The sequence below is a fragment of the Lepisma saccharinum genome, unplaced genomic scaffold (genome assembly GCF_977018435.1).
Source record: "Lepisma saccharinum unplaced genomic scaffold, izLepSacc3.1 HAP1_SCAFFOLD_228, whole genome shotgun sequence".
Taxonomy (NCBI): domain Eukaryota; kingdom Metazoa; phylum Arthropoda; class Insecta; order Zygentoma; family Lepismatidae; genus Lepisma; species Lepisma saccharinum.
Genome location: NW_028143007.1, coordinates 57,902 through 346,259, shown reverse-complemented (window position 1 = coordinate 346,259; position 288,358 = coordinate 57,902).

Genomic DNA, 288,358 nt, shown 5'->3' with positions numbered 1-288,358 from the left:
ATAGGACGAAAACTGGGTTTTTCGAAAAATTCGCGTTCAATGCTAATACTCATTTGAAACTTTTTCTCGCTAAAGCAAACCAGAGTTGATCTTCAGGAAAATTATTAATTATTTTGCTTTTCAGAGATTGAAAAGCGATTTAATACTTACATTTTACTTATAGCACGAAAACTGGGTTTTTTGAAAAATCGCGTTAAATGCTAATACTCTTTTGAAACTCATCTTCTCCCCAAAGCAAACCAGAGATGATCTTCACAAAAATGTTTAATTATTATGCTTTTCAGAGCCTGAAAAGCGTTTTAATTCTTACATTTTGATTATTGTACGAAAACTGGGTTTTTCGAAAAATTCGCGTTAAATGCTAATACTCATTTGAAACTCATATCTCCCTAAAGCAAACCAGAGATGATCTTGAGGAAAATGTTGAATTATTATGCTTTTTGGAGCCTCAAAAGATTTTTAATTCTTACATTTTGAGTTTAGGACGAAAACTGGGTTTTTCGAAAAATTCGCGTTCAATGCTGATACTCATTTGAAACTCAGTATCTCCCCAAAGCAAACCAGAGATGTTCTTCAGGAAAATGTTGATTTTTAATGCTTTTCAGAGCCTGAAAATCGTTTTAATTCTTGCATTTCGACCATAGGACGAAAACTGGGTTTTTCGAAAAATTCGCTTTCAATGCTATTACTCTTTTGAAACTCTTTTTCTCCCCAAAGTAAACCAGAGTTGATCTTCAGGAAAATGTTGAATTGTTATGCTTTTCAGAGCCTGAAAAGCGTTTTAATTCTTACATTTTGACTATAGGACGAAAACTGGGTTTTTCGAAAAATTCACGTTCAATAATAATACTCTTTTGAAACTCAACTTCTCCCCAAAGCAAACCAGAGATGATCTTCACAAAAATGTTTAATTATTATGCTTTTCAGAGCCTGAAAAGCGTTTTAATTCTTACATTTTGATTATTGGACGAAAACTGGGCTTTACGAAAAATTCGCGTTAGATGCTAATACTCTTTTGTAACTCTTTTTCTCACTAAAGCAAACCAGAGATGATATTCAGGAAAATGTTGAATTATTATTCTTTTCAGAGCATGAAAAGCTTTTTAATTCTTTCATTTTGACTATAGGACGAAAACAGGGTTTTTCGAAAAATTCGCGTTCAATGCTAATACTCATTTGAAACTTTTTTCTCTCTAAAGCAAACCAGAGTTGATCTTCAGGAAAATTATTAATTGTTTTGCTTTTCAGAGCTTGAAAAGCGATTTAATACTTACATTTTGACTATAGCACGAAAACTGGGTTTTTTGAAAAATCGCGTTAAATGCTAATACTCTTTTGAAACTCATCTTCTCCCCAAAGCAAACCAGAGATGATCTTCACAAAAATGTTTAATTATTATGCTTTTCAGAGCCTGAAAAGCGTTTTAATTCTTACATTTTGATTATTGTACGAAAACTGGGCTTTTCGAAAAATTCGCGTTAGATGCTAATACTCTTTTGTAACTCTTTTTCTCCCAAAAGCAAACCAGAGATGATATTCAGGAAAATGTTGAATTATTATTCTTTTGAGAGCATGAAAAGATATTTAATTCTTACATTTTGAATATAGGACGAAAACTGGGTTTTTCGAAAAATTCGCGTTTAATGCTAATACTCTTTTGATACTCGGTCTCTCCCCAAAGCAAACCATAGATGATCTTCATTAAAATGTTGAATTATTATGCTTTTTGGAGCCTCAAAAAATTTTTAAATTCTTACATTTTGACTATTGGACGAAAACTGGGTTTTTCGAAAAATTCGCATTCAATGCTAATACTCTTTTGATACTCGGTCTCTCCCCAAAGCAGACCATAGATGATCTTCTGGAAAATGTTTAATTATTATGCTTTTAGAGCCTGAAAAGCGTTTTAATTCTTAGATTTTGACTATAGGACGAAAACTGGGTTTTTCGGAAAATTGGCGTTCAATACTAATACTCTTTTGAAACTCTTTTTCTCCCCAAAGTAAACCAGAGTTGATCTTCAAGAAAATGTTGAATTGTTATGCTTTTCAGAGCCTGAAAAGCGTTTTAATCTTACATTTTGACCATAGGACGAAAACTGGGTTATTCGTAAAATTCGCTTTCAATGCAAATACTCTTTTGAAACTCTTTTTCTCCCCAAAGTAAACCAGAGTTGATCTTCAGGAAAATGTTGAATTGTTATGCTTCTCAGAGCCTGAAAAGCGTTTTAATCTTACATTTTGACTATAGGACGAAAACTGGGTTTTTCGAAAAATTCGCGTTCAATGCTTATACTCTTTTGAAACTCGGTCTCTCCCCAAAGCAAACCAGAGATGATCTTCAGGAAAATGTTGAATTATTATGCTTTTCAGAGCCTAAAAAGAGTTTTAATTCTTACATTTTGATTATAAGACGAAAACTGGGTTTTTCGAAAAATTCGCGTTAAATGCTAATACTCATTTGAAACTCATTTCCCCCTAAAGCAAACCAGAGATGATCTTCAGGAAAATGTTGAATTTTTAAGCGTTTCAGAGCCTGAAAAGCGTTTTAATTCTTACATTTTGATTATAGGACGAAAACTGGGTTTTTCGAAAAATTCGCGTTCAATGCTAATACTCTTTTGAAACTCGGTCTCTCCCCAAAGCAAACCAGAGATGATCTTCAGGAAAATGTTGAATTATTATGCTTTTCAGAGCCTAAAAAGAGTTTTAATTCTTACATTTTGATTATAAGACGAAAACTGGGTGTTTCGAAAAATTCGCGTTAAATGCTAATACTCATTTGAAACTCATTTCTACCTAAAGCAAACCAGAGATGATCTTGAGGAAAATGTTGAATTATTATGCTTTTTGGAGCCTCAAAAGATTTTTAATTCTTACATTTTGAGTATAGGACGAAAACTGGGTTTTTCGAAAAATTCGCGCTCAATGCTGATACTCATTTGAAACTCAGTATCTCCCCAAAGCGAACGAGAGATGATCTTCAGGAAAATGTTGATTTTTTAAGCGTTTCAGAGCCTGAAAAGCGTTTTAATTCTTACATTTTGATTATAGGACGAAAACTGGGTTTTTCGAAAAATTCGCGTTCAATGCTAATACTCTTTTGAAACTCAGTTTCTCCCCAAAGCACACCAAAGATGATCTTCAGGAAAATGTTCATTTATTATGCTTTTCACAGTCTGAAAAACGTTTCAATTCTTACATTTTGATTATAGGACGAAAACCGGGATTTTCGAAAAATTCCCCTTCAATGCTAATACTCATTTGAAACTCTATTTCTCCCTAAAGCAAACCAGAGATGATATTCAGGTAATTGTTGAATTATTATGCTTTTTGGAGCCACAAAAGATTTCTAATTCTTACATTTTGACTATAGGACGAAAACTGGGTTTTTCGAAAAATTAGCGTTCAATGCTAATACTCTTTTGATACTCGGTCTCTCCCCAAAGCAAACCATAGATGATCTTCATTAAAATGTTGAATTATTATGCTTTTTGGAGCCTCAAAAAATTTTTAAATTCTTACATTTTGACTATAGGACGAAAACTGGGTTTTTCGAAAAATTTGATTCAATGCTAATACTCTTTTGATACTCGGTCTCTCCCCAAAGCAGACCATAGATGATCTTCTGGAAAATGTTTAATTATTATGCTTTTTAGAGCCGAAAAGCGTTTTAATTCTTAGATTTTGACTATAGGACGAAAACTGGGTTTTTCGAAAAATTGGCGTTCAATACTAATACTCTTTTGAAACTCTTTTTCTCCCCAAAGTAAACCAGAGTTGATCTTCAGGAAAATGTTGAATTGTTATGCTTTTCAGAGCTTGAAAAGCGTTTTAATCTTACATTTTGACCATAGGACGAAAACTGGGTTTTTCGAAAAATTCGCTTTCAATGCAAATACTCTTTTGAAACTCTTTTTCTCCCCAAAGTAAACCAGAGTTGATCTTCAGGAAAATGTTGAATTGTAATGCTTCTCAGAGCCTGAAAAGCGTTTTAATCTTACATTTTGACTATAGGACGAAAACTGGGTTTTTCGAAAAATTCGCGTTCAATACTAATACTCTTTTGAAACTCAACTTCTCCCCAAAGCAAACCAGAGATGATCTTCACAAAAATGTTTAATTATTATGCTTTTCAGAGCCTGAAAAGCGTTTTAATTCTTACATTTTGATTATTGGACGAAAACTGGACTTTACGAAAAATTCGCGTTAGATGCTAATACTCTTATGTAAATCTTTTTCTCCCTAAAGCAAACCAGAGATGATATTCAGGAAAATGTTGAATTATTATTCTTTCCAGAGCATGAAAAGCTTCTTAATTCTTTCATTTTGACTATAGGACGAAAACTGGGTTTTTCGAAAAATTCGCGTTCAATGCTAATACTCTTTTGAAACTCAGTTTCTCCCCAAACCAAAGATGATCTTCCGCAAAATGTTGATTTATTATGCTTTTCAGAGCCTGAAAAACGTTTCAATTCTTACATTTTGATTATAGGACGAAAACCGGGTTTTTCGAAAAATTCCCCTTCAATGCTAATACTCATTTGAAACTCTATTTCTCCCTAAAGCAAACCAGAGATGATATTCAGGAAATTGTTGAATTATTATGCTTTTTGGAGCCACAAAAGATTTCTAATTCCTACATTTTGACTATAGGACGAAAACTGGGTTTTTCGAAAAATTCGCGTTCAATGCTAATACTCTTTTGATACTCGGTCTCTCCCCAAAGCAAACCAGAGATGATATTCAAGAAAATGTTGAATTAATAAGCTTTTCGAGCCTGAAAAGCTTGTCAATTCCTACATTTTGATTATAGGACGAAAACTAGGTTTTTCGAAAAATTCGCGTTAAATGCTATTACACCTTTGAAACTCTTTCTCTCCCTAAAACAAACCAGAGATGATCTTTAGGAAAATGTTAAATTATTATGCTTTTCAAAGCAGGATAAGCTTTTTAATTCTTACATTTTGACTATAGGACGAAAACTGGGTTTTTCAAGAAATTTGCGTTAAATGCTATTACTCTTTTGAAACTCATTTTCTCCCCAATACAAACCAGAGATGATCTTCAGGAAAATTTTGAATTGTTATGCTTTTCAGAGCCTGAAAAGTGTTTCAATTCTTACATTTTGAATAGAGGACGAAAATTGGATTTTTCGAAAAATTCACGTTCAATGTTAATAATCATATGAAACCCAGTTTGTCCTCAAAGGAAGCCAGAGTTGATCTTCTGGAAAATGTTTAATTATTATGCTTTTTAGAGCCTGAAAAACGTTTTAATTCTTACATTTTGATTATTGGACGAAAACTGGGCTTTACGAAAAATTTGCGTTAGATGCTAATACTCTTTTGTAACTCTTTTTCTCCCTAAAGCAAACCAGAGATGATATTCAGGAAAATGTTGAATTATTATTCTTTTCAGAGCATGAAAAGCTTTTTAATTCTTTCATTTTGACTATAGGACGAAAACTGGTTTTTTTTTTTTTAAATATTCGCGTTCAGTGCTAATACTAATTTGAAAATCTTTTTCCCCTAACGCAAACCACAGTAGATCTTCAGGAAAATGTTGATTTTTAATGCTTTTCAGAGCCTGAAAATCGTTTTAATTCTTGCATTTCGACCATAGGACGAAAACTGGGTTTTTCGAAAAATTGGCGTACAATACTAATACTCTTTTGAAACTCTTTTTCTCCCCAAAGTAAACCAGAGTTGATCTTCAGGAAAATGTTGAATTGTTATGCTTTTCAGAGCCTGAAAAGCGTTTTAATCTTACATTTTGACCATAGGACGAAAACTGGGTTTTTCGAAAAATTCGCTTTCAATGCAAATACTCTTTTGAAACTCTTTTTCTCCCCAAAGTGAACCAGAGTTGATCTTCAGGAAAATGTTGAATTGTTATGCTTCTCAGAGCCTGAAAAGCGTTTTAATCTTACATTTTGACTATAGGACGAAAACTGGGTTTTTCGAAAAATTCGCGTTCAATACTAATATTCTTTTGAAACTCAACTTCTCCCCAAAGCAAACCAGAGATGATCTTCACAAAAATGTTTAATTATTATGCTTTTCAGAGCCTGAAAAGCGTTTTAATTCTTACATTTTGATTATTGGACGAAAACTGGACTTTACGAAAAATTCGCGTTAGATGCTAATACTCTTTTGTAAATCTTTTTCTCCCTAAAGCAAACCAGAGATGATATTCAGGAAAATGTTGAATTATTATTCTTTCCAGAGCATGAAAAGCTTCTTAATTCTTTCATTTTGACTATAGGACGAAAACTGGGTTTTTCGAAAAATTCGCGTTCAATGCTAATACTCATTTGAAACTTTTTCTCTCTAAAGCAAACCAGAGTTGATCTTCAGGAAAATTATTAATTATTTTGCTTTTCAGAGATTGAAAAGCGATTTAATACTTACATTTTACTTATAGCACGAAAACTTGGTTTTTTGAAAAATCGCGTTAAATGCTAATACTCTTTTGAAACTCATCTTCTCCCCAAAGCAAACCAGAGATGATCTTCACAAAACAGTTTATTTATTATGCTTTTCAGAGCCTGAAAAGCGTTTTAATTCTTACATTTTGATTATTGTACGAAAACTGGGTTTTTCGAAAAATTCGCGTTAAATGCTAATACTCATTTGAAACTCATTTCTCCCTAAAGCAAACCAGAGATGATCTTGAGGAAAATGTTGAATTATTATGCTTTTTGGAGCCTCAAAAGATTTTTAGTTCTTACATTTTGAGTATAGGACGAAAACTGGGTTTTTCGAAAAATTCGCGTTCAATGCTGATACTCATTTGAAACTCAGTATCTCCCCAAAGCAAACCAGAGATGTTCTTCAGGAAAATGTTGATTTTTAATGCTTTTCAGAGCCTGAAAATCGTTTTAATTCTTGCATTTCGACCATAGGACGAAAACTGGGTTTTTCGAAAAATTCGCTTTCAATGCTATTACTCTTTTGAAACTCTTTTTCTCCCCAAAGTAAACCAGAGTTGATCTTCAGGAAAATGTTGAATTGTTATGCTTTTCAGAGCCTGAAAAGCGTTTTAATTCTTACATTTTGACTATAGGACGAAAACTGGGTTTTTCGAAAAATTCGCGTTCAATAATAATACTCTTTTGAAACTCAACTTCTCCCCAAAGCAAACCAGAGATGATCTTCACAAAAATGTTTAATTATTATGCTTTTCAGAGCCTGAAAAGCGTTTTAATTCTTACATTTTGATTATTGGACGAAAACTGGGCTTTACGAAAAATTCGCGTTAGATGCTAATACTCTTTTGTAACTCTTTTTCTCACTAAAGCAAACCAGAGATGATATTCAGGAAAATGTTGAATTATTATTCTTTTCAGAGCATGAAAAGCTTTTTAATTCTTTCATTTTGACTATAGGACGAAAACAGGGTTTTTCGAAAAATTCGCGTTCAATGCTAATACTCATTTGAAACTTTTTTCTCTCTAAAGCAAACCAGAGTTGATCTTCAGGAAAATTATTAATTGTTTTGCTTTTCAGAGCTTGAAAAGCGATTTAATACTTACATTTTGACTATAGCACGAAAACTGGGTTTTTTGAAAAATCGCGTTAAATGCTAATACTCTTTTGAAACTCATCTTCTCCCCAAAGCAAACCAGAGATGATCTTCACAAAAATGTTTAATTATTATGCTTTTCAGAGCCTGAAAAGCGTTTTAATTCTTACATTTTGATTATTGTACGAAAACTGGGCTTTTCGAAAAATTCGCGTTAGATGCTAATACTCTTTTGTAACTCTTTTTCTCCCAAAAGCAAACCAGAGATGATATTCAGGAAAATGTTGAATTATTATTCTTTTGAGAGCATGAAAAGATATTTAATTCTTACATTTTGAATATAGGACGAAAACTGGGTTTTTCGAAAAATTCGCGTTCAATGCTAATACTCTTTTGATACTCGGTCTCTCCCCAAAGCAAACCAGAGATGATCTTCAGGAAAATGTTGAATTATTATGCTTCTTGGACCCTAAAAAGATTTTTAATTCTTACGTTTTGACTATAAGACGAAAACTGGGTTTTTCAAAAAATTCGCGTTCAATGCTTATACTCTTTTGAAACTCGGTCTCTCCCCAAAGCAAACCAGAGATGATCTTCAGGAAAATGTTGAATTATTATGCTTTTCAGAGCCTAAAAAGAGTTTTAATTCTTACATTTTGATTATATACGAAAACTGGGTTTTTCGAAAAATTCGCGTTAAATGCTAATACTTATTTGAAACTCATTTCCCCCTAAAGCAAACCAGAGATGATCTTCAGGAAAATGTTGAATTTTTAAGCGTTTCAGAGCCTGAAAAGCGTTTTAATTCTTACATTTTGATTATAGGACGAAAACTGGGTTTTTCGAAAAATTCGCGTTCAATGCTAATACTCTTTTGATACTCGGTCTCTCCCCAAAGCAAACCAGAGATGATCTTCAGGAAAATGTTGAATTATTATTCTTCTTGGACCCTCAAAAGATTTTTAATTCTTACGTTTTGACTATAGGACGAAAACTGGGGTTTTCAAGAAATTAGCGTTCAATGCTAATACTCTTTTGAAACTCGGTCTCTCCCCAAAGCAAACCAGAGATGATCTTCAGGAAAATGTTGAATTATTATGCTTTTCAGAACCTAAAAAGAGTTTTAATTCTTACATTTTGATTATAAGACGAAAACTGGGTTTTTCGAAAAATTCGCGTTAAATGCTAATACTCATTTGAAACTCATTTCTCCCTAAAGCAAACCAGAGATGATCTTGAGGAAAAAGTTGAATTATTATGCTTTTTGGAGCCTCAAAAGATTTTTAAATCTTACATTTTGAGTATAGGACGAAAACTGGGTTTTTCGAAAAATTCGCGCTCAATGCTGATACTCATTTGAAACTCAGTATCTCCCCAAAGCGAACGAGAGATGATCTTCAGGAAAATGTTGATTTTTTAAGCGTTTCAGAGCCTGAAAAGCGTTTTAATTCTTACATTTTGATTATAAGACGAAAACTGGGTTTTTCGAAAAATTCGCGTTAAATGCTAATACTCATTTGAAACTCATTTCTCCCTAAAGCAAACCAGAGATGATCTTGAGAAAAATGTTGAATTATTATGCTTTTTGGAGCCTCAAAAAATTTTTAATTCTTACATTTAGTGTACAGGACGAAAACTGGGTTTTTCGAAAAATTCGCGTTCAATGCAAATACTCATTTGAAACTCAGTATCTCCCAAAAGCGAACCAGATATGATCTTCAGGAAAATGTTGAATTTTTAAGCGTTTCAGAGCCTGAAAAGCGTTTTAATTCTTACATTTTGATTATAGGACGAAAACTGGGTTTTTCGAAAAATTCGCGTTCAATGCTAATACTCATTTGAAACTCATTTCTCCCTAAAGCAAACCAGAGATGATCTTGAGGAAAATGTTGAATTATTATGCTTTTCAGAGCCTCAAAAGATTTTTAATTTTTACATTTTGAGTATAGGACGAAAACTGGGTTTTTCGAAAAATTCGCGTTCAATGCTGATACTCATTTGAAACTCAGTATCTCCCCAAAGCGAACCAGAGATGATCATCAGAAAAATGTTGATTTTTTAAGCGTTTCAGAGCCTGAAAAGGGTTTTAATTCTTACATTTTCATTATAGGACAAAAACTGGGTTTTTCGAAAAATTCGCGTTCAATGCTAATACTCTTTTGAAACTCAGTTTCTCCCCAAAGCAAACCAAAGATGATCTTCAGGAAAATGTTGATTTATTATGCTTTTCACAGCCTGGAAAACGTTTCAATTCTTACATTTTGATTATAGGACGAAAACCGCGTTTTTCGAAAAATTCCCCTTCAATGCTAATACTCATTTGAAACTCTATTTCTCCCTAAAGCAAACCAGAGATGATATTCAGGTAATTGTTGAATTATTATGCTTTTTGGAGCCACAAAAGATTTCTAATTCCTACATTTTGACTATAGGACGAAAACTGGGTCTTTCGAAAAATTCGCGTTCAATGCTAATACTCTTTTGATACTCGATCTCTCCCCAAAGCAAACCAGAGATGATCTTCAGGAAAATGTTGAATTATTATACTTTTTGGAGCCTCAAAAATTTTTAATTCTTACATTTTGACTATAGGACGAAAACTGGGTTTTTCGAAAAATTCGCGTTCAATGCTAATACTCTTTTGATACTCGGTCTCTCCCCAAAGCAAACCATAGATGATCTTCATTAAAATGTTGAATTATTATGCTTTTTGGAGCCTCAAAAAATTTTTAAATTCTTACATTTTGACTATAGGACGAAAACTGGGTTTTTCGAAAAATTCGCATTCAATGCTAATACTCTTTTGATACTCGGTCTCTCCCCAAAGCAGACCAGAGATGATATTCAGGAAAATGTTGAATTAATAAGCTTTTCAGAGCCTGAAAAGCTTTTTAATTCCTACATTTTGACTATAGGACGAAAACTGGGTTTTTCAAAAAATTTGCGTTAAATGCTATTACTCTTTTGAAACTCATTTTCTCCCCAATACAAACCAGAGATGATCTTCAGGAAAATGTTGAATTGTTATGCTTTTCAGAGCCTGAAAAGTGTTTCAATTCTTACATTTTGACTAGAGGACGAAAATTGGATTTTACGAAAAATTCACGTTCAATGTTAATAATCATATGAAACCCAGTTTGTCCTCAAAGGAAGCCAGAGTTGATCTTCTGGAAAATGTTTAATTATTATGCTTTTTAGAGCCTGAAAAACGTTTTAATTCTTACATTTTGATTATTGGACGAAAAATGGACTTTATGAAAAATATTAAATGCTAATACTCTTTTGAAACTCTTTTTCTTCCTAAAGCAAACCAGAGTTGATCTTCAGGAAAATGTTGAATTATTATGCTTTTCAGAGCCTGAAAAGCGTTTTAATTCTTAGATTTTGACTATAGGACGAAAACTGTTTTTTTTTTTTTTTTTTTTAATATTCGCGTTCAGTGCTAATACTAATTTGAAAATCTTTTTCCCCTAACGCAAACCACAGTACATCTTCAGGAAAATGATGATTTTTAATGCTTTTCAGAGCCTGAAAATCGTTTTAATTCTTGCATTTCGACCATAGGACGAAAACTGGGTTTTTCGAAAAATTCGCTTTCAATGCTAATACTCTTTTGAAACTCTTTTTCTCCCCAAAGTAAACCAGAGTTGATCTTCAGAAAAATGTTGAATTGTTATGCTTTTCAGAGCCTGAAAACCGTTTTAATTCTTACATTTTGACTATAGGACGAAAACTGGGTTTTTCGAAAAATTCGCGTTCAATACTAATACTCTTTTGAAACTCAACTTCTCCCCAAAGCAAACCAGAGATGATCTTCACAAAAATGTTTTATTATTATGCTTTTCAGAGCCTGAAAAGCGTTTTAATTCTTACATTTTGATTATTGGACGAAAACTGGGCTTTACGAAAAATTCGCGTAAGATGCTAATACTCTTTTGTAACTCTTTTTCTCCCTAAAGCAAACCAGAGATGATATTCAGGAAAATGTTGAATTATTATTCTTTTCAGAGCATGAAAAGCTTTTTAATTCTTTCATTTTGACTATAGGACGAAAACTGGGTTTTTCGAAAAATTCGCGTTCAATTCTAATACACATTTGAAACTTTTTTCTCTCTAAAGCAAACCAGAGTTGATCTTCAGGAAAATTATTAATTATTTTGCTTTTCAGAGCTCGAAAAGCGATTTAATACTTACATTTTGAATATAGGACGAAAACTGGGTTTTTCGAAAAATTCGCGTTCAATGCTAATACTCTTTTGATACTCGGTCTCTCCCCAAAGCAAACCAGAGATGATCTTCAGGAAAATGTTGAATTATTATGCTTCTTGGACCCTCAAAAGATTTTTAATTCTTACGTTTTGACTATAGGACGAAAACTGGGTTTTTCAAAAAATTCGCGTTCAATGCTAATACTTTTTTGAAACTCGGTGTCTCCCCAAAGCAAACGAGAGATGATCTTCAGGAAAATGTTGAATTATTATGCATTTCAGAGCCTAAAAAGAGTTTTAATTCTTACATTTTGATTATAAGACGAAAACTGGGTTTTTCGAAAAATTCGCGTTCAATGCTAATACTCATTTGAAACTTTTTTCTCTCTAAAGCAAACCAGAGTTGATCTTCAGGAAAATTATTAATTATTTTGCTTTTTAGAGCTTGAAAAGCGATTTAATACTTACATTTTGACTATAGCACGAACACTGGGTTTTTTGAAAAATCGCGTTAAATGCTAATACTCTTTTGAAACTCATCTTCTCCCCAAAGCAAACCAGAGATGATCTTCAGGAAAATGTTGAATTATTATTCTTTTGACAGCATGAAAAGATTTTTAATTCTTACATTTTGAATATAGGACGAAAACTTGGTTTTTCGAAAAATTCGCGTTCAATGCTAATACTCTTTTGATACTCGGTCTCTCCCCAAAGCAAACCAGAGATGTTCTTTAGGAAAATGTTGAATTATTATGCTTCTTGGACCCTCAAAAAATTTTTAATTCTTACATTTAGTGTACAGGACGAAAACTGGGTTTTTCGAAAAATTCGCGTTCAATGCTGATACTCATTTGAAACTCAGTATCTCCCCAAAGCGAACCAGAAATGATCTTCAGGAAAATGTTGAATTGTTAAGCGTTTCAGAGCCTGAAAAGCGTTTTAATTCTTACATTTTGATTATAGGACGAAAACTGGGTTTTTCGAAAAATTCGCGTTCAATGCTAATACTCATTTGAAACTCATTTCTCCCTAAAGCAAACCAGAGATGATCTTGAGGAAAATGTTGAATTATTATGCTTTTCGGAGCCTCAAAAGATTTTTAATTCTTACATTTTGAGTATAGGACGAAAACAGGGTTTTTCGAAAAATTCGCGTTCAATGCTGTTACTCATTTGAAACTCAGTATCTCCCCAAAGCGAACCAGAGATGATCTTCAGGAAAATGTTGATTTTTTAAGTGTTTCAGAGCCTGAAAAGCGTTTTAATTCTTACATTTTCATTATAGGACAAAAACTGGGTTTTTCGAAAAATTCGCGTTCAATGCTAATACTCTTTTGAAACTCAGTTTCTCCCCAAAGCAAACCAAAGATGATCTTTAGGAAAATGTTGATTTATTATGCTTTTCACACCCTGAAAAACGTTTCAATTCTTACATTTTGATTATAGGACGAAAAGCGGGTTTTTCGAAAAATTCCCCTTCATTGCTAATACTCTTTTGATACTCGGTCTCTCCCCAAAGCAAACCAGAGATGATCTTCAGGAAAATGTTGAATTATTATGCTTCTTGGACCCTCAAAAGATTTTTAATTCTTACGTTTTGACTATAGGACTAAAACTGGGTTTTTCAAAAAATTCGCGTTCAATGCTAATACTCTTTTGTAACTCTTTTTCTCCCTAAAGCAAACCAGAGATGATATTCAGGAAAATGTTGAATTATTATTCTTTTCAGAGCATGAAAAGCTTTTTAATTCTTTCATTTTGACTATAGGACGAAAACTGGGTTTTTCGAAAAATTCGCGTTCAATTCTAATACTCATTTGAAACTTTTTTCTCTCTAAAGCAAACCAGAGTTGATCTTCAGGAAAATTATTAATTATTTTGCTTTTCAGAGCTCGAAAAGCGATTTAATACTTACATTTTGAATATAGGACGAAAACTGGGTTTTTCGAAAAATTCGCGTTCAATGCTAATACTCTTTTGATACTCGGTCTCTCCCCAAAGCAAACCAGAGATGATCTTCAGGAAAATGTTGAATTATTATGCTTCTTGGACCCTCAAAAGATTTTTAATTCTTACGTTTTGACTATAGGACGAAAACTGGGTTTTTCAAAAAATTCGCGTTCAATGCTAATACTTTTTTGAAACTCGGTGTCTCCCCAAAGCAAACGAGAGATGATCTTCAGGAAAATGTTGAATTATTATGCATTTCCGAGCCTAAAAAGAGTTTTAATTCTTACATTTTGATTATAAGACGAAAACTGGGTTTTTCGAAAAATTCTCGTTCAATGCTAATACTCTTTTGATACTCGGTCTCTCCCCAAAGCAAACCAGAGATGATATTCAAGAAAATGTTGAATTAAAAAGCTTTTCGAGCCTGAAAAGCTTGTCAATTCCTACATTTTGATTATAGGACGAAAACTAGGTTTTTCGAAAAATTCGCGTTAAATGCTATTACACCTTTGAAACTCTTTCTCTCCCTAAAACAAACCAGAGATGATCTTTAGGAAAATGTTAAATTATTATGCTTTTCAAAGCAGGATAAGCTTTTTAATTCTTACATTTTGACTATAGGACGAAAACTGGGTTTTTCAAGATATTTGCGTTAAATGCTATTACTCTTTTGAAACTCATTTTCTCCCCAATACAAACCAGAGATGATCTTCAGGAAAATTTTGAATTGTTATGCTTTTCAGAGCCTGAAAAGTGTTTCAATTCTTACATTTTGAATAGAGGACGAAAATTGGATTTTTCGAAAAATTCACGTTCAATGTTAATAATCATATGAAACCCAGTTTGTCCTCAAAGGAAGCCAGAGTTGATCTTCTGGAAAATGTTTAATTATTATGCTTTTTAGAGCCTGAAAAACGTTTTAATTCTTACATTTTGATTATTGGACGAAAACTGGGCTTTACGAAAAATTTGCGTTAGATGCTAATACTCTTTTGTAACTCTTTTTCTCCCTAAAGCAAACCAGAGATGATATTCAGGAAAATGTTAAATTATTATTCTTTTCAGAGCATGAAAAGCTTTTTAATTCTTTCATTTTGACTATAGGACGAAAACTGGTTTTTTTTTTTTTTAAACATTCGCGTTCAGTGCTAATACTAATTTGAAAATCTTTTTCCCCTAACGCAAACCACAGTAGATCTTCAGGAAAATGTTGATTTTTAATGCTTTTCAGAGCCTGAAAATCGTTTTAATTCTTGCATTTCGACCATAGGACGAAAACTGGGTTTTTCGAAAAATTCGCGTTCAATACCAATACTCTTTTGAAACTCAACTTCTCCCCAAAGCAAACCAGAGATGATCTTCACAAAAATGTTTAATTATTATGCTTTTCAGAGCCTGAAAAGCGTTTTAATTCTTACATTTTGATTATTGGACGAAAACTGGGCTTTACGAAATATTCGCGTTAGATGCTAATACTCTTTTGTAACTCTTTTTCTCCCTAAAGCAAACCAGAGATGATATTCAGGAAAATGTTTAATTATTATTATTTTCAGAGCATGAAAAGCTTTTTAATTCTTTCATTTTGACTATAGGACGAAAACTGGGTTTTTCGAAAAATTCGCGTTCAATGCTAATACTCATTTGAAACTTTTTTCTCTCTAAAGCAAACCAGAGTTGATCTTCAGGAAAATTATTCATTATTTTGCGTTTCAGATCTTGAAAAGCCATTTAATACTTACATTTTGACTATAGTACGAACACTGGGTTTTTTGAAAAATCGCGTTAAATGCTAATACTCTTTTGAAACTCATCTTCTCCCCAAAGCAAACCAGAGATGATCTTCACAAAAATGTTTAATTATTATGCTTTTCAGAGCCTGAAAAGCGTTTTAATTCTTACATTTTGATTATTGTACGAAAACTGGGCTTTTCGAAAAATTCGCGTTAGATGCTAATAATCTTTTTTAACTCTTTTTCTCCCAAAAGCAAACCAGAGATGATCTTCAGGAAAATGTTGAATTATTATTCTTTTGACAGCATGAAAAGATTTTTTATTCTTACATTTTGAATATAGGACGAAAACCGCGTTTTTCGAAAAATTCCCCTTCAATGCTAATACTCATTTGAAACTCTATTTCTCCCTAAAGCAAACCAGAGATGATATTCAGGTAATTGTTGAATTATTATGCTTTTTGGAGCCACAAAAGATTTCTAATTCCTACATTTTGACTATAGGACGAAAACTGGGTCTTTCGAAAAATTCGCGTTCAATGCTAATACTCTTTTGATACTCGATCTCTCCCCAAAGCAAACCAGAGATGATCTTCAGGAAAATGTTGAATTATTATGCTTTTTGGAGCCTCAAAAGTTTTTAATTCTTACATTTTGACTATAGGACGAAAACTGGGTTTTTCGAAAAATTCGCGTTCAATGCTAATACTCTTTTGATACTCGGTCTCTCCCCAAAGCAAACCATAGATGATCTTCATTAAAATGTTGAATTATTATGCTTTTTGGAGCCTCAAAAAATTTTTAAATTCTTACATTTTGACTATAGGACGAAAACTGGGTTTTTCGAAAAACTCGCATCCAATGCTAATACTCTTTTGATACTCGGTCTCTCCCCAAAGCAGACCATAGATGATCTTCTGGAAAATGTTTAATTATTATGCTTTTTAGAGCCTGAAAAGCGTTTTAATTCTTAGATTTTGACTATAGGACGAAAACTGGGTTTTTCGAAAAATTGGCGTTCAATACTAATACTCTTTTGAAACTCTTTTTCTCCCCAAAGTAAACCAGAGTTGATCTTCAGGAAAATGTTGAATTGTTATGCTTTTCAGAGCCTGAAAAGCGTTTTAATCTTACATTTTGACCATAGGACGAAAACTGGGTTTTTCGAAAAATTCGCTTTCAATGCAAATACTCTTTTGAAACTCTTTTTCTCCCCAAAGTAAACCAGAGTTGATCTTCAGGAAAATGTTGAATTGTTATGCTTCTCAGAGCCTGAAAAGCGTTTTAATCTTACATTTTGACTATAGGACGAAAACTGGGTTTTTCGAAAAATTCGCGTTCAATACTAATACTCTTTCGAAACTCAACTTCTCCCCAAAGCAAACCAGAGATGATCTTCACAAAAATGTTTAATTATTATGCTTTTCAGAGCCTGAAAAGCGTTTTAATTCTTACATTTTGATTATTGGACGAAAACTGGACTTTACGAAAAATTCGCGTTAGATGCAAATACTCTTATGTAAATCTTTTTCTCCCTAAAGCAAACCAGAGATGATATTCAGGAAAATGTTGAATTATTATTCTTTCCAGAGCATGAAAAGCTTCTTAATTCTTTCATTTTGACTATAGGACGAAAACTGGGTTTTTCGAAAAATTCGCGTTCAATGCTAATACTCATTTGAAACTTTTTCTCTCTAAAGCAAACCAGAGTTGATCTTCAGGAAAATTATTAATTATTTTGCTTTTCAGAGATTGAAAAGCGATTTAATACTTACATTTTACTTATAGCACGAAAACTGGGTTTTTTGAAAAATCGCGTTAAATGCTAATACTCTTTTGAAACTCATCTTCTCCCCAAAGCAAACCAGAGATGATGTTCACAAAAATGTTTAATTATTATGCTTTTCAGAGCCTGAAAAGCGTTTTAATTCTTACATTTTGATTATTGTACGAAAACTGGGTTTTTCGAAAAATTCGCGTTAAATGCTAATACTCATTTGAAACTTATTTCTCCCTAAAGCAAACCAGAGATGATCTTGAGGAAAATGTTGGATTATTATGCTTTTCAGAGCCTGAAAATCGTTTTAATTCTTGCATTTCGACCATAGGACGAAAACTGGGTTTTTCGAAAAATTCGCTTTCAATGCTATTACTCTTTTGAAACTCTTTTTCTCCCCAAAGTAAACCAGAGTTGATCTTCAGGAAAATGTTGAATTGTTATGCTTTTCAGAGCCTGAAAAGCGTTTTAATTCTTACATTTTGACTATAGGACGAAAACTGGGTTTTTCGAAAAATTCGCGTTCAATAATAATACTCTTTTGAAACTCAACTTCTCCCCAAAGCAAACCAGAGATGATCTTCACAAAAATGTTTAATTATTATGCTTTTCAGAGCCTGAAAAGCGTTTTCATTCTTACATTTTGATTATAGGACGAAAACCGGGTTTTTCGAAAAATTCCCCTTCAATGCTAATACTCATTTGAAACTCTATTTCTCCCTAAAGCAAACCAGAGATGATATTCAGGAAATTGTTGAATTATTATGCTTTTTGGAGCCACAAAAGATTTCTAATTCCTACATTTTGACTATAGGACGAAAACTGGGTTTTTCGAAAAATTCGCGTTCAATGCTAATACTCTTTTGATACTCGGTCTCTCCCCAAAGCAAACCAGAGATGATATTCAAGAAAATGTTGAATTAATAAGCTTTTCGAGCCTGAAAAGCTTGTCAATTCCTACATTTTGATTATAGGACGAAAACTAGGTTTTTCGAAAAATTCGCGTTAAATGCTATTACACCTTTGAAACTCTTTCTCTCCCTAAAACAAACCAGAGATGATCTTTATAAAAATGTTAAATTATTATGCTTTTCAAAGCAGGATAAGCTTTTTAATTCTTACATTTTGACTATAGGACGAAAACTGGGTTTTTCAAGAAATTTGCGTTAAATGCTATTACTCTTTTGAAACTCATTTTCTCCCCAATACAAACCAGAGATGATCTTCAGGAAAATTTTGAATTGTTATGCTTTTCAGAGCCTGAAAAGTGTTTCAATTCTTACATTTTGATTAGAGGACGAAAATTGGATTTTTCGAAAAATTCACGTTCAATGTTAATAATCATATGAAACCCAGTTTGTCCTCAAAGGAAGCCAGAGTTGATCTTCTGGAAAATGTTTAATTATTATGCTTTTTAGAGCCTGAAAAACGTTTTAATTCTTACATTTTGATTATTGGACGAAAACTGGGCTTTACGAAAAATTTGCGTTAGATGCTAATACTCTTTTGTAACTCTTTTTCTCCCTAAAGCAAACCAGAGATGATATTCAGGAAAATGTTGAATTATTATTCTTTTCAGAGCATGAAAAGCTTTTTAATTCTTTCATTTTGACTATAGGACGAAAACTGGTTTTTTTTTTTTTAAATATTCGCGTTCAGTGCTAATACTAATTTGAAAATCTTTTTCCCCTAACGCAAACCACAGTAGATCTTCAGGAAAATGTTGATTTTTAATGCTTTTCAGAGCCTGAAAATCGTTTTAATTCTTGCATTTCGACCATAGGACGAAAACTGGGTTTTTCGAAAAATTCGCGTTCAATACCAATACTCTTTTGAAACTCAACTTCTCCCCAAAGCAAACCAGAGATGATCTTCACAAAAATGTTTAATTATTATGCTTTTCAGAGCCTGAAAAGCGTTTTAATTCTTACATTTTGATTATTGGACGAAAACTGGGCTTTACGAAATATTCGCGTTAGATGCTAATACTCTTTTGTAACTCTTTTTCTCCCTAAAGCAAACCAGAGATGATATTCAGGAAAATGTTTAATTATTATTATTTTCAGAGCATGAAAAGCTTTTTAATTCTTTCATTTTGACTATAGGACGAAAACTGGGTTTTTCGAAAAATTCGCGTTCAATGCTAATACTCATTTGAAACTTTTTTCTCTCTAAAGCAAACCAGAGTTGATCTTCAGGAAAATTATTCATTATTTTGCGTTTCAGATCTTGAAAAGCCATTTAATACTTACATTTTGACTATAGTACGAACACTGGGTTTTTTGAAAAATCGCGTTAAATGCTAATACTCTTTTGAAACTCATCTTCTCCCCAAAGCAAACCAGAGATGATCTTCACAAAAATGTTTAATTATTATGCTTTTCAGAGCCTGAAAAGCGTTTTAATTCTTACATTTTGATTATTGTACGAAAACTGGGCTTTTCGAAAAATTCGCGTTAGATGCTAATAATCTTTTTTAACTCTTTTTCTCCCAAAAGCAAACCAGAGATGATCTTCAGGAAAATGTTGAATTATTATTCTTTTGACAGCATGAAAAGATTTTTAATTCTTACATTTTGAATATAGGACGAAAACCGCGTTTTTCGAAAAATTCCCCTTCAATGCTAATACTCATTTGAAACTCTATTTCTCCCTAAAGCAAACCAGAGATGATATTCAGGTAATTGTTGAATTATTATGCTTTTTGGAGCCACAAAAGATTTCTAATTCCTACATTTTGACTATAGGACGAAAACTGGGTCTTTCGAAAAATTCGCGTTCAATGCTAATACTCTTTTGATACTCGATCTCTCCCCAAAGCAAACCAGAGATGATCTTCAGGAAAATGTTGAATTATTATGCTTTTTGGAGCCTCAAAAGTTTTTAATTCTTACATTTTGACTATAGGACGAAAACTGGGTTTTTCGAAAAATTCGCGTTCAATGCTAATACTCTTTTGATACTCGGTCTCTCCCCAAAGCAAACCATAGATGATCTTCATTAAAATGTTGAATTATTATGCTTTTTGGAGCCTCAAAAAATTTTTAAATTCTTACATTTTGACTATAGGACGAAAACTGGGTTTTTCGAAAAACTCGCATCCAATGCTAATACTCTTTTGATACTCGGTCTCTCCCCAAAGCAGACCATAGATGATCTTCTGGAAAATGTTTAATTATTATGCTTTTTAGAGCCTGAAAAGCGTTTTAATTCTTAGATTTTGACTATAGGACGAAAACTGGGTTTTTCGAAAAATTGGCGTTCAATACTAATACTCTTTTGAAACTCTTTTTCTCCCCAAAGTAAACCAGAGTTGATCTTCAGGAAAATGTTGAATTGTTATGCTTTTCAGAGCCTGAAAAGCGTTTTAATCTTACATTTTGACCATAGGACGAAAACTGGGTTTTTCGAAAAATTCGCTTTCAATGCAAATACTCTTTTGAAACTCTTTTTCTCCCCAAAGTAAACCAGAGTTGATCTTCAGGAAAATGTTGAATTGTTATGCTTCTCAGAGCCTGAAAAGCGTTTTAATCTTACATTTTGACTATAGGACGAAAACTGGGTTTTTCGAAAAATTCGCGTTCAATACTAATACTCTTTCGAAACTCAACTTCTCCCCAAAGCAAACCAGAGATGATCTTCACAAAAATGTTTAATTATTATGCTTTTCAGAGCCTGAAAAGCGTTTTAATTCTTACATTTTGATTATTGGACGAAAACTGGACTTTACGAAAAATTCGCGTTAGATGCAAATACTCTTATGTAAATCTTTTTCTCCCTAAAGCAAACCAGAGATGATATTCAGGAAAATGTTGAATTATTATTCTTTCCAGAGCATGAAAAGCTTCTTAATTCTTTCATTTTGACTATAGGACGAAAACTGGGTTTTTCGAAAAATTCGCGTTCAATGCTAATACTCATTTGAAACTTTTTCTCTCTAAAGCAAACCAGAGTTGATCTTCAGGAAAATTATTAATTATTTTGCTTTTCAGAGATTGAAAAGCGATTTAATACTTACATTTTACTTATAGCACGAAAACTGGGTTTTTTGAAAAATCGCGTTAAATGCTAATACTCTTTTGAAACTCATCTTCTCCCCAAAGCAAACCAGAGATGATGTTCACAAAAATGTTTAATTATTATGCTTTTCAGAGCCTGAAAAGCGTTTTAATTCTTACATTTTGATTATTGTACGAAAACTGGGTTTTTCGAAAAATTCGCGTTAAATGCTAATACTCATTTGAAACTCATTTCTCCCTAAAGCAAACCAGAGATGATCTTGAGGAAAATGTTGAATTATTATGCTTTTCAGAGCCTGAAAATCGTTTTAATTCTTGCATTTCGACCATAGGACGAAAACTGGGTTTTTCGAAAAATTCGCTTTCAATGCTATTACTCTTTTGAAACTCTTTTTCTCCCCAAAGTAAACCAGAGTTGATCTTCAGGAAAATGTTGAATTGTTATGCTTTTCAGAGCCTGAAAAGCGTTTTAATTCTTACATTTTGACTATAGGACGAAAACTGGGTTTTTCGAAAAATTCGCGTTCAATAATAATACTCTTTTGAAACTCAACTTCTCCCCAAAGCAAACCAGAGATGATCTTCACAAAAATGTTTAATTATTATGCTTTTCAGAGCCTGAAAAGCGTTTTCATTCTTACATTTTGATTATAGGACGAAAACCGGGTTTTTCGAAAAATTCCCCTTCAATGCTAATACTCATTTGAAACTCTATTTCTCCCTAAAGCAAACCAGAGATGATATTCAGGAAATTGTTGAATTATTATGCTTTTTGGAGCCACAAAAGATTTCTAATTCCTACATTTTGACTATAGGACGAAAACTGGGTTTTTCGAAAAATTCGCGTTCAATGCTAATACTCTTTTGATACTCGGTCTCTCCCCAAAGCAAACCAGAGATGATATTCAAGAAAATGTTGAATTAATAAGCTTTTCGAGCCTGAAAAGCTTGTCAATTCCTACATTTTGATTATAGGACGAAAACTAGGTTTTTCGAAAAATTCGCGTTAAATGCTATTACACCTTTGAAACTCTTTCTCTCCCTAAAACAAACCAGAGATGATCTTTATAAAAATGTTAAATTATTATGCTTTTCAAAGCAGGATAAGCTTTTTAATTCTTACATTTTGACTATAGGACGAAAACTGGGTTTTTCAAGAAATTTGCGTTAAATGCTATTACTCTTTTGAAACTCATTTTCTCCCCAATACAAACCAGAGATGATCTTCAGGAAAATTTTGAATTGTTATGCTTTTCAGAGCCTGAAAAGTGTTTCAATTCTTACATTTTGAATAGAGGACGAAAATTGGATTTTTCGAAAAATTCACGTTCAATGTTAATAATCATATGAAACCCAGTTTGTCCTCAAAGGAAGCCAGAGTTGATCTTCTGGAAAATGTTTAATTATTATGCTTTTTAGAGCCTGAAAAACGTTTTAATTCTTACATTTTGATTATTGGACGAAAACTGGGCTTTACGAAAAATAGGCGTTAGATGCTAATACTCTTTTGTAACTCTTTTTCTCCCTAAAGCAAACCAGAGATGATATTCAGGAAAATGTTGAATTATTATTCTTTTCAGAGCATGAAAAGCTTTTTAATTCTTTCATTTTGACTATAGGACGAAAACTGTTTTTTTTTTTTTAAATATTCGCGTTCAGTGCTAATACTAATTTGAAAATCTTTTTCCCCTAACGCAAACCACAGTAGATCTTCAGGAAAATGTTGATTTTTAATGCTTTTCAGAGCCTGAAAATCGTTTTAATTCTTGCATTTCGACCATAGGACGAAAACTGGGTTTTTCGAAAAATTCGCGTTCAATACCAATACTCTTTTGAAACTCAACTTCTCCCCAAAGCAAACCAGAGATGATCTTCAGAAAAATGTTTAATTATTATGCTTTTCAGAGCCTGAAAAGCGTTTTAATTCTTACATTTTGATTATTGGACGAAAACTGGGCTTTACGAAATATTCGCGTTAGATGCTAATACTCTTTTGTAACTCTTTTTCTCCCTAAAGCAAACCAGAGATGATATTCAGGAAAATGTTTAATTATTATTATTTTCAGAGCATGAAGAGCTTTTTAATTCTTTCATTTTGACTATAGGACGAAAACTGGGTTTTTCGAAAAATTCGCGTTCAATGCTAATACTCATTTGAAACTTTTTTCTCTCTAAAGCAAACCAGAGTTGATCTTCAGGAAAATTATTAATTATTTTGCGATTCATATCTTGAAAAGCCATTTAATACTTACATTTTGTCTATAGCACGAACACTGGGTTTTTTGAAAAATCGCGTTAAATGCTAATACTCTTTTGAAACTCATCTTCTCCCCAAAGCAAACCAGAGATGATCTTCACAAAAATGTTTAATTATTATGCTTTTCAGAGCCTGAAAAGCGTTTTAATTCTTACATTTTGATTATTGTACGAAAACTGGGCTTTTCGAAAAATTCGCGTTAGATGCTAATAATCTTTTTTAGCTCTTTTTCTCCCAAAAGCAAACCAGAGATGATCTTCAGGAAAATGTTGAATTATTATTCTTTTGACAGCATGAAAAGATTTTTAATTCTTACATTTTGAATATAGGACGAAAACCGCGTTTTTCGAAAAATTCCCCTTCAATGCTAATACTCATTTGAAACTCTATTTCTCCCTAAACCAAACCAGAGATGATATTCAGGTAATTGTTGAATTATTATGCTTTTTGGAGCCACAAAAGATTTCTAATTCCTACATTTTGACTATAGGACGAAAACTGGGTCTTTCGAAAAATTCGCGTTCAATGCTAATACTCTTTTGATACTCGATCTCTCCCCAAAGCAAACCAGAGATGATCTTCAGGAAAATGTTGAATTATTATGCTTTTTGGAGCCTAAAAAATTTTTAATTCTTACATTTTGACTATAGGACGAAAACTGGGTTTTTCGAAAAATTCGCGTTCAATGCTAATACTCTTTTGATACTCGGTCTCTCCCCAAAGCAAACCATAGATGATCTTCATTAAAATGTTGAATTATTATGCTTTTTGGAGCCTCAAAAAATTTTTAAATTCTTACATTTTGACTATAGGACGAAAACTGGGTTTTTCGAAAAATTCGCATTCAATGCTAATACTCTTTTGATACTCGGTCTCTCCCCAAAGCAGACCATAGATGATCTTCTGGAAAATGTTTAATTATTATGCTTTTTAGAGCCTGAAAAGAGTTTTAATTCTTAGATTTTGACTATAGGACGAAAACTGGGTTTTTCGAAAAATTGGCGTTCAATACTAATACTCTTTTGAAACTCTTTTTCTCCCCAAAGTAAACCAGAGTTGATCTTCAGGAAAATGTTGAATTGTTATGCTTTTCAGAACCTGAAAAGCGTTTTAATCTTACATTTTGACCATAGGACGAAAACTGGGTTTTTCGAAAAATTCGCTTTCAATGCAAATACTCTTTTGAAACTCTTTTTCTCCCCAAAGTAAACCAGAGTTGATCTTCAGGAAAATGTTGAATTGTTATGCTTCTCAGAGCCTGAAAAGCGTTTTAATCTTACATTTTGACTATAGGACGAAAACTGGGTTTTTCGAAAAATTCGCGTTCAATACTAATACTCTTTTGAAACTCAACTTCTCCCCAAAGCAAACCAGAGATGATCTTCACAAAAATGTTTAATTATTATGCTTTTCAGAGCCTGAAAAGCGTTTTAATTCTTACATTTTGATTATTGGACGAAAACTGGACTTTACGAAAAATTCGCGTTAGATGCTAATACTCTTATGTAAATCTTTTTCTCCCTAAAGCAAACCAGAGATGATATTCAGGAAAATGTTGAATTATTATTCTTTCCAGAGCATGAAAAGCTTCTTAATTCTTTCATTTTGACTATAGGACGAAAACTGGGTTTTTCGAAAAATTCGCGTTCAATGCTAATACTCATTTGAAACTTTTTCTCGCTAAAGCAAACCAGAGTTGATCTTCAGGAAAATTATTAATTATTTTGCTTTTCAGAGATTGAAAAGCGATTTAATACTTACATTTTACTTATAGCACGAAAACTGGGTTTTTTGAAAAATCGCGTTAAATGCTAATACTCTTTTGAAACTCATCTTCTCCCCAAAGCAAACCAGAGATGATCTTCACAAAAATGTTTAATTATTATGCTTTTCAGAGCCTGAAAAGCGTTTTAATTCTTACATTTTGATTATTGTACGAAAACTGGGTTTTTCGAAAAATTCGCGTTAAATGCTAATACTCATTTGAAACTCATATCTCCCTAAAGCAAACCAGAGATGATCTTGAGGAAAATGTTGAATTATTATGCTTTTTGGAGCCTCAAAAGATTTTTAATTCTTACATTTTGAGTTTAGGACGAAAACTGGGTTTTTCGAAAAATTCGCGTTCAATGCTGATACTCATTTGAAACTCAGTATCTCCCCAAAGCAAACCAGAGATGTTCTTCAGGAAAATGTTGATTTTTAATGCTTTTCAGAGCCTGAAAATCGTTTTAATTCTTGCATTTCGACCATAGGACGAAAACTGGGTTTTTCGAAAAATTCGCTTTCAATGCTATTACTCTTTTGAAACTCTTTTTCTCCCCAAAGTAAACCAGAGTTGATCTTCAGGAAAATGTTGAATTGTTATGCTTTTCAGAGCCTGAAAAGCGTTTTAATTCTTACATTTTGACTATAGGACGAAAACTGGGTTTTTCGAAAAATTCGCGTTCAATAATAATACTCTTTTGAAACTCAACTTCTCCCCAAAGCAAACCAGAGATGATCTTCACAAAAATGTTTAATTATTATGCTTTTCAGAGCCTGAAAAGCGTTTTAATTCTTACATTTTGATTATTGGAAGAAAACTGGGCTTTACGAAAAATTCGCGTTAGATGCTAATACTCTTTTGTAACTCTTTTTCTCACTAAAGCAAACCAGAGATGATATTCAGGAAAATGTTGAATTATTATTCTTTTCAGAGCATGAAAAGCTTTTTAATTCTTTCATTTTGACTATAGGACGAAAACAGGGTTTTTCGAAAAATTCGCGTTCAATGCTAATACTCATTTGAAACTTTTTTCTCTCTAAAGCAAACCAGAGTTGATCTTCAGGAAAATTATTAATTGTTTTGCTTTTCAGAGCTTGAAAAGCGATTTAATACTTACATTTTGACTATAGCACGAAAACTGGGTTTTTTGAAAAATCGCGTTAAATGCTAATACTCTTTTGAAACTCATCTTCTCCCCAAAGCAAACCAGAGATGATCTTCACAAAAATGTTTAATTATTATGCTTTTCAGAGCCTGAAAAGCGTTTTAATTCTTACATTTTGATTATTGTACGAAAACTGGGCTTTTCGAAAAATTCGCGTTAGATGCTAATACTCTTTTGTAACTCTTTTTCTCCCAAAAGCAAACCAGAGATGATATTCAGGAAAATGTTGAATTATTATTCTTTTGAGAGCATGAAAAGATATTTAATTCTTACATTTTGAATATAGGACGAAAACTGGGTTTTTCGAAAAATTCGCGTTTAATGCTAATACTCTTTTGATACTCGGTCTCTCCCCAAAGCAAACCATAGATGATCTTCATTAAAATGTTGAATTATTATGCTTTTTGGAGCCTCAAAAAATTTTTAAATTCTTACATTTTGACTATTGGACGAAAACTGGGTTTTTCGAAAAATTCGCATTCAATGCTAATACTCTTTTGATACTCGGTCTCTCCCCAAAGCAGACCATAGATGATCTTCTGGAAAATGTTTAATTATTATGCTTTTAGAGCCTGAAAAGCGTTTTAATTCTTAGATTTTGACTATAGGACGAAAACTGGGTTTTTCGGAAAATTGGCGTTCAATACTAATACTCTTTTGAAACTCTTTTTCTCCCCAAAGTAAACCAGAGTTGATCTTCAAGAAAATGTTGAATTGTTATGCTTTTCAGAGCCTGAAAAGCGTTTTAATCTTACATTTTGACCATAGGACGAAAACTGGGTTTTTCGAAAAATTCGCTTTCAATGCAAATACTCTTTTGAAACTCTTTTTCTCCCCAAAGTAAACCAGAGTTGATCTTCAGGAAAATGTTGAATTGTTATGCTTCTCAGAGCCTGAAAAGCGTTTTAATCTTACATTTTGACTATAGGACGAAAACTGGGTTTTTCGAAAAATTCGCGTTCAATGCTTATACTCTTTTGAAACTCGGTCTCTCCCCAAAGCAAACCAGAGATGATCTTCAGGAAAATGTTGAATTATTATGCTTTTCAGAGCCTAAAAAGAGTTTTAATTCTTACATTTTGATTATAAGACGAAAACTGGGTTTTTCGAAAAATTCGCGTTAAATGCTAATACTCATTTGAAACTCATTTCCCCCTAAAGCAAACCAGAGATGATCTTCAGGAAAATGTTGAATTTTTAAGCGTTTCAGAGCCTGAAAAGCGTTTTAATTCTTACATTTTGATTATAGGACGAAAACTGGGTTTTTCGAAAAATTCGCGTTCAATGCTAATACTCTTTTGAAACTCGGTCTCTCCCCAAAGCAAACCAGAGATGATCTTCAGGAAAATGTTGAATTATTATGCTTTTCAGAGCCTAAAAAGAGTTTTAATTCTTACATTTTGATTATAAGACGAAAACTGGGTGTTTCGAAAAATTCGCGTTAAATGCTAATACTCATTTGAAACTCATTTCTACCTAAAGCAAACCAGAGATGATCTTGAGGAAAATGTTGAATTATTATGCTTTTTGGAGCCTCAAAAGATTTTTAATTCTTACATTTTGAGTATAGGACGAAAACTGGGTTTTTCGAAAAATTCGCGCTCAATGCTGATACTCATTTGAAACTCAGTATCTCCCCAAAGCGAACGAGAGATGATCTTCAGGAAAATGTTGATTTTTTAAGCGTTTCAGAGCCTGAAAAGCGTTTTAATTCTTACATTTTGATTATAGGACGAAAACTGGGTTTTTCGAAAAATTCGCGTTCAATGCTAATACTCTTTTGAAACTCAGTTTCTCCCCAAAGCAAACCAAAGATGATCTTCAGGAAAATGTTCATTTATTATGCTTTTCACAGTCTGAAAAACTTTTCAATTCTTACATTTTGATTATAGGACGAAAACCGGGATTTTCGAAAAATTCCCCTTCAATGCTAATACTCATTTGAAACTCTATTTCTCCCTAAAGCAAACCAGAGATGATATTCAGGTAATTGTTGAATTATTATGCTTTTTGGAGCCACAAAAGATTTCTAATTCTTACATTTTGACTATAGGACGAAAACTGGGTTTTTCGAAAAATTAGCGTTCAATGCTAATACTCTTTTGATACTCGGTCTCTCCCCAAAGCAAACCATAGATGATCTTCATTAAAATGTTGAATTATTATGCTTTTTGGAGCCTCAAAAAATTTTTAAATTCTTACATTTTGACTATAGGACGAAAACTGGGTTTTTCGAAAAATTTGATTCAATGCTAATACTCTTTTGATACTCGGTCTCTCCCCAAAGCAGACCATAGATGATCTTCTGGAAAATGTTTAATTATTATGCTTTTTAGAGCCGAAAAGCGTTTTAATTCTTAGATTTTGACTATAGGACGAAAACTGGGTTTTTCGAAAAATTGGCGTTCAATACTAATACTCTTTTGAAACTCTTTTTCTCCCCAAAGTAAACCAGAGTTGATCTTCAGGAAAATGTTGAATTGTTATGCTTTTCAGAGCTTGAAAAGCGTTTTAATCTTACATTTTGACCATAGGACGAAAACTGGGTTTTTCGAAAAATTCGCTTTCAATGCAAATACTCTTTTGAAACTCTTTTTCTCCCCAAAGTAAACCAGAGTTGATCTTCAGGAAAATGTTGAATTGTAATGCTTCTCAGAGCCTGAAAAGCGTTTTAATCTTACATTTTGACTATAGGACGAAAACTGGGTTTTTCGAAAAATTCGCGTTCAATACTAATACTCTTTTGAAACTCAACTTCTCCCCAAAGCAAACCAGAGATGATCTTCACAAAAATGTTTAATTATTATGCTTTTCAGAGCCTGAAAAGCGTTTTAATTCTTACATTTTGATTATTGGACGAAAACTGGACTTTACGAAAAATTCGCGTTAGATGCTAATACTCTTATGTAAATCTTTTTCTCCCTAAAGCAAACCAGAGATGATATTCAGGAAAATGTTGAATTATTATTCTTTCCAGAGCATGAAAAGCTTCTTAATTCTTTCATTTTGACTATAGGACGAAAACTGGGTTTTTCGAAAAATTCGCGTTCAATGCTAATACTCATTTGAAACTTTTTCTCTCTAAAGCAAACCAGAGTTGATCTTCAGGAAAATTATTAATTATTTTGCTTTTCAGAGATTGAAAAGCGATTTAATACTTACATTTTACTTATGGCACGAAAACTGGGTTTTTTGAAAAATCCCGTTAAGTGCTAATACTCTTTTGAAACTCATCTTCTCCCCAAAGCAAACCAGAGATGATCTTCACAAAAATGTTTAATTATTATGCTTTTCAGAGCCTGAAAAGCGTTTTAATTCTTACATTTTGATTATTGTACGAAAACTGGGTTTTTCGAAAAATTCGCGTTAAATGCTAATACTCATTTGAAACTCATTTCTCCCTAAAGCAAACCAGAGATGATCTTGAGGAAAATGTTGAATTATTATGCTTTTTGGAGCCTCAAAAGATTTTTAATTCTTACATTTTGAGTATAGGACGAAAACTGGGTTTTTCGAAAAATTCGCGTTCAATGCTGATACTCATTTGAAACTCAGTATCTCCCCAAAGCAAACCAGAGATGATCTTCACAAAAATGTTTAATTATTATGCTTTTCAGAGCCTGAAAAGCGTTTTAATTCTTACATTTTGATTATTGTACGAAAACTGGGCTTTTCGAAAAATTCGCGTTAGATGCTAATACTCTTTTGTAACTCTTTTTCTCCCAAAAGCAAACCAGAGATGATATTCAGGAAAATGTTGAATTATTATTCTTTTGAGAGCATGAAAAGATATTTAATTCTTACATTTTGAATATAGGACGAAAACTGGGTTTTTCGAAAAATTCGCGTTCAATGCTAATACTCTTTTGATACTCGGTCTCTCCCCAAAGCAAACCAGAGATGATCTTCAGGAAAATGTTGAATTATTATGCTTCTTGGACCCTAAAAAGATTTTTAATTCTTACGTTTTGACTATAAGACGAAAACTGGGTTTTTCAAAAAATTCGCGTTCAATGCTTATACTCTTTTGAAACTCGGTCTCTCCCCAAAGCAAACCAGAGATGATCTTCAGGAAAATGTTGAATTATTATGCTTTTCAGAGCCTAAAAAGAGTTTTAATTCTTACATTTTGATTATAAGACGAAAACTGGGTTTTTCGAAAAATTCGCGTTAAATGCTAATACTCATTTGAAACTCATTTCCCCCTAAAGCAAACCAGAGATGATCTTCAGGAAAATGTTGAATTTTTAAGCGTTTCAGAGCCTGAAAAGCGTTTTAATTCTTACATTTTGATTATAGGACGAAAACTGGGTTTTTCGAAAAATTCGCGTTCAATGCTAATACTCTTTTGATACTCGGTCTCTCCCCAAAGCAAACCAGAGATGATCTTCAGGAAAATGTTGAATTATTATGCTTCTTGGACCCTCAAACGATTTTTAATTCTTACGTTTTGACTATAGGACGAAAACTGGGTTTTTCAAGAAATTAGCGTTCAATGCTAATACTCTTTTGAAACTCGGTCTCTCCCCAAAGCAAACCAGAGATGATCTTCAGGAAAATGTTGAATTATTATGCTTTTCAGAGCCTAAAAAGAGTTTTAATTCTTACATTTTGATTATAAGACGAAAACTGGGTGTTTCGAAAAATTCGCGTTAAATGCTAATACTCATTTGAAACTCATTTCTCCCTAAAGCAAACCAGAGATGATCTTGAGGAAAATGTTGAATTATTATGCTTTTTGGAGCCTCAAAAGATTTTTAATTCTTACATTTTGAGTATAGGACGAAAACTGGGTTTTCCGAAAAAATTCGCGCTCAATGCTGATACTCATTTGAAACTCAGTATCTCCCCAAAGCGAACGAGAGATGATCTTCAGGAAAATGTTGATTTTTTAAGCGTTTCAGAGCCTGAAAAGCGTTTTAATTCTTACATTTTGATTATAGGACGAAAACTGGGTTTTTCGAAAAATTCGCGTTCAATGCTAATACTCTTTTGAAACTCAGTTTCTCCCCAAAGCAAACCAAAGATGATCTTCAGGAAAATCTTCATTTATTATGCTTTTCACAGCCTGAAAAACGTTTCAATTCTTACATTTTGATTATAGGACGAAAACCGGGATTTTCGAAAAATTCCCCTTCAATGCTAATACTCATTTGAAACTCTATTTCTCCCTAAAGCAAACCAGAGATGATATTCAGGAAATTGTTGAATTATTATGCTTTTTGGAGCCACAAGAGATTTCTAATTCCTACATTTTGACTATAAGACGAAAACTGGGTTTTTCGAAAAATTCGCGTTCAATGCTAATACTCTTTTGATACTCGATCTCTCCCCAAAGCAAACCAGAGATGATCTTCAGGAAAATGTTGAATTATTATGCTTTTTGGAGCCACAAAAAATTTTTAATTCTTACATTTTGACTATAGGACGAAAACTGGGTTTTTCGAAAAATTCGCTTTCAATGCTAATACTCTTTTGATACTCGGTCTCTCCCCAAAGCAAACCAGAGATGATATTCAGGAAAATGTTGAATTAATAAGCTTTTCAGAGCCTGAAAAGCTTTTTAATTCCTACATTTTGATTATAGGACGAAAACTGGGTTTTTCAAAAAATTTGCGTTAAATGCTATTACTCTTTTGAAACTCATTTTCTCCCCAATACAAACCAGAGATGATCTTCAGGAAAATGTTGAATTGTTATGCTTTTCAGAGCCTGAAAAGTGTTTCAATTCTTACATTTTGACTAGAGGACGAAAATTGGATTTTACGAAAAATTCACGTTCAATGTTAATAATCATATGAAACCCAGTTTGTCCTCAAAGGAAACCAGAGTTGATCTTAAGGAAAATATTGAATTTTTATGCTTCTCAGAGCCTGAATAGCGTCTTAACTCTTATATTTTGACTATATAACGAAAACTGGGTTTTTCGAAAAATTAGCGTTCAATACTAATACTCTTTTGAAACTCTTTTTCTCCCCAAAGTAAACCAGAGTTGATCTTCAGGAAAATGTTGAATTGTTATGCTTTTCAGAGCCTGAAAAGCGTTTTGATCTTACATTTTGACCATAGGACGAAAACTGGGTTTTTCGAAAAATTCGCTTTCAATGCTAATACTCTTTTGAAACTCTTCTTCTCCCCAAAGTAAACCAGAGTTGATCTTCAGGAAAATGTTGAATTGTTATGCTTTTCAGAGCCTGAAAAGCGTTTTAATCTTACATTTTGACTATAGGACGAAAACTGGGTTTTTCGAAAAATTCGCGTTCAATACTAATACTCTTTTGAAACTCAACTTCTCCCCAAAGCAAACCAGAGATGATCTTCACAAAAATGTTTAATTATTATGCTTTTCAGAGCCTGAAAAGCGTTTTAATTCTTACATTTTGATTATTGGACGAAAACTGGACTTTCCAAAAAATTCGCGTTAGATGCTAATACTCTTTTGTAAATCTTTTTCTCCCTAAAGCAAACCAGAGATGATATTCAGGAAAATGTTGAATTATTATTCTTTCCAGAGCATGAAAAGCTTCTTAATTCTTTCATTTTGACTATAGGACGAAAACTGGGTTTTTCGAAAAATTCGCGTTCAATGCTAATACTCATTTGAAACTTTTTCTCTCTAAAGCAAACCAGAGTTGATCTTCAGGAAAATTATTAATTATTTTGCTTTTCAGAGATTGAAAAGCGATTTAATACTTACATTTTACTTATAGCACGAAAACTGGGTTTTTTGAAAAATCGCGTTAAATGCTAATACTCTTTTGAAACTCATCTTCTCCCCAAAGCAAACCAGAGATGATCTTCACAAAAAAGTTTAATTATTATGCTTTTGAGAGCCTGAAAAGCGTTTTAATTCTTACATTTTGATTATTGTACGAAAACTGGGTTTTTCGAAAAATTCGCGTTAAATGCTAATACTCATTTGAAACTCATTTCTCCCTAAAGCAAACCAGAGATGATCTTGAGGAAAATGTTGAATTATTATGCTTTTTGGAGCCTCAAAAGATTTTTAATTCTTACATTTTGAGTATAGGACGAAAACTGGGTTTTTCGAAAAATTCGCGTTCAATGCTGATACTCATTTGAAACTCAGTATCTCCCCAAAGCAAACCAGAGATGTTCTTCAGGAAAATGTTGATTTTTAATGCTTTTCAGAGCCTGAAAATCGTTTTAATTCTTGCATTTCGACCATAGGACGAAAACTGGGTTTTTCGAAAAATTCGCTTTCAATGCTATTACTCTTTTGAAACTCTTTTTCTCCCCAAAGTAAACCAGAGTTGATCTTCAGGAAAATGTTGAATTGTTATGCTTTTCAGAGCCTGAAAAACGTTTTAATTCTTACATTTTGACTATATTACGAAAACTGGGTTTTTCGAAAAATTCGCGTTCAATAATAATACTCTTTTGAAACTCAACTTCTCCCCAAAGCAAACCAGAGATGATCTTCACAAAAATGTTTAATTATTATGCTTTTCAGAGCCTGAAAAGCGTTTTAATTCTTACATTTTGATTATTGGACGAGAACTGGGCTTTACGAAAAATTCGCGTTAGATGCTAATACTCTTTTGTAACTCTTTTTCTCCCTAAGGCAAACCAGAGATGATATTCAGAAAAATGTTGAATTATTATTCTTTTCAGAGCATGAAAAGCTTTTTAATTCTTTCATTTTGACTATAGGACGAAAACAGGGTTTTTCGAAAAATTCGCGTTCAATGCTAATACTCATTTGAAACTTTTTTCTCTCTAAAGCAAACCAGAGTTGATCTTCAGGAAAATTATTAATTGTTTTGCTTTTCAGAGCTTGAAAAGCGATTTAATACTTACATTTTGACTATAGCACGAAAACTGTTTTTTTTTAAAAATCGCGTTAAATGCTAATACTCTTTTGAAACTCATCTTCTCCCCAAAGCAAACCAGAGATGATCTTCACAAAAATGTTTAATTATTATGCTTTTCAGAGCCTGAAAAGCGTTTTGATTTTTACATTTTGATTATTGTACGAAAACTGGGCTTTTCGAAAAATTCGCGTTAGATGCTAATACTCTTTTGTAACTCTTTTTCTCCCAAAAGCAAACCAGAGATGATCTTCAGGAAAATGTTGAATTATTATTCTTTTGACAGCATGAAAAGATTTTTAATTCTTACATTTTGAATATAGGACGAAAACTGGGTTTTTCGAAAAATTCGCGTTCAATGCTAATACTCTTTTGATACTCGGTCTCTCCCCAAAGCAAACCAGAGATGATCTTCAGGAAAATGTTGAATTATTATGCTTCTTGGACCCTCAAAAGATTTTTAATTCTTACGTTTTGACTATAGGACGAAAACTGGGTTTTTCAAAAAATTCGCGTTCAATGCTAATACTCTTTTGAAACTCGGTCTCTCCCCAAAGCAAACCAGAGATGATCTTCATTAAAATGTTGAATTATTATGCTTTTCAGAGCCTAAAAAGAGTTTTAATTCTTACATTTTGATTATAAGACGAAAACTGGGTTTTTCGAAAAAATCGCGTTAAATGCTAATACTCATTTGAAACTCATTTCTCCCTAAAGCAAACCAGAGATGATCTTGAGGAAATGTTGAATTATTATGCTTTTTGGAGCCTCATGAGATTTTTAATTCTTACATTTAGTGTATAGGACGAAAACTGGGTTTTTCGAAAAATTCGCGTTCAATGCTGATACTCATTTGAAACTCAGTATCTCCCCAAAGCGAACCAGAGATGATCTTCAGGAAAATGTTGAATTTTTAAGCGTTTCAGAGCCTGAAAGGCGTTTTAATTCTTACATTTTCATTATAGGACGAAAACTGGGTTTTTCGAAAAATTCGCGTTCAATGCTAATACTCTTTTGATACTCGGTCTCTCCCCAAAGCAAACCAGAGATGATCTTCAGGAAAATGTTGAATTATTATGCTTCTTGGACCCTCAAAAGATTTTTAATTCTTACGTTTTGACTATAGGACGAAAACTGGGTTTTTCAAAAAATTAGCGTTCAATGCTAATACTCTTTTGAAACTCGGTCTCTCCCCAAAGCAAACCAGAGATGATCTTCAGGAAAATGTTGAATTATTATGCTTTTCAGAGCCTAAAAAGAGTTTTAATTCTTACATTTTGATTATAAGACGAAAACTGGGTTTTTCGAAAAATTCGCGTTAAATGCTAATACTCATTTGAAACTCATTTCTCCCTAAAGCAAACCAGAGATGATCTTGAGAAAAATGTTGAATTATTATGCTTTTTGGAGCCTCAAAAGATTTTTAATTCTTACATTTAGTGTACAGGACGAAAACTGGGTTTTTCGAAAAATTCGCGTTCAATGCAAATACTCATTTGAAACTCAGTATCTCCCCAAAGCGAACGAGAGATGATCTTCAGGAAAATGTTGATTTTTTAAGCGTTTCAGAGCCTGAAAAGCGTTTTAATTCTTACATTTTGATTATAATACGAAAACTGGGTTTTTCGAAAAATTCGCGTTAAATGCTAATACTCATTTGAAACTCATTTCTCCCTAAAGCAAACCAGAGATGATCTTGAGAAAAATGTTGAATTATTATGCTTTTTGGAGCCTCAAAAGATTTTTAATTCTTACATTTAGTGTACAGGACGAAAACTGGGTTTTTCGAAAAATTCGCGTTCAATGCAAATACTCATTTGAAACTCAGTATCTCCCCAAAGCGAACCAGAGATGATCTTCAGGAAAATGTTGAATTTTTAAGCGTTTCAGAGCCTGAAAAGCGTTTTAATTCTTACATTTTGATTATAGGACAAAAACTGGGTTTTTCGAAAAATTCGCGTTCAATGCTAATACTCTTTTGATACTCGGTCTCTCCCCAAAGCAAACCATAGATGATCTTCATTAAAATGTTGAATTATTATGCTTTTTGGAGCCTCAAAAAATTTTTAAATTCTTACATTTTGACTATAGGACGAAAACTGGGTTTTTCGAAAAATTCGCATTCAATGCTAATACTCTTTTGATACTCGATCTCTCTCCAAAGCAGACCAGAGATGATATTCAGGAAAATGTTGAATTAATAAGCTTTTCAGAGCCTGAAAAGCTTTTTAATTCCTACATTTTGACTATAGGACGAAAACTGGGTTTTTCAAAAAATTTGTGTTAAATGCTATTACTCTTTTGAAACTCATTTTCTCCCCAATACAAACCAGAGATGATCTTCAGGAAAATGTTGAATTGTTATGCTTTTCAGAGCCTGAAAAGTGTTTCAATTCTTACATTTTGACTAGAGGACGAAAACTGGGTTTTTCGAAAAATTGGCGTTCAATACTAATACTCTTTTGAAACTCTTTTTCTCCCCAAAGTAAACCAGAGTTGATCTTCAGGAAAATGTTGAATTGTTATGCTTTTCAGAGCCTGAAAAGCGTTTTAATCTTACATTTTGACCATAGGACGAAAACTGGGTTTTTCGAAAAATTCGCTTTCAATGCAAATACTCTTTTGAAACTCATTTTCTCCCCAAACCAAACCATAGATGATCTTCTGGAAAATGTTTAATTATTATGCTTTTTAGAGCCTGAAAAGCGTTTTAATTCTTAGATTTTGACTATAGGACGAAAACTGGGTTTTTCGAAAAATTGGCGTTCAATACTAATACTCTTTTGAAACTCTTTTTCTCCCCAAAGTAAACCAGAGTTGATCTTCAGGAAAATGTTGAATTGTTATGCTTTTCAGAGCCTGAAAAGCGTTTTAATCTTACATTTTGACCATAGGACGAAAACTGGGTTTTTCGAAAAATTCGCTTTCAATGCAAATACTCTTTTGAAACTCTTTTTCTCCCCAAAGTAAACCAGAGTTGATCTTCAGGAAAATGTTGAATTGTTATGCTTCTCAGAGCCTGAAAAGCGTTTTAATCTTACATTTTGACTATAGGACGAAAACTGGGTTTTTCGAAAAATTCGCGTTCAATACTAATATTCTTTTGAAACTCAACTTCTCCCCAAAGCAAACCAGAGATGATCTTCACAAAAATGTTTAATTATTATGCTTTTCAGAGCCTGAAAAGCGTTTTAATTCTTACATTTTGATTATTGGACGAAAACTGGAGTTTACGAAAAATTCGCGTTAGATGCTAATACTCTTTTGTAAATCTTTTTCTCCCTAAAGCAAACCAGAGATGATATTCAGGAAAATGTTGAATTATTATTCTTTCCAGAGCATGAAAAGCTTCTTAATTCTTTCATTTTGACTATAGGACGAAAACTGGGTTTTTCGAAAAATTCGCGTTCAATGCTAATACTCATTTGAAACTTTTTCTCTCTAAAGCAAACCAGAGTTGATCTTCAGGAAAATTATTAATTATTTTGCTTTTCAGAGATTGAAAAGCGATTTAATACTTACATTTTACTTATAGCACGAAAACTGGGTTTTTTGAAAAATCGCGTTAAATGCTAATACTCTTTTGAAACTCATCTTCTCCCCAAAGCAAACCAGAGATGATCTTCACAAAAAAGTTTAATTATTATGCTTTTCAGAGCCTGAAAAGCGTTTTAATTCTTACATTTTGATTATTGTACGAAAACTGGGTTTTTCGAAAAATTCGCGTTAAATGCTAATACTCATTTGAAACTCATTTCTCCCTAAAGCAAACCAGAGATGATCTTGAGGAAAATGTTGAATTATTATGCTTTTTGGAGCCTCAAAAGATTTTTAATTCTTACATTTTGAGTATAGGACGAAAACTGGGTTTTTCGAAAAATTCGCGTTCAATACTGATACTCATTTGAAACTCAGTATCTCCCCAAAGCAAACCAGAGATGTTCTTCAGGAAAATGTTGATTTTTAATGCTTTTCAGAGCCTGAAAATCGTTTTAATTCTTGCATTTCGACCATAGGACGAAAACTGGGTTTTTCGAAAAATTCGCTTTCAATGCTATTACTCTTTTGAAACTCTTTTTCTCCCCAAAGTAAACCAGAGTTGATCTTCAGGAAAATGTTGAATTGTTATGCTTTTCAGAGCCTGAAAAGCGTTTTAATTCTTACATTTTGACTATAGGACGAAAACTGGGTTTTTCGAAAAATTCGCGTTCAATAATAATACTCTTTTGAAACTCAACTTCTCCCCAAAGCAAACCAGAGATGATCTTCACAAAAATGTTTAATTATTATGCTTTTCAGAGCCTGAAAAGCGTTTTAATTCTTACATTTTGATTATTGGACGAAAACTGGGCTTTACGAAAAATTCGCGTTAGATGCTAATACTCTTTTGTAACTCTTTTTCTCACTAAAGCAAACCAGAGATGATATTCAGGAAAATGTTGAATTATTATTCTTTTCAGAGCATGAAAAGCTTTTTAATTCTTTCATTTTGACTATAGGACGAAAACAGGGTTTTTCGAAAAATTCGCGTTCAATGCTAATACTCATTTGAAACTTTTTTCTCTCTAAAGCAAACCAGAGTTGATCTTCAGGAAAATTAATAATTGTTTTGCTTTTCAGAGCTTGAAAAGCGATTTAATACTTACATTTTGACTATAGCACGAAAACTGGGTTTTTTTAAAAATCGCGTTAAATGCTAATACTCTTTTGAAACTCATCTTCTCCCCAAAGCAAACCAGAGATGATCTTCACAAAAATGTTTAATTATTATGCTTTTCAGAGCCTGAAAAGCGTTTTAATTCTTACATTTTGATTATTGTACGAAAACTGGGCTTTTCGAAAAATTCGCGTTAGATGCTAATACTCTTTTGTAACTCTTTTTCTTCCAAAAGCAAACCAGAGATGATATTCAGGAAAATGTTGAATTATTATTCTTTTGAGAGCATGAAAAGATATTTAATTCTTACATTTTGAATATAGGACGAAAACTGGGTTTTTCGAAAAATTCGCGTTCAATGCTAATACTCTTTTGATACTCGGTCTCTCCCCAAAGCAAACCAGAGATGATCTTCAGGAAAACGTTGAATTATTATGCTTCTTGGACCCTAAAAAGATTTTTAATTCTTACGTTTTGACTATAAGACGAAAACTGGGTTTTTCAAAAAATTCGCGTTCAATGCTTATACTCTTTTAAAACTCGGTCTCTCCCCAAAGCAAACCAGAGATGATCTTCAGGAAAATGTTGAATTATTATGCTTTTCAGAGCCTAAAAAGAGTTTTAATTCTTACATTTTGATTATAAGACGAAAACTGGGTTTTTCGAAAAATTCGCGTTAAATGCTAATACTCATTTGAAACTCATTTCTCCCTAAAGCAAACCAGAGATGATCTTGAGAAAAATGTTGAATTATTATGCTTTTTGGAGCCTCAAAAGATTTTTAATTCTTACATTTAGTGTACAGGACGAAAACTGGGTTTTTCGAAAAATTCGCGTTCAATGCAAATACTCATTTGAAACTCAGTATCTCCCCAAAGCGAACGAGAGATGATCTTCAGGAAAATGTTGATTTTTTAAGCGTTTCAGAGCCTGAAAAGCGTTTTAATTCTTACATTTTGATTATAAGACGAAAACTGGGTTTTTCGAAAAATTCGCGTTAAATGCTAATACTCATTTGAAACTCATTTCTCCCTAAAGCAAACCAGAGATGATCTTGAGAAAAATGTTGAATTATTATGCTTTTTGGAGCCTCAAAAGATTTTTAATTCTTACATTTAGTGTACAGGACGAAAACTGGGTATTTCGAAAAATTCGCGTTCAATGCAAATACTCATTTGAAACTCAGTATCTCCCCAAAGCGAACCAGAGATGATCTTCAGGAAAATGTTGAATTTTTAAGCGTTTCAGAGCCTGAAAAGCGTTTTAATTCTTACATTTTGATTATAGGACAAAAACTGGGTTTTTCGAAAAATTCGCGTTCAATGCTAATACTCTTTTGATACTCGGTCTCTCCCCAAAGCAAACCATAGATGATCTTCATTAAAATGTTGAATTATTATGCTTTTTGGAGCCTCAAAAAATTTTTAAATTCTTACATTTTGACTATAGGACGAAAACTGGGTTTTTCGAAAAATTCGCATTCAATGCTAATACTCTTTTGATACTCGGTCTCTCCCCAAAGCAGACCAGAGATGATATTCAGGAAAATGTTGAATTAATAAGCTTTTCAGAGCCTGAAGAGCTTTTTAATTCCTACATTTTGACTATAGGACGAAAACTGGGTTTTTCAAAAAATTTGTGTTAAATGCTATTACTCTTTTGAAACTCATTTTCTCCCCAATACAAACCAGAGATGATCTTCAGGAAAATGTTGAATTGTTATGCTTTTCAGAGCCTGAAAAGTGTTTCAATTCTTACATTTTGACTAGAGGACGAAAATTGGATTTTACGAAAAATTCACGTTTAATGTTAATAATCATATGAAACCCAGTTTGTCCTCAAAGGAAACCAGAGTTGATCTTAAGGAAAATATTGAATTATTATGCTTCTCAGAGCCTGAATAGCGTCTTAATTCTTATATTTTGACTATATAACGAAAACTGGGTTTTTCGAAAAATTAGCGTTCAATTCTATTACTCTTTTGAAACTCATTTTCTCCCCAAACCAAACCATAGATGATCTTCTGGAAAATGTTTAATTATTATGCTTTTTAGAGCCTGAAAAGCGTTTTAATTCTTAGATTTTGACTATAGGACGAAAACTGGGTTTTTCGAAAAATTGGCGTTCAATACTAATACTCTTTTGAAACTCTTTTTCTCCCCAAAGTAAACCAGAGTTGATCTTCAGGAAAATGTTGAATTGTTATGCTTTTCAGAGCCTGAAAAGCGTTTTAATCTTACATTTTGACCATAGGACGAAAACTGGGTTTTTCGAAAAATTCGCTTTCAATGCAAATACTCTTTTGAAACTCTTTTTCTCCCCAAAGTAAACCAGAGTTGATCTTCAGGAAAATGTTGAATTGTTATGCTTCTCAGAGCCTGAAAAGCGTTTTAATCTTACATTTTGACTATAGGACGAAAACTGGGTTTTTCGAAAAATTCGCGTTCAATACTAATATTCTTTTGAAACTCAACTTCTCCCCAAAGCAAACCAGAGATGATCTTCACAAAAATGTTTAATTATTATGCTTTTCAGAGCCTGAAAAGCGTTTTAATTCTTACATTTTGATTATTGGACGAAAACTGGAGTTTACGAAAAATTCGCGTTAGATGCTAATACTCTTTTGTAAATCTTTTTCTCCCTAAAGCAAACCAGAGATGATATTCAGGAAAATGTTGAATTATTATTCTTTCCAGAGCATGAAAAGCTTCTTAATTCTTTCATTTTGACTATAGGACGAAAACTGGGTTTTTCGAAAAATTCGCGTTCAATGCTAATACTCATTTGAAACTTTTTCTCTCTAAAGCAAACCAGAGTTGATCTTCAGGAAAATTATTAATTATTTTGCTTTTCAGAGATTGAAAAGCGATTTAATACTTACATTTTACTTATAGCACGAAAACTGGGTTTTTTGAAAAATCGCGTTAAATGATAATACTCTTTTGAAACTCATCTTCTCCCCAAAGCAAACCAGAGATGATCTTCACAAAAAAGTTTAATTATTATGCTTTTCAGAGCCTGAAAAGCGTTTTAATTCTTACATTTTGATTATTGTACGAAAACTGGGTTTTTCGAAAAATTCGCGTTAAATGCTAATACTCATTTGAAACTCATTTCTCCCTAAAGCAAACCAGAGATGATCTTGAGGAAAATGTTGAATTATTATGCTTTTTGGAGCCTCAAAAGATTTTTAATTCTTACATTTTGAGTATAGGACGAAAACTGGGTTTTTCGAAAAATTCGCGTTCAATGCTGATACTCATTTGAAACTCAGTATCTCCCCAAAGCAAACCAGAGATGTTCTTCAGGAAAATGTTGATTTTTAATGCTTTTCAGAGCCTGAAAATCGTTTTAATTCTTGCATTTCGACCATAGGACGAAAACTGGGTTTTTCGAAAAATTCGCTTTCAATGCTATTACTCTTTTGAAACTCTTTTTCTCCCCAAAGTAAACCAGAGTTGATCTTCAGGAAAATGTTTAATTATTATGCTTTTCAGAGCCTGAAAAGCGTTTTAATTCTTACATTTTGACTATAGGACGAAAACTGGGTTTTTCGAAAAATTCGCGTTCAATAATAATACTCTTTTGAAACTCAACTTCTCCCCAAAGCAAACCAGAGATGATCTTCACAAAAATGTTTAATTATTATGCTTTTCAGAGCCTGAAAAGCGTTTTAATTCTTACATTTTGATTATTGGACGAAAACTGGGCTTTACGAAAAATTCGCGTTAGATGCTAATACTCTTTTGTAACTCTTTTTCTCACTAAAGCAAACCAGAGATGATATTCAGGAAAATGTTGAATTATTATTCTTTTCAGAGCATGAAAAGCTTTTTAATTCTTTCATTTTGACTATAGGACGAAAACAGGGTTTTTCGAAAAATTCGCGTTCAATGCTAATACTCATTTGAAACTTTTTTCTCTCTAAAGCAAACCAGAGTTGATCTTCAGGAAAATTATTAATTGTTTTGCTTTTCAGAGCTTGAAAAGCGATTTAATACTTACATTTTGACTATAGCACGAAAACTGGGTTTTTTTAAAAATCGCGTTAAATGCTAATACTCTTTTGAAACTCATCTTCTCCCCAAAGCAAACCAGAGATGATCTTCACAAAAATGTTTAATTATTATGCTTTTCAGAGCCTGAAAAGCGTTTTAATTCTTACATTTTGATTATTGTACGAAAACTGGGCTTTTCGAAAAATTCGCGTTAGATGCTAATACTCTTTTGTAACTCTTTTTCTTCCAAAAGCAAACCAGAGATGATATTCAGGAAAATGTTGAATTATTATTCTTTTGAGAGCATGAAAAGATATTTAATTCTTACATTTTGAATATAGGACGAAAACTGGGTTTTTCGAAAAATTCGCGTTCAATGCTAATACTCTTTTGATACTCGGTCTCTCCCCAAAGCAAACCAGAGATGATCTTCAGGAAAACGTTGAATTATTATGCTTCTTGGACCCTAAAAAGATTTTTAATTCTTACGTTTTGACTATAAGACGAAAACTGGGTTTTTCAAAAAATTCGCGTTCAATGCTTATACTCTTTTGAAACTCGGTCTCTCCCCAAAGCAAACCAGAGATGATCTTCAGGAAAATGTTGAATTATTATGCTTTTCAGAGCCTAAAAAGAGTTTTAATTCTTACATTTTGATTATAAGACGAAAACTGGGTTTTTCGAAAAATTCGCGTTAAATGCTAATACTTATTTGAAACTCATTTCCCCCTAAAGCAAACCAGAGATGATCTTCAGGAAAATGTTGAATTTTTAAGCGTTTCAGAGCCTGAAAAGCGTTTTAATTCTTACATTTTGATTATAGGACGAAAACTGGGTTTTTCGAAAAATTCGCGTTCAATGCTAATACTCTTTTGATACTCGGTCTCTCCCCAAAGCAAACCAGAGATGATCTTCAGGAAAATGTTGAATTATTATGCTTTTCAGAACCTAAAAAGAGTTTTAATTCTTACATTTTGATTATAAGACGAAAACTGGGTTTTTCGAAAAATTCGCGTTAAATGCTAATACTCATTTGAAACTCATTTCTCCCCAAAGCAAACCAGAGATGATCTTCAGGAAAATGTTGAATTATTATGCTTTTCAGAACCTAAAAAGAGTTTTAATTCTTACATTTTGATTATAAGACGAAAACTGGGTTTTTCGAAAAATTCGCGTTAAATGCTAATACTCATTTGAAACTCATTTCTCCCTAAAGCAAACCAGAGATGATCTTGAGGAAAAAGTTGAATTATTATGCTTTTTGGAGCCTCAAAAGATTTTTAATTCTTACATTTTGAGTATAGGACGAAAACTGGGTTTTTCGAAAAATTCGCGCTCAATGCTGATACTCATTTGAAACTCAGTATCTCCCCAAAGCGAACGAGAGATGATCTTCAGGAAAATGTTGATTTTTTAAGCGTTTCAGAGCCTGAAAAGCGTTTTAATTCTTACATTTTGATTATAAGACGAAAACTGGGTTTTTCGAAAAATTCGCGTTAAATGCTAATACTCATTTGAAACTCATTTCTCCCTAAAGCAAACCAGAGATGATCTTGAGAAAAATGTTGAATTATTATGCTTTTTGGAGCCTCAAAAGATTTTTAATTCTTACATTTAGTGTACAGGACGAAAACTGGGTTTTTCGAAAAATTCGCGTTCAATGCAAATACTCATTTGAAACTCAGTATCTCCCCAAAGCGAACCAGAGATGATCTTCAGGAAAATGTTGAATTTTTAAGCGTTTCAGAGCCTGAAAAGCGTTTTAATTCTTACATTTTGATTGTAGGACGAAAACTGGGTTTTTCGAAAAATTCGCGTTCAATGCTAATACTCATTTGAAACTCATTTCTCCCTAAAGCAAACCAGAGATGATCTTGAGGAAAATGTTGAATTATTATGCTTTTCGGAGCCTCAAAAGATTTTTAATTTTTACATTTTGAGTATAGGACGAAAACTGGGTTTTTCGAAAAATTCGCGTTCAATGCTGATACTCATTTGAAACTCAGTATCTCCCCAAAGCGAACCAGAGATGATCATCAGAAAAATGTTGATTTTTTAAGCGTTTCAGAGCCTGAAAAGGGTTTTAATTCTTACATTTTCATTATAGGACAAAAACTGGGTTTTTCGAAAAATTCGCGTTCAATGCTAATACTCTTTTGAAACTCAGTTTCTCCCCAAAGCAAACCAAAGATGATCTTCAGGAAAATGTTGATTTATTATGCTTTTCACAGCCTGGAAAACGTTTCAATTCTTACATTTTGATTATAGGACGAAAACCGCGTTTTTCGAAAAATTCCCCTTCAATGCTAATACTCATTTGAAACTCTATTTCTCCCTAAAGCAAACCAGAGATGATATTCAGGTAATTGTTGAATTATTATGCTTTTTCGAGCCACAAAAGATTTCTAATTCCTACATTTTGACTATAGGACGAAAACTGGGTCTTTTGAAAAATTCGCGTTCAATGCTAATAATCTTTTGATACTCGATCTCTCCCCAAAGCAAATCAGAGATGATCTTCAGGAAAATGTTGAATTATTATGCTTTTTGGAGCCTCAAAAATTTTTAATTCTTACATTTTGACTATAGGACGAAAACTGGGTTTTTCGAAAAATTCGCATTCAATGCTAATACTCTTTTGATACTCGGTCTCTCCCCAAAGCAGACCAGAGATGATATTCAGGAAAATGTTGAATTAATAAGCTTTTCAGAGCCTGAAAAGCTTTTTAATTCCTACATTTTGACTATAGGACGAAAACTGGGTTTTTCAAAAAATTTGCGTTAAATGCTATTACTCTTTTGAAACTCATTTTCTCCCCAATACAAACCAGAGATGATCTTCAGGAAAATGTTGAATTGTTATGCTTTTCAGAGCCTGAAAAGTGTTTCAATTCTTACATTTTGACTAGAGGACGAAAATTGGATTTTACGAAAAATTCACGTTCAATGTTAATAATCATATGAAACCCAGTTTGTCCTCAAAGGAAACCAGAGTTGATCTTAAAGAAAATATTGAATTATTATGCTTCTCAGAGCCTGAATAGCGTCTTAATTCTTATATTTTGACTATATAACGAGAACTGGGTTTTTCGAAAAATTAGCGTTCAATTCTATTACTCTTTTGAAACTCATTTTCTCCCCAAAGCAAACCATAGATGATCTTCTGGAAAATGTTTAATTATTATGCTTTTTAGAGCCTGAAAAGCGTTTTAATTCTTAGATTTTGACTATAGGACGAAAACTGGGTTTTTCGAAAAATTGGCGTTCAATACTAATACTCTTCTGAAACTCTTTTTCTCCGCAAAGTAAACCAGAGTTGATCTTCAGGAAAATGTTGAATTGTTATGCTTTTCAGAGCCTGAAAAGCGTTTTAATCTTACATTTTGACCATAGGACGAAAACTGGGTTTTTCGAAAAATTCGCTTTCAATGCAAATACTCTTTTGAAACTCTTTTTCTCCCCAAAGTAAACCAGAGTTGATCTTCAGGAAAATGTTGAATTGTTATGCTTCTCAGAGCCTGAAAAGCGTTTTAATCTTACATTTTGACTATAGGACGAAAACTGGGTTTTTCGAAAAATTCGCGTTCAATACTAATATTCTTTTGAAACTCAACTTCTCCCCAAAGCAAACCAGAGATGATCTTCACAAAAATGTTTAATTATTATGCTTTTCAGAGCCTGAAAAGCGTTTTAATTCTTACATTTTGATTATTGGACGAAAACTGGACTTTACGAAAAATTCGCGTTAGATGCTAATACTCTTTTGTAAATCTTTTTCTCCCTAAAGCAAACCAGAGATGATATTCAGGAAAATGTTGAATTATTATTCTTTCCAGAGCATGAAAAGCTTCTTAATTCTTTCATTTTGACTATAGGACGGAAACTGGGTTTTTCGAAAAATTCGCGTTCAATGCTAATACTCATTTGAAACGTTTTCTCTCTAAAGCAAACCAGAGTTGATCTTCAGGAAAATTATTAATTATTTTGCTTTTCAGAGATTGAAAAGCGATTTAATACTTACATTTTACTTATAGCACGAAAACTGGGTTTTTTGAAAAATCGCGTTAAATGCTAATACTCTTTTGAAACTCATCTTCTCCCCAAAGCAAACCAGAGATGATCTTCACAAAAAAGTTTAATTATTATGCTTTTCAGAGCCTGAAAAGCGTTTTAATTCTTACATTTTGATTATTGTACGAAAACTGGGTTTTTCGAAAAATTCGCGTTAAATGCTAATACTCATTTGAAACTCATTTCTCCCTAAAGCAAACCAGAGATGATCTTGAGGAAAATGTTGAATTATTATGCTTTTTGGAGCCTCAAAAGATTTTTAATTCTTACATTTTGAGTATAGGACGAAAACTGGGTTTTTCGAAAAATTCGCGTTCAATACTGATACTCATTTGAAACTCAGTATCTCCCCAAAGCAAACCAGAGATGTTCTTCAGGAAAATGTTGATTTTTAATGCTTTTCAGAGCCTGAAAATCGTTTTAATTCTTGCATTTCGACCATAGGACGAAAACTGGGTTTTTCGAAAAATTCGCTTTCAATGCTATTACTCTTTTGAAACTCTTTTTCTCCCCAAAGTAAACCAGAGTTGATCTTCAGGAAAATGTTGAATTGTTATGCTTTTCAGAGCCTGAAAAGCGTTTTAATTCTTACATTTTGACTATAGGACGAAAACTGGATTTTTCGAAAAATTCGCGTTCAATAATAATACTCTTTTGAAACTCAACTTCTCCCCAAAGCAAACCAGAGATGATCTTCACAAAAATGTTTAATTATTATGCTTTTCAGAGCCTGAAAAGCGTTTTAATTCTTACATTTTGATTATTGGACGAAAACTGGGCTTTACGAAAAATTCGCGTTAGATGCTAATACTCTTTTGTAACTCTTTTTCTCACTAAAGCAAACCAGAGATGATATTCAGGAAAATGTTGAATTATTATTCTTTTCAGAGCATGAAAAGCTTTTTAATTCTTTCATTTTGACTATAGGACGAAAACAGTTTTTTTCGAAAAATTCGCGTTCAATGCTAATACTCATTTGAAACTTTTTTCTCTCTAAAGCAAACCAGAGTTGATCTTCAGGAAAATTAATAATTGTTTTGCTTTTCAGAGCTTGAAAAGCGATTTAATACTTACATTTTGACTATAGCACGAAAACTGGTTTTTTTTAAAAATCGCGTTAAATGCTAATACTCTTTTGAAACTCATCTTCTCCCCAAAGCAAACCAGAGATGATCTTCACAAAAATGTTTAATTATTATGCTTTTCAGAGCCTGAAAAGCGTTTTAATTCTTACATTTTGATTATTGTACGAAAACTGGGCTTTTCGAAAAATTCGCGTTAGATGCTAATACTCTTTTGTAACTCTTTTTCTTCCAAAAGCAAACCAGAGATGATATTCAGGAAAATGTTGAATTATTATTCTTTTGAGAGCATGAAAAGATATTTAATTCTTACATTTTGAATATAGGACGAAAACTGGGTTTTTCGAAAAATTCGCGTTCAATGCTAATACTCTTTTGATACTCGGTCTCTCCCCAAAGCAAACCAGAGATGATCTTCAGGAAAACGTTGAATTATTATGCTTCTTGGACCCTAAAAAGATTTTTAATTCTTACGTTTTGACTATAAGACGAAAACTGGGTTTTTCAAAAAATTCGCGTTCAATGCTTATACTCTTTTGAAACTCGGTCTCTCCCCAAAGCAAACCAGAGATGATCTTCAGGAAAATGTTGAATTATTATGCTTTTCAGAGCCTAAAAAGAGTTTTAATTCTTACATTTTGATTATAAGACGAAAACTGGGTTTTTCGAAAAATTCGCGTTAAATGCTAATACTCATTTGAAACTCATTTCTCCCTAAAGCAAACCAGAGATGATCTTGAGAAAAATGTTGAATTATTATGCTTTTTGGAGCCTCAAAAGATTTTTAATTCTTACATTTAGTGTACAGGACGAAAACTGGGTTTTTCGAAAAATTCGCGTTCAATGCAAATACTCATTTGAAACTCAGTATCTCCCCAAAGCGAACGAGAGATGATCTTCAGGAAAATGTTGATTTTTTAAGCGTTTCAGAGCCTGAAAAGCGTTTTAATTCTTACATTTTGATTATAGGACAAAAACTGGGTTTTTCGAAAAATTCGCGTTCAATGCTAATACTCTTTTGATACTCGGTCTCTCCCCAAAGCAAACCATAGATGATCTTCATTAAAATGTTGAATTATTATGCTTTTTGGAGCCTCAAAAAATTTTTAAATTCTTACATTTTGACTATAGGACGAAAACTGGGTTTTTCGAAAAATTCGCATTCAATGCTAATACTCTTTTGATACTCGGTCTCTCCCCAAAGCAGACCAGAGATGATATTCAGGAAAATGTTGAATTAATAAGCTTTTCAGAGCCTGAAAAGCTTTTTAATTCCTACATTTTGACTATAGGACGAAAACTGGGTTTTTCAAAAAATTTGTGTTAAATGCTATTACTCTTTTGAAACTCATTTTCTCCCCAATACAAACCAGAGATGATCTTCAGGAAAATGTTGAATTGTTATGCTTTTCAGAGCCTGAAAAGTGTTTCAATTCTTACATTTTGACTAGAGGACGAAAATTGGATTTTACGAAAAATTCACGTTCAATGTTAATAATCATATGAAACCCAGTTTGTCCTCAAAGGAAACCAGAGTTGATCTTAAGGAAAATATTGAATTATTATGCTTCTCAGAGCCTGAATAGCGTCTTAATTCTTATATTTTGACTATATAACGAAAACTGGGTTTTTCGAAAAATTAGCGTTCAATTCTATTACTCTTTTGAAACTCATTTTCTCCCCAAACCAAACCATAGATGATCTTCTGGAAAATGTTTAATTATTATGCTTTTTAGAGCCTGAAAAGCGTTTTAATTCTTAGATTTTGACTATAGGACGAAAACTGGGTTTTTCGAAAAATTGGCGTTCAATACTAATACTCTTTTGAAACTCTTTTTCTCCCCAAAGAAAACCAGAGTTGATCTTCAGGAAAATGTTGAATTGTTATGCTTTTCAGAGCCTGAAAAGCGTTTTAATCTTACATTTTGACCATAGGACGAAAACTGGGTTTTTCGAAAAATTCGCTTTCAATGCAAATACTCTTTTGAAACTCTTTTTCTCCCCAAAGTAAACCAGAGTTGATCTTCAGGAAAATGTTGAATTGTTATGCTTCTCAGAGCCTGAAAAGCGTTTTAATCTTACATTTTGACTATAGGACGAAAACTGGGTTTTTCGAAAAATTCGCGTTCAATACTAATATTCTTTTGAAACTCAACTTCTCCCCAAAGCAAACCAGAGATGATCTTCACAAAAATGTTTAATTATTATGCTTTTCAGAGCCTGAAAAGCGTTTTAATTCTTACATTTTGATTATTGGACGAAAACTGGAGTTTACGAAAAATTCGCGTTAGATGCTAATACTCTTTTGTAAATCTTTTTCTCCCTAAAGCAAACCAGAGATGATATTCAGGAAAATGTTGAATTATTATTCTTTCCAGAGCATGAAAAGCTTCTTAATTCTTTCATTTTGACTATAGGACGAAAACTGGGTTTTTCGAAAAATTCGCGTTCAATGCTAATACTCATTTGAAACTTTTTCTCTCTAAAGCAAACCAGAGTTGATCTTCAGGAAAATTATTAATTATTTTGCTTTTCAGAGATTGAAAAGCGATTTAATACTTACATTTTACTTATAGCACGAAAACTGGGTTTTTTGAAAAATCGCGTTAAATGCTAATACTCTTTTGAAACTCATCTTCTCCCCAAAGCAAACCAGAGATGATCTTCACAAAAAAGTTTAATTATTATGCTTTTCAGAGCCTGAAAAGCGTTTTAATTCTTACATTTTGATTATTGTACGAAAACTGGGTTTTTCGAAAAATTCGCGTTAAATGCTAATACTCATTTGAAACTCATTTCTCCCTAAAGCAAACCAGAGATGATCTTGAGGAAAATGTTGAATTATTATGCTTTTTGGAGCCTCAAAAGATTTTTAATTCTTACATTTTGAGTATAGGACGAAAACTGGGTTTTTCGAAAAATTCGCGTTCAATGCTGATACTCATTTGAAACTCAGTATCTCCCCAAAGCAAACCAGAGATGTTCTTCAGGAAAATGTTGATTTTTAATGCTTTTCAGAGCCTGAAAATCGTTTTAATTCTTGCATTTCGACCATAGGACGAAAACTGGGTTTTTCGAAAAATTCGCTTTCAATGCTATTACTCTTTTGAAACTCTTTTTCTCCCCAAAGTAAACCAGAGTTGATCTTCAGGAAAATGTTGAATTGTTATGCTTTTCAGAGCCTGAAAAGCGTTTTAATTCTTACATTTTGACTATAGGACGAAAACTGGGTTTTTCGAAAAATTCGCGTTCAATAATAATACTCTTTTGAAACTCAACTTCTCCCCAAAGCAAACCAGAGATGATCTTCACAAAAATGTTTAATTATTATGCTTTTCAGAGCCTGAAAAGCGTTTTAATTCTTACATTTTGATTATTGGACGAAAACTGGGCTTTACGAAAAATTCGCGTTAGATGCTAATACTCTTTTGTAACTCTTTTTCTCACTAAAGCAAACCAGAGATGATATTCAGGAAAATGTTGAATTATTATTCTTTTCAGAGCATGAAAAGCTTTTTAATTCTTTCATTTTGACTATAGGACGAAAACAGGGTTTTTCGAAAAATTCGCGTTCAATGCTAATACTCATTTGAAACTTTTTTCTCTCTAAAGCAAACCAGAGTTGATCTTCAGGAAAATTATTAATTGTTTTGCTTTTCAGAGCTTGAAAAGCGATTTAATACTTACATTTTGACTATAGCACGAAAACTGGGTTTTTTTAAAAATCGCGTTAAATGCTAATACTCTTTTGAAACTCATCTTCTCCCCAAAGCAAACCAGAGATGATCTTCACAAAAATGTTTAATTATTATGCTTTTCAGAGCCTGAAAAGCGTTTTAATTCTTACATTTTGATTATTGTACGAAAACTGGGCTTTTCGAAAAATTCGCGTTAGATGCTAATACTCTTTTGTAACTCTTTTTCTTCCAAAAGCAAACCAGAGATGATATTCAGGAAAATGTTGAATTATTATTCTTTTGAGAGCATGAAAAGATATTTAATTCTTACATTTTGAATATAGGACGAAAACTGGGTTTTTCGAAAAATTCGCGTTCAATGCTAATACTCTTTTGATACTCGGTCTCTCCCCAAAGCAAACCAGAGATGATCTTCAGGAAAACGTTGAATTATTATGCTTCTTGGACCCTAAAAAGATTTTTAATTCTTACGTTTTGACTATAAGACGAAAACTGGGTTTTTCAAAAAATTCGCGTTCAATGCTTATACTCTTTTGAAACTCGGTCTCTCCCCAAAGCAAACCAGAGATGATCTTCAGGAAAATGTTGAATTATTATGCTTTTCAGAGCCTAAAAATAGTTTTAATTCTTACATTTTGATTATAAGACGAAAACTGGGTTTTTCGAAAAATTCGCGTTAAATGCTAATACTTATTTGAAACTCATTTCCCCCTAAAGCAAACCAGTGATGATCTTCAGGAAAATGTTGAATTTTTAAGCGTTTCAGAGCCTGAAAAGCGTTTTAATTCTTACATTTTGATTATAGGACGAAAACTGGGTTTTTCGAAAAATTCGCGTTCAATGCTAATACTCTTTTGATACTCGGTCTCTCCCCAAAGCAAACCAGAGATGATCTTCAGGAAAATGTTGAATTATTATGCTTTTCAGAACCTAAAAAGAGTTTTAATTCTTACATTTTGATTATAAGACGAAAACTGGGTTTTTCGAAAAATTCGCGTTAAATGCTAATACTCATTTGAAACTCATTTCTCCCCAAAGCAAACCAGAGATGATCTTCAGGAAAATGTTGAATTATTATGCTTTTCAGAACCTAAAAAGAGTTTTAATTCTTACATTTTGATTATAAGACGAAAACTGGGTTTTTCGAAAAATTCGCGTTAAATGCTAATACTCATTTGAAACTCATTTCTCCCTAAAGCAAACCAGAGATGATCTTGAGGAAAAAGTTGAATTATTATGCTTTTTGGAGCCTCAAAAGATTTTTAATTCTTACATTTTGAGTATAGGACGAAAACTGGGTTTTTCGAAAAATTCGCGCTCAATGCTGATACTCATTTGAAACTCAGTATCTCCCCAAAGCGAACGAGAGATGATCTTCAGGAAAATGTTGATTTTTTAAGCGTTTCAGAGCCTGAAAAGCGTTTTAATTCTTACATTTTGATTATAAGACGAAAACTGGGTTTTTCGAAAAATTCGCGTTAAATGCTAATACTCATTTGAAACTCATTTCTCCCTAAAGCAAACCAGAGATGATCTTGAGAAAAATGTTGAATTATTATGCTTTTTGGAGCCTCAAAAGATTTTTAATTCTTACATTTAGTGTACAGGACGAAAACTGGGTTTTTCGAAAAATTCGCGTTCAATGCAAATACTCATTTGAAACTCAGTATCTCCCCAAAGCGAACCAGAGATGATCTTCAGGAAAATGTTGAATTTTTAAGCGTTTCAGAGCCTGAAAAGCGTTTTAATTCTTACATTTTGATTGTAGGACGAAAACTGGGTTTTTCGAAAAATTCGCGTTCAATGCTAATACTCATTTGAAACTCATTTCTCCCTAAAGCAAACCAGAGATGATCTTGAGGAAAATGTTGAATTATTATGCTTTTCGGAGCCTCAAAAGATTTTTAATTTTTACATTTTGAGTATAGGACGAAAACTGGGTTTTTCGAAAAATTCGCGTTCAATGCTGATACTCATTTGAAACTCAGTATCTCCCCAAAGCGAACCAGAGATGATCATCAGAAAAATGTTGATTTTTTAAGCGTTTCAGAGCCTGAAAAGGGTTTTAATTCTTACATTTTCATTATAGGACAAAAACTGGGTTTTTCGAAAAATTCGCGTTCAATGCTAATACTCTTTTGAAACTCAGTTTCTCCCCAAAGCAAACCAAAGATGATCTTCAGGAAAATGTTGATTTATTATGCTTTTCAAAGCCTGGAAAACGTTTCAATTCTTACATTTTGATTATAGGACGAAAACCGCGTTTTTCGAAAAATTCCCCTTCAATGCTAATACTCATTTGAAACTCTATTTCTCCCTAAAGCAAACCAGAGATGATATTCAGGTAATTGTTGAATTATTATGCTTTTTCGAGCCACAAAAGATTTCTAATTCCTACATTTTGACTATAGGACGAAAACTGGGTCTTTTGAAAAATTCGCGTTCAATGCTAATAATCTTTTGATACTCGATCTCTCCCCAAAGCAAATCAGAGATGATCTTCAGGAAAATGTTGAATTATTATGCTTTTTGGAGCCTCAAAAATTTTTAATTCTTACATTTTGACTATAGGACGAAAACTGGGTTTTTCGAAAAATTCGCATTCAATGCTAATACTCTTTTGATACTCGGTCTCTCCCCAAAGCAGACCAGAGATGATATTCAGGAAAATGTTGAATTAATAAGCTTTTCAGAGCCTGAAAAGCTTTTTAATTCCTACATTTTGACTATAGGACGAAAACTGGGTTTTTCAAAAAATTTGCGTTAAATGCTATTACTCTTTTGAAACTCATTTTCTCCCCAATACAAACCAGAGATGATCTTCAGGAAAATGTTGAATTGTTATGCTTTTCAGAGCCTGAAAAGTGTTTCAATTCTTACATTTTGACTAGAGGACGAAAATTGGATTTTACGAAAAATTCACGTTCAATGTTAATAATCATATGAAACCCAGTTTGTCCTCAAAGGAAACCAGAGTTGATCTTAAAGAAAATATTGAATTATTATGCTTCTCAGAGCCTGAATAGCGTCTTAATTCTTATATTTTGACTATATAACGAGAACTGGGTTTTTCGAAAAATTAGCGTTCAATTCTATTACTCTTTTGAAACTCATTTTCTCCCCAAAGCAAACCATAGATGATCTTCTGGAAAATGTTTAATTATTATGCTTTTTAGAGCCTGAAAAGCGTTTTAATTCTTAGATTTTGACTATAGGACGAAAACTGGGTTTTTCGAAAAATTGGCGTTCAATACTAATACTCTTCTGAAACTCTTTTTCTCCGCAAAGTAAACCAGAGTTGATCTTCAGGAAAATGTTGAATTGTTATGCTTTTCAGAGCCTGAAAAGCGTTTTAATCTTACATTTTGACCATAGGACGAAAACTGGGTTTTTCGAAAAATTCGCTTTCAATGCAAATACTCTTTTGAAACTCTTTTTCTCCCCAAAGTAAACCAGAGTTGATCTTCAGGAAAATGTTGAATTGTTATGCTTCTCAGAGCCTGAAAAGCGTTTTAATCTTACATTTTGACTATAGGACGAAAACTGGGTTTTTCGAAAAATTCGCGTTCAATACTAATATTCTTTTGAAACTCAACTTCTCCCCAAAGCAAACCAGAGATGATCTTCACAAAAATGTTTAATTATTATGCTTTTCAGAGCCTGAAAAGCGTTTTAATTCTTACATTTTGATTATTGGACGAAAACTGGACTTTACGAAAAATTCGCGTTAGATGCTAATACTCTTTTGTAAATCTTTTTCTCCCTAAAGCAAACCAGAGATGATATTCAGGAAAATGTTGAATTATTATTCTTTCCAGAGCATGAAAAGCTTCTTAATTCTTTCATTTTGACTATAGGACGAAAACTGGGTTTTTCGAAAAATTCGCGTTCAATGCTAATACTCATTTGAAACGTTTTCTCTCTAAAGCAAACCAGAGTTGATCTTCAGGAAAATTATTAATTATTTTGCTTTTCAGAGATTGAAAAGCGATTTAATACTTACATTTTACTTATAGCACGAAAACTGGGTTTTTTGAAAAATCGCGTTAAATGCTAATACTCTTTTGAAACTCATCTTCTCCCCAAAGCAAACCAGAGATGATCTTCACAAAAATGTTTAATTATTATGCTTTTCAGAGATTGAAAAGCGTTTTAATTCTTACATTTTGATTATTGTACGAAAACTGGGTTTTTCGAAAAATTCGCGTTAAATGCTAATACTCATTTGAAACTCATTTCTCCCTAAAGCAAACCAGAGATGATATTGAGCAAAATGTTGAATTATTATGCTTTTTGGAGCCTCAAAAGATTTTTAATTCTTACATTTAGTGTATAGGACGAAAACTGGGTTTTTCGAAAAATTCGCGTTCAATGCTGATACTCATTAGAAACTCAGTATCTCCCCAAAGCAAACCAGAGATGTTCTTCAGGAAAATGTTGATTTTTAATGCTTTTCAGAGCCTGAAAATCGTTTTAATTCTTGCATTTCGACCATAGGACGAAAACTGGGTTTTTCGAAAAATTCGCTTTCAATGCTATTACTCTTTTGAAACTCTTTTTCTCCCCAAAGTAAACCAGAGTTGATCTTCAGGAAAATGTTGAATTGTTATGCTTTTCAGAGCCTGAAAAGCGTTTTAATTCTTACATTTTGACTATAGGACGAAAACTGGGTTTTTCGAAAAATTCGCGTTCAATAATAATACTCTTTTGAAACTCAACTTCTCCCCAAAGCAAACCAGAGATGATCTTCACAAAAATGTTTAATTATTATGCTTTTCAGAGCCTGAAAAGCGTTTTAATTCTTACATTTTGATTATTGGACGAAAACTGGGCTTTACGAAAAATTCGCGTTAGATGCTAATACTCTTTTGTAACTCTTTTTCTCACTAAAGCAAACCAGAGATGATATTCAGGAAAATGTTGAATTATTATTCTTTTCAGAGCATGAAAAGCTTTTTAATTCTTTCATTTTGACTATAGGACGAAAACAGGGTTTTTCGAAAAATTCGCGTTCAATGCTAATACTCATTTGAAACTTTTTTCTCTCTAAAGCAAACCAGAGTTGATCTTCAGGAAAATTATTAATTGTTTTGCTTTTCAGAGCTTGAAAAGCGATTTAATACTTACATTTTGACTATAGCACGAAAACTGGGTTTTTTTAAAAATCGCGTTAAATGCTAATACTCTTTTGAAACTCATCTTCTCCCCAAAGCAAACCAGAGATGATCTTCACAAAAATGTTTAATTATTATGCTTTTCAGAGCCTGAAAAGCGTTTTAATTCTTACATTTTGATTATTGTACGAAAACTGGGCTTTTCGAAAAATTCGCGTTAGATGCTAATACTCTTTTGTGACTCTTTTTCTTCCAAAAGCAAACCAGAGATGATATTCAGGAAAATGTTGAATTATTATTCTTTTCAGAACCTAAAAAGAGTTTTAATTCTTACATTTTGATTATAAGACGAAAACTGGGTTTTTCGAAAAATTCGCGTTAAATGCTAATACTTATTTGAAACTCATTTCCCCCTAAAGCAAACCAGAGATGATCTTCAGGAAAATGTTGAATTTTTAAGCGTTTCAGAGCCTGAAAAGCGTTTTAATTCTTACATTTTGATTATAGGACGAAAACTGGGTTTTTCGAAAAATTCGCGTTCAATGCTAATACTCTTTTGATACTCGGTCTCTCCCCAAAGCAAACCAGAGATGATCTTCAGGAAAATGTTGAATTATTATGCTTTTCAGAACCTAAAAAGAGTTTTAATTCTTACATTTTGATTATAAGACGAAAACTGGGTTTTTCGAAAAATTCGCGTTAAATGCTAATACTCATTTGAAACTCATTTCTCCCCAAAGCAAACCAGAGATGATCTTCAGGAAAATGTTGAATTATTATGCTTTTCAGAACCTAAAAAGAGTTTTAATTCTTACATTTTGATTATAAGACGAAAACTGGGTTTTTCGAAAAATTCGCGTTAAATGCTAATACTCATTTGAAATTCATTTCTCCCTAAAGCAAACCAGAGATGATCTTGAGGAAAAAGTTGAATTATTATGCTTTTTGGAGCCTCAAAAGATTTTTAATTCTTACATTTTGAGTATAGGACGAAAACTGGGTTTTTCGAAAAATTCGCGTTAAATGCTAATACTTATTTGAAACTCATTTCCCCCTAAAGCAAACCAGAGATGATCTTCAGGAAAATGTTGAATTTTTAAGCGTTTCAGAGCCTGAAAAGCGTTTTAATTCTTACATTTTGATTATAGGACGAAAACTGGGTTTTTCGAAAAATCGCGTTCAATGCTAATACTCTTTTGATACTCGGTCTCTCCCCAAAGCAAACCAGAGATGATCTTCAGGAAAATGTTGAATTATTATGCTTTTCAGAACCTAAAAAGAGTTTTAATTCTTACATTTTGATTATAAGACGAAAACTGGGTTTTTCGAAAAATTCGCGTTAAATGCTAATACTCATTTGAAACTCATTTCTCCCCAAAGCAAACCAGAGATGATCTTCAGGAAAATGTTGAATTATTATGCTTTTCAGAACCTAAAAAGAGTTTTAATTCTTACATTTTGATTATAAGACGAAAACTGGGTTTTTCGAAAAATTCGCGTTAAATGCTAATACTCATTTGAAACTCATTTCTCCCTAAAGCAAACCAGAGATGATCTTGAGGAAAAAGTTGAATTATTATGCTTTTTGGAGCCTCAAAAGATTTTTAATTCTTACATTTTGAGTATAGGACGAAAACTGGGTTTTTCGAAAAATTCGCGCTCAATGCTGATACTCATTTGAAACTCAGTATCTCCCCAAAGCGAACGAGAGATGATCTTCAGGAAAATGTTGATTTTTTAAGCGTTTCAGAGCCTGAAAAGCGTTTTAATTCTTACATTTTGATTATAAGACGAAAACTGGGTTTTTCGAAAAATTCGCGTTAAATGCTAATACTCATTTGAAACTCATTTCTCCCTAAAGCAAACCAGAGATGATCTTGAGAAAAATGTTGAATTATTATGCTTTTTGGAGCCTCAAAAGATTTTTAATTCTTACATTTAGTGTACAGGACGAAAACTGGGTTTTTCGAAAAATTCGCGTTCAATGCAAATACTCATTTGAAACTCAGTATCTCCCCAAAGCGAACCAGAGATGATCTTCAGGAAAATGTTGAATTTTTAAGCGTTTCAGAGCCTGAAAAGCGTTTTAATTCTTACATTTTGATTGTAGGACGAAAACTGGGTTTTTCGAAAAATTCGCGTTCAATGCTAATACTCATTTGAAACTCATTTCTCCCTAAAGCAAACCAGAGATGATCTTGAGGAAAATGTTGAATTATTATGCTTTTCGGAGCCTCAAAAGATTTTTAATTTTTACATTTTGAGTATAGGACGAAAACTGGGTTTTTCGAGAAATTCGCGTTCAATGCTGATACTCATTTGAAACTCAGTATCTCCCCAAAGCGAACCAGAGATGATCATCAGAAAAATGTTGATTTTTTAAGCGTTTCAGAGCCTGAAAAGGGTTTTAATTCTTACATTTTCATTATAGGACAAAAACTGGGTTTTTCGAAAAATTCGCGTTCAATGCTAATACTCTTTTGAAACTCAGTTTCTCCCCAAAGCAAACCAAAGATGATCTTCAGGAAAATGTTGATTTATTATGCTTTTCACAGCCTGGAAAACGTTTCAATTCTTACATTTTGATTATAGGACGAAAACCGCGTTTTTCGAAAAATTCCCCTTCAATGCTAATACTCATTTGAAACTCTATTTCTCCCTAAAGCAAACCAGAGATGATATTCAGGTAATTGTTGAATTATTATGCTTTTTCGAGCCACAAAAGATTTCTAATTCCTACATTTTGACTATAGGACGAAAACTGGGTCTTTTGAAAAATTCGCGTTCAATGCTAATAATCTTTTGATACTCGATCTCTCCCCAAAGCAAATCAGAGATGATCTTCAGGAAAATGTTGAATTATTATGCTTTTTGGAGCCTCAAAAATTTTTAATTCTTACATTTTGACTATAGGACGAAAACTGGGTTTTTCGAAAAATTCGCATTCAATGCTAATACTCTTTTGATACTCGGTCTCTCCCCAAAGCAGACCAGAGATGATCTTCAGGAAAATGTTGAATTGTTATGCTTTTCAGAGCCTGAAAAGTGTTTCAATTCTTACATTTTGACTAGAGGACGAAAATTGGATTTTACGAAAAATTCACGTTCAATGTTAATAATCATATGAAACCCAGTTTGTCCTCAAAGGAAACCAGAGTTGATCTTAAAGAAAATATTGAATTATTATGCTTCTCAGAGCCTGAATAGCGTCTTAATTCTTATATTTTGACTATATAACGAGAACTGGGTTTTTCGAAAAATTAGCGTTCAATTCTATTACTCTTTTGAAACTCATTTTCTCCCCAAAGCAAACCATAGATGATCTTCTGGAAAATGTTTAATTATTATGCTTTTTAGAGCCTGAAAAGCGTTTTAATTCTTAGATTTTGACTATAGGACGAAAACTGGGTTTTTCGAAAAATTGGCGTTCAATACTAATACTCTTCTGAAACTCTTTTTCTCCGCAAAGTAAACCAGAGTTGATCTTCAGGAAAATGTTGAATTGTTATGCTTCTCAGAGCCTGAAAAGCGTTTTAATCTTACATTTTGACTATAGGACGAAAACTGGGTTTTTCGAAAAATTCGCGTTCAATACTAATATTCTTTTGAAACTCAACTTCTCCCCAAAGCAAACCAGAGATGATCTTCACAAAAATGTTTAATTATTATGCTTTTCAGAGCCTGAAAAGCGTTTTAATTCTTACATTTTGATTATTGGACGAAAACTGGACTTTACGAAAAATTCGCGTTAGATGCTAATACTCTTTTGTAAATCTTTTTCTCCCTAAAGCAAACCAGAGATGATATTCAGGAAAATGTTGAATTATTATTCTTTCCAGAGCATGAAAAGCTTCTTAATTCTTTCATTTTGACTATAGGACGAAAACTGGGTTTTTCGAAAAATTCGCGTTCAATGCTAATACTCTCATTTGAAACGTTTTCTCTCTAAAGCAAACCAGAGTTGATCTTCAGGAAAATTATTAATTATTTTGCTTTTCAGAGATTGAAAAGCGATTTAATACTTACATTTTACTTATAGCACGAAAACTGGGTTTTTTGAAAAATCGCGTTAAATGCTAATACTCTTTTGAAACTCATCTTCTCCCCAAAGCAAACCAGAGATGATCTTCACAAAAATGTTTAATTATTATGCTTTTCAGAGCCTGAAAAGCGTTTTAATTCTTACATTTTGATTATTGTACGAAAACTGGGTTTTTCGAAAAATTCGCGTTAAATGCTAATACTCATTTGAAACTCATTTCTCCCTAAAGCAAACCAGAGATGATATTGAGGAAAATGTTGAATTATTATGCTTTTTGGAGCCTCAAAAGATTTTTAATTCTTACATTTTGAGTATAGGACGAAAACTGGGTTTTTCGAAAAATTCGCGTTCAATGCTGATACTCATTAGAAACTCAGTATCTCCCCAAAGCAAACCAGAGATGTTCTTCAGGAAAATGTTGATTTTTAATGCTTTTCAGAGCCTGAAAATCGTTTTAATTCTTGCATTTCGACCATAGGACGAAAACTGGGTTTTTCGAAAAATTCGCTTTCAAAGCTATTACTCTTTTGAAACTCTTTTTCTCCCCAAAGTAAACCAGAGTTGATCTTCAGGAAAATGTTGAATTGTTATGCTTTTCAGAGCCTGAAAAGCGTTTTAATTCTTACATTTTGACTATAGGACGAAAACTGGGTTTTTCGAAAAATTCGCGTTCAATAATAATACTCTTTTGAAACTCAACTTCTCCCCAAAGCAAACCAGAGATGATCTTCACAAAAATGTTTAATTATTATGCTTTTCAGAGCCTGAAAAGCGTTTTAATTCTTACATTTTGATTATTGGACGAAAACTGGGCTTTACGAAAAATTCGCGTTAGATGCTAATACTCTTTTGTAACTCTTTTTCTCACTAAAGCAAACCAGAGATGATATTCAGGAAAATGTTGAATTATTATTCTTTTCAGAGCATGAAAAGCTTTTTAATTCTTTCATTTTGACTATAGGACGAAAACAGGGTTTTTCGAAAAATTCGCGTTCAATGCTAATACTCATTTGAAACTTTTTTCTCTCTAAAGCAAACCAGAGTTGATCTTCAGGAAAATTATTAATTGTTTTGCTTTTCAGAGCTTGAAAAGCGATTTAATACTTACATTTTGACTATAGCACGAAAACTGGGTTTTTTTAAAAATCGCGTTAAATGCTAATACTCTTTTGAAACTCATCTTCTCCCCAAAGCAAACCAGAGATGATCTTCACAAAAATGTTTAATTATTATGCTTTTCAGAGCCTGAAAAGCGTTTTAATTCTTACATTTTGATTATTGTACGAAAACTGGGCTTTTCGAAAAATTCGCGTTAGATGCTAATACTCTTTTGTGACTCTTTTTCTTCCAAAAGCAAACCAGAGATGATATTCAGGAAAATGTTGAATTATTATTCTTTTCAGAACCTAAAAAGAGTTTTAAATTCTTACATTTTGATTATAAGACGAAAACTGGGTTTTTCGAAAAATTCGCGTTAAATGCTAATACTTATTTGAAACTCATTTCCCCCTAAAGCAAACCAGAGATGATCTTCAGGAAAATGTTGAATTTTTAAGCGTTTCAGAGCCTGAAAAGCGTTTTAATTCTTACATTTTGATTATAGGACGAAAACTGGGTTTTTCGAAAAATTCGCGTTCAATGCTAATACTCTTTTGATACTCGGTCTCTCCCCAAAGCAAACCAGAGATGATCTTCAGGAAAATGTTGAATTATTATGCTTTTCAGAACCTAAAAAGAGTTTTAATTCTTACATTTTGATTATAAGACGAAAACTGGGTTTTTCGAAAAATTCGCGTTAAATGCTAATACTCATTTGAAACTCATTTCTCCCCAAAGCAAACCAGAGATGATCTTCAGGAAAATGTTGAATTATTATGCTTTTCAGAACCTAAAAAGAGTTTTAATTCTTACATTTTGATTATAAGACGAAAACTGGGTTTTTCGAAAAATTCGCGTTAAATGCTAATACTCATTTGAAATTCATTTCTCCCTAAAGCAAACCAGAGATGATCTTGAGGAAAAAGTTGAATTATTATGCTTTTTGGAGCCTCAAAAGATTTTTAATTCTTACATTTTGAGTATAGGACGAAAACTGGGTTTTTCGAAAAATTCGCGCTCAATGCTGATACTCATTTGAAACTCAGTATCTCCCCAAAGCGAACGAGAGATGATCTTCAGGAAAATGTTGATTTTTTAAGCGTTTCAGAGCCTGAAAAGCGTTTTAATTCTTACATTTTGATTATAAGACGAAAACTGGGTTTTTCGAAAAATTCGCGTTAAATGCTAATACTCATTTGAAACTCATTTCTCCCTAAAGCAAACCAGAGATGATCTTGAGAAAAATGTTGAATTATTATGCTTTTTGGAGCCTCAAAAGATTTTTAATTCTTACATTTAGTGTACAGGACGAAAACTGGGTTTTTCGAAAAATTCGCGTTCAATGCAAATACTCATTTGAAACTCAGTATCTCCCCAAAGCGAACCAGAGATGATCTTCAGGAAAATGTTGAATTTTTAAGCGTTTCAGAGCCTGAAAAGCGTTTTAATTCTAACATTTTGATTGTAGGACGAAAACTGGGTTTTTCGAAAAATTCGCGTTCAATGCTAATACTCATTTGAAACTCATTTCTCCCTAAAGCAAACCAGAGATGATCTTGAGGAAAATGTTGAATTATTATGCTTTTCGGAGCCTCAAAAGATTTTTAATTTTTACATTTTGAGTATAGGACGAAAACTGGGTTTTTCGAAAAATTCGCGTTCAATGCTGATACTCATTTGAAACTCAGTATCTCCCCAAAGCGAACCAGAGATGATCATCAGAAAAATATTGATTTTTTAAGCGTTTCAGAGCCTGAAAAGGGTTTTAATTCTTACATTTTCATTATAGGACAAAAACTGGGTTTTTCGAAAAATTCGCGTTCAATGCTAATACTCTTTTGAAACTCAGTTTCTCCCCAAAGCAAACCAAAGATGATCTTCAGGAAAATGTTGATTTATTATGCTTTTCACAGCCTGGAAAACGTTTCAATTCTTACATTTTGATTATAGGACGAAAACCGCGTTTTTCGAAAAATTCCCCTTCAATGCTAATACTCATTTGAAACTCTATTTCTCCCTAAAGCAAACCAGAGATGATATTCAGGTAATTGTTGAATTATTATGCTTTTTCGAGCCACAAAAGATTTCTAATTCCTACATTTTGACTATAGGACGAAAACTGGGTCTTTTGAAAAATTCGCGTTCAATGCTAATAATCTTTTGATACTCGATCTCTCCCCAAAGCAAATCAGAGATGATCTTCAGGAAAATGTTGAATTATTATGCTTTTTGGAGCCTCAAAAATTTTTAATTCTTACATTTTGACTATAGGACGAAAACTGGGTTTTTCGAAAAATTCGCATTCAATGCTAATACTCTTTTGATACTCGGTCTCTCCCCAAAGCAGACCAGAGATGATATTCAGGAAAATGTTGAATTAATAAGCTTTTCAGAGCCTGAAAAGCTTTTTAATTCCTACATTTTGACTATAGGACGAAAACTGGGTTTTTCAAAAAATTTGCGTTAAATGCTATTACTCTTTTGAAACTCATTTTCTCCCCAATACAAACCAGAGATGATCTTCAGGAAAATGTTGAATTGTTATGCTTTTCAGAGCCTGAAAAGTGTTTCAATTCTTACATTTTGACTAGAGGACGAAAATTGGATTTTACGAAAAATTCACGTTCAATGTTAATAATCATATGAAACCCAGTTTGTCCTCAAAGGAAACCAGAGTTGATCTTAAAGAAAATATTGAATTATTATGCTTCTCAGAGCCTGAATAGCGTCTTAATTCTTATATTTTGACTATATAACGAGAACTGGGTTTTTCGAAAAATTAGCGTTCAATTCTATTACTCTTTTGAAACTCATTTTCTCCCCAAAGCAAACCATAGATGATCTTCTGGAAAATGTTTAATTATTATGCTTTTTAGAGCCTGAAAAGCGTTTTAATTCTTAGATTTTGACTATAGGACGAAAACTGGGTTTTTCGAAAAATTGGCGTTCAATACTAATACTCTTCTGAAACTCTTTTTCTCCGCAAAGTAAACCAGAGTTGATCTTCAGGAAAATGTTGAATTGTTATGCTTTTCAGAGCCTGAAAAGCGTTTTAATCTTACATTTTGACCATAGGACGAAAACTGGGTTTTTCGAAAAATTCGCTTTCAATGCAAATACTCTTTTGAAACTCTTTTTCTCCCCAAAGTAAACCAGAGTTGATCTTCAGGAAAATGTTGAATTGTTATGCTTCTCAGAGCCTGAAAAGCGTTTTAATCTTACATTTTGACTATAGGACGAAAACTGGGTTTTTCGAAAAATTCGCGTTCAATACTAATATTCTTTTGAAACTCAACTTCTCCCCAAAGCAAACCAGAGATGATCTTCACAAAAATGTTTAATTATTATGCTTTTCAGAGCCTGAAAAGCGTTTTAATTCTTACATTTTGATTATTGGACGAAAACTGGACTTTACGAAAAATTCGCGTTAGATGCTAATACTCTTTTGTAAATCTTTTTCTCCCTAAAGCAAACCAGAGATGATATTCAGGAAAATGTTGAATTATTATTCTTTCCAGAGCATGAAAAGCTTCTTAATTCTTTCATTTTGACTATAGGACGAAAACTGGGTTTTTCGAAAAATTCGCGTTCAATGCTAATACTCATTTGAAACGTTTTCTCTCTAAAGCAAACCAGAGTTGATCTTCAGGAAAATTATTAATTATTTTGCTTTTCAGAGATTGAAAAGCGATTTAATACTTACATTTTACTTATAGCACGAAAACTGGGTTTTTTGAAAAATCGCGTTAAATGCTAATACTCTTTTGAAACTCATCTTCTCCCCAAAGCAAACCAGAGATGATCTTCACAAAAAAGTTTAATTATTATGCTTTTCAGAGCCTGAAAAGCGTTTTAATTCTTACATTTTGATTATTGTACGAAAACTGGGTTTTTCGAAAAATTCGCGTTAAATGCTAATACTCATTTGAAACTCATTTCTCCCTAAAGCAAACCAGAGATGATCTTGAGGAAAATGTTGAATTATTATGCTTTTTGGAGCCTCAAAAGATTTTTAATTCTTACATTTTGAGTATAGGACGAAAACTGGGTTTTTCGAAAAATTCGCGTTCAATACTGATACTCATTTGAAACTCAGTATCTCCCCAAAGCAAACCAGAGATGTTCTTCAGGAAAATGTTGATTTTTAATGCTTTTCAGAGCCTGAAAATCGTTTTAATTCTTGCATTTCGACCATAGGACGAAAACTGGGTTTTTCGAAAAATTCGCTTTCAATGCTATTACTCTTTTGAAACTCTTTTTCTCCCCAAAGTAAACCAGAGTTGATCTTCAGGAAAATGTTGAATTGTTATGCTTTTCAGAGCCTGAAAAGCGTTTTAATTCTTACATTTTGACTATAGGACGAAAACTGGGTTTTTCGAAAAATTCGCGTTCAATAATAATACTCTTTTGAAACTCAACTTCTCCCCAAAGCAAACCAGAGATGATCTTCACAAAAATGTTTAATTATTATGCTTTTCAGAGCCTGAAAAGCGTTTTAATTCTTACATTTTGATTATTGGACGAAAACTGGGCTTTACGAAAAATTCGCGTTAGATGCTAATACTCTTTTGTAACTCTTTTTCTCACTAAAGCAAACCAGAGATGATATTCAGGAAAATGTTGAATTATTATTCTTTTCAGAGCATGAAAAGCTTTTTAATTCTTTCATTTTGACTATAGGACGAAAACAGGGTTTTTCGAAAAATTCGCGTTCAATGCTAATACTCATTTGAAACTTTTTTCTCTCTAAAGCAAACCAGAGTTGATCTTCAGGAAAATTAATAATTGTTTTGCTTTTCAGAGCTTGAAAAGCGATTTAATACTTACATTTTGACTATAGCACGAAAACTGGGTTTTTTTAAAAATCGCGTTAAATGCTAATACTCTTTTGAAACTCATCTTCTCCCCAAAGCAAACCAGAGATGATCTTCACAAAAATGTTTAATTATTATGCTTTTCAGAGCCTGAAAAGCGTTTTAATTCTTACATTTTGATTATTGTACGAAAACTGGGCTTTTCGAAAAATTCGCGTTAGATGCTAATACTCTTTTGTAACTCTTTTTCTTCCAAAAGCAAACCAGAGATGATATTCAGGAAAATGTTGAATTATTATTCTTTTGAGAGCATGAAAAGATATTTAATTCTTACATTTTGAATATAGGACGAAAACTGGGTTTTTCGAAAAATTCGCGTTCAATGCTAATACACTTTTGATACTCGGTCTCTCCCCAAAGCAAACCAGAGATGATCTTCAGGAAAACGTTGAATTATTATGCTTCTTGGACCCTAAAAAGATTTTTAATTCTTACGTTTTGACTATAAGACGAAAACTGGGTTTTTCAAAAAATTCGCGTTCAATGCTTATACTCTTTTGAAACTCGGTCTCTCCCCAAAGCAAACCAGAGATGATCTTCAGGAAAATGTTGAATTATTATGCTTTTCAGAGCCTAAAAAGAGTTTTAATTCTTACATTTTGATTATAAGACGAAAACTGGGTTTTTCGAAAAATTCGCGTTAAATGCTAATACTCATTTGAAACTCATTTCTCCCTAAAGCAAACCAGAGATGATCTTGAGGAAAATGTTGAATTATTATGCTTTTCGGAGCCTCAAAAGATTTTTAATTTTTACATTTTGAGTATAGGACGAAAACTGGGTTTTTCGAAAAATTCGCGTTCAATGCTGATACTCATTTGAAACTCAGTATCTCCCCAAAGCGAACCAGAGATGATCATCAGAAAAATATTGATTTTTTAAGCGTTTCAGAGCCTGAAAAGGGTTTTAATTCTTACATTTTCATTATAGGACAAAAACTGGGTTTTTCGAAAAATTCGCGTTCAATGCTAATACTCTTTTGAAACTCAGTTTCTCCCCAAAGCAAACCAAAGATGATCTTCAGGAAAATGTTGATTTATTATGCTTTTCACAGCCTGGAAAACGTTTCAATTCTTACATTTTGATTATAGGACGAAAACCGCGTTTTTCGAAAAATTCCCCTTCAATGCTAATACTCATTTGAAACTCTATTTCTCCCTAAAGCAAACCAGAGATGATATTCAGGTAATTGTTGAATTATTATGCTTTTTCGAGCCACAAAAGATTTCTAATTCCTACATTTTGACTATAGGACGAAAACTGGGTCTTTTGAAAAATTCGCGTTCAATGCTAATAATCTTTTGATACTCGATCTCTCCCCAAAGCAAATCAGAGATGATCTTCAGGAAAATGTTGAATTATTATGCTTTTTGGAGCCTCAAAAATTTTTAATTCTTACATTTTGACTATAGGACGAAAACTGGGTTTTTCGAAAAATTCGCATTCAATGCTAATACTCTTTTGATACTCGGTCTCTCCCCAAAGCAGACCAGAGATGATATTCAGGAAAATGTTGAATTAATAAGCTTTTCAGAGCCTGAAAAGCTTTTTAATTCCTACATTTTGACTATAGGACGAAAACTGGGTTTTTCAAAAAATTTGCGTTAAATGCTATTACTCTTTTGAAACTCATTTTCTCCCCAATACAAACCAGAGATGATCTTCAGGAAAATGTTGAATTGTTATGCTTTTCAGAGCCTGAAAAGTGTTTCAATTCTTACATTTTGACTAGAGGACGAAAATTGGATTTTACGAAAAATTCACGTTCAATGTTAATAATCATATGAAACCCAGTTTGTCCTCAAAGGAAACCAGAGTTGATCTTAAAGAAAATATTGAATTATTATGCTTCTCAGAGCCTGAATAGCGTCTTAATTCTTATATTTTGACTATATAACGAGAACTGGGTTTTTCGAAAAATTAGCGTTCAATTCTATTACTCTTTTGAAACTCATTTTCTCCCCAAAGCAAACCATAGATGATCTTCTGGAAAATGTTTAATTATTATGCTTTTTAGAGCCTGAAAAGCGTTTTAATTCTTAGATTTTGACTATAGGACGAAAACTGGGTTTTTCGAAAAATTGGCGTTCAATACTAATACTCTTCTGAAACTCTTTTTCTCCGCAAAGTAAACCAGAGTTGATCTTCAGGAAAATGTTGAATTGTTATGCTTTTCAGAGCCTGAAAAGCGTTTTAATCTTACATTTTGACCATAGGACGAAAACTGGGTTTTTCGAAAAATTCGCTTTCAATGCAAATACTCTTTTGAAACTCTTTTTCTCCCCAAAGTAAACCAGAGTTGATCTTCAGGAAAATGTTGAATTGTTATGCTTCTCAGAGCCTGAAAAGCGTTTTAATCTTACATTTTGACTATAGGACGAAAACTGGGTTTTTCGAAAAATTCGCGTTCAATACTAATATTCTTTTGAAACTCAACTTCTCCCCAAAGCAAACCAGAGATGATCTTCACAAAAATGTTTAATTATTATGCTTTTCAGAGCCTGAAAAGCGTTTTAATTCTTACATTTTGATTATTGGACGAAAACTGGACTTTACGAAAAATTCGCGTTAGATGCTAATACTCTTTTGTAAATCTTTTTCTCCCTAAAGCAAACCAGAGATGATATTCAGGAAAATGTTGAATTATTATTCTTTCCAGAGCATGAAAAGCTTCTTAATTCTTTCATTTTGACTATAGGACGAAAACTGGGTTTTTCGAAAAATTCGCGTTCAATGCTAATACTCATTTGAAACGTTTTCTCTCTAAAGCAAACCAGAGTTGATCTTCAGGAAAATTATTAATTATTTTGCTTTTCAGAGATTGAAAAGCGATTTAATACTTACATTTTACTTATAGCACGAAAACTGGGTTTTTTGAAAAATCGCGTTAAATGCTAATACTCTTTTGAAACTCATCTTCTCCCCAAAGCAAACCAGAGATGATCTTCACAAAAAAGTTTAATTATTATGCTTTTCAGAGCCTGAAAAGCGTTTTAATTCTTACATTTTGATTATTGTACGAAAACTGGGTTTTTCGAAAAATTCGCGTTAAATGCTAATACTCATTTGAAACTCATTTCTCCCTAAAGCAAACCAGAGATGATCTTGAGGAAAATGTTGAATTATTATGCTTTTTGGAGCCTCAAAAGATTTTTAATTCTTACATTTTGAGTATAGGACGAAAACTGGGTTTTTCGAAAAATTCGCGTTCAATACTGATACTCATTTGAAACTCAGTATCTCCCCAAAGCAAACCAGAGATGTTCTTCAGGAAAATGTTGATTTTTAATGCTTTTCAGAGCCTGAAAATCGTTTTAATTCTTGCATTTCGACCATAGGACGAAAACTGGGTTTTTCGAAAAATTCGCTTTCAATGCTATTACTCTTTTGAAACTCTTTTTCTCCCCAAAGTAAACCAGAGTTGATCTTCAGGAAAATGTTGAATTGTTATGCTTTTCAGAGCCTGAAAAGCGTTTTAATTCTTACATTTTGACTATAGGACGAAAACTGGGTTTTTCGAAAAATTCGCGTTCAATAATAATACTCTTTTGAAACTCAACTTCTCCCCAAAGCAAACCAGAGATGATCTTCACAAAAATGTTTAATTATTATGCTTTTCAGAGCCTGAAAAGCGTTTTAATTCTTACATTTTGATTATTGGACGAAAACTGGGCTTTACGAAAAATTCGCGTTAGATGCTAATACTCTTTTGTAACTCTTTTTCTCACTAAAGCAAACCAGAGATGATATTCAGGAAAATGTTGAATTATTATTCTTTTCAGAGCATGAAAAGCTTTTTAATTCTTTCATTTTGACTATAGGACGAAAACAGGGTTTTTCGAAAAATTCGCGTTCAATGCTAATACTCATTTGAAACTTTTTTCTCTCTAAAGCAAACCAGAGTTGATCTTCAGGAAAATTAATAATTGTTTTGCTTTTCAGAGCTTGAAAAGCGATTTAATACTTACATTTTGACTATAGCACGAAAACTGGGTTTTTTTAAAAATCGCGTTAAATGCTAATACTCTTTTGAAACTCATCTTCTCCCCAAAGCAAACCAGAGATGATCTTCACAAAAATGTTTAATTATTATGCTTTTCAGAGCCTGAAAAGCGTTTTAATTCTTACATTTTGATTATTGTACGAAAACTGGGCTTTTCGAAAAATTCGCGTTAGATGCTAATACTCTTTTGTAACTCTTTTTCTTCCAAAAGCAAACCAGAGATGATATTCAGGAAAATGTTGAATTATTATTCTTTTGAGAGCATGAAAAGATATTTAATTCTTACATTTTGAATATAGGACGAAAACTGGGTTTTTCGAAAAATTCGCGTTCAATGCTAATACACTTTTGATACTCGGTCTCTCCCCAAAGCAAACCAGAGATGATCTTCAGGAAAACGTTGAATTATTATGCTTCTTGGACCCTAAAAAGATTTTTAATTCTTACGTTTTGACTATAAGACGAAAACTGGGTTTTTCAAAAAATTCGCGTTCAATGCTTATACTCTTTTGAAACTCGGTCTCTCCCCAAAGCAAACCAGAGATGATCTTCAGGAAAATGTTGAATTATTATGCTTTTCAGAGCCTAAAAAGAGTTTTAATTCTTACATTTTGATTATAAGACGAAAACTGGGTTTTTCGAAAAATTCGCGTTAAATGCTAATACTCATTTGAAACTCATTTCTCCCTAAAGCAAACCAGAGATGATCTTGAGAAAAATGTTGAATTATTATGCTTTTTGGAGCCTCAAAAGATTTTTAATTCTTACATTTAGTGTACAGGACGAAAACTGGGTTTTTCGAAAAATTCGCGTTCAATGCAAATACTCATTTGAAACTCAGTATCTCCCCAAAGCGAACGAGAGATGATCTTCAGGAAAATGTTGATTTTTTAAGCGTTTCAGAGCCTGAAAAGCGTTTTAATTCTTACATTTTGATTATAAGACGAAAACTGGGTTTTTCGAAAAATTCGCGTTAAATGCTAATACTCATTTGAAACTCATTTCTCCCTAAAGCAAACCAGAGATGATCTTGAGAAAAATGTTGAATTATTATGCTTTTTGGAGCCTCAAAAGATTTTTAATTCTTACATTTAGTGTACAGGACGAAAACTGGGTTTTTCGAAAAATTCGCGTTCAATGCAAATACTCATTTGAAACTCAGTATCTCCCCAAAGCGAACCAGAGATGATCTTCAGGAAAATGTTGAATTTTTAAGCGTTTCAGAGCCTGAAAAGCGTTTTAATTCTTACATTTTGATTATAGGACAAAAACTGGGTTTTTCGAAAAATTCGCGTTCAATGCTAATACTCTTTTGATACTCGGTCTCTCCCCAAAGCAAACCATAGATGATCTTCATTAAAATGTTGAATTATTATGCTTTTTGGAGCCTCAAAAAATTTTTAAATTCTTACATTTTGACTATAGGACGAAAACTGGGTTTTTCGAAAAATTCGCATTCAATGCTAATACTCTTTTGATACTCGGTCTCTCCCCAAAGCTGACCAGAGATGATATTCAGGAAAATGTTGAATTAATAAGCTTTTCAGAGCCTGAAAAGCTTTTTAATTCCTACATTTTGACTATAGGACGAAAACTGGGTTTTTCAAAAAATTTGTGTTAAATGCTATTACTCTTTTGAAACTCATTTTCTCCCCAATACAAACCAGAGATGATCTTCAGGAAAATGTTGAATTGTTATGCTTTTCAGAGCCTGAAAAGTGTTTCAATTCTTACATTTTGACTAGAGGACGAAAATTGGATTTTACGAAAAATTCACGTTCAATGTTAATAATCATATGAAACCCAGTTTGTCCTCAAAGGAAACCAGAGTTGATCTTAAGGAAAATATTGAATTATTATGCTTCTCAGAGCCTGAATACCGTCTTAATTCTTATATTTTGACTATATAACGAAAACTGGGTTTTTCGAAAAATTAGCGTTCAATTCTATTACTCTTTTGAAACTCATTTTCTCCCCAAACCAAACCATAGATGATCTTCTGGAAAATGTTTAATTATTATGCTTTTTAGAGCCTGAAAAGCGTTTTAATTCTTAGATTTTGACTATAGGACGAAAACTGGGTTTTTCGAAAAATTGGCGTTCAATACTAATACTCTTTTGAAACTCTTTTTCTCCCCAAAGTAAACCAGAGTTGATCTTCAGGAAAATGTTGAATTGTTATGCTTTTCAGAGCCTGAAAAGCGTTTTAATCTTACATTTTGACCATAGGACGAAAACTGGGTTTTTCGAAAAATTCGCTTTCAATGCAAATACTCTTTTGAAACTCTTTTTCTCCCCAAAGTAAACCAGAGTTGATCTTCAGGAAAATGTTGAATTGTTATGCTTCTCAGAGCCTGAAAAGCGTTTTAATCTTACATTTTGACTATAGGACGAAAACTGGGTTTTTCGAAAAATTCGCGTTCAATACTAATATTCTTTTGAAACTCAACTTCTCCCCAAAGCAAACCAGAGATGATCTTCACAAAAATGTTTAATTATTATGCTTTTCAGAGCCTGAAAAGCGTTTTAATTCTTACATTTTGATTATTGGACGAAAACTGGAGTTTACGAAAAATTCGCGTTAGATGCTAATACTCTTTTGTAAATCTTTTTCTCCTTAAAGCAAACCAGAGATGATATTCAGGAAAATGTTGAATTATTATTCTTTCCAGAGCATGAAAAGCTTCTTAATTCTTTCATTTTGACTATAGGACGAAAACTGGGTTTTTCGAAAAATTCGCGTTCAATGCTAATACTCATTTGAATCTTTTTCTCTCTAAAGCAAACCAGAGTTGATCTTCAGGAAAATTATTAATTATTTTGCTTTTCAGAGATTGAAAAGCGATTTAATACTTACATTTTACTTATAGCACGAAAACTGGGTTTTTTGAAAAATCGCGTTAAATGCTAATACTCTTTTGAAACTCATCTTCTCCCCAAAGCAAACCAGAGATGATCTTCACAAAAAAGTTTAATTATTATGCTTTTCAGAGCCTGAAAAGCGTTTTAATTCTTACATTTTGATTATTGTACGAAAACTGGGTTTTTCGAAAAATTCGCGTTAAATGCTAATACTCATTTGAAACTCATTTCTCCCTAAAGCAAACCAGAGATGATCTTGAGGAAAATGTTGAATTATTATGCTTTTTGGAGCCTCAAAAGATTTTTAATTCTTACATTTTGAGTATAGGACGAAAACTGGGTTTTTCGAAAAATTCGCGTTCAATGCTGATACTCATTTGAAACTCAGTATCTCCCCAAAGCAAACCAGAGATGTTCTTCAGGAAAATGTTGATTTTTAATGCTTTTCAGAGCCTGAAAATCGTTTTAATTCTTGCATTTCGACCATAGGACGAAAACTGGGTTTTTCGAAAAATTCGCTTTCAATGCTATTACTCTTTTGAAACTCTTTTTCTCCCCAAAGTAAACCAGAGTTGATCTTCAGGAAAATGTTGAATTGTTATGCTTTTCAGAGCCTGAAAAGCGTTTTAATTCTTACATTTTGACTATAGGACGAAAACTGGGTTTTTCGAAAAATTCGCGTTCAATAATAATACTCTTTTGAAACTCAACTTCTCCCCAAAGCAAACCAGAGATGATCTTCACAAAAATGTTTAATTATTATGCTTTTCAGAGCCTGAAAAGCGTTTTAATTCTTACATTTTGATTATTGGACGAAAACTGGGCTTTACGAAAAATTCGCGTTAGATGCTAATACTCTTTTGTAACTCTTTTTCTCACTAAAGCAAACCAGAGATGATATTCAGGAAAATGTTGAATTATTATTCTTTTCAGAGCATGAAAAGCTTTTTAATTCTTTCATTTTGACTATAGGACGAAAACAGGGTTTTTCGAAAAATTCGCGTTCAATGCTAATACTCATTTGAAACTTTTTTCTCTCTAAAGCAAACCAGAGTTGATCTTCAGGAAAATTATTAATTGTTTTGCTTTTCAGAGCTTGAAAAGCGATTTAATACTTACATTTTGACTATAGCACGAAAACTGGGTTTTTTTAAAAATCGCGTTAAATGCTAATACTCTTTTGAAACTCATCTTCTCCCCAAAGCAAACCAGAGATGATCTTCACAAAAATGTTTAATTATTATGCTTTTCAGAGCCTGAAAAGCGTTTTAATTCTTACATTTTGATTATTGTACGAAAACTGGGCTTTTCGAAAAATTCGCGTTAGATGCTAATACTCTTTTGTAACTCTTTTTCTTCCAAAAGCAAACCAGAGATGATATTCAGGAAAATGTTGAATTATTATTCTTTTGAGAGCATGAAAAGATATTTAATTCTTACATTTTGAATATAGGACGAAAACTGGGTTTTTCGAAAAATTCGCGTTCAATGCTAATACTCTTTTGATACTCGGTCTCTCCCCAAAGCAAACCAGAGATGATCTTCAGGAAAACGTTGAATTATTATGCTTCTTGGACCCTAAAAAGATTTTTAATTCTTACGTTTTGACTATAAGACGAAAACTGGGTTTTTCAAAAAATTCGCGTTCAATGCTTATACTCTTTTGAAACTCGGTCTCTCCCCAAAGCAAACCAGAGATGATCTTCAGGAAAATGTTGAATTATTATGCTTTTCAGAGCCTAAAAAGAGTTTTAATTCTTACATTTTGATTATAAGACGAAAACTGGGTTTTTCGAAAAATTCGCGTTAAATGCTAATACTTATTTGAAACTCATTTCCCCCTAAAGCAAACCAGAGATGATCTTCAGGAAAATGTTGAATTTTTAAGCGTTTCAGAGCCTGAAAAGCGTTTTAATTCTTACATTTTGATTATAGGACGAAAACTGGGTTTTTCGAAAAATTCGCGTTCAATGCTAATACTCTTTTGATACTCGGTCTCTCCCCAAAGCAAACCAGAGATGATCTTCAGGAAAATGTTGAATTATTATGCTTTTCAGAACCTAAAAAGAGTTTTAATTCTTACATTTTGATTATAAGACGAAAACTGGGTTTTTCGAAAAATTCGCGTTAAATGCTAATACTCATTTGTAACTCATTTCTCCCCAAAGCAAACCAGAGATGATCTTCAGGAAAATGTTGAATTATTATGCTTTTCAGAACCTAAAAAGAGTTTTAATTCTTACATTTTGATTATAAGACGAAAACTGGGTTTTTCGAAAAATTCGCGTTAAATGCTAATACTCATTTGAAACTCATTTCTCCCTAAAGCAAACCAGAGATGATCTTGAGGAAAAAGTTGAATTATTATGCTTTTTGGAGCCTCAAAAGATTTTTAATTCTTACATTTTGAGTATACGACGAAAACTGGGTTTTTTCGAAAAATTCGCGCTCAATGCTGATACTCATTTGAAACTCAGTATCTCCCCAAAGCGAACGAGAGATGATCTTCAGGAAAATGTTGATTTTTTAAGCGTTTCAGAGCCTGAAAAGCGTTTTAATTCTTACATTTTGATTATAAGACGAAAACTGGGTTTTTCGAAAAATTCGCGTTAAATGCTAATACTCATTTGAAACTCATTTCTCCCTAAAGCAAACCAGAGATGATCTTGAGAAAAATGTTGAATTATTATGCTTTTTGGAGCCTCAAAAGATTTTTAATTCTTACATTTAGTGTACAGGACGAAAACTGGGTTTTTCGAAAAATTCGCGTTCAATGCAAATACTCATTTGAAACTCAGTATCTCCCCAAAGCGAACCAGAGATGATCTTCAGGAAAATGTTGAATTTTTAAGCGTTTCAGAGCCTGAAAAGCGTTTTAATTCTTACATTTTGATTGTAGGACGAAAACTGGGTTTTTCGAAAAATTCGCGTTCAATGCTAATACTCATTTGAAACTCATTTCTCCCTAAAGCAAACCAGAGATGATCTTGAGGAAAATGTTGAATTATTATGCTTTTCGGAGCCTCAAAAGATTTTTAATTTTTACATTTTGAGTATAGGACGAAAACTGGGTTTTTCGAAAAATTCGCGTTCAATGCTGATACTCATTTGAAACTCAGTATCTCCCCAAAGCGAACCAGAGATGATCATCAGAAAAATGTTGATTTTTTAAGCGTTTCAGAGCCTGAAAAGGGTTTTAATTCTTACATTTTCATTATAGGACAAAAACTGGGTTTTTCGAAAAATTCGCGTTCAATGCTAATACTCTTTTGAAACTCAGTTTCTCCCCAAAGCAAACCAAAGATGATCTTCAGGAAAATGTTGATTTATTATGCTTTTCACAGCCTGGAAAACGTTTCAATTCTTACATTTTGATTATAGGACGAAAACCGCGTTTTTCGAAAAATTCCCCTTCAATGCTAATACTCATTTGAAACTCTATTTCTCCCTAAAGCAAACCAGAGATGATATTCAGGTAATTGTTGAATTATTATGCTTTTTCGAGCCACAAAAGATTTCTAATTCCTACATTTTGACTATAGGACGAAAACTGGGTCTTTTGAAAAATTCGCGTTCAATGCTAATAATCTTTTGATACTCGATCTCTCCCCAAAGCAAATCAGAGATGATCTTCAGGAAAATGTTGAATTATTATGCTTTTTGGAGCCTCAAAAATTTTTAATTCTTACATTTTGACTATAGGACGAAAACTGGGTTTTTCGAAAAATTCGCATTCAATGCTAATACTCTTTTGATACTCGGTCTCTCCCCAAAGCAGACCAGAGATGATATTCAGGAAAATGTTGAATTAATAAGCTTTTCAGAGCCTGAAAAGCTTTTTAATTCCTACATTTTGACTATAGGACGAAAACTGGGTTTTTCAAAAAATTTGCGTTAAATGCTATTACTCTTTTGAAACTCATTTTCTCCCCAATACAAACCAGAGATGATCTTCAGGAAAATGTTGAATTGTTATGCTTTTCAGAGCCTGAAAAGTGTTTCAATTCTTACATTTTGACTAGAGGACGAAAATTGGATTTTACGAAAAATTCACGTTCAATGTTAATAATCATATGAAACCCAGTTTGTCCTCAAAGGAAACCAGAGTTGATCTTAAAGAAAATATTGAATTATTATGCTTCTCAGAGCCTGAATAGCGTCTTAATTCTTATATTTTGACTATATAACGAGAACTGGGTTTTTCGAAAAATTAGCGTTCAATTCTATTACTCTTTTGAAACTCATTTTCTCCCCAAAGCAAACCATAGATGATCTTCTGGAAAATGTTTAATTATTATGCTTTTTAGAGCCTGAAAAGCGTTTTAATTCTTAGATTTTGACTATAGGACGAAAACTGGGTTTTTCGAAAAATTGGCGTTCAATACTAATACTCTTCTGAAACTCTTTTTCTCCGCAAAGTAAACCAGAGTTGATCTTCAGGAAAATGTTGAATTGTTATGCTTTTCAGAGCCTGAAAAGCGTTTTAATCTTACATTTTGACCATAGGACGAAAACTGGGTTTTTCGAAAAATTCGCTTTCAATGCAAATACTCTTTTGAAACTCTTTTTCTCCCCAAAGTAAACCAGAGTTGATCTTCAGGAAAATGTTGAATTGTTATGCTTCTCAGAGCCTGAAAAGCGTTTTAATCTTACATTTTGACTATAGGACGAAAACTGGGTTTTTCGAAAAATTCGCGTTCAATACTAATATTCTTTTGAAACTCAACTTCTCCCCAAAGCAAACCAGAGATGATCTTCACAAAAATGTTTAATTATTATGCTTTTCAGAGCCTGAAAAGCGTTTTAATTCTTACATTTTGATTATTGGACGAAAACTGGACTTTACGAAAAATTCGCGTTAGATGCTAATACTCTTTTGTAAATCTTTTTCTCCCTAAAGCAAACCAGAGATGATATTCAGGAAAATGTTGAATTATTATTCTTTCCAGAGCATGAAAAGCTTCTTAATTCTTTCATTTTGACTATAGGACGAAAACTGGGTTTTTCGAAAAATTCGCCTTCAATGCTAATACTCATTTGAAACGTTTTCTCTCTAAAGCAAACCAGAGTTGATCTTCAGGAAAATTATTAATTATTTTGCTTTTCAGAGATTGAAAAGCGATTTAATACTTACATTTTACTTATAGCACGAAAACTGGGTTTTTTGAAAAATCGCGTTAAATGCTAATACTCTTTTGAAACTCATCTTCTCCCCAAAGCAAACCAGAGATGATCTTCACAAAAATGTTTAATTATTATGCTTTTCAGAGCCTGAAAAGCGTTTTAATTCTTACATTTTGATTATTGTACGAAAACTGGGTTTTTGGAAAAATTCGCGTTAAATGCTAATACTCATTTGAAACTCATTTCTCCCTAAAGCAAACCAGAGATGATATTGAGGAAAATGTTGAATTATTATGCTTTTTGGAGCCTCAAAAGATTTTTAATTCTTACATTTTGAGTATAGGACGAAAACTGGGTTTTTCGAAAAATTCGCGTTCAATGCTGATACTCATTAGAAACTCAGTATCTCCCCAAAGCAAACCAGAGATGTTCTTCAGGAAAATGTTGATTTTTAATGCTTTTCAGAGCCTGAAAATCGTTTTAATTCTTGCATTTCGACCATAGGACGAAAACTGGGTTTTTCGAAAAATTCGCTTTCAATGCTATTACTCTTTTGAAACTCTTTTTCTCCCCAAAGTAAACCAGAGTTGATCTTCAGGAAAATGTTGAATTGTTATGCTTTTCAGAGCCTGAAAAGCGTTTTAATTCTTACATTTTGACTATAGGACGAAAACTGGGTTTTTCGAAAAATTCGCGTTCAATAATAATACTCTTTTGAAACTCAACTTCTCCCCAAAGCAAACCAGAGATGATCTTCACAAAAATGTTTAATTATTATGCTTTTCAGAGCCTGAAAAGCGTTTTAATTCTTACATTTTGATTATTGGACGAAAACTGGGCTTTACGAAAAATTCGCGTTAGATGCTAATACTCTTTTGTAACTCTTTTTCTCACTAAAGCAAACCAGAGATGATATTCAGGAAAATGTTGAATTATTATTCTTTTCAGAGCATGAAAAGCTTTTTAATTCTTTCATTTTGACTATAGGACGAAAACAGGGTTTTTCGAAAAATTCCCGTTCAATGCTAATACTCATTTGAAACTTTTTTCTCTCTAAAGCAAACCAGAGTTGATCTTCAGGAAAATTATTAATTGTTTTGCTTTTCAGAGCTTGAAAAGCGATTTAATACTTACATTTTGACTATAGCACGAAAACTGGGTTTTTTTAAAAATCGCGTTAAATGCTAATACTCTTTTGAAACTCATCTTCTCCCCAAAGCAAACCAGAGATGATCTTCACAAAAATGTTTAATTATTATGCTTTTCAGAGCCTGAAAAGCGTTTTAATTCTTACATTTTGATTATTGTACGAAAACTGGGCTTTTCGAAAAATTCGCGTTAGATGCTAATACTCTTTTGTGACTCTTTTTCTTCCAAAAGCAAACCAGAGATGATATTCAGGAAAATGTTGAATTATTATTCTTTTCAGAACCTAAAAAGAGTTTTAATTCTTACATTTTGATTATAAGACGAAAACTGGGTTTTTCGAAAAATTCGCGTTAAATGCTAATACTTATTTGAAACTCATTTCCCCCTAAAGCAAACCAGAGATGATCTTCAGGAAAATGTTGAATTTTTAAGCGTTTCAGAGCCTGAAAAGCGTTTTAATTCTTACATTTTGATTATAGGACGAAAACTGGGTTTTTCGAAAAATTCGCGTTCAATGCTAATACTCTTTTGATACTCGGTCTCTCCCCAAAGCAAACCAGAGATGATCTTCAGGAAAATGTTGAATTATTATGCTTTTCAGAACCTAAAAAGAGTTTTAATTCTTACATTTTGATTATAAGACGAAAACTGGGTTTTTCGAAAAATTCGCGTTAAATGCTAATACTCATTTGAAACTCATTTCTCCCTAAAGCAAACCAGAGATGATCTTCAGGAAAATGTTGAATTATTATGCTTTTCAGAACCTAAAAAGAGTTTTAATTCTTACATTTTGATTATAAGACGAAAACTGGGTTTTTCGAAAAATTCGCGTTAAATGCTAATACTCATTTGAAACTCATTTCTCCCTAAAGCAAACCAGAGATGATCTTGAGGAAAAAGTTGAATTATTATGCTTTTTGGAGCCTCAAAAGATTTTTAATTCTTACATTTTGAGTATAGGACGAAAACTGGGTTTTTCGAAAAATTCGCGCTCAATGCTGATACTCATTTGAAACTCAGTATCTCCCCAAAGCGAACGAGAGATGATCTTCAGGAAAATGTTGATTTTTTAAGCGTTTCAGAGCCTGAAAAGCGTTTTAATTCTTACATTTTGATTATAAGACGAAAACTGGGTTTTTCGAAAAATTCGCGTTAAATGCTAATACTCATTTGAAACTCATTTCTCCCTAAAGCAAACCAGAGATGATCTTGAGAAAAATGTTGAATTATTATGCTTTTTGGAGCCTCAAAAGATTTTTAATTCTTACATTTAGTGTACAGGACGAAAACTGGGTTTTTCGAAAAATTCGCGTTCAATGCAAATACTCATTTGAAACTCAGTATCTCCCCAAAGCGAACCAGAGATGATCTTCAGGAAAATGTTGAATTTTTAAGCGTTTCAGAGCCTGAAAAGCGTTTTAATTCTTACATTTTGATTGTAGGACGAAAACTGGGTTTTTCGAAAAATTCGCGTTCAATGCTAATACTCATTTGAAACTCATTTCTCCCTAAAGCAAACCAGAGATGATCTTGAGGAAAATGTTGAATTATTATGCTTTTCGGAGCCTCAAAAGATTTTTAATTTTTACATTTTGAGTATAGGACGAAAACTGGGTTTTTCGAAAAATTCGCGTTCAATGCTGATACTCATTTGAAACTCAGTATCTCCCCAAAGCGAACCAGAGATGATCATCAGAAAAATGTTGATTTTTTAAGCGTTTCAGAGCCTGAAAAGGGTTTTAATTCTTACATTTTCATTATAGGACAAAAACTGGGTTTTTCGAAAAATTCGCGTTCAATGCTAATACTCTTTTGAAACTCAGTTTCTCCCCAAAGCAAACCAAAGATGATCTTCAGGAAAATGTTGATTTATTATGCTTTTCACAGCCTGGAAAACGTTTCAATTCTTACATTTTGATTATAGGACGAAAACCGCGTTTTTCGAAAAATTCCCCTTCAATGCTAATACTCATTTGAAACTCTATTTCTCCCTAAAGCAAACCAGAGATGATATTCAGGTAATTGTTGAATTATTATGCTTTTTCGAACCACAAAAGATTTCTAATTCCTACATTTTGACTATAGGACGAAAACTGGGTCTTTTGAAAAATTCGCGTTCAATGCTAATAATCTTTTGATACTCGATCTCTCCCCAAAGCAAATCAGAGATGATCTTCAGGAAAATGTTGAATTATTATGCTTTTTGGAGCCTCAAAAATTTTTAATTCTTACATTTTGACTATAGGACGAAAACTGGGTTTTTCGAAAAATTCGCATTCAATGCTAATACTCTTTTGATACTCGGTCTCTCCCCAAAGCAGACCAGAGATGATATTCAGGAAAATGTTGAATTAATAAGCTTTTCAGAGCCTGAAAAGCTTTTTAATTCCTACATTTTGACTATAGGACGAAAACTGGGTTTTTCAAAAAATTTGCGTTAAATGCTATTACTCTTTTGAAACTCATTTTCTCCCCAATACAAACCAGAGATGATCTTCAGGAAAATGTTGAATTGTTATGCTTTTCAGAGCCTGAAAAGTGTTTCAATTCTTACATTTTGACTAGAGGACGAAAATTGGATTTTACGAAAAATTCACGTTCAATGTTAATAATCATATGAAACCCAGTTTGTCCTCAAAGGAAACCAGAGTTGATCTTAAAGAAAATATTGAATTATTATGCTTCTCAGAGCCTGAATAGCGTCTTAATTCTTATATTTTGACTATATAACGAGAACTGGGTTTTTCGAAAAATTAGCGTTCAATTCTATTACTCTTTTGAAACTCATTTTCTCCCCAAAGCAAACCATAGATGATCTTCTGGAAAATGTTTAATTATTATGCTTTTTAGAGCCTGAAAAGCGTTTTAATTCTTAGATTTTGACTATAGGACGAAAACTGGGTTTTTCGAAAAATTGGCGTTCAATACTAATACTCTTCTGAAACTCTTTTTCTCCGCAAAGTAAACCAGAGTTGATCTTCAGGAAAATGTTGAATTGTTATGCTTTTCAGAGCCTGAAAAGCGTTTTAATCTTACATTTTGACCATAGGACGAAAACTGGGTTTTTCGAAAAATTCGCTTTCAATGCAAATACTCTTTTGAAACTCTTTTTCTCCCCAAAGTAAACCAGAGTTGATCTTCAGGAAAATGTTGAATTGTTATGCTTCTCAGAGCCTGAAAAGCGTTTTAATCTTACTTTTTGACTATAGGACGAAAACTGGGTTTTTCGAAAAATTCGCGTTCAATACTAATATTCTTTTGAAACTCAACTTCTCCCCAAAGCAAACCAGAGATGATCTTCACAAAAATGTTTAATTATTATGCTTTTCAGAGCCTGAAAAGCGTTTTAATTCTTACATTTTGATTATTGGACGAAAACTGGACTTTACGAAAAATTCGCGTTAGATGCTAATACTCTTTTGTAAATCTTTTTCTCCCTAAAGCAAACCAGAGATGATATTCAGGAAAATGTTGAATTATTATTCTTTCCAGAGCATGAAAAGCTTCTTAATTCTTTCATTTTGACTATAGGACGAAAACTGGGTTTTTCGAAAAATTCGCGTTCAATGCTAATACTCATTTGAAACGTTTTCTCTCTAAAGCAAACCAGAGTTGATCTTCAGGAAAATTATTAATTATTTTGCTTTTCAGAGATTGAAAAGCGATTTAATACTTACATTTTACTTATAGCACGAAAACTGGGTTTTTTGAAAAATCGCGTTAAATGCTAATACTCTTTTGAAACTCATCTTCTCCCCAAAGCAAACCAGAGATGATCTTCACAAAAAAGTTTAATTATTATGCTTTTCAGAGCCTGAAAAGCGTTTTAATTCTTACATTTTGATTATTGTACGAAAACTGGGTTTTTCGAAAAATTCGCGTTAAATGCTAATACTCATTTGAAACTCATTTCTCCCTAAAGCAAACCAGAGATGATCTTGAGGAAAATGTTGAATTATTATGCTTTTTGGAGCCTCAAAAGATTTTTAATTCTTACATTTTGAGTATAGGACGAAAACTGGGTTTTTCGAAAAATTCGCGTTCAATACTGATACTCATTTGAAACTCAGTATCTCCCCAAAGCAAACCAGAGATGTTCTTCAGGAAAATGTTGATTTTTAATGCTTTTCAGAGCCTGAAAATCGTTTTAATTCTTGCATTTCGACCATAGGACGAAAACTGGGTTTTTCGAAAAATTCGCTTTCAATGCTATTACTCTTTTGAAACTCTTTTTCTCCCCAAAGTAAACCAGAGTTGATCTTCAGGAAAATGTTGAATTGTTATGCTTTTCAGAGCCTGAAAAGCGTTTTAATTCTTACATTTTGACTATAGGACGAAAACTGGGTTTTTCGAAAAATTCGCGTTCAATAATACTCTTTTGAAACTCAACTTCTCCCCAAAGCAAACCAGAGATGATCTTCACAAAAATGTTTAATTATTATGCTTTTCAGAGCCTGAAAAGCGTTTTAATTCTTACATTTTGATTATTGGACGAAAACTGGGCTTTACGAAAAATTCGCGTTAGATGCTAATACTCTTTTGTAACTCTTTTTCTCACTAAAGCAAACCAGAGATGATATTCAGGAAAAAGGTTGAATTATTATTCTTTTCAGAGCATGAAAAGCTTTTTAATTCTTTCATTTTGACTATAGGACGAAAACAGGGTTTTTCAAAAAATTCGCGTTCAATGCTAATACTCATTTGAAACTTTTTTCTCTCTAAAGCAAACCAGAGTTGATCTTCAGGAAAATTAATAATTGTTTTGCTTTTCAGAGCTTGAAAAGCGATTTAATACTTACATTTTGACTATAGCACGAAAACTGGTTTTTTTTAAAAATCGCGTTAAATGCTAATACTCTTTTGAAACTCATCTTCTCCCCAAAGCAAACCAGAGATGATCTTCACAAAAATGTTTAATTATTATGCTTTTCAGAGCCTGAAAAGCGTTTTAATTCTTACATTTTGATTATTGTACGAAAACTGGGCTTTTCGAAAAATTCGCGTTAGATGCTAATACTCTTTTGTAACTCTTTTTCTTCCAAAAGCAAACCAGAGATGATATTCAGGAAAATGTTGAATTATTATTCTTTTGAGAGCATGAAAAGATATTTAATTCTTACATTTTGAATATAGGACGAAAACTGGGTTTTTCGAAAAATTCGCGTTCAATGCTAATACTCTTTTGATATTCGGTCTCTCCCCAAAGCAAACCAGAGATGATCTTCAGGAAAACGTTGAATTATTATGCTTCTTGGACCCTATAAAGATTTTTAATTCTTACGTTTTGACTATAAGACGAAAACTGGGTTTTTCAAAAAATTCGCGTTCAATGCTTATACTCTTTTGAAACTCGGTCTCTCCCCAAAGCAAACCAGAGATGATCTTCAGGTAAATGTTGAATTATTATGCTTTTCAGAGCCTAAAAAGAGTTTTAATTCTTACATTTTGATTATAAGACGAAAACTGGGTTTTTCGAAAAATTCGCGTTAAATGCTAATACTCATTTGAAACTCATTTCTCCCTAAAGCAAACCAGAGATGATCTTGAGAAAAATGTTGAATTATTATGCTTTTTGGAGCCTCAAAAGATTTTTAATTCTTACATTTAGTGTACAGGACGAAAACTGGGTTTTTCGAAAAATTCGCGTTCAATGCAAATACTCATTTGAAACTCAGTATCTCCCCAAAGCGAACGAGAGATGATCTTCAGGAAAATGTTGATTTTTTAAGCGTTTCAGAGCCTGAAAAGCGTTTTAATTCTTACATTTTGATTATAAGACGAAAACTGGGTTTTTCGAAAAATTCGCGTTAAATGCTAATACTCATTTGAAACTCATTTCTCCCTAAAGCAAACCAGAGATGATCTTGAGAAAAATGTTGAATTATTATGCTTTTTGGAGCCTCAAAAGATTTTTAATTCTTACATTTAGTGTACAGGACGAAAACTGGGTTTTTCGAAAAATTCGCGTTCAATGCAAATACTCATTTGAAACTCAGTATCTCCCCAAAGCGAACCAGAGATGATCTTCAGGAAAATGTTGAATTTTTAAGCGTTTCAGAGCCTGAAAAGCGTTTTAATTCTTACATTTTGATTATAGGACGAAAACTGGGTCTTTTGAAAAATTCGCGTTCAATGCTAATAATCTTTTGATACTCGATCTCTCCCCAAAGCAAATCAGAGATGATCTTCAGGAAAATGTTGAATTATTATGCTTTTTGGAGCCTCAAAAATTTTTAATTCTTACATTTTGACTATAGGACGAAAACTGGGTTTTTCGAAAAATTCGCATTCAATGCTAATACTCTTTTGATACTCGGTCTCTCCCCAAAGCAGACCAGAGATGATATTCAGGAAAATGTTGAATTATTATTCTTTTGAGAGCATGAAAAGATATTTAATTCTTACATTTTGAATATAGGACGAAAACTGGGTTTTTCGAAAAATTCGCGTTCAATGCTAATACTCTTTTGATACTCGGTCTCTCCCCAAAGCAAACCAGAGATGATCTTCAGGAAAACGTTGAATTATTATGCTTCTTGGACCCTAAAAAGATTTTTAATTCTTACGTTTTGACTATAAGACGAAAACTGTGTTTTTCAAAAAATTCGCGTTCAATGCTTATACTCTTTTGAAACTCGGTCTCTCCCCAAAGCAAACCAGAGATGATCTTCAGGAAAATGTTGAATTATTATGCTTTTCAGAGCCTAAAAAGAGTTTTAATTCTTACATTTTGATTATAAGACGAAAACTGGGTTTTTCGAAAAATTCGCGTTAAATGCTAATACTTATTTGAAACTCATTTCCCCCTAAAGCAAACCAGAGATGATCTTCAGGAAAATGTTGAATTTTTAAGCGTTTCAGAGCCTGAAAAGCGTTTTAATTCTTACATTTTGATTATAGGACGAAAACTGGGTTTTTCGAAAAATTCGCGTTCAATGCTAATACTCTTTTGATACTCGGTCTCTCCCCAAAGCAAACCAGAGATGATCTTCAGGAAAATGTTGAATTATTATGCTTTTCAGAACCTAAAAAGAGTTTTAATTCTTACATTTTGATTATAAGACGAAAACTGGGTTTTTCGAAAAATTCGCGTTAAATGCTAATACTCATTTGAAACTCATTTCTCCCCAAAGCAAACCAGAGATGATCTTCAGGAAAATGTTGAATTATTATGCTTTTCAGAACCTAAAAAGAGTTTTAATTCTTACATTTTGATTATAAGACGAAAACTGGGTTTTTCGAAAAATTCGCGTTAAATGCTAATACTCATTTGAAACTCATTTCTCCCTAAAGCAAACCAGAGATGATCTTGAGGAAAAAGTTGAATTATTATGCTTTTTGGAGCCTCAAAAGATTTTTAATTCTTACATTTTGAGTATAGGACGAAAACTGGGTTTTTCGAAAAATTTGCGCTCAATGCTGATACTCATTTGAAACTCAGTATCTCCCCAAAGCGAACGAGAGATGATCTTCAGGAAAATGTTGATTTTTTAAGCGTTTCAGAGCCTGAAAAGCGTTTTAATTCTTACATTTTGATTATAAGACGAAAACTGGGTTTTTCGAAAAATTCGCGTTAAATGCTAATACTCATTTGAAACTCATTTCTCCCTAAAGCAAACCAGAGATGATCTTGAGAAAAATGTTGAATTATTATGCTTTTTGGAGCCTCAAAAGATTTTTAATTCTTACATTTAGTGTACAGGACGAAAACTGGGTTTTTCGAAAAATTCGCGTTCAATGCAAATACTCATTTGAAACTCAGTATCTCCCCAAAGCGAACCAGAGATGATCTTCAGGAAAATGTTGAATTTTTAAGCGTTTCAGAGCCTGAAAAGCGTTTTAATTCTTACATTTTGATTGTAGGACGAAAACTGGGTTTTTCGAAAAATTCGCGTTCAATGCTAATACTCATTTGAAACTCATTTCTCCCTAAAGCAAACCAGAGATGATCTTGAGGAAAATGTTGAATTATTATGCTTTTCGGAGCCTCAAAAGATTTTTAATTTTTACATTTTGAGTATAGGACGAAAACTGGGTTTTTCGAAAAATTCGCGTTCAATGCTGATACTCATTTGAAACTCAGTATCTCCCCAAAGCGAACCAGAGATGATCATCAGAAAAATGTTGATTTTTTAAGCGTTTCAGAGCCTGAAAAGGGTTTTAATTCTTACATTTTCATTATAGGACAAAAACTGGGTTTTTCGAAAAATTCGCGTTCAATGCTAATACTCTTTTGAAACTCAGTTTCTCCCCAAAGCAAACCAAAGATGATCTTCAGGAAAATGTTGATTTATTATGCTTTTCACAGCCTGGAAAACGTTTCAATTCTTACATTTTGATTATAGGACGAAAACCGCGTTTTTCGAAAAATTCCCCTTCAATGCTAATACTCATTTGAAACTCTATTTCTCCCTAAAGCAAACCAGAGATGATATTCAGGTAATTGTTGAATTATTATGCTTTTTCGAGCCACAAAAGATTTCTAATTCCTACATTTTGACTATAGGACGAAAACTGGGTCTTTTGAAAAATTCGCGTTCAATGCTAATAATCTTTTGATACTCGATCTCTCCCCAAAGCAAATCAGAGATGATCTTCAGGAAAATGTTGAATTATTATGCTTTTTGGAGCCTCAAAAATTTTTAATTCTTACATTTTGACTATAGGACGAAAACTGGGTTTTTCGAAAAATTCGCATTCAATGCTAATACTCTTTTGATACTCGGTCTCTCCCCAAAGCAGACCAGAGATGATATTCAGGAAAATGTTGAATTAATAAGCTTTTCAGAGCCTGAAAAGCTTTTTAATTCCTACATTTTGACTATAGGACGAAAACTGGGTTTTTCAAAAAATTTGCGTTAAATGCTATTACTCTTTTGAAACTCATTTTCTCCCCAATACAAACCAGAGATGATCTTCAGGAAAATGTTGAATTGTTATGCTTTTCAGAGCCTGAAAAGTGTTTTAATTCTTACATTTTGACTAGAGGACGAAAATTGGATTTTACGAAAAATTCACGTTCAATGTTAATAATCATATGAAACCCAGTTTGTCCTCAAAGGAAACCAGAGTTGATCTTAAAGAAAATATTGAATTATTATGCTTCTCAGAGCCTGAATAGCGTCTTAATTCTTATATTTTGACTATATAACGAGAACTGGGTTTTTCGAAAAATTAGCGTTCAATTCTATTACTCTTTTGAAACTCATTTTCTCCCCAAAGTAAACCATAGATGATCTTCTGGAAAATGTTTAATTATTATGCTTTTTAGAGCCTGAAAAGCGTTTTAATTCTTAGATTTTGACTATAGGACGAAAACTGGGTTTTTCGAAAAATTGGCGTTCAATACTAATACTCTTCTGAAACTCTTTTTCTCCGCAAAGTAAACCAGAGTTGATCTTCAGGAAAATGTTGAATTGTTATGCTTTTCAGAGCCTGAAAAGCGTTTTAATCTTACATTTTGACCATAGGACGAAAACTGGGTTTTTCGAAAAATTCGCTTTCAATGCAAATACTCTTTTGAAACTCTTTTTCTCCCCAAAGTAAACCAGAGTTGATCTTCAGGAAAATGTTGAATTGTTATGCTTCTCAGAGCCTGAAAAGCGTTTTAATCTTACATTTTGACTATAGGACGAAAACTGGGTTTTTCGAAAAATTCGCGTTCAATACTAATATTCTTTTGAAACTCAACTTCTCCCCAAAGCAAACCAGAGATGATCTTCACAAAAATGTTTAATTATTATGCTTTTCAGAGCCTGAAAAGCGTTTTAATTCTTACATTTTGATTATTGGACGAAAACTGGACTTTACGAAAAATTCGCGTTAGATGCTAATACTCTTTTGTAAATCTTTTTCTCCCTAAAGCAAACCAGAGATGATATTCAGGAAAATGTTGAATTATTATTCTTTCCAGAGCATGAAAAGCTTCTTAATTCTTTCATTTTGACTATAGGACGAAAACTGGGTTTTTCGAAAAATTCGCCTTCAATGCTAATACTCATTTGAAACGTTTTCTCTCTAAAGCAAACCAGAGTTGATCTTCAGGAAAATTATTAATTATTTTGCTTTTCAGAGATTGAAAAGCGATTTAATACTTACATTTTACTTATAGCACGAAAACTGGGTTTTTTGAAAAATCGCGTTAAATGCTAATACTCTTTTGAAACTCATCTTCTCCCCAAAGCAAACCAGAGATGATCTTCACAAAAATGTTTAATTATTATGCTTTTCAGAGCCTGAAAAGAGTTTTAATTCTTACATTTTGATTATTGTACGAAAACTGGGTTTTTCGAAAAATTCGCGTTAAATGCTAATACTCATTTGAAACTCATTTCTCCCTAAAGCAAACCAGAGATGATATTGAGGAAAATGTTGAATTATTATGCTTTTTGGAGCCTCAAAAGATTTTTAATTCTTACATTTTGAGTATAGGACGAAAACTGGGTTTTTCGAAAAATTCGCGTTCAATGCTGATACTCATTAGAAACTCAGTATCTCCCCAAAGCAAACCAGAGATGTTCTTCAGGAAAATGTTGATTTTTAATGCTTTTCAGAGCCTGAAAATCGTTTTAATTCTTGCATTTCGACCATAGGACGAAAACTGGGTTTTTCGAAAAATTCGCTTTCAATGCTATTACTCTTTTGAAACTCTTTTTCTCCCCAAAGTAAACCAGAGTTGATCTTCAGGAAAATGTTGAATTGTTATGCTTTTCAGAGCCTGAAAAGCGTTTTAATTCTTACATTTTGACTATAGGACGAAAACTGGGTTTTTCGAAAAATTCGCGTTCAATAATAATACTCTTTTGAAACTCAACTTCTCCCCAAAGCAAACCAGAGATGATCTTCACAAAAATGTTTAATTATTATGCTTTTCAGAGCCTGAAAAGCGTTTTAATTCTTACATTTTGATTATTGGACGAAAACTGGGCTTTACGAAAAATTCGCGTTAGATGCTAATACTCTTTTGTAACTCTTTTTCTCACTAAAGCAAACCAGAGATGATATTCAGGAAAATGTTGAATTATTATTCTTTTCAGAGCATGAAAAGCTTTTTAATTCTTTCATTTTGACTATAGGACGAAAACAGGGTTTTTCGAAAAATTCGCGTTCAATGCTAATACTCATTTGAAACTTTTTTCTCTCTAAAGCAAACCAGAGTTGATCTTCAGGAAAATTATTAATTGTTTTGCTTTTCAGAGCTTGAAAAGCGATTTAATACTTACATTTTGACTATAGCACGAAAACTGGGTTTTTTTAAAAATCGCGTTAAATGCTAATACTCTTTTGAAACTCATCTTCTCCCCAAAGCAAACCAGAGATGATCTTCACAAAAATGTTTAATTATTATGCTTTTCAGAGCCTGAAAAGCGTTTTAATTCTTACATTTTGATTATTGTACGAAAACTGGGCTTTTCGAAAAATTCGCGTTAGATGCTAATACTCTTTTGTGACTCTTTTTCTTCCAAAAGCAAACCAGAGATGATATTCAGGAAAATGTTGAATTATTATTCTTTTCAGAACCTAAAAAGAGTTTTAATTCTTACATTTTGATTATAAGACGAAAACTGGGTTTTTCGAAAAATTCGCGTTAAATGCTAATACTTATTTGAAACTCATTTCCCCCTAAAGCAAACCAGAGATGATCTTCAGGAAAATGTTGAATTTTTAAGCGTTTCAGAGCCTGAAAAGCGTTTTAATTCTTACATTTTGATTATAGGACGAAAACTGGGTTTTTCGAAAAATTCGCGTTCAATGCTAATACTCTTTTGATACTCGGTCTCTCCCCAAAGCAAACCAGAGATGATCTTCAGGAAAATGTTGAATTATTATGCTTTTCAGAACCTAAAAAGAGTTTTAATTCTTACATTTTGATTATAAGACGAAAACTGGGTTTTTCGAAAAATTCGCGTTAAATGCTAATACTCATTTGAAACTCATTTCTCCCCAAAGCAAACCAGAGATGATCTTCAGGAAAATGTTGAATTATTATGCTTTTCAGAACCTAAAAAGAGTTTTAATTCTTACATTTTGATTATAAGACGAAAACTGGGTTTTTCGAAAAATTCGCGTTAAATGCTAATACTCATTTGAAACTCATTTCTCCCTAAAGCAAACCAGAGATGATCTTGAGGAAAAAGTTGAATTATTATGCTTTTTGCAGCCTCAAAAGATTTTTAATTCTTACATTTTGAGTATAGGACGAAAACTGGGTTTTTCGAAAAATTCGCGCTCAATGCTGATACTCATTTGAAACTCAGTATCTCCCCAAAGCGAACGAGAGATGATCTTCAGGAAAATGTTGATTTTTTAAGCGTTTCAGAGCCTGAAAAGCGTTTTAATTCTTACATTTTGATTATAAGACGAAAACTGGGTTTTTCGAAAAATTCGCGTTAAATGCTAATACTCATTTGAAACTCATTTCTCCCTAAAGCAAACCAGAGATGATCTTGAGAAAAATGTTGAATTATTATGCTTTTTGGAGCCTCAAAAGATTTTTAATTCTTACATTTAGTGTACAGGACGAAAACTGGGTTTTTCGAAAAATTCGCGTTCAATGCAAATACTCATTTGAAACTCAGTATCTCCCCAAAGCGAACCAGAGATGATCTTCAGGAAAATGTTGAATTTTTAAGCGTTTCAGAGCCTGAAAAGCGTTTTAATTCTTACATTTTGATTGTAGGACGAAAACTGGGTTTTTCGAAAAATTCGCGTTCAATGCTAATACTCATTTGAAACTCATTTCTCCCTAAAGCAAACCAGAGATGATCTTGAGGAAAATGTTGAATTATTATGCTTTTCGGAGCCTCAAACGATTTTTAATTTTTACATTTTGAGTATAGGACGAAAACTGGGTTTTTCGAAAAATTCGCGTTCAATGCTGATACTCATTTGAAACTCAGTATCTCCCCAAAGCGAACCAGAGATGATCATCAGAAAAATGTTGATTTTTTAAGCGTTTCAGAGCCTGAAAAGGGTTTTAATTCTTACATTTTCATTATAGGACAAAAACTGGGTTTTTCGAAAAATTCGCGTTCAATGCTAATACTCTTTTGAAACTCAGTTTCTCCCCAAAGCAAACCAAAGATGATCTTCAGGAAAATGTTGATTTATTATGCTTTTCACAGCCTGGAAAACGTTTCAATTCTTACATTTTGATTATAGGACGAAAACCGCGTTTTTCGAAAAATTCCCCTTCAATGCTAATACTCATTTGAAACTCTATTTCTCCCTAAAGCAAACCAGAGATGATATTCAGGTAATTGTTGAATTATTATGCTTTTTCGAGCCACAAAAGATTTCTAATTCCTACATTTTGACTATAGGACGAAAACTGGGTCTTTTGAAAAATTCGCGTTAAATGCTAATAATCTTTTGATACTCGATCTCTCCCCAAAGCAAATCAGAGATGATCTTCAGGAAAATGTTGAATTATTATATGCTTTTTGGAGCCTCAAAAATTTTTAATTCTTACATTTTGACTATAGGACGAAAACTGGGTTTTTCGAAAAATTCGCATTCAATGCTAATACTCTTTTGATACTCGGTCTCTCCCCAAAGCAGACCAGAGATGATATTCAGGAAAATGTTGAATTAATAAGCTTTTCAGAGCCTGAAAAGCTTTTTAATTCCTACATTTTGACTATAGGACGAAAACTGGGTTTTTCAAAAAATTTGCGTTAAATGCTATTACTCTTTTGAAACTCATTTTCTCCCCAATACAAACCAGAGATGATCTTCAGGAAAATGTTGAATTGTTATGCTTTTCAGAGCCTGAAAAGTGTTTCAATTCTTACATTTTGACTAGAGGACGAAAATTGGATTTTACGAAAAATTCACGTTCAATGTTAATAATCATATGAAACCCAGTTTGTCCTCAAAGGAAACCAGAGTTGATCTTAAAGAAAATATTGAATTATTATGCTTCTCAGAGCCTGAATAGCGTCTTAATTCTTATATTTTGACTATATAACGAGAACTGGGTTTTTCGAAAAATTAGCGTTCAATTCTATTACTCTTTTGAAACTCATTTTCTCCCCAAAGCAAACCATAGATGATCTTCTGGAAAATGTTTAATTATTATGCTTTTTAGAGCCTGAAAAGCGTTTTAATTCTTAGATTTTGACTATAGGACGAAAACTGGGTTTTTCGAAAAATTGGCGTTCAATACTAATACTCTTCTGAAACTCTTTTTCTCCGCAAAGTAAACCAGAGTTGATCTTCAGGAAAATGTTGAATTGTTATGCTTTTCAGAGCCTGAAAAGCGTTTTAATCTTACATTTTGACCATAGGACGAAAACTGGGTTTTTCGAAAAATTCGCTTTCAATGCAAATACTCTTTTGAAACTCTTTTTCTCCCCAAAGTAAACCAGAGTTGATCTTCAGGAAAATGTTGAATTGTTATGCTTCTCAGAGCCTGAAAAGCGTTTTAATCTTACATTTTGACTATAGGACGAAAACTGGGTTTTTCGAAAAATTCGCGTTCAATACTAATATTCTTTTGAAACTCAACTTCTCCCCAAAGCAAACCAGAGATGATCTTCACAAAAATGTTTAATTATTATGCTTTTCAGAGCCTGAAAAGCGTTTTAATTCTTACATTTTGATTATTGGACGAAAACTGGACTTTACGAAAAATTCGCGTTAGATGCTAATACTCTTTTGTAAATCTTTTTCTCCCTAAAGCAAACCAGAGATGATATTCAGGAAAATGTTGAATTATTATTCTTTCCAGAGCATGAAAAGCTTCTTAATTCTTTCATTTTGACTATAGGACGAAAACTGGGTTTTTCGAAAAATTCGCGTTCAATGCTAATACTCATTTGAAACGTTTTCTCTCTAAAGCAAACCAGAGTTGATCTTCAGGAAAATTATTAATTATTTTGCTTTTCAGAGATTGAAAAGCGATTTAATACTTACATTTTACTTATAGCACGAAAACTGGGTTTTTTGAAAAATCGCGTTAAATGCTAATACTCTTTTGAAACTCATCTTCTCCCCAAAGCAAACCAGAGATGATCTTCACAAAAAAGTTTAATTATTATGCTTTTCAGAGCCTGAAAAGCGTTTTAATTCTTACATTTTGATTATTGTACGAAAACTGGGTTTTTCGAAAAATTCGCGTTAAATGCTAATACTCATTTGAAACTCATTTCTCCCTAAAGCAAACCAGAGATGATCTTGAGGAAAATGTTGAATTATTATGCTTTTTGGAGCCTCAAAAGATTTTTAATTCTTACATTTTGAGTATAGGACGAAAACTGGGTTTTTCGAAAAATTCGCGTTCAATACTGATACTCATTTGAAACTCAGTATCTCCCCAAAGCAAACCAGAGATGTTCTTCAGGAAAATGTTGATTTTTAATGCTTTTCAGAGCCTGAAAATCGTTTTAATTCTTGCATTTCGACCATAGGACGAAAACTGGGTTTTTCGATAAATTCGCTTTCAATGCTATTACTCTTTTGAAACTCTTTTTCTCCCCAAAGTAAACCAGAGTTGATCTTCAGGAAAATGTTGAATTGTTATGCTTTTCAGAGCCTGAAAAGCGTTTTAATTCTTACATTTTGACTATAGGACGAAAACTGGGTTTTTCGAAAAATTCGCGTTCAATAATACTCTTTTGAAACTCAACTTCTCCCCAAAGCAAACCAGAGATGATCTTCACAAAAATGTTTAATTATTATGCTTTTCAGAGCCTGAAAAGCGTTTTAATTCTTACATTTTGATTATTGGACGAAAACTGGGCTTTACGAAAAATTCGCGTTAGATGCTAATACTCTTTTGTAACTCTTTTTCTCACTAAAGCAAACCAGAGATGATATTCAGGAAAATGTTGAATTATTATTCTTTTCAGAGCATGAAAAGCTTTTTAATTCTTTCATTTTGACTATAGGACGAAAACAGGGTTTTTCGAAAAATTCGCGTTCAATGCTAATACTCATTTGAAACTTTTTTCTCTCTAAAGCAAACCAGAGTTGATCTTCAGGAAAATTAATAATTGTTTTGCTTTTCAGAGCTTGAAAAGCGATTTAATACTTACATTTTGACTATAGCACGAAAACTGGGTTTTTTTAAAAATCGCGTTAAATGCTAATACTCTTTTGAAACTCATCTTCTCCCCAAAGCAAACCAGAGATGATCTTCACAAAAATGTTTAATTATTATGCTTTTCAGAGCCTGAAAAGCGTTTTAATTCTTACATTTTGATTATTGTACGAAAACTGGGCTTTTCGAAAAATTCGCGTTAGATGCTAATACTCTTTTGTAACTCTTTTTCTTCCAAAAGCAAACCAGAGATGATATTCAGGAAAATGTTGAATTATTATTCTTTTGAGAGCATGAAAAGATATTTAATTCTTACATTTTGAATATAGGACGAAAACTGGGTTTTTCGAAAAATTCGCGTTCAATGCTAATACTCTTTTGATACTCGGTCTCTCCCCAAAGCAAACCAGAGATGATCTTCAGGAAAACGTTGAATTATTATGCTTCTTGGACCCTAAAAAGATTTTTAATTCTTACGTTTTGACTATAAGACGAAAACTGGGTTTTTCAAAAAATTCGCGTTCAATGCTTATACTCTTTTGAAACTCGGTCTCTCCCCAAAGCAAACCAGAGATGATCTTCAGGAAAATGTTGAATTATTATGCTTTTCAGAGCCTAAAAAGAGTTTTAATTCTTACATTTTGATTATAAGACGAAAACTGGGTTTTTCGAAAAATTCGCGTTAAATGCTAATACTCATTTGAAACTCATTTCTCCCTAAAGCAAACCAGAGATGATCTTGAGAAAAATGTTGAATTATTATGCTTTTTGGAGCCTCAAAAGATTTTTAATTCTTACATTTAGTGTACAGGACGAAAACTGGGTTTTTCGAAAAATTCGCGTTCAATGCAAATACTCATTTGAAACTCAGTATCTCCCCAAAGCGAACGAGAGATGATCTTCAGGAAAATGTTGATTTTTTAAGCGTTTCAGAGCCTGAAAAGCGTTTTAATTCTTACATTTTGATTATAAGACGAAAACTGGGTTTTTCGAAAAATTCGCGTTAAATGCTAATACTCATTTGAAACTCATTTCTCCCTAAAGCAAACCAGAGATGATCTTGAGAAAAATGTTGAATTATTATGCTTTTTGGAGCCTCAAAAGATTTTTAATTCTTACATTTAGTGTACAGGACGAAAACTGGGTTTTTCGAAAAATTCGCGTTCAATGCAAATACTCATTTGAAACTCAGTATCTCCCCAAAGCGAACCAGAGATGATCTTCAGGAAAATGTTGAATTTTTAAGCGTTTCAGAGCCTGAAAAGCGTTTTAATTCTTACATTTTGATTATAGGACAAAAACTGGGTTTTTCGAAAAATTCGCGTTCAATGCTAATACTCTTTTGATACTCGGTCTCTCCCCAAAGCAAACCATAGATGATCTTCATTAAAATGTTGAATTATTATGCTTTTTGGAGCCTCAAAAAATTTTTAAATTCTTACATTTTGACTATAGGACGAAAACTGGGTTTTTCGAAAAATTCGCATTCAATGCTAATACTCTTTTGATACTCGGTCTCTCCCCAAAACAGACCAGAGATGATATTCAGGAAAATGTTGAATTAATAAGCTTTTCAGAGCCTGAAAAGCTTTTTAATTCCTACATTTTGACTATAGGACGAAAACTGGGTTTTTCAAAAAATTTGTGTTAAATGCTATTACTCTTTTGAAACTCATTTTCTCCCCAATACAAACCAGAGATGATCTTCAGGAAAATGTTGAATTGTTATGCTTTTCAGAGCCTGAAAAGTGTTTCAATTCTTACATTTTGACTAGAGGACGAAAATTGGATTTTACGAAAAATTCACGTTCAATGTTAATAATCATATGAAACCCAGTTTGTCCTCAAAGGAAACCAGAGTTGATCTTAAGGAAAATATTGAATTATTATGCTTCTCAGAGCCTGAATAGCGTCTTAATTCTTATATTTTGACTATATAACGAAAACTGGGTTTTTCGAAAAATTAGCGTTCAATTCTATTACTCTTTTGAAACTCATTTTCTCCCCAAACCAAACCATAGATGATCTTCTGGAAAATGTTTAATTATTATGCTTTTTAGAGCCTGAAAAGCGTTTTAATTCTTAGATTTTGACTATAGGACGAAAACTGGGTTTTTCGAAAAATTGGCGTTCAATACTAATACTCTTTTGAAACTCTTTTTCTCCCCAAAGTAAACCAGAGTTGATCTTCAGGAAAATGTTGAATTGTTATGCTTTTCAGAGCCTGAAAAGCGTTTTAATCTTACATTTTGACCATAGGACGAAAACTGGGTTTTTCGAAAAATTCGCTTTCAATGCAAATACTCTTTTGAAACTCTTTTTCTCCCCAAAGTAAACCAGAGTTGATCTTCAGGAAAATGTTGAATTGTTATGCTTCTCAGAGCCTGAAAAGCGTTTTAATCTTACATTTTGACTATAGGACGAAAACTGGGTTTTTCGAAAAATTCGCGTTCAATACTAATATTCTTTTGAAACTCAACTTCTCCCCAAAGCAAACCAGAGATGATCTTCACAAAAATGTTTAATTATTATGCTTTTCAGAGCCTGAAAAGCGTTTTAATTCTTACATTTTGATTATTGGACGAAAACTGGAGTTTACGAAAAATTCGCGTTAGATGCTAATACTCTTTTGTAAATCTTTTTCTCCCTAAAGCAAACCAGAGATGATATTCAGGAAAATGTTGAATTATTATTCTTTCCAGAGCATGAAAAGCTTCTTAATTCTTTCATTTTGACTATAGGACGAAAACTGGGTTTTTCGAAAAATTCGCGTTCAATGCTAATACTCATTTGAAACTTTTTCTCTCTAAAGCAAACCAGAGTTGATCTTCAGGAAAATTATTAATTATTTTGCTTTTCAGAGATTGAAAAGCGATTTAATACTTACATTTTACTTATAGCACGAAAACTGGGTTTTTTGAAAAATCGCGTTAAATGCTAATACTCTTTTGAAACTCATCTTCTCCCCAAAGCAAACCAGAGATGATCTTCACAAAAAAGTTTAATTATTATGCTTTTCAGAGCCTGAAAAGCGTTTTAATTCTTACATTTTGATTATTGTACGAAAACTGGGCTTTTCGAAAAATTCGCGTTAGATGCTAATACTCTTTTGTAACTCTTTTTCTTCCAAAAGCAAACCAGAGATGATATTCAGGAAAATGTTGAATTATTATTCTTTTGAGAGCATGAAAAGATATTTAATTCTTACATTTTGAATATAGGACGAAAACTGGGTTTTTCGAAAAATTCGCGTTCAATGCTAATACTCTTTTGATACTCGGTCTCTCCCCAAAGCAAACCAGAGATGATCTTCAGGAAAACGTTGAATTATTATGCTTCTTGGACCCTAAAAAGATTTTTAATTCTTACGTTTTGACTATAAGACGAAAACTGGGTTTTTCGAAAAATTCGCGTTCAATGCTGATACTCATTTGAAACTCAGTATCTCCCCAAAGCAAACCAGAGATGTTCTTCAGGAAAATGTTGATTTTTAATGCTTTTCAGAGCCTGAAAATCGTTTTAATTCTTGCATTTCGACCATAGGACGAAAACTGGGTTTTTCGAAAAATTCGCTTTCAATGCTATTACTCTTTTGAAACTCTTTTTCTCCCCAAAGTAAACCAGAGTTGATCTTCAGGAAAATGTTGAATTGTTATGCTTTTCAGAGACTGAAAAGCGTTTTAATTCTTACATTTTGACTATAGGACGAAAACTGGGTTTTTCGAAAAATTCGCGTTCAATAATAATACTCTTTTGAAACTCAACTTCTCCCCAAAGCAAACCAGAGATGATCTTCACAAAAATGTTTAATTATTATGCTTTTCAGAGCCTGAAAAGCGTTTTAATTCTTACATTTTGATTATTGGACGAAAACTGGGCTTTACGAAAAATTCGCGTTAGATGCTAATACTCTTTTCTAACTCTTTTTCTCACTAAAGCAAACCAGAGATGATATTCAGGAAAATGTTGAATTATTATTCTTTTCAGAGCATGAAAAGCTTTTTAATTCTTTCATTTTGACTATAGGACGAAAACAGGGTTTTTCGAAAAATTCGCGTTCAATGCTAATACTCATTTGAAACTTTTTTCTCTCTAAAGCAAACCAGAGTTGATCTTCAGGAAAATTATTAATTGTTTTGCTTTTCAGAGCTTGAAAAGCGATTTAATACTTACATTTTGACTATAGCACGAAAACTGGGTTTTTTTAAAAATCGCGTTAAATGCTAATACTCTTTTGAAACTCATCTTCTCCCCAAAGCAAACCAGAGATGATCTTCACAAAAATGTTTAATTATTATGCTTTTCAGAGCCTGAAAAGCGTTTTAATTCTTACATTTTGATTATTGTACGAAAACTGGGCTTTTCGAAAAATTCGCGTTAGATGCTAATACTCTTTTGTAACTCTTTTTCTTCCAAAAGCAAACCAGAGATGATATTCAGGAAAATGTTGAATTATTATTCTTTTGAGAGCATGAAAAGATATTTAATTCTTACATTTTGAATATAGGACGAAAACTGGGTTTTTCGAAAAATTCGCGTTCAATGCTAATACTCTTTTGATACTCGGTCTCTCCCCAAAGCAAACCAGAGATGATCTTCAGGAAAACGTTGAATTATTATGCTTCTTGGACCCTAAAAAGATTTTTAATTCTTACGTTTTGACTATAAGACGAAAACTGGGTTTTTCAAAAAATTCGCGTTCAATGCTTATACTCTTTTGAAACTCGGTCTCTCCCCAAAGCAAACCAGAGATGATCTTCAGGAAAATGTTGAATTATTATGCTTTTCAGAGCCTAAAAAGAGTTTTAATTCTTACATTTTGATTATAAGACGAAAACTGGGTTTTTCGAAAAATTCGCGTTAAATGCTAATACTTATTTGAAACTCATTTCCCCCTAAAGCAAACCAGAGATGATCTTCAGGAAAATGTTGAATTTTTAAGCGTTTCAGAGCCTGAAAAGCGTTTTAATTCTTACATTTTGATTATAGGACGAAAACTGGGTTTTTCGAAAAATTCGCGTTCAATGCTAATACTCTTTTGATACTCGGTCTCTCCCCAAAGCAAACCAGAGATGATCTTCAGGAAAATGTTGAATTATTATGCTTTTCAGAACCTAAAAAGAGTTTTAATTCTTACATTTTGATTATAAGACGAAAACTGGGTTTTTCGAAAAATTCGCGTTCAATGCTGATACTCATTTGAAACTCAGTATCTCCCCAAAGCAAACCAGAGATGTTCTTCAGGAAAATGTTGATTTTTAATGCTTTTCAGAGCCTGAAAATCGTTTTAATTCTTGCATTTCGACCATAGGACGAAAACTGGGTTTTTCGAAAAATTCGCTTTCAATGCTATTACTCTTTTGAAACTCTTTTTCTCCCCAAAGTAAACCAGAGTTGATCTTCAGGAAAATGTTGAATTGTTATGCTTTTCAGAGCCTGAAAAGCGTTTTAATTCTTACATTTTGACTATAGGACGAAAACTGGGTTTTTCGAAAAATTCGCGTTCAATAATAATACTCTTTTGAAACTCAACTTCTCCCCAAAGCAAACCAGAGATGATCTTCACAAAAATGTTTAATTATTATGCTTTTCAGAGCCTGAAAAGCGTTTTAATTCTTACATTTTGATTATTGGACGAAAACTGGGCTTTACGAAAAATTCGCGTTAGATGCTAATACTCTTTTGTAACTCTTTTTCTCACTAAAGCAAACCAGAGATGATATTCAGGAAAATGTTGAATTATTATTCTTTTCAGAGCATGAAAAGCTTTTTAATTCTTTCATTTTGACTATAGGACGAAAACAGGGTTTTTCGAAAAATTCGCGTTCAATGCTAATACTCATTTGAAACTTTTTTCTCTCTAAAGCAAACCAGAGTTGATCTTCAGGAAAATTATTAATTGTTTTGCTTTTCAGAGCTTGAAAAGCGATTTAATACTTACATTTTGACTATAGCACGAAAACTGGGTTTTTTTAAAAATCGCGTTAAATGCTAATACTCTTTTGAAACTCATCTTCTCCCCAAAGCAAACCAGAGATGATCTTCACAAAAATGTTTAATTATTATGCTTTTCAGAGCCTGAAAAGCGTTTTAATTCTTACATTTTGATTATTGTACGAAAACTGGGCTTTTCGAAAAATTCGCGTTAGATGCTAATACTCTTTTGTAACTCTTTTTCTTCCAAAAGCAAACCAGAGATGATATTCAGGAAAATGTTGAATTATTATTCTTTTGAGAGCATGAAAAGATATTTAATTCTTACATTTTGAATATAGGACGAAAACTGGGTTTTTCGAAAAATTCGCGTTCAATGCTAATACTCTTTTGATACTCGGTCTCTCCCCAAAGCAAACCAGAGATGATCTTCAGGAAAACGTTGAATTATTATGCTTCTTGGACCCTAAAAAGATTTTTAATTCTTACGTTTTGACTATAAGACGAAAACTGGGTTTTTCAAAAAATTCGCGTTCAATGCTTATACTCTTTTGAAACTCGGTCTCTCCCCAAAGCAAACCAGAGATGATCTTCAGGAAAATGTTGAATTATTATGCTTTTCAGAGCCTAAAAAGAGTTTTAATTCTTACATTTTGATTATAAGACGAAAACTGGGTTTTTCGAAAAATTCGCGTTAAATGCTAATACTTATTTGAAACTCATTTCCCCCTAAAGCAAACCAGAGATGATCTTCAGGAAAATGTTGAATTTTTAAGCGTTTCAGAGCCTGAAAAGCGTTTTAATTCTTACATTTTGATTATAGGACGAAAACTGGGTTTTTCGAAAAATTCGCGTTCAATGCTAATACTCTTTTGATACTCGGTCTCTCCCCAAAGCAAACCAGAGATGATCTTCAGGAAAATGTTGAATTATTATGCTTTTCAGAACCTAAAAAGAGTTTTAATTCTTACATTTTGATTATAAGACGAAAACTGGGTTTTTCGAAAAATTCGCGTTAAATGCTAATACTCATTTGAAACTCATTTCTCCCCAAAGCAAACCAGAGATGATCTTCAGGAAAATGTTGAATTATTATGCTTTTCAGAACCTAAAAAGAGTTTTAATTCTTACATTTTGATTATAAGACGAAAACTGGGTTTTTCGAAAAATTCGCGTTAAATGCTAATACTCATTTGAAACTCATTTCTCCCTAAAGCAAACCAGAGATGATCTTGAGGAAAAAGTTGAATTATTATGCTTTTTGGAGCCTCAAAAGATTTTTAATTCTTACATTTTGAGTATAGGACGAAAACTGGGTTTTTCGAAAAATTCGCGCTCAATGCTGATACTCATTTGAAACTCAGTATCTCCCCAAAGCGAACGAGAGATGATCTTCAGGAAAATGTTGATTTTTTAAGCGTTTCAGAGCCTGAAAAGCGTTTTAATTCTTACATTTTGATTATAAGACGAAAACTGGGTTTTTCGAAAAATTCGCGTTAAATGCTAATACTCATTTGAAACTCATTTCTCCCTAAAGCAAACCAGAGATGATCTTGAGAAAAATGTTGAATTATTATGCTTTTTGGAGCCTCAAAAGATTTTTAATTCTTACATTTAGTGTACAGGACGAAAACTGGGTTTTTCGAAAAATTCGCGTTCAATGCAAATACTCATTTGAAACTCAGTATCTCCCCAAAGCGAACCAGAGATGATCTTCAGGAAAATGTTGAATTTTTAAGCGTTTCAGAGCCTGAAAAGCGTTTTAATTCTTACATTTTGATTGTAGGACGAAAACTGGGTTTTTCGAAAAATTCGCGTTCAATGCTAATACTCATTTGAAACTCATTTCTCCCTAAAGCAAACCAGAGATGATCTTCAGGAAAATGTTGAATTATTATGCTTTTCGGAGCCTCAAAAGATTTTTAATTTTTACATTTTGAGTATAGGACGAAAACTGGGTTTTTCGAAAAATTCGCGTTCAATGCTGATACTCATTTGAAACTCAGTATCTCCCCAAAGCGAACCAGAGATGATCATCAGAAAAATGTTGATTTTTTAAGCGTTTCAGAGCCTGAAAAGGGTTTTAATTCTTACATTTTCATTATAGGACAAAAACTGGGTTTTTCGAAAAATTCGCGTTCAATGCTAATACTCTTTTGAAACTCAGTTTCTCCCCAAAGCAAACCAAAGATGATCTTCAGGAAAATGTTGATTTATTATGCTTTTCACAGCCTGGAAAACGTTTCAATTCTTACATTTTGATTATAGGACGAAAACCGCGTTTTTCGAAAAATTCCCCTTCAATGCTAATACTCATTTGAAACTCTATTTCTCCCTAAAGCAAACCAGAGATGATATTCAGGTAATTGTTGAATTATTATGCTTTTTCGAGCCACAAAAGATTTCTAATTCCTACATTTTGACTATAGGACGAAAACTGGGTCTTTTGAAAAATTCGCGTTCAATGCTAATAATCTTTTGATACTCGATCTCTCCCCAAAGCAAATCAGAGATGATCTTCAGGAAAATGTTGAATTATTATGCTTTTTGGAGCCTCAAAAATTTTTAATTCTTACATTTTGACTATAGGACGAAAACTGGGTTTTTCGAAAAATTCGCATTCAATGCTAATACTCTTTTGATACTCGGTCTCTCCCCAAAGCAGACCAGAGATGATATTCAGGAAAATGTTGAATTAATAAGCTTTTCAGAGCCTGAAAAGCTTTTTAATTCCTACATTTTGACTATAGGACGAAAACTGGGTTTTTCAAAAAAATTGCGTTAAATGCTATTACTCTTTTGAAACTCATTTTCTCCCCAATACAAACCAGAGATGATCTTCAGGAAAATGTTGAATTGTTATGCTTTTCAGAGCCTGAAAAGTGTTTCAATTCTTACATTTTGACTAGAGGACGAAAATTGGATTTTACGAAAAATTCACGTTCAATGTTAATAATCATATGAAACCCAGTTTGTCCTCAAAGGAAACCAGAGTTGATCTTAAAGAAAATATTGAATTATTATGCTTCTCAGAGCCTGAATAGCGTCTTAATTCTTATATTTTGACTATATAACGAGAACTGGGTTTTTCGAAAAATTAGCGTTCAATTCTATTACTCTTTTGAAACTCATTTTCTCCCCAAAGCAAACCATAGATGATCTTCTGGAAAATGTTTAATTATTATGCTTTTTAGAGCCTGAAAAGCGTTTTAATTCTTAGATTTTGACTATAGGACGAAAACTGGGTTTTTCGAAAAATTGGCGTTCAATACTAATACTCTTCTGAAACTCTTTTTCTCCGCAAAGTAAACCAGAGTTGATCTTCAGGAAAATGTTGAATTGTTATGCTTTTCAGAGCCTGAAAAGCGTTTTAATCTTACATTTTGACCATAGGACGAAAACTGGGTTTTTCGAAAAATTCGCTTTCAATGCAAATACTCTTTTGAAACTCTTTTTCTCCCCAAAGTAAACCAGAGTTGATCTTCAGGAAAATGTTGAATTGTTATGCTTCTCAGAGCCTGAAAAGCGTTTTAATCTTACATTTTGACTATAGGACGAAAACTGGGTTTTTCGAAAAATTCGCGTTCAATACTAATATTCTTTTGAAACTCAACTTCTCCCCAAAGCAAACCAGAGATGATCTTCACAAAAATGTTTAATTATTATGCTTTTCAGAGCCTGAAAAGCGTTTTAATTCTTACATTTTGATTATTGGACGAAAACTGGACTTTACGAAAAATTCGCGTTAGATGCTAATACTCTTTTGTAAATCTTTTTCTCCCTAAAGCAAACCAGAGATGATATTCAGGAAAATGTTGAATTATTATTCTTTCCAGAGCATGAAAAGCTTCTTAATTCTTTCATTTTGACTATAGGACGAAAACTGGGTTTTTCGAAAAATTCGCGTTCAATGCTAATACTCATTTGAAACGTTTTCTCTCTAAAGCAAACCAGAGTTGATCTTCAGGAAAATTATTAATTATTTTGCTTTTCAGAGATTGAAAAGCGATTTAATACTTACATTTTACTTATAGCACGAAAACTGGGTTTTTTGAAAAATCGCGTTAAATGCTAATACTCTTTTGAAACTCATCTTCTCCCCAAAGCAAACCAGAGATGATCTTCACAAAAATGTTTAATTATTATGCTTTTCAGAGCCTGAAAAGCGTTTTAATTCTTACATTTTGATTATTGTACGAAAACTGGGTTTTTCGAAAAATTCGCGTTAAATGCTAATACTCATTTGAAACTCATTTCTCCCTAAAGCAAACCAGAGATGATATTGAGGAAAATGTTGAATTATTATGCTTTTTGGAGCCTCAAAAGATTTTTAATTCTTACATTTTGAGTATAGGACGAAAACTGGGTTTTTCGAAAAATTCGCGTTCAATGCTGATACTCATTAGAAACTCAGTATCTCCCCAAAGCAAACCAGAGATGTTCTTCAGGAAAATGTTGATTTTTAATGCTTTTCAGAGCCTGAAAATCGTTTTAATTCTTGCATTTCGACCATAGGACGAAAACTGGGTTTTTCGAAAAATTCGCTTTCAATGCTATTACTCTTTTGAAACTCTTTTTCTCCCCAAAGTAAACCAGAGTTGATCTTCAGGAAAATGTTGAATTGTTATGCTTTTCAGAGCCTGAAAAGCGTTTTAATTCTTACATTTTGACTATAGGACGAAAACTGGGTTTTTCGAAAAATTCGCGTTCAATAATAATACTCTTTTGAAACTCAACTTCTCCCCAAAGCAAACCAGAGATGATCTTCACAAAAATGTTTAATTATTATGCTTTTCAGAGCCTGAAAAGCGTTTTAATTCTTACATTTTGATTATTGGACGAAAACTGGGCTTTACGAAAAATTCGCGTTAGATGCTAATACTCTTTTGTAACTCTTTTTCTCACTAAAGCAAACCAGAGATGATATTCAGGAAAATGTTGAATTATTATTCTTTTCAGAGCATGAAAAGCTTTTTAATTCTTTCATTTTGACTATAGGACGAAAACAGGGTTTTTCGAAAAATTCGCGTTCAATGCTAATACTCATTTGAAACTTTTTTCTCTCTAAAGCAAACCAGAGTTGATCTTCAGGAAAATTATTAATTGTTTTGCTTTTCAGAGCTTGAAAAGCGATTTAATACTTACATTTTGACTATGGCACGAAAACTGGGTTTTTTTAAAAATCGCGTTAAATGCTAATACTCTTTTGAAACTCATCTTCTCCCCAAAGCAAACCAGAGATGATCTTCACAAAAATGTTTAATTATTATGCTTTTCAGAGCCTGAAAAGCGTTTTAATTCTTACATTTTGATTATTGTACGAAAACTGGGCTTTTCGAAAAATTCGCGTTAGATGCTAATACTCTTTTGTAACTCTTTTTCTTCCAAAAGCAAACCAGAGATGATATTCAGGAAAATGTTGAATTATTATTCTTTTGAGAGCATGAAAAGATATTTAATTCTTACATTTTGAATATAGGACGAAAACTGGGTTTTTCGAAAAATTCGCGTTCAATGCTAATACTCTTTTGATACTCGGTCTCTCCCCAAAGCAAACCAGAGATGATCTTCAGGAAAATGTTGAATTATTATGCTTTTCAGAGCCTAAAAAGAGTTTTAATTCTTACATTTTGATTATAAGACGAAAACTGGGTTTTTCGAAAAATTCGCGTTAAATGCTAATACTCATTTGAAACTCATTTCTCCCTAAAGCAAACCAGAGATGATCTTGAGAAAAATGTTGAATTATTATGCTTTTTGGAGCCTCAAAAGATTTTTAATTCTTACATTTAGTGTACAGGACGAAAACTGGGTTTTTCGAAAAATTCGCGTTCAATGCAAATACTCATTTGAAACTCAGTATCTCCCCAAAGCGAACGAGAGATGATCTTCAGGAAAATGTTGATTTTTTAAGCGTTTCAGAGCCTGAAAAGCGTTTTAATTCTTACATTTTGATTATAAGACGAAAACTGGGTTTTTCGAAAAATTCGCGTTAAATGCTAACACTCATTTGAAACTCATTTTACCTAAAGCAAACCAGAGATGATCTTGAGAAAAATGTTGAATTATTATGCTTTTTGGAGCCTCAAAAGATTTTTAATTCTTACATTTAGTGTACAGGACGAAAACTGGGTTTTTCGAAAAATTCGCGTTCAATGCAAATACTCATTTGAAACTCAGTATCTCCCCAAAGCGAACCAGAGATGATCTTCAGGAAAATGTTGAATTTTTAAGCGTTTCAGAGCCTGAAAAGCGTTTTAATTCTTACATTTTGATTATAGGACAAAAACTGGGTTTTTCGAAAAATTCGCGTTCAATGCTAATACTCTTTTGATACTCGGTCTCTCCCCAAAGCAAACCATAGATGATCTTCATTAAAATGTTGAATTATTATGCTTTTTGGAGCCTCAAAAAATTTTTAAATTCTTACATTTTGACTATAGGACGAAAACTGGGTTTTTCGAAAAATTCGCATTCAATGCTAATACTCTTTTGATACTCGGTCTCTCCCCAAAGCAGACCAGAGATGATATTCAGGAAAATGTTGAATTAATAAGCTTTTCAGAGCCTGAAAAGCTTTTTAATTCCTACATTTTGACTATAGGACGAAAACTGGGTTTTTCAAAAAATTTGTGTTAAATGCTATTACTCTTTTGAAATTCATTTTCTCCCCAATACAAACCAGAGATGATCTTCAGGAAAATGTTGAATTGTTATGCTTTTCAGAGCCTGAAAAGTGTTTCAATTCTTACATTTTGACTAGAGGACGAAAATTGGATTTTACGAAAAATTCACGTTCAATGTTAATAATCATATGAAACCCAGTTTGTCCTCAAAGGAAACCAGAGTTGATCTTCAGGAAAATTATTAATTGTTTTGCTTTTCAGAGCTTGAAAAGCGATTTAATACTTACATTTTGACTATGGCACGAAAACTGGGTTTTTTTAAAAATCGCGTTAAATGCTAATACTCTTTTGAAACTCATCTTCTCCCCAAAGCAAACCAGATATGATCTTCACAAAAATGTTTAATTATTATGCTTTTCAGAGCCTGAAAAGCGTTTTAATTCTTACATTTTGATTATTGTACGAAAACTGGGCTTTTCGAAAAATTCGCGTTAGATGCTAATACTCTTTTGTAACTCTTTTTCTTCCAAAAGCAAACCAGAGATGATATTCAGGAAAATGTTGAATTATTATTCTTTTGAGAGCATGAAAAGATATTTAATTCTTACATTTTGAATATAGGACGAAAACTGGCTTTTTCGAAAAATTCGCGTTCAATGCTAATACTCTTTTGATACTCGGTCTCTCCCCAAAGCAAACCAGAGATGATCTTCAGGAAAACGTTGAATTATTATGCTTCTTGGACCCTAAAAAGATTTTTAATTCTTACGTTTTGACTATAAGACGAAAACTGGGTTTTTCAAAAAATTCGCGTTCAATGCTTATACTCTTTTGAAACTCGGTCTCTCCCCAAAGCAAACCAGAGATGATCTTCAGGAAAATGTTGAATTATTATGCTTTTCAGAGCCTAAAAAGAGTTTTAATTCTTACATTTTGATTATAAGACGAAAACTGGGTTTTTCGAAAAATTCGCGTTAAATGCTAATACTCATTTGAAACTCATTTCTCCCTAAAGCAAACCAGAGATGATCTTGAGAAAAATGTTGAATTATTATGCTTTTTGGAGCCTCAAAAGATTTTTAATTCTTACATTTAGTGTACAGGACGAAAACTGGGTTTTTCGAAAAATTCGCGTTCAATGCAAATACTCATTTGAAACTCAGTATCTCCCCAAAGCGAACGAGAGATGATCTTCAGGAAAATGTTGATTTTTTAAGCGTTTCAGAGCCTGAAAAGCGTTTTAATTCTTACATTTTGATTATAAGACGAAAACTGGGTTTTTCGAAAAATTCGCGTTAAATGCTAACACTCATTTGAAACTCATTTTACCTAAAGCAAACCAGAGATGATCTTGAGAAAAATGTTGAATTATTATGCTTTTTGGAGCCTCAAAAGATTTTTAATTCTTACATTTAGTGTACAGGACGAAAACTGGGTTTTTCGAAAAATTCGCGTTCAATGCAAATACTCATTTGAAACTCAGTATCTCCCCAAAGCGAACCAGAGATGATCTTCAGGAAAATGTTGAATTTTTAAGCGTTTCAGAGCCTGAAAAGCGTTTTAATTCTTACATTTTGATTATAAGACGAAAACTGGGTTTTTCGAAAAATTCGCGTTAAATGCTAATACTCATTTGAAACTCATTTCTCCCTAAAGCAAACCAGAGATGATCTTGAGAAAAATGTTGAATTATTATGCTTTTTGGAGCCTCAAAAGATTTTTAATTCTTACATTTAGTGTACAGGACGAAAACTGGGTTTTTCGAAAAATTCGCGTTCAATGCAAATACTCATTTGAAACTCAGTATCTCCCCAAAGCGAACCAGAGATGATCTTCAGGAAAATGTTGAATTTTTAAGCGTTTCAGAGCCTGAAAAGCGTTTTAATTCTTACATTTTGATTGTAGGACGAAAACTGGGTTTTTCGAAAAATTCGCGTTCAATGCTAATACTCATTTGAAACTCATTTCTCCCTAAAGCAAACCAGAGATGATCTTCAGGAAAATGTTGAATTATTATGCTTTTCGGAGCCTCAAAAGATTTTTAATTTTTACATTTTGAGTATAGGACGAAAACTGGGTTTTTCGAAAAATTCGCGTTCAATGCTGATACTCATTTGAAACTCAGTATCTCCCCAAAGCGAACCAGAGATGATCATCAGAAAAATGTTGATTTTTTAAGCGTTTCAGAGCCTGAAAAGGGTTTTAATTCTTACATTTTCATTATAGGACAAAAACTGGGTTTTTCGAAAAATTCGCGTTCAATGCTAATACTCTTTTGAAACTCAGTTTCTCCCCAAAGCAAACCAAAGATGATCTTCAGGAAAATGTTGATTTATTATGCTTTTCACAGCCTGGAAAACGTTTCAATTCTTACATTTTGATTATAGGACGAAAACCGCGTTTTTCGAAAAATTCCCCTTCAATGCTAATACTCATTTGAAACTCTATTTCTCCCTAAAGCAAACCAGAGATGATATTCAGGTAATTGTTGAATTATTATGCTTTTTCGAGCCACAAAAGATTTCTAATTCCTACATTTTGACTATAGGACGAAAACTGGGTCTTTTGAAAAATTCGCGTTCAATGCTAATAATCTTTTGATACTCGATCTCTCCCCAAAGCAAATCAGAGATGATCTTCAGGAAAATGTTGAATTATTATGCTTTTTGGAGCCTCAAAAATTTTTAATTCTTACATTTTGACTATAGGACGAAAACTGGGTTTTTCGAAAAATTCGCATTCAATGCTAATACTCTTTTGATACTCGGTCTCTCCCCAAAGCAGACCAGAGATGATATTCAGGAAAATGTTGAATTAATAAGCTTTTCAGAGCCTGAAAAGCTTTTTAATTCCTACATTTTGACTATAGGACGAAAACTGGGTTTTTCAAAAAAATTGCGTTAAATGCTATTACTCTTTTGAAACTCATTTTCTCCCCAATACAAACCAGAGATGATCTTCAGGAAAATGTTGAATTGTTATGCTTTTCAGAGCCTGAAAAGTGTTTCAATTCTTACATTTTGACTAGAGGACGAAAATTGGATTTTACGAAAAATTCACGTTCAATGTTAATAATCATATGAAACCCAGTTTGTCCTCAAAGGAAACCAGAGTTGATCTTAAAGAAAATATTGAATTATTATGCTTCTCAGAGCCTGAATAGCGTCTTAATTCTTATATTTTGACTATATAACGAGAACTGGGTTTTTCGAAAAATTAGCGTTCAATTCTATTACTCTTTTGAAACTCATTTTCTCCCCAAAGCAAACCATAGATGATCTTCTGGAAAATGTTTAATTATTATGCTTTTTAGAGCCTGAAAAGCGTTTTAATTCTTAGATTTTGACTATAGGACGAAAACTGGGTTTTTCGAAAAATTGGCGTTCAATACTAATACTCTTCTGAAACTCTTTTTCTCCGCAAAGTAAACCAGAGTTGATCTTCAGGAAAATGTTGAATTGTTATGCTTTTCAGAGCCTGAAAAGCGTTTTAATCTTACATTTTGACCATAGGACGAAAACTGGGTTTTTCGAAAAATTCGCTTTCAATGCAAATACTCTTTTGAAACTCTTTTTCTCCCCAAAGTAAACCAGAGTTGATCTTCAGGAAAATGTTGAATTGTTATGCTTCTCAGAGCCTGAAAAGCGTTTTAATCTTACATTTTGACTATAGGACGAAAACTGGGTTTTTCGAAAAATTCGCGTTCAATACTAATATTCTTTTGAAACTCAACTTCTCCCCAAAGCAAACCAGAGATGATCTTCACAAAAATGTTTAATTATTATGCTTTTCAGAGCCTGAAAAGCGTTTTAATTCTTACATTTTGATTATTGGACGAAAACTGGACTTTACGAAAAATTCGCGTTAGATGCTAATACTCTTTTGTAAATCTTTTTCTCCCTAAAGCAAACCAGAGATGATATTCAGGAAAATGTTGAATTATTATTCTTTCCAGAGCATGAAAAGCTTCTTAATTCTTTCATTTTGACTATAGGACGAAAACTGGGTTTTTCGAAAAATTCGCGTTCAATGCTAATACTCATTTGAAACGTTTTCTCTCTAAAGCAAACCAGAGTTGATCTTCAGGAAAATTATTAATTATTTTGCTTTTCAGAGATTGAAAAGCGATTTAATACTTACATTTTACTTATAGCACGAAAACTGGGTTTTTTGAAAAATCGCGTTAAATGCTAATACTCTTTTGAAACTCATCTTCTCCCCAAAGCAAACCAGAGATGATCTTCACAAAAATGTTTAATTATTATGCTTTTCAGAGCGTGAAAAGCGTTTTAATTCTTACATTTTGATTATTGTACGAAAACTGGGTTTTTCGAAAAATTCGCGTTAAATGCTAATACTCATTTGAAACTCATTTCTCCCTAAAGCAAACCAGACATGATATTGAGGAAAATGTTGAATTATTATGCTTTTTGGAGCCTCAAAAGATTTTTAATTCTTACATTTTGAGTATAGGACGAAAACTGGGTTTTTCGAAAAATTCGCGTTCAATGCTGATACTCATTAGAAACTCAGTATCTCCCCAAAGCAAACCAGAGATGTTCTTCAGGAAAATGTTGATTTTTAATGCTTTTCAGAGCCTGAAAATCGTTTTAATTCTTGCATTTCGACCATAGGACGAAAACTGGGTTTTTCGAAAAATTCGCTTTCAATGCTATTACTCTTTTGAAACTCTTTTTCTCCCCAAAGTAAACCAGAGTTGATCTTCAGGAAAATGTTGAATTGTTATGCTTTTCAGAGCCTGAAAAGCGTTTTAATTCTTACATTTTGACTATAGGACGAAAACTGGGTTTTTCGAAAAATTCGCGTTCAATAATAATACTCTTTTGAAACTCAACTTCTCCCCAAAGCAAACCAGAGATGATCTTCACAAAAATGTTTAATTATTATGCTTTTCAGAGCCTGAAAAGCGTTTTAATTCTTACATTTTGATTATTGGACGAAAACTGGGCTTTACGAAAAATTCGCGTTAGATGCTAATACTCTTTTGTAACTCTTTTTCTCACTAAAGCAAACCAGAGATGATATTCAGGAAAATGTTGAATTATTATTCTTTTCAGAGCATGAAAAGCTTTTTAATTCTTTCATTTTGACTATAGGACGAAAACAGGGTTTTTCGAAAAATTCGCGTTCAATGCTAATACTCATTTGAAACTTTTTTCTCTCTAAAGCAAACCAGAGTTGATCTTCAGGAAAATTATTAATTGTTTTGCTTTTCAGAGCTTGAAAAGCGATTTAATACTTACATTTTGACTATGGCACGAAAACTGGGTTTTTTTAAAAATCGCGTTAAATGCTAATACTCTTTTGAAACTCATCTTCTCCCCAAAGCAAACCAGAGATGATCTTCACAAAAATGTTTAATTATTATGCTTTTCAGAGCCTGAAAAGCGTTTTAATTCTTACATTTTGATTATTGTACGAAAACTGGGCTTTTCGAAAAATTCGCGTTAGATGCTAATACTGTTTTGTAACTCTTTTTCTTCCAAAAGCAAACCAGAGATGATATTCAGGAAAATGTTGAATTATTATTCTTTTGAGAGCATGAAAAGATATTTAATTCTTACATTTTGAATATAGGACGAAAACTGGGTTTTTCGAAAAATTCGCGTTCAATGCTAATACTCTTTTGATACTCGGTCTCTCCCCAAAGCAAACCAGAGATGATCTTCAGGAAAATGTTGAATTATTATGCTTTTCAGAGCCTAAAAAGAGTTTTAATTCTTACATTTTGATTATAAGACGAAAACTGGGTTTTTCGAAAAATTCGCGTTAAATGCTAATACTCATTTGAAACTCATTTCTCCCTAAAGCAAACCAGAGATGATCTTGAGAAAAATGTTGAATTATTATGCTTTTTGGAGCCTCAAAAGATTTTTAATTCTTACATTTAGTGTACAGGACGAAAACTGGGTTTTTCGAAAAATTCGCGTTCAATGCAAATACTCATTTGAAACTCAGTATCTCCCCAAAGCGAACGAGAGATGATCTTCAGGAAAATGTTGATTTTTTAAGCGTTTCAGAGCCTGAAAAGCGTTTTAATTCTTACATTTTGATTATAAGACGAAAACTGGGTTTTTCGAAAAATTCGCGTTAAATGCTAACACTCATTTGAAACTCATTTTACCTAAAGCAAACCAGAGATGATCTTGAGAAAAATGTTGAATTATTATGCTTTTTGGAGCCTCAAAAGATTTTTAATTCTTACATTTAGTGTACAGGACGAAAACTGGGTTTTTCGAAAAATTCGCGTTCAATGCAAATACTCATTTGAAACTCAGTATCTCCCCAAAGCGAACCAGAGATGATCTTCAGGAAAATGTTGAATTTTTAAGCGTTTCAGAGCCTGAAAAGCGTTTTAATTCTTACATTTTGATTATAGGACAAAAACTGGGTTTTTCGAAAAATTCGCGTTCAATGCTAATACTCTTTTGATACTCGGTCTCTCCCCAAAGCAAACCATAGATGATCTTCATTAAAATGTTGAATTATTATGCTTTTTGGAGCCTCAAAAAATTTTTAAATTCTTACATTTTGACTATAGGACGAAAACTGGGTTTTTCGAAAAATTCGCATTCAATGCTAATACTCTTTTGATACTCGGTCTCTCCCCAAAGCAGACCAGAGATGATATTCAGGAAAATGTTGAATTAATAAGCTTTTCAGAGCCTGAAAAGCTTTTTAATTCCTACATTTTGACTATAGGACGAAAACTGGGTTTTTCAAAAAATTTGTGTTAAATGCTATTACTCTTTTGAAATTCATTTTCTCCCCAATACAAACCAGAGATGATCTTCAGGAAAATGTTGAATTGTTATGCTTTTCAGAGCCTGAAAAGTGTTTCAATTCTTACATTTTGACTAGAGGACGAAAATTGGATTTTACGAAAAATTCACGTTCAATGTTAATAATCATATGAAACCCAGTTTGTCCTCAAAGGAAACCAGAGTTGATCTTCAGGAAAATTATTAATTGTTTTGCTTTTCAGAGCTTGAAAAGCGATTTAATACTTACATTTTGACTATGGCACGAAAACTGGGTTTTTTTAAAAATCGCGTTAAATGCTAATACTCTTTTGAAACTCATCTTCTCCCCAAAGCAAACCAGATATGATCTTCACAAAAATGTTTAATTATTATGCTTTTCAGAGCCTGAAAAGCGTTTTAATTCTTACATTTTGATTATTGTACGAAAACTGGGCTTTTCGAAAAATTCGCGTTAGATGCTAATACTCTTTTGTAACTCTTTTTCTTCCAAAAGCAAACCAGAGATGATATTCAGGAAAATGTTGAATTATTATTCTTTTGAGAGCATGAAAAGATATTTAATTCTTACATTTTGAATATAGGACGAAAACTGGCTTTTTCGAAAAATTCGCGTTCAATGCTAATACTCTTTTGATACTCGGTCTCTCCCCAAAGCAAACCAGAGATGATCTTCAGGAAAACGTTGAATTATTATGCTTCTTGGACCCTAAAAAGATTTTTAATTCTTACGTTTTGACTATAAGACGAAAACTGGGTTTTTCAAAAAATTCGCGTTCAATGCTTATACTCTTTTGAAACTCGGTCTCTCCCCAAAGCAAACCAGAGATGATCTTCAGGAAAATGTTGAATTATTATGCTTTTCAGAGCCTAAAAAGAGTTTTAATTCTTACATTTTGATTATAAGACGAAAACTGGGTTTTTCGAAAAATTCGCGTTAAATGCTAATACTCATTTGAAACTCATTTCTCCCTAAAGCAAACCAGAGATGATCTTGAGAAAAATGTTGAATTATTATGCTTTTTGGAGCCTCAAAAGATTTTTAATTCTTACATTTAGTGTACAGGACGAAAACTGGGTTTTTCGAAAAATTCGCGTTCAATGCAAATACTCATTTGAAACTCAGTATCTCCCCAAAGCGAACGAGAGATGATCTTCAGGAAAATGTTGATTTTTTAAGCGTTTCAGAGCCTGAAAAGCGTTTTAATTCTTACATTTTGATTATAAGACGAAAACTGGGTTTTTCGAAAAATTCGCGTTAAATGCTAACACTCATTTGAAACTCATTTTACCTAAAGCAAACCAGAGATGATCTTGAGAAAAATGTTGAATTATTATGCTTTTTGGAGCCTCAAAAGATTTTTAATTCTTACATTTAGTGTACAGGACGAAAACTGGGTTTTTCGAAAAATTCGCGTTCAATGCAAATACTCATTTGAAACTCAGTATCTCCCCAAAGCGAACCAGAGATGATCTTCAGGAAAATGTTGAATTTTTAAGCGTTTCAGAGCCTGAAAAGCGTTTTAATTCTTACATTTTGATTATAGGACAAAAACTGGGTTTTTCGAAAAATTCGCGTTCAATGCTAATACTCTTTTGATACTCGGTCTCTCCCCAAAGCAAACCATAGATGATCTTCATTAAAATGTTGAATTATTATGCTTTTTGGAGCCTCAAAAAATTTTTAAATTCTTACATTTTGACTATAGGACGAAAACTGGGTTTTTCGAAAAATTCGCATTCAATGCTAATACTCTTTTGATACTCGGTCTCTCCCCAAAGCAGACCAGAGATGATATTCAGGAAAATGTTGAATTAATAAGCTTTTCAGAGCCTGAAAAGCTTTTTAATTCCTACATTTTGACTATAGGACGAAAACTGGGTTTTTCAAAAAATTTGTGTTAAATGCTATTACTCTTTTGAAACTCATTTTCTCCCCAATACAAACCAGAGATGATCTTCAGGAAAATGTTGAATTGTTATGCTTTTCAGAGCCTGAAAAGTGTTTCAATTCTTACATTTTGACTAGAGGACGAAAATTGGATTTTACGAAAAATTCACGTTCAATGTTAATAATCATATGAAACCCAGTTTGTCCTCAAAGGAAACCAGAGTTGATCTTAAGGAAAATATTGAATTATTATGCTTCTCAGAGCCTGAATAGCGTCTTAATTCTTATATTTTGACTATATAACGAAAACTGGGTTTTTCGAAAAATTAGCGTTCAATTCTATTACTCTTTTGAAACTCATTTTCTCCCCAAACCAAACCATAGATGATCTTCTGGAAAATGTTTAATTATTATGCTTTTTAGAGCCTGAAAAGCGTTTTAATTCTTAGATTTTGACTATAGGACGAAAACTGGGTTTTTCGAAAAATTGGCGTTCAATACTAATACTCTTTTGAAACTCTTTTTCTCCCCAAAGTAAACCAGAGTTGATCTTCAGGAAAATGTTGAATTGTTATGCTTTTCAGAGCCTGAAAAGCGTTTTAATCTTACATTTTGACCATAGGACGAAAACTGGGTTTTTCGAAAAATTCGCTTTCAATGCAAATACTCTTTTGAAACTCTTTTTCTCCCCAAAGTAAACCAGAGTTGATCTTCAGGAAAATGTTGAATTGTTATGCTTCTCAGAGCCTGAAAAGCGTTTTAATCTTACATTTTGACTATAGGACGAAAACTGGGTTTTTCGAAAAATTCGCGTTCAATACTAATAATCTTTTGAAACTCAACTTCTCCCCAAAGCAAACCAGAGATGATCTTCACAAAAATGTTTAATTATTATGCTTTTCAGAGCCTGAAAAGCGTTTTAATTCTTACATTTTGATTATTGGACGAAAACTGGAGTTTACGAAAAATTCGCGTTAGATGCTAATACTCTTTTGTAAATCTTTTTCTCCCTAAAGCAAACCAGAGATGATATTCAGGAAAATGTTGAATTATTATTCTTTCCAGAGCATGAAAAGCTTCTTAATTCTTTCATTTTGACTATAGGACGAAAACTGGGTTTTTCGAAAAATTCGCGTTCAAAGCTAATACTCATTTGAAACTTTTTCTCTCTAAAGCAAACCAGAGTTGATCTTCAGGAAAATTATTAATTATTTTGCTTTTCAGAGATTGAAAAGCGATTTAATACTTACATTTTACTTATAGCACGAAAACTGTTTTTTTTGAAAAATCGCGTTAAATGCTAATACTCTTTTGAAACTCATCTTCTCCCCAAAGCAAACCAGAGATGATCTTCACAAAAAAGTTTAATTATTATGCTTTTCAGAGCCTGAAAAGCGTTTTAATTCTTACATTTTGATTATTGTACGAAAACTGGGTTTTTCGAAAAATTCGCGTTAAATGCTAATACTCATTTGAAACTCATTTCTCCCTAAAGCAAACCAGAGATGATCTTGAGGAAAATGTTGAATTATTATGCTTTTTGGAGCCTCAAAAGATTTTTAATTCTTACATTTTGAGTATAGGACGAAAACTGGGTTTTTCGAAAAATTCGCGTTCAATACTGATACTCATTTGAAACTCAGTATCTCCCCAAAGCAAACCAGAGATGTTCTTCAGGAAAATGTTGATTTTTAATGCTTTTCAGAGCCTGAAAATCGTTTTAATTCTTGCATTTCGACCATAGGACGAAAACTGGGTTTTTCGAAAAATTCGCTTTCAATGCTATTACTCTTTTGAAACTCTTTTTCTCCCCAAAGTAAACCAGAGTTGATCTTCAGGAAAATGTTGAATTGTTATGCTTTTCAGAGCCTGAAAAGCGTTTTAATTCTTACATTTTGACTATAGGACGAAAACTGGGTTTTTCGAAAAATTCGCGTTCAATAATAATACTCTTTTGAAACTCAACTTCTCCCCAAAGCAAACCAGAGATGATCTTCACAAAAATGTTTAATTATTATGCTTTTCAGAGCCTGAAAAGCGTTTTAATTCTTACATTTTGATTATTGGACGAAAACTGGGCTTTACGAAAAATTCGCGTTAGATGCTAATACTCTTTTGTAACTCTTTTTCTCACTAAAGCAAACCAGAGATGATATTCAGGAAAATGTTGAATTATTATTCTTTTCAGAGCATGAAAAGCTTTTTAATTCTTTCATTTTGACTATAGGACGAAAACAGGGTTTTTCGAAAAATTCGCGTTCAATGCTAATACTCATTTGAAACTTTTTTCTCTCTAAAGCAAACCAGAGTTGATCTTCAGGAAAATTATTAATTGTTTTGCTTTTCAGAGCTTGAAAAGCGATTTAATACTTACATTTTGACTATAGCACGAAAACTGGGTTTTTTTAAAAATCGCGTTAAATGCTAATACTCTTTTGAAACTCATCTTCTCCCCAAAGCAAACCAGAGATGATCTTCACAAAAATGTTTAATTATTATGCTTTTCAGAGCCTGAAAAGCGTTTTAATTCTTACATTTTGATTATTGTACGAAAACTGGGCATTTCGAAAAATTCGCGTTAGATGCTAATACTCTTTTGTAACTCTTTTTCTTCCAAAAGCAAACCAGAGATGATATTCAGGAAAATGTTGAATTATTATTCTTTTGAGAGCATGAAAAGATATTTAATTCTTACATTTTGAATATAGGACGAAAACTGGGTTTTTCGAAAAATTCGCGTTCAATGCTAATACTCTTTTGATACTCGGTCTCTCCCCAAAGCAAACCAGAGATGATCTTCAGGAAAACGTTGAATTATTATGCTTCTTGGACCCTAAAAAGATTTTTAATTCTTACGTTTTGACTATAAGACGAAAACTGGGTTTTTCAAAAAATTCGCGTTCAATGCTTATACTCTTTTGAAACTCGGTCTCTCCCCAAAGCAAACCAGAGATGATCTTCAGGAAAATGTTGAATTATTATGCTTTTCAGAGCCTAAAAAGAGTTTTAATTCTTACATTTTGATTATAAGACGAAAACTGGGTTTTTCGAAAAATTCGCGTTAAATGCTAATACTTATTTGAAACTCATTTCCCCCTAAAGCAAACCAGAGATGATCTTCAGGAAAATGTTGAATTTTTAAGCGTTTCAGAGCCTGAAAAGCGTTTTAATTCTTACATTTTGATTATAGGACGAAAACTGGGTTTTTCGAAAAATTCGCGTTCAATGCTAATACTCTTTTGATACTCGGTCTCTCCCCAAAGCAAACCAGAGATGATCTTCAGGAAAATGTTGAATTATTATGCTTTTCAGAACCTAAAAAGAGTTTTAATTCTTACATTTTGATTATAAGACGAAAACTGGGTTTTTCGAAAAATTCGCGTTAAATGCTAATACTCATTTGAAACTCATTTCTCCCCAAAGCAAACCAGAGATGATCTTCAGGAAAATGTTGAATTATTATGCTTTTCAGAACCTAAAAAGAGTTTTAATTCTTACATTTTGATTATAAGACGAAAACTTGGTTTTTCGAAAAATTCGCGTTAAATGCTAATACTCATTTGAAACTCATTTCTCCCTAAAGCAAACCAGAGATGATCTTGAGGAAAAAGTTGAATTATTATGCTTTTTGGAGCCTCAAAAGATTTTTAATTCTTACATTTTGAGTATAGGACGAAAACTGGTTTTTCGAAAAATTCGCGCTCAATGCTGATACTCATTTGAAAATCAGTATCTCCCCAAAGCGAACGAGAGATGATCTTCAGGAAAATGTTGATTTTTTAAGCGTTTCAGAGCGTGAAAAGCGTTTTAATTCTTACATTTTGATTATAAGACGAAAACTGGGTTTTTCGAAAAATTCGCGTTAAATGCTAATACTCATTTGAAACTCATTTCTCCCTAAAGCAAACCAGAGATGATCTTGAGAAAAATGTTGAATTATTATGCTTTTTGGAGCCTCAAAAGATTTTTAATTCTTACATTTAGTGTACAGGACGAAAACTGGGTTTTTCGAAAAATTCGCGTTCAATGCAAATACTCATTTGAAACTCAGTATCTCCCCAAAGCGAACCAGAGATGATCTTCAGGAAAATGTTGAATTTTTAAGCGTTTCAGAGCCTGAAAAGCGTTTTAATTCTTACATTTTGATTGTAGGACGAAAACTGGGTTTTTCGAAAAATTCGCGTTCAATGCTAATACTCATTTGAAACTCATTTCTCCCTAAAGCAAACCAGATATGATCTTGAGGAAAATGTTGATTTATTATGCTTTTCGGAGCCTCAAAAGATTTTTAATTTTTACATTTTGAGTATAGGACGAAAACTGGGTTTTTCGAAAAATTCGCGTTCAATGCTGATACTCATTTGAAACTCAGTATCTCCCCAAAGCGAACCAGAGATGATCATCAGAAAAATGTTGATTTTTTAAGCGTTTCAGAGCCTGAAAAGGGTTTTAATTCTTACATTTTCATTATAGGACAAAAACTGGGTTTTTCGAAAAATTCGCGTTCAATGCTAATACTCTTTTGAAACTCAGTTTCTCCCGAAAGCAAACCAAAGATGATCTTGAGGAAAATGTTGAATTATTATGCTTTTTGGAGCCTCAAAAGATTTTTAATTCTTACATTTTGAGTATAGGACGAAAACTGGGTTTTTCGAAAAATTCGCGTTCAATGCTGATACTCATTTGAAACTCAGTATCTCCCCAAAGCGAACCAGAGATGATCTTCAGGAAAATGTTGATTTTTTAAGCGTTTCAGAGCCTGAAAAGCGTTTTCATTCTTACATTTTGATTATAGGACGAAAACTGGGTTTTTCGAAAAATTCGCGTTCAATGCTAATACTCTTTTAAAACTCAGTTTCTCCCCAAACCAAAGATGATCTTCCGCAAAATGTTGATTTATTATGCTTTTCACAGCCTGAAAAACGTTTCAATTCTTACATTTTGATTATAGGACGAAAACCGGGTTTTTCGAAAAATTCCCCTTCAATGCTAATACTCATTTGAAACTCTATTTCTCCCTAAAGCAAACCAGAGATGATATTCAGGAAATTGTTGAATTATTATGCTTTTTGGAGCCACAAAAGATTTCTAATTCCTACATTTTGACTATAGGACGAAAACTGGGTTTTTCGAAAAATTCGCGTTCAATGCTAATACTCTTTTGATACTCGATCTCTCCCCAAAGCAAACCAGAGATGATCTTCAGGAAGATGTTGAATTATTATGCTTTTTGGAGCCTCAAAAAATTTTTAATTCTTACATTTTGACTATAGGACGAAAACTGGGTTTTTCGAAAAATTCGCGTTCAATGCTAATACTCTTTTGATACTCGGTCTCTCCCCAAAGCAAACCAGAGAAGATCTTCATAAAATGTTGAATTATTATGCTTTTTGGAGCCACAAAAAATTTTTAAATTATTACATTTTGACTATAGGACGAAAACTGGGTTTCTCGAAATTTCGCATTCAATGCCAATACTCTTTTGATACTCGGTCTCTCCCCAAAGCAAACCAGAGATGATATTCAAGAAAATGTTGAATTAATAAGCTTTTCGAGCCTGAAAAGCTTGTCAATTCCTACATTTTGATTATAGGACGAAAACTAGGTTTTTCGAAAAATTCGCGTTAAATGCTATTACACATTTGAAACTCTTTCTCTCCCTAAAACAAACCAGAGATGATCTTTAGGAAAATGTTAAATTATTATGCTTTTCAAAGCAGGATAAGCTTTTTAATTCTTACATTTTGACTATAGGACGAAAACTGGGTTTTTCAAGAAATTTGCGTTAAATGCTATTACTCTTTTGAAACTCATTTTCTCCCCAATACAAACCAAAGATGATCTTCAGGAAAATTTTGAATTGTTATGCTTTTCAGAGCCTGAAAAGTGTTTCAATTCTTACATTTTGAATAGAGGACGAAAATTGGATTTTTCGAAAAATTCACGTTCAATGTTAATAATCATATGAAACCCAGTTTGTCCTCAAAGGAAGCCAGAGTTGATCTTCTGGAAAATGTTTAATTATTATGCTTTTTAGAGCCTGAAAAACGTTTTAATTCTTACATTTTGATTATTGGACGAAAACTGGGCTTTACGAAAAATTCGCGTTAGATGCTAATACTCTTTTGTAACTCTTTTTCTCCCTAAAGCAAACCAGAGATGATATTCAGGAAAATGTTGAATTATTATTCTTTTCAGAGCATGGAAAGCTTTTTAATTCTTTCATTTTGACTATAGGACGAAAACTGGTTTTTTTTTTTTTAAATATTCGCGTTCAGTGCTAATACTAATTTGAAAATCTTTTTCCCCTAACGCAAACCACAGTAGATCTTCAGGAAAATGTTGAATTTTAATGCTTTTCAGAGCCTGAAAATCGTTTTAATTCTTGCATTTCGACCATAGGACGAAAACTGGGTTTTTCGAAAAATTCGCGTTCAATACCAATACTCTTTTGAAACTCTTTTTCTCCCCAAAGCAAACCAGAGATGAGCTTCACAAAAATGTTTAATTATTATGCTTTTCAGAGCCTGAAAAGCGTTTTAATTCTTACATTTTGATTATTGGACGAAAACTCGGCTTTACGAAAAATTCGCGTTAGATGGTAATACTCTTTTGTAACTCTTTTTCTCCCTAAAGCAAACCAGAGATGATATTCAGGAAAATGTTGAATTATTATTCTCTTCAGAGCATGAAAAGCTTTTTAATTCTTTCATTTTGACTATAGGACGAAAACTGGGTTTTTCGAAAAATTCGCGTTCAATGCTAATACTCATTTGAAACTTTTTTCTCTCTAAAGCAAACCAGAGTTGATCTTCAGGAAAATTATTAATTATTTTGCGTTTCAGATCTTGATAAGCCATTTAATACTTACATTTTGACTATAGCACGAACACTGGGTTTTTTGAAAAATCGCGTTAAATGCTAATACTCTTTTGAAACTCATCTTCTCCCCAAAGCAAACCAGAGATGATCTTCACAAAAATGTTTAATTATTATGCTTTTCAGAGCCTGAAAAGCGTTTTAATTCTTACATTTTGATTATAGGACGAAAACTGGGTTTTTCAAAAAATTCGTGTTCAATGCTAATACTCTTTTGATACTCGGTCTCTCCCCAAAGCAAACCAGAGATGATCTTCAGGAAAATGTTGAATTATTATGCTTCTTGGACCCTCAAAAGATTTTTAATTCTTACGTTTTGACTATAGGACGAAAACTGGGTTTTTCAAAAAATTCGCGTTCAATGCTAATACTCTTTTGAAACTCGGTCTCTCCCCAAAGCAAACCAGAGATGATCTTCAGGAAAATGTTGAATTATTATGCTTTTCAGAGCCTAAAAAGAGTTTTAATTCTTACATTTTGATTATAAGACGAAAACTGGGTTTTTCGAAAAAATCGCGTTAAATGCTAATACTCATTTAAAACTCATTTCTCCCTAAAGCAAACCAGAGATGATCTTGAGGAAATGTTGAATTATTATGCTTTTTGGAGCCTCATGAGATTTTTAATTCTTACATTTAGTGTATAGGACGAAAACTGGGTTTTTCGAAAAATTCGCGTTCAATGCTGATACTCATTTGAAACTCAGTATCTCCCCAAAGCGAACCAGAGATGATCTTCAGGAAAATGTTGAATTTTTAAGCGTTTCAGAGCCTGAAAGGCGTTTTAATTCTTACATTTTGATTATAGGACGAAAACTGGGTTTTTCGAAAAATTCGCGTTCAATGCTAATACTCTTTTGATACTCGGTCTCTCCCCAAAGCAAACCAGAGATGATCTTCAGGAAAATGTTGAATTATTATGCTTCTTGGACCCTCAAAAGATTTTTAATTCTTACGTTTTGACTATAAGACGAAAACTGGGTTTTTCAAAAAATTAGCGTTCAATGCCAATACTCATTTGATACTCGGTTTCTCCCCAAAGCAAACCAGAGATGATATTCAGGAAAATGTTGAATTAATAAGCTTTTCAGAGCCTGAAAAGCTTTTCAATTCCTACATTTTGATTATAGGACGAAAACTAGGTTTTTCGAAAAATTCGCGTTAAATGCTATTACACATTTGAAACTCTTTCTCTCCCTAAAACAAACCAGAGATGATCTTTAGGAAAATGTTAAATTATTATGCTTTTCAAAGCAGGATAAGCTTTTTAATTCTTACATTTTGACTATAGGACGAAAATTGGATTTTTCGAAAAATTCACGTTCAATGTTAATAATCATATGAAACCCAGTTTGTCCTCAAAGGAAGCCAGAGTTGATCTTCTGGAAAATGTTTAATTATTATGCTTTTTAGAGCCTGAAAAACGTTTTAATTCGTACATTTTGATTATTGGGCGAAAAATGGACTTTACGAAAAATCCGCGTTAAATGCTAATACTCTTTTGAAACTCTTTTTCTTCCTAAAGCAAACCAGAGTTGATCTTCAGGAAAATTTTGATTTTTAATGCTTTTCAGAGCCTGAAAATCGTTTTAATTCTTAGATTTTGACTATAGGACGAAAACTGTTTTTTTTTTTTTTTAATATTCGCGTTCAGTGCTAATACTAATTTGAAAATCTTTTTCCCCTAACGCAAACCACAGTAGATCTTCAGGAAAATGTTGATTTTTAATGCTTTTCAGAGCCTGAAAATCGTTTTAATTCTTGCATTTCGACCATAGGACGAAAACTGGGTTTTTCGAAAAATTCGCTTTCAATGCTAATACTCTTTTGAAACTCTTCTTCTCCCCAAAGTAAACCAGAGTTGATCTTCAGGAAAATGTTGAATTGTTATGCTTTTCAGAGCCTGAAAAGCGTTTTAATTCTTACATTTTGACTATAGGACGAAAACTGGGTTTTTCGAAAAATTCGCGTTCAATACTAATACTCTTTTGAAACTCAACTTCTCCCCAAAGCGAACCAGAGATGATCTTCACAAAAATGTTTAATTATTATGCTTTTCAGAGCCTGAAAAGCGTTTTAATTCTTACATTTTGATTATTGGACGAAAACTGGGCTTTACGAAAAATTCGCGATAGATGCTAATACTTTTTTGTAACTCTTTTTCTCCCTAAAGCAAACCAGAGATGATATTCAGGAAAATGTTGAATTATTATTCTTTTCAGAGCATGAAAAGCTTTTTAATTCTTTCATTTTGACTATAGGACAAAAACTGGGTTTTTCGAAAAATTCGCTTTCAATGCTAATACTCATTTGAAACTTTTTTCTCTCTAAAGCAAACCAGAGTTGATCTTCAGGAAAATTATTAATTATTTTGCTTTTCAGAGCTTGAAAAGCGATTTAATACTTACATTTTGAATATTGGACGAAAACTGGGTTTTTCGAAAAATTCGCGTTCAATGCTAATACTCTTTTGATACTCGGTCTCTCCCCAAAGCAAACCAGAGATGATCTTCAGGAAAATGTTGAATTATTATGCTTCTTGGACCCTCAAAAGATTTTTAATTCTTACGTTTTGACTATAGGACGAAAACTGGGTTTTTCAAAAAATTCGCGTTCAATGCTAATACTCTTTTGAAACTCGGTCTCTCCCCAAACCAAACCAGAGATGATCTTCAGGAAAATGTTGAATTATTATGCTTTTCATAGCCTAAAAAGAGTTTTAATTCTTACATTTTGATTATAGGACGAAAACTGGGTTTTTCGAAAAATTCGCGTTCAATGCTAATACTCTTTTGATACTCGGTCTCTTTCCAAAGCAAACCAGAGATGATCTTCATTAAAATGTTGAATTATTATGCTTTTTGGAGCCTCAAAAAATTTTTAAATTCTTACATTTTGACTATAGGACGAAAACTGGGTTTTTCGAAAAATTCGCGTTCAATGCCAATACTCTTTTGATACTCGGTCTCTCCCCAAATCAAACCAGAGATGATATTCAGGAAAATGTTGAATTATTATTCTTTTCAGAGCATGAAAAGCTTTTTAATTCTTTCATTTTGACTACAGGACGAAAACTGGGTTTTTCGAAAAATTCGCGTTCTATGCTAATACTCATTTGAAACTTTTTTCTCTCTAAAGCAAACCAGAGTTGATCTTAAGGAAATTTATTAATTATTTTGCTTTTTGGAGCCTCAAAAATTTTTAATTCTTACATTTTGAGTATAGGACGAAAACTGGGTTTTTCGAAAAATTCGCGTTCAATGCTGATACTCATTTGAAACTCAGTATCTCCCCAAAGCGAACCAGAGATGATCTTCAGGAAAATGTTGATTTTTTAAGCGTTTCAGAGCCTGAAAAGCGTTTTCATTCTTACATTTTGATTATAGGACGAAAACTGGGTTTTTCGAAACATTCGCGTTCATAGCTAATACTCTTTTAAAACTCAGTTTCTCCCCAAACCAAAGATGATCTTCCGCAAAATGTTGATTTATTATGCTTTTCACAGCCTGAAAAACGTTTCAATTCTTACATTTTGATTATAGGACGAAAACCGGGTTTTTCGAAAAATTCCCCTTCAATGCTAATACTCATTTGAAACTCTATTTCTCCCTAAAGCAAACCAGAGATGATATTCAGGAAATTGTTGAATTATTATGCTTTTTGGAGCCACAAAAGATTTCTAATTCCTACATTTTGACTATAGGACGAAAACTGGGTTTTTCGAAAAATTCGCGTTCAATGCTAATACTCTTTTGATACTCGATCTCTCCCCAAAGCAAACCAGAGATGATCTTCAGGAAGATGTTGAATTATTATGCTTTTTGGAGCCTCAAAAAATTTTTAATTCTTACATTTTGACTATAGGACGAAAACTGGGCTTTTCGAAAAATTCGCGTTCAATGCTAATACTCTTTTGATACTCGGTCTCTCCCCAAAGCAAACCAGAGAAGATCTTCATAAAATGTTGAATTATTATGCTTTTTGGAGCCACAAAAAATTTTTAAATTATTACATTTTGACTATAGGACGAAAACTGGGTTTTTCGAAAATTTCGCATTCAATGCCAATACTCTTTTGATACTCGGTCTCTCCCCAAAGCAAACCAGAGATGATATTCAAGAAAATGTTGAATCAATAAGCTTTTCGAGCCTGAAAAGCTTGTCAATTCCTACATTTTGATTATAGGACGAAAACTAGGTTTTTCGAAAAATTCGCGTTAAATGCTATTACACATTTGAAATTCTTTCTCTCCCTAAAACAAACCAGAGATGATCTTTAGGAAAATGTTAAATTATTATGCTTTTCAAAGCAGGATAAGCTTTTTAATTCTTACATTTTGACTATAGGACGAAAACTGGGTTTTTCAAGAAATTTGCGTTAAATGCTATTACTCTTTTGAAACTCATTTTCTCCCCAATACAAACCAGAGATGATCTTCAGGAAAATTTTGAATTGTTATGCTTTTCAGAGCCTGAAAAGTGTTTCAATTCTTACATTTTGAATAGAGGACGAAAATTGGATTTTTCGAAAAATTCACGTTCAATGTTAATAATCATATGAAACCCAGTTTGTCCTCAAAGGAAGCCAGAGTTGATCTTCTGGAAAATGTTTAATTATTATGCTTTTTAGAGCCTGAAAAACGTTTTAATTCTTACATTTTGAATATAGGACGAACACTGGGTTTTTCGAAAAATTCGCGTTCAATGCTAATACTCTTTTGATACTCGGTCTCTCCCTAAAGCAAACCAGAGATGATATTCAGGAAAATGTTGAATTATTATTCTTTTCAGAGCATGAAAAGCTTTTTAATTCTTTCATTTTGACTATAGGACGAAAACTGGTTTTTTTTTTTTTAAATATTCGCGTTCAGTGCTAATACTAATTTGAAAATCTTTTTCCCCTAACGCAAACCACAGTAGATATTCAGGAAAATGTTGAATTTTAATGCTTTTCAGAGCCTGAAAATCGTTTAAATTCTTGCATTTCGACCATAGGACGAAAACTGGGTTTTTCGAAAAATTCGCGTTCAATACCAATACTCTTTTGAAACTCTTTTTCTCCCCAAAGCAAACCAGAGATGAGCTTCACAAAAATGTTTAATTATTATGCTTTTCAGAGCCTGAAAAGCGTTTTAATTCTTACATTTTGATTATTGGACGAAAACTCGGCTTTACGAAAAATTCGCGTTAGATGCTAATACTCTTTTGTAACTCTTTTTCTCCCTAAAGCAAACCAGAGATGATATTCAGGAAAATGTTGTTTTAATTCTTACATTTTGACTATAGGACGAAAACTGGGTTTTTCGAAAAATTCGCGTTCAATACTAATACTCTTTTGAAACTCAACTTCTCCCCAAAGCAAACCAGAGATGATCTTCACAAAAATGTTTAATTATTATGCTTTTCAGAGCCTGAAAAGCGTTTTAATTCTTACATTTTGATTATTGGACGAAAACTGGGCTTTACGAAAAATTCGCGTTAGATGCTAATACTCTTTTGTAACTCTTTTTCTCCCTAAAGCAAACCAGAGATGATATTCAGGAAAATGTTGAATTATTATTCTTTTCAGAGCATGAAAAGCTTTTTAATTCTTTCATTTTGACTATAGGACGAAAACAGGGTTTTTCGAAAAATTCGCGTTCAATGCTAATACTCATTTGAAACTTTTTTCTCTCTAAAGCAAACCAGAGTTGATCTTCAGGAAAATTATTAATTGTTTTGCTTTTCAGAGCTTGAAAAGCGATTTAATACTTACATTTTGACTATAGCACGAAAACTGGGTTTTTTGAAAAATCGCGTTAAATGCTAATACTCTTTTGAAACTCATCTTCTCCCCAAAGCAAACCAGAGATGATCTTCACAAAAATGTTTAATTATTATGCTTTTCACAGCCTGAAAAGCGTTTTAATTCTTACATTTTGATTATTGTACGAAAACTGGGCTTTTCGAAAAATTCGCGTTAGATGCTAATACTCTTTTGTAACTCTTTTTCTCCCAAAAGCAAACCAGAGATGATATTCAGGAAAATGTTGAATTATTATTCTTTTGAGAGCATGAAAAGATATTTAATTCTTACGTTTTGACTATAGGACGAAAACTGGGTTTTTCAAAAAATTCGTGTTCAATGCTAATACTCTTTTGAAACTCGGTCTCTGCCCAAAGCAAACCAGAGATGATCTTCAGGAAAATGTTGAATTATTATGCTTTTCAGAGCCTAAAAAGAGTTTTAATTCTTACATTTTGATTATAAGACGAAAACTGGGTTTTTCGAAAAATTCGCGTTAAATGCTAATACTCATTTGAAACTCATTTTTCCCTAAAGCAAAGGAGAGATGATCTTGAGGAAATGTTGAATTATTATGCTTTTTGGAGCCTCATGAGATTTTTAATTCCTACATTTAGTGTATAGGACGAAAACTGGGTTTTTCGAAAAATTCGCGTTCAATGCTGATACTCATTTGAAACTCAGTATCTCCCCAAAGCGAACCAGAGATGATCTTCAGGAAAATGTTGATTTTTTAAGCGTTTCAGAGCCTGAAAAGCGTTTTAATTCTTAAATTTTGATTATAGGACGAAAACTGGGTTTTTCGAAAAATTCGCGTTCATTGCTAATACTCTTTTGAAACTCAGTTTCTCCCCAAAGCAAACCAAAGATGATCTTCAGGAAAATGTTCATTTATTATGCATTTCACAGCCTGAAAAACGTTTCAATTCTTACATTTTGATTATAGGACGAAAACCGGGTTTTTCGAAAAATTCCCCTTCAATGCTAATACTCATTTGAAACTCTATTTCTCCCTAAAGCAAACCAGAGATGATATTCAGGAAATTGTTGAATTATTATGCTTTTTGGAGCCACAAGAGATTTCTAATTCCTACATTTTGACTATAAGACGAAAACTGGGTTTTTCGAAAAATTCGCGTTCAATGCTAATACTCTTTTGATACTCGATCTCTCCCCAAAGCAAACCAGAGATGATCTTCAGCAAAACGTTGAATTATTATGCTTTTTGGAGCCTCAAAAAATTTTTAATTCTTACATTTTGACTATAGGACGAAAACTGGGTTTGTCGAAAAATTCGCATTCAATGCCAATACTCTTTTGATACTCGGTCTCTCCCCAAAGCAAACCAGAGATGATATTCATGAAAATGTTGAATTAATAAGCTTTTCAGAGCCTGAAAAGCTTTTCAATTCCTACATTTTGATTATAGGACGAAAACTAGGTTTTTCGAAAAATTCGCGTTAAATGCTATTACACATTTGAAACTCTTTCTCTCCCTAAAACAAACCAGAGATGATCTTTAGGAAAATGTTAAATTATTATGCTTTTCAAAGCAGGATAAGCTTTTTAATTCTTACATTTTGACTATAGGACGAAAACTGGGTTTTTCAAAAAAAATTTGCGTTAAATGCTATTACTCTTTTGAAACTCATTTTCTCCCCAATACAAACCAGAGATGATCTTCAGGAAAATGTTGAATTGTTATGCTTTTCAGAGCCTGAAAAGTGTTTCAATTCTTACATTTTGAATAGAGGACGAAAATTGGATTTTTCGAAAAATTCACGTTCAATGTTAATAATCATATGAAACCCAGTTTGTCCTCAAAGGAAGCCAGAGTTGATCTTCTGGAAAATGTTTAATTATTATGCTTTTTAGAGCCTGAAAAAATTTTTAATTCTTACATTTTGACTATAGGACGAAAACTGGGCTTTTCGAAAAATTCGCGTTCAATGCTAATACTCTTTTGATACTCGGTCTCTCCCCAAAGCAAACCAGAGAAGATCTTCATAAAATGTTGAATTATTATGCTTTTTGGAGCCACAAAAAATTTTTAAATTATTACATTTTGACTATAGGACGAAAACTGGGTTTGTCGAAAAATTCGCATTCAATGCCAATACTCTTTTGATACTCGATCTCTCCCCAAAGCAAACCAGAGATGATCTTCAGGAAGATGTTGAATTATTATGCTTTTTGGAGCCTCAAAAAATTTTTAATTCTTACATTTTGACTATAGGACGAAAACTGGGCTTTTCGAAAAATTCGCGTTCAATGCTAATACTCTTTTGATACTCGGTCTCTCCCCAAAGCAAACCAGAGAAGATCTTCATAAAATGTTGAATTATTATGCTTTTTGGAGCCACAAAAAATTTTTAAATTATTACATTTTGACTATAGGACGAAAACTGGGTTTTTCGAAAATTTCGCATTCAATGCCAATACTCTTTTGATACTCGGTCTCTCCCCAAAGCAAACCAGAGATGATATTCAAGAAAATGTTGAATTAATAAGCTTTTCGAGCCTGAAAAGCTTGTCAATTCCTACATTTTGATTATAGGACGAAAACTAGGTTTTTCGAAAAATTCGCGTTAAATGCTATTACACATTTGAAATTCTTTCTCTCCCTAAAACAAACCAGAGATGATCTTTAGGAAAATGTTAAATTATTATGCTTTTCAAAGCAGGATAAGCTTTTTAATTCTTACATTTTGACTATAGGACGAAAACTGGGTTTTTCAAGAAATTTGCGTTAAATGCTATTACTCTTTTGAAACTCATTTTCTCCCCAATACAAACCAGAGATGATCTTCAGGAAAATTTTGAATTGTTATGCTTTTCAGAGCCTGAAAAGTGTTTCAATTCTTACATTTTGAATAGAGGACGAAAATTGGATTTTTCGAAAAATTCACGTTCAATGTTAATAATCATATGAAACCCAGTTTGTCCTCAAAGGAAGCCAGAGTTGATCTTCTGGAAAATGTTTAATTATTATGCTTTTTAGAGCCTGAAAAACGTTTTAATTCTTACATTTTGAATATAGGACGAACACTGGGTTTTTCGAAAAATTCGCGTTCAATGCTAATACTCTTTTGATACTCGGTCTCTCCCTAAAGCAAACCAGAGATGATATTCAGGAAAATGTTGAATTATTATTCTTTTCAGAGCATGAAAAGCTTTTTAATTCTTTCATTTTGACTATAGGACGAAAACTGGTTTTTTTTTTTTTAAATATTCGCGTTCAGTGCTAATACTAATTTGAAAATCTTTTTCCCCTAACGCAAACCACAGTAGATATTCAGGAAAATGTTGAATTTTAATGCTTTTCAGAGCCTGAAAATCGTTTTAATTATTGCATTTCGACCATAGGACGAAAACTGGGTTTTTCGAAAAATTCGCGTTCAATACCAATACTCTTTTCAAACTCTTTTTCTCCCCAAAGCAAACCAGAGATGAGCTTCACAAAAATGTTTAATTATTATGCTTTTCAGAGCCTGAAAAGCGTTTTAATTCTTACATTTTGATTATTGGACGAAAACTCGGCTTTACGAAAAATTCGCGTTAGATGCTAATACTCTTTTGTAACTCTTTTTCTCCCTAAAGCAAACCAGAGATGATATTCAGGAAAATGTTGTTTTAATTCTTACATTTTGACTATAGGACGAAAACTGGGTTTTTCGAAAAATTCGCGTTCAATACTAATACTCTTTTGAAACTCAACTTCTCCCCAAAGCAAACCAGAGATGATCTTCACAAAAATGTTTAATTATTATGCTTTTCAGAGCCTGAAAAGCGTTTTAATTCTTACATTTTGATTATTGGACGAAAACTGGGCTTTACGAAAAATTCGCGTTAGATGCTAATACTCTTTTGTAACTCTTTTTCTCCCTAAAGCAAACCAGAGATGATATTCAGGAAAATGTTGAATTATTATTCTTTTCAGAGCATGAAAAGCTTTTTAATTCTTTCATTTTGACTATAGGACGAAAACAGGGTTTTTCGAAAAATTCGCGTTCAATGCTAATACTCATTTGAAACTTTTTTCTCTCTAAAGCAAACCAGAGTTGATCTTCAGGAAAATTATTAATTGTTTTGCTTTTCAGAGCTTGAAAAGCGATTTAATACTTACATTTTGACTATAGCACGAAAACTGGGTTTTTTGAAAAATCGCGTTAAATGCTAATACTCTTTTGAAACTCATCTTCTCCCCAAAGCAAACCAGAGATGATCTTCACAAAAATGTTTAATTATTATGCTTTTCACAGCCTGAAAAGCGTTTTAATTCTTACATTTTGATTATTGTACGAAAACTGGGCTTTTCGAAAAATTCGCGTTAGATGCTAATACTCTTTTGTAACTCTTTTTCTCCCAAAAGCAAACCAGAGATGATATTCAGGAAAATGTTGAATTATTATTCTTTTGAGAGCATGAAAAGATATTTAATTCTTACGTTTTGACTATAGGACGAAAACTGGGTTTTTCAAAAAATTCGTGTTCAATGCTAATACTCTTTTGAAACTCGGTCTCTGCCCAAAGCAAACCAGAGATGATCTTCAGGAAAATGTTGAATTATTATGCTTTTCAGAGCCTAAAAAGAGTTTTAATTCTTACATTTTGATTATAAGACGAAAACTGGGTTTTTCGAAAAATTCGCGTTAAATGCTAATACTCATTTGAAACTCATTTTTCCCTAAAGCAAAGGAGAGATGATCTTGAGGAAATGTTGAATTATTATGCTTTTTGGAGCCTCATGAGATTTTTAATTCCTACATTTAGTGTATAGGACGAAAACTGGGTTTTTCGAAAAATTCGCGTTCAATGCTGATACTCATTTGAAACTCAGTATCTCCCCAAAGCGAACCAGAGATGATCTTCAGGAAAATGTTGATTTTTTAAGCGTTTCAGAGCCTGAAAAGCGTTTTAATTCTTACATTTTGATTATAGGACGAAAACTGGGTTTTTCGAAAAATTCGCGTTCATTGCTAATACTCTTTTGAAACTCAGTTTCTCCCCAAAGCAAACCAAAGATGATCTTCAGGAAAATGTTCATTTATTATGCATTTCACAGCCTGAAAAACGTTTCAATTCTTACATTTTGATTATAGGACGAAAACCGGGTTTTTCGAAAAATTCCCCTTCAATGCTAATACTCATTTGAAACTCTATTTCTCCCTAAAGCAAACCAGAGATGATATTCAGGAAATTGTTGAATTATTATGCTTTTTGGAGCCACAAGAGATTTCTAATTCCTACATTTTGACTATAAGACGAAAACTGGGTTTTTCGAAAAATTCGCGTTCAATGCTAATACTCTTTTGATACTCGATCTCTCCCCAAAGCAAACCAGAGATGATCTTCAGCAAAACGTTGAATTATTATGCTTTTTGGAGCCTCAAAAAATTTTTAATTCTTACATTTTGACTATAGGACGAAAACTGGGTTTGTCGAAAAATTCGCATTCAATGCCAATACTCTTTTGATACTCGGTCTCTCCCCAAAGCAAACCAGAGATGATATTCATGAAAATGTTGAATTAATAAGCTTTTCAGAGCCTGAAAAGCTTTTCAATTCCTACATTTTGATTATAGGACGAAAACTAGGTTTTTCGAAAAATTCGCGTTAAATGCTATTACACATTTGAAACTCTTTCTCTCCCTAAAACAAACCAGAGATGATCTTTAGGAAAATGTTAAATTATTATGCTTTTCAAAGCAGGATAAGCTTTTTAATTCTTACATTTTGACTATAGGACGAAAACTGGGTTTTTCAAAAAAAATTTGCGTTAAATGCTATTACTCTTTTGAAACTCATTTTCTCCCCAATACAAACCAGAGATGATCTTCAGGAAAATGTTGAATTGTTATGCTTTTCAGAGCCTGAAAAGTGTTTCAATTCTTACATTTTGTCTAGAGGACGAAAATTGGATTTTACGAAAAATTCACGTTCAATGTTAATAATCATATGAAATCCAGTTTGTCCTCAAAGGAAACCAGAGTTGATCTTAAGGAAAATATTGAATTATTATGCTTCTCAGAGCCTGAATAGCGTTTTAATTCTTACATTTTGACTATAGGACGAAAACTGGGTTTTTCGAAAAATTCGCGTTCAATACTAATACTCTTTTGAAACTCAACTTCTCCCCAAAGCAAACCAGAGATGATCTTCACAAAAATGTTTAATTATTATGCTTTTCAGAGCCTGAAAAGCATTTTAATTCTTACTTTTTGATTATTGGACGAAAACTGGGCTTTACGAAAAATTCACGTTGGATGCTAATACTCTTTTGTAACTCTTTTTCTCCCTAAAGCAAACCAGAGATGATATTCAGAAAAATGTTGAATTATTATTCTTTTCAGAGCATGAAAAGCTTTTTAATTCTTTCATTTTGACTATAGGACGAAAACTGGGTTTTTCGAAAAATTCGCGTTCTATGCTAATACTCATTTGAAACTTTTTTCTCTCTAAAGCAAACCAGAGTTGATCTTAAGGAAATTTATTAATTATTTTGCTTTTCAGAGCTTGAAAAGCGATTTAATACTTACATTTTGACTATAGCACGAAAACTGGTTTTTTTGAAAAATCGCGTTAAATGCTAATACTCTTTTGAAACTCATCTTCTCCCCAAAGCAAACCAGAGATGATCTTCACAAAAATGTTTAATTATTATGCTTTTCAGAGCCTGAAAATCGTTTTAATTCTTACATTTTGATTATTGTACGAAAACTGGGCTTTTCGAAAAATTCGCGTTAGATGCTAATACTCTTTTGTAACTCTTTTTCTCCCAAAAGCAAACCAGAGATGATATTCAGGAAAATGTTGAATTATTATTCTTTTGAGAGCATGAAAAGATATTTAATTCTTACATTTTGAATATAGGACGAAAACTGGGTTTTTCGAAAAATTCGCGTTCAATGCTAATACTCTTTTGATACTCGGTCTCTCTCCAAAGCAAACCAGAGATGATCTTCAGGAAAATGTTGAATTATTATGCTTCTTGGACCCTCAAAAGATTTTTAATTCTTACGTTTTGACTATAGGACGAGAACTGGGTTTTTCAAAAAATTCGCGTTCAATGCTAATACTCTTTTGATACTCGGTCTCTCCCCAAAGCAAACCAAAGATGATCTTCAGGAAAATGTTGAATTATTATGCTTTTCAGAGCCTAAAAAGAGTTTTAATTCTTACATTTTGATTATAAGACGAAAACTGGGTTTTTCGAAAAATTCGCGTTAAATGCCAATACTCATTTGAAACTCATTTCTCCCTAAAGCAAACCAGAGATTACCTTGAGGAAATGTTGAATTATTATGCTTTTTGGAGCCTGAAAAGCGTTTTAATTCTTACATTTTGATTATAGGACGAACACTGGGTTTTTCGAAAAATTCGCGTTCAATGCTAATACTCTTTTGATACTCGGTCTCTCCCCCAAAGCAAACCAGAGATGATCTTCAGGAAAATGTTGAATTATTATGCTTCTTGGACCCTCAAAAATTTTTAATTCTTACGTTTTGACTATAGGACGAAAACTGGGTTTTTCAAAAAATTAGCGTTCAATGCTAATACTCTTTTGAAACTCGGTCTCTCCCCAAAGCAAACCAGAGATGATCTTCAGGAAAATGTTTTATTATTATGCTTTTCAGAGCCTAAAAAGAGTTTTAATTCTTACATTTTGATTATAAGACGAAAACTGGGTTTTTCGAAAAATTCGCGTTAAATGCTAATACTCATTTGAAACTCATTTCTCCCTAAAGCAAACCAGAGATGATCTTGAGGAAAATGTTGAATTATTATGCTCTTTGGAGCCTCAAAAGATTTTTAATTCTTACATTTTGAGTATAGGACGAAAACTGGGTTTTTCGAAAAATTCGCGTTCAATGCTGATACTCATTTGAAACTCAGTAGCAAACCAGAGATGATCTGCAGGAAAATGTTGAATTATTATGCTTCTCAGAGCCTGAATAGCGTCTTAATTCTTATATTTTGACTATATAACGAAAACTGGGTTTTTCGAAAAATTAGCGTTCAATTCTATTACTCTTTTGAAACTCATTTTCTCCCCAAAGCAAACCATAGATGATCTTCTGGAAAATGTTTAATTATTATGCTTTTTAGAGCCTGAAAAGCGTTTTAATTCTTAGATTTTGACTATAGGACGAAAACTGGGTTTTTCGAAAAATTCGCGTTCAATACTAATACTCTTTTGAAACTCTTTTTCTCCCCAAAGTAAACCAGAGTTGATCTTCAGGAAAATGTTGAATTGTTATGCTTTTCAGAGCCTGAAAAGCGTTTTAATCTTACATTTTGACCATAGGACGAAAACTGGGTTTTTCGAAAAATTCGCTTTCAATGCTAATACTCTTTTGAAACTCTTTTTCTCCCCAAAGTAATCCAGAGATGATCTTGAGGAAAATGTTGAATTATTATGCTTTTTGGAGCCTCAAAAGATTTTTAATTCTTACATTTTGATTATTGTACGAAAACTGGGTTTTTCGAAAAATTCGCGTTCAATTCTAATACTCTTTTGATACTCGGTCTCTCCCCAAAGCAAACCAGAGATGTTCTTCAGGAAAATGTTGATTTTTAATGCTTTTCAGAGCCTGAAAATCGTTTTAATTCTTGCATTTCGACCATAGGACGAAAACTGGGTTTTTCGAAAAATTCGCTTTCAATGCCATTACTCTTTTGAAACTCTTTTTCTCCCCAAAGTAAACCAGAGTTGATCTTCAGGAAAATGTTGAATTGTTATGCTTTTCAGAGCCTGAAAAGCGTTTTGATCTTACATTTTGACCATAGGACGAAAACTGGGTTTTTCGAAAAATTCGCTTTCAATGCTAATACTCTTTTGAAACTCTTCTTCTCCCCAAAGTAAACCAGAGTTGATCTTCAGGAAAATGTTGAATTGTTATGCTTTTCAGAGCCTGAAAAGCGTTTTAATCTTACATTTTGACTATAGGACGAAAACTGGGTTTTTCGAAAAATTCGCGTTCAATACTAATACTCTTTTGAAACTCAACTTCTCCCCAAAGCAAACCAGAGATGATCTTCACAAAAATGTTTAATTATTATGCTTTTCAGAGCCTGAAAAGCGTTTTAATTCTTACATTTTGATTATTGGACGAAAACTGGACTTTCCGAAAAATTCGCGTTAGATGCTAATACTCTTTTGTAAATCTTTTTCTCCCTAAAGCAAACCAGAGATGATATTCAGGAAAATGTTGAATTATTATTCTTTCCAAAGCATGAAAAGCTTCTTAATTCTTTCATTTTGACTATAGGACGAAAACTGGGTTTTTCGAAAAATTCGCGTTCAATGCTAATACTCATTTGAAACTTTTTCTCTCTAAAGCAAACCAGAGTTGATCTTCAGGAAAATTATTAATTATTTTGCTTTTCAGAGATTGAAAAGCGATTTAATACTTACATTTTACTTATAGCACGAAAACTGGGTTTTTTGAAAAATCGCGTTAAATGCTAATACTCTTTTGAAACTCATCTTCTCCCCAAAGCAAACCAGAGATGATCTTCACAAAAAAGTTTAATTATTATGCTTTTGAGAGCCTGAGAAGCGTTTTAATTCTTACATTTTGATTATTGTACGAAAACTGGGCTTTTCGAAAAATTCGCGTTAGATGTAACTCTTTTTCTCCCAAAAGCAAACCAGAGATGATATTCAGGAAAATGTTGAATTATTATTCTTTTGAGAGCATGAAAAGATATTTAATTCTTACATTTTGAATATAGGACGAAAACTGGGTTTTTCGAAAAATTCGCGTTCAATGCTAATACTCGTTTGATACTCGGTCTCTCCCCAAAGCAAACCAGAGATGATCTTCAGGAAAATTTTGAATTATTATGCTTCTTGGACCCTCAAAAGATTTTTAATTCTTACGTTTTGACTATAGGACGAAAACTGGGTTTTTCAAAAAATTTGTGTTCAATGCTAATACTCTTTTGAAACTCGGTCTCTGCCCAAAGCAAACCAGAGATGATCTTCAGGAAAATGTTGAATTATTATGCTTTTCAGAGCCTAAAAAGCGTTTTAATTCTTACATTTTGATTATAGGACGAAAACTGGGTTTTTCGAAAAATTCGCGTTCAATGCTAATACTCTTTTGAAACTCAGTTTTTCCCCAAAGCAAACCAAAGATGATCTTCAGGAAAATGTTCATTTATTATGCATTTCACAGCCTGAAAAACGTTTCAATTCTTACATTTTGATTATAGGACGAAAACCGGGTTTTTCGAAAAATTCCCCTTCAATGCTAATACTCATTTGAAACTCTATTTCTCCCTAAAGCAAACCAGAGATGATATTCAGGAAATTGTTGAATTATTATGCTTTTTGGAGCCACAAGAGATTTCTAATTCCTACATTTTGACTATAAGACGAAAACTGGGTTTTTCGAAAAATTCGCGTTCAATGCTAATACTCTTATGATACTCGATCTCTCCCCAAAGCAAACCAGAGATGATCTTCAGCAAAACGTTGAATTATTATGCTTTTTGGAGCCTCAAAAAATTTTTAATTCTTACATTTTGACTATAGGACGAAAACTGGGTTTGTCGAAAAATTCGCATTCAATGCCAATACTCTTTTGATACTCGGTCTCTCCCCAAAGCAAACCAGAGATGATATTCAAGAAAATGTTGAATTAATAAGCTTTTCGAGCCTGAAAAGCTTGTCAATTCCTACATTTTGATTATAGGACGAAAACTAGGTTTTTCGAAAAATTCGCGTTAAATGCTATTACACATTTGAAACTCTTTCTCTCCCTAAAACAAACCAGAGATGATCTTTAGGAAAATGTTAAATTATTATGCTTTTCAAAGCAGGATAAGCTTTTTAATTTTTACATTTTGACTATAGGACGAAAACTGGGTTTTTCAAAAAATTTGCGTTAAATGCTATTACTCTTTTGAAACTCATTTTCTCCCCAATACAAACCAGAGATGATCTTCAGGAAAATGTTGAATTGTTATGCTTTTCAGAGCCTGAAAAGTGTTTCAATTCTTACATTTTGACTAGAGGACGAAAATTGGATTTTACGAAAAATTCACGTTCAATGTTAATAATCATATGAAACCCAGTTTGTCCTCAAAGGAAACCAGAGTTGATCTTAACGAAAATATTGAATTATTATGCTTCTCAGAGCCTGAATAGCGTCTTAATTCTTATATTTTGACTATATAACGAAAACTGGGTTTTTCGAAAAATTAGCGTTCAATTCTATTACTCTTTTGAAACTCATTTTCTCCCCAAAGCAAACCATAGATGATCTTCTGGAAAATGTTTAATTATTATGCTTTTTAGAGCCTGAAAAGCGTTTTAATTCTTAGATTTTGACTATAGGACGAAAACTGTTTTTTTTTTTTTAAATATTCGCGTTCAGTGCTAATACTAATTTGAAAATCTTTTTCCCCTAACGCAAACCACAGTAGATCTTCAGAAAAATGTTGATTTTTAATGCTTTTCAGAGCCTGAAAATCGTTTTAATTCTTGCATTTCGACCATAGGACGAAAACTGGGTTTTTCGAAAAATTCGCTTTCAATGCTAATACTCTTTTGAAACTCTTTTTCTCCCCAAAGTAAACCAGAGTTGATCTTCAGGAAAATGAATTGTTATGGTTTTCAGAGCCTGAAAAGCGTTTTAATTCTTACATTTTGACTATAGGACGAAAACTGGGTTTTTCGAAAAATTCGCGTTCAATACTAATACTCTTTTGAAACTCAACTTCTCCCCAAAGCAAACCAGAGATGATCTTCACAAAAATGTTTAATTATTATGCTTTTCAGAGCCTGAAAAGCGTTTTAATTCTTACATTTTGATTATTGGACGAAAACTGGGCTTTACGAAAAATTCGCGTTAGATGCTAATACTCTTTTGTAACTCTTTTTCTCCCTAAAGCAAACCAGAGATGATATTCAGGAAAATGTTGAATTATTATTCTTTTCAGAGCATGAAAAGCTTTTTAATTCTTTCATTTTGACTATAGGACGAAAACAGGGTTTTTCGAAAAATTCGCGTTCAATGCTAATACTCATTTGAAACTTTTTTCTCTCTAAAGCAAACCAGAGTTGATCTTCAGGAAAATTATTAATTGTTTTGCTTTTCAGAGCTTGAAAAGCGATTTAATACTTACATTTTGACTATAGCACGAAAACTGGGTTTTTTAAAAAATCGCGTTAAATGCTAATACTCTTTTGAAACTCATCTTCTCCCCAAAGCAAACCAGAGATGATCTTCACAAAAATGTTTAATTATTATGCTTTTCACAGCCTGAAAAGCGTTTTAATTCTTACATTTTGATTATTGTACGAAAACTGGGCTTTTCGAAAAATTCGCGTTAGATGCTAATACTCTTTTGTAACTCTTTTTCTCCCAAAAGCAAACCAGAGATGATATTCAGGAAAATGTTGAATTATTATTCTTTTGAGAGCATGAAAAGATATTTAATTCTTACATTTTGAATATAGGACGAAAACTGGGTTTTTCGAAAAATTCGCGTTCAATGCTAATACTCTTTTGATACTCGAACTCTCCCCAAATCAAACCAGAGATGATCTTCAGGAAAATGTTGAATTATTATGCTTCTTGGACCCTCAAAAGATTTTTAATTCTTACGTTTTGACTATAGGACGAAAACTGGGTTTTTCAAAAAATTCGTGTTCAATGCTAATGCTCTTTTGAAACTCGGTCTCTGCCCAAAGCAAACCAGAGATGATCTTCAGGAAAATGTTGAATTATTATGCTTTTCAGAGCCTAAAAAGAGTTTTAATTCTTACATTTTGATTATAAGACGAAAACTGGGTTTTTCGAAAAATTCGCGATAAATGCTAATACTCATTTGAAACTCATTTTTCCCTAAAGCAAAGCAGAGATGATCTTGAGGAAATGTTGAATTATTATGCTTTTTGGAGCCTCATGAGATTTTTAATTCCTACATTTAGTGTATAGGACGAAAACTGGGTTTTTCGAAAAATTCGCGTTCAATGCTGATACTCATTTGAAACTCAGTATCTCCCCAAAGCGAACCAGAGATGATCTTCAGGAAAATGTTGATTTTTTAAGCGTTTCAGAGCCTGAAAAGCGTTTTAATTCTTACATTTTGATTATAGGACGAAAACTGGGTTTTTCGAAAAATTCGCGTTCATTGCTAATACTCTTTTGAAACTCAGTTTCTCCCCAAAGCAAACCAAAGATGATCTTCAGGAAAATGTTCATTTATTATGCATTTCACAGCCTGAAAAACGTTTCAATTCTTACATTTTGATTATAGGACGAAAACCGGGTTTTTCGAAAAATTCCCCTTCAATGCTAATACTCATTTGAAACTCTATTTCTCCCTAAAGCAAACCAGAGATGATATTCAGGAAATTGTTGAATTATTATGCTTTTTGGAGCCACAAGAGATTTCTAATTCCTACATTTTGACTATAAGACGAAAACTGGGTTTTTCGAAAAATTCGCGTTCAATGCTAATACTCTTTTGATACTCGATCTCTCCCCAAAGCAAACCAGAGATGATCTTCAGCAAAACGTTGAATTATTATGCTTTTTGGAGCCTCAAAAAATTTTTAATTCTTACATTTTGACTATAGGACGAAAACTGGGTTTGTCGAAAAATTCGCATTCAATGCCAATACTCTTTTGATACTCGGTCTCTCCCCAAAGCAAACCAGAGATGATATTCATGAAAATGTTGAATTAATAAGCTTTTCAGAGCCTGAAAAGCTTTTCAATTCCTACATTTTGATTATAGGACGAAAACTAGGTTTTTCGAAAAATTCACGTTAAATGCTATTACACATTTGAAACTCTTTCTCTCCCTAAAACAAACCAGAGATGATCTTTAGGAAAATGTTAAATTATTATGCTTTTCAAAGCAGGATAAGCTTTTTAATTCTTACATTTTGACTATAGGACGAAAACTGGGTTTTTCAAAAAAAATTTGCGTTAAATGCTATTACTCTTTTGAAACTCATTTTCTCCCCAATACAAACCAGAGATGATCTTCAGGAAAAATGTTGAATTGTTATGCTTTTCAGAGCCTGAAAAGTGTTTCAATTCTTACATTTTGTCTAGAGGACGAAAATTGGATTTTACGAAAAATTCACGTTCAATGTTAATAATCATATGAAATCCAGTTTGTCCTCAAAGGAAACCAGAGTTGATCTTAAGGAAAATATTGAATTATTATGCTTCTCAGAGCCTGAATAGCGTTTTAATTCTTACATTTTGACTATAGGACGAAAACTGGGTTTTTCGAAAAATTCGCGTTCAATACTAATACTCTTTTGAAACTCAACTTCTCCCCAAAGCAAACCAGAGATGATCTTCACAAAAATGTTTAATTATTATGCTTTTCAGAGCCTGAAAAGCATTTTAATTCTTACATTTTGATTATTGGACGAAAACTGGGCTTTACGAAAAATTCACGTTAGATGCTAATACTCTTTTGTAACTCTTTTTCTCCCTAAAGCAAACCAGAGATGATATTCAGAAAAATGTTGAATTATTATTCTTTTCAGAGCATGAAAAGCTTTTTAATTCTTTCATTTTGACTATAGGACGAAAACTGGGTTTTTCGAAAAATTCGCGTTCTATGCTAATACTCATTTGAAACTTTTTTCTCTCTAAAGCAAACCAGAGTTGATCTTAAGGAAATTTATTAATTATTTTGCTTTTCAGAGCTTGAAAAGCGATTTAATACTTACATTTTGACTATAGCACGAAAACTGGTTTTTTTGAAAAATCGCGTTAAATGCTAATACTCTTTTGAAACTCATCTTCTCCCCAAAGCAAACCAGAGATGATCTTCACAAAAATGTTTAATTATTATGCTTTTCAGAGCCTGAAAATCGTTTTAATTCTTACATTTTGATTATTGTACGAAAACTGGGCTTTTCGAAAAATTCGCGTTAGAAGCTAATACTCTTTTGTAACTCTTTTTCTCCCAAAAGCAAACCAGAGATGATATTCAGGAAAATGTTGAATTATTATTCTTTTGAGAGCATGAAAAGATATTTAATTCTTACATTTTGAATATAGGACGAAAACTGGGTTTTTCGAAAAATTCGCGTTCAATGCTAATACTCTTTTGATACTCGGTCTCTCCCCAAAGCAAACCAGAGATGATCTTCAGGAAAATGTTGAATTATTATGCTTCTTGGACCCTCAAAAGATTTTTAATTCTTACGTTTTGACTATAGGACGAAAACTGGGTTTTTCAAAAAATTCGCGTTCAATGCTAATACTCTTTTGAAACTCGGTCTCTCCCCAAAGCAAACCAAAGATGATCTTCAGGAAAATGTTGAATTATTATGCTTTTCAGAGCCTAAAAAGAGTTTTAATTCTTACATTTTGATTATAAGACGAAAACTGGGTTTTTCGAAAAATTCGCGTTAAATGCCAATACTCATTTGAAACTCATTTCTCCCTAAAGCAAACCAGAGATTATCTTGAGGAAATGTTGAATTATTATGCTTTTTGGAGCCACAAAAGATTTCTAATTCCTACATTTTGACTATAGGACGAAAACTGGGTTTTTCGAAAAATTCGCATTGAATGCTAATACTCTTTTGATACTCGGTCTCTCCCCAAAGCAAACCAGAGATGATCTTCAGGAAAATGTTGAATTATTATGCTTCTTGGACCCTCAAAAGATTTTTAATTCTTACGTTTTGACTATAGGACGAAAACTGGGTTTTTCAAAAAATTCGCGTTCAATGCTAATACTCTTTTGAAACTCGGTCTCTCCCCAAACCAAACCAGAGATGATCTTCAGGAAAATGTTGAATTATTATGCTTTTCATAGCCTAAAAAGAGTTTTAATTCTTACATTTTGATTATAGGACGAAAACTGGGTTTTTCGAAAAATTCGCGTTCAATGCTAATACTCTTTTGATACTCGGTCTCTTTCCAAAGCAAACCAGAGATGATCTTCATTAAAATGTTGAATTATTATGCTTTTTGGAGCCTCAAAAAATTTTTAAATTCTTACATTTTGACTATAGGACGAAAACTGGGTTTTTCGAAAAATTCGCGTTCAATGCCAATACTCTTTTGATACTCGGTCTCTCCCCAAATCAAACCAGAGATGATATTCAGGAAAATGTTGAATTATTATTCTTTTCAGAGCATGAAAAGCTTTTTAATTCTTTCATTTTGACTATAGGACGAAAACTGGGTTTTTCGAAAAATTCGCGTTCTATGCTAATACTCATTTGAAACTTTTTTCTCTCTAAAGCAAACCAGAGTTGATCTTAAGGAAATTTATTAATTATTTTGCTTTTTGGAGCCTCAAAAATTTTTAATTCTTACATTTTGAGTATAGGACGAAAACTGGGTTTTTCGAAAAATTCGCGTTCAATGCTGATACTCATTTGAAACTCAGTATCTCCCCAAAGCGAACCAGAGATGATCTTCAGGAAAATGTTGATTTTTTAAGCGTTTCAGAGCCTGAAAAGCGTTTTCATTCTTACATTTTGATTATAGGACGAAAACTGGGTTTTTCGAAACATTCGCGTTCATAGCTAATACTCTTTTAAAACTCAGTTTCTCCCCAAACCAAAGATGATCTTCCGCAAAATGTTGATTTATTATGCTTTTCACAGCCTGAAAAACGTTTCAATTCTTACATTTTGATTATAGGACGAAAACCGGGTTTTTCGAAAAATTCCCCTTCAATGCTAATACTCATTTGAAACTCTATTTCTCCCTAAAGCAAACCAGAGATGATATTCAGGAAATTGTTGAATTATTATGCTTTTTGGAGCCACAAAAGATTTCTAATTCCTACATTTTGACTATAGGACGAAAACTGGGTTTTTCGAAAAATTCGCGTTCAATGCTAATACTCTTTTGATACTCGATCTCTCCCCAAAGCAAACCAGAGATGATCTTCAGGAAGATGTTGAATTATTATGCTTTTTGGAGCCTCAAAAAATTTTTAATTCTTACATTTTGACTATAGGACGAAAACTGGGCTTTTCGAAAAATTCGCGTTCAATGCTAATACTCTTTTGATACTCGGTCTCTCCCCAAAGCAAACCAGAGAAGATCTTCATAAAATGTTGAATTATTATGCTTTTTGGAGCCACAAAAAATTTTTAAATTATTACATTTTGACTATAGGACGAAAACTGGGTGTTTCGAAAATTTCGCATTCAATGCCAATACTCTTTTGATACTCGGTCTCTCCCCAAAGCAAACCAGAGATGATATTCAAGAAAATGTTGAATTAATAAGCTTTTCGAGCCTGAAAAGCTTGTCAATTCCTACATTTTGATTATAGGACGAAAACTAGGTTTTTCGAAAAATTCGCGTTAAATGCTATTACACATTTGAAATTCTTTCTCTCCCTAAAACAAACCAGAGATGATCTTTAGGAAAATGTTAAATTATTATGCTTTTCAAAGCAGGATAAGCTTTTTAATTCTTACATTTTGACTATAGGACGAAAACTGGGTTTTTCAAGAAATTTGCGTTAAATGCTATTACTCTTTTGAAACTCATTTTCTCCCCAATACAAACCAGAGATGATCTTCAGGAAAATTTTGAATTGTTATGCTTTTCAGAGCCTGAAAAGTGTTTCAATTCTTACATTTTGAATAGAGGACGAAAATTGGATTTTTCGAAAAATTCACGTTCAATGTTAATAATCATATGAAACCCAGTTTGTCCTCAAAGGAAGCCAGAGTTGATCTTCTGGAAAATGTTTAATTATTATGCTTTTTAGAGCCTGAAAAACGTTTTAATTCTTACATTTTGAATATAGGACGAACACTGGGTTTTTCGAAAAATTCGCGTTCAATGCTAATACTCTTTTGATACTCGGTCTCTCCCTAAAGCAAACCAGAGATGATATTCAGGAAAATGTTGAATTATTATTCTTTTCAGAGCATGAAAAGCTTTTTAATTCTTTCATTTTGACTATAGGACGAAAACTGGTTTTTTTTTTTTTAAATATTCGCGTTCAGTGCTAATACTAATTTGAAAATCTTTTTCCCCTAACGCAAACCACAGTAGATATTCAGGAAAATGTTGAATTTTAATGCTTTTCAGAGCCTGAAAATCGTTTTAATTCTTGCATTTCGACCATAGGACGAAAACTGGGTTTTTCGAAAAATTCGCGTTCAATACCAATACTCTTTTGAAACTCTTTTTCTCCCCAAAGCAAACCAGAGATGAGCTTCACAAAAATGTTTAATTATTATGCTTTTCAGAGCCTGAAAAGCGTTTTAATTCTTACATTTTGATTATTGGACGAAAACTCGGCTTTACGAAAAATTCGCGTTAGATGCTAATACTCTTTTGTAACTCTTTTTCTCCCTAAAGCAAACCAGAGATGATATTCAGGAAAATGTTGTTTTAATTCTTACATTTTGACTATAGGACGAAAACTGGGTTTTTCGAAAAATTCGCGTTCAATACTAATACTCTTTTGAAACTCAACTTCTCCCCAAAGCAAACCAGAGATGATCTTCACAAAAATGTTTAATTATTATGCTTTTCAGAGCCTGAAAAGCGTTTTAATTCTTACATTTTGATTATTGGACGAAAACTGGGCTTTACGAAAAATTCGCGTTAGATGCTAATACTCTTTTGTAACTCTTTTTCTCCCTAAAGCAAACCAGAGATGATATTCAGGAAAATGTTGAATTATTATTCTTTTCAGAGCATGAAAAGCTTTTTAATTCTTTCATTTTGACTATAGGACGAAAACAGGGTTTTTCGAAAAATTCGCGTTCAATGCTAATACTCATTTGAAACTTTTTTCTCTCTAAAGCAAACCAGAGTTGATCTTCAGGAAAATTATTAATTGTTTTGCTTTTCAGAGCTTGAAAAGCGATTTAATACTTACATTTTGACTATAGCACGAAAACTGGGTTTTTTGAAAAATCGCGTTAAATGCTAATACTCTTTTGAAACTCATCTTCTCCCCAAAGCAAACCAGAGATGATCTTCACAAAAATGTTTAATTATTATGCTTTTCACAGCCTGAAAAGCGTTTTAATTCTTACATTTTGATTATTGTACGAAAACTGGGCTTTTCGAAAAATTCGCGTTAGATGCTAATACTCTTTTGTAACTCTTTTTCTCCCAAAAGCAAACCAGAGATGATATTCAGGAAAGTGTTGAATTATTATTCTTTTGAGAGCATGAAAAGATATTTAATTCTTACGTTTTGACTATAGGACGAAAACTGGGTTTTTCAAAAAATTCGTGTTCAATGCTAATACTCTTTTGAAACTCGGTCTCTGCCCAAAGCAAACCAGAGATGATCTTCAGGAAAATGTTGAATTATTATGCTTTTCAGAGCCTAAAAAGAGTTTTAATTCTTACATTTTGATTATAAGACGAAAACTGGGTTTTTCGAAAAATTCGCGTTAAATGCTAATACTCATTTGAAACTCATTTTTCCCTAAAGCAAAGGAGAGATGATCTTGAGGAAATGTTGAATTATTATGCTTTTTGGAGCATCATGAGATTTTTAATTCCTACATTTAGTGTATAGGACGAAAACTGGGTTTTTCGAAAAATTCGCGTTCAATGCTGATACTCATTTGAAACTCAGTATCTCCCCAAAGCGAACCAGAGATGATCTTCAGGAAAATGTTGATTTTTTAAGCGTTTCAGAGCCTGAAAAGCGTTTTAATTCTTACATTTTGATTATAGGACGAAAACTGGGTTTTTCGAAAAATTCGCGTTCATTGCTAATACTCTTTTGAAACTCAGTTTCTCCCCAAAGCAAACCAAAGATGATCTTCAGGAAAATGTTCATTTATTATGCATTTCACAGCCTGAAAAACGTTTCAATTCTTACATTTTGATTATAGGACGAAAACCGGGTTTTTCGAAAAATTCCCCTTCAATGCTAATACTCATTTGAAACTCTATTTCTCCCTAAAGCAAACCAGAGATGATATTCAGGAAATTGTTGAATTATTATGCTTTTTGGAGCCACAAGAGATTTCTAATTCCTACATTTTGACTATAAGACGAAAACTGGGTTTTTCGAAAAATTCGCGTTCAATGCTAATACTCTTTTGATACTCGATCTCTCCCCAAAGCAAACCAGAGATGATCTTCAGCAAAACGTTGAATTATTATGCTTTTTGGAGCCTCAAAAAATTTTTAATTCTTACATTTTGACTATAGGACGAAAACTGGGTTTGTCGAAAAATTCGCATTCAATGCCAATACTCTTTTGATACTCGGTCTCTCCCCAAAGCAAACCAGAGATGATATTCATGAAAATGTTGAATTAATAAGCTTTTCAGAGCCTGAAAAGCTTTTCAATTCCTACATTTTGATTATAGGACGAAAACTAGGTTTTTCGAAAAATTCGCGTTAAATGCTATTACACATTTGAAACTCTTTCTCTCCCTAAAACAAACCAGAGATGATCTTTAGGAAAATGTTAAATTATTATGCTTTTCAAAGCAGGATAAGCTTTTTAATTCTTACATTTTGACTATAGGACGAAAACTGGGTTTTTCAAAAAAAATTTGCGTTAAATGCTATTACTCTTTTGAAACTCATTTTCTCCCCAATACAAACCAGAGATGATCTTCAGGAAAATGTTGAATTGTTATGCTTTTCAGAGCCTGAAAAGTGTTTCAATTCTTACATTTTGTCTAGAGGACGAAAATTGGATTTTACGAAAAATTCACGTTCAATGTTAATAATCATATGAAATCCAGTTTGTCCTCAAAGGAAACCAGAGTTGATCTTAAGGAAAATATTGAATTATTATGCTTCTCAGAGCCTGAATAGCGTTTTAATTCTTACATTTTGACTATAGGACGAAAACTGGGTTTTTCGAAAAATTCGCGTTCAATACTAATACTCTTTTGAAACTCAACTTCTCCCCAAAGCAAACCAGAGATGATGTTCACAAAAATGTTTAATTATTATGCTTTTCAGAGCCTGAAAAGCATTTTAATTCTTACATTTTGATTATTGGACGAAAACTGGGCTTTACGAAAAATTCACGTTGGATGCTAATACTCTTTTGTAACTCTTTTTCTCCCTAAAGCAAACCAGAGATGATATTCAGAAAAATGTTGAATTATTATTCTTTTCAGAGCATGAAAAGCTTTTTAATTCTTTCATTTTGACTATAGGACGAAAACTGGGTTTTTCGAAAAATTCGCGTTCTATGCTAATACTCATTTGAAACTTTTTTCTCTCTAAAGCAAACCAGAGTTGATCTTAAGGAAATTTATTAATTATTTTGCTTTTCAGAGCTTGAAAAGCGATTTAATACTTACATTTTGACTATAGCACGAAAACTGGTTTTTTTGAAAAATCGCGTTAAATGCTAATACTCTTTTGAAACTCATCTTCTCCCCAAAGCAAACCAGAGATGATCTTCACAAAAATGTTTAATTATTATGCTTTTCAGAGCCTGAAAATCGTTTTAATTCTTACATTTTGATTATTGTACGAAAACTGGGCTTTTCGAAAAATTCGCGTTAGATGCTAATACTCTTTTGTAACTCTTTTTCTCCCAAAAGCAAACCAGAGATGATATTCAGGAAAATGTTGAATTATTATTCTTTTGAGAGCATGAAAAGATATTTAATTCTTACATTTTGAATATAGGACGAAAACTGGGTTTTTCGAAAAATTCGCGTTCAATGCTAATACTCTTTTGATACTCGGTCTCTCTCCAAAGCAAACCAGAGATGATCTTCAGGAAAATGTTGAATTATTATGCTTCTTGAACCCTCAAAAGATTTTTAATTCTTACGTTTTGACTATAGGACGAGAACTGGGTTTTTCAAAAAATTCGCGTTCAATGCTAATACTCTTTTGATACTCGGTCTCTCCCCAAAGCAAACCAAAGATGATCTTCAGGAAAATGTTGAATTATTATGCTTTTCAGAGCCTAAAAAGAGTTTTAATTCTTACATTTTGATTATAAGACGAAAACTGGGTTTTTCGAAAAATTCGCGTTAAATGCCAATACTCATTTGAAACTCATTTCTCCCTAAAGCAAACCAGAGATTACCTTGAGGAAATGTTGAATTATTATGCTTTTTGGAGCCTGAAAAGCGTTTTAATTCTTACATTTTGATTATAGGACGAACACTGGGTTTTTCGAAAAATTCGCGTTCAATGCTAATACTCTTTTGATACTCGGTCTCTCCCCCAAAGCAAACCAGAGATGATCTTCAGGAAAATGTTGAATTATTATGCTTCTTGGACCCTCAAAAGATTTTTAATTCTTACGTTTTGACTATAGGACGAAAACTGGGTTTTTCAAAAAATTAGCGTTCAATGCTAATACTCTTTTGAAACTCGGTCTCTCCCCAAAGCAAACCAGAGATGATCTTCAGGAAAATGTTTTATTATTATGCTTTTCAGAGCCTAAAAAGAGTTTTAATTCTTACATTTTGATTATAAGACGAAAACTGGGTTTTTCGAAAAATTCGCGTTAAATGCTAATACTCATTTGAAACTCATTTCTCCCTAAAGCAAACCAGAGATGATCTTGAGGAAAATGTTGAATTATTATGCTCTTTGGAGCCTCAAAAGATTTTTAATTCTTACATTTTGAGTATAGGACGAAAACTGGGTTTTTCGAAAAATTCGCGTTCAATGCTGATACTCATTTGAAACTCAGTAGCAAACCAGAGATGATCTGCAGGAAAATGTTGAATTATTATGCTTCTCAGAGCCTGAATAGCGTCTTAATTCTTATATTTTGACTATATAACGAAAACTGGGTTTTTCGAAAAATTAGCGTTCAATTCTATTACTCTTTTGAAACTCATTTTCTCCCCAAAGCAAACCATAGATGATCTTCTGGAAAATGTTTAATTATTATGCTTTTTAGAGCCTGAAAAGCGTTTTAATTCTTAGATTTTGACTATAGGACGAAAACTGGGTTTTTCGAAAAATTCGCGTTCAATACTAATACTCTTTTGAAACTCTTTTTCTCCCCAAAGTAAACCAGAGTTGATCTTCAGGAAAATGTTGAATTGTTATGCTTTTCAGAGCCTGAAAAGCGTTTTAATCTTACATTTTGACCATAGGACGAAAACTGGGTTTTTCGAAAAATTCGCTTTCAATGCTAATACTCTTTTGAAACTCTTTTTCTCCCCAAAGTAAACCAGAGATGATCTTGAGGAAAATGTTGAATTATTATGCTTTTTGGAGCCTCAAAAGATTTTTAATTCTTACATTTTGATTATTGTACGAAAACTGGGTTTTTCGAAAAATTCGCGTTCAATTCTAATACTCTTTTGATACTCGGTCTCTCCCCAAAGCAAACCAGAGATGTTCTTCAGGAAAATGTTGATTTTTAATGCTTTTCAGAGCCTGAAAATCGTTTTAATTCTTGCATTTCGACCATAGGACGAAAACTGGGTTTTTCGAAAAATTCGCTTTCAATGCCATTACTCTTTTGAAACTCTTTTTCTCCCCAAAGTAAACCAGAGTTGATCTTCAGGAAAATGTTGAATTGTTATGCTTTTCAGAGCCTGAAAAGCGTTTTGATCTTACATTTTGACCATAGGACGAAAACTGGGTTTTTCGAAAAATTCGCTTTCAATGCTAATACTCTTTTGAAACTCTTCTTCTCCCCAAAGTAAACCAGAGTTGATCTTCAGGAAAATGTTGAATTGTTATGCTTTTCAGAGCCTGAAAAGCGTTTTAATCTTACATTTTGACTATAGGACGAAAACTGGGTTTTTCGAAAAATTCGCGTTCAATACTAATACTCTTTTGAAACTCAACTTCTCCCCAAAGCAAACCAGAGATGATCTTCACAAAAATGTTTAATTATTATGCTTTTCAGAGCCTGAAAAGCGTTTTAATTCTTACATTTTGATTATTGGACGAAAACTGGACTTTCCGAAAAATTCGCGTTAGATGCTAATACTCTTTTGTAAATCTTTTTCTCCCTAAAGCAAACCAGAGATGATATTCAGGAAAATGTTGAATTATTATTCTTTCCAAAGCATGAAAAGCTTCTTAATTCTTTCATTTTGACTATAGGACGAAAACTGGGTTTTTCGAAAAATTCGCGTTCAATGCTAATACTCATTTGAAACTTTTTCTCTCTAAAGCAAACCAGAGTTGATCTTCAGGAAAATTATTAATTATTTTGCTTTTCAGAGATTGAAAAGCGATTTAATACTTACATTTTACTTATAGCACGAAAACTGGGTTTTTTGAAAAATCGCGTTAAATGCTAATACTCTTTTGAAACTCATCTTCTCCCCAAAGCAAACCAGAGATGATCTTCACAAAAAAGTTTAATTATTATGCTTTTGAGAGCCTGAAAAGCGTTTTAATTCTTACATTTTGATTATTGTACGAAAACTGGGCTTTTCGAAAAATTCGCGTTAGATGTAACTCTTTTTCTCCCAAAAGCAAACCAGAGATGATATTCAGGAAAATGTTGAATTATTATTCTTTTGAGAGCATGAAAAGATATTTAATTCTTACATTTTGAATATAGGACGAAAACTGGGTTTTTCGAAAAATTCGCGTTCAATGCTAATACTCTTTTGATACTCGGTCTCTCCCCAAAGCAAACCAGAGATGATCTTCAGGAAAATTTTGAATTATTATGCTTCTTGGACCCTCAAAAGATTTTTAATTCTTACGTTTTGACTATAGGACGAAAACTGGGTTTTTCAAAAAATTTGTGTTCAATGCTAATACTCTTTTGAAACTCGGTCTCTGCCCAAAGCAAACCAGAGATGATCTTCAGGAAAATGTTGAATTATTATGCTTTTCAGAGCCTAAAAAGCGTTTTAATTCTTACATTTTGATTATAGGACGAAAACTGGGTTTTTCGAAAAATTCGCGTTCAATGCTAATACTCTTTTGAAACTCAGTTTTTCCCCAAAGCAAACCAAAGATGATCTTCAGGAAAATGTTCATTTATTATGCATTTCACAGCCTGAAAAACGTTTCAATTCTTACATTTTGATTATAGGACGAAAACCGGGTTTTTCGAAAAATTCCCCTTCAATGCTAATACTCATTTGAAACTCTATTTCTCCCTAAAGCAAACCAGAGATGATATTCAGGAAATTGTTGAATTATTATGCTTTTTGGAGCCACAAGAGATTTCTAATTCCTACATTTTGACTATAAGACGAAAACTGGGTTTTTCGAAAAATTCGCGTTCAATGCTAATACTCTTTTGATACTCGATCTCTCCCCAAAGCAAACCAGAGATGATCTTCAGCAAAACGTTGAATTATTATGCTTTTTGGAGCCTCAAAAAATTTTTAATTCTTACATTTTGACTATAGGACGAAAACTGGGTTTGTCGAAAAATTCGCATTCAATGCCAATACTCTTTTGATACTCGGTCTCTCCCCAAAGCAAACCAGAGATGATATTCAAGAAAATGTTGAATTAATAAGCTTTTCGAGCCTGAAAAGCTTGTCAATTCCTACATTTTGATTATAGGACGAAAACTAGGTTTTTCGAAAAATTCGCGTTAAATGCTATTACACATTTGAAACTCTTTCTCTCCCTAAAACAAACCAGAGATGATCTTTAGGAAAATGTTAAATTATTATGCTTTTCAAAGCAGGATAAGCTTTTTAATTTTTACATTTTGACTATAGGACGAAAACTGGGTTTTTCAAAAAATTTGCGTTAAATGCTATTACTCTTTTGAAACTCATTTTCTCCCCAATACAAACCAGAGATGATCTTCAGGAAAATGTTGAATTGTTATGCTTTTCAGAGCCTGAAAAGTGTTTCAATTCTTACATTTTGACTAGAGGACGAAAATTGGATTTTACGAAAAATTCACGTTCAATGTTAATAATCATATGAAACCCAGTTTGTCCTCAAAGGAAACCAGAGTTGATCTTAACGAAAATATTGAATTATTATGCTTCTCAGAGCCTGAATAGCGTCTTAATTCTTATATTTTGACTATATAACGAAAACTGGGTTTTTCGAAAAATTAGCGTTCAATTCTATTACTCTTTTGAAACTCATTTTCTCCCCAAAGCAAACCATAGATGATCTTCTGGAAAATGTTTAATTATTATGCTTTTTAGAGCCTGAAAAGCGTTTTAATTCTTAGATTTTGACTATAGGACGAAAACTGTTTTTTTTTTTTTAAATATTCGCGTTCAGTGCTAATACTAATTTGAAAATCTTTTTCCCCTAACGCAAACCACAGTAGATCTTCAGAAAAATGTTGATTTTTAATGCTTTTCAGAGCCTGAAAATCGTTTTAATTCTTGCATTTCGACCATAGGACGAAAACTGGGTTTTTCGAAAAATTCGCTTTCAATGCTAATACTCTTTTGAAACTCTTTTTCTCCCCAAAGTAAACCAGAGTTGATCTTCAGGAAAATGAATTGTTATGGTTTTCAGAGCCTGAAAAGCGTTTTAATTCTTACATTTTGACTATAGGACGAAAACTGGGTTTTTCGAAAAATTCGCGTTCAATACTAATACTCTTTTGAAACTCAACTTCTCCCCAAAGCAAACCAGAGATGATCTTCACAAAAATGTTTAATTATTATGCTTTTCAGAGCCTGAAAAGCGTTTTAATTCTTACATTTTGATTATTGGACGAAAACTGGGCTTTACGAAAAATTCGCGTTAGATGCTAATACTCTTTTGTAACTCTTTTTCTCCCTAAAGCAAACCAGAGATGATATTCAGGAAAATGTTGAATTATTATTCTTTTCAGAGCATGAAAAGCTTTTTAATTCTTTCATTTTGACTATAGGACGAAAACAGGGTTTTTCGAAAAATTCGCGTTCAATGCTAATACTCATTTGAAACTTTTTTCTCTCTAAAGCAAACCAGAGTTGATCTTCAGGAAAATTATTAATTGTTTTGCTTTTCAGAGCTTGAAAAGCGATTTAATACTTACATTTTGACTATAGCACGAAAACTGGGTTTTTTTAAAAATCGCGTTAAATGCTAATACTCTTTTGAAACTCATCTTCTCCCCAAAGCAAACCAGAGATGATCTTCACAAAAATGTTTAATTATTATGCTTTTCACAGCCTGAAAAGCGTTTTAATTCTTACATTTTGATTATTGTACGAAAACTGGGCTTTTCGAAAAATTCGCGTTAGATGCTAATACTCTTTTGTAACTCTTTTTCTCCCAAAAGCAAACCAGAGATGATATTCAGGAAAATGTTGAATTATTATTCTTTTGAGAGCATGAAAAGATATTTAATTCTTACATTTTGAATATAGGACGAAAACTGGGTTTTTCGAAAAATTCGCGTTCAATGCTAATACTCTTTTGATACTCGAACTCTCCCCAAATCAAACCAGAGATGATCTTCAGGAAAATGTTGAATTATTATGCTTCTTGGACCCTCAAAAGATTTTTAATTCTTACGTTTTGACTATAGGACGAAAACTGGGTTTTTCAAAAAATTCGTGTTCAATGCTAATGCTCTTTTGAAACTCGGTCTCTGCCCAAAGCAAACCAGAGATGATCTTCAGGAAAATGTTGAATTATTATGCTTTTCAGAGCCTAAAAAGAGTTTTAATTCTTACATTTTGATTATAAGACGAAAACTGGGTTTTTCGAAAAATTCGCGATAAATGCTAATACTCATTTGAAACTCATTTTTCCCTAAAGCAAAGCAGAGATGATCTTGAGGAAATGTTGAATTATTATGCTTTTTGGAGCCTCATGAGATTTTTAATTCCTACATTTAGTGTATAGGACGAAAACTGGGTTTTTCGAAAAATTCGCGTTCAATGCTGATACTCATTTGAAACTCAGTATCTCCCCAAAGCGAACCAGAGATGATCTTCAGGAAAATGTTGATTTTTTAAGCGTTTCAGAGCCTGAAAAGCGTTTTAATTCTTACATTTTGATTATAGGACGAAAACTGGGTTTTTCGAAAAATTCGCGTTCATTGCTAATACTCTTTTGAAACTCAGTTTCTCCCCAAAGCAAACCAAAGATGATCTTCAGGAAAATGTTCATTTATTATGCATTTCACAGCCTGAAAAACGTTTCAATTCTTACATTTTGATTATAGGACGAAAACCGGGTTTTTCGAAAAATTCCCCTTCAATGCTAATACTCATTTGAAACTCTATTTCTCCCTAAAGCAAACCAGAGATGATATTCAGGAAATTGTTGAATTATTATGCTTTTTGGAGCCACAAGAGATTTCTAATTCCTACATTTTGACTATAAGACGAAAACTGGGTTTTTCGAAAAATTCGCGTTCAATGCTAATACTCTTTTGATACTCGATCTCTCCCCAAAGCAAACCAGAGATGATCTTCAGCAAAACGTTGAATTATTATGCTTTTTGGAGCCTCAAAAAATTTTTAATTCTTACATTTTGACTATAGGACGAAAACTGGGTTTGTCGAAAAATTCGCATTCAATGCCAATACTCTTTTGATACTCGGTCTCTCCCCAAAGCAAACCAGAGATGATATTCATGAAAATGTTGAATTAATAAGCTTTTCAGAGCCTGAAAAGCTTTTCAATTCCTACATTTTGATTATAGGACGAAAACTAGGTTTTTCGAAAAATTCACGTTAAATGCTATTACACATTTGAAACTCTTTCTCTCCCTAAAACAAACCAGAGATGATCTTTAGGAAAATGTTAAATTATTATGCTTTTCAAAGCAGGATAAGCTTTTTAATTCTTACATTTTGACTATAGGACGAAAACTGGGTTTTTCAAAAAAAATTTGCGTTAAATGCTATTACTCTTTTGAAACTCATTTTCTCCCCAATACAAACCAGAGATGATCTTCAGGAAAATGTTGAATTGTTATGCTTTTCAGAGCCTGAAAAGTGTTTCAATTCTTACATTTTGTCTAGAGGACGAAAATTGGATTTTACGAAAAATTCACGTTCAATGTTAATAATCATATGAAATCCAGTTTGTCCTCAAAGGAAACCAGAGTTGATCTTAAGGAAAATATTGAATTATTATGCTTCTCAGAGCCTGAATAGCGTTTTAATTCTTACATTTTGACTATAGGACGAAAACTGGGTTTTTCGAAAAATTCGCGTTCAATACTAATACTCTTTTGAAACTCAACTTCTCCCCAAAGCAAACCAGAGATGATCTTCACAAAAATGTTTAATTATTATGCTTTTCAGAGCCTGAAAAGCATTTTAATTCTTACATTTTGATTATTGGACGAAAACTGGGCTTTACGAAAAATTCAAGTTAGATGCTAATACTCTTTTGTAACTCTTTTTCTCCCTAAAGCAAACCAGAGATGATATTCAGAAAAATGTTGAATTATTATTCTTTTCAGAGCATGAAAAGCTTTTTAATTCTTTCATTTTGACTATAGGACGAAAACTGGGTTTTTCGAAAAATTCGCGTTCTATGCTAATACTCATTTGAAACTTTTTTCTCTCTAAAGCAAACCAGAGTTGATCTTAAGGAAATTTATTAATTATTTTGCTTTTCAGAGCTTGAAAAGCGATTTAATACTTACATTTTGACTATAGCACGAAAACTGGTTTTTTTGAAAAATCGCGTTAAATGCTAATACTCTTTTGAAACTCATCTTCTCCCCAAAGCAAACCAGAGATGATCTTCACAAAAATGTTTAATTATTATGCTTTTCAGAGCCTGAAAATCGTTTTAATTCTTACATTTTGATTATTGTACGAAAACTGGGCTTTTCGAAAAATTCGCGTTAGAAGCTAATACTCTTTTGTAACTCTTTTTCTCCCAAAAGCAAACCAGAGATGATATTCAGGAAAATGTTGAATTATTATTCTTTTGAGAGCATGAAAAGATATTTAATTCTTACATTTTGAATATAGGACGAAAACTGGGTTTTTCGAAAAATTCGCGTTCAATGCTAATACTCTTTTGATACTCGGTCTCTCCCCAAAGCAAACCAGAGATGATCTTCAGGAAAATGTTGAATTATTATGCTTCTTGGACCCTCAAAAGATTTTTAATTCTTACGTTTTGACTATAGGACGAAAACTGGGTTTTTCAAAAAATTCGCGTTCAATGCTAATACTCTTTTGAAACTCGGTCTCTCCCCAAAGCAAACCAAAGATGATCTTCAGGAAAATGTTGAATTATTATGCTTTTCAGAGCCTAAAAAGAGTTTTAATTCTTACATTTTGATTATAAGACGAAAACTGGGTTTTTCGAAAAATTCGCGTTAAATGCCAATACTCATTTGAAACTCATTTCTCCCTAAAGCAAACCAGAGATTATCTTGAGGAAATGTTGAATTATTATGCTTTTTGGAGCCTCAAAAGCGTTTTAATTCTTACATTTTGATTATAGGACGAAAACTGGGTTTTTCGAAAAATTCGCGTTCAATGCTAATACTCTTTTGATACTCGGTCTCTCCCCCAAAGCAAACCAGAGATGATCTTCAGGAAAATGTTGAATTATTATGCTTCTTGGACCCTCAAAAGATTTTTAATTCTTACGTTTTGACTATAGGACGAAAACTGGGTTTTTCAAAAAATTAGCGTTCAATGCTAATACTCTTTTGAAACTCGGTCTCTCCCCAAAGCAAACCAGAGATGATCTTCAGGAAAATGTTGAATTATTATGCTTTTCAGAGCCTAAAAAGAGTTTTAATTCTTACATTTTGATTATAAGACGAAAACTGGGTTTTTCGAAAAATTCGCGTTAAATGCTAATACTCATTTGAAACTCATTTCTCCCTAAAGCAAACCAGAGATGATCTTGAGAAAAATGTTGAATTATTATGCTTTTTGGAGCCTCAAAAGATTTTTAATTCTTACATTTTGAGTATAGGACGAAAACTGGGTTTTTCGAAAAATTCGCGTTCAATGCTGATACTCATTTGAAACTCAGTAGCAAACCAGAGATGATCTGCAGAAAAATGTTGAATTATTATGCTTCTCAGAGCCTGAATAGCGTCTTAATTCTTATATTTTGACTATATAACGAAAACTGGGTTTTTCGAAAAATTAGCGTTCAATTCTATTACTCTTTTGAAACTCATTTTCTCCCCAAAGCAAACCATAGATGATCTTCTGGAAAATGTTTAATTATTATGCTTTTTAGAGCCTGAAAAGCGTTTTAATTCTTAGATTTTGACTATAGGACGAAAACTGGGTTTTTCGAAAAATTCGCGTTCAATACTAATACTCTTTTGAAACTCTTTTTCTCCCCAAAGTAAACCAGAGTTGATCTTCAGGAAAATGTTGAATTGTTATGCTTTTCAGAGCCTGAAAAGCGTTTTAATCTTACATTTTGACCATAGGACGAAAACTGGGTTTTTCGAAAAATTCGCTTTCAATGCTAATACTCTTTTGAAACTCTTTTTCTCCCCAAAGTAAACCAGAGATGATCTTGAGGAAAATGTTGAATTATTATGCTTTTTGGAGCCTCAAAAGATTTTTAATTCTTACATTTTGATTATTGTACGAAAACTGGGTTTTTCGAAAAATTCGCGTTCAATGCTAATACTCTTTTGATACTCGGTCTCTCCCCAAAGCAAACCAGAGATGTTCTTCAGGAAAATGTTGATTTTTAATGCTTTTCAGAGCCTGAAAATCGTTTTAATTCTTGCATTTCGACCATAGGACGAAAACTGGGTTTTTCGAAAAATTCGCTTTCAATGCTATTACTCTTTTGAAACTCTTTTTCTCCCCAAAGTAAACCAGAGTTGATCTTCAGGAAAATGTTGAATTGTTATGCTTTTCAGAGCCTGAAAAGCGTTTTGATCTTACATTTTGACCATAGGACGAAAACTGGGTTTTTCGAAAAATTCGCTTTCAATGCTAATACTCTTTTGAAACTCTTCTTCTCCCCAAAGTAAACCAGAGTTGATCTTCAGGAAAATGTTGAATTGTTATGCTTTTCAGAGCCTGAAAAGCGTTTTAATCTTACATTTTGACTATAGGACGAAAACTGGGTTTTTCGAAAAATTCGCGTTCAATACTAATACTCTTTTGAAACTCAACTTCTCCCCAAAGCAAACCAGAGATGATCTTCACAAAAATGTTTAATTATTATGCTTTTCAGAGCCTGAAAAGCGTTTTAATTCTTACATTTTGATTATTGGACGAAAACTGGACTTTCCGAAAAATTCGCGTTAGATGCTAATACTCTTTTGTAAATCTTTTTCTCCCTAAAGCAAACCAGAGATGATATTCAGGAAAATGTTGAATTATTATTCTTTCCAAAGCATGAAAAGCTTCTTAATTCTTTCATTTTGACTATAGGACGAAAACTGGGTTTTTCGAAAAATTCGCGTTCAATGCTAATACTCATTTGAAACTTTTTCTCTCTAAAGCAAACCAGAGTTGATCTTCAGGAAAATTATTAATTATTTTGCTTTTCAGAGATTGAAAAGCGATTTAATACTTACATTTTACTTATAGCACGAAAACTGGGTTTTTTGAAAAATCGCGTTAAATGCTAATACTCTTTTGAAACTCATCTTCTCCCCAAAGCAAACCAGAGATGATCTTCACAAAAAAGTTTAATTATTATGCTTTTGAGAGCCTGAGAAGCGTTTTAATTCTTACATTTTGATTATTGTACGAAAACTGGGCTTTTCGAAAAATTCGCGTTAGATGTAACTCTTTTTCTCCCAAAAGCAAACCAGAGATGATATTCAGGAAAATGTTGAATTATTATTCTTTTGAGAGCATGAAAAGATATTTAATTCTTACATTTTGAATATAGGACGAAAACTGGGTTTTTCGAAAAATTCGCGTTCAATGCTAATACTCTTTTGATACTCGGTCTCTCCCCAAAGCAAACCAGAGATGATCTTCAGGAAAATTTTGAATTATTATGCTTCTTGGACCCTCAAAAGATTTTTAATTCTTACGTTTTGACTATAGGACGAAAACTGGGTTTTTCAAAAAATTTGTGTTCAATGCTAATACTCTTTTGAAACTCGGTCTCTGCCCAAAGCAAACCAGAGATGATCTTCAGGAAAATGTTGAATTATTATGCTTTTCAGAGCCTAAAAAGCGTTTTAATTCTTACATTTTGATTATAGGACGAAAACTGGGTTTTTCGAAAAATTCGCGTTCAATGCTAATACTCTTTTGAAACTCAGTTTTTCCCCAAAGCAAACCAAAGATGATCTTCAGGAAAATGTTCATTTATTATGCATTTCACAGCCTGAAAAACGTTTCAATTCTTACATTTTGATTATAGGACGAAAACCGGGTTTTTCGAAAAATTCCCCTTCAATGCTAATACTCATTTGAAACTCTATTTCTCCCTAAAGCAAACCAGAGATGATATTCAGGAAATTGTTGAATTATTATGCTTTTTGGAGCCACAAGAGATTTCTAATTCCTACATTTTGACTATAAGACGAAAACTGGGTTTTTCGAAAAATTCGCGTTCAATGCTAATACTCTTTTGATACTCGATCTCTCCCCAAAGCAAACCAGAGATGATCTTCAGGAAAACGTTGAATTATTATGCTTTTTGGAGCCTCAAAAAATTTTTAATTCTTACATTTTGACTATAGGACGAAAACTGGGTTTGTCGAAAAATTCGCATTCAATGCCAATACTCTTTTGATACTCGGTCTCTCCCCAAAGCAAACCAGAGATGATATTCAAGAAAATGTTGAATTAATAAGCTTTTCGAGCCTGAAAAGCTTGTCAATTCCTACATTATGATTATAGGACGAAAACTAGGTTTTTCGAAAAATTCGCGTTAAATGCTATTACACATTTGAAACTCTTTCTCTCCCTAAAACAAACCACAGATGATCTTTAGGAAAATGTTAAATTATTATGCTTTTCAAAGCAGGATAAGCTTTTTAATTTTTACATTTTGACTATAGGACGAAAACTGGGTTTTTCAAAAAATTTGCGTTAAATGCTATTACTCTTTTGAAACTCATTTTCTCCCCAATACAAACCAGAGATGATCTTCAGGAAAATGTTGAATTGTTATGCTTTTCAGAGCCTGAAAAGTGTTTCAATTCTTACATTTTGACTAGAGGACGAAAATTGGATTTTACGAAAAATTCACGTTCAATGTTAATAATCATATGAAACCCAGTTTGTCCTCAAAGGAAACCAGAGTTGATCTTAACGAAAATATTGAATTATTATGCTTCTCAGAGCCTGAATAGCGTCTTAATTCTTATATTTTGACTATATAACGAAAACTGGGTTTTTCGAAAAATTAGCGTTCAATTCTATTACTCTTTTGAAACTCATTTTCTCCCCAAAGCAAACCATAGATGATCTTCTGGAAAATGTTTAATTATTATGCTTTTTAGAGCCTGAAAAGCGTTTTAATTCTTAGATTTTGACTATAGGACGAAAACTGTTTTTTTTTTTTTAAATATTCGCGTTCAGTGCTAATACTAATTTGAAAATCTTTTTCCCCTAACGCAAACCACAGTAGATCTTCAGAAAAATGTTGATTTTTAATGCTTTTCAGAGCCTGAAAATCGTTTTAATTCTTGCATTTCGACCATAGGACGAAAACTGGGTTTTTCGAAAAATTCGCTTTCAATGCTAATACTCTTTTGAAACTCTTTTTCTCCCCAAAGTAAACCAGAGTTTATCTTCAGGAAAATAATGAATTGTTATGCTTTTCAGAGCCTGAAAAGCGTTTTAATTCTTACATTTTGACTATAGGACGAAAACTGGGTTTTTCGAAAAATTCGCGTTCAATACTAATACTCTTTTGAAACTCAACTTCTCCCCAAAGCAAACCAGAGATGATCTTCACAAAAATGTTTAATTATTATGCTTTTCAGAGCCTGAAAAGCGTTTTAAATCTTACATTTTGATTATTGGACGAAAACTGGGCTTTACGAAAAATTCGCGTTAGATGCTAATACTCTTTTGTAACTCTTTTTCTCCCTGAAGCAAACCAGAGATGATATTCAGGAAAATGTTGAATTATTATTCTTTTCAGAGCATGAAAAGCTTTTTAATTCTTTCATTTTGACTATAGGACGAAAACTGGGTTTTTCGAAAAATTCGCGTTCTATGCTAATACTCATTTGAAACTTTTTTCTCTCTAAAGCAAACCAGAGTTGATCTTAAGGAAATTTATTAATTATTTTGCTTTTTGGAGCCTCAAAAATTTTTAATTCTTACATTTTGAGTATAGGACGAAAACTGGTTTTTTCGAAAAATTCGCGTTCAATGCTGATACTCATTTGACACTCAGTATCTCCCCAAAGCGAACCAGAGATGATCTTCAGGAAAATGTTGATTTTTTAAGCGTTTCAGAGCCTTTAAAGCGTTTTCATTCTTACATTTTGATTATAGGACGAAAACTGGGTTTTTCGAAAAATTCGCGTTCAATGCTAATACTCATTTGAAACTCATTTCTCCCTAAAGCAAACCAGAGATGATCTTGAGGAAAATGTTTAATTATTATGCTTTTCAGAGCCTGAAAAGCATTTTAATTCTTACATTTTGATTATTGGACGAAAACTCGGCTTTACGAAAAATTCGCGTTAGATGGTAATACTCTTTTGTAACTCTTTTTCTCCCTAAAGCAAACCAGAGATGATATTCAGGAAAATGTTGAATTATTATTCTCTTCAGAGCATGAAAAGCTTTTTAATTCTTTCATTTTGACTATAGGACGAAAACTGGGTTTTTCGAAAAATTCGCGTTCAATGCTAATACTCATTTGAAACTTTTTTCTCTCTAAAGCAAACCAGAGTTGATCTTCAGGAAAATTATTAATTATTTTGCGTTTCAGATCTTGATAAGCCATTTAATACTTACATTTTGACTATAGCACGAACACTGGGTTTTTTGAAAAATCGCGTTAAATGCTAATACTCTTTTGAAACTCATCTTCTCCCCAAAGCAAACCAGAGATGATCTTCACAAAAATGTTTAATTATTATGCTTTTCAGAGCCTGAAAAGCGTTTTAATTCTTACATTTTGATTATAGGACGAAAACTGGGTTTTTCAAAAAATTCGTGTTCAATGCTAATACTCTTTTGATACTCGGTCTCTCCCCAAAGCAAACCAGAGATGATCTTCAGGAAAATGTTGAATTATTATGCTTCTTGGACCCTCAAAAGATTTTTAATTCTTACGTTTTGACTATAGGACGAAAACTGGGTTTTTCAAAAAATTCGCGTTCAATGCTAATACTCTTTTGAAACTCGGTCTCTCCCCAAAGCAAACCAGAGATGATCTTCAGGAAAATGTTGAATTATTATGCTTTTCAGAGCCTAAAAAGAGTTTTAATTCTTACATTTTGATTATAAGACGAAAACTGGGTTTTTCGAAAAAATCGCGTTAAATGCTAATACTCATTTAAAACTCATTTCTCCCTAAAGCAAACCAGAGATGATCTTGAGGAAATGTTGAATTATTATGCTTTTTGGAGCCTCATGAGATTTTTAATTCTTACATTTAGTGTATAGGACGAAAACTGGGTTTTTCGAAAAATTCGCGTTCAATGCTGATACTCATTTGAAACTCAGTATCTCCCCAAAGCGAACCAGAGATGATCTTCAGGAAAATGTTGAATTTTTAAGCGTTTCAGAGCCTGAAAGGCGTTTTAATTCTTACATTTTGATTATAGGACGAAAACTGGGTTTTTCGAAAAATTCGCGTTCAATGCTAATACTCTTTTGATACTCGGTCTCTCCCCAAAGCAAACCAGAGATGATCTTCAGGAAAATGTTGAATTATTATGCTTCTTGGACCCTCAAAAGATTTTTAATTCTTACGTTTTGACTATAAGACGAAAACTGGGTTTTTCAAAAAATTAGCGTTCAATGCCAATACTCATTTGATACTCGGTTTCTCCCCAAAGCAAACCAGAGATGATATTCAGGAAAATGTTGAATTAATAAGCTTTTCAGAGCCTGAAAAGCTTTTCAATTCCTACATTTTGATTATAGGACGAAAACTAGGTTTTTCGAAAAGTTCGCGTTAAATGCTATTACACATTTGAAACTCTTTCTCTCCCTAAAACAAACCAGAGATGATCTTTAGGAAAATGTTAAATTATTATGCTTTTCAAAGCAGGATAAGCTTTTTAATTCTTACATTTTGACTATAGGACGAAAACTGGGTTTTTCAAAAAATTTGCGTTAAATGCTATTACTCTTTTGAAACTCATTTTCTCCCCAATACAAACCAGAGATGATCTTCAGGAAAATGTTGAATTTTTATGCTTTCCAGAGCCAGAAAAGTGTTTCAATTCTTACATTTTGACTAGAGGACGAAAATTGGATTTTTCGAAAAATTCACGTTCAATGTTAATAATCATATGAAACCCAGTTTGTCCTCAAAGGAAGCCAGAGTTGATCTTCTGGAAAATGTTTAATTATTATGCTTTTTAGAGCCTGAAAAACGTTTTAATTCGTACATTTTGATTATTGGGCGAAAAATGGACTTTACGAAAAATCCGCGTTAAATGCTAATACTCTTTTGAAACTCTTTTTCTTCCTAAAGCAAACCAGAGTTGATCTTCAGGAAAATTTTGATTTTTAATGCTTTTCAGAGCCTGAAAATCGTTTTAATTCTTGCATTTCGACCATAGGACGAAAACTGGGTTTTTCGAAAAATTCGCTTTCAATGCTAATACTCTTTTGAAACTCTTCTTCTCCCCAAAGTAAACCAGAGTTGATCTTCAGGAAAATGTTGAATTGTTATGCTTTTCAGAGCCTGAAAAGCGTTTTAATTCTTACATTTTGACTATAGGACGAAAACTGGGTTTTTCGAAAAATTCGCGTTCAATACTAATACTCTTTTGAAACTCAACTTCTCCCCAAAGCGAACCAGAGATGATCTTCACAAAAATGTTTAATTATTATGCTTTTCAGAGCCTGAAAAGCGTTTTAATTCTTACATTTTGATTATTGGACGAAAACTGGGTTTTTCGAAAAATTCGCTTTCAATGCTAATACTCATTTGAAACTTTTTTCTCTCTAAAGCAAACCAGAGTTGATCTTCAGGAAAATTATTAATTATTTTGCTTTTCAGAGCTTGAAAAGCGATTTAATACTTACATTTTGAATATTGGACGAAAACTGGGTTTTTCGAAAAATTCGCGTTCAATGCTAATACTCTTTTGATACTCGGTCTCTCCCCAAAGCAAACCAGAGATGATCTTCAGGAAAATGTTGAATTATTATGCTTCTTGGACCCTCAAAAGATTTTTAATTCTTACGTTTTGACTATAGGACGAAAACTGGGTTTTTCAAAAAATTCGCGTTCAATGCTAATACTCTTTTGAAACTCGGTCTCTCCCCAAACCAAACCAGAGATGATCTTCAGGAAAATGTTGAATTATTATGCTTTTCATAGCCTAAAAAGAGTTTTAATTCTTACATTTTGATTATAGGACGAAAACTGGGTTTTTCGAAAAATTCGCGTTCAATGCTAATACTCTTTTGATACTCGGTCTCTTTCCAAAGCAAACCAGAGATGATCTTCATTAAAATGTTGAATTATTATGCTTTTTGGAGCCTCAAAAAATTTTTAAATTCTTACATTTTGACTATAGGACGAAAACTGGGTTTTTCGAAAAATTCGCGTTCAATGCCAATACTCTTTTGATACTCGGTCTCTCCCCAAATCAAACCAGAGATGATATTCAGGAAAATGTTGAATTATTATTCTTTTCAGAGCATGAAAAGCTTTTTAATTCTTTCATTTTGACTATAGGACGAAAACTGGGTTTTTCGAAAAATTCGCGTTCTATGCTAATACTCATTTGAAACTTTTTTCTCTCTAAAGCAAACCAGAGTTGATCTTAAGGAAATTTATTAATTATTTTGCTTTTTGGAGCCTCAAAAATTTTTAATTCTTACATTTTGAGTATAGGACGAAAACTGGGTTTTTCGAAAAATTCGCGTTCAATGCTGATACTCATTTGAAACTCAGTATCTCCCCAAAGCGAACCAGAGATGATCTTCAGGAAAATGTTGATTTTTTAAGCGTTTCAGAGCCTGAAAAGCGTTTTCATTCTTACATTTTGATTATAGGACGAAAACTGGGTTTTTCGAAACATTCGCGTTCATAGCTAATACTCTTTTAAAACTCAGTTTCTCCCCAAACCAAAGATGATCTTCCGCAAAATGTTGATTTATTATGCTTTTCACAGCCTGAAAAACGTTTCAATTCTTACATTTTGATTATAGGACGAAAACCGGGTTTTTCGAAAAATTCCCCTTCAATGCTAATACTCATTTGAAACTCTATTTCTCCCTAAAGCAAACCAGAGATGATATTCAGGAAATTGTTGAATTATTATGCTTTTTGGAGCCACAAAAGATTTCTAATTCCTACATTTTGACTATAGGACGAAAACTGGGTTTTTCGAAAAATTCGCGTTCAATGCTAATACTCTTTTGATACTCGATCTCTCCCCAAAGCAAACCAGAGATGATCTTCAGGAAGATGTTGAATTATTATGCTTTTTGGAGCCTCAAAAAATTTTTAATTCTTACATTTTGACTATAGGACGAAAACTGGGCTTTTCGAAAAATTCGCGTTCAATGCTAATACTCTTTTGATACTCGGTCTCTCCCCAAAGCAAACCAGAGAAGATCTTCATAAAATGTTGAATTATTATGCTTTTTGGAGCCACAAAAAATTTTTAAATTATTACATTTTGACTATAGGACGAAAACTGGGTTTTTCGAAAATTTCGCATTCAATGCCAATACTCTTTTGATACTCGGTCTCTCCCCAAAGCAAACCAGAGATGATATTCAAGAAAATGTTGAATTAATAAGCTTTTCGAGCCTGAAAAGCTTGTCAATTCCTACATTTTGATTATAGGACGAAAACTAGGTTTTTCGAAAAATTCGCGTTAAATGCTATTACACATTTGAAATTCTTTCTCTCCCTAAAACAAACCAGAGATGATCTTTAGGAAAATGTTAAATTATTATGCTTTTCAAAGCAGGATAAGCTTTTTAATTCTTACATTTTGACTATAGGACGAAAACTGGGTTTTTCAAGAAATTTGCGTTAAATGCTATTACTCTTTTGAAACTCATTTTCTCCCCAATACAAACCAGAGATGATCTTCAGGAAAATTTTGAATTGTTATGCTTTTCAGAGCCTGAAAAGTGTTTCAATTCTTACATTTTGAATAGAGGACGAAAATTGGATTTTTCGAAAAATTCACGTTCAATGTTAATAATCATATGAAACCCAGTTTGTCCTCAAAGGAAGCCAGAGTTGATCTTCTGGAAAAAGTTTAATTATTATGCTTTTTAGAGCCTGAAAAACGTTTTAATTCTTACATTTTGAATATAGGACGAACACTGGGTTTTTCGAAAAATTCGCGTTCAATGCTAATACTCTTTTGATACTCGGTCTCTCCCTAAAGCAAACCAGAGATGATATTCAGGAAAATGTTGAATTATTATTCTTTTCAGAGCATGAAAAGCTTTTTAATTCTTTCATTTTGACTATAGGACGAAAACTGGTTTTTTTTTTTTTAAATATTCGCGTTCAGTGCTAATACTAATTTGAAAATCTTTTTCCCCTAACGCAAACCACAGTAGATATTCAGGAAAATGTTGAATTTTAATGCTTTTCAGAGCCTGAAAATCGTTTTAATTCTTGCATTTCGACCATAGGACGAAAACTGGGTTTTTCGAAAAATTCGCGTTCAATACTAATACTCTTTTGAAACTCAACTTCTCCCCAAAGCAAACCAGAGATGATCTTCACAAAAATGTTTAATTATTATGCTTTTCAGAGCCTGAAAAGCGTTTTAATTCTTACATTTTGATTATTGGACGAAAACTGGGCTTTACGAAAAATTCGCGTTAGATGCTAATACTCTTTTGTAACTCTTTTTCTCCCTAAAGCAAACCAGAGATGATATTCAGGAAAATGTTGAATTATTATTCTTTTCAGAGCATGAAAAGCTTTTTAATTCTTTCATTTTGACTATAGGACGAAAACAGGGTTTTTCGAAAAATTCGCGTTCAATGCTAATACTCATTTGAAACTTTTTTCTCTCTAAAGCAAACCAGAGTTGATCTTCAGGAAAATTATTAATTGTTTTGCTTTTCAGAGCTTGAAAAGCGATTTAATACTTACATTTTGACTATAGCACGAAAACTGGGTTTTTTGAAAAATCGCGTTAAATGCTAATACTCTTTTGAAACTCATCTTCTCCCCAAAGCAAACCAGAGATGATCTTCACAAAAATGTTTAATTATTATGCTTTTCACAGCCTGAAAAGCGTTTTAATTCTTACATTTTGATTATTGTACGAAAACTGGGCTTTTCGAAAAATTCGCGTTAGATGCTAATACTCTTTTGTAACTCTTTTTCTCCCAAAAGCAAACCAGAGATGATATTCAGGAAAATGTTGAATTATTATTCTTTTGAGAGCATGAAAAGATATTTAATTCTTACGTTTTGACTATAGGACGAAAACTGGGTTTTTCAAAAAATTCGTGTTCAATGCTAATACTCTTTTGAAACTCGGTCTCTGCCCAAAGCAAACCAGAGATGATCTTCAGGAAAATGTTGAATTATTATGCTTTTCAGAGCCTAAAAAGAGTTTTAATTCTTACATTTTGATTATAAGACGAAAACTGGGTTTTTCGAAAAATTCGCGTTAAATGCTAATACTCATTTGAAACTCATTTTTCCCTAAAGCAAAGGAGAGATGATCTTGAGGAAATGTTGAATTATTATGCTTTTTGGAGCCTCATGAGATTTTTAATTCCTACATTTAGTGTATAGGACGAAAACTGGGTTTTTCGAAAAATTCGCGTTCAATGCTGATACTCATTTGAAACTCAGTATCTCCCCAAAGCGAACCAGAGATGATCTTCAGGAAAATGTTGATTTTTTAAGCGTTTCAGAGCCTGAAAAGCGTTTTAATTCTTACATTTTGATTATAGGACGAAAACTGGGTTTTTCGAAAAATTCGCGTTCATTGCTAATACTCTTTTGAAACTCAGTTTCTCCCCAAAGCAAACCAAAGATGATCTTCAGGAAAATGTTCATTTATTATGCATTTCACAGCCTGAAAAACGTTTCAATTCTTACATTTTGATTATAGGACGAAAACCGGGTTTTTCGAAAAATTCCCCTTCAATGCTAATACTCATTTGAAACTCTATTTCTCCCTAAAGCAAACCAGAGATGATATTCAGGAAATTGTTGAATTATTATGCTTTTTGGAGCCACAAGAGATTTCTAATTCCTACATTTTGACTATAAGACGAAAACTGGGTTTTTCGAAAAATTCGCGTTCAATGCTAATACTCTTTTGATACTCGATCTCTCCCCAAAGCAAACCAGAGATGATCTTCAGCAAAACGTTGAATTATTATGCTTTTTGGAGCCTCAAAAAATTTTTAATTCTTACATTTTGACTATAGGACGAAAACTGGGTTTGTCGAAAAATTCGCATTCAATGCCAATACTCTTTTGATACTCGGTCTCTCCCCAAAGCAAACCAGAGATGATATTCATGAAAATGTTGAATTAATAAGCTTTTCAGAGCCTGAAAAGCTTTTCAATTCCTACATTTTGATTATAGGACGAAAACTAGGTTTTTCGAAAAATTCGCGTTAAATGCTATTACACATTTGAAACTCTTTCTCTCCCTAAAACAAACCAGAGATGATCTTTAGGAAAATGTTAAATTATTATGCTTTTCAAAGCAGGATAAGCTTTTTAATTCTTACATTTTGACTATAGGACGAAAACTGGGTTTTTCAAAAAAAATTTGCGTTAAATGCTATTACTCTTTTGAAACTCATTTTCTCCCCAATACAAACCAGAGATGATCTTCAGGAAAATGTTGAATTGTTATGCTTTTCAGAGCCTGAAAAGTGTTTCAATTCTTACATTTTGTCTAGAGGACGAAAATTGGATTTTACGAAAAATTCACGTTCAATGTTAATAATCATATGAAATCCAGTTTGTCCTCAAAGGAAACCAGAGTTGATCTTAAGGAAAATATTGAATTATTATGCTTCTCAGAGCCTGAATAGCGTTTTAATTCTTACATTTTGACTATAGGACGAAAACTGGGTTTTTCGAAAAATTCGCGTTCAATACTAATACTCTTTTGAAACTCAACTTCTCCCCAAAGCAAACCAGAGATGATCTTCACAAAAATGTTTAATTATTATGCTTTTCAGAGCCTGAAAAGCATTTTAATTCTTACATTTTGATTATTGGACGAAAACTGGGCTTTACGAAAAATTCACGTTGGATGCTAATACTCTTTTGTAACTCTTTTTCTCCCTAAAGCAAACCAGAGATGATATTCAGAAAAATGTTGAATTATTATTCTTTTCAGAGCATGAAAAGCTTTTTAATTCTTTCATTTTGACTATAGGACGAAAACTGGGTTTTTCGAAAAATTCGCGTTCTATGCTAATACTCATTTGAAACTTTTTTCTCTCTAAAGCAAACCAGAGTTGATCTTAAGGAAATTTATTAATTATTTTGCTTTTCAGAGCTTGAAAAGCGATTTAATACTTACATTTTGACTATAGCACGAAAACTGGTTTTTTTGAAAAATCGCGTTAAATGCTAATACTCTTTTGAAACTCATCTTCTCCCCAAAGCAAACCAGAGATGATCTTCACAAAAATGTTTAATTATTATGCTTTTCAGAGCCTGAAAATCGTTTTAATTCTTACATTTTGATTATTGTACGAAAACTGGGCTTTTCGAAAAATTCGCGTTAGATGCTAATACTCTTTTGTAACTCTTTTTCTCCCAAAAGCAAACCAGAGATGATATTCAGGAAAATGTTGAATTATTATTCTTTTGAGAGCATGAAAAGATATTTAATTCTTACATTTTGAATATAGGACGAAAACTGGGTTTTTCGAAAAATTCGCGTTCAATGCTAATACTCTTTTGATACTCGGTCTCTCTCCAAAGCAAACCAGAGATGATCTTCAGGAAAATGTTGAATTATTATGCTTCTTGGACCCTCAAAAGATTTTTAATTCTTACGTTTTGACTATAGGACGAGAACTGGGTTTTTCAAAAAATTCGCGTTCAATGCTAATACTCTTTTGATACTCGGTCTCTCCCCAAAGCAAACCAAAGATGATCTTCAGGAAAATGTTGAATTATTATGCTTTTCAGAGCCTAAAAAGAGTTTTAATTCTTACATTTTGATTATAAGACGAAAACTGGGTTTTTCGAAAAATTCGCGTTAAATGCCAATACTCATTTGAAACTCATTTCTCCCTAAAGCAAACCAGAGATTACCTTGAGGAAATGTTGAATTATTATGCTTTTTGGAGCCTGAAAAGCGTTTTAATTCTTACATTTTGATTATAGGACGAACACTGGGTTTTTCGAAAAATTCGCGTTCAATGCTAATACTCTTTTGATACTCGGTCTCTCCCCCAAAGCAAACCAGAGATGATCTTCAGGAAAATGTTGAATTATTATGCTTCTTGGACCCTCAAAAGATTTTTAATTCTTACGTTTTGACTATAGGACGAAAACTGGGTTTTTCAAAAAATTAGCGTTCAATGCTAATACTCTTTTGAAACTCGGTCTCTCCCCAAAGCAAACCAGAGATGATCTTCAGGAAAATGTTTTATTATTATGCTTTTCAGAGCCTAAAAAGAGTTTTAATTCTTACATTTTGATTATAAGACGAAAACTGGGTTTTTCGAAAAATTCGCGTTAAATGCTAATACTCATTTGAAACTCATTTCTCCCTAAAGCAAACCAGAGATGATCTTGAGGAAAATGTTGAATTATTATGCTCTTTGGAGCCTCAAAAGATTTTTAATTCTTACATTTTGAGTATAGGACGAAAACTGGGTTTTTCGAAAAATTCGCGTTCAATGCTGATACTCATTTGAAACTCAGTAGCAAACCAGAGATGATCTGCAGGAAAATGTTGAATTATTATGCTTCTCAGAGCCTGAATAGCGTCTTAATTCTTATATTTTGACTATATAACGAAAACTGGGTTTTTCGAAAAATTAGCGTTCAATTCTATTACTCTTTTGAAACTCATTTTCTCCCCAAAGCAAACCATAGATGATCTTCTGGAAAATGTTTAATTATTATGCTTTTTAGAGCCTGAAAAGCGTTTTAATTCTTAGATTTTGACTATAGGACGAAAACTGGGTTTTTCGAAAAATTCGCGTTCAATACTAATACTCTTTTGAAACTCTTTTTCTCCCCAAAGTAAACCAGAGTTGATCTTCAGGAAAATGTTGAATTGTTATGCTTTTCAGAGCCTGAAAAGCGTTTTAATCTTACATTTTGACCATAGGACGAAAACTGGGTTTTTCGAAAAATTCGCTTTCAATGCTAATACTCTTTTGAAACTCTTTTTCTCCCCAAAGTAAACCAGAGATGATCTTGAGGAAAATGTTGAATTATTATGCTTTTTGGAGCCTCAAAAGATTTTTAATTCTTACATTTTGATTATTGTACGAAAACTGGGTTTTTCGAAAAATTCGCGTTCAATGCTAATACTCTTTTGATACTCGGTCTCTCCCCAAAGCAAACCAGAGATGTTCTTCAGGAAAATGTTGATTTTTAATGCTTTTCAGAGCCTGAAAATCGTTTTAATTCTTGCATTTCGACCATAGGACGAAAACTGGGTTTTTCGAAAAATTCGCTTTCAATGCCATTACTCTTTTGAAACTCTTTTTCTCCCCAAAGTAAACCAGAGTTGATCTTCAGGAAAATGTTGAATTGTTATGCTTTTCAGAGCCTGAAAAGCGTTTTGATCTTACATTTTGACCATAGGACGAAAACTGGGTTTTTCGAAAAATTCGCTTTCAATGCTAATACTCTTTTGAAACTCTTCTTCTCCCCAAAGTAAACCAGAGTTGATCTTCAGGAAAATGTTGAATTGTTATGCTTTTCAGAGCCTGAAAAGCGTTTTAATCTTACATTTTGACTATAGGACGAAAACTGGGTTTTTCGAAAAATTCGCGTTCAATACTAATACTCTTTTGAAACTCAACTTCTCCCCAAAGCAAACCAGAGATGATCTTCACAAAAATGTTTAATTATTATGCTTTTCAGAGCCTGAAAAGCGTTTTAATTCTTACATTTTGATTATTGGACGAAAACTGGACTTTCCGAAAAATTCGCGTTAGATGCTAATACTCTTTTGTAAATCTTTTTCTCCCTAAAGCAAACCAGAGATGATATTCAGGAAAATGTTGAATTATTATTCTTTCCAAAGCATGAAAAGCTTCTTAATTCTTTCATTTTGACTATAGGACGAAAACTGGGTTTTTCGAAAAATTCGCGTTCAATGCTAATACTCATTTGAAACTTTTTCTCTCTAAAGCAAACCAGAGTTGATCTTCAGGAAAATTATTAATTATTTTGCTTTTCAGAGATTGAAAAGCGATTTAATACTTACATTTTACTTATAGCACGAAAACTGGGTTTTTTGAAAAATCGCGTTAAATGCTAATACTCTTTTGAAACTCATCTTCTCCCCAAAGCAAACCAGAGATGATCTTCACAAAAAAGTTTAATTATTATGCTTTTGAGAGCCTGAAAAGCGTTTTAATTCTTACATTTTGATTATTGTACGAAAACTGGGCTTTTCGAAAAATTCGCGTTAGATGTAACTCTTTTTCTCCCAAAAGCAAACCAGAGATGATATTCAGGAAAATGTTGAATTATTATTCTTTTGAGAGCATGAAAAGATATTTAATTCTTACATTTTGAATATAGGACGAAAACTGGGTTTTTCGAAAAATTCGCGTTCAATGCTAATACTCTTTTGATACTCGGTCTCTCCCCAAAGCAAACCAGAGATGATCTTCAGGAAAATTTTGAATTATTATGCTTCTTGGACCCTCAAAAGATTTTTAATTCTTACGTTTTGACTATAGGACGAAAACTGGGTTTTTCAAAAAATTTGTGTTCAATGCTAATACTCTTTTGAAACTCGGTCTCTGCCCAAAGCAAACCAGAGATGATCTTCAGGAAAATGTTGAATTATTATGCTTTTCAGAGCCTAAAAAGCGTTTTAATTCTTACATTTTGATTATAGGACGAAAACTGGGTTTTTCGAAAAATTCGCGTTCAATGCTAATACTCTTTTGAAACTCAGTTTTTCCCCAAAGCAAACCAAAGATGATCTTCAGGAAAATGTTCATTTATTATGCATTTCACAGCCTGAAAAACGTTTCAATTCTTACATTTTGATTATAGGACGAAAACCGGGTTTTTCGAAAAATTCCCCTTCAATGCTAATACTCATTTGAAACTCTATTTCTCCCTAAAGCAAACCAGAGATGATATTCAGGAAATTGTTGAATTATTATGCTTTTTGGAGCCACAAGAGATTTCTAATTCCTACATTTTGACTATAAGACGAAAACTGGGTTTTTCGAAAAATTCGCGTTCAATGCTAATACTCTTTTGATACTCGATCTCTCCCCAAAGCAAACCAGAGATGATCTTCAGGAAAACGTTGAATTATTATGCTTTTTGGAGCCTCAAAAAAATTTAATTCTTACATTTTGACTATAGGACGAAAACTGGGTTTGTCGAAAAATTCGCATTCAATGCCAATACTCTTTTGATACTCGGTCTCTCCCCAAAGCAAACCAGAGATGATATTCAAGAAAATGTTGAATTAATAAGCTTTTCGAGCCTGAAAAGCTTGTCAATTCCTACATTTTGATTATAGGACGAAAACTAGGTTTTTCGAAAAATTCGCGTTAAATGCTATTACACATTTGAAACTCTTTCTCTCCCTAAAACAAACCAGAGATGATCTTTAGGAAAATGTTAAATTATTATGCTTTTCAAAGCAGGATAAGCTTTTTCATTTTTACATTTTGACTATATAACGAAAACTGGGTTTTTCGAAAAATTAGCGTTCAATTCTATTACTCTTTTGAAACTCATTTTCTCCCCAAAGCAAACCATAGATGATCTTCTGGAAAATGTTTAATTATTATGCTTTTTAGAGCCTGAAAAGCGTTTTAATTCTTAGATTTTGACTATAGGACGAAAACTGTTTTTTTTTTTTTAAATATTCGCGTTCAGTGCTAATACTAATTTGAAAATCTTTTTCCCCTAACGCAAACCACAGTAGATCTTCAGAAAAATGTTGATTTTTAATGCTTTTCAGAGCCTGAAAATCGTTTTAATTCTTGCATTTCGACCATAGGACGAAAACTGGGTTTTTCGAAAAATTCGCTTTCAATGCTAATACTCTTTTGAAACTCTTTTTCTCCCCAAAGTAAACCAGAGTTGATCTTCAGGAAAATGAATTGTTATGGTTTTCAGAGCCTGAAAAGCGTTTTAATTCTTACATTTTGACTATAGGACGAAAACTGGGTTTTTCGAAAAATTCGCGTTCAATACTAATACTCTTTTGAAACTCAACTTCTCCCCAAAGCAAACCAGAGATGATCTTCACAAAAATGTTTAATTATTATGCTTTTCAGAGCCTGAAAAGCGTTTTAATTCTTACATTTTGATTATTGGACGAAAACTGGGCTTTACGAAAAATTCGCGTTAGATGCTAATACTCTTTTGTAACTCTTTTTCTCCCTAAAGCAAACCAGAGATGATATTCAGGAAAATGTTGAATTATTATTCTTTTCAGAGCATGAAAAGCTTTTTAATTCTTTCATTTTGACTATAGGACGAAAACAGGGTTTTTCGAAAAATTCGCGTTCAATGCTAATACTCATTTGAAACTTTTTTCTCTCTAAAGCAAACCAGAGTTGATCTTCAGGAAAATTATTAATTGTTTTGCTTTTCAGAGCTTGAAAAGCGATTTAATACTTACATTTTGACTATAGCACGAAAACTGGGTTTTTTTAAAAATCGCGTTAAATGCTAATACTCTTTTGAAACTCATCTTCTCCCCAAAGCAAACCAGAGATGATCTTCACAAAAATGTTTAATTATTATGCTTTTCACAGCCTGAAAAGCGTTTTAATTCTTACATTTTGATTATTGTACGAAAACTGGGCTTTTCGAAAAATTCGCGTTAGATGCTAATACTCTTTTGTAACTCTTTTTCTCCCAAAAGCAAACCAGAGATGATATTCAGGAAAATGTTGAATTATTATTCTTTTGGGAGCATGAAAAGATATTTAATTCTTACATTTTGAATATAGGACGAAAACTGGGTTTTTCGAAAAATTCGCGTTCAATGCTAATACTCTTTTGATACTCGAACTCTCCCCAAAGCAAACCAGAGATGATCTTCAGGAAAATGTTGAATTATTATGCTTCTTGGACCCTCAAAAGATTTTTAATTCTTACGTTTTGACTATAGGACGAAAACTGGGTTTTTCAAAAAATTCGTGTTCAATGCTAATGCTCTTTTGAAACTCGGTCTCTGCCCAAAGCAAACCAGAGATGATCTTCAGGAAAATGTTGAATTATTATGCTTTTCAGAGCCTAAAAAGAGTTTTAATTCTTACATTTTGATTATAAGACGAAAACTGGGTTTTTCGAAAAATTCGCGTTAAATGCTAATACTCATTTGAAACTCATTTTTCCCTAAAGCAAAGCAGAGATGATCTTGAGGAAATGTTGAATTATTATGCTTTTTGGAGCCTCATGAGATTTTTAATTCCTACATTTAGTGTATAGGACGAAAACTGGGTTTTTCGAAAAATTCGCGTTCAATGCTGATACTCATTTGAAACTCAGTATCTCCCCAAAGCGAACCAGAGATGATCTTCAGGAAAATGTTGATTTTTTAAGCGTTTCAGAGCCTGAAAAGCGTTTTAATTCTTACATTTTGATTATAGGACGAAAACTGGGTTTTTCGAAAAATTCGCGTTCATTGCTAATACTCTTTTGAAACTCAGTTTCTCCCCAAAGCAAACCAAAGATGATCTTCAGGAAAATGTTCATTTATTATGCATTTCACAGCCTGAAAAACGTTTCAATTCTTACATTTTGATTATAGGACGAAAACCGGGTTTTTCGAAAAATTCCCCTTCAATGCTAATACTCATTTGAAACTCTATTTCTCCCTAAAGCAAACCAGAGATGATATTCAGGAAATTGTTGAATTATTATGCTTTTTGGAGCCACAAGAGATTTCTAATTCCTACATTTTGACTATAAGACGAAAACTGGGTTTTTCGAAAAATTCGCGTTCAATGCTAATACTCTTTTGATACTCGATCTCTCCCCAAAGCAAACCAGAGATGATCTTCAGCAAAACGTTGAATTATTATGCTTTTTGGAGCCTCAAAAAATTTTTAATTCTTACATTTTGACTATAGGACGAAAACTGGGTTTGTCGAAAAATTCGCATTCAATGCCAATACTCTTTTGATACTCGGTCTCTCCCCAAAGCAAACCAGAGATGATATTCATGAAAATGTTGAATTAATAAGCTTTTCAGAGCCTGAAAAGCTTTTCAATTCCTACATTTTGATTATAGGACGAAAACTAGGTTTTTCGAAAAATTCGCGTTAAATGCTATTACACATTTGAAACTCTTTCTCTCCCTAAAACAAACCAGAGATGATCTTTAGGAAAATGTTAAATTATTATGCTTTTCAAAGCAGGATAAGCTTTTTAATTCTTACATTTTGACTATAGGACGAAAACTGGGTTTTTCAAAAAAAATTTGCGTTAAATGCTATTACTCTTTTGAAACTCATTTTCTCCCCAATACAAACCAGAGATGATCTTCAGGAAAATGTTGAATTGTTATGCTTTTCAGAGCCTGAAAAGTGTTTCAATTCTTACATTTTGTCTAGAGGACGAAAATTGGATTTTACGAAAAATTCACGTTCAATGTTAATAATCATATGAAATCCAGTTTGTCCTCAAAGGAAACCAGAGTTGATCTTAAGGAAAATATTGAATTATTATGCTTCTCAGAGCCTGAATAGCGTTTTAATTCTTACATTTTGACTATAGGACGAAAACTGGGTTTTTCGAAAAATTCGCGTTCAATACTAATACTCTTTTGAAACTCAACTTCTCCCCAAAGCAAACCAGAGATGATCTTCACAAAAATGTTTAATTATTATGCTTTTCAGAGCCTGAAAAGCATTTTAATTCTTACATTTTGATTATTGGACGAAAACTGGGCTTTACGAAAAATTCACGTTAGATGCTAATACTCTTTTGTAACTCTTTTTCTCCCTAAAGCAAACCAGAGATGATATTCAGAAAAATGTTGAATTATTATTCTTTTCAGAGCATGAAAAGCTTTTTAATTCTTTCATTTTGACTATAGGACGAAAACTGGGTTTTTCGAAAAATTCGCGTTCTATGCTAATACTCATTTGAAACTTTTTTCTCTCTAAAGCAAACCAGAGTTGATCTTAAGGAAATTTATTAATTATTTTGCTTTTCAGAGCTTGAAAAGCGATTTAATACTTACATTTTGACTATAGCACGAAAACTGGTTTTTTTGAAAAATCGCGTTAAATGCTAATACTCTTTTGAAACTCATCTTCTCCCCAAAGCAAACCAGAGATGATCTTCACAAAAATGTTTAATTATTATGCTTTTCAGAGCCTGAAAATCGTTTTAATTCTTACATTTTGATTATTGTACGAAAACTGGGCTTTTCGAAAAATTCGCGTTAGAAGCTAATACTCTTTTGTAACTCTTTTTCTCCCAAAAGCAAACCAGAGATGATATTCAGGAAAATGTTGAATTATTATTCTTTTGAGAGCATGAAAAGATATTTAATTCTTACATTTTGAATATAGGACGAAAACTGGGTTTTTCGAAAAATTCGCGTTCAATGCTAATACTCTTTTGATACTCGGTCTCTCCCCAAAGCAAACCAGAGATGATCTTCAGGAAAATGTTGAATTATTATGCTTCTTGGACCCTCAAAAGATTTTTAATTCTTACGTTTTGACTATAGGACGAAAACTGGGTTTTTCAAAAAATTCGCGTTCAATGCTAATACTCTTTTGAAACTCGGTCTCTCCCCAAAGCAAACCAGAGATGATCTTCAGGAAAATGTTGAATTATTATGCTTTTCAGAGCCTAAAAAGAGTTTTAATTCTTACATTTTGATTATAAGACGAAAACTGGGTTTTTCGAAAAATTCGCGTTAAATGCCAATACTCATTTGAAACTCATTTCTCCCTAAAGCAAACCAGAGATTATCTTGAGGAAATGTTGAATTATTATGCTTTTTGGAGCCTCAAAAGCGTTTTAATTCTTACATTTTGATTATAGGACGAAAACTGGGTTTTTCGAAAAATTCGCGTTCAATGCTAATACTCTTTTGATACTCGGTCTCTCCCCCAAAGCAAACCAGAGATGATCTTCAGGAAAATGTTGAATTATTATGCTTCTTGGACCCTCAAAAGATTTTTAATTCTTACGTTTTGACTATAGGACGAAAACTGGGTTTTTCAAAAAATTAGCGTTCAATGCTAATACTCTTTTGAAACTCGGTCTCTCCCCAAAGCAAACCAGAGATGATCTTCAGGAAAATGTTGAATTATTATGCTTTTCAGAGCCTAAAAAGAGTTTTAATTCTTACATTTTGATTATAAGACGAAAACTGGGTTTTTCGAAAAATTCGCGTTAAATGCTAATACTCATTTGAAACTCATTTCTCCCTAAAGCAAACCAGAGATGATCTTGAGGAAAATGTTGAATTATTATGCTTTTTGGAGCCTCAAAAGATTTTTAATTCTTACATTTTGAGTATAGGACGAAAACTGGGTTTTTCGAAAAATTCGCGTTCAATGCTGATACTCATTTGAAACTCAGTAGCAAACCAGAGATGATCTGCAGAAAAATGTTGAATTATTATGCTTCTCAGAGCCTGAATAGCGTCTTAATTCTTATATTTTGACTATATAACGAAAACTGGGTTTTTCGAAAAATTAGCGTTCAATTCTATTACTCTTTTGAAACTCATTTTCTCACCAAAGCAAACCATAGATGATCTTCTGGAAAATGTTTAATTATTATGCTTTTTAGAGCCTGAAAAGCGTTTTAATTCTGAGATTTTGACTATAGGACGAAAACTGGGTTTTTCGAAAAATTCGCGTTCAATACTAATACTCTTTTGAAACTCTTTTTCTCCCCAAAGTAAACCAGAGTTGATCTTCAGGAAAATGTTGAATTGTTATGCTTTTCAGAGCCTGAAAAGCGTTTTAATCTTACATTTTGACCATAGGACGAAAACTGGGTTTTTCGAAAAATTCGCTTTCAATGCTAATACTCTTTTGAAACTCTTTTTCTCCCCAAAGTAAACCAGAGATGATCTTGAGGAAAATGTTGAATTATTATGCTTTTTGGAGCCTCAAAAGATTTTTAATTCTTACATTTTGATTATTGTACGAAAACTGGGTTTTTCGAAAAATTCGCGTTCAATGCTAATACTCTTTTGATACTCGGTCTCTCCCCAAAGCAAACCAAAGATGTTCTTCAGGAAAATGTTGATTTTTAATGCTTTTCAGAGCCTGAAAATCGTTTTAATTCTTGCATTTCGACCATAGGACGAAAACTGGGTTTTTCGAAAAATTCGCTTTCAATGCTATTACTCTTTTGAAACTCTTTTTCTCCCCAAAGTAAACCAGAGTTGATCTTCAGGAAAATGTTGAATTGTTATGCTTTTCAGAGCCTGAAAAGCGTTTTGATCTTACATTTTGACCATAGGACGAAAACTGGGTTTTTCGAAAAATTCGCTTTCAATGCTAATACTCTTTTGAAACTCTTCTTCTCCCCAAAGTAAACCAGAGTTGATCTTCAGGAAAATGTTGAATTGTTATGCTTTTCAGAGCCTGAAAAGCGTTTTAATCTTACATTTTGACTATAGGACGAAAACTGGGTTTTTCGAAAAATTCGCGTTCAATACTAATACTCTTTTGAAACTCAACTTCTCCCCAAAGCAAACCAGAGATGATCTTCACAAAAATGTTTAATTATTATGCTTTTCAGAGCCTGAAAAGCGTTTTAATTCTTACATTTTGATTATTGGACGAAAACTGGACTTTCCGAAAAATTCGCGTTAGATGCTAATACTCTTTTGTAAATCTTTTTCTCCCTAAAGCAAACCAGAGATGATATTCAGGAAAATGTTGAATTATTATTCTTTCCAAAGCATGAAAAGCTTCTTAATTCTTTCATTTTGACTATAGGACGAAAACTGGGTTTTTCGAAAAATTCGCGTTCAATGCTAATACTCATTTGAAACTTTTTCTCTCTAAAGCAAACCAGAGTTGATCTTCAGGAAAATTATTAATTATTTTGCTTTTCAGAGATTGAAAAGCGATTTAATACTTACATTTTACTTATAGCACGAAAACTGGGTTTTTTGAAAAATCGCGTTAAATGCTAATACTCTTTTGAAACTCATCTTCTCCCCAAAGCAAACCAGAGATGATCTTCACAAAAAAGTTTAATTATTATGCTTTTGAGAGCCTGAAAAGCGTTTTAATTCTTACATTTTGATTATTGTACGAAAACTGGGCTTTTCGAAAAATTCGCGTTAGATGCTAATACTCTTTTGTAACTCTTTTTCTCCCAAAAGCAAACCAGAGATGATATTCAGGAAAATGTTGAATTATTATTCTTTTGAGAGCATGAAAAGATATTTAATTCTTACATTTTGAATATAGGACGAAAACTGGGTTTTTCGAAAAATTCGCGTTCAATGCTAATACTCTTTTGATACTCGGTCTCTCCCCAAAGCAAACCAGAGATGATCTTCAGGAAAATTTTGAATTATTATGCTTCTTGGACCCTCAAAAGATTTTTAATTCTTACGTTTTGACTATAGGACGAAAACTGGGTTTTTCAAAAAATTTGTGTTCAATGCTAATACTCTTTTGAAACTCGGTCTCTGCCCAAAGCAAACCAGAGATGATCTTCAGGAAAATGTTGAATTATTATGCTTTTCAGAGCCTAAAAAGCGTTTTAATTCTTACATTTTGATTATAGGACGAAAACTGGGTTTTTCGAAAAGTTCGCGTTCAATGCTAATACTCTTTTGAAACTCAGTTTTTCCCCAAAGCAAACCAAAGATGATCTTCAGGAAAATGTTCATTTATTATGCATTTCACAGCCTGAAAAACGTTTCAATTCTTACATTTTGATTATAGGACGAAAACCGGGTTTTTCGAAAAATTCCCCTTCAATGCTAATACTCATTTGAAACTCTATTTCTCCCTAAAGCAAACCAGAGATGATATTCAGGAAATTGTTGAATTATTATGCTTTTTGGAGCCACAAGAGATTTCTAATTCCTACATTTTGACTATAAGACGAAAACTGGGTTTTTCGAAAAATTCGCGTTCAATGCTAATACTCTTTTGATACTCGATCTCTCCCCAAAGCAAACCAGAGATGATCTTCAGGAAAACGTTGAATTATTATGCTTTTTGGAGCCTCAAAAAATTTTTAATTCTTACATTTTGACTATAGGACGAAAACTGGGTTTGTCGAAAAATTCGCATTCAATGCCAATACTCTTTTGATACTCGGTCTCTCCCCAAAGCAAACCAGAGATGATATTCAAGAAAATGTTGAATTAATAAGCTTTTCGAGCCTGAAAAGCTTGTCAATTCCTACATTATGATTATAGGACGAAAACTAGGTTTTTCGAAAAATTCGCGTTAAATGCTATTACACATTTGAAACTCTTTCTCTCCCTAAAACAAACCAGAGATGATCTTTAGGAAAATGTTAAATTATTATGCTTTTCAAAGCAGGATAAGCTTTTTAATTTTTACATTTTGACTATAGGACGAAAACTGGGTTTTTCAAAAAATTTGCGTTAAATGCTATTACTCTTTTGAAACTCATTTTCTCCCCAATACAAACCAGAGATGATCTTCAGGAAAATGTTGAATTGTTATGCTTTTCAGAGCCTGAAAAGTGTTTCAATTCTTACATTTTGACTAGAGGACGAAAATTGGATTTTACGAAAAATTCACGTTCAATGTTAATAATCATATGAAACCCAGTTTGTCCTCAAAGGAAACCAGAGTTGATCTTAACGAAAATATTGAATTATTATGCTTCTCAGAGCCTGAATAGCTTCTTAATTCTTATATTTTGACTATATAACGAAAACTGGGTTTTTCGAAAAATTAGCGTTCAATTCTATTACTCTTTTGAAACTCATTTTCTCCCCAAAGCAAACCATAGATGATCATCTGGAAAATGTTTAATTATTATGCTTTTTAGAGCCTGAAAAGCGTTTTAATTCTTAGATTTTGACTATAGGACGAAAACTGTTTTTTTTTTTTTAAATATTCGCGTTCAGTGCTAATACTAATTTGAAAATCTTTTTCCCCTAACGCAAACCACAGTAGATCTTCAGAAAAATGTTGATTTTTAATGCTTTTCAGAGCCTGAAAATCGTTTTAATTCTTGCATTTCGACCATAGGACGAAAACTGGGTTTTTCGAAAAATTCGCTTTCAATGCTAATACTCTTTTGAAACTCTTTTTCTCCCCAAAGTAAACCAGAGTTGATCTTCAGGAAAATGAATTGTTATGGTTTTCAGAGCCTGAAAAGCGTTTTAATTCTTACATTTTGACTATAGGACGAAAACTGGGTTTTTCGAAAAATTCGCGTTCAATACTAATACTCTTTTGAAACTCAACTTCTCCCCAAAGCAAACCAGAGATGATCTTCACAAAAATGTTTAATTATTATGCTTTTCAGAGCCTGAAAAGCGTTTTAATTCTTACATTTTGATTATTGGACGAAAACTGGGCTTTACGAAAAATTCGCGTTAGATGCTAATACTCTTTTGTAACTCTTTTTCTCCCTAAAGCAAACCAGAGATGATATTCAGGAAAATGTTGAATTATTATTCTTTTCAGAGCATGAAAAGCTTTTTAATTCTTTCATTTTGACTATAGGACGAAAACAGGGTTTTTCGAAAAATTCGCGTTCAATGCTAATACTCATTTGAAACTTTTTTCTCTCTAAAGCAAACCAGAGTTGATCTTCAGGAAAATTATTAATTGTTTTGCTTTTCAGAGCTTGAAAAGCGATTTAATACTTACATTTTGACTATAGCACGAAAACTGGGTTTTTTTAAAAATCGCGTTAAATGCTAATACTCTTTTGAAACTCATCTTCTCCCCAAAGCAAACCAGAGATGATCTTCACAAAAATGTTTAATTATTATGCTTTTCAGAGCCTGAAAAGCGTTTTAATTCTTACATTTTGATTATTGTACGAAAACTGGGCTTTTCGAAAAATTCGCGTTAGATGCTAATACTCTTTTGTAACTCTTTTTCTCCCAAAAGCAAACCAGAGATGATATTCAGGAAAATGTTGAATTATTATTCTTTTGAGAGCATGAAAAGATATTTAATTCTTACATTTTGAATATAGGACGAAAACTGGGTTTTTCGAAAAATTCGCGTTCAATGCTAATACTCTTTTGATACTCGAACTCTCCCCAAAGCAAACCAGAGATGATCTTCAGGAAAATGTTGAATTATTATGCTTCTTGGACCCTCAAAAGATTTTTAATTCTTACGTTTTGACTATAGGACGAAAACTGGGTTTTTCAAAAAATTCGTGTTCAATGCTAATACTCTTTTGAAACTCGGTCTCTGCCCAAAGCAAACCAGAGATGATCTTCAGGAAAATGTTGAATTATTATGCTTTTCAGAGCCTAAAAAGAGTTTTAATTCTTACATTTTGATTATAAGACGAAAACTGGGTTTTTCGAAAAATTCGCGTTAAATGCTAATACTCATTTGAAACTCATTTTTCCCTAAAGCAAAGCAGAGATGATCTTGAGGAAATGTTGAATTATTATGCTTTTTGGAGCCTCATGAGATTTTTAATTCCTACATTTAGTGTATAGGACGAAAACTGGGTTTTTCGAAAAATTCGCGTTCAATGCTGATACTCATTTGAAACTCAGTATCTCCCCAAAGCGAACCAGAGATGATCTTCAGGAAAATGTTGATTTTTTAAGCGTTTCAGAGCCTGAAAAGCGTTTTAATTCTTACATTTTGATTATAGGACGAAAACTGGGTTTTTCGAAAAATTCGCGTTCATTGCTAATACTCTTTTGAAACTCTATTTCTCCCTAAAGCAAACCAGAGATGATATTCAGGAAATTGTTGAATTATTATGCTTTTTGGAGCCTCAAAAGATTTTTAATTCTTACATTTTGATTATTGTACGAAAACTGGGTTTTTCGAAAAATTCGCGTTCAATGCTAATACTCTTTTGATACTCGGTCTCTCCCCAAAGCAAACCAGAGATGTTCTTCAGGAAAATGTTCATTTATTATGCATTTCACAGCCTGAAAAACGTTTCAATTCTTACATTTTGATTATAGGACGAAAACCGGGTTTTTCGAAAAATTCCCCTTCAATGCTAATACTCATTTGAAACTCTATTTCTCCCTAAAGCAAACCAGAGATGATATTCAGGAAATTGTTGAATTATTATGCTTTTTGGAGCCACAAGAGATTTCTAATTCCTACATTTTGACTATAAGACGAAAACTGGGTTTTTCGAAAAATTCGCGTTCAATGCTAATACTCTTTTGATACTCGATCTCTCCCCAAAGCAAACCAGAGATGATCTTCAGAAAAACGTTGAATTATTATGCTTTTTGGAGCCTCAAAAAATTTTTAATTCTTACATTTTGACTATAGGACGAAAACTGGGTTTGTCGAAAAATTCGCATTCAATGCCAATACTCTTTTGATACTCGGTCTCTCCCCAAAGCAAACCAGAGATGATATTCATGAAAATGTTGAATTAATAAGCTTTTCAGAGCCTGAAAAGCTTTTCAATTCCTACATTTTGATTATAGGACGAAAACTAGGTTTTTCGAAAAATTCGCGTTAAATGCTATTACACATTTGAAACTCTTTCTCTCCCTAAAACAAACCAGAGATGATCTTTAGGAAAATGTTAAATTATTATGCTTTTCAAAGCAATATAAGCTTTTTAATTCTTACATTTTGACTATGGGACGAAAACTGGGTTTTTCAAAAAATTTGCGTTAAATGCTATTACTCTTTTGAAACTCATTTTCTCCCCAATACAAACCAGAGATGATCTTCATGAAAATGTTGATTTTTTAAGCGTTTTAGAGCCTGAAAAGCGTTTTAATTCTTACATTTTGATTATAGGACGAAAACCGGGTTTTTCGAAAAATTCCCCTTCAATGCTAATACTCATTTGAAACTCTATTTCTCCCTAAAGCAAACCAGAGATGATATTCAGGAAATTGTTGAATTATTATGCTTTTTGGAGCCACAAAAGATTTCTAATTCCTACATTTTGACTATAGGACGAAAACTGGGTTTTTCGAAAAATTCGCGTTGAATGCTAATACTCTTTTGATACTCGGTCTCTCCCCAAAGCAAACCAGAGATGATCTTCATTAAAATGTTGAATTATTATGCTTTTTGGAGCCTCAAAAAATTTTTAAATTCTTACGTTTTGACTATAGGACGAAAACTGGGTTTTTCGAAAAATTCGCGTTCAATGCCAATACTCTTTTGATACTCGGTCTCTCCCCAAATTCAATGTTAATAATCATATGAAACCCAGTTTGTCCTCAAAGGAAACCAGAGTTGATCTTAAGGAAAATATTGAATTATTATGCTTCTCAGAGCCTGAATAGCGTCTTAATTCTTATATTTTGACTATATAACGAAAACTGGGTTTTTCGAAAAATTAGCGTTCAATTTTATTACTCTTTTGAAACTCATTTTCTCCCCAAAGCAAACCATAGATGATCTTCTGGAAAATGTTTAATTATTATGCTTTTTAGAGCCTGAAAAGCGTTTTAATTCTTAGATTTTGACTATAGGACGAAAACTGTTTTTTTTTTTTTTAAATATTCGCGTTCAGTGCTAATACTAATTTGAAAATCTTTTTCCCCTAACGCAAACCACAGTAGATATTCAGAAAAATGTTGATTTTTAATGCTTTTCAGAGCCTGAAAATCGTTTTAATTCTTGCACTTCGACCATAGGACGAAAACTGGGTTTTTCGAAAAATTCGCTTTCAATGCTAATACTCTTTTGAAACTCTTTTTCTCCCCAAAGTAAACCAGAGTTGATCTTCAGGAAAATAATGAATTGTTATGCTTTTCAGAGCCTGAAAAGCGTTTTAATTCTTACATTTTGACTATAGGACGAAAACTGGGTTTTTCGAAAAATTCGCGTTCAATACTAAAACTCTTTTGAAACTCAACTTCTCCCCAAAGCAAACCAGAGATGATCTTCACAAAAATGTTTAATTATTATGCTTTTCAGAGCCTGAAAAGCGTTTTAATTCTTACATTTTGATTATTGGACGAAAACTGGGCTTTACGAAAAATTCGCGTTAGATGCTAATACTCTTTTGTAACTCTTTTACTCCCTAAAGCAAACCAGAGATGATATTCAGGAAAATGTTGAATTATTATTCTTTTCAGAGCATGAAAAGCTTTTTAATTCTTTCATCTTGACTATAGGACGAAAACTGGGTTTTTCGAAAAATTCGCGTTCTATGCTAATACTCATTTGAAACTTTTTTCTCTCTAAAGCAAACCAGAGTTGATCTTAAGGAAATTTATTAATTATTTTGCTTTTTGGAGCCTCAAAAGATTTTTAATTCTTACATTTTGAGTATAGGACGAAAACTGGTTTTTTCGAAAAATTCGCGTTCAATGCTGATACTCATTTGACACTCAGTATCTCCCCAAAGCGAACCAGAGATGATCTTCAGGAAAATGTTGATTTTTTAAGCGTTTTAGAGCCTGAAAAGCGTTTTAATTCTTACATTTTGATTATAGGACGAAAACTGAGTTTTTCAAAAAATTCGCGTTCAATGCTAATACTCTTTTGAAACTCAGTTTCTCCCCAAAGCAAACCAAAGATGATCTTCAGGAAAATGTTCATTTATTATGCTTTTCACAGCCTGAAAAACGTTTCAATTCTTACATTTTGATTATAGGACGAAAACCGGGTTTTTCGAAAAATTCCCCTTCAATGCTAATACTCATTTGAAACTCTATTTCTCCCTAAAGCAAACCAGAGATGATATTCAGGAAATTGTTGAATTATTATGCTTTTTGGAGCCACAAAAGATTTCTAATTCCTACATTTTGACTATAGGACGAAAACTGGGTTTTTCGAAAAATTCGCATTGAATGCTAATACTCTTTTGATACTCGGTCTCTCCCCAAAGCAAACCAGAGATGATCTTCATTAAAATGTTGAATTATTATGCTTCTTGGACCCTCAAAAGATTTTTAATTCTTACGTTTTGACTATAGGACGAAAACTGGGTTTTTCAAAAAATTCGTGTTCAATGCTAATACTCTTTTGAAACTCGGTCTCTGCCCAAAGCAAACCAGAGATGATCTTCAGGAAAATGTTGAATTATTATGCTTTTCAGAGCCTAAAAAGAGTTTTAATTCTTACATTTTGATTATAAGACGAAAACTGGGTTTTTCGAAAAAATCGCGTTAAATGCTAATACTCATTTGAAACTCATTTTTCCCTAAAGCAAAGCAGAGATGATCTTGAGGAAATGTTGAATTATTATGCTTTTTGGAGCCTCATGAGATTTTTAATTCCTACATTTAGTGTATAGGACGAAAACTGGGTTTTTCGAAAAATTCGCGTTCAATGATGATACTCATTTGAAACTCAGTATCTCCCCAAAGCGAACCAGAGATGATCTTCAGGAAAATGTTGATTTTTTAAGCGTTTCAGAGCCTGAAAAGCGTTTTAATTCTTACATTTTGATTATAGGACGAAAACTGGGTTTTTCGAAAAATTCGCGTTCATTGCTAATACTCTTTTGAAACTCAGTTTCTCCCCAAAGCAAACCAAAGATGATCTTCAGGAAAATGTTCATTTATTATGCATTTCACAGCCTGAAAAACGTTTCAATTCTTACATTTTGATTATAGGACGAAAACCGGGTTTTTCGAAAAATTCCCCTTCAATGCTAATACTCATTTGAAACTCTATTTCTCCCTAAAGCAAACCAGAGATGATATTCAGGAAATTGTTGAATTATTATGCTTTTTGGAGCCACAAGAGAATTCTAATTCCTACATTTTGACTATAAGACGAAAACTGGGTTTTTCGAAAAATTCGCGTTCAATGCTAATACTCTTTTGATACTCGATCTCTCCCCAAAGCAAACCAGAGATGATCTTCAGAAAAACGTTGAATTATTATGCTTTTTGGAGCCTCAAAAAATTTTTAAATTCTTACGTTTTGACTATAGGACGAAAACTGGGTTTTTCGAAAAATTCGCGTTCAATGCCAATACTCTTTTGATACTCGGTCTCTCCCCAAATTCAATGTTAATAATCATATGAAACCCAGTTTGTCCTCAAAGGAAACCAGAGTTGATCTTAAGGAAAATATTGAATTATTATGCTTCTCAGAGCCTGAATAGCGTCTTAATTCTTATATTTTGACTATATAACGAAAACTGGGTTTTTCGAAAAATTAGCGTTCAATTCTATTACTCTTTTGAAACTCATTTTCTCCCCAAAGCAAACCATAGATGATCTTCTGGAAAATGTTTAATTATTATGCTTTTTAGAGCCTGAAAAGCGTTTTAATTCTTAGATTTTGACTATAGGACGAAAACTGTTTTTTTTTTTTTTTAAATATTCGCGTTCAGTGCTAATACTAATTTGAAAATCTTTTTCCCCTAACGCAAACCACAGTAGATATTCAGAAAAATGTTGATTTTTAATGCTTTTCAGAGCCTGAAAATCGTTTTAATTCTTGCACTTCGACCATAGGACGAAAACTGGGTTTTTCGAAAAATTCGCTTTCAATGCTAATACTCTTTTGAAACTCTTTTTCTCCCCAAAGTAAACCAGAGTTGATCTTCAGGAAAATAATGAATTGTTATGCTTTTCAGAGCCTGAAAAGCGTTTTAATTCTTACATTTTGACTATAGGACGAAAACTGGGTTTTTCGAAAAATTCGCGTTCAATACTAAAACTCTTTTGAAACTCAACTTCTCCCCAAAGCAAACCAGAGATGATCTTCACAAAAATGTTTAATTATTATGCTTTTCAGAGCCTGAAAAGCGTTTTAATTCTTACATTTTGATTATTGGACGAAAACTGGGCTTTACGAAAAATTCGCGTTAGATGCTAATACTCTTTTGTAACTCTTTTACTCCCTAAAGCAAACCAGAGATGATATTCAGCAAAATGTTGAATTATTATTCTTTTCAGAGCATGAAAAGTTTTTTAATTCTTTCATTTTGACTATAGGACGAAAACTGGGTTTTTCGAAAAATTCGCGTTCTATGCTAATACTCATTTGAAACTTTTTTCTCTCTAAAGCAAACCAGAGTTGATCTTAAGGAAATTTATTAATTATTTTGCTTTTTGGAGCCTCAAAAGATTTTTAATTCTTACATTTTGAGTATAGGACGAAAACTGGTTTTTTCGAAAAATTCGCGTTCAATGCTGATACTCATTTGACACTCAGTATCTCCCCAAAGCGAACCAGAGATGATCTTCAGGAAAATGTTGATTTTTTAAGCGTTTTAGAGCCTGAAAAGCGTTTTAATTCTTACATTTTGATTATAGGACGAAAACTGAGTTTTTCAAAAAATTCGCGTTCAATGCTAATACTCTTTTGAAACTCAGTTTCTCCCCAAAGCAAACCAAAGATGATCTTCAGGAAAATGTTCATTTATTATGCTTTTCACAGCCTGAAAAACGTTTCAATTCTTACATTTTGATTATAGGACGAAAACCGGGTTTTTCGAAAAATTCCCCTTCAATGCTAATACTCATTTGAAACTCTATTTCTCCCTAAAGCAAACCAGAGATGATATTCAGGAAATTGTTGAATTATTATGCTTTTTGGAGCCACAAAAGATTTCTAATTCCTACATTTTGACTATAGGACGAAAACTGGGTTTTTCGAAAAATTCGCATTGAATGCTAATACTCTTTTGATACTCGGTCTCTCCCCAAAGCAAACCAGAGATGATCTTCATTAAAATGTTGAATTATTATGCTTTTTGGAGCCTCAAAAAATTTTTAAATTCTTACGTTTTGACTATAGGACGAAAACTGGGTTTTTCGAAAAATTCGCGTTCAATGCCAATACTCTTTTGATACTCGGTCTCTCCCCAAATCAAACCAGAGATGATATTCATGAAAATGTTGAATTAATAAGCTTTTCAGAGCCTGAAAAGCTTTTCAATTCCTACATTTTGATTATAGGACGAAAACTAGGTTTTTCGAAAAATTCGCGTTAAATGCTATTACACATTTGAAACTCTTTCTCTCCCTAAAACAAACCAGAGATGATCTTTAGGAAAATGTTAAATTATTATGCTTTTCAAAGCAGGATAAGCTTTTTAATTCTTACATTTTGACTATAGGACGAAAACTGGGTTTTTCAAAAAATTTGCGTTAAATGCTATTACTCTTTTGAAACTCATTTTCTCCCCAATACAAACCAGAGATGATCTTCAGGAAAATGTTCAATTGTTATGCTTTTCAGAGCCTGAAAAGTGTTTCAATTCTTACATTTTGACTAGAGGACGAAAATTGGTTTTTACGAAAAATTCACGTTCAATGTTAATAATCATATGAAACCCAGTTTGTCCTCAAAGGAAACCAGAGTTGATCTTAAGGAAATTATTGAATTATTATGCTTCTCAGAGCCTTGAATAGCGTTTTAATTCTTACATTTTGAGTATAGGACGAAAAGTGGGTTTTTCGAAAAATTCGCGTTCAATACTAATACTCTTTTGAAACTCAACTTCTCCCCAAAGCAAACCAGAGATGATCTTCACAAAAATGTTTAATTATTATGCTTTTCAGAGCCTGAAAAGCGTTTTAATTCTTACATTTTGATTATTGGACCAAAACTGGGCTTTACGAAAAATTCGCGTTAGATGCTAATACTCTTTTGTAACTCTTTTTCTCCCTAAAGCAAACCAGAGATGATATTCAGGAAAATGTTGAATTATTATTCTTTTCAGAGCATGAAAAGCTTTTTAATTCTTTCATTTTGACTATAGGACGAAAACTGGGTTTTTCGAAAAATTCGCGTTCTATGCTAATACTCATTTGAAACTTTTTTCTCTCTAAAGCAATCCAGAGTTGATCTTAAGGAAATTTATTAATTATTTTGCTTTTCAGAGCTTGAAAAGCGATTTAATACTTACATTTTGACTATAGCACGAAAACTGTTTTTTTTTAAAAATCGCGTTAAATGCTAATACTCTTTTCAAACTCATCTTCTCCCCAAAGCAAACCAGAGATGATCTTCACAAAAATGTTTAATTATTATGCTTTTCAGAGCCTGAAAAGCGTTTTAATTCTTACATTTTGATTATTGTACGAAAACTGGGCTTTTCCAAAAATTCGCGTTAGATGCTAATACCCAAAAGCAAACCTGAGATGATATTCAGGAAAATGTTGAATTATTATTCCTTTGAGAGCATGAAAAGATATTTAATTCTTACATTTTGAATATAGGACGAAAACTGGGTTTTTCGAAAAATTCGCGTTCAATGCTAATACTCTTTTGATACTCGGTCTCTCCCCAAAGCAAACCAGAGATGATCTTCAGGAAAATGTTGAATTATTATGCTTCTTGGACCCTCAAAAGATTTTTAATTCTTACGTTTTGACTATAGGACGAAAACTGGGTTTTTCAAAAAATTCGCGTTCAATGCTAATACTCTTTTGAAACTCGGTCTCTCCCCAAAGCAAACCAGAGATGATCTTCAGGAAAATGTTGAATTATTATGCTTTTCAGAGCCTAAAAAGAGTTTTAATTCTTACATTTTGGTTATAAGACGAAAACTGGGTTTTTCGAAAAATTCGCGTTAAATGCTAATACTCATTTGAAACTCATTTCTCCCTAAAGCAAACCAGAGATTATCTTGAGGAAATGTTGAATTATTATGCTTTTTGGAGCCTCAAAAGCGTTTTAATTCTTACATTTTGATTATAGGACGAAAACTGGGTTTTTGGAAAAATTCGCGTTCAATGCTAATACTCTATTGATACTCGGTCTCTCCCCCAAAGCAAACCAGAGATGATCTTCAGGAAAATGTTGAATTATTATGCTACTTAGACCCTCAAAAGATTTTTAATTCTTACGTTTTGACTATAGGACGAAAACTGGGATTTTCAAAAAATTAGCGTTCAATGCTAATACTCTTTTGAAACTCGGTCTCTCCCCAAAGCAAACCAGAGATGATCTTCAGGAAAATGTTGAATTATTATGCTTTTTGGAGCCTCAAAAAATTTTTAATTCTTTCATTTTGACTATAGGACGAAAACTGGGTTTGTCGAAAAATTCGCATTCAATGCCAATACTCTTTTGATACTCGGTCTCTCTCCAAAGCAAACCAGAGATGATATTCATGAAAATGTTGAATTAATCAGCTTTTCAGAGCCTGAAAAGCTTTTCAATTCCTACATTTTGATTATAGGACGAGAACTAGGTTTTTCGAAAAATTCGCGTTAAATGCTATTACACATTTGAAACTCTTTCTCTCCCTAAAACAAACCAGAGATGATCTTTAGGAAAATGTTAAATTATTATGCTTTTCAAAGCATGATAAGATTTCTAATTCCTACATTTTGACTATAGGACGAAAACTGGGTTTTTCGAAAAATTCGCGTTGAATGCTAATACTCTTTTGATACTCGGTCTCTCCCCAAAGCAAACCAGAGATGATCTTCATTAAAATGTTGAATTATTATGCTTTTTGGAGCCTCAAAAAATTTTTAAATTCTTACGTTTTGACTATAGGACGAAAACTGGGTTTTTCGAAAAATTCGCGTTCAATGCCAATACTCTTTTGATACTCGGTCTCTCCCCAAATTCAATGTTAATAATCATATGAAACCCAGATTGTCCTCAAAGGAAACCAGAGTTGATCTTAAGGAAAATATTGAATTATTATGCTTCTCAGAGCCTGAATAGCGTCTTAATTCTTATATTTTGACTATATAACGAAAACTGGGTTTTTCGAAAAATTAGTGTTCAATTCTATTACTCTTTTGAAACTCATTTTCTCCCCAAAGCAAACCATAGATGATCTTCTGGAAAATGTTTAATTATTATGCTTTTTAGAGCCTGAAAAGCGTTTTAATTCTTAGATTTTGACTATAGGACGAAAACTGTTTTTTTTTTTTTTAAATATTCGCGTTCAGTGCTAATACTAATTTGAAAATCTTTTTCCCCTAACGCAAACCACAGTAGATCTTCAGAAAAATGTTGATTTTTAATGCTTTTCAGAGCCTGAAAATCGTTTTAATTCTTGCACTTCGACCATAGGACGAAAACTGGGTTTTTCGAAAAATTCGCTTTCAATGCTAATACTCTTTTGAAACTCTTTTTCTCCAAAAAGCATAATAATTCAACGTTTTCCTGAAGATCATCTCTGGTTTGCTTTGGGGAGAGATCGAGTATCAAAAGAGTATTAGCATTGAACGCGAATTTTTCGAAAAACCCAGTTTTCGTCTTATAGTCAAAATGTAGGAATTAGAAATCTCTTGTGGCTCCAAAAAGCATAATAATTCAACAATTTCCTGAATATCATCTCTGGTTTGCTTTAGGGAGAAATAGAGTTTCAAATGAGTATTAGCATTGAAGGGGAATTTTTCGAAAAACCCGGTTTTCGTCCTATAATCAAAATGTAAGAATTGAAACGTTTTTCAGGCTGTGAAATGCATAATAAATGAACATTTTCCTGAAGATCATCTTTGGTTTGCTTTGGGGAGAAACTGAGTTTCAAAAGAGTATTAGCATTGAACGCGAATTTTTCGAAAAACCCAGTTTTCGTCCTATAATCAAAATGTAAGAATTAAAACGTTTTTTAGGCTCTGAAAAGCATAATAATTCAACATTTTCCTGAAGATCATCTCTGGTTTGCTTTGGGCAGAGACCGAGTTTCAAAAGAGTATTAGCATTGAACACAAATTTTTTGAAAAACCCAGTTTTCGTCCTATAGTCAAAACGTAAGAATTAAAAATCTTTTGAGGGTCCAAGAAGCATAATAATTCAAAATTTTCCTGAAGATCATCTCTGGTTTGCTTTGGGGAGAGACCGAGTATCAAAAGAGTATTAGCATTGAACGCGAATTTTTCGAAAAACCCAGTTTTCGTCCTATATTCAAAATGTAAGAATTAAATATCTTTTCATGCTCTCAAAAGAATAATAATTCAACATTTTCCTGAATATCATCTCTGGTTTGCTTTTGGAAGAAAAAGAGTTACAAAAGAGTATTAGCATCTAACGCGAATTTTTCGAAAAGCCCAGTTTTCGTACATTAATCAAAATGTAAGAATTAAAACGCTTTTCAGGCTCTGAAAAGCATAAAAATTAAACATTTTTGTGAAGATCATCTCTGGTTTGCTTTGGGGAGAAGATGAGTTTCAAAAGAGTATTAGCATTTAACGCGATTTTTAAAAAAACCCAGTTTTCGTGCTATAGTCAAAATGTAAGTATTAGATCGCTTTTCAAGCTCTGAAAAGCAAAACAATTAATAATTTTCCTGAAGATCAACTCTGGTTTGCTTTAGAGAGAAAAAAGTTTCAAATGAGTATTAGCATTGAACGCGAATTTTTCGAAAAACCCTGTTTTCGCCCTATAGTCAAAATGAAAGAATTAAAAAGCTTTTCATGCTCTGAAAAGAATAATAATTCAACATTTTCCTGAATATCATCTCTGGTTTGCTTTAGGGAGTAAAAGAGTTACAAAAGAGTATTAGCATCTAACGCAAATTTTTCGTAAAGCCCAGTTTTCGTCCAATAATCAAAATGTAAGAATTAAAACGCTTTTCAGGCTCTGAAAAGCATAATAATTAAACATTTTTGTGAAGATCATCTCTGGTTTGCTTTGGGGAGAAGTTGAGTTTCAAAAGAGTATTATTATTGAACGCGAATTTTTCGAAAAACCCAGTTTTCGTCCTATAGTCAAAATGTAAGAATTAAAACGCTTTTCAGGCTCTGAAAAGCATAACAATTCAACATTTTCCTGAAGATCAACTCTGGTTTACTTTGGGGAGAAAAAGAGTTTCAAAAGAGTAATAGCATTGAAAGCGAATTTTTCGAAAAACCCAGTTTTCGTCCTATGGTCGAAATGCAAGAATTAAAACGATTTTCAGGCTCTGAAAAGCATTAAAAATCAACATTTTCCTGAAGAACATCTCTGGTTTGCTTTGGGGAGAGACCGAGTATCAAAAGAGTATTAGCATTGAACGCGAATTTTTCGAAAAACCCAGTTTTCGTCCTATAGTCAAAACGTAAGAATTAAAACGCTTTTCAGGCTCTGAAAAGCATAATAATTAAACATTTTTGTGAAAATCTTCTCTGGTTTGCTTTGGGGAGAAGTTGAGTTTCAAAAGAGTATTAGTATTGAACGCGAATTTTTCGAAAAACCCAGTTTTCGTCCTATAGTCAAAATGTAAGAATTAAAACGCTATTCAGGCTCTGAGAAGCATAATAATTCAATAATTTCCTTAAGATACACTCTGGTTTCCTTTGAGGACAAACTGGGTTTCATATGATTATTAACATTGAACGTGAATTTTTCGTAAAAACCAATTTTCGTCCTCTAGTCAAAATGTAAGAATTGAAACACTTTTCAGGCTCTGAAAAGCATAACAATTCAACATTTTCCTGAAGATCATCTCTGGTTTGTATTGGGGAGAAAATGAGTTTCAAAAGAGTAATAGCATTTAACGCAAATTTTTTGAAAAACCCAGTTTTCGTCCTATAGTCAAAATGTAAGAATTAAAAAGCTTATCCTGCTTTGAAAAGCATAATAATTTAACATTTTCCTAAAGATCATCTCTAGTTTGTTTTAGGGAGAGAAAGAGTTTCAAATGTGTAATAGCATTTAACGCGAATTTTTCGAAAAACCTAGTTTTCGTCCTATAATCAAAATGTAGGAATTGAAAAGCTTTTCAGGCTCTGAAAAGCTTATTAATTCAACATTTTCATGAATATCATCTCTGGTTTGATTTGGGGAGAGACCGAGTATCAAAAGAGTATTGGCATTGACGCGAATTTTTCGAAAAACCCAGTTTTCGTCCTATAGTCAAAACGTAAGAATTTAAAAATTTTTTGAGGCTCCAAAAAGCATAATAATTCAACATTTTAATGAAGATCATCACTGGTTTGCTTTGGGGAGAGACCGAGTATCAAAAGAGTATTAGCATTCAATGCGAATTTTTCGAAAAACCCAGTTTTCGTCCTATAGTCAAAATGTAGGAATTAGAAATCTTTTGTGGCTCCAAAAAGCATAATAATTCAACAATTTCCTGAATATCATCTCTGGTTTGCTTTAGGGAGAAATAGAGTTTCAAATGAGAATTAGCATTGAAGGGGAATTTTTCGAAAAACCCGGTTTTCGTCCTATAATCAAAATGTAAGAATTGAAACGTTTTTCAGGCTGTGAAAAGCATAATAAATGAACATTTTCCTGAAGATCATCTTTGGTTTGCTTTGGGGAGAAACTGAGTTTCCAAAGAGTATTAGCATTGAACGAGAATTTTTCGAAAAACTCAGTTTTCGTCCTATAATCAAAATGTAAGAATTAAAACGCTTTTCAGGCTCTAAAACGCTTAAAAAATCAACATTTTCCTGAAGATCATCTCTGGTTCGCTTTGGGGAGATACTGAGTGTCAAATGAGTATCAGCATTGAACGCGAATTTTTCGAAAAAACCAGTTTTCGTCGTATACTCAAAATGTAAGAATTAAAAATCTTTTGAGGCTCCAAAAAGCAAAATAATTAATAAATTTCCTTAAGATCAACTCTGGTTTGCTTTAGAGAGAAAAAAGTTTCAAATGAGTATTAGCATAGAACGCGAATTTTTCGAAAAACCCAGTTTTCGTCCTATAGTCAAAATGAAAGAATTAAAAAGCTTTTCATGCTCTGAAAAGAATAATAATTCAACATTTTCCTGAATATCATCTCTGGTTTGCTTTAGGGAGTAAAAGAGTTACAAAAGAGTATTAGCATCTAACGCGAATTTTTCGTAAAGCCCAGTTTTCGTCCAATAATCAAAATGTAAGAATTAAAACGCTTTTCAGGCTCTGAAAAGCATAATAATTAAACATTTTTGTGAAGATCATCTCTGGTTTGCTTTGGGGAGAAGTTGAGTTTCAAAAGAGTTTTAGTATTGAACGCGAATTTTTCGAAAAACCCAGTTTTCGTCCTATAGTCAAAATGTAAGAATTAAAACGCTTTTCAGGCTCTGAAAAGCATAACAATTCATTATTTTCCTGAAGATCAACTCTGGTTTACTTTGGGGAGAAAAAGAGTTTCAAAAGAGTATTAGCATTGAAAGCGAATTTTTCGAAAAACCCAGTTTTCGTCCTATGGTCGAAGTGCAAGAATTAAAACGATTTTCAGGCTCTGAAAAGCATTAAAAATCAACATTTTTCTGAAGATCTACTGTGGTTTGCGTTAGGGGAAAAAGATTTTCAAATTAGTATTAGCACTGAACGTGAATATTTAAAAAAAAAAAAAAAACAGTTTTCGTCCTATAGTCAAAATCTAAGAATTAAAACGCTTTTCAGGCTCTAAAAAGCATAATAATTAAACATTTTCCAGAAGATCATCTATGGTTTGCTTTGGGGAGAAAATGAGTTTCAAAAGAGTAATAGAATTGAACGCTAATTTTTCGAAAAACCCAGTTTTCGTTATATAGTCAAAATATAAGAATTAAGACGCTATTCAGGCTCTGAGAAGCATAATAATTCAATATTTTCTTTAAGATCAACTCTGGTTTCCTTTGAGGACAAACTGGGTTTCATATGATTATTAACATTGAATTTGGGGAGAGACCGAGTATCAAAAGAGTATTGGCATTGAACGCGAATTTTTCGAAAAACCCAGTTTTCGTCCTATAGTCAAAACGTAAGAATTTAAAAATTTTTTGAGGCTCCAAAAACCATAATAATTCAACATTTTAATGAAGATCATCTCTGGTTTGCTTTGGGGAGAGACCGAGTATCAAAAGAGTATTAGCATTCAACGCGAATTTTTCGAAAAACCCAGTTTTCGTCCTATAGTCAAAATGTAGGAATTAGAAATCTTATCATGCTTTGAAAAGCATAATAATTTAACATTTTCCTAAAGATCATCTCTGGTTTGTTTTAGGGAGAGAAAGAGTTTCAAATGTGTAATAGCATTTAACGCGAATTTTTCGAAAAACCTAGTTTTCGTCCTATAATCAAAATGTAGGAATTGAAAAGCTTTTCAGGCTCTGAAAAGCTGATTAATTCAACATTTTCATGAATATCATCTCTGGTTTGCTTTGGGGAGAGACCGAGTATCAAAAGAGTATTGGCATTGAATGCGAATTTTTCGACAAACCCAGTTTTCGTCCTATAGTCAAAATGAAAGAATTAAAAATTTTTTGAGGCTCCAAAAAGCATAATAATTCAACATTTTCCTGAAGATCATCTCTGGTTTGCTTTGGGGAGAGACCGAGTTTCAAAAGAGTATTAGCATTGAACGCTAATCTTTTGAAAAACCCAGTTTTCGTCCTATAGTCAAAACGTAAGAATTAAAAATCTTTTGAGGGTCTAAGAAGCATAATAATTCAACATTTTCCTGAAGATCATCTCTGGTTTGCTTTGGGGGAGAGACCGAGTATCAATAGAGTATTAGCATTGAACGCGAATTTTTCCAAAAACCCAGTTTTCGTCCTATAATCAAAATGTAAGAATTAAAACGCTTTTGAGGCTCCAAAAAGCATAATAATTCAACATTTCCTCAAGATAATCTCTGGTTTGCTTTAGGGAGAAATGAGTTTCAAATGAGTATTAGCATTTAACGCGAATTTTTCGAAAAACCCAGTTTTCGTCTTATAACCAAAATGTAAGAATTAAAACTCTTTTTAGGCTCTGAAAAGCATAATAGTTCAACATTTTCCTGAAGATCATCTCTGGTTTGCTTTAGGGAGAAATGAGTTTCAAATGAGTATTAGCATTTAACGCGAATTTTTCGAAAAACCCAGTTTTCGTCCTATATTTAAAATGTAAGAATTAAATATCTTTTCATGCTCTCAAAAGAATAATAATTCAACATTTTCCTGAATATCATCTCAGGTTTGCTTTTGGGAGAAAAAGAGTTACAAAAGAGTATTAGCATCTAACGCGAATTTTTGGAAAAGCCCAGTTTTCGTACAATAATCAAAATGTAAGAATTAAAACGCTTTTCAGGCTCTGAAAAGCATAATAATTAAACATTTTTGTGAAGATCATCTCTGGTTTGCTTTGGGGAGAAGATGAGTTTGAAAAGAGTATTAGCATTTAACGCGATTTTTAAAAAAAAAACAGTTTTCGTGCTATAGTCAAAATGTAAGTATTAAATCGCTTTTCAAGCTCTGAAAAGCAAAATAATTAATAAATTTCCTTAAGATCAATTCTGGATTGCTTTAGAGAGAAAAAAGTTTCAAATGAGTATTAGCATAGAACGCGAATTTTTCGAAAAACCCAGTTTTCGTCCTATAGTCAAAATGAAAGAATTAAAAAGCTTTTCATGCTCTGAAAAGAATAATAATTCAACATTTTCCTGAATATCATCTCTGGTTTGCTTTAGGGAGAAAAAGAGTTACAAAAGAGTATTAGCATCTAACGCGAATTTTTCGTAAAGCCCAGTTTTCGTCCAATAATCAAAATGTAAGAATTAAAACGCTTTTCAGGCTCTGAAAAGCATAATAATTAAACATTTTTGTGAAGATCATCTCTGGTTTGCTTTGGGGAGAAGTTGAGTTTCAAAAGAGTATTAGCATTGAAGGGGAATTTTTCGAAAAACCCGGTTTTCGTCCTATAATCAAAATGTAAGAATTGAAACGTTTTTCAGGCTGTGAAAAGCATAATAAATGAACATTTTCCAGAAGATCATCTTTGGTTTGCTTTGGGGAGAAACTGAGTTTCAAAAGATTATTAGCATTGAACGCGAATTTTTCGAAAAACTCAGTTTTCGTCCTATATTCAAAATGTAAGAATTAAAACGCTTTTCAGGCTCTAAAACGCTTAAAAAATCAACATTTTCATGAAGATCATCTCTGGTTTGTATTGGGGAGAAAATGAGTTTCAAAAGAGTAATAGCATTTAACGCAAATTTTTTGAAAAACCCAGTTTTCGTCCTATAGTCAAAATGTAAGAATTAAAAAGCTTATATTGCTTTGAAAAGCATAATAATTTAACATTTTCCTAAAGATCATCTCTGGTTTGTTTTAGGGAGAGAAAGAGTTTCAAATGTGTAATAGCATTTAACGCGAATTTTTCGAAAAACCTAGTTTTCGTCCTATAATCAAAATGTAGGAATTGAAAAGCTTTTCAGGCTCTGAAAAGCTTATTAATTCAACATTTTCATGAATATCATCTCTGGTTTGCTTTGGGGAGAGACCGAGTATCAAAAGAGTATTGGCATTGAATGCGAATTTTTCGACAAACCCAGTTTTCGTCCTATAGTCAAAATGTAAGAATTAAAAATTTTTTGAGGCTCCAAAAAGCATAATAATTCAACGTTTTTCTGAAGATCATCTCTGGTTTGCTTTGGGGAGAGATCGAGTATCAAAAGAGTATTAGCATTGAACGCGAATTTTTCGAAAAACCCAGTTTTCGTCTTATAGTCAAAATGTAGGAATTAGAAATCTCTTGTGGCTCCAAAAAGCATAATAATTCAACAATTTCCTGAATATCATCTCTGGTTTGCTTTAGGGAGAAATAGAGTTTCAAATGAGTATTAGCATTGAAGGGGAATTTTTCGAAAAACCCGGTTTTCGTCCTATAATCAAAATGTAAGAATTGAAACGTTTTTCAGGCTGTGAAATGCATAATAAATGAACATTTTCCTGAAGATCATCTTTGGTTTGCTTTGGGGAGAAACTGAGTTTCAAAAGAGTATTAGCAATGAACGCGAATTTTTCGAAAAACCCAGTTTTCGTCCTATAATCAAAATGTAAGAATTAAAACGCTTTTCAGGCAATGAAACGCTTAAAAAATCAACATTTTCCTGAAGATCATCTCTGGTTCGCTTTGGGGAGATACTGAGTTTCAAATGAGTATCAGCATTGAACGCGAATTTTTCGAAAAACCCAGTTTTCGTCCTATACACTAAATGTAGGAATTAAAAATCTCATGAGGCTCCAAAAAGCATAATAATTCAACATTTCCTCAAGATCATCTCTGCTTTGCTTTAGGGAAAAATGAGTTTCAAATGAGTATTAGCATTTAACGCGAATTTTTCGAAAAACCCAGTTTTCGTCTTATAATCAAAATGTAAGAATTAAAACTCTTTTTAGGCTCTGAAAAGCATAATAATTCAACATTTTTCTGATGATCATCTCTGGTTTGCTTTGGGCAGAGACCGAGTTTCAAAAGAGTATTAGCATTGAACACGAATTTTTTGAAAAACCCAGTTTTCGTCCTATAGTCAAAACGTAAGAATTAAAAATCTTTTGAGGGTCCAAGAAGCATAATAATTCAACATTTTCCTGAAGATCATCTCTGGTTTGCTTTGGGGAGAGACCGAGTATCAAAAGAGTATTAGCATTGAACGCGAATTTTTCGAAAAACCCAGTTTTCGTCCTATATTCAAAATGTAAGAATTAAATATCTTTTCATGCTCTCAAAAGAATAATAATTCAACATTTTCCTGAATATCATCTCTGGTTTGCTTTTGGGAGAAAAAGAGTTACAAAAGAGTATTAGCATCTAACGCGAATTTTTCGAAAAGCCCAGTTTTCGTACAATAATCAAAATGTAAGAATTAAAACGCTTTTCAGGCTCTGAAAAGCATAATAATTAAACATTTTTGTGAAGATCATCTCTGGTTTGCTTTGGGGAGAAGATGAGTTTCAAAAGAGTATTAGCATTTAACGCGATTTTTAAAAAAACCCAGTTTTCGTGCTATAGTCAAAATGTAAGTATTAAATCGCTTTTCAAGCTCTGAAAAGCAAAACAATTAATAATTTTCCTGAAGATCAACTCTGGTTTGCTTTAGAGAGAAAAAAGTTTCAAATGAGTATTAGCATTGAACGCGAATTTTTCGAAAAACCCTGTTTTCGTCCTATAGTCAAAATGAAAGAATTAAAAAGCTTTTCATGCTCTGAAAAGAATAATAATTCAACATTTTCCTGAATATCATCTCTGGTTTGCTTTAGGGAGAAAAAGAGTTACAAAAGAGTATTAGCATCTAACGCGAATTTTTCGTAAAGCCCAGTTTTCGTCCTATAGTCAAAACGTAAGAAAAATTCGCGTTGAATGCTAATACTCTTTTGATACTCGGTCTCTCCCCAAAGCAAACCAGAGATGATCTTCATTAAAATGTTGAATTATTATGCTTTTTGGAGCCTCAAAAAATTTTTAAATTCTTACGTTTTGACTATAGGACGAAAACTGGGTTTTTCGAAAAATTCGCGTTAAATGCCAATACTCTTTTGATACTCGGTCTCTCCCCAAATTCAATGTTAATAATCATATGAAACCCAGTTTGTCCTCAAAGGAAACCAGAGTTGATCTTAAGGAAAATATTGAATTATTATGCTTCTCAGAGCCTGAATAGCGTCTTAATTCTTATATTTTGACTATATAACGAAAACTGGGTTTTCAGAAAAATTAGCGTTCAATTCTATTACTCTTTTGAAACTCATTTTCTCCCCAAAGCAAACCATAGATGATCTTCTGGAAAATGTTTAATTATTATGCTTTTTAGAGCCTGAAAAGCGTTTTAATTCTTAGATTTTGACTATAGGACGAAAACTGTTTTTTTTTTTTTTTAAATATTCGCGTTCAGTGCTAATACTAATTTGAAAATCTTTTTCCCCTAACGCAAACCACAGTAGATCTTCAGAAAAATGTTGATTTTTAATGCTTTTCAGAGCCTGAAAATCGTTTTAATTCTTGCACTTCGACCATAGGACGAAAACTGGGTTTTTCGAAAAATTCGCTTTCAATGCTAGTACTCTTTTGAAACTCTTTTTCTCCCCAAAGTAAACCAGAGTTGATCTTCAGGAAAATAATGAATTGTTATGCTTTTCAGAGCCTGAAAAGCGTTTTAATTCTTACATTTTGACTATAGGACGAAAACTGGGTTTTTCGAAAAATTCGCGTTCAATACTAAAACTCTTTTGAAACTCAACTTCTCCCCAAAGCAAACCAGAGATGATCTTAACAAAAATGTTTAATTATTATGCTTTTCAGAGCCTGAAAAGCGTTTTAATTCTTACATTTTGATTATTGGACGAAAACTGGGCTTTACGAAAAATTCGCGTTAGATGCTAATACTCTTTTGTAACTCTTTTACTCCCTAAAGCAAACCAGAGATGATATTCAGGAAAATGTTGAATTATTATTCTTTTCAGAGCATGAAAAGCTTTTTAATTCTTTCATTTTGACTATAGGACGAAAACTGGGTTTTTCGAAAAATTCGCGATCTATGCTAATACTCATTTGAAACTTTTTTCTCTCTAAAGCAAACCAGAGTTGATCTTAAGGAAATTTATTAATTATTTTGCTTTTTGGAGCCTCAAAAGATTTTTAATTCTTACATTTTGAGTATAGGACGAAAACTGGTTTTTTCGAAAAATTCGCGTTCAATGCTGATACTCATTTGACACTCAGTATCTCCCCAAAGCGAACCAGAGATGATCTTCAGGAAAATGTTGATTTTTTAAGCGTTTTAGAGCCTGAAAAGCGTTTTAATTCTTACATTTTGATTATAGGACGAAAACTGAGTTTTTCGAAAAATTCGCGTTCAATGCTAATACTCTTTTGAAACTCAGTTTCTCCCCAAAGCAAACCAAAGATGATCTTCAGGAAAATGTTCATTTATTATGCTTTTCACAGCCTGAAAAACGTTTCAATTCTTACATTTTGATTATAGGACGAAAACCGGGTTTTTCGAAAAATTCCCCTTCAATGCTAATACTCATTTGAAACTCTATTTCTCCCTAAAGCAAACCAGAGATGATATTCAGGAAAATGTTGAATTAATAAGCTTTTCAGAGCCTGAAAAGCTTTTTAATTCCTACATTTTGATCATAGGACGAAAACTCGGTTTTTCGAAAAATTCGCGTTAAATGCTATTACACATTTGAAACTCTTTCTCTCCCTAAAACAAACCAGAGATGATCTTTAGGAAAATGTTAAATTATTATGCTTTTCAAAGCAGGATAAGCTTTTTAATTCTTACATTTTGACTATAGGACGAAAAAAAAATTTGCGTTAAATGCTATTACTCTTTTGAAACTCATTTTCTCCCCAATACAAACCAGAGATGATCTTCAGGAAAATGTTGAATTGTTGTGCTTTTCAGAGCCTGAAAAGCTTTTTAATTCTTTCATTTTGAATATAGGACGAAAACTGGGTTTTTCGAAAAATTCGCGTTCATTTCTGATACTCATTTGAAACTTTTTTCTCTCTAAAGCAAACCAGAGTTGATCTTCAGGAAAATGTTTAATTTTTTTGCTTTTCAGAGCTTGAAAAGCGATTTAATACTTACATTTTGACTATAGCACGAAAACTGGGTTTTACGAAAAATTCGCGTTAGATGCTAATACTCTTTTGTAACTCTTTTTCTCCCAAAAGCAAACCATAGATGATCTTCAGGAAAATGTTGAATTATTATTCTTTTGAGAGCATGAAAAGATTTTTAATTCTTACATTTTGAGTATAAAACGAAAACTGGGTTTTTCGAAAAATTCGCGTTCAATGCTCATACTCTCTTGAAACTCGGTCTCTCCCCAAAGCAAACCAGAGATGATCTTCAGGAAAATGTTGAATTATTATGCATTTCAGAGCCTGAAAAACGTTTCAATTCTTACATTTTGATTATAGGACGAAAACTGGGTTTTTCGAAAAATTCGCGTTCATTGCTAATACTCTTTTGAAACTCAGTTTCTCCCCAAAGCAAACCAAAGATGATCTTCAGGAAAATGTTCATTTATTATGCATTTCACAGCCTGAAAAACGTTTCAATTCTTACATTTTGATTATAGGACGAAAACCGGGTTTTTCGAAAAATTCCCCTTCAATGCTAATACTCATTTGAAACTCTATTTCTCCCTAAAGCAAACCAGAGATGATATTCAGGAAATTGTTGAATTATTATGCTTTTTGGAGCCACAAGAGAATTCTAATTCCTACATTTTGACTATAAGACGAAAACTGGGTTTTTCGAAAAATTCGCGTTCAATGCTAATACTCTTTTGATACTCGATCTCTCCCCAAAGCAAACCAGAGATGATCTTCAGAAAAACGTTGAATTATTATGCTTTTTGGAGCCTCAAAAAATTTTTAAATTCTTACGTTTTGACTATAGGACGAAAACTGGGTTTTTCGAAAAATTCGCGTTCAATGCCAATACTCTTTTGATACTCGGTCTCTCCCCAAATTCAATGTTAATAATCATATGAAACCCAGTTTGTCCTCAAAGGAAACCAGAGTTGATCTTAAGGAAAATATTGAATTATTATGCTTCTCAGAGCCTGAATAGCGTCTTAATTCTTATATTTTGACTATATAACGAAAACTGGGTTTTTCGAAAAATTAGCGTTCAATTCTATTACTCTTTTGAAACTCATTTTCTCCCCAAAGCAAACCATAGATGATCTTCTGGAAAATGTTTAATTATTATGCTTTTTAGAGCCTGAAAAGCGTTTTAATTCTTAGATTTTGACTATAGGACGAAAACTGTTTTTTTTTTTTTTAAATATTCGCGTTCAGTGCTAATACTAATTTGAAAATCTTTTTCCCCTAACGCAAACCACAGTAGATATTCAGAAAAATGTTGATTTTTAATGCTTTTCAGAGCCTGAAAATCGTTTTAATTCTTGCACTTCGACCATAGGACGAAAACTGGGTTTTTCGAAAAATTCGCTTTCAATGCTAATACTCTTTTGAAACTCTTTTTCTCCCCAAAGTAAACCAGAGTTGATCTTCAGGAAAATAATGAATTGTTATGCTTTTCAGAGCCTGAAAAGCGTTTTAATTCTTACATTTTGACTATAGGACGAAAACTGGGTTTTTCGAAAAATTCGCGTTCAATACTAAAACTCTTTTGAAACTCAACTTCTCCCCAAAGCAAACCAGAGATGATCTTCACAAAAATGTTTAATTATTATGCTTTTCAGAGCCTGAAAAGCGTTTTAATTCTTACATTTTGATTATTGGACGAAAACTGGGCTTTACGAAAAATTCGCGTTAGATGCTAATACTCTTTTGTAACTCTTTTACTCCCTAAAGCGAACCAGAGATGATATTCAGGAAAATGTTGAATTATTATTCTTTTCAGAGCATGAAAAGTTTTTTAATTCTTTCATTTTGACTATAGGACGAAAACTGGGTTTTTCGAAAAATTCGCGTTCTATGCTAATACTCATTTGAAACTTTTTTCTCTCTAAAGCAAACCAGAGTTGATCTTAAGGAAATTTATTAATTATTTTGCTTTTTGGAGCCTCAAAAGATTTTTAATTCTTACATTTTGAGTATAGGACGAAAACTGGTTTTTTCGAAAAATTCGCGTTCAATGCTGATACTCATTTGACACTCAGTATCTCCCCAAAGCGAACCAGAGATGATCTTCAGGAAAATGTTGATTTTTTAAGCGTTTTAGAGCCTGAAAAGCGTTTTAATTCTTACATTTTGATTATAGGACGAAAACTGAGTTTTTCAAAAAATTCGCGTTCAATGCTAATACTCTTTTGAAACTCAGTTTCTCCCCAAAGCAAACCAAAGATGATCTTCAGGAAAATGTTCATTTATTATGCTTTTCACAGCCTGAAAAACGTTTCAATTCTTACATTTTGATTATAGGACGAAAACCGGGTTTTTCGAAAAATTCCCCTTCAATGCTAATACTCATTTGAAACTCTATTTCTCCCTAAAGCAAACCAGAGATGATATTCAGGAAATTGTTGAATTATTATGCTTTTTGGAGCCACAAAAGATTTCTAATTCCTACATTTTGACTATAGGACGAAAACTGGGTTTTTCGAAAAATTCGCATTGAATGCTAATACTCTTTTGATACTCGGTCTCTCCCCAAAGCAAACCAGAGATGATCTTCATTAAAATGTTGAATTATTATGCTTTTTGGAGCCTCAAAAAATTTTTAAATTCTTACGTTTTGACTATAGGACGAAAACTGGGTTTTTCGAAAAATTCGCGTTCAATGCCAATACTCTTTTGATACTCGGTCTCTCCCCAAATCAAACCAGAGATGATATTCATGAAAATGTTGAATTAATAAGCTTTTCAGAGCCTGAAAAGCTTTTCAATTCCTACATTTTGATTATAGGACGAAAACTAGGTTTTTCGAAAAATTCGCGTTAAATGCTATTACACATTTGAAACTCTTTCTCTCCCTAAAACAAACCAGAGATGATCTTTAGGAAAATGTTAAATTATTATGCTTTTCAAAGCAGGATAAGCTTTTTAATTCTTACATTTTGACTATAGGACGAAAACTGGGTTTTTCAAAAAATTTGCGTTAAATGCTATTACTCTTTTGAAACTCATTTTCTCCCCAATACAAACCAGAGATGATCTTCAGGAAAATGTTCAATTGTTATGCTTTTCAGAGCCTGAAAAGTGTTTCAATTCTTACATTTTGACTAGAGGACGAAAATTGGTTTTTACGAAAAATTCACGTTCAATGTTAATAATCATATGAAACCCAGTTTGTCCTCAAAGGAAACCAGAGTTGATCTTAAGGAAATTATTGAATTATTATGCTTCTCAGAGCCTTGAATAGCGTTTTAATTCTTACATTTTGAGTATAGGACGAAAAGTGGGTTTTTCGAAAAATTCGCGTTCAATACTAATACTCTTTTGAAACTCAACTTCTCCCCAAAGCAAACCAGAGATGATCTTCACAAAAATGTTTAATTATTATGCTTTTCAGAGCCTGAAAAGCGTTTTAATTCTTACATTTTGATTATTGGACCAAAACTGGGCTTTACGAAAAATTCGCGTTAGATGCTAATACTTTTTTGTAACTCTTTTTCTCCCTAAAGCAAACCAGAGATGATATTCAGGAAAATGTTGAATTATTATTCTTTTCAGAGCATGAAAAGCTTTTTAATTCTTTCATTTTGACTATAGGACGAAAACTGGGTTTTTCGAAAAATTCGCGTTCTATGCTAATACTCATTTGAAACTTTTTTCTCTCTAAAGCAATCCAGAGTTGATCTTAAGGAAATTTATTAATTATTTTGCTTTTCAGAGCTTGAAAAGCGATTTAATACTTACATTTTGACTATAGCACGAAAACTGTTTTTTTTAAAAAATCGCGTTAAATGCTAATACTCTTTTCAAACTCATCTTCTCCCCAAAGCAAACCAGAGATGATCTTCACAAAAATGTTTAATTATTATGCTTTTCAGAGCCTGAAAAGCGTTTTAATTCTTACATTTTGATTATTGTACGAAAACTAGGCTTTTCCAAAAATTCGCGTTAGATGCTAATACCCAAAAGCAAACCTGAGATGATATTCAGGAAAATGTTGAATTATTATTCCTTTGAGAGCATGAAAAGATATTTAATTCTTACATTTTGAATATAGGACGAAAACTGGGTTTTTCGAAAAATTCGCGTTCAATGCTAATACTCTTTTGATACTCGGTCTCTCCCCAAAGCAAACCAGAGATGATCTTCAGGAAAATGTTGAATTATTATGCTTCTTGGACCCTCAAAAGATTTTTAATTCTTACGTTTTGACTATAGGACGAAAACTGGGTTTTTCAAAAAATTCGCGTTCAATTCTAATACTCTTTTGAAACTCGGTCTCTCCCCAAAGCAAACCAGAGATGATCTTCAGGAAAATGTTGAATTATTATGCTTTTCAGAGCCTAAAAAGAGTTTTAATTCTTACATTTTGGTTATAAGACGAAAACTGGGTTTTTCGAAAAATTCGCGTTAAATGCTAATACTCATTTGAAACTCATTTCTCCCTAAAGCAAACCAGAGATTATCTTGAGGAAATGTTGAATTATTATGCTTTTTGGAGCCTCAAAAGCGTTTTAATTCTTACATTTTGATTATAGGACGAAAACTGGGTTTTTGGAAAAATTCGCGTTCAATGCTAATACTCTATTGATACTCGGTCTCTCCCCCAAAGCAAACCAGAGATGATCTTCAGGAAAATGTTGAATTATTATGCTACTTAGACCCTCAAAAGATTTTTAATTCTTACGTTTTGACTATAGGACGAAAACTGGGATTTTCAAAAAATTAGCGTTCAATGCTAATACTCTTTTGAAACTCGGTCTCTCCCCAAAGCAAACCAGAGATGATCTTCAGGAAAATGTTGAATTATTATGCTTTTTGGAGCCTCAAAAAATTTTTAATTCTTTCATTTTGACTATAGGACGAAAACTGGGTTTGTCGAAAAATTCGCATTCAATGCCAATACTCTTTTGATACTCGGTCTCTCTCCAAAGCAAACCAGAGATGATATTCATGAAAATGTTGAATTAATCAGCTTTTCAGAGCCTGAAAAGCTTTTCAATTCCTACATTTTGATTATAGGACGAGAACTAGGTTTTTCGAAAAATTCGCGTTAAATGCTATTACACATTTGAAACTCTTTCTCTCCCTAAAACAAACCAGAGATGATCTTTAGGAAAATGTTAAATTATTATGCTTTTCAAAGCATGATAAGATTTCTAATTCCTACATTTTGACTATAGGACGAAAACTGGGTTTTTCGAAAAATTCGCGTTGAATGCTAATACTCTTTTGATACTCGGTCTCTCCCCAAAGCAAACCAGAGATGATCTTCATTAAAATGTTGAATTATTATGCTTTTTGGAGCCTCAAAAAATTTTTAAATTCTTACGTTTTGACTATAGGACGAAAACTGGGTTTTTCGAAAAATTCGCGTTCAATGCCAATACTCTTTTGATACTCGGTCTCTCCCCAAATTCAATGTTAATAATCATATGAAACCCAGTTTGTCCTCAAAGGAAACCAGAGTTGATCTTAAGGAAAATATTGAATTATTATGCTTCTCAGAGCCTGAATAGCGTCTTAATTCTTATATTTTGACTATATAACGAAAACTGGGTTTTTCGAAAAATTAGCGTTCAATTCTATTACTCTTTTGAAACTCATTTTCTCCCCAAAGCAAACCATAGATGATCTTCTGGAAAATGTTTAATTATTATGCTTTTTAGAGCCTGAAAAGCGTTTTAATTCTTAGATTTTGACTATAGGACGAAAACTGTTTTTTTTTTTTTTAAATATTCGCGTTCAGTGCTAATACTAATTTGAAAATCTTTTTCCCCTAACGCAAACCACAGTAGATCTTCAGAAAAATGTTGATTTTTAATGCTTTTCAGAGCCTGAAAATCGTTTTAATTCTTGCACTTCGACCATAGGACGAAAACTGGGTTTTTCGAAAAATTCGCTTTCAATGCTAATACTCTTTTGAAACTCTTTTTCTCCAAAAAGCATAATAATTCAACGTTTTCCTGAAGATCATCTCTGGTTTGCTTTGGGGAGAGATCGAGTATCAAAAGAGTATTAGCATTGAACGCGAATTTTTCGAAAAACCCAGTTTTCGTCTTATAGTCAAAATGTAGGAATTAGAAATCTCTTGTGGCTCCAAAAAGCATAATAATTCAACAATTTCCTGAATATCATCTCTGGTTTGCTTTAGGGAGAAATAGAGTTTCAAATGAGTATTAGCATTGAAGGGGAATTTTTCGAAAAACCCGGTTTTCGTCCTATAATCAAAATGTAAGAATTGAAACGTTTTTCAGGCTGTGAAATGCATAATAAATGAACATTTTCCTGAAGATCATCTTTGGTTTGCTTTGGGGAGAAACTGAGTTTCAAAAGAGTATTAGCATTGAACGCGAATTTTTCGAAAAACCCAGTTTTCGTCCTATAATCAAAATGTAAGAATTAAAACGTTTTTTAGGCTCTGAAAAGCATAATAATTCAACATTTTCCTGAAGATCATCTCTGGTTTGCTTTGGGCAGAGACCGAGTTTCAAAAGAGTATTAGCATTGAACACAAATTTTTTGAAAAACCCAGTTTTCGTCCTATAGTCAAAACGTAAGAATTAAAAATCTTTTGAGGGTCCAAGAAGCATAATAATTCAAAATTTTCCTGAAGATCATCTCTGGTTTGCTTTGGGGAGAGACCGAGTATCAAAAGAGTATTAGCATTGAACGCGAATTTTTCGAAAAACCCAGTTTTCGTCCTATATTCAAAATGTAAGAATTAAATATCTTTTCATGCTCTCAAAAGAATAATAATTCAACATTTTCCTGAATATCATCTCTGGTTTGCTTTTGGAAGAAAAAGAGTTACAAAAGAGTATTAGCATCTAACGCGAATTTTTCGAAAAGCCCAGTTTTCGTACATTAATCAAAATGTAAGAATTAAAACGCTTTTCAGGCTCTGAAAAGCATAAAAATTAAACATTTTTGTGAAGATCATCTCTGGTTTGCTTTGGGGAGAAGATGAGTTTCAAAAGAGTATTAGCATTTAACGCGATTTTTAAAAAAACCCAGTTTTCGTGCTATAGTCAAAATGTAAGTATTAGATCGCTTTTCAAGCTCTGAAAAGCAAAACAATTAATAATTTTCCTGAAGATCAACTCTGGTTTGCTTTAGAGAGAAAAAAGTTTCAAATGAGTATTAGCATTGAACGCGAATTTTTCGAAAAACCCTGTTTTCGCCCTATAGTCAAAATGAAAGAATTAAAAAGCTTTTCATGCTCTGAAAAGAATAATAATTCAACATTTTCCTGAATATCATCTCTGGTTTGCTTTAGGGAGTAAAAGAGTTACAAAAGAGTATTAGCATCTAACGCAAATTTTTCGTAAAGCCCAGTTTTCGTCCAATAATCAAAATGTAAGAATTAAAACGCTTTTCAGGCTCTGAAAAGCATAATAATTAAACATTTTTGTGAAGATCATCTCTGGTTTGCTTTGGGGAGAAGTTGAGTTTCAAAAGAGTATTATTATTGAACGCGAATTTTTCGAAAAACCCAGTTTTCGTCCTATAGTCAAAATGTAAGAATTAAAACGCTTTTCAGGCTCTGAAAAGCATAACAATTCAACATTTTCCTGAAGATCAACTCTGGTTTACTTTGGGGAGAAAAAGAGTTTCAAAAGAGTAATAGCATTGAAAGCGAATTTTTCGAAAAACCCAGTTTTCGTCCTATGGTCGAAATGCAAGAATTAAAACGATTTTCAGGCTCTGAAAAGCATTAAAAATCAACATTTTCCTGAAGAACATCTCTGGTTTGCTTTGGGGAGAGACCGAGTATCAAAAGAGTATTAGCATTGAACGCGAATTTTTCGAAAAACCCAGTTTTCGTCCTATAGTCAAAACGTAAGAATTAAAACGCTTTTCAGGCTCTGAAAAGCATAATAATTAAACATTTTTGTGAAAATCTTCTCTGGTTTGCTTTGGGGAGAAGTTGAGTTTCAAAAGAGTATTAGTATTGAACGCGAATTTTTCGAAAAACCCAGTTTTCGTCCTATAGTCAAAATGTAAGAATTAAAACGCTATTCAGGCTCTGAGAAGCATAATAATTCAATAATTTCCTTAAGATACACTCTGGTTTCCTTTGAGGACAAACTGGGTTTCATATGATTATTAACATTGAACGTGAATTTTTCGTAAAAACCAATTTTCGTCCTCTAGTCAAAATGTAAGAATTGAAACACTTTTCAGGCTCTGAAAAGCATAACAATTCAACATTTTCCTGAAGATCATCTCTGGTTTGTATTGGGGAGAAAATGAGTTTCAAAAGAGTAATAGCATTTAACGCAAATTTTTTGAAAAACCCAGTTTTCGTCCTATAGTCAAAATGTAAGAATTAAAAAGCTTATCCTGCTTTGAAAAGCATAATAATTTAACATTTTCCTAAAGATCATCTCTAGTTTGTTTTAGGGAGAGAAAGAGTTTCAAATGTGTAATAGCATTTAACGCGAATTTTTCGAAAAACCTAGTTTTCGTCCTATAATCAAAATGTAGGAATTGAAAAGCTTTTCAGGCTCTGAAAAGCTTATTAATTCAACATTTTCATGAATATCATCTCTGGTTTGATTTGGGGAGAGACCGAGTATCAAAAGAGTATTGGCATTGAACGCGAATTTTTCGAAAAACCCAGTTTTCGTCCTATAGTCAAAACGTAAGAATTTAAAAATTTTTTGAGGCTCCAAAAAGCATAATAATTCAACATTTTAATGAAGATCATCACTGGTTTGCTTTGGGGAGAGACCGAGTATCAAAAGAGTATTAGCATTCAATGCGAATTTTTCGAAAAACCCAGTTTTCGTCCTATAGTCAAAATGTAGGAATTAGAAATCTTTTGTGGCTCCAAAAAGCATAATAATTCAACAATTTCCTGAATATCATCTCTGGTTTGCTTTAGGGAGAAATAGAGTTTCAAATGAGAATTAGCATTGAAGGGGAATTTTTCGAAAAACCCGGTTTTCGTCCTATAATCAAAATGTAAGAATTGAAACGTTTTTCAGGCTGTGAAAAGCATAATAAATGAACATTTTCCTGAAGATCATCTTTGGTTTGCTTTGGGGAGAAACTGAGTTTCCAAAGAGTATTAGCATTGAACGAGAATTTTTCGAAAAACTCAGTTTTCGTCCTATAATCAAAATGTAAGAATTAAAACGCTTTTCAGGCTCTAAAACGCTTAAAAAATCAACATTTTCCTGAAGATCATCTCTGGTTCGCTTTGGGGAGATACTGAGTGTCAAATGAGTATCAGCATTGAACGCGAATTTTTCGAAAAAACCAGTTTTCGTCGTATACTCAAAATGTAAGAATTAAAAATCTTTTGAGGCTCCAAAAAGCAAAATAATTAATAAATTTCCTTAAGATCAACTCTGGTTTGCTTTAGAGAGAAAAAAGTTTCAAATGAGTATTAGCATAGAACGCGAATTTTTCCAAAAACCCAGTTTTCGTCCTATAATCAAAATGTAAGAATTAAAACGCTTTTGAGGCTCCAAAAAGCATAATAATTCAACATTTCCTCAAGATAATCTCTGGTTTGCTTTAGGGAGAAATGAGTTTCAAATGAGTATTAGCATTTAACGCGAATTTTTCGAAAAACCCAGTTTTCGTCTTATAACCAAAATGTAAGAATTAAAACTCTTTTTAGGCTCTGAAAAGCATAATAGTTCAACATTTTCCTGAAGATCATCTCTGGTTTGCTTTAGGGAGAAATGAGTTTCAAATGAGTATTAGCATTTAACGCGAATTTTTCGAAAAACCCAGTTTTCGTCCTATATTTAAAATGTAAGAATTAAATATCTTTTCATGCTCTCAAAAGAATAATAATTCAACATTTTCCTGAATATCATCTCAGGTTTGCTTTTGGGAGAAAAAGAGTTACAAAAGAGTATTAGCATCTAACGCGAATTTTTGGAAAAGCCCAGTTTTCGTACAATAATCAAAATGTAAGAATTAAAACGCTTTTCAGGCTCTGAAAAGCATAATAATTAAACATTTTTGTGAAGATCATCTCTGGTTTGCTTTGGGGAGAAGATGAGTTTGAAAAGAGTATTAGCATTTAACGCGATTTTTAAAAAAAAACAGTTTTCGTGCTATAGTCAAAATGTAAGTATTAAATCGCTTTTCAAGCTCTGAAAAGCAAAATAATTAATAAATTTCCTTAAGATCAATTCTGGATTGCTTTAGAGAGAAAAAAGTTTCAAATGAGTATTAGCATAGAACGCGAATTTTTCGAAAAACCCAGTTTTCGTCCTATAGTCAAAATGAAAGAATTAAAAAGCTTTTCATGCTCTGAAAAGAATAATAATTCAACATTTTCCTGAATATCATCTCTGGTTTGCTTTAGGGAGAAAAAGAGTTACAAAAGAGTATTAGCATCTAACGCGAATTTTTCGTAAAGCCCAGTTTTCGTCCAATAATCAAAATGTAAGAATTAAAACGCTTTTCAGGCTCTGAAAAGCATAATAATTAAACATTTTTGTGAAGATCATCTCTGGTTTGCTTTGGGGAGAAGTTGAGTTTCAAAAGAGTATTAGCATTGAAGGGGAATTTTTCGAAAAACCCGGTTTTCGTCCTATAATCAAAATGTAAGAATTGAAACGTTTTTCAGGCTGTGAAAAGCATAATAAATGAACATTTTCCAGAAGATCATCTTTGGTTTGCTTTGGGGAGAAACTGAGTTTCAAAAGATTATTAGCATTGAACGCGAATTTTTCGAAAAACTCAGTTTTCGTCCTATATTCAAAATGTAAGAATTAAAACGCTTATATTGCTTTGAAAAGCATAATAATTTAACATTTTCCTAAAGATCATCTCTGGTTTGTTTTAGGGAGAGAAAGAGTTTCAAATGTGTAATAGCATTTAACGCGAATTTTTCGAAAAACCTAGTTTTCGTCCTATAATCAAAATGTAGGAATTGAAAAGCTTTTCAGGCTCTGAAAAGCTTATTAATTCAACATTTTCATGAATATCATCTCTGGTTTGCTTTGGGGAGAGACCGAGTATCAAAAGAGTATTGGCATTGAATGCGAATTTTTCGACAAACCCAGTTTTCGTCCTATAGTCAAAATGTAAGAATTAAAAATTTTTTGAGGCTCCAAAAAGCATAATAATTCAACGTTTTTCTGAAGATCATCTCTGGTTTGCTTTGGGGAGAGATCGAGTATCAAAAGAGTATTAGCATTGAACGCGAATTTTTCGAAAAACCCAGTTTTCGTCTTATAGTCAAAATGTAGGAATTAGAAATCTCTTGTGGCTCCAAAAAGCATAATAATTCAACAATTTCCTGAATATCATCTCTGGTTTGCTTTAGGGAGAAATAGAGTTTCAAATGAGTATTAGCATTGAAAGGGAATTTTTCGAAAAACCCGGTTTTCGTCCTATAATCAAAATGTAAGAATTGAAACGTTTTTCAGGCTGTGAAATGCATAATAAATGAACATTTTCCTGAAGATCATCTTTGGTTTGCTTTGGGGAGAAACTGAGTTTCAAAAGAGTATTAGCAATGAACGCGAATTTTTCGAAAAACCCAGTTTTCGTCCTATAATCAAAATGTAAGAATTAAAACGCTTTTCAGGCTCTGAAACGCTTAAAAAATCAACATTTTCCTGAAGATCATCTCTGGTTCGCTTTGGGGAGATACTGAGTTTCAAATGAGTATCAGCATTGAACGCGAATTTTTCGAAAAACCCAGTTTTCGTCCTATACACTAAATGTAGGAATTAAAAATCTCATGAGGCTCCAAAAAGCATAATAATTCAACATTTCCTCAAGATCATCTCTGCTTTGCTTTAGGGAAAAATGAGTTTCAAATGAGTATTAGCATTTAACGCGAATTTTTCGAAAAACCCAGTTTTCGTCTTATAATCAAAATGTAAGAATTAAAACTCTTTTTAGGCTCTGAAAAGCATAATAATTCAACATTTTCCTGAAGATCATCTCTGGTTTGCTTTGGGCAGAGACCGAGTTTCAAAAGAGTATTAGCATTGAACACGAATTTTTTGAAAAACCCAGTTTTCGTCCTATAGTCAAAACGTAAGAATTAAAAATCTTTTGAGGGTCCAAGAAGCATAATAATTCAACATTTTCCTGAAGATCATCTCTGGTTTGCTTTGGGGAGAGACCGAGTATCAAAAGAGTATTAGCATTGAACGCGAATTTTTCGAAAAACCCAGTTTTCGTCCTATATTCAAAATGTAAGAATTAAATATCTTTTCATGCTCTCAAAAGAATAATAATTCAACATTTTCCTGAATATCATCTCTGGTTTGCTTTTGGGAGAAAAAGAGTTACAAAAGAGTATTAGCATCTAACGCGAATTTTTCGAAAAGCCCAGTTTTCGTACAATAATCAAAATGTAAGAATTAAAACGCTTTTCAGGCTCTGAAAAGAATAATAATTAAACATTTTTGTGAAGATCATCTCTGGTTTGCTTTGGGGAGAAGATGAGTTTCAAAAGAGTATTAGCATTTAACGCGATTTTTAAAAAAACCCAGTTTTCGTGCTATAGTCAAAATGTAAGTATTAAATCGCTTTTCAAGCTCTGAAAAGCAAAACAATTAATAATTTTCCTGAAGATCAACTCTGGTTTGCTTTAGAGAGAAAAAAGTTTCAAATGAGTATTAGCATTGAACGCGAATTTTTCGAAAAACCCTGTTTTCGTCCTATAGTCAAAATGAAAGAATTAAAAAGCTTTTCATGCTCTGAAAAGAATAATAATTCAACATTTTCCTGAATATCATCTCTGGTTTGCTTTAGGGAGAAAAAGAGTTACAAAAGAGTATTAGCATCTAACGCGAATTTTTCGTAAAGCCCAGTTTTCGTCCTATAGTCAAAACGTAAGAAAAATTCGCGTTGAATGCTAATACTCTTTTGATACTCGGTCTCTCCCCAAAGCAAACCAGAGATGATCTTCATTAAAATGTTGAATTATTATGCTTTTTGGAGCCTCAAAAAATTTTTAAATTCTTACGTTTTGACTATAGGACGAAAACTGGGTTTTTCGAAAAATTCGCGTTCAATGCCAATACTCTTTTGATACTCGGTCTCTCCCCAAATTCAATGTTAATAATCATATGAAACCCAGTTTGTCCTCAAAGGAAACCAGAGTTGATCTTAAGGAAAATATTGAATTATTATGCTTCTCAGAGCCTGAATAGCGTCTTAATTCTTATATTTTGACTATATAACGAAAACTGGGTTTTCAGAAAAATTAGCGTTCAATTCTATTACTCTTTTGAAACTCATTTTCTCCCCAAAGCAAACCATAGATGATCTTCTGGAAAATGTTTAATTATTATGCTTTTTAGAGCCTGAAAAGCGTTTTAATTCTTAGATTTTGACTATAGGACGAAAACTGTTTTTTTTTTTTTTTAAATATTCGCGTTCAGTGCTAATACTAATTTGAAAATCTTTTTCCCCTAACGCAAACCACAGTAGATCTTCAGAAAAATGTTGATTTTTAATGCTTTTCAGAGCCTGAAAATCGTTTTAATTCTTGCACTTCGACCATAGGACGAAAACTGGGTTTTTCGAAAAATTCGCTTTCAATGCTAATACTCTTTTGAAACTCTTTTTCTCCCCAAAGTAAACCAGAGTTGATCTTCAGGAAAATAATGAATTGTTATGCTTTTCAGAGCCTGAAAAGCGTTTTAATTCTTACATTTTGACTATAGGACGAAAACTGGGTTTTTCGAAAAATTCGCGTTCAATACTAAAACTCTTTTGAAACTCAACTTCTCCCCAAAGCAAACCAGAGATGATCTTAACAAAAATGTTTAATTATTATGCTTTTCAGAGCCTGAAAAGCGTTTTAATTCTTACATTTTGATTATTGGACGAAAACTGGGCTTTACGAAAAATTCGCGTTAGATGCTAATACTCTTTTGTAACTCTTTTACTCCCTAAAGCAAACCAGAGATGATATTCAGGAAAATGTTGAATTATTATTCTTTTCAGAGCATGAAAAGCTTTTTAATTCTTTCATTTTGACTATAGGACGAAAACTGGGTTTTTCGAAAAATTCGCGATCTATGCTAATACTCATTTGAAACTTTTTTCTCTCTAAAGCAAACCAGAGTTGATCTTAAGGAAATTTATTAATTATTTTGCTTTTTGGAGCCTCAAAAGATTTTTAATTCTTACATTTTGAGTATAGGACGAAAACTGGTTTTTTCGAAAAATTCGCGTTCAATGCTGATACTCATTTGACACTCAGTATCTCCCCAAAGCGAACCAGAGATGATCTTCAGGAAAATGTTGATTTTTTAAGCGTTTTAGAGCCTGAAAAGCGTTTTAATTCTTACATTTTGATTATAGGACGAAAACTGAGTTTTTCGAAAAATTCGCGTTCAATGCTAATACTCTTTTGAAACTCAGTTTCTCCCCAAAGCAAACCAAAGATGATCTTCAGGAAAATGTTCATTTATTATGCTTTTCACAGCCTGAAAAACGTTTCAATTCTTACATTTTGATTATAGGACGAAAACCGGGTTTTTCGAAAAATTCCCCTTCAATGCTAATACTCATTTGAAACTCTATTTCTCCCTAAAGCAAACCAGAGATGATATTCAGGAAAATGTTGAATTAATAAGCTTTTCAGAGCCTGAAAAGCTTTTTAATTCCTACATTTTGATCATAGGACGAAAACTCGGTTTTTCGAAAAATTCGCGTTAAATGCTATTACACATTTGAAACTCTTTCTCTCCCTAAAACAAACCAGAGATGATCTTTAGGAAAATGTTAAATTATTATGCTTTTCAAAGCAGGATAAGCTTTTTAATTCTTACATTTTGACTATAGGACGAAAAAAAAATTTGCGTTAAATGCTATTACTCTTTTGAAACTCATTTTCTCCCCAATACAAACCAGAGATGATCTTCAGGAAAATGTTGAATTGTTGTGCTTTTCAGAGCCTGAAAAGCTTTTTAATTCTTTCATTTTGAATATAGGACGAAAACTGGGTTTTTCGAAAAATTCGCGTTCATTTCTGATACTCATTTGAAACTTTTTTCTCTCTAAAGCAAACCAGAGTTGATCTTCAGGAAAATGTTTAATTTTTTTGCTTTTCAGAGCTTGAAAAGCGATTTAATACTTACATTTTGACTATAGCACGAAAACTGGGTTTTACGAAAAATTCGCGTTAGATGCTAATACTCTTTTGTAACTCTTTTTCTCCCAAAAGCAAACCATAGATGATCTTCAGGAAAATGTTGAATTATTATTCTTTTGAGAGCATGAAAAGATTTTTAATTCTTACATTTTGAGTATAAAACGAAAACTGGGTTTTTCGAAAAATTCGCGTTCAATGCTCATACTCTCTTGAAACTCGGTCTCTCCCCAAAGCAAACCAGAGATGATCTTCAGGAAAATGTTGAATTATTATGCATTTCAGAGCCTAATAAGAGTTTTAATTCTTACATTTTGATTATAAGACGAAAACTGGGTTTTTCGAAAAATTCGCGTTAAATGATAATACTCATTTGAAACTCATTTCTCCCTAAAGCAAAGCAGAGATGATCTTGAGGAAAATGTTGAATTATTATGCTTCTTGGACACTCAAAAGATTTTTAATTCGTACGTTATGACTATAGGACGAAAACTGTGTTTTTCAAAAAATTCGCGTTCAATGCTAATACTCTCTTGAAACTCGGTCTCTCCCCAAAGCAAACCAGAGATGATCTTCAGGAAAATGTTGAATTATTATTCTTTTTGGAGCCTCAAAAGATTTTTAATTCTCACATTTTGTGTATAGGACGAAAACTGGGTTTTTCGAAAAATTCGCGTTCAGTGCAGATACTCATTTGAAACTCAGTATCTCCCCAAAGCAAACCAGAGATGATCTTCAGGAAAATGTTGAATTATTATGCTTTTTAGAGCCTGAAAAACGTTTTAATTCTTACATTTTGATTATTGGACGAAAAATGGGCTTTACGAAAAATCCGCGTTAAATGCTAATACTCTTTTGAAACTCTTTTTCTCCCTAAAGCAAACCAGAGTTGATCTTCAAAAAAAAAAAATGCTGAATTATTATGCTATTCAGAGCCTGAAAATCATTTTAATTCTTAGATTTTGACTATAGGAAGAAAACTGTTTTTTTTTTTTTTTTTAAATATTCGCGTTCAGTGCTAATACTAATTTGAAAATCTTTTTCCCCTAACGCAAACCACAGTAGATCTTCAGGAAAATGTTGATTTTTAATGCTTTTCAGAGCCTGAAAATCGTTTTAATTCTTGCATTTCGACCATAGGACGAAAACTGGGTTTTTCGAAAAATTCGCGTTCAATACTAATACTCTTTTGAAACTCAACTTCTCCCCAAAGCAAACCAGAGATGATATTCAGGAAAATGTTGAATTATTATTCTTTTCAGAGCATGAAAAGCTTTTTAATTCTTTCATTTTGACTATAGGACGAAAACTGGGTTTTTCGAAAAATTCGCGTTCAATGCTAATACTCATTTGAAACTTTTTTCTCTCTAGAGCAAACCAGAGTTGATCTTCAGGAAAATTATTAATTATTTTGCTTTTAAGAGCTTGAAAAGCGATTTAATACTTACATTTTGACTATAGCACGAAAACTGGGTTTTTTGAAAAATCGCGTTAAATGCTAATACTCTTTTGAAACTCATCTTCTCCCCAAAGCAAACCAGAGATGATCTTCACAAAAATGTTTAATTATTATGCTTTTCAGAGCCTGAGAGCGTTTTAATTGTTACATTTTGATTATTGTACGAAAACTGGGCTTTATGAAAAATTCGCGTTAGATGCTAATACTCTTTTGTAACTCTTTTTCTCCCAAAAGCAAACCAGAGATGATCTTCAGGAAAATGTTAAATTATTATTCTTTTGAGAGCATGAAAAGACTTTTAATTCTTACATTTTGAGTATAGGACGGAAACTGGGCTTTACGAAAAATTCGCGTTCAATGCTAATACTCTTTTGAAATTCGGTCTCTCCCCAAAGCAAACCAGAGATGATCTTCAGGAAAATGTTGAATTATTATGCTTTTCAGAGCCTAAAAAGAGTTTTAATTCTTACATTTTGATTATAAGAGGAAAACTGGGTTTTTCGAAAAATTCGCGTTAAATGCTAATACTCATTTGAAACTCATTTCTCCCTAAAGCAAACCAGAGATGATCTTAAGGAAAATGTTGAATTATTATGCTTTTTGGAGCCTCACAAGATTTTTAATTCTTACATTTTGTGTATAGGACGAAAACTGGGTTTTTCGAAAAATTCGCGTTCAATGCTGATACTTATATGAAACTCAGTATCTCCCCAAAGCGAACCAGAGATGATCTTCAGGAAAATGTTGAATATTTAAGCGTTTCAGAGCCTGAAAAGAGTTTTAATTCTTACATTTTGATTATAGGACGAAAACTGGGTTTTTCGAAAAATTCGCGTTCAATGCTGATACTCATATGAAACTCAGTATCTCCCCAAAGCGAACCAGAGATGATCTTCAGGAAAATGTTGAATATTTAAGCGTTTCAGAGCCTGAAAAGAGTTTTAATTCTTACATTTTGATTATAGGACGAAAACTGGGTTTTTCGAAAAATTCGCGTTCAATGCATAATACTCTTTTGATACTCGGTCTCACCCCAAACCAAACCAGAGATGATCTTCAGGAAAATGTTGAATTATTATGCTTTTCAGAGCCTAAAAAGAGTTTTAATTCTTACATTTTGATTATAAGATGAAAACTGGGTTTTTCGAAAGATTCGCGTTAAATGCTAATACTCATTTGAAACTCATTTCTCCCTAAAGCAAAACAGAGATGATCTTGAGAAAAATGTTGAATTATTATGCTTTTTGGAGCCACAAAAGATTTTTAATTCTTACATTTTGTGTATAGGACGAAAACTGGGTTTTTCGAAAAATTCGCGTTCAATGCTGATACTCATTTGAAACTCATTATCTCCCCAAAGCGAACCAGAGATGATCTTCAGGAAAATGTTGAATTTTTAAGCGTTTCAGAGCCAGAAAAGCGTTTTAATTCTTACATTTTGATTATAGGCCGAAAACTGGATTTTTCGAAAAATTCGTGTTCAATGCTAATACTCTTTTGATACTCGGTCTCTCCCCAAAGCAAACCAGATATGATCTTCAGGAAAATGTTGAATTATTAAGCTTCTTGGACCCTCAAAAGATTTTTAATTCTTACGTTTTGACTATAGGACAAAAACTGGGTTTTTCAAAAAATTCGCGTTCAATGCTAATACTCTTTTGAAACTCGGTCTCTCCCCAAAGCAAACCAGAGATGATCTTCAGGAAAATGTTGAATTATTATGCTTTTCAGATCCTAAAAAGAGTTTTAATTCTTACATTTTGATTATAAGACGAAAACTGGGTTTTTCGAAAAATTCGCGTTAAATGCTAATACTCATTTGAAACTCATTTCTCCCTAAAGCAAACCAGAGATGATCTTGAGGAAAATGTTGAATTATTATGCTTTTTGGAGCCTCAAAAGATTTTTAATTCTTACATTTTGAGTATAGGACGAAAACTGGGTTTTTCGAAAAATTCGCGCTCAATGCTGATACTCATTTGAAACTCAGTATCTCCCCAAAGCGAACCAGAGATGATCTTCAGGAAAATGTTGAATTTTTAAGCGTTTCAGAGCCTGAAAAGCGTTTTAATTCTTACATTTTGATTATAGGACGAAAACTGGGTTTTTCGAAAAATTCGCGTTCAATGCTAATACTCTTTTGAAACTCAGTTTCTCCCCAAAGCAAACCAAAGATGATCTTCAGGAAAATGTTGATTTATTATGCTTTTCACAGCCTGAAAAACGTTCCAATTCTTACATTTTGATTATAGGACGAAAACTGGGTTTTTCGAAAAATTCGCGTTAAATGCTAATACTCATTTGAAACTCATTTCTCCCTAAAGCAAACCAGAGATGATCTTGAGGAAAATGTTGAATTATTATTCTTTTTGGAGCCTCAAAAGATTTTTAATTCTCACATTTTGTGTATAGGACGAAAACTGGGTTTTTCGAAAAATTCGCGTTCAGTGCAGATACTCATTTGAAACTCAGTATCTCCCCAAAGCAAACCAGAGATGATCTTCAGGAAAATGTTGAATTATTATGCTTTTTAGAGCCTGAAAAACGTTTTAATTCTTACATTTTGATTATTGGACGAAAAATGGGCTTTACGAAAAATCCGCGTTAAATGCTAATACTCTTTTGAAACTCTTTTTCTCCCTAAAGCAAACCAGAGTTGATCTTCAAAAAAAAAAAATGCTGAATTATTATGCTTTTCAGAGCCTGAAAAGCGTTTTAATTCTTAGATTTTGACTATAGGAAGAAAACTGTTTTTTTTTTTTTTTTTAAATATTCGCGTTCAGTGCTAATACTAATTTGAAAACCTTTTTCCCCTAACGCAAACCACAGTAGATCTTCAGGAAAATGTTGATTTTTAATGCTTTTCAGAGCCTGAAAATCGTTTTAATTCTTGCATTTCGACCATAGGACGAAAACTGGGTTTTTCGAAAAATTCGCGTTCAATACTAATACTCTTTTGAAACTCAACTTCTCCCCAAAGCAAACCAGAGATGATCTTCAAAAAAATGTTTAATTATTATGCTTTTCAGAGCCTGAAAAGCGTTTTAAGTCTTACATTTTGATTATTGGACGAAAACTGGGCTTTGCGATAAATTCGCGTTAGATGCTAATACTCTTTTGTAACTCCTTTTCTCCCTAAAGCAAACCAGAGATGATATTCAGGAAAATGTTGAATTATTATTCTTTTCAGAGCATGAAAAGCTTTTTAATTCTTTCATTTTGACTATAGGACGAAAACTGGGTTTTTCGAAAAATTCGCGTTCAATGCTAATACTCATTTGAAACTTTTTTCTCTCTAGAGCAAACCAGAGTTGATCTTCAGGAAAATTATTAATTATTTTGCTTTTCAGAGCTTGAAAAGCGATTTAATACTTACATTTTGATTATAGCACGAAAACTGGGTTTTTTGAAAAATCGCGTTAAATGCTAATACTCTTTTGAAACTCATCTTCTCCCCAAAGCAAACCAGAGATGATCTTCACAAAAATGTTTAATTATTATGCTTTTCAGAGCCTGAGAGCGTTTTAATTCTTACATTTTGATTATTGTACGAAAACTGGGCTTTACGAAAAATTCGCGTTAGATGCTAATACTCTTTTGTAACTCTTTTTCTCCCAAAAGCAAACCAGAGATGATCTTCAGGAAAATGTTGAATTATTATGCTTTTCAGAGCATGAAAAGAGTTTTAATTCTTACATTTTGATTATAGGACGAAAACTGGGTTTTTCGAAAAATTCGCGTTAAATGCTAATACTCATTTGAAACTCGGTCTCTCCCTAAAGCAAACCAGAGATGATCTTGAGGAAAATGTTGAATTATTATGCTTTTTGGAGCCTCACAAGATTTTTAATTCTTACATTTTGTGTATAGGACGAAAACTGGGTTTTTCGAAAAATTCGCGTTCAATGCTGATACTTATATGAAACTCAGTATCTCCCCAAAGCGAACCAGAGATGATCTTCAGGAAAATGTTGAATATTTAAGCGTTTCAGAGCCTGAAAAGAGTTTTAATTCTTACATTTTGATTATAGGACGAAAACTGGGTTTTTCGAAAAATTCGCGTTCAATGCTGATACTCATATGAAACTCAGTATCTCCCCAAAACGAACCAGAGATGATCTTCAGGAAAATGTTGAATATTTAAGCGTTTCAGAGCATGAAAAGACTTTTAATTCTTACATTTTGAGTATAGGACGAAAACTGGGCTTTACGAAAAATTCGCGTTCAATGCTAATACTCTTTTGAAATTCGGTCTCTCCCCAAAGCAAACCAGAAATGATCTTCAGGAAAATGTTGAATTATTATGCTTTTCAGAGCGTAAAAAGAGTTTTAATTCTTACATTTTGATTATAAGACGAAAACTGGGTTTTTCGAAAAATTCGCGTTAAATGCTAATACTCATTTGAAACTCATTTCTCCCTAAAGCAAACCAGAGATGATCTTGAGGAAAATGTTGAATTATTATGCTTTTTGGAGCCTCACAAGATTTTTAATTCTTACATTTTGTGTATAGGACGAAAACTGGGTTTTTCGAAAAATTCGCGTTCAATGCTGATACTTATATGAAACTCAGTATCTCCCCAAAGCGAACAAGAGATGATCTTCAGGAAAATGTTGAATATTTAAGCGTTTCAGAGCCTGAAAAGAGTTTTAATTCTTACATTTTGACCCTCAAAAGATTTTTAATTCTTACGTTTTGACTATAGGACAAAAACTGGGTTTTTCAAAAAATTCGCGTTCAATGCTAATACTCTTTTGAAACTCGGTCTCTCCCCAAAGCAAACCAGAGATGATCTTCAGGAAAATGTTGAATTATTATGCTTTTCAGATCCTAAAAAGAGTTTTAATTCTTACATTTTGATTATAAGACGAAAACTGGGTTTTTCGAAAAATTCGCGTTAAATGCTAATACTCATTTGAAACTCATTTCTCCCTAAAGCAAACCAGAGATGATCTTGAGGAAAATGTTGAATTATTATGCTTTTTGGAGCCTCAAAAGATTTTTAATTCTTACATTTTGAGTATAGGACGAAAACTGGGTTTTTCGAAAAATTCGCGCTCAATGCTGATACTCATTTGAAACTCAGTATCTCCCCAAAGCGAACCAGAGATGATCTTCAGGAAAATGTTGAATTTTTAAGCGTTTCAGAGCCTGAAAAGCGTTTTAATTCTTACATTTTGATTATAGGACGAAAACTGGGTTTTTCGAAAAATTCGCGTTCAATGCTAATACTCTTTTGAAACTCAGTTTTTCCCCAAAGCAAACCAAAGATGATCTTCAGGAAAATGTTGATTTATTATGCTTTTCACAGCCTGAAAAACGTTCCAATTCTTACATTTTGATTATAGGACGAAAACTGGGTTTTTCGAAAAATTCGCGTTAAATGCTAATACTCATTTGAAACTCATTTCTCCCTAAAGCAAACCAGAGATGATCTTGAGGAAAATGTTGAATTATTATTCTTTTTGGAGCCTCAAAAGATTTTTAATTCTCACATTTTGTGTATAGGACGAAAACTGGGTTTTTCGAAAAATTCGCGTTCAGTGCAGATACTCATTTGAAACTCAGTATCTCCCCAAAGCAAACCAGAGATGATCTTCAGGAAAATGTTGAATTATTATGCTTTTTAGAGCCTGAAAAACGTTTTAATTCTTACATTTTGATTATTGGACGAAAAATGGGCTTTACGAAAAATCCGCGTTAAATGCTAATACTCTTTTGAAACTCTTTTTCTCCCTAAAGCAAACCAGAGTTGATCTTCAAAAAAAAAAAATGCTGAATTATTATGCTTTTCAGAGCCTGAAAAGCGTTTTAATTCTTAGATTTTGACTATAGGAAGAAAACTGTTTTTTTTTTTTTTTTAAATATTCGCGTTCAGTGCTAATACTAATTTGAAAACCTTTTTCCCCTAACGCAAACCACAGTAGATCTTCAGGAAAATGTTGATTTTTAATGCTTTTCAGAGCCTGAAAATCGTTTTAATTCTTGCATTTCGACCATAGGACGAAAACTGGGTTTTTCGAAAAATTCGCGTTCAATACTAATACTCTTTTGAAACTCAACTTCTCCCCAAAGCAAACCAGAGATGATCTTCAAAAAAATGTTTAATTATTATGCTTTTCAGAGCCTGAAAAGCGTTTTAAGTCTTACATTTTGATTATTGGACGAAAACTGGGCTTTGCGATAAATTCGCGTTAGATGCTAATACTCTTTTGTAACTCCTTTTCTCCCTAAAGCAAACCAGAGATGATATTCAGGAAAATGTTGAATTATTATTCTTTTCAGAGCATGAAAAGCTTTTTAATTCTTTCATTTTGACTATAGGACGAAAACTGGGTTTTTCGAAAAATTCGCGTTCAATGCTAATACTCATTTGAAACTTTTTTCTCTCTAGAGCAAACCAGAGTTGATCTTCAGGAAAATTATTAATTATTTTGCTTTTCAGAGCTTGAAAAGCGATTTAATACTTACATTTTGATTATAGCACGAAAACTGGGTTTTTTGAAAAATCGCGTTAAATGCTAATACTCTTTTGAAACTCATCTTCTCCCCAAAGCAAACCAGAGATGATCTTCACAAAAATGTTTAATTATTATGCTTTTCAGAGCCTGAGAGCGTTTTAATTCTTACATTTTGATTATTGTACGAAAACTGGGCTTTACGAAAAATTCGCGTTAGATGCTAATACTCTTTTGTAACTCTTTTTCTCCCAAAAGCAAACCAGAGATGATCTTCAGGAAAATGTTAAATTATTATTCTTTTGAGAGCATGAAAAGACTTTTAATTCTTACATTTTGAGTATAGGACGAAAACTGGGCTTTACGAAAAATTCGCGTTCAATGCTAATACTCTTTTGAAATTCGGTCTCTCCCCAAAGCAAACCAGAGATGATCTTCAGGAAAATGTTGAATTATTATGCTTTTCAAAGCCTAAAAAGAGTTTTAATTCTTACATTTTGATTATAAGCCGAAAACTGGGTTTTTCGAAAAATTCGCGTTAAATGCTAATACTCATTTGAAACTCATTTCTCCCTAAAGCAAACCAGAGATGATCTTGAGGAAAATGTTGAATTATTATGCTTTTTGGAGCCTCACAAGATTTTTAATTCTTACATTTTGTGTATAGGACGAAAACTGGGTTTTTCGAAAAATTCGCGTTCAATGCTGATACTTATATGAAACTCAGTATCTCCCCAAAGCGAACCAGAGATGATCTTCAGGAAAATGTTGAATATTTAAGCGTTTCAGAGCCTGAAAAGAGTTTTAATTCTTACATTTTGATTATAGGACGAAAACTGGGTTTTTCGAAAAATTCGCGTTCAATGCTGATACTCATATGAAACTCAGTATCTCCCCAAAACGAACCAGAGATGATCTTCAGGAAAATGTTGAATATTTAAGCGTTTCAGAGCATGAAAAGACTTTTAATTCTTACATTTTGAGTATAGGACGAAAACTGGGCTTTACGAAAAATTCGCGTTCAATGCTAATACTCTTTTGAAATTCGGTCTCTCCCCAAAGCAAACCAGAAATGATCTTCAGGAAAATGTTGAATTATTATGCTTTTCAGAGCGTAAAAAGAGTTTTAATTCTTACATTTTGATTATAAGACGAAAACTGGGTTTTTCGAAAAATTCGCGTTAAATGCTAATACTCATTTGAAACTCATTTCTCCCTAAAGCAAACCAGAGATGATCTTGAGGAAAATGTTGAATTATTATGCTTTTTGGAGCCTCACAAGATTTTTAATTCTTACATTTTGTGTATAGGACGAAAACTGGGTTTTTCGAAAAATTCGCGTTCAATGCTGATACTTATATGAAACTCAGTATCTCCCCAAAGCGAACAAGAGATGATCTTCAGGAAAATGTTGAATATTTAAGCGTTTCAGAGCCTGAAAAGAGTTTTAATTCTTACATTTTGATTATAGGACGAAAACTGGGTTTTTCGAAAAATTCGCGTTCAATGCTGATACTCATATGAAACTCAGTATCTCCCCAAAGCGAACCACAGATGATCTTCAGGAAAATGTTGAATATTTAAGCGTTTCAGAGCCTGAAAAGAGTTTTAATTCTTACATTTTGATTATAGGACGAAAACTGGGTTTTTCGAAAAATTCGCGTTCAATGCATAATACTCTTTTGATACTCGGTCTCACCCCAAACCAAACCAGAGATGATCTTCAGGAAAATGTTGATTTATTATGCTTTTCAGAGCCTAAAAAGAGTTTTAATTCTTACATTTTGATTATAAGATGAAAACTGGGTTTTTCGAAAGATTCGCGTTAAATGCTAATACTCATTTGAAACTCATTTCTCCCTAAAGCAAAACAGAGATGATCTTGAGAAAAATGTTGAATTATTATGCTTTTTGGAGCCACAAAAGATTTTTAATTCTTACATTTTGTGTATAGGACGAAAACTGGGTTTTTCGAAAAATTCGCGTTCAATGCTGATACTCATTTGAAACTCAGTATCTCCCAAAGCGAACCAGAGATGATCTTCAGGAAAATGTTGAATTTTTAAGCGTTTCAGAGCCTGAAAAGCGTTTTCATTCTTACATTTTGATTATAGGCTGAAAACTGGGTTTTTCGAAAAATTCGTGTTCAATGCTAATACTCTTTTGATACTCGGTCTCTCCCCAAAGCAAACCAGATATGATCTTCAGGAAAATGTTGAATTATTATGCTTCTTGGACCCTCAAAAGATTTTTAATTCTTACGTTTTGACTATAGGACAAAAACTGGGTTTTTCAAAAAATTCGCGTTCAATGCTAAAACTCTTTTGAAACTCGGTCTCTCCCCAAAGCAAACCAGAGATGATCTTCAGGAAAATGTTGAATTATTATGCTTTTCAGATCCTAAAAAGAGTTTTAATTCTTACATTTTGATTATATGACGAAAACTGGGTTTTTCGAAAAATTCGCGTTAAATGCTAATACTCATTTGAAACTCATTTCTCCCTAAAGCAAACCAGAGATGATCTTGAGGAAAATGTTGAATTATTATGCTTTTTGGAGCCTCAAAAGATTTTTAATTCTTACATTTTGAGTATAGGACGAAAACTGGGTTTTTCGAAAAATTCGCGCTCAATGCTGATACTCATTTGAAACTCAGTATCTCCCCAAAGCGAACCAGAGATGATCTTCAGGAAAATGTTGATTTTTTAAGCGTTTCAGAGCCTGAAAAGCGTTTTAATTCTTACATTTTGATTATAGGACGAAAACTGGGTTTTTCAAAAAATTCGCGTTCAATGCTAATACTCTTTTGAAACTCAGTTTCTCCCCAAAGCAAACCAAAGATGATCTTCAGGAAAATGTTGATTTATTATGCTTTTCACAGCCTGAAAAACGTTCCAATTCTTACATTTTGATTATAGGACGAAAACCGGGTTTTTCGAAAAATTCCCTTTCAATGCTAATACTCATTTGAAACTCTCTTTCTCCCTAAAGCAAACCAGAGATGATATTAATGAAATTGTTGAATTATTATGCTTTTTGGAGCCACAGAAGATTTCTAATTCTTACATTTTGACTATAGGACGGAAACAGGGTTTTTCGAAAAATTCGCGTTCAATGCTAATACTCTTTTGAAACTCAGTATCTCCCCAAAGCGAACCAGAGATGATCTTCAGGAAAATGTTGAATTTTTAAGCCTTTCAGAGCCTGAAAAGCGTTTTAATTCTTACATTTTGATTATAGGACGAAAACTGTGTTTTTCGAAAAATTCCCTTTCAATGCTAATACTCATTTGAAACTCTCTTTCTCCCTAAAGCAAACCAGAGATGATATTAAGGAAATTGTTGAATTATTATGCTTTTTGGAGCCACAGAAGATTTCTAATTCTTACATTTTGACTATAGGACGGAAACTGAGTTTTTCGAAAAATTCGCGTTCAATGCTGATACTCTTTTGATACTCGATCTCTCCCCAAAGCAAACCAGAGATGATCTTCAGGAAAATGTTGAATTATTATGCTTTTTGGAGCCTCAAAAAATTTTTAATTCTTACATTTTGACTATAGGACGAAAACTGGGTTTTTCGAAAAATTCGCGTTCAATGCTAATACTCTTTTGATACTCGGTCTCTCCCCAAAGCAAACCAGAGATGATATTCAGGAAAATGTTGAATTAATAAGCTTTTCAGAGACTGAAAAGCTTTTTAATTCCTACATTTTGATCATAGGACGAAAACTCGGTTTTTCGAAAAATTCGCGTTAAATGCTATTACACATTTGAAACTCTTTCTCTCCCTAAAACAAACCAGAGATGATCTTTAGGAAAATGTTAAATTATTATGCTTTTCAAAGCAGGATAAGCTTTTTAATTCTTACATTTTGACTATAGGACGAAAAAAAAATTTGCGTTAAATGCTATTACTCTTTTGAAACTCATTTTCTCCCCAATACAAACCAGAGATGATCTTCAGGAAAATGTTGAATTGTTGTGCTTTTCAGAGCCTGAAAAGCTTTTTAATTCTTTCATTTTGACTATAGGACGAAAACTGGGATTTTCGAAAAATTCGCGTTCATTTCTGATACTCATTTGAAACTTTTTTCTCTCTAAAGCAAACCAGAGTTGATCTTCAGGAAAATGTTTAATTTTTTTGCTTTTCAGAGCTTGAAAAGCGATTTAATACTTACATTTTGACTATAGCACGAAAACTGGGTTTTTTGAAAAATCGCGTTAAATGATAATACTCTTTTGAAACTCATCTTCTCCCCAAAGCAAACCAGAGATGATCTTCACAAAAATGTTTAATTATTATGCTTTTCAGAGCCTGAAAAGCGTATTAATTCTTACATTTTGATTATAAGACGAAAACTGGGCTTTACGAAAAATTCGCGTTAGATGCTAATACTCTTTTGTAACTCTTTACCTCCCAAAAGCAAACCATAGATGATCTTCAGGAAAATGTTGAATTATTATTCTTTTGAGAGCATGAAAAGATTTTTAATTCTTACATTTTGAGTATAAAACGAAAACTGGGTTTTTCGAAAAATTCGCGTTCAATGCTCATACTCTCTTGAAACTCGGTCTCTCCCCAAAGCAAACCAGAGATGATCTTCAGGAAAATGTTGAATTATTATGCATTTCAGAGCCTAATAAGAGTTTTAATTCTTACATTTTGATTATAAGACGAAAACTGGGTTTTTCGAAAAATTCGCGTTAAATGATAATACTCATTTGAAACTCATTTCTCCCTAAAGCAAACCAGAGATGATCTTGAGGAAAATGTTGAATTATTATGCTTCTTGTACACTCAAAAGATTTTTAATTCTTACGTTATGACTATAGGACGAAAACTGTGTTTTTCAAAAAATTCGCGTTCAATGCTAATACTCTCTTGAAACTCGGTCTCTCCCCAAAGCAAACCAGAGATGATCTTCAGGAAAATGTTGAATTATTATGCATTTCAGAGCCCAAAAAGAGTTTTAATTCTTACATTTTGATTATAAGACGAAAACTGGGTTTTTCGAAGAATTCGCGTTAAATGCTAATACTCATTTGAAACTCATTTCTCCCTAAAGCAAACCAGAGATGATCTTGAGGAAAATGTTGAATTATTATGCTTTTTGGAGCCTCAAAAGATTTTTAATTCTCACATTTTGTGTATAGGACGAAAACTGGGTTTTTCGAAAAATTCGCGTTCAGTGCAGATACTCATTTGAAACTCAGTATCTCCCCAAAGCAAACCAGAGATGATCTTCAGGAAAATGTTGATTTATTATGCTTTTTAGAGCCTGAAAAACGTTTTAATTCTTACATTTTGATTATTGGACGAAAAATGGGCTTTACGAAAAATCCGCGTTAAATGCTAATACTCTTTTGAAACTCTTTTTCTCCCTAAAGCAAACCAGAGTTGATCTTCAAAAAAAAAAAATGCTGAATTATTATGCTTTTCAGAGCCTGAAAAGCGTTTTAATTCTTAGATTTTGACTATAGGAAGAAAACTGTTTTTTTTTTTTTTTTTTAAATATTCGCGTTCAGTGCTAATACTAACTTGAAAATCTTTTTCCCCTAACGCAAACCACAGTAGATCTTCAGGAAAATGTTGATTTTTAATGCTTTTCAGAGCCTGAAAATCGTTTTAATTCTTGCATTTCGACCATAGGACGAAAACTGGGTTTTTCGAAAAATTCGCGTTCAATACTAATACTCTTTTGAAACTCAACTTCTCCCCAAAGCAAACCAGAGATGATCTTCAAAAAAACGTTTAATTATTATGCTTTTCAGAACCTGAAAAGCGTTTTATCTTACATTTTGATTATTGGACGAAAACTGGGCTTTGCGAAAAATTCGCGTTAGATGCTAATACTCTTTTGTAACTCCTTTTCTCCCTAAAGCAAACCAGAGATGATATTCAGGAAAATGTTGAATTATTATTCTTTTCAGAGCATGAAAAGCTTTTTAATTCTTTCATTTTGACTATAGGACGAAAACTGGGTTTTTCGAAAAATTCGCGTTCAATGCTAATACTCATTTGAAACTTTTTTCTCTCTAGAGCAAACCAGAGTTGATCTTCAGGAAAATTATTAATTATTTTGCTTTTCAGAGCTTGAAAAGCGATTTAATACTTACATTTTGACTATAGCACGAAAACTGGGTTTTTTGAAAAATCGCGTTAAATGCTAATACTCTTTTGAAACTCATCTTCTCCCCAAAGCAAACCAGAGATGATCTTCACAAAAATGTTTAATTATTATGCTTTTCAGAGCCTGAGAGCGTTTTAATTCCTACATTTTGATTATTGTACGAAAACTGGGCTTTACGAAAAATTCGCGTTAGATGCTAATACTCTTTTGTAACTCTTTTTCTCCCAAAAGCAAACCAGAGATGATCTTCAGGAAAATGTTGAATTATTATGCTTTTCAGAGCCTAAAAAGAGTTTTAATTCTTACATTTTGATTATAAGACGAAAACTGGGTTTTTCGAAAAATTCGCGTTAAATGCTAATACTCATTTGAAACTCATTTCTCCCTAAACCAAACCAGAGATGATCTTGAGGAAAATGTTGAATTATTATGCTTTTTGGAGCCTCACAAGATTTTTAATTCTTACATTTTGTGTATAGGACGAAAACTGGGTTTTTCGAATAATTCGCGTTCAATGCTGATACTTATATGAAACTCAGTTTCTCCCCAAAGCGAACCAGAGATGATCTTCAGGAAAATGTTGAATATTTAAGCGTTTCAGAGCCAGAAAAGAGTTTTAATTCTTACATTTTGATTATAGGACGAAAACTGGGTTTTTCGAAAAATTCGCGTTCAATGCTGATACTCATATGAAACTCAGTATCTCCCCAAAGCGAACCAGAGATGATCTTCAGGAAAATGTTGAATATTTAAGCGTTTCAGAGCATGAAAAGACTTTTAATTCTTACATTTTGAGTATAGGACGAAAACTGGGCTTTACGAAAAATTCGCGTTCAATGCTAATACTCTTTTGAAATTCGGTCTCTCCCCAAAGCAAACCAGAGATGATCTTCAGGAAAATGTTGAATTATTATGCTTTTCAGAGCCTAAAAAGAGTTTTAATTCTTACATTTTGATTATAAGACGAAAACTGGGTTTTTCGAAAAATTCGCGTTAAATGCTAATACTCATTTGAAACTCATTTCTCCCTAAAGCAAACCAGAGATGATCTTGAGGAAAATGTTGAATTATTATGCTTTTTGGAGCCTCACAAGATTTTTAATTCTTACATTTTGTGTATAGGACGAATACTGGGTTTTTCGAAAAATTCGCGTTCAATGCTGATACTTATATGAAACTCAGTATCTCCCCAAAGCGAACCAGAGATGATCTTCAGGAAAATGTTGAATATTTAAGCGTTTCAGAGCCTGAAAAGAGTTTTAATTCTTACATTTTGATTATAGGACGAAAACTGGGTTTTTCGAAAAATTCGCGTTCAATGCTGATACTCATATGAAACTCTGTATCTCCCCAAAGCGAACCAGAGATGATCTTCAGGAAAATGTTGAATATTTAAGCGTTTCAGAGCCTGAAAAGAGTTTTAATTCTTACATTTTGATTATAGGACGAAAACTGGGTTTTTCGAAAAATTCGCGTTCAATGCATAATACTCTTTTGATACTCGGTCTCACCCCAAACCAAACCAGAGATGATCTTCAGGAAAATGTTGAATTATTATGCTTTTCAGAGCCTAAAAAGAGTTTTAATTCTTACATTTTGATTATAAGATGAAAACTGGGTTTTTCGAAAGATTCGCGTTAAATGCTAATACTCATTTGAAACTCATTTCTCCCTAAAGCAAAACAGAGATGATCTTGAGAAAAATGTTGAATTATTATGCTTTTTGGAGCCACAAAAGATTTTTAATTCTTACATTTTGTGTATAGGACGAAAACTGGGTTTTTCGAAAAATTCGCGTTCAATGCTGATACTCATTTGAAACTCAGTATCTCCCAAAGCGAACCAGAGATGATCTTCAGGAAAATGTTGAATTTTTAAGCGTTTCAGAGCCTGAAAAGCGTTTTAATTCTTACATTTTGATTATAGGCTGAAAACTGGGTTTTTCGAAAAATTCGTGTTCAATGCTAATACTCTTTTGATACTCGGTCTCTCCCCAAAGCAAACCAGATATGATCTTCAGGAAAATGTTGAATTATTATGCTTCTTGGACCCTCAAAAGATTTTTAATTCTTACGTTTTGACTATAGGACAAAAACTGGGTTTTTCAAAAAATTCGCGTTCAATGCTAATACTCTTTTGAAACTCGGTCTCTCCCCAAAGCAAACCAGAGATGATCTTCAGGAAAATGTTGAATTATTATGCTTTTCAGATCCTAAAAAGAGTTTTAATTCTTACATTTTGATTATAAGACGAAAACTGGGATTTTCGAAAAATTCGCATTCAATGCTGATACTCATTTGAAACTCAGTATCTCCCAAAGCGAACCAGAGATGATCTTCAGGAAAATGTTGATTTTTTAAGCGTTTCAGAGCCTGAAAAGCGTTTTAATTCTTACATTTTGATTATAGGACGAAAACTGGGTTTTTCGAAAAATTCGCGTTCAATGCTAATACTCTTTTGAAACTCAGTTTCTCCCCAAAGCAAAGATGATCTTCAGGAAAATGTTGATTTATTATGCTTTTCACAGCCTGAAAAACGTTCCAATTCTTACATTTTGATTATAGGACGAAAACCGGGTTTTTCGAAAAATTCCCTTTCAATGCTAATACTCATTTGAAACTCTCTTTCTCCCTAAAGCAAACCAGAGATGATATTAATGAAATTGTTGAATTATTTTGCTTTTTGGAGCCACAGAAGATTTCTAATTCTTACATTTTGACTATAGGACGGAAACTGGGTTTTTCGAAAAATTCGCGTTCAATGCTAATACTCTTTTGAAACTCAGTATCTCCCCAAAGCGAACCAGAGATGATCTTTAGGAAAATGTTGAATTTTTAAGCGTTTCAGAGCCTGAAAAGCGTTTTAATTCTTACATTTTGATTATAGGACGAAAACTGTGTTTTTCGAAAAATTCCCTTTCAATGCTAATACTCATTTGAAACTCTCTTTCTCCCTAAAGCAAACCAGAGATGATATTAAGGAAATTGTTGAATTATTATGCTTTTTGGAGCCACAGAAGATTTCTAATTCTTACATTTTGACTATAGGACGGAAACTGAGTTTTTCGAAAAATTCGCGTTCAATGCTGATACTCTTTTGATACTCGATCTCTCCCCAAAGCAAACCAGAGATGATCTTCAGGAAAATGTTGAATTATTATGCTTTTTGGAGCCTCAAAAAATTTTTAATTCTTACATTTTGACTATAGGACGAAAACTGGGTTTTTCGAAAAATTCGCGTTCAATGCATAATACTCTTTTGATACTCGGTCTCACCCCAAACCAAACCAGAGATGATCTTCAGGAAAATGTTGAATTATTATGCTTTTCAGAGCCTAAAAAGAGTTTTAATTCTTACATTTTGATTATAAGACGAAAACTGGGTTTTTCGAAAAATTCGCGTTAAATGCTAACACTCATTTGAAACTCATTTCTCCCTAAAGCAAACCAGAGATGATCTTGAGGAAAATGTTGAATTATTATGCTTTTTGGAGCCTCACAAGATTTTTAATTCTTACATTTTGTGTATAGGACGAAAACTGGGTTTTTCGAAAAATTCGCGTTCAATGCTGATACTCATATGAAACTCAGTATCTCCCCAAAGCGAACCAGAGATGATCTTCAGGAAAATGTTGAATATTTAAGCGTTTCAGAGCATGAAAAGACTTTTAATTCTTACATTTTGAGTATAGGACGAAAACTGGGCTTTACGAAAAATTCGCGTTCAATGCTAATACTCTTTTGAAATTCGGTCTCTCCCCAAAGCAAACCAGAGATGATCTTCAGGAAAATGTTAAATTATTATGCTTTTCAGAGCCTAAAAAGAGTTTTAATTCTTACATTTTGATTATAAGACGAAAACTGGGTTTTTCGAAAAATTCGCGTTAAATGCTAATACTCATTTGAAACTCATTTCTCCCTAAAGCAAACCAGAGATGATCTTGAGGAAAATGTTGAATTATTATGCTTTTTGGAGCCTCACAAGATTTTTAATTCTTACATTTTGTGTATAGGACGAAAACTGGGTTTTTCGAAAAATTCGCGTTCAATGCTGATACTTATATGAAACTCAGTATCTCCCCAAAGCGAACCAGAGATGATCTTCAGGAAAATGTTGAATATTTAAGCGTTTCAGAGCCTGAAAAGAGTTTTAATTCTTACATTTTGATTATAAGATGAAAACTGGGTTTTTCGAAAGATTCGCGTTAAATGCTAATACTCATTTGAAACTCATTTCTCCCTAAAGCAAAACAGAGATGATCTTGAGAAAAATGTTGAATTATTATGCTTTTTGGAGCCACAAAAGATTTTTAATTCTTACATTTTGTGTATAGGACGAAAACTGGGTTTTTCGAAAAATTCGCGTTCAATGCTGATACTCATTTGAAACTCAGTATCTCCCAAAGCGAACCAGAGATGATCTTCAGGAAAATGTTGAATTTTTAAGCGTTTCAGAGCCTTAAAAGCGTTTTAATTCTTACATTTTGATTATAGGCTGAAAACTGGGTTTTTCGAAAAATTCGTGTTCAATGCTAATACTCTTTTGATACTCGGTCTCTCCCCAAAGCAAACCAGATATGATCTTCAGGAAAATGTTGAATTATTATGCTTCTTGGACCCTCAAAAGATTTTTAATTCTTACGTTTTGACTATAGGACGAAAACTGTGTTTTTCAAAAAATTCGCGTTCAATGCTAATACTCTCTTGAAACTCGGTCTCTCCCCAAAGCAAACCAGAGATGATCTTCAGGAAAATGTTGAATTATTATGCATTTCAGAGCCCAAAAAGAGTTTTAATTCTTACATTTTGATTATAAGACGAAAACTGGGTTTTTCGAAGAATTCGCGTTAAATGCTAATACTCATTTGAAACTCATTTCTCCCTAAAGCAAACCAGAGATGATCTTGAGGAAAATGTTGAATTATTATGCTTTTTGGAGCCTCAAAAGATTTTTAATTCTCACATTTTGTGTATAGGACGAAAACTGGGTTTTTCGAAAAATTCGCGTTCAGTGCAGATACTCATTTGAAACTCAGTATCTCCCCAAAGCAAACCAGAGATGATCTTCAGGAAAATGTTGATTTATTATGCTTTTTAGAGCCTGAAAAACGTTTTAATTCTTACATTTTGATTATTGGACGAAAAATGGGCTTTACGAAAAATCCGCGTTAAATGCTAATACTCTTTTGAAACTCTTTTTCTCCCTAAAGCAAACCAGAGTTGATCTTCAAAAAAAAAAAATGCTGAATTATTATGCTTTTCAGAGCCTGAAAAGCGTTTTAATTCTTAGATTTTGACTATAGGAAGAAAACTGTTTTTTTTTTTTTTTTTTAAATATTCGCGTTCAGTGCTAATACTAACTTGAAAATCTTTTTCCCCTAACGCAAACCACAGTAGATCTTCAGGAAAATGTTGATTTTTAATGCTTTTCAGAGCCTGAAAATCGTTTTAATTCTTGCATTTCGACCATAGGACGAAAACTGGGTTTTTCGAAAAATTCGCGTTCAATACTAATACTCTTTTGAAACTCAACTTCTCCCCAAAGCAAACCAGAGATGATCTTCAAAAAAACGTTTAATTATTATGCTTTTCAGAACCTGAAAAGCGTTTTATCTTACATTTTGATTATTGGACGAAAACTGGGCTTTGCGAAAAATTCGCGTTAGATGCTAATACTCTTTTGTAACTCCTTTTCTCCCTAAAGCAAACCAGAGATGATATTCAGGAAAATGTTGAATTATTATTCTTTTCAGAGCATGAAAAGCTTTTTAATTCTTTCATTTTGACTATAGGACGAAAACTGGGTTTTTCGAAAAATTCGCGTTCAATGCTAATACTCATTTGAAACTTTTTTCTCTCTAGAGCAAACCAGAGTTGATCTTCAGGAAAATTATTAATTATTTTGCTTTTCAGAGCTTGAAAAGCGATTTAATACTTACATTTTGATTATAGCACGAAAACTGGGTTTTTTGAAAAATCGCGTTAAATGCTAATACTCTTTTGAAACTCATCTTCTCCCCAAAGCAAACCAGAGATGATCTTCACAAAAATGTTTAATTATTATGCTTTTCAGAGCCTGAGAGCGTTTTAATTCTTACATTTTGATTATTGTACGAAAACTGGGCTTTACGAAAAATTCGCGTTAGATGCTAATACTCTTTTGTAACTCTTTTTCTCCCAAAAGCAAACCAGAGATGATCTTCAGGAAAATGTTAAATTATTATTCTTTTGAGAGCATGAAAAGACTTTTAATTCTTACATTTTGAGTATAGGACGAAAACTGGGCTTTACGAAAAATTCGCGTTCAATGCTAATACTCTTTTGAAATTCGGTCTCTCCCCAAAGCAAACCAGAGATGATCTTCAGGAAAATGTTGAATTATTATGCTTTTCAAAGCCTAAAAAGAGTTTTAATTCTTACATTTTGATTATAAGCCGAAAACTGGGTTTTTCGAAAAATTCGCGTTAAATGCTAATACTCATTTGAAACTCATTTCTCCCTAAAGCAAACCAGAGATGATCTTGAGGAAAATGTTGAATTATTATGCTTTTTGGAGCCTCACAAGATTTTTAATTCTTACATTTTGTGTATAGGACGAAAACTGGGTTTTTCGAAAAATTCGCGTTCAATGCTGATACTTATATGAAACTCAGTATCTCCCCAAAGCGAACCAGAGATGATCTTCAGGAAAATGTTGAATATTTAAGCGTTTCAGAGCCTGAAAAGAGTTTTAATTCTTACATTTTGATTATAGGACGAAAACTGGGTTTTTCGAAAAATTCGCGTTCAATGCTGATACTCATATGAAACTCAGTATCTCCCCAAAACGAACCAGAGATGATCTTCAGGAAAATGTTGAATATTTAAGCGTTTCAGAGCATGAAAAGACTTTTAATTCTTACATTTTGAGTATAGGACGAAAACTGGGCTTTACGAAAAATTCGCGTTCAATGCTAATACTCTTTTGAAATTCGGTCTCTCCCCAAAGCAAACCAGAAATGATCTTCAGGAAAATGTTGAATTATTATGCTTTTCAGAGCGTAAAAAGAGTTTTAATTCTTACATTTTGATTATAAGACGAAAACTGGGTTTTTCGAAAAATTCGCGTTAAATGCTAATACTCATTTGAAACTCATTTCTCCCTAAAGCAAACCAGAGATGATCTTGAGGAAAATGTTGAATTATTATGCTTTTTGGAGCCTCACAAGATTTTTAATTCTTACATTTTGTGTATAGGACGAAAACTGGGTTTTTCGAAAAATTCGCGTTCAATGCTGATACTTATATGAAACTCAGTATCTCCCCAAAGCGAACAAGAGATGATCTTCAGGAAAATGTTGAATATTTAAGCGTTTCAGAGCCTGAAAAGAGTTTTAATTCTTACATTTTGATTATAGGACGAAAACTGGGTTTTTCGAAAAATTCGCGTTCAATGCTGATACTCATATGAAACTCAGTATCTCCCCAAAGCGAACCACAGATGATCTTCAGGAAAATGTTGAATATTTAAGCGTTTCAGAGCCTGAAAAGAGTTTTAATTCTTACATTTTGATTATAGGACGAAAACTGGGTTTTTCGAAAAATTCGCGTTCAATGCATAATACTCTTTTGATACTCGGTCTCACCCCAAACCAAACCAGAGATGATCTTCAGGAAAATGTTGATTTATTATGCTTTTCAGAGCCTAAAAAGAGTTTTAATTCTTACATTTTGATTATAAGATGAAAACTGGGTTTTTCGAAAGATTCGCGTTAAATGCTAATACTCATTTGAAACTCATTTCTCCCTAAAGCAAAACAGAGATGATCTTGAGAAAAATGTTGAATTATTATGCTTTTTGGAGCCACAAAAGATTTTTAATTCTTACATTTTGTGTATAGGACGAAAACTGGGTTTTTCGAAAAATTCGCGTTCAATGCTGATACTCATTTGAAACTCAGTATCTCCCAAAGCGAACCAGAGATGATCTTCAGGAAAATGTTGAATTTTTAAGCGTTTCAGAGCCTGAAAAGCGTTTTCATTCTTACATTTTGATTATAGGCTGAAAACTGGGTTTTTCGAAAAATTCGTGTTCAATGCTAATACTCTTTTGATACTCGGTCTCTCCCCAAAGCAAACCAGATATGATCTTCAGGAAAATGTTGAATTATTATGCTTCTTGGACCCTCAAAAGATTTTTAATTCTTACGTTTTGACTATAGGACAAAAACTGGGTTTTTCAAAAAATTCGCGTTCAATGCTAAAACTCTTTTGAAACTCGGTCTCTCCCCAAAGCAAACCAGAGATGATCTTCAGGAAAATGTTGAATTATTATGCTTTTCAGATCCTAAAAAGAGTTTTAATTCTTACATTTTGATTATATGACGAAAACTGGGTTTTTCGAAAAATTCGCGTTAAATGCTAATACTCATTTGAAACTCATTTCTCCCTAAAGCAAACCAGAGATGATCTTGAGGAAAATGTTGAATTATTATGCTTTTTGGAGCCTCAAAAGATTTTTAATTCTTACATTTTGAGTATAGGACGAAAACTGGGTTTTTCGAAAAATTCGCGCTCAATGCTGATACTCATTTGAAACTCAGTATCTCCCCAAAGCGAACCAGAGATGATCTTCAGGAAAATGTTGATTTTTTAAGCGTTTCAGAGCCTGAAAAGCGTTTTAATTCTTACATTTTGATTATAGGACGAAAACTGGGTTTTTCAAAAAATTCGCGTTCAATGCTAATACTCTTTTGAAACTCAGTTTCTCCCCAAAGCAAACCAAAGATGATCTTCAGGAAAATGTTGATTTATTATGCTTTTCACAGCCTGAAAAACGTTCCAATTCTTACATTTTGATTATAGGACGAAAACCGGGTTTTTCGAAAAATTCCCTTTCAATGCTAATACTCATTTGAAACTCTCTTTCTCCCTAAAGCAAACCAGAGATGATATTAATGAAATTGTTGAATTATTATGCTTTTTGGAGCCACAGAAGATTTCTAATTCTTACATTTTGACTATAGGACGGAAACAGGGTTTTTCGAAAAATTCGCGTTCAATGCTAATACTCTTTTGAAACTCAGTATCTCCCCAAAGCGAACCAGAGATGATCTTCAGGAAAATGTTGAATTTTTAAGCCTTTCAGAGCCTGAAAAGCGTTTTAATTCTTACATTTTGATTATAGGACGAAAACTGTGTTTTTCGAAAAATTCCCTTTCAATGCTAATACTCATTTGAAACTCTCTTTCTCCCTAAAGCAAACCAGAGATGATATTAAGGAAATTGTTGAATTATTATGCTTTTTGGAGCCACAGAAGATTTCTAATTCTTACATTTTGACTATAGGACGGAAACTGAGTTTTTCGAAAAATTCGCGTTCAATGCTGATACTCTTTTGATACTCGATCTCTCCCCAAAGCAAACCAGAGATGATCTTCAGGAAAATGTTGAATTATTATGCTTTTTGGAGCCTCAAAAAATTTTTAATTCTTACATTTTGACTATAGGACGAAAACTGGGTTTTTCGAAAAATTCGCGTTCAATGCTAATACTCTTTTGATACTCGGTCTCTCCCCAAAGCAAACCAGAGATGATATTCAGGAAAATGTTGAATTAATAAGCTTTTCAGAGACTGAAAAGCTTTTTAATTCCTACATTTTGATCATAGGACGAAAACTCGGTTTTTCGAAAAATTCGCGTTAAATGCTATTACACATTTGAAACTCTTTCTCTCCCTAAAACAAACCAGAGATGATCTTTAGGAAAATGTTAAATTATTATGCTTTTCAAAGCAGGATAAGCTTTTTAATTCTTACATTTTGACTATAGGACGAAAAAAAAATTTGCGTTAAATGCTATTACTCTTTTGAAACTCATTTTCTCCCCAATACAAACCAGAGATGATCTTCAGGAAAATGTTGAATTGTTGTGCTTTTCAGAGCCTGAAAAGCTTTTTAATTCTTTCATTTTGACTATAGGACGAAAACTGGGATTTTCGAAAAATTCGCGTTCATTTCTGATACTCATTTGAAACTTTTTTCTCTCTAAAGCAAACCAGAGTTGATCTTCAGGAAAATGTTTAATTTTTTTGCTTTTCAGAGCTTGAAAAGCGATTTAATACTTACATTTTGACTATAGCACGAAAACTGGGTTTTTTGAAAAATCGCGTTAAATGATAATACTCTTTTGAAACTCATCTTCTCCCCAAAGCAAACCAGAGATGATCTTCACAAAAATGTTTAATTATTATGCTTTTCAGAGCCTGAAAAGCGTATTAATTCTTACATTTTGATTATAAGACGAAAACTGGGCTTTACGAAAAATTCGCGTTAGATGCTAATACTCTTTTGTAACTCTTTACCTCCCAAAAGCAAACCATAGATGATCTTCAGGAAAATGTTGAATTATTATTCTTTTGAGAGCATGAAAAGATTTTTAATTCTTACATTTTGAGTATAAAACGAAAACTGGGTTTTTCGAAAAATTCGCGTTCAATGCTCATACTCTCTTGAAACTCGGTCTCTCCCCAAAGCAAACCAGAGATGATCTTCAGGAAAATGTTGAATTATTATGCATTTCAGAGCCTAATAAGAGTTTTAATTCTTACATTTTGATTATAAGACGAAAACTGGGTTTTTCGAAAAATTCGCGTTAAATGATAATACTCATTTGAAACTCATTTCTCCCTAAAGCAAACCAGAGATGATCTTGAGGAAAATGTTGAATTATTATGCTTCTTGTACACTCAAAAGATTTTTAATTCTTACGTTATGACTATAGGACGAAAACTGTGTTTTTCAAAAAATTCGCGTTCAATGCTAATACTCTCTTGAAACTCGGTCTCTCCCCAAAGCAAACCAGAGATGATCTTCAGGAAAATGTTGAATTATTATGCATTTCAGAGCCCAAAAAGAGTTTTAATTCTTACATTTTGATTATAAGACGAAAACTGGGTTTTTCGAAGAATTCGCGTTAAATGCTAATACTCATTTGAAACTCATTTCTCCCTAAAGCAAACCAGAGATGATCTTGAGGAAAATGTTGAATTATTATGCTTTTTGGAGCCTCAAAAGATTTTTAATTCTCACATTTTGTGTATAGGACGAAAACTGGGTTTTTCGAAAAATTCGCGTTCAGTGCAGATACTCATTTGAAACTCAGTATCTCCCCAAAGCAAACCAGAGATGATCTTCAGGAAAATGTTGATTTATTATGCTTTTTAGAGCCTGAAAAACGTTTTAATTCTTACATTTTGATTATTGGACGAAAAATGGGCTTTACGAAAAATCCGCGTTAAATGCTAATACTCTTTTGAAACTCTTTTTCTCCCTAAAGCAAACCAGAGTTGATCTTCAAAAAAAAAAAATGCTGAATTATTATGCTTTTCAGAGCCTGAAAAGCGTTTTAATTCTTAGATTTTGACTATAGGAAGAAAACTGTTTTTTTTTTTTTTTTTTAAATATTCGCGTTCAGTGCTAATACTAACTTGAAAATCTTTTTCCCCTAACGCAAACCACAGTAGATCTTCAGGAAAATGTTGATTTTTAATGCTTTTCAGAGCCTGAAAATCGTTTTAATTCTTGCATTTCGACCATAGGACGAAAACTGGGTTTTTCGAAAAATTCGCGTTCAATACTAATACTCTTTTGAAACTCAACTTCTCCCCAAAGCAAACCAGAGATGATCTTCAAAAAAACGTTTAATTATTATGCTTTTCAGAACCTGAAAAGCGTTTTATCTTACATTTTGATTATTGGACGAAAACTGGGCTTTGCGAAAAATTCGCGTTAGATGCTAATACTCTTTTGTAACTCCTTTTCTCCCTAAAGCAAACCAGAGATGATATTCAGGAAAATGTTGAATTATTATTCTTTTCAGAGCATGAAAAGCTTTTTAATTCTTTCATTTTGACTATAGGACGAAAACTGGGTTTTTCGAAAAATTCGCGTTCAATGCTAATACTCATTTGAAACTTTTTTCTCTCTAGAGCAAACCAGAGTTGATCTTCAGGAAAATTATTAATTATTTTGCTTTTCAGAGCTTGAAAAGCGATTTAATACTTACATTTTGACTATAGCACGAAAACTGGGTTTTTTGAAAAATCGCGTTAAATGCTAATACTCTTTTGAAACTCATCTTCTCCCCAAAGCAAACCAGAGATGATCTTCACAAAAATGTTTAATTATTATGCTTTTCAGAGCCTGAGAGCGTTTTAATTCCTACATTTTGATTATTGTACGAAAACTGGGCTTTACGAAAAATTCGCGTTAGATGCTAATACTCTTTTGTAACTCTTTTTCTCCCAAAAGCAAACCAGAGATGATCTTCAGGAAAATGTTGAATTATTATGCTTTTCAGAGCCTAAAAAGAGTTTTAATTCTTACATTTTGATTATAAGACGAAAACTGGGTTTTTCGAAAAATTCGCGTTAAATGCTAATACTCATTTGAAACTCATTTCTCCCTAAACCAAACCAGAGATGATCTTGAGGAAAATGTTGAATTATTATGCTTTTTGGAGCCTCACAAGATTTTTAATTCTTACATTTTGTGTATAGGACGAAAACTGGGTTTTTCGAATAATTCGCGTTCAATGCTGATACTTATATGAAACTCAGTTTCTCCCCAAAGCGAACCAGAGATGATCTTCAGGAAAATGTTGAATATTTAAGCGTTTCAGAGCCAGAAAAGAGTTTTAATTCTTACATTTTGATTATAGGACGAAAACTGGGTTTTTCGAAAAATTCGCGTTCAATGCTGATACTCATATGAAACTCAGTATCTCCCCAAAGCGAACCAGAGATGATCTTCAGGAAAATGTTGAATATTTAAGCGTTTCAGAGCATGAAAAGACTTTTAATTCTTACATTTTGAGTATAGGACGAAAACTGGGCTTTACGAAAAATTCGCGTTCAATGCTAATACTCTTTTGAAATTCGGTCTCTCCCCAAAGCAAACCAGAGATGATCTTCAGGAAAATGTTGAATTATTATGCTTTTCAGAGCCTAAAAAGAGTTTTAATTCTTACATTTTGATTATAAGACGAAAACTGGGTTTTTCGAAAAATTCGCGTTAAATGCTAATACTCATTTGAAACTCATTTCTCCCTAAAGCAAACCAGAGATGATCTTGAGGAAAATGTTGAATTATTATGCTTTTTGGAGCCTCACAAGATTTTTAATTCTTACATTTTGTGTATAGGACGAATACTGGGTTTTTCGAAAAATTCGCGTTCAATGCTGATACTTATATGAAACTCAGTATCTCCCCAAAGCGAACCAGAGATGATCTTCAGGAAAATGTTGAATATTTAAGCGTTTCAGAGCCTGAAAAGAGTTTTAATTCTTACATTTTGATTATAGGACGAAAACTGGGTTTTTCGAAAAATTCGCGTTCAATGCTGATACTCATATGAAACTCTGTATCTCCCCAAAGCGAACCAGAGATGATCTTCAGGAAAATGTTGAATATTTAAGCGTTTCAGAGCCTGAAAAGAGTTTTAATTCTTACATTTTGATTATAGGACGAAAACTGGGTTTTTCGAAAAATTCGCGTTCAATGCATAATACTCTTTTGATACTCGGTCTCACCCCAAACCAAACCAGAGATGATCTTCAGGAAAATGTTGAATTATTATGCTTTTCAGAGCCTAAAAAGAGTTTTAATTCTTACATTTTGATTATAAGATGAAAACTGGGTTTTTCGAAAGATTCGCGTTAAATGCTAATACTCATTTGAAACTCATTTCTCCCTAAAGCAAAACAGAGATGATCTTGAGAAAAATGTTGAATTATTATGCTTTTTGGAGCCACAAAAGATTTTTAATTCTTACATTTTGTGTATAGGACGAAAACTGGGTTTTTCGAAAAATTCGCGTTCAATGCTGATACTCATTTGAAACTCAGTATCTCCCAAAGCGAACCAGAGATGATCTTCAGGAAAATGTTGAATTTTTAAGCGTTTCAGAGCCTGAAAAGCGTTTTAATTCTTACATTTTGATTATAGGCTGAAAACTGGGTTTTTCGAAAAATTCGTGTTCAATGCTAATACTCTTTTGATACTCGGTCTCTCCCCAAAGCAAACCAGATATGATCTTCAGGAAAATGTTGAATTATTATGCTTCTTGGACCCTCAAAAGATTTTTAATTCTTACGTTTTGACTATAGGACAAAAACTGGGTTTTTCAAAAAATTCGCGTTCAATGCTAATACTCTTTTGAAACTCGGTCTCTCCCCAAAGCAAACCAGAGATGATCTTCAGGAAAATGTTGAATTATTATGCTTTTCAGATCCTAAAAAGAGTTTTAATTCTTACATTTTGATTATAAGACGAAAACTGGGATTTTCGAAAAATTCGCATTCAATGCTGATACTCATTTGAAACTCAGTATCTCCCAAAGCGAACCAGAGATGATCTTCAGGAAAATGTTGATTTTTTAAGCGTTTCAGAGCCTGAAAAGCGTTTTAATTCTTACATTTTGATTATAGGACGAAAACTGGGTTTTTCGAAAAATTCGCGTTCAATGCTAATACTCTTTTGAAACTCAGTTTCTCCCCAAAGCAAAGATGATCTTCAGGAAAATGTTGATTTATTATGCTTTTCACAGCCTGAAAAACGTTCCAATTCTTACATTTTGATTATAGGACGAAAACCGGGTTTTTCGAAAAATTCCCTTTCAATGCTAATACTCATTTGAAACTCTCTTTCTCCCTAAAGCAAACCAGAGATGATATTAATGAAATTGTTGAATTATTTTGCTTTTTGGAGCCACAGAAGATTTCTAATTCTTACATTTTGACTATAGGACGGAAACTGGGTTTTTCGAAAAATTCGCGTTCAATGCTAATACTCTTTTGAAACTCAGTATCTCCCCAAAGCGAACCAGAGATGATCTTTAGGAAAATGTTGAATTTTTAAGCGTTTCAGAGCCTGAAAAGCGTTTTAATTCTTACATTTTGATTATAGGACGAAAACTGTGTTTTTCGAAAAATTCCCTTTCAATGCTAATACTCATTTGAAACTCTCTTTCTCCCTAAAGCAAACCAGAGATGATATTAAGGAAATTGTTGAATTATTATGCTTTTTGGAGCCACAGAAGATTTCTAATTCTTACATTTTGACTATAGGACGGAAACTGAGTTTTTCGAAAAATTCGCGTTCAATGCTGATACTCTTTTGATACTCGATCTCTCCCCAAAGCAAACCAGAGATGATCTTCAGGAAAATGTTGAATTATTATGCTTTTTGGAGCCTCAAAAAATTTTTAATTCTTACATTTTGACTATAGGACGAAAACTGGGTTTTTCGAAAAATTCGCGTTCAATGCATAATACTCTTTTGATACTCGGTCTCACCCCAAACCAAACCAGAGATGATCTTCAGGAAAATGTTGAATTATTATGCTTTTCAGAGCCTAAAAAGAGTTTTAATTCTTACATTTTGATTATAAGACGAAAACTGGGTTTTTCGAAAAATTCGCGTTAAATGCTAACACTCATTTGAAACTCATTTCTCCCTAAAGCAAACCAGAGATGATCTTGAGGAAAATGTTGAATTATTATGCTTTTTGGAGCCTCACAAGATTTTTAATTCTTACATTTTGTGTATAGGACGAAAACTGGGTTTTTCGAAAAATTCGCGTTCAATGCTGATACTCATATGAAACTCAGTATCTCCCCAAAGCGAACCAGAGATGATCTTCAGGAAAATGTTGAATATTTAAGCGTTTCAGAGCATGAAAAGACTTTTAATTCTTACATTTTGAGTATAGGACGAAAACTGGGCTTTACGAAAAATTCGCGTTCAATGCTAATACTCTTTTGAAATTCGGTCTCTCCCCAAAGCAAACCAGAGATGATCTTCAGGAAAATGTTAAATTATTATGCTTTTCAGAGCCTAAAAAGAGTTTTAATTCTTACATTTTGATTATAAGACGAAAACTGGGTTTTTCGAAAAATTCGCGTTAAATGCTAATACTCATTTGAAACTCATTTCTCCCTAAAGCAAACCAGAGATGATCTTGAGGAAAATGTTGAATTATTATGCTTTTTGGAGCCTCACAAGATTTTTAATTCTTACATTTTGTGTATAGGACGAAAACTGGGTTTTTCGAAAAATTCGCGTTCAATGCTGATACTTATATGAAACTCAGTATCTCCCCAAAGCGAACCAGAGATGATCTTCAGGAAAATGTTGAATATTTAAGCGTTTCAGAGCCTGAAAAGAGTTTTAATTCTTACATTTTGATTATAAGATGAAAACTGGGTTTTTCGAAAGATTCGCGTTAAATGCTAATACTCATTTGAAACTCATTTCTCCCTAAAGCAAAACAGAGATGATCTTGAGAAAAATGTTGAATTATTATGCTTTTTGGAGCCACAAAAGATTTTTAATTCTTACATTTTGTGTATAGGACGAAAACTGGGTTTTTCGAAAAATTCGCGTTCAATGCTGATACTCATTTGAAACTCAGTATCTCCCAAAGCGAACCAGAGATGATCTTCAGGAAAATGTTGAATTTTTAAGCGTTTCAGAGCCTTAAAAGCGTTTTAATTCTTACATTTTGATTATAGGCTGAAAACTGGGTTTTTCGAAAAATTCGTGTTCAATGCTAATACTCTTTTGATACTCGGTCTCTCCCCAAAGCAAACCAGATATGATCTTCAGGAAAATGTTGAATTATTATGCTTCTTGGACCCTCAAAAGATTTTTAATTCTTACGTTTTGACTATAGGACAAAAACTGGGTTTTTCAAAAAATTCGCGTTCAATGCTAATACTCTTTTGAAACTCGGTCTCTCCCCAAAGCAAACCAGAGATGATCTTCAGGAAAATGTTGAATTATTATGCTTTTCAGATCCTAAAAAGAGTTTTAATTCTTACATTTTGATTATAAGACGAAAACTGGGATTTTCGAAAAATTCGCGTTAAATGCTAATTAATACTCATTTGAAACTCATTTCTCCCTAAAGCAAACCAGAGATGATCTTGAATAAAATGTTGAATTATTATGCTTTTTGGAGCCTCAAAAGATTTTTAATTCTTACATTTTGAGTATAGGACGAAAACTGGGTTTTTCGAAAAATTCGCGTTCATTTCTGATACTCATTTGAAACTTTTTTCTCTCTAAAGCAAACCAGAGTTGATCTTCAGGAAAATGTTTAATTTTTTTGCTTTTCAGAGCTTGAAAAGCGATTTAATACTTACATTTTGACTATAGCACGAAAACTGGGTTTTTTGAAAAATCGCGTTAAATGATAATACTCTTTTGAAACTCATCTTCTCCCCAAAGCAAACCAGAGATGATCTTCACAAAAATGTTTAATTATTATGCTTTTCAGAGCCTGAAAAGCGTTTTAATTCTTACATTTTGATTATAAGACGAAAACTGGGCTTTACGAAAAATTCGCGTTAGATGCTAATACTCTTTTGTAACTCTTTTTCTCCCAAAAGCAAACCATAGATGATCTTCAGGAAAATGTTGAATTATTATTCTTTTGAGAGCATGAAAAGATTTTTAATTCTTACATTTTGAGTATAAAACGAAAACTGGGTTTTTCGAAAAATTCGCGTTCAATGCTCATACTCTCTTGAAACTCGGTCTCTCCCAAAAGCAAACCAGAGATGATCTTCAGGAAAATGTTGAATTATTATGCATTTCAGAGCCTAATAAGAGTTTTAATTCTTACATTTTGATTATAAGACGAAAACTGGGTTTTTCGAAAAATTCGCGTTAAATGATAATACTCATTTGAAACTCATTTCTCCCTAAAGCAAACCAGAGATGATCTTGAGGAAAATGTTGAATTATTATGCTTCTTGGACACAAAAGATTTTTAATTCTTACGTTATGACAATAGGACGAAAACTGTGTTTTTCAAAAAATTCGCGTTCAATGCTAATACTCTCTTGAAACTCGGTCTCTCCCCAAAGCAAACCAGAGATGATCTTCAGGAAAATGTTGAATTATTATTCTTTTTGGAGCCTCAAAAGATTTTTAATTCTCACATTTTGTGTATAGGACGAAAACTGGGTTTTTCGAAAAATTCGCGTTCAGTGCAGATACTCATTTGAAACTCAGTATCTCCCCAAAGCAAACCAGAGATGATCTTCAGGAAAATGTTGAATTATTATGCTTTTTAGAGCCTGAAAAACGTTTTAATTCTTACATTTTGATTATTGGACGAAAAATGGGCTTTACGAAAAATCCGCTTTAAATGCTAATACTCTTTTGAAACTCTTTTTCTCCCTAAAGCAAACCAGAGTTGATCTTCAAAAAAAAAAAATGCTGAATTATTATGCTTTTCAGAGCCTGAAAAGCGTTTTAATTCTTAGATTTTGACTATAGGAAGAAAACTGTTTTTTTTTTTTTTTTTTAAATATTCGCGTTCAGTGCTAATACTAATTTGAAAATCTTTTTCCCCTAACGCAAACCACAGTAGATCTTCAGGAAAATGTTGATTTTTAATGCTTTTCAGAGCCTGAAAATCGTTTTAATTCTTGCATTTCGACCATAGGACGAAAACTGGGTTTTTCGAAAAATTCGCGTTCAATACTAATACTCTTTTGAAACTCAACTTCTCCCCAAAGCAAACCAGAGATGATCTTCAAAAAAATGTTTAATTATTATGCTTTTCAGAACCTGAAAAGCGTTTTAAGTCTTACATTTTGATTATTGGACGAAAACTGGGCTTTGCGAAAAATTCGCGTTAGATGCTAATACTCTTTTGTAACTCCTTTTCTCCCTAAAGCAAACCAGAGATGATATTCAGGAAAATGTTGAATTATTATTCTTTTCAGAGCATGAAAAGCTTTTTAATTCTTTCATTTTGACTATAGGACGAAAACTGGGTTTTTCGAAAAATTCGCGTTCAATGCTAATACTCATTTGAAACTTTTTTCTCTCTAGAGCAAACCAGAGTTGATCTTCAGGAAAATTATTAATTATTTTGCTTTTAAGAGCTTGAAAAGCGATTTAATACTTACATTTTGACTAGCACGAAAACTGGGTTTTTTGAAAAATCGCGTTAAATGCTAATACTCTTTTGAAACTCATCTTCTCCCCATAGCAAACCAGAGATGATCTTCACAAAAATGTTTAATTATTATGCTTTTCAGAGCCTGAGAGCGTTTTAATTGTTACATTTTGATTATTGTACGAAAACTGGGCTTTACGAAAAATTCGCGTTAGATGCTAATACTCTTTTGTAACTCTTTTTCTCCCAAAAGCAAACCAGAGATGATCTTCAGGAAAATGTTAAATTATTATTCTTTTGAGAGCATGAAAAGACTTTTAATTCTTACATTTTGAGTATAGGACGGAAACTGGGTTTTTCGAAAAATTCGCGTTCAATGCTGATACTTATATGAAACTCAGTATCTCCCCAAAGCGAACCAGAGATGATCTTCAGGAAAATGTTGAATATTTAAGCGTTTCAGAGCCTGAAAAGAGTTTTAATTCTTACATTTTGATTATAGGACGAAAACTGGGTTTTTCGAAAAATTCGCGTTCAATGCTGATACTCATATGAAACTCAGTATCTCCCCAAAGCGAACCAGAGATGATCTTCAGGAAAATGTTGAATATTTAAGCGTTTCAGAGCCTGAAAAGAGTTTTAATTCTTACATTTTGATTATAGGACGAAAACTGGGTTTTTCGAAAAATTCGCGTTCAATGCATATTACTCTTTTGATACTCGGTCTCACCCCAAACCAAACCAGAGATGATCTTCAGGAAAATGTTGAATTATTATGCTTTTCAGAGCCTAAAAAGAGTTTTAATTCTTACATTTTGATTATAAGATGAAAACTGGGTTTTTCGAAAGATTCGCGTTAAATGCTAATACTCATTTGAAACTCATTTCTCCCTAAAGCAAAACAGAGATGATCTTGAGAAAAATGTTGAATTATTATGCTTTTTGGAGCCTCAAAAGATTTTTAATTCTTACATATAGTCAAAATGTAAGAATTAAAAATTTTTTGAGGCTCCAAAAAGCATAATAATTCAACATTTTCCTGAAGATCATCTCTGGTTTGCTTTGGGGAGAGATCGAGTATCAAAAGAGTATCAGCATTGAACGCGAATTTTTCGAAAAACTCAGTTTCCGTCCTATAGTCAAAATGTAAGAATTAGAAATCTTCTGTGGCTCCAAAAAGCATAATAATTCAACAATTTCCTTAATATCATCTCTGGTTTGCTTTAGGGAGAAAGAGAGTTTCAAATGAGTATTAGAATTGAAAGGGAATTTTTCGAAAAACACAGTTTTCGTCCTATAATCAAAATGTAAGAATTAAAACGCTTTTCAGGCTCTGAAACGCTTAAAAATTCAACATTTTCCTGAAGATCATCTCTGGTTCGCTTTGGGGAGATACTGAGTTTCAAAAGAGTATTAGCATTGAACGCGAATTTTTCGAAAAACCCAGTTTCCGTCCTATAATCAAAATGTAAGAATTAAAACGCTTTTCAGGCTCTGAAACGTTTAAAAATTCAACATTTTCCTGAAGATCATCTCTGGTTCGCTTTGGGGAGATACTGAGTTTCAAATGAGTATCAGCATTGAGCGCGAATTTTTCGAAAAACCCAGTTTTCGTCCTATACTCAAAATGTAAGAATTAAAACGCTTTTGAGGCTCCAAAAAGCATAATAATTCAACATTTTCCTCAAGATCATCTCTGGTTTGCTTTAGGGAGAAATGAGTTTCAAATGAGTATTAGCATTTAACGCGAATTTTTCGAAAAACCCAGTTTTCGTCTTATAATCAAAATGTAAGAATTAAAACTCTTTTTAGGATCTGAAAAGCATAATAATTCAACATTTTCCTGAAGATCATCTCTGGTATGCTTTGGGGAGAGACCGAGTTTCAAAAGAGTATTAGCATTGAACGCGAATTTTTTGAAAAACCCAGTTTTTGTCCTATAGTCAAAACGTAAGAATTAAAAATCTTTTGAGGGTCCAAGAAGCTTAATAATTCAACATTTTCCTGAAGATCATATCTGGTTTGCTTTGGGGAGAGACCGAGTATCAAAAGAGTATTAGCATTGAACACGAATTTTTCGAAAAACCCAGTTTTCGGCCTATAATCAAAATGTAAGAATTAAAACGCTTTTCAGGCTCTGAAACGCTTAAAAATTCAACATTTTCCTGAAGATCATCTCTGGTTCGCTTTGGGGAGATACTGAGTTTCAAATGAGTATCAGCATTGAAGGCGAATTTTTCGAAAAACCCAGTTTTCGTCCTATACACAAAATGTAAGAATTAAAAATCTTTTGTGGCTCCAAAAAGCATAATAATTCAACATTTTTCTCAAGATCATCTCTGTTTTGCTTTAGGGAGAAATGAGTTTCAAATGAGTATTAGCATTTAACGCGAATCTTTCGAAAAACCCAGTTTTCATCTTATAATCAAAATGTAAGAATTAAAACTCTTTTTAGGCTCTGAAAAGCATAATAATTCAACATTTTCCTGAAGATCATCTCTGGTTTGGTTTGGGGTGAGACCGAGTATCAAAAGAGTATTATGCATTGAACGCGAATTTTTCGAAAAACCCAGTTTTCGTCCTATAATCAAAATGTAAGAATTAAAACTCTTTTCAGGCTCTGAAACGCTTAAATATTCAACATTTTCCTGAAGATCATCTCTGGTTCGCTTTGGGGAGATACTGAGTTTCATATGAATATCAGCATTGAACGCGAATTTTTCGAAAAACCCAGTTTTCGTCCTATAATCAAAATGTAAGAATTAAAACTCTTTTCAGGCTCTGAAACGCTTAAATATTCAACATTTTCCTGAAGATCATCTCTGGTTCGCTTTGGGGAGATACTGAGTTTCATATAAGTATCAGCATTGAACGCGAATTTTTCGAAAAACCCAGTTTCCGTCCTATACTCAAAATGTAAGAATTAAAAGTCTTTTCATGCTCTCAAAAGAATAATAATTTAACATTTTCCTGAAGATCATCTCTTGTTTTGCTTTTGGGAGAAAAAGAGTTACAAAAGAGTATTAGCATCTAACGCGAATTTTTCGTAAAGCCCAGTTTTCGTACAATAATCAAAATGTAAGAATTAAAACGCTCTCAGGCTCTGAAAAGCATAATAATTAAACATTTTTGTGAAGATCATCTCTGGTTTGCTATGGGGAGAAGATGAGTTTCAAAAGAGTATTAGCATTTAACGCAATTTTTCAAAAAACCCAGTTTTCGTGCTATAGTCAAAATGTAAGTATTAAATCGCTTTTCAAGCTCTTAAAAGCAAAATAATTAATAATTTTCCTGAAGATCAACTCTGGTTTGCTCTAGAGAGAAAAAAGTTTCAAATGAGTATTAGCATTGAACGCGAATTTTTCGAAAAACCCAGTTTTCGTCCTATAGTCAAAATGAAAGAATTAAAAAGCTTTTCATGCTCTGAAAAGAATAATAATTCAACATTTTCCTGAATATCATCTCTGGTTTGCTTTAGGGAGAAAAGGAGTTACAAAAGAGTATTAGCATCTAACGCGAATTTTTCGCAAAGCCCAGTTTTCGTCCAATAATCAAAATGTAAGACTTAAAACGCTTTTCAGGTTCTGAAAAGCATAATAATTAAACATTTTTTTGAAGATCATCTCTGGTTTGCTTTGGGGAGAAGTTGAGTTTCAAAAGAGTATTAGTATTGAACGCGAATTTTTCGAAAAACCCAGTTTTCGTCCTATGGTCGAAATCCAAGAATTAAAACGATTTTCAGGCTCTGAAAAGCATTAAAAATCAACATTTTCCTGAAGATCTACTGTGGTTTGCGTTAGGGGAAAAAGATTTTCAAATTAGTATTAGCACTGAACGCGAATATTTAAAAAAAAAAAAAAAAAACAGTTTTCTTCCTATAGTCAAAATCTAAGAATTAAAACGCTTTTCAGGCTCTGAAAAGCATAATAATTCAGCATTTTTTTTTTTTGAAGATCAACTCTGGTTTGCTTTAGGGAGAAAAAGAGTTTCAAAAGAGTATTAGCATTTAACGCGGATTTTTCGTAAAGCCCATTTTTCGTCCAATAATCAAAATGTAAGAATTAAAACGTTTTTCAGGCTCTAAAAAGCATAATAATTCAACATTTTCCTGAAGATCATCTCTGGTTTGCTTTGGGGAGATACTGAGTTTCAAATGAGTATCTGCACTGAACGCGAATTTTTCGAAAAACCCAGTTTTCGTCCTATACACAAAATGTGAGAATTAAAAATCTTTTGAGGCTCCAAAAAGAATAATAATTCAACATTTTCCTGAAGATCATCTCTGGTTTGCTTTGGGGAGAGACCGAGTTTCAAGAGAGTATTAGCATTGAACGCGAATTTTTTGAAAAACACAGTTTTCGTCCTATTGTCATAACGTAAGAATTAAAAATCTTTTGTGTCCAAGAAGCATAATAATTCAACATTTTCCTCAAGATCATCTCTGGTTTGCTTTAGGGAGAAATGAGTTTCAAATGAGTATTATCATTTAACGCGAATTTTTCGAAAAACCCAGTTTTCGTCTTATAATCAAAATGTAAGAATTAAAACTCTTATTAGGCTCTGAAATGCATAATAATTCAACATTTTCCTGAAGATCATCTCTGGTTTGCTTTTGGGAGAGACCGAGTTTCAAGAGAGTATGAGCATTGAACGCGAATTTTTCGAAAAACCCAGTTTTCGTTTTATACTCAAAATGTAAGAATTAAAAATCTTTTCATGCTCTCAAAAGAATAATAATTCAACATTTTCCTGAAGATCATCTATGGTTTGCTTTTGGGAGAAAAAGAGTTACAAAAGAGTATTAGCATCTAACGCGAATTTTTCGTAAAGCCCAGTTTTCGTCTTATAATCAAAATGTAAGAATTAAAACGCTTTTCAGGCTCTGAAAAGCATAATAATTAAACATTTTTGTGAAGATCATCTCTGGTTTGCTTTGGGGAGAAGATGAGTTTCAAAAGAGTATTATCATTTAACGCGATTTTTCAAAAAAACCCAGTTTTCGTGCTATAGTCAAAATGTAAGTATTAAATCGCTTTTCAAGCTCTGAAAAGCAAAAAAATTAAACATTTTCCTGAAGATCAACTCTGGTTTGCTTTAGAGAGAAAAAAGTTTCAAATGAGTATCAGAAATGAACGCGAATTTTTCGAAAAACCCAGTTTTCGTCCTATAGTCAAAATGAAAGAATTAAAAAGCTTTTCAGGCTCTGAAAAGCACAACAATTCAACATTTTCCTGAAGATCATCTCTGGTTTGTATTGGGGAGAAAATGAGTTTCAAAAGAGTAATAGCATTTAACGCAAATTTTTTTTTCGTCCTATAGTCAAAATGTAAGAATTAAAAAGCTTATCCTGCTTTGAAAAGCATAATAATTTAACATTTTCCTAAAGATCATCTCTGGTTTGTTTTAGGGAGAGAAAGAGTTTCAAATGTGTAATAGCATTTAACGCGAATTTTTCGAAAAACCGAGTTTTCGTCCTATGATCAAAATGTAGGAATTAAAAAGCTTTTCAGGCTCTGAAAAGCTTATTAATTCAACATTTTCCTGAATATCATCTCTGGTTTGCTTTGGGGAGAGACCGAGTATCAAAAGAGTATTAGCATTGAACGCGAATTTTTCGAAAAACCCAGTTTTCGTCCTATAGTCAAAATGTAAGAATTAAAAATTTTTTGAGGCTCCAAAAAGCATAATAATTCAACATTTTCCTGAAGATCATCTCTGGTTTGCTTTGGGGAGAGATCGAGTATCAAAAGAGTATCAGCATTGAACGCGAATTTTTCGAAAAACTCAGTTTCCGTCCTATAGTCAAAATGTAAGAATTAGAAATCTTCTGTGGCTCCAAAAAGCATAATAATTCAACAATTTCCTTAATATCATCTCTGGTTTGCTTTAGGGAGAAAGAGAGTTTCAAATGAGTATTAGCATTGAAAGGGAATTTTTCGAAAAACACAGTTTTCGTCCTATAATCAAAATGTAAGAATTAAAACGCTTTTCAGGCTCTGAAACGCTTAAAAATTCAACATTTTCCTGAAGATCATCTCTGGTTCGCTTTGGGGAGATACTGAGTTTCAAAAGAGTATTAGCATTGAACGCGAATTTTTCGAAAAACCCAGTTTCCGTCCTATAGTCAAAATGTAAGAATTAGAAATCTTCTGTGGCTCCAAAAAGCAAAATAATTCAACAATTTCATTAATATCATCTCTGGTTTGCTTTAGGGAGAAAGAGAGTTTCAAATGAGTATTAGCATTGAAAGGGAATTTTTCGAAAAACCCGGTTTTCGTCCTATAATCAAAATGAAAGAATTGGAACGTTTTTCAGGCTGTGAAAAGCATAATAAATCAACATTTTCCTGAAGATCATCTTTGGTTTGCTTTGGGGAGAAACTGAGTTTCAAAAGAGTATTAGCATTGAACGCGAATTTTTCGAAAAACCCAGTTTCCGTCCTATAATCAAAATGTAAGAATTAAAACGCTTTTCAGGCTCTGAAACGTTTAAAAATTCAACATTTTCCTGAAGATCATCTCTGGTTCGCTTTGGGGAGATACTGAGTTTCAAATGAGTATCAGCATTGAGCGCGAATTTTTCGAAAAACCCAGTTTTCGTCCTATACTCAAAATGTAAGAATTAAAACGCTTTTGAGGCTCCAAAAAGCATAATAATTCAACATTTTCCTCAAGATCATCTCTGGTTTGCTTTAGGGAGAAATGAGTTTCAAATGAGTATTAGCATTTAACGCGAATTTTTCGAAAAACCCAGTTTTCGTCTTATAATCAAAATGTAAGAATTAAAACTCTTTTTAGGATCTGAAAAGCATAATAATTCAACATTTTCCTGAAGATCATCTCTGGTATGCTTTGGGGAGAGACCGAGTTTCAAAAGAGTATTAGCATTGAACGCGAATTTTTTGAAAAACCCAGTTTTTGTCCTATAGTCAAAACGTAAGAATTAAAAATCTTTTGAGGGTCCAAGAAGCTTAATAATTCAACATTTTCCTGAAGATCATATCTGGTTTGCTTTGGGGAGAGACCGAGTATCAAAAGAGTATTAGCATTGAACACGAATTTTTCGAAAAACCCAGTTTTCGGCCTATAATCAAAATGTAAGAATTAAAACGCTTTTCAGGCTCTGAAACGCTTAAAAATTCAACATTTTCCTGAAGATCATCTCTGGTTCGCTTTGGGGAGATACTGAGTTTCAAATGAGTATCAGCATTGAAGGCGAATTTTTCGAAAAACCCAGTTTTCGTCCTATACACAAAATGTAAGAATTAAAAATCTTTTGTGGCTCCAAAAAGCATAATAATTCAACATTTTTCTCAAGATCATCTCTGTTTTGCTTTAGGGAGAAATGAGTTTCAAATGAGTATTAGCATTTAACGCGAATCTTTCGAAAAACCCAGTTTTCATCTTATAATCAAAATGTAAGAATTAAAACTCTTTTTAGGCTCTGAAAAGCATAATAATTCAACATTTTCCTGAAGATCATCTCTGGTTTGGTTTGGGGTGAGACCGAGTATCAAAAGAGTATTATGCATTGAACGCGAATTTTTCGAAAAACCCAGTTTTCGTCCTATAATCAAAATGTAAGAATTAAAACTCTTTTCAGGCTCTGAAACGCTTAAATATTCAACATTTTCCTGAAGATCATCTCTGGTTCGCTTTGGGGAGATACTGAGTTTCATATGAATATCAGCATTGAACGCGAATTTTTCGAAAAACCCAGTTTTCGTCCTATAATCAAAATGTAAGAATTAAAACTCTTTTCAGGCTCTGAAACGCTTAAATATTCAACATTTTCCTGAAGATCATCTCTGGTTCGCTTTGGGGAGATACTGAGTTTCATATAAGTATCAGCATTGAACGCGAATTTTTCGAAAAACCCAGTTTCCGTCCTATACTCAAAATGTAAGAATTAAAAGTCTTTTCATGCTCTCAAAAGAATAATAATTTAACATTTTCCTGAAGATCATCTCTTGTTTTGCTTTTGGGAGAAAAAGAGTTACAAAAGAGTATTAGCATCTAACGCGAATTTTTCGTAAAGCCCAGTTTTCGTACAATAATCAAAATGTAAGAATTAAAACGCTCTCAGGCTCTGAAAAGCATAATAATTAAACATTTTTGTGAAGATCATCTCTGGTTTGCTATGGGGAGAAGATGAGTTTCAAAAGAGTATTAGCATTTAACGCAATTTTTCAAAAAACCCAGTTTTCGTGCTATAGTCAAAATGTAAGTATTAAATCGCTTTTCAAGCTCTTAAAAGCAAAATAATTAATAATTTTCCTGAAGATCAACTCTGGTTTGCTCTAGAGAGAAAAAAGTTTCAAATGAGTATTAGCATTGAACGCGAATTTTTCGAAAAACCCAGTTTTCGTCCTATAGTCAAAATGAAAGAATTAAAAAGCTTTTCATGCTCTGAAAAGAATAATAATTCAACATTTTCCTGAATATCATCTCTGGTTTGCTTTAGGGAGAAAAGGAGTTACAAAAGAGTATTAGCATCTAACGCGAATTTTTCGCAAAGCCCAGTTTTCGTCCAATAATCAAAATGTAAGACTTAAAACGCTTTTCAGGTTCTGAAAAGCATAATAATTAAACATTTTTTTGAAGATCATCTCTGGTTTGCTTTGGGGAGAAGTTGAGTTTCAAAAGAGTATTAGTATTGAACGCGAATTTTTCGAAAAACCCAGTTTTCGTCCTATGGTCGAAATGCAAGAATTAAAACGATTTTCAGGCTCTGAAAAGCATTAAAAATCAACATTTTCCTGAAGATCTACTGTGGTTTGCGTTAGGGGAAAAAGATTTTCAAATTAGTATTAGCACTGAACGCGAATATTTAAAAAAAAAAAAAAAAAAACAGTTTTCTTCCTATAGTCAAAATCTAAGAATTAAAACGCTTTTCAGGCTCTGAAAAGCATAATAATTCAGCATTTTTTTTTTTTGAAGATCAACTCTGGTTTGCTTTAGGGAGAAAAAGAGTTTCAAAAGAGTATTAGCATTTAACGCGGATTTTTCGTAAAGCCCATTTTTCGTCCAATAATCAAAATGTAAGAATTAAAACGTTTTTCAGGCTCTAAAAAGCATAATAATTCAACATTTTCCTGAAGATCATCTCTGGTTTGCTTTGGGGAGATACTGAGTTTCAAATGAGTATCTGCACTGAACGCGAATTTTTCGAAAAACCCAGTTTTCGTCCTGTACACAAAATGTGAGAATTAAAAATCTTTTGAGGCTCCAAAAAGAATAATAATTCAACATTTTCCTGAAGATCATCTCTGGTTTGCTTTGGGGAGAGACCGAGTTTCAAGAGAGTATTAGCATTGAACGCGAATTTTTTGAAAAACACAGTTTTCGTCCTATTGTCATAACGTAAGAATTAAAAATCTTTTGTGTCCAAGAAGCATAATAATTCAACATTTTCCTCAAGATCATCTCTGGTTTGCTTTAGGGAGAAATGAGTTTCAAATGAGTATTATCATTTAACGCGAATTTTTCGAAAAACCCAGTTTTCGTCTTATAATCAAAATGTAAGAATTAAAACTCTTATTAGGCTCTGAAATGCATAATAATTCAACATTTTCCTGAAGATCATCTCTGGTTTGCTTTTGGGAGAGACCGAGTTTCAAGAGAGTATGAGCATTGAACGCGAATTTTTCGAAAAACCCAGTTTTCGTTTTATACTCAAAATGTAAGAATTAAAAATCTTTTCATGCTCTCAAAAGAATAATAATTCAACATTTTCCTGAAGATCATCTATGGTTTGCTTTTGGGAGAAAAAGAGTTACAAAAGAGTATTAGCATCTAACGCGAATTTTTCGTAAAGCCCAGTTTTCGTCTTATAATCAAAATGTAAGAATTAAAACGCTTTTCAGGCTCTGAAAAGCATAATAATTAAACATTTTTGTGAAGATCATCTCTGGTTTGCTTTGGGGAGAAGATGAGTTTCAAAAGAGTATTATCATTTAACGCGATTTTTCAAAAAAACCCAGTTTTCGTGCTATAGTCAAAATGTAAGTATTAAATCGCTTTTCAAGCTCTGAAAAGCAAAAAAATTAAACATTTTCCTGAAGATCAACTCTGGTTTGCTTTAGAGAGAAAAAAGTTTCAAATGAGTATCAGAAATGAACGCGAATTTTTCGAAAAACCCAGTTTTCGTCCTATAGTCAAAATGAAAGAATTAAAAAGCTTTTCAGGCTCTGAAAAGCACAACAATTCAACATTTTCCTGAAGATCATCTCTGGTTTGTATTGGGGAGAAAATGAGTTTCAAAAGAGTAATAGCATTTAACGCAAATTTTTTTTTCGTCCTATAGTCAAAATGTAAGAATTAAAAAGCTTATCCTGCTTTGAAAAGCATAATAATTTAACATTTTCCTAAAGATCATCTCTGGTTTGTTTTAGGGAGAGAAAGAGTTTCAAATGTGTAATAGCATTTAACGCGAATTTTTCGAAAAACCGAGTTTTCGTCCTATGATCAAAATGTAGGAATTAAAAAGCTTTTCAGGCTCTGAAAAGCTTATTAATTCAACATTTTCCTGAATATCATCTCTGGTTTGCTTTGGGGAGAGACCGAGTATCAAAAGAGTATTAGCATTGAACGCGAATTTTTCGAAAAACCCAGTTTTCGTCCTATAGTCAAAATGTAAGAATTAAAAATTTTTTGAGGCTCCAAAAAGCATAATAATTCAACATTTTCCTGAAGATCATCTCTGGTTTGCTTTGGGGAGAGATCGAGTATCAAAAGAGTATCAGCATTGAACGCGAATTTTTCGAAAAACTCAGTTTCCGTCCTATAGTCAAAATGTAAGAATTAGAAATCTTCTGTGGCTCCAAAAAGCATAATAATTCAACAATTTCCTTAATATCATCTCTGGTTTGCTTTAGGGAGAAAGAGAGTTTCAAATGAGTATTAGCATTGAAAGGGAATTTTTCGAAAAACACAGTTTTCGTCCTATAATCAAAATGTAAGAATTAAAACGCTTTTCAGGCTCTGAAACGCTTAAAAATTCAACATTTTCCTGAAGATCATCTCTGGTTCGCTTTGGGGAGATACTGAGTTTCAAAAGAGTATTAGCATTGAACGCGAATTTTTCGAAAAACCCAGTTTCCGTCCTATAGTCAAAATGTAAGAATTAGAAATCTTCTGTGGCTCCAAAAAGCAAAATAATTCAACAATTTCATTAATATCATCTCTGGTTTGCTTTAGGGAGAAAGAGAGTTTCAAATGAGTATTAGCATTGAAAGGGAATTTTTCGAAAAACCCGGTTTTCGTCCTATAATCAAAATGAAAGAATTGGAACGTTTTTCAGGCTGTGAAAAGCATAATAAATCAACATTTTCCTGAAGATCATCTTTGGTTTGCTTTGGGGAGAAACTGAGTTTCAAAAGAGTATTAGCATTGAACGCAAATTTTTCGAAAAACCCAGTTTTCGTCCTATAATCAAAATGTAAGAATTAAAACGCTTTTCAGGCTCTGAAACGCTTAAAAATTCAACATTTTCCTGAAGATCATCTCTGGTTCGCTTTGGGGAGATACTGAGTTTCAAATGAGTATCAGCATTGAGCGCGAATTTTTCGAAAAACCCAGTTTTCGTCCTATACTCAAAATGTAAGAATTAAAAATCTTTTGAGGCTCCAAAAAGCATAATAATTCAACATTTTCCTCAAGATCATCTCTGGTTTGCTTTAGGGAGAAATGAGTTTCAAATGAGTATTAGCATTTAACGCGAATTTTTCGAAAAACCCAGTTTTCGTCTTATAATCAAAATGTAAGAATTAAAACTCTTTTTAGGATCTGAAAAGCATAATAATTCAACATTTTCCTGAAGATCATCTCTGGTATGCTTTGGGGAGAGACCGAGTTTCAAAAGAGTATTAGCATTGAACGCGAATTTTTTGAAAAACCCAGTTTTTGTCCTATAGTCAAAACGTAAGAATTAAAAATCTTTTGAGGGTCCAAGAAGCTTAATAATTCAACATTTTCCTGAAGATCATATCTGGTTTGCTTTGGGGAGAGACCGAGTATCAAAAGAGTATTAGCATTGAACACGAATTTTTCGAAAAACCCAGTTTTCGGCCTATAATCAAAATGTAAGAATTAAAACGCTTTTCAGGCTCTGAAACGCTTAAAAATTCAACATTTTCCTGAAGATCATCTCTGGTTCGCTTTGGGGAGATACTGAGTTTCAAATGAGTATCAGCATTGAAGGCGAATTTTTCGAAAAACCCAGTTTTCGTCCTATACACAAAATGTAAGAATTAAAAATCTTTTGTGGCTCCAAAAAGCATAATAATTCAACATTTTTCTCAAGATCATCTCTGTTTTGCTTTAGGGAGAAATGAGTTTCAAATGAGTATTAGCATTTAACGCGAATCTTTCGAAAAACCCAGTTTTCATCTTATAATCAAAATGTAAGAATTAAAACTCTTTTTAGGCTCTGAAAAGCATAATAATTCAACATTTTCCTGAAGATCATCTCTGGTTTGGTTTGGGGTGAGACCGAGTATCAAAAGAGTATTATGCATTGAACGCGAATTTTTCGAAAAACCCAGTTTTCGTCCTATAATCAAAATGTAAGAATTAAAACTCTTTTCAGGCTCTGAAACGCTTAAATATTCAACATTTTCCTGAAGATCATCTCTGGTTCGCTTTGGGGAGATACTGAGTTTCATATGAATATCAGCATTGAACGCGAATTTTTCGAAAAACCCAGTTTTCGTCCTATAATCAAAATGTAAGAATTAAAACTCTTTTCAGGCTCTGAAACGCTTAAATATTCAACATTTTCCTGAAGATCATCTCTGGTTCGCTTTGGGGAGATACTGAGTTTCATATAAGTATCAGCATTGAACGCGAATTTTTCGAAAAACCCAGTTTCCGTCCTATACTCAAAATGTAAGAATTAAAAGTCTTTTCATGCTCTCAAAAGAATAATAATTTAACATTTTCCTGAAGATCATCTCTTGTTTTGCTTTTGGGAGAAAAAGAGTTACAAAAGAGTATTAGCATCTAACGCGAATTTTTCGTAAAGCCCAGTTTTCGTACAATAATCAAAATGTAAGAATTAAAACGCTCTCAGGCTCTGAAAAGCATAATAATTAAACATTTTTGTGAAGATCATCTCTGGTTTGCTATGGGGAGAAGATGAGTTTCAAAAGAGTATTAGCATTTAACGCAATTTTTCAAAAAACCCAGTTTTCGTGCTATAGTCAAAATGTAAGTATTAAATCGCTTTTCAAGCTCTTAAAAGCAAAATAATTAATAATTTTCCTGAAGATCAACTCTGGTTTGCTCTAGAGAGAAAAAAGTTTCAAATGAGTATTAGCATTGAACGCGAATTTTTCGAAAAACCCAGTTTTCGTCCTATAGTCAAAATGAAAGAATTAAAAAGCTTTTCATGCTCTGAAAAGAATAATAATTCAACATTTTCCTGAATATCATCTCTGGTTTGCTTTAAGGAGAAAAGGAGTTACAAAAGAGTATTAGCATCTAACGCGAATTTTTCGCAAAGCCCAGTTTTCGTCCAATAATCAAAATGTAAGACTTAAAACGCTTTTCAGGTTCTGAAAAGCATAATAATTAAACATTTTTTTGAAGATCATCTCTGGTTTGCTTTGGGGAGAAGTTGAGTTTCAAAAGAGTATTAGTATTGAACGCGAATTTTTCGAAAAACCCAGTTTTCGTCCTATGGTCGAAATGCAAGAATTAAAACGATTTTCAGGCTCTGAAAAGCATTAAAAATCAACATTTTCCTGAAGATCTACTGTGGTTTGCGTTAGGGGAAAAAGATTTTCAAATTAGTATTAGCACTGAACGCGAATATTTAAAAAAAAAAAAAAAAAAACAGTTTTCTTCCTATAGTCAAAATCTAAGAATTAAAACGCTTTTCAGGCTCTGAAAAGCATAATAATTCAGCATTTTTTTTTTTTGAAGATCAACTCTGGTTTGCTTTAGGGAGAAAAAGAGTTTCAAAAGAGTATTAGCATTTAACGCGGATTTTTCGTAAAGCCCATTTTTCGTCCAATAATCAAAATGTAAGAATTAAAACGTTTTTCAGGCTCTAAAAAGCATAATAATTCAACATTTTCCTGAAGATCATCTCTGGTTTGCTTTGGGGAGATACTGAGTTTCAAATGAGTATCTGCACTGAACGCGAATTTTTCGAAAAACCCAGTTTTCGTCCTATACACAAAATGTGAGAATTAAAAATCTTTTGAGGCTCCAAAAAGAATAATAATTCAACATTTTCCTGAAGATCATCTCTGGTTTGCTTTGGGGAGAGACCGAGTTTCAAGAGAGTATTAGCATTGAACGCGAATTTTTTGAAAAACACAGTTTTCGTCCTATTGTCATAACGTAAGAATTAAAAATCTTTTGTGTCCAAGAAGCATAATAATTCAACATTTTCCTCAAGATCATCTCTGGTTTGCTTTAGGGAGAAATGAGTTTCAAATGTGTATTATCATTTAACGCGAATTTTTCGAAAAACCCAGTTTTCGTCTTATAATCAAAATGTAAGAATTAAAACTCTTATTAGGCTCTGAAATGCATAATAATTCAACATTTTCCTGAAGATCATCTCTGGTTTGCTTTTGGGAGAGACCGAGTTTCAAGAGAGTATGAGCATTGAACGCGAATTTTTCGAAAAACCCAGTTTTCGTTTTATACTCAAAATGTAAGAATTAAAAATCTTTTCATGCTCTCAAAAGAATAATAATTCAACATTTTCCTGAAGATCATCTATGGTTTGCTTTTGGGAGAAAAAGAGTTACAAAAGAGTATTAGCATCTAACGCGAATTTTTCGTAAAGCCCAGTTTTCGTCTTATAATCAAAATGTAAGAATTAAAACGCTTTTCAGGCTCTGAAAAGCATAATAATTAAACATTTTTGTGAAGATCATCTCTGGTTTGCTTTGGGGAGAAGATGAGTTTCAAAAGAGTATTATCATTTAACGCGATTTTTCAAAAAAACCCAGTTTTCGTGCTATAGTCAAAATGTAAGTATTAAATCGCTTTTCAAGCTCTGAAAAGCAAAAAAATTAAACATTTTCCTGAAGATCAACTCTGGTTTGCTTTAGAGAGAAAAAAGTTTCAAATGAGTATCAGAAATGAACGCGAATTTTTCGAAAAACCCAGTTTTCGTCCTATAGTCAAAATGAAAGAATTAAAAAGCTTTTCAGGCTCTGAAAAGCACAACAATTCAACATTTTCCTGAAGATCATCTCTGGTTTGTATTGGGGAGAAAATGAGTTTCAAAAGAGTAATAGCATTTAACGCAAATTTTTTTTTCGTCCTATAGTCAAAATGTAAGAATTAAAAAGCTTATCCTGCTTTGAAAAGCATAATAATTTAACATTTTCCTAAAGATCATCTCTGGTTTGTTTTAGGGAGAGAAAGAGTTTCAAATGTGTAATAGCATTTAACGCGAATTTTTCGAAAAACCGAGTTTTCGTCCTATGATCAAAATGTAGGAATTAAAAAGCTTTTCAGGCTCTGAAAAGCTTATTAATTCAACATTTTCCTGAATATCATCTCTGGTTTGCTTTGGGGAGAGACCGAGTATCAAAAGAGTATTAGCATTGAACGCGAATTTTTCGAAAAACCCAGTTTTCGTCCTATAGTCAAAATGTAAGAATTAAAAATTTTTTGAGGCTCCAAAAAGCATAATAATTCAACATTTTCCTGAAGATCATCTCTGGTTTGCTTTGGGGAGAGATCGAGTATCAAAAGAGTATCAGCATTGAACGCGAATTTTTCGAAAAACTCAGTTTCCGTCCTATAGTCAAAATGTAAGAATTAGAAATCTTCTGTGGCTCCAAAAAGCATAATAATTCAACAATTTCCTTAATATCATCTCTGGTTTGCTTTAGGGAGAAAGAGAGTTTCAAATGAGTATTAGCATTGAAAGGGAATTTTTCGAAAAACACAGTTTTCGTCCTATAATCAAAATGTAAGAATTAAAACGCTTTTCAGGCTCTGAAACGCTTAAAAATTCAACATTTTCCTGAAGATCATCTCTGGTTCGCTTTGGGGAGATACTGAGTTTCAAAAGAGTATTAGCATTGAACGCGAATTTTTCGAAAAACCCAGTTTCCGTCCTATAGTCAAAATGTAAGAATTAGAAATCTTCTGTGGCTCCAAAAAGCAAAATAATTCAACAATTTCATTAATATCATCTCTGGTTTGCTTTAGGGAGAAAGAGAGTTTCAAATGAGTATTAGCATTGAAAGGGAATTTTTCGAAAAACCCGGTTTTCGTCCTATAATCAAAATGAAAGAATTGGAACGTTTTTCAGGCTGTGAAAAGCATAATAAATCAACATTTTCCTGAAGATCATCTTTGGTTTGCTTTGGGGAGAAACTGAGTTTCAAAAGAGTATTAGCATTGAACGCAAATTTTTCGAAAAACCCAGTTTTCGTCCTATAATCAAAATGTAAGAATTAAAACGCTTTTCAGGCTCTGAAACGCTTAAAAATTCAACATTTTCCTGAAGATCATCTCTGGTTCGCTTTGGGGAGATACTGAGTTTCAAATGAGTATCAGCATTGAGCGCGAATTTTTCGAAAAACCCAGTTTTCGTCCTATACTCAAAATGTAAGAATTAAAAATCTTTTGAGGCTCCAAAAAGCATAATAATTCAACATTTTCCTCAAGATCATCTCTGGTTTGCTTTAGGGAGAAATGAGTTTCAAATGAGTATTAGCATTTAACGCGAATTTTTCGAAAAACCCAGTTTTCGTCTTATAATCAAAATGTAAGAATTAAAACTCTTTTTAGGATCTGAAAAGCATAATAATTCAACATTTTCCTGAAGATCATCTCTGGTTTGCTTTGGGGAGAGACCGAGTTTCAAAAGAGTATTAGCATTGAACGCGAATTTTTTGAAAAACCCAGTTTTTGTCCTATAGTCAAAACGTAAGAATTAAAAATCTTTTGAGGGTCCAAGAAGCTTAATAATTCAACATTTTCCTGAAGATCATATCTGGTTTGCTTTGGGGAGAGACCGAGTATCAAAAGAGTATTAGCATTGAACACGAATTTTTGAAAAACCCAGTTTTCGGCCTATAATCAAAATGTAAGAATTAAAACGCTTTTCAGGCTCTGAAACGCTTAAAAATTCAACATTTTCCTGAAGATCATCTCTGGTTCGCTTTGGGGAGATACTGAGTTTCAAATGAGTATCAGCATTGAAGACGAATTTTTCGAAAAACCCAGTTTTCTTCCTATACACAAAATGTAAGAATTAAAAATCTTTTGTGGCTCCAAAAAGCATAATAATTCAACATTTTTCTCAAGATCATCTCTGTTTTGCTTTAGGGAGAAATGAGTTTCAAATGAGTATTAGCATTTAACGCGAATCTTTCGAAAAACCCAGTTTTCATCTTATAATCAAAATGTAAGAATTAAAACTCTTTTTAGGCTCTGAAAAGCATAATAATTCAACATTTTCCTGAAGATCATCTCTGGTTTGGTTTGGGGTGAGACCGAGTATCAAAAGAGTATTATGCATTGAACGCGAATTTTTCGAAAAACCCAGTTTTCGTCCTATAATCAAAATGTAAGAATTAAAACTCTTTTCAGGCTCTGAAACGCTTAAATATTCAACATTTTCCTGAAGATCATCTCTGGTTCGCTTTGGGGAGATACTGAGTTTCATATGAGTATCAGCATTGAACGCGAATTTTTCGAAAAACCCAGTTTTCGTCCTATAATCAAAATGTAAGAATTAAAACTCTTTTCAGGCTCTGAAACGCTTAAATATTCAACATTTTCCTGAAGATCATCTCTGGTTCGCTTTGGGGAGATACTGAGTTTCATATAAGTATCAGCATTGAACGCGAATTTTTCGAAAAACCCAGTTTCCGTCCTATACTCAAAATGTAAGAATTAAAAGTCTTTTCATGCTCTCAAAAGAATAATAATTTAACATTTTCCTGAAGATCATCTCTGGTTTGCTTTTGGGAGAAAAAGAGTTACAAAAGAGTATTAGCATCTAACGCGAATTTTTCGTAAAGCCCAGTTTTCGTACAATAATCAAAATGTAACAATTAAAACGCTCTCAGGCTCTGAAAAGCATAATAATTAAACATTTTTGTGAAGATCATCTCTGGTTTGCTATGGGGAGAAGATGAGTTTCAAAAGAGTATTAGCATTTAACGCGATTTTTCAAAAAACCCAGTTTTCGTGCTATAGTCAAAATGTAAGTATTAAATCGCTTTTCAAGCTCTTAAAAGCAAAATAATTAATAATTTTCCTGAAGATCAACTCTGGTTTGCTCTAGAGAGAAAAAAGTTTCAAATGAGTATTAGCATTGAACGCGAATTTTTCGAAAAACCCAGTTTTCGTCCTATAGTCAAAATGAAAGAATTAAAAAGCTTTTCATGCTCTGAAAAGAATAATAATTCAACATTTTCCTGAATATCATCTCTGGTTTGCTTTAGGGAGAAAAGGAGTTACAAAAGAGTATTAGCATCTAACGCGAATTTTTCGCAAAGCCCAGTTTTCGTCCAATAATCAAAATGTAAGACTTAAAACGCTTTTCAGGTTCTGAAAAGCATAATAATTAAACATTTTTTTGAAGATCATCTCTGGTTTGCTTTGGGGAGAAGTTGAGTTTCAAAAGAGTACTAGTATTGAACGCGAATTTTTCGAAAAACCCAGTTTTCGTCCTATGGTCGAAATGCAAGAATTAAAACGATTTTCAGGCTCTGAAAAGCATTAAAAATCAACATTTTCCTGAAGATCTACTGTGGTTTGCGTTAGGGGAAAAAGATTTTCAAATTAGTATTAGCACTGAACGCGAATATTTAAAAAAAAAAAAAAAACAGTTTTCTTCCTATAGTCAAAATCTAAGAATTAAAACGCTTTTCAGGCTCTGAAAAGCATAATAATTCAGCATTTTTTTTTTTTGAAGATCAACTCTGGTTTGCTTTAGGGAGAAAAAGAGTTTCAAAAGAGTATTAGCATTTAACGCGGATTTTTCGTAAAGCCCATTTTTCGTCCAATAATCAAAATGTAAGAATTAAAACGTTTTTCAGGCTCTAAAAAGCATAATAATTCAACATTTTCCTGAAGATCATCTCTGGTTTGCTTTGGGGAGAGACCGAGTTTCAAGAGAGTATTAGCATTGAACGCGAATTTTTTGAAAAACACAGTTTTCGTCCTATTGTCATAACGTAAGAATTAAAAATCTTTTGTGTCCAAGAAGCATAATAATTCAACATTTTCCTCAAGATCATCTCTGGTTTGCTTTAGGGAGAAATGAGTTTCAAATGAGTATTATCATTTAACGCGAATTTTTCGAAAAACCCAGTTTTCGTCTTATAATCAAAATGTAAGAATTAAAACTCTTATTAGGCTCTGAAATGCAAAATAATTCAACATTTTCCTGAAGATCATCTCTGGTTTGCTTTTGGGAGAGACCGAGTTTCAAGAGAGTATGAGCATTGAACGCGAATTTTTCGAAAAACCCAGTTTTCGTTTTATACTCAAAATGTAAGAATTAAAAATCTTTTCATGCTCTGAAAAGAATAATAATTCAACATTTTCCTGAAGATCATCTATGGTTTGCTTTTGGGAGAAAAAGAGTTACAAAAGAGTATTAGCATCTAACGCGAATTTTTCGTAAAGCCCAGTTTTCGTCTTATAATCAAAATGTAAGAATTAAAACGCTTTTCAGGCTCTGAAAAGCATAATAATTAAACATTTTTGTGAAGATCATCTCTGGTTTGCTCTGGGGAGAAGATGAGTTTCAAAAGAGTATTATCATTTAACGCGATTTTTCAAAAAACCCAGTTTTCGTGCTATGGTCAAAATGTAAGTATTAAATCGCTTTTCAAGCTCTGAAAAGCAAAAAAATTAAACATTTTCCTGAAGATCAACTCTGGTTTGCTTTAGAGAGAAAAAAGTTTCAAATGAGTATCAGAAATGAACGCGAATTTTTCGAAAAACCCAGTTTTCGTCCTATAGTCAAAATGAAAGAATTAAAAAGCTTTTCAGGCTCTGAAAAGCACAACAATTCAACATTTTCCTGAAGATCATCTCTGGTTTGTATTGGGGAGAAAATGAGTTTCAAAAGAGTAATAGCATTTAACGCAAATTTTTTTTTCGTCCTATAGTCAAAATGTAAGAATTAAAAAGCTTATCCTGCTTTGAAAAGCATAATAATTTAACATTTTCCTAAAGATCATCTCTGGTTTGTTTTAGGGAGAGAAAGAGTTTCAAATGTGTAATAGCATTTAACGCGAATTTTTCGAAAAACAGAGTTTTCGTCCTATGATCAAAATGTAGGAATTAAAAAGCTTTTCAGGCTCTGAAAAGCTTATTAATTCAACATTTTCCTGAATATCATCTCTGGTTTGCTTTGGGGAGAGACCGAGTATCAAAAGAGTATTAGCATTGAACGCGAATTTTTCGAAAAACCCAGTTTTCGTCCTATAGTCAAAATGTAAGAATTAAAAATTTTTTGAGGCTCCAGAAAGCATAATAATTCAACATTTTCCTGAAGATCATCTCTGGTTTGCTTTGGGGAGAGATCGAGTATCAAAAGAGTATCAGCATTGAACGCGAATTTTTCGAAAAACTCAGTTTCCGTCCTATAGTCAAAATGTAAGAATTAGAAATCTTCTGTGGCTCCAAAAAGCATAATAATTCAACAATTTCCTTAATATCATCTCTGGTTTGCTTTAGGGAGAAAGAGAGTTTCAAATGAGTATTAGCATTGAAAGGGAATTTTTCGAAAAACCCGGTTTTCGTCCTATAATCAAAATGTAAGAATTGCAACGGTTTTCAGGCTGTGAAAAGCATAATAAATCAACATTTTCCTGAAGATCATCTTTGGTTTGCTTTGGGGAGAAACTGAGTTTCAAAAGGGTATTAGCATTGAACGCGAATTTTTCGAAAAACCCAGTTTTCGTCCTATAATCAAAATGTAAGAATTAAAACGCTTTTCAGGCTCTGAAACGCTTAAAAAATCAACATTTTCCTGAAGATCATCTCTGGTTCGCTTTGGGGAGATACTGAGTTTCAAATGAGTATCAGCATTGAGCGCGAATTTTTCGAAAAACCCAGTTTTCGTCCTATACTCAAAATGTAAGAATTAAAAATCTTTTGAGGCTCCAAAAAGCATAATAATTCAACATTTTCCTCAAGATCATCTCTGGTTTGCTTTAGGGAGAAATGAGTTTCAAATGAGTATTAATTAGCATTTAACGCGAATTTTTCGAAAATCCCAGTTTTCGTCTTATAATCAAAATGTAAGAATTAAAACTCTTTTTAGGATCTGAAAAGCATAATAATTCAACATTTTCCTGAAGATCATCTCTGGTTTGCTTTGGGGAGAGACCGAGTTTCAAAAGAGTATTAGCATTGAACGCGAATTTTTTGAAAAACCCAGTTTTTGTCCTATAGTCAAAACGTAAGAATTAAAAATCTTTTGAGGGTCCAAGAAGCATAATAATTCAACATTTTCCTGAAGATCATATCTGGTTTGCTTTGGGGAGAGACCGAGTATCAAAAGAGTATTAGCATTGAACACGAATTTTTCGAAAAACCCAGTTTTCAGCCTATAATCAAAATGTAAGAATTAAAACGCTTTTAAGGCTCTGAAACGCTTAAAAATTCAACATTTTCCTGAAGATCATCTCTGGTTCGCTTTGGGAGATACTGAGTTTCAAATGAGTATCAGCATTGAACGCGAATTTTTCGAAAAACCCAGTTTTCGTCCTATACACAAAATGTAAGAATTAAAAATCTTTTGTGGCTCCAAAAAGCATAATAATTCAACATTTTTCTCAAGATCATCTCTGTTTTGCTTTAGGGAGAAATGAGTTTCAAATGAGTATTAGCATTTAACGCGAATCTTTCGAAAAACCCAGTTTTCATCTTATAATCAAAATGTAAGAATTAAAACTCTTTTCAGGCTCTGAAACGCTTAAATATTCAACATTTTCCTGAAGATCATCTCTGGTTCGCTTTGGGGAGATACTGAGTTTCATATAAGTATCAGCATTGAACGCGAATTTTTCGAAAAACCCAGTTTTCGTCCTATACACAAAATGTAAGAATTAAAAATCTTGTGAGGCTCCAAAAAGCATAATAATTCAACATTTTCCTCAAGATCATCTCTGGTTTGCTTTAGGGAGAAATGAGTTTCAAATGAGTATTAGCATTTAACGCGAATTTTTCGAAAAACCCAGTTTTCGTCTTATAATCAAAATGTAAGAATTAAAACTCTTTTTAGGCTCTGAAAAGCATAATAATTTAACATTTTCCTGAAGATCATCTCTGGTTTGCTTTGGGGAGAGACCGAATTTCAAAAGAGTATTAGCATTGAACGCGAATTTTTCGTAAAGCCCAGTTTTCGTCCTATACTCAAAATGTAAGAATTAAAAGTCTTTTCATGCTCTGAAACGCTTAAATATTCAACATTTTCCTGAAGATCATCTCTGGTTCGCTTTGGGGAGATACTGAGTTTCATATGAGTATCAGCATTGAACGCGAATTTTTCGAAAAACCCAGTTTTCGTCCTATACACAAAATGTAAGAATTAAAAATCTTGTGAGGCTCCAAAAAGCATAATAATTCAACATTTTCCTCAAGATCATCTCTGGTTTGCTTTAGGGAGAAATGAGTTTCAAATGAGTATTAGCATTTAACGCGAATTTTTCGAAAAACCCAGTTTTCGTCTTATAATCAAAATGTAAGAATTAAAACTCTTTTTAGGCTCTGAAAAGCATAATAATTCAACATTTTCCTGAAGATCATCTCTGGTTTGGTTTGGGGTGAGACCGAGTATCAAAAGAGTATTATGCATTGAACGCGAATTTTTCGAAAAACCCAGTTTTCGTCCTATAGTCAAAATGTAAGAATTAAAAATTTTTTGAGGCTCCAAAAAGCATAATAATTCAACATTTTCCTGAAGATCATCTCTGGTTTGCTTTGGGGAGAGATCGAGTATCAAAAGAGTATCAGCATTGAACGCGAATTTTTCGAAAAACTCAGTTTCCGTCCTATAGTCAAAATGTAAGAATTAGAAATCTTCTGTGGCTCCAAAAAGCATAATAATTCAACAATTTCCTTAATATCATCTCTGGTTTGCTTTAGGGAGAAAGAGAGTTTCAAATGAGTATTAGCATTGAAAGGGAATTTTTCGAAAAACACAGTTTTCGTCCTATAATCAAAATGTAAGAATTAAAACGCTTTTCAGGCTCTGAAACGCTTAAAAATTCAACATTTTCCTAAAGATCATCTCTGGTTCGCTTTGGGGAGATACTGAGTTTCAAAAGAGTATTAGCATTGAACGCGAATTTTTCGAAAAACCCAGTTTCCGTCCTATAGTCAAAATGTAAGAATTAGAAATCTTCTGTGGCTCCAAAAAGCAAAATAATTCAACAATTTCATTAATATCATCTCTGGTTTGCTTTAGGGAGAAAGAGAGTTTCAAATGAGTATTAGCATTGAAAGGGAATTTTTCGAAAAACCCGGTTTTCGTCCTATAATCAAAATGTAAGAATTGGAACGTTTTTCAGGCTGTGAAAAGCATAATAAATCAACATTTTCCTGAAGATCATCTTTGCTTTGGGGAGAAACTGAGTTTCAAAAGAGTATTAGCATTGAACGCGAATTTTTCGAAAAACCCAGTTTTCGTCCTATAATCAAAATGTAAGAATTAAAACGCTTTTCAGGCTCTGAAACGCTTAAAAAATCAACATTTTCCTGAAGATCATCTCTGGTTCGCTTTGGGAGATACTGAGTTTCAAATGAGTATCAGCATTGAACGCGAATTTTTCGAAAATCCCAGTTTTCGTCTTATAATCAAAATGTAAGAATTAAAACTCTTTTTAGGATCTGAAAAGCATAATAATTCAACATTTTCCTGAAGATCATCTCTGGTTTGCTTTGGGGAGAGACCGAGTTTCAAAAGAGTATTAGCATTGAACGCGAATTTTTTGAAAAACCCAGTTTTTGTCCTATAGTCAAAACGTAAGAATTAAAAATCTTTTGAGGGTCCAAGAAGCATAATAATTCAACATTTTCCTGAAGATCATATCTGGTTTGCTTTGGGGAGAGACCGAGTATCAAAAGAGTATTAGCATTGAACACGAATTTTTCGAAAAACCCAGTTTTCAGCCTATAATCAAAATGTAAGAATTAAAACGCTTTTCAGGCTCTGAAACGCTTAAAAATTCAACATTTTCCTGAAGATCATCTCTGGTTCGCTTTGGGAGATACTGAGTTTCAAATGAGTATCAGCATTGAACGCGAATTTTTCGAAAAACCCAGTTTTCGTCCTATACACAAAATGTAAGAATTAAAAATCTTTTGTGGCTCCAAAAAGCATAATAATTCAACATTTTTCTCAAGATCATCTCTGTTTTGCTTTAGGGAGAAATGAGTTTCAAATGAGTATTAGCATTTAACGCGAATCTTTCGAAAAACCCAGTTTTCATCTTATAATCAAAATGTAAGAATTAAAACTCTTTTTAGGCTCTGAAAAGCATAATAATTCAACATTTTCCTGAAGATCATCTCTGGTTTGGTTTGGGGTGAGACCGAGTATCAAAAGAGTATTATGCATTGAACGCGAATTTTTCGAAAAACCCAGTTTTCGTCCTATAATCAAAATGTAAGAATTAAAACTCTTTTCAGGCTCTGAAACGCTTAAATATTCAACATTTTCCTGAAGATCATCTCTGGTTCGCTTTGGGGAGATACAGAGTTTCATATGAGTATCAGCATTGAACGCGAATTTTTCGAAAAACCCAGTTTTCGTCCTATAATCAAAATGTAAGAATTAAAACTCTTTTCAGGCTCTGAAACGCTTAAATATTCAACATTTTCCTGAAGATCATCTCTGGTTCGCTTTGGGGAGATACTGAGTTTCATATAAGTATCAGCATTGAACGCGAATTTTTCGAAAAACCCAGTATTCGTCCTATACACAAAATGTAAGAATTAAAAATCTTGTGAGGCTCCAAAAAGCATAATAATTCAACATTTTCCTCAAGATCATCTCTGGTTTGCTTTAGGGAGAAATGAGTTTCAAATGAGTATTAGCATTTAACGCGAATTTTTCGAAAAACCCAGTTTTCGTCTTATAATCAAAATGTAAGAATTAAAACTCTTTTTAGGCTCTGAAAAGCATAATAATTCAACATTTTCCTGAAGATCATCTCTGGTTTGCTTTGGGGAGAGACCGAATTTCAAAAGAGTATTAGCATTGAACGCGAATTTTTCGTAAAGCCCAGTTTTCGTCCTATACTCAAAATGTAAGAATTAAAAGTCTTTTCATGCTCTGAAACGCTTAAATATTCAACATTTTCCTGAAGATCATCTCTGGTTCGCTTTGGGGAGATACTGAGTTTCATATGAGTATCAGCATTGAACGCGAATTTTTCGAAAAACCCAGTTTTCGTCCTATAATCAAAATGTAAGAATTAAAACTCTTTTCTGGCTCTGAAACGCTTAAATATTCAACATTTTCCTGAAGATCATCTCTGGTTCGCTTTGGGGAGAAACTGAGTTTCATATAAGTATCAGCATTGAACGCGAATTATTCGAAAAACCCAGTTTTCGTCCTATACACAAAATGTAAGAATTAAAAATCTTGTGAGGCTCCAAAAAGCATAATAATTCAACATTTTCCTCAAGATCATCTCTGGGTTGGTTTAGGGAGAAATGAGTTTCAAATGAGTATTAGCATTTAACGCGAATTTTTCGAAAAACCCAGTTTTCGTCTTATAATCAAAATGTAAGAATTAAAACTCTTTTTAGGCTCTGAAAAGCATAATAATTCAACATTTTCCTGAAGATCATCTCTGGTTTGCTTTTGGGAGAAAAAGAGTTACAAAAGAGTATTAGCATCTAACGCGAATTTTTCGTAAAGCCCAGTTTTCGTACAATAATCAAAATGTAGGAATTAAAACGCTCTCAGGCTCTGAAAAGCATAATAATTAAACATTTTTGTGAAGATCATCTCTGGTTTGCTTTGGGGAGAAGATGAGTTTCAAAGAGTATTAGCATTTAACGCGATTTTTCAAAAAACCCAGTTTTCGTGCTATAGTCAAAATGTAAGTATTAAATCGCTTTTCAAGCTCTGAAAAGCAAAATAATTAATAATTTTCCTGAAGATCAACTCTGGTTTGCTCTAGAGAGAAAAAAGTTTCAAATGAGTATTAGCATTGAACGCGAATTTTTCGAAAAACCCAGTTTTCGTCCTATAGTCAAAATGAAAGAATTAAAAAGCTTTTCATGCTCTGAAAAGAATAATAATTCAACATTTTCCTGAATATCATCTCTGGTTTGCTTTAGGGAGAAAAGGAGTTACAAAAGAGTATTAGCATCTAACGCGAATTTTTCGCAAAGCCCAGTTTTCGTCCAATAATCAAAATGTAAGACTTAAAACGCTTTTCAGGTTCTGAAAAGCATAATAATTAAACGTTTTTTTGAAGATCATCTCTGGTTTGCTTTGGGGAGAAGTTGAGTTTCAAAAGAGTATTAGTATTGAACGCGAATTTTTCGAAAAACCCAGTTTTCGTCCTATGGTCGAAATGCAAGAATTAAAACGATTTTCAGGCTCTGAAAAGCATTAAAAATCAACATTTTCCTGAAGATCTACTGTGGTTTGCGTTAGGGGAAAAAGATTTTCAAGTTAGTATTAGCACTGAACGCGAATATTTAAAAAAAAAAAAAAAAACAGTTTTCTTCCTATAGTCAAAATCTAAGAATTAAAACGCTTTTCAGGCTCTGAAAAGCATAATAATTCAGCATTTTTTTTTTTTGAAGATCAACTCTGGTTTGCTTTAGGGAGAAAAAGAGTTTCAAAAGAGTATTAGCATTTAACGCGGATTTTTCGTAAAGCCCATTTTTCGTCCAATAATCAAAATGTAAGAATTAAAACGTTTTTCAGGCTCTAAAAAGCATAATAATTCAACATTTTCCTGAAGATCATCTCTGGTTTGCTTTGGGGAGATACTGAGTTTCAAATGAGTATCTGCACTGAACGCGAATTTTTCGAAAAACCCAGTTTTCGTCCTATACACAAAATGTGAGAATTAAAAATCTTTTGAGGCTCCAAAAAGAATAATAATTCAACATTTTCCTCAAGATCATCTCTGGTTTGCTTTAGGGAGAAATGAGTTTCAAATGAGTATTAGCATTTAACGCGAATTCTTCGAAAAACCCAGTTTTCGTCTTATAATCAAAATGTAAGAATTAAAACTCTTTTTGGGCTCTGAAATGCATAATAATTCAACATTTTCCTGAAGATCATCTCTGGTTTGCTTTGGGGAGAGACCGAGTTTCAAGAGAGTATTAGCATTGAACGCGAATTTTTTGAAAAACACAGTTTTCGTCCTATAGTCATAACGTAAGAATTAAAAATCTTTTGAGTGTACAAGAAGCATAATAATTCAACATTTTCCTCAAGATCATCTCTGGTTTGCTTTAGGGAGAAATGAGTTTCAAATGAGTATTATCATTTAACGCGAATTTTTCGAAAAACCCAGTTTTCGTCTTATAATCAAAATGTAAGAATTAAAACTCTTATTAGGCTCTGAAATGCATAATAATTCAACATTTTCCTGAAGATCATCTCTGGTTTGCTTTGGGGAGAGACCGAGTTTCAAGAGAGTATGAGCATTGAACGCGAATTTTTCGAAAAACCCAGTTTTCGTTTTATACTCAAAATGTAAGAATTAAAAATTTTTTCATGCTCTCAAAAGAATAATAATTCAACATTTTCCTGAAGATCATCTATGGTTTGCTTTTGGGAGGTAAAGAGTTACAAAAGAGTATTAGCATCTAACGCGAATTTTTCGTAAAGCCCAGTTTTCGTCTTATAATCAAAATGTAAGAATTAATACGCTTTTCAGGCTCTGAAAAGCATAATAATTAAACATTTTTGTGAAGATCATCTCTGGTTTGCTTTGGGGAGAAGATGAGTTTCAAAAGAGTATTATCATTTAACGCGATTTTTCAAAAAACCCAGTTTTCGTGCTATAGTCAAAATGTAAGTATTAAATCGCTTTTCAAGCTCTGAAAAGCAAAAAAATTAAACATTTTCCTGAAGATCAACTCTGGTTTGCTTTAGAGAGAAAAAAGTTTCAAATGAGTATCAGAAATGAACGCGAATTTTTCGAAAAACCCAGTTTTCGTCCTATAGTCAAAATGAAAGAATTAAAAAGCTTTTCAGGCTCTGAAAAGCACAACAATTCAACATTTTCCTGAAGATCATCTCTGGTTTGTATTGGGGAGAAAATGAGTTTCAAAAGAGTAATAGCATTTAACGCAAATTTTTTTTTCGTCCTATAGTCAAAATGTAAGAATTAAAAAGCTTATCCTGCTTTGAAAAGCATAATAATTTAACATTTTCCTAAAGATCATCTCTGGTTTGTTTTAGGGAGAGAAAGAGTTTCAAATGTGTAATAGCATTTAACGCGAATTTTTCGAAAAACCGAGTTTTCGTCCTATGATCAAAATGTAGGAATTAAAAAGCTTTTCAGTCTCTGAAAAGCTTATTAATTCAACATTTTCCTGAATATCATCTCTGGTTTGCTTTGGGGAGAGACCGAGTATCAAAAGAGTATTAGCATTGAACGCGAATTTTTCGAAAAACCCAGTTTTCGTCCTATAGTCAAAATGTAAGAATTAAAAATTTTTTGAGGCTCCAAAAAGCATAATAATTCAACATTTTCCTGAAGATCATCTCTGGTTTGCTTTGGGGAGAGATCGAGTATCAAAAGAGTATCAGCATTGAACGCGAATTTTTCGAAAAACTCAGTTTCCGTCCTATAGTCAAAATGTAAGAATTAGAAATCTTCTGTGGCTCCAAAAAGCATAATAATTCAACAATTTCCTTAATATCATCTCTGGTTTGCTTTAGGGAGAAAGAGAGTTTCAAATGAGTATTAGCATTGAAAGGGAATTTTTCGAAAAACACAGTTTTCGTCCTATAATCAAAATGTAAGAATTAAAACGCTTTTCAGGCTCTGAAAGGCTTAAAAATTCAACATTTTCCTGAAGATCATCTCTGGTTCGCTTTGGGGAGATACTGAGTTTCAAAAGAGTATTAGCATTGAACGCGAATTTTTTGAAAAACCCAGTTTTCGTCCTATAATCAAAATGTAAGAATTAAAACGCTTTTCAGGCTCTGAAACGCTTAAAAAATCAACATTTTCCTGAAGATCATCTCTGGTTCGCTTTGGGGAGATACTGAGTTTCAAATGAGTATCAGCATTGAGCGCGAATTTTTCGAAAAACCCAGTTTTCGTCCTATACTCAAAATGTAAGAATTAAAAATCTTTTGAGGCTCCAAAAAGCATAATAATTCAACATTTTCCTCAAGATCATCTCTGGTTTGCTTTAGGGAGAAATGAGTTTCAAATGAGTATTATCATTTAACGCGAATTTTTCGAAAAACCCAGTTTTCGTCTTATAATCAAAATGTAAGAATTAAAACTCTTATTAGGCTCTGAAATGCAAAATAATTCAACATTTTCCTGAAGATCATCTCTGGTTTGCTTTTGGGAGAGACCGAGTTTCAAGAGAGTATGAGCATTGAACGCGAATTTTTCGAAAAACCCAGTTTTCGTTTTATACTCAAAATGTAAGAATTAAAAATCTTTTCATGCTCTCAAAAGAATAATAATTCAACATTTTCCTGAAGATCATCTATGGTTTGCTTTTGGGAGAAAAAGAGTTACAAAAGAGTATTAGCATCTAACGCGAATTTTTCGTAAAGCCCAGTTTTCGTCTTATAATCAAAATGTAAGAATTAAAACGCTTTTCAGGCTCTGAAAAGCATAATAATTAAACATTTTTGTGAAGATCATCTCTGGTTTGCTCTGGGGAGAAGATGAGTTTCAAAAGAGTATTATCATTTAACGCGATTTTTCAAAAAACCCAGTTTTCGTGCTATAGTCAAAATGTAAGTATTAAATCGCTTTTCAAGCTCTGAAAAGCAAAAAAATTAAACATTTTCCTGAAGATCAACTCTGGTTTGCTTTAGAGAGAAAAAAGTTTCAAATGAGTATCAGAAATGAACGCGAATTTTTCGAAAAACCCAGTTTTCGTCCTATAGTCAAAATGAAAGAATTAAAAAGCTTTTCAGGCTCTGAAAAGCACAACAATTCAACATTTTCCTGAAGATCATCTCTGGTTTGTATTGGGGAGAAAATGAGTTTCAAAAGAGTAATAGCATTTAACGCAAATTTTTTTTTCGTCCTATAGTCAAAATGTAAGAATTAAAAAGCTTATCCTGCTTTGAAAAGCATAATAATTTAACATTTTCCTAAAGATCATCTCTGGTTTGTTTTAGGGAGAGAAAGAGTTTCAAATGTGTAATAGCATTTAACGCGAATTTTTCGAAAAACCGAGTTTTCGTCCTATGATCAAAATGTAGGAATTAAAAAGCTTTTCAGGCTCTGAAAAGCTTATTAATTCAACATTTTCCTGAATATCATCTCTGGTTTGCTTTGGGGAGAGACCGAGTATCAAAAGAGTATTAGCATTGAACGCGAATTTTTCGAAAAACCCAGTTTTCGTCCTATAGTCAAAATGTAAGAATTAAAAATTTTTTGAGGCTCCAGAAAGCATAATAATTCAACATTTTCCTGAAGATCATCTCTGGTTTGCTTTGGGGAGAGATCGAGTATCAAAAGAGTATCAGCATTGAACGCGAATTTTTCGAAAAACTCAGTTTCCGTCCTATAGTCAAAATGTAAGAATTAGAAATCTTCTGTGGCTCCAAAAAGCATAATAATTCAACAATTTCCTTAATATCATCTCTGGTTTGCTTTAGGGAGAAAGAGAGTTTCAAATGAGTATTAGCATTGAAAGGGAATTTTTCGAAAAACCCGGTTTTCGTCCTATAATCAAAATGTAAGAATTGCAACGGTTTTCAGGCTGTGAAAAGCATAATAAATCAACATTTTCCTGAAGATCATCTTTGGTTTGCTTTGGGGAGAAACTGAGTTTCAAAAGAGTATTAGCATTGAACGCGAATTTTTCGAAAAACCCAGTTTTCGTCCTATAATCAAAATGTAAGAATTAAAACGCTTTTCAGGCTCTGAAACGCTTAAAAAATCAACATTTTCCTGAAGATCATCTCTGGTTCGCTTTGGGGAGATACTGAGTTTCAAATGAGTATCAGCATTGAGCGCGAATTTTTCGAAAAACCCAGTTTTCGTCCTATACTCAAAATGTAAGAATTAAAAATCTTTTGAGGCTCCAAAAAGCATAATAATTCAACATTTTATTCAAGATCATCTCTGGTTTGCTTTAGGGAGAAATGAGTTTCAAATGAGTATTAATTAGCATTTAACGCGAATTTTTCGAAAATCCCAGTTTTCGTCTTATAATCAAAATGTAAGAATTAAAACTCTTTTTAGGATCTGAAAAGCATAATAATTCAACATTTTCCTGAAGATCATCTCTGGTTTGCTTTGGGGAGAGACCGAGTTTCAAAAGAGTATTAGCATTGAACGCGAATTTTTTGAAAAACCCAGTTTTTGTCCTATAGTCAAAACGTAAGAATTAAAAATCTTTTGAGGGTCCAAGAAGCATAATAATTCAACATTTTCCTGAAGATCATATCTGGTTTGCTTTGGGGAGAGACCGAGTATCAAAAGAGTATTAGCATTGAACACGAATTTTTCGAAAAACCCAGTTTTCAGCCTATAATCAAAATGTAAGAATTAAAACGCTTTTAAGGCTCTGAAACGCTTAAAAATTCAACATTTTCCTGAAGATCATCTCTGGTTCGCTTTGGGAGATACTGAGTTTCAAATGAGTATCAGCATTGAACGCGAATTTTTCGAAAAACCCAGTTTTCGTCCTATACACAAAATGTAAGAATTAAAAATCTTTTGTGGCTCCAAAAAGCATAATAATTCAACATTTTTCTCAAGATCATCTCTGTTTTGCTTTAGGGAGAAATGAGTTTCAAATGAGTATTAGCATTTAACGCGAATCTTTCGAAAAACCCAGTTTT